This window comes from Bufo gargarizans, chromosome 5 (assembly GCF_014858855.1).
Source record: "Bufo gargarizans isolate SCDJY-AF-19 chromosome 5, ASM1485885v1, whole genome shotgun sequence".
Lineage (NCBI taxonomy): Eukaryota > Metazoa > Chordata > Amphibia > Anura > Bufonidae > Bufo > Bufo gargarizans.
Window position 1 is genome coordinate 238,854,627 of NC_058084.1, and position 288,358 is coordinate 239,142,984.

The following is a 288,358-nucleotide window of genomic DNA, read 5'->3' on the forward strand; positions in this document are numbered from 1 at the left end:
GCAGAAGGCCTCAATGGTAAGGTGTGTCTTTTTGCTGATGACACAAATATTTGTAACAGGATTGATGTTCCTGGAGGGATACACCAAATGGAAAAGGACTTAGGAAAACTAGAGGAATGGTCAAAAATCTGGCAACTAAAATTTAATGTTGATAAGTGCAAGATAATGCACCTGGGACATAAAAATCCAAGAGCAGAATATAAAATCAGTGATACAGTCCTAACCTCAGTATCTGAGGAAAGGGATTTAGGGATCATTATTTCAGAAGACTTAAAGGTAGGCAGTAGGGCTGCAGCTAACGATTATTTGAATAATCGATTAGTTGCCGATTAATTTCTATGATTAATCGATTAATCGGGAAAAACGACAAAATTACAAAACAGAGAGGTTTATATGATCTTACTTGAAAAATTATGTTCAAAGGCCATATTAAAACAAATTGTGGATGACACTATTATGGGGGATCTGTGGAAGACACTGTTATGGGGGATCTGTGGACGACACATGGAGAGGGGTATCTGTGGGTGGCGCTGTTATGGAGAGGGGGATCTGTGGGTGGCGCTGTTATGGAGAGGGGGATCTGTGAGTGGCGCAGTTATGGAGAGGGGTATCTGTGGGTGGCGCAGTTATGAAGAGGGAGATCTGTGGGTGGCGCAGTTATGGAGAGGGGGATCTGTGGGTGGCGCAGTTATGGAGAGGGGGATCTGTGGGTGGCGCAGTTATGGAGAGGGGGATCTGTGGGTGGCGCAGTTATGGAGAGGGGGATCTGTGGGTGGTGCTGTTATGGAGAGGGGGATCTGTGGGTGGCGCTGTTATGGAGAGGGGGATCTGTGGGTGGCGCAGTTATGGAGAGGGGGATCTGTGGGTGGCGCAGTTATGGAGAGGGGGATCTGTGGGTGGCGCTGTTATGGAGAGGGGGATATGTTCACTGTTATGGGCATAACAGTGCACAGATCCCTTTCCCCATAACAGTGCACAGATCCCCCTCCCATAGCAGTGCCATACACAGACCCCCCTCCCCATAGCAGTGCCATACACAGACCCCCCCTCCCCATAGCAGTGCCATACACAGACCCCCCCTCCCCATAGCAGTGCCATACACAGCCCCGCCTCCCCATAGCAGTGCCATACACAGACCCCCCTCCCCATAACAGCCCCGGCCCCGATGCTTAGTCGGACTAATCACTGCATCTTTATTTTACCTTTTACAATGACGCTCCAGTAGCAGGCAGAGAGGACAGCAGCGTAACGTCACTCACTCACGTGACGCACCTTCTCCGCCCACTTTATGAATGAAGGAGGCGGAGCAGGCGTGTCACATGAGTAAGTGACGTTACGCCGCCGTCCGCTCTGCCTGGCTGTTACAGAAGCGTCATTGTAAAAGGTAAAATAAAGATGCAGTGACCGCCCGCATAGCAACGAATCGGCGATTATTCGATAACTGGATTCGTCGACAACGAATCCAGTTATCGATTATAATCGATTACATCGATTAATCGTTGCAGCCCTAGTAGGCAGACAATGTCATAGAGCAGGAAATGCTAGCAGAATGCTTGGGTGTATAGGGAGAGGAATTACCAGTAGAAAGAGGGAGGTGCTCATGCCGCTCTACAGAGCACTAGTGAGACCTCATTTGGAGTATTGTGCTCAGTACTGGAGACCATATCTCCAGAAGGATATTGATACTTTGGAGAGAGTTCAGAGAAGAGCTACTAAACTGGTACATGGATTGCAGGATAAAACATACCAGGAAAGATTAAAGGACCTTAACATGTATAGCTTGGAAGAAAGACAAGACAGAGGGGATATGATAGAAACGTTTAAATACAAACCGGATTCCCAAAAAGTTGGGACACTAAACAAATTGTGAATAGAAACTGAATGCAATGATGTGGAGATGGCAAATGGCAATATTTTATTTGTAATAGAACATAGATGACAGATCAAACGTTTAATCCGAGTAAATGTATCATTTTAAAGGAAAAATACGTTGATTCAAATTTTCACGGTGTCAACAAATCCCCAAAAAGTTGGGACAAGTAGCAATAAGAGGCTGGAAAAAGTAAATTTGAGCATAACGAAGAGCTGGAAGACCAATTAACACTAATTAGGTCAATTGGCAACATGATTGGGTAAAAAAAGAGCTTCTCAGAGTGGCAGTGTCTCTCAGAAGCCAAGATAGGTAGAGGATCACCAATTCCCACAATGTTGCACAGAAAGATAGTGGAGCAATATCAGAAAGGTGTTACCCAGCGAAAAATTGCAAAGACTTTGCATCTATCATCATCAACTGTGCATAACATCATCCGAAGATTCAGAGAACCTGGAACAATCTCTGTGCGTAAGGGTCAAGGCCGTAAAACCATACTGGATGCCCGTGATCTCTGGGCCCTTAAACGACACTGCACCACAAACAGGAATGCTACTGTAAAAGAAATCGCAGAATGGGCTCAGGAATACTTCCAGAAACCATTGTCAGTGAACACAATCCACCGTGCCATCCACCGTTGCCAGCTGAAACTCTACAGTGCAAAGAAGCCATTTCTAAGCAAGATCCACAAGCTCAGGTGTTTTCACTGGGCCAGGGATCATTTAAAATGGAGTGTGGCAAAATGGAAGACTGTTCTGTGGTCAGACGAGTCACAATTCGAAGTTCTTTTTGGAAATCTGGGACGCCATGTCATCCGGACCAAAGAGGACAAGGACAACCCAAGTTGTTATCAACGCTCAGTTCAGAAGCCTGCATCTCTGATGGTATGGGGTTGCATGAGTGCGTGTGGCATGGGCAGCTTGCATGTCTGGAAAGGCACCATCAATGCAGAAAAATATATTCAGGTTCTAGAACAACATATGCTCCCATCCAGACGTCATCTCTTTCAGGGAAGACCCTGCATTTTTCAACAAGATAATGCCAGACCATATTCTGCATCAATCACAACATCATGGCTGCGTAGAAGAAGCATCCGGGTACTGAAATGGCCAGTCTGCAGTCCAGATCTTTCACCTATAGAGAACATTTGGCGCATCATAAAGAGGAAGGTGCAACAAAGAAGGCCCAAGACAATTGAACAGTTAGAGGCCTGTATTAGACAAGAATGGGAGAGCATTCCTATTTCTAAACTTGAGAAACTGGTCTCCTCGGTCCCCAGACGTCTGTTGAGTGTTGTAAGAAGAAGGGGAGATGCCACACAGTGGTGAAAATGGCCTTGTCCCAACTTTTTGGGGATTTGTTGACACCATGAAATTCTGATTCAACATATTTTTCCCTTAAAATTGTACATTTTCTCAGTTTAAACTTTTGTTCCGTGATTTATGTTCTATTCAGAATAAAATATTAGAAGTTGGCACCTCCACATCATTGCATTCAGTTTTTATTCACGATTTGTATAGTGTCCCAACTTTTTGGGAATTTGGTTTGTATATAAAGGGAATCAACAAGGTAAAAGAGGAGAGAATATTTAAAAGAAGAAAACTGCTACAAGAGGACATACCGTATATACTCGAGTATAAGACGAGTTTTTGGGCACATATTTTTGTGCTCAAAAAGGCCCCTCGTCTTATACTAGAGTCTATCTTACTTTGTCTTTGCTAATAGCAGGCAGTGCGGGGGGCGGCGCTCACTCACTGACGTCACGCGCCTGCGCCCCCTAGCGGGAGCAGGACTGTGACGTCAGTGAGTGAGCGCCGCTCCCCGCACTGCCTGCTATTACCGGAGCAACGATAAAGTAAGATATCCAAAGAATACTGATAAATAAAGAATACTGATAAATATACTGCTTATACTTTATACTTTATAAATATACTGCTGTGAGCGTCGGGGAGGGGGATCTGTGGATCCCCCTACAGTGCCATCCACAGATCCCCCCTCCCCTAAACAGTGCCATCCTGGCACTGTTTAGGGGAGGGGGGATCTGTGGATGGCACTGTTTAGGGGGGATCTGTGGATGGCACTGTTTAGGGGGGAGATCTGTGGATGGCTCCCTGTATTTAATGCAGAGTGTGTGTGTGTATATAATGCACACACTCTGCATTAAATACAGGGAGTCAGAGTCAGACTCCCATCAATCTGAGTCACCCTCTTGCAGATGTGTGTATATAATGTAGAGTGTGTGCATTATATACACATACACGCTGCATTTCCCACCCTAGTCACTAATTTTTACCATTTTTTTGGGTAAAATTAGGGGCCTCGGCTTATACTCGGGTCGGCTTATACTCGAGTATATACGGTAGTTTTAAATTAGAGGGGCAAAGGTTTAAAAGTAATATCAGGAAGTATTACTTTACTGAGAGAGTAGTGGATGCATGGAATAGCCTTCCTGCAGAAGTGGTAGCTGCAAGTACAGTGGAGGAGTTTAAGCATGCATGGGATAGGCATAAGGCCATCCTTCATATAAGATAGGGCCAGGGGCTATCCATAGTATTTAGTATATTGGTCAGACTAGATGGGCCAAATGGTTCTTATCTGACGACACATTCTATGTTTCTATGGTAGTTCCAAGATGATTGGAAAATGGGGCGATGATATTAGTAAAAAAGATAAAACCTCTTGGTGATTGGGTTCCATAATTATCTCCAAGGGTTCAGTCTCTTGATCAATTTGGCCCGAGTTCAGTGGGGACCCATCAACAGTTTCCATCAGAAATGGTGAAAGTCTCCCTTGGATTTTCACTCCATGCTTATTAGCAAAATCAATGTCCATAAAGTTCCCATTTGCTCCAGAGTCCACCATGGCAGAGATAGATATCCACTGTGAGCTGGTGTGAAACTTGATAGAAATGAAGCAATGAGAGTTCTTGTTTTCCTTCTTAATATTAGGTGCTATTGAAGAGATTGAATGGATGACTGCATTCACTGGTGGCACTGGTTCAGAAGAAACTGATTCATACTCAGATAGGTCAGGATCTGCTATAACCGCCACTAACTTCTGTCGACAACTTGGACAATTAATGAGAAAGTGATCAGGATTAGGGATGAGCGAACTCGAACTGTATAGTTCGGGTTCGTACCGAATTTTGGGGTGTCCGTGACACGGACCCGAACATTTTCGTAAAAGTCCGGGTTCGGGTTCGGTGTTCGTCGCTTTCTTGGCGCTTTTGTGACGCTTTCTTGGCGCTTTTTGAAAGGCTGCAAAGCAGCCAATCAACAAGCGTCATACTACTTGCCCCAAGAGGCCATCACAGCCATGCCTACTATTGGCATGGCTGTGATTGGCCAGAGCACCATGTGACCCAGCCTCTATTTAAGCTGGAGTCACATAGCGCCGCCCGTCACTCTGCTCTGATTAGCGTAGGGAGAGGTTGCGGCTGCGACAGTAGGGCGAGATTAGGCAGATTAACTCCTCCAAAGGACTTGATTAACTGATCGATCTGCAGCTGTGGATCATTGAGCTGCTGATCCTCAATTGCTCACTGTTTTTAGGCTGCACAGACCGTTTGTCAGTCTCATTTTTCTGGGGTGATCGGCGGCCATTTTGTGTCTTGTGGTGCGCCAGCACAAGCTGCGACCAAGTGCATTTAACCCTCAATGGTGTGGTTGTTTTTTGGCTAAAGCCTACATCAGGGTGAAGCTGTCACACCAAGTGCATTTAACCAGCAATAGTCTGTTCATTTTTTGGCCATATACAAAATCAGGGGCAAGCTGCGCCTGTCACCAAGTGCATTTAACCCTCAATGGTGTGGTTGTTTTTTGGCTAAAGCCTACATCAGGGTGAAGCTGTGACACCAAGTGCATTTAACCAGCAATAGTCTGTTCATTTTTTGGCCATATACAAAATCAGGGGCAAGCTGCGCCTGTCACCAAGTGCATTTAACCCTCAATGGTGTGGTTGTTTTTTGGCTAAAGCCTACATCAGGGTGAAGCTGTCACACCAAGTGCATTTAACCAGCAATAGTCTGTTCATTTTTTGGCCATATACAAAATCAGGGGCAAGCTGCGCCTGTCACCAAGTGCATTTAACCCTCAATGGTGTGGTTGTTTTTTGGCTAAAGCCTACATCAGGGTGAAGCTGTCACACCAAGTGCATTTAACCAGCAATAGTCTGTTTATTTTTTGGCCATATCCCAGTCTAATTCTGTCACTAAATCCATACCGGTCACCCAGCGCCTAAATACTAGGCCTCAAATTTATATCCAGCTAAATCTGTCCCTAGTGCTGTAGCTGGGCGAGTTATTTAGTGTCCGTTCAAGCACATTTCTTGTTCTGGGTTGAAATACAATTCCCAATTTAGCAATTTCATAATTTAGTGGTTCCTGCTATATCAGAGCTATTTGAAATCTATCCCAAAAAGGGTATATAATATTGAAGGTGCACATTGGGTCATTCAGAATAACTTCACACACACCCGCTACTGTGTATTTCCAAGTCTAATTCTGTCACTAAACCCATACCTGTCACCCAGCGCCTAAATACTAGGCCTCAAATTTAAATCCCTCTAAATCTCTCGTTACCGCTGTACTGTTGTTGCTGGGCAAGATATTTAGTGTCCGTCAAAGCACATTTTTTGTTCTGGGTTGAAGTACAATTCCCAATTTAGCAATTTCATAATTTAGTGGTTTCCTGCTATATCAGAGCTATTTGAAATCTATCCCTAAAAGGGTATATAATATTGAAGGTGCACATTGGGTCATTCAGAATAACTTCACACACACCCGCTACTGTGTATTTCCAAGTCTAATTCTGTCACTAAACCCATACCTGTCACCCAGCGCCTAAATACTAGGCCTCAAATTTAAATCCCTCTAAATCTCTCGTTACCGCTGTACTGTTGTTGCTGGGCAAGATATTTAGTGTCCGTCAAAGCACATTTTTTGTTCTGGGTTGAAGTACAATTCCCAATTTAGCAATTTCATAATTTAGTGGTTTCTGCTATATCAGAGCTATTTGAAATCTATCCCTAAAAGGGTATATAATATTGAAGGTGCACATTGGGTCATTCAGAATAACTTCACACACACGCTTCTGTGCATTTCCAAGTCTAATTCTGTCACTAAATCCATACCGGTGACCCAGCGCCTAAATACTAGGCCTCAAATTTAAATCCCTCTAAATCTCTCGTTACCCACCGCTGTACTGTTGTTGCTGGGCAAGATATTTAGTGTCCGTCAAAGCACATTTTTTGTTCTGGGTTGAAGTACAATTCCCAATTTAGCAATTTCATAATTTAGTGGTTTCTGCTATATCAGAGCTATTTGAAATCTATCCCTAAAAGGGTATATAATATTGAAGGTGCACATAGGGTCATTCAGAATAACTTCACACACACGCTTCTGTGCATTTCCAAGTCTAATTCTGTCACTAAATCCATACCGGTGACCCAGCGCCTAAATACTAGGCCTCAAATTTAAATCCCTCTAAATCTCTCGTTACCCCGCTGTACTGTTGTTGCTGGGCAAGATATTTAGTGTCCGTCAAAGCACATTTTTTGTTCTGGGTTGAAGTACAATTCCCAATTTAGCAATTTCATAATTTAGTGGTTCCTGCTATATCAGAGCTATTTGAAATCTATCCCTAAAAGGGTATATAATATTGAAGGTGCACATAGGGTCATTCAGAATAACTTCACACACACGCTTCTGTGCATTTCCAAGTCTAATTCTGTCACTAAATCCATACCGGTCACCCAGCGCCTAAATACTAGGCCTCAAATTTAAATCCCTCTAAATCTCTCGTTACCCACCGCTGTACTGTTGTTGCTGGGCAAGATATTTAGTGTCCGTCAAAGCACATTTTTTGTTCTGGGTTGAAGTACAATTCCCAATTTAGCAATTTCATAATTTAGTGGTTTCTGCTATATCAGAGCTATTTGAAATCTATCCCTAAAAGGGTATATAATATTGAAGGTGCACATAGGGTCATTCAGAATAACTTCACACACACGCTTCTGTGCATTTCCAAGTCTAATTCTGTCACTAAATCCATACCGGTGACCCAGCGCCTAAATACTAGGCCTCAAATTTAAATCCCTCTAAATCTCTCGTTACCCGCTGTACTGTTGTTGCTGGGCAAGATATTTAGTGTCCGTCAAAGCACATTTTTTGTTCTGGGTTGAAGTACAATTCCCAATTTAGCAATTTCATAATTTAGTGGTTTCTGCTATATCAGAGCTATTTGAAATCTATCCCTAAAAGGGTATATAATATTGAAGGTGCACATAGGGTCATTCAGAATAACTTCACACACACGCTTCTGTGCATTTCCAAGTCTAATTCTGTCACTAAATCCATACCGGTGACCCAGCGCCTAAATACTAGGCCTCAAATTTAAATCCCTCTAAATCTCTCGTTACCCACCGCTGTACTGTTGTTGCTGGGCAAGATATTTAGTGTCCGTCAAAGCACATTTTTTGTTCTGGGTTGAAGTACAATTCCCAATTTAGCAATTTCATAATTTAGTGGTTTCTGCTATATCAGAGCTATTTGAAATCTATCCCTAAAAGGGTATATAATATTGAAGGTGCACATAGGGTCATTCAGAATAACTTCACACACACGCTTCTGTGCATTTCCAAGTCTAATTCTGTCACTAAATCCATACCGGTGACCCAGCGCCTAAATACTAGGCCTCAAATTTAAATCCCTCTAAATCTCTCGTTACCCCGCTGTACTGTTGTTGCTGGGCAAGATATTTAGTGTCCGTCAAAGCACATTTTTTGTTCTGGGTTGAAGTACAATTCCCAATTTAGCAATTTCATAATTTAGTGGTTTCTGCTATATCAGAGCTATTTGAAATCTATCCCTAAAAGGGTATATAATATTGAAGGTGCACATAGGGTCATTCAGAATAACTTCACACACACGCTTCTGTGCATTTCCAAGTCTAATTCTGTCACTAAATCCATACCGGTGCACCCAGCGCCTAAATACTAGGCCTCAAATTTAAATCCCTCTAAATCTCTCGTTACCCACCGCTGTACTGTTGTTGCTGGGCAAGATATTTAGTGTCCGTCAAAGCACATTTTTTGTTCTGGGTTGAAGTACAATTCCCAATTTAGCAATTTCATAATTTAGTGGTTTCTGCTATATCAGAGCTATTTGAAATCTATCCCTAAAAGGGTATATAATATTGAAGGTGCACATAGGGTCATTCAGAATAACTTCACACACACCGCTTACTGTGCATTTCCAAGTCTAATTCTGTCACTAAATCCATACCGGTGACCCAGCGCCTAAATACTAGGCCTCAAATTTAAATCCCTCTAAATCTCTCGTTACCGCTGTCCTGTTGTAGCTGGGAAAGTTATTTAGTGCCCGTCAAAGCACATTTTTTGTTCTGGGTTGAAGTACAATTCCCAATTTAGCAATTTCATAATTTAGTGGTTCCTGCTATATCAGAGCTATTTGAAATCTATCCCAAAAAGGGTATATAATATTCAAGGTGCACATTGGGTCATTCAGAATAACTTCACACACACGCTTCTGTGCATTTCCAAGTCTAATTCTGTCACTAAATCCATACCGGTCACCCAGCGCCTAAATACTAGGCCTCAAATTTATATCCCGCTGAATTTGAATACAATACATTGGGCCAAATAATATATTTGTTGTTGTGGTGAACCATAACAATGAGAAAAACATCTAGTAAGGGACGCGGACGTGGACATGGTCGTGGTGGTGTTAGTGGACCCTCTGGTGCTGGGAGAGGACGTGGCCGTTCTGCCACATCCACACGTCCTAGTGTACCAACTACCTCAGGTCCCAGTAGCCGCCAGAATTTACAGCGATATATGGTGGGGCCCAATGCCGTTCTAAGGATGGTAAGGCCTGAGCAGGTACAGGCATTAGTCAATTGGGTGGCCGACAGTGGATCCAGCACGTTCACATTATCTCCCACCCAGTCTTCTGCAGAAAGCGCACAGATGGCGCCTGAAAACCAACCCCATCAGTCTGTCACATCACCCCCATGCATACCAGGGAAACTGTCTCAGCCTCAAGTTATGCAGCAGTCTCTTATGCTGTTTGAAGACTCCGCTGGCAGGGTTTCCCAAGGGCATCCACCTAGCCCTTCCCCAGCGGTGAAAGACATAGAATGCACTGACGCACAACCACTTATGTTTCCTGATGATGAGGACATGGGAATACCACCTCAGCATGTCTCTGATGATGACGAAACACAGGTGCCAACTGCTGCGTCTTTCTGCAGTGTGCAGACTGAACAGGAGGTCAGGGATCAAGACTGGGTGGAAGACGATGCAGGGGACGATGAGGTCCTAGACCCCACATGGAATGAAGGTCGTGCCACTGACTTTCACAGTTCGGAGGAAGAGGCAGTGGTGAGACCGAGCCAACAGCGTAGCAAAAGAGGGAGCAGTGGGCAAAAGCAGAACACCCGCCGCCAAGAGACTCCGCCTGCTACTGACCGCCGCCATCTGGGACCGAGCACCCCAAAGGCAGCTTCAAGGAGTTCCCTGGCATGGCACTTCTTCAAACAATGTGCTGACGACAAGACCCGAGTGGTTTGCACGCTGTGCCATCAGAGCCTGAAGCGAGGCATTAACGTTCTGAACCTGAGCACAACCTGCATGACCAGGCACCTGCATGCAAAGCATGAACTGCAGTGGAGTAAACACCTTAAAACCAAGGAAGTCACTCAGGCTCCCCCTGCTACCTCTTCTGCTGCTGCCGCCTCGGCCTATTCTGCTGCTGCCGCCTCGGCCTCTTCCTCCGCCTCTGGAGGAACGTTGGCACCTGCCGCCCAGCAAACAGGGGATGTACCACCAACACCACCACCACCACCTCCGTCACCAAGCGTCTCAACCATGTCACACGCCAGCGTTCAGCTCTCCATCTCACAAACATTTGATAGAAAGCGTAAATTCCCACCTAGCCACCCTCGATCCCTGGCCCTGAATGCCAGCATTTCTAAACTACTGGCCTATGAAATGCTGTCATTTAGGCTGGTGGACACAGACAGCTTCAAACAGCTCATGTCGCTTGCTGTCCCACAGTATGTTGTTCCCAGCCGGCACTACTTCTCCAAGAGAGCCGTGCCTTCCCTGCACAACCAAGTATCCGATAAAATCAAGTGTGCACTGCGCAACGCCATCTGTAGCAAGGTCCACCTAACCACAGATACGTGGACCAGTAAGCACGGCCAGGGACGCTATATCTCCCTAACTGCACACTGGGTAAATGTAGTGGCAGCTGGGCCCCAGGCGGAGAGCTGTTTGGCGCACGTCCTGCCGCCGCCAAGGATCGCAGGGCAACATTCTTTGCCTCCTGTTGCCACCTCCTCCTTCTCGGCTTCCTCCTCCTCTTCTTCCACCTGCTCATCCAGTCAGCCACACACCTTCACCACCAACTTCAGCACAGCCCGGGGTAAACGTCAGCAGGCCATTCTGAAACTCATATGTTTGGGGGACAGGCCCCACACCGCACAGGAGTTGTGGCGGGGTATTGAACAACAGACCGACGAGTGGTTGCTGCCGGTGAGCCTCAAGCCCGGCCTGGTGGTGTGTGATAATGGGCGAAATCTCGTTGCAGCTCTGGGACTAGCCAATTTGACGCACATCCCTTGCTTGGCGCATGTGCTGAATTTGGTGGTGCAGAAGTTCATTCACAACTACCCCGACATGTCAGAGCTGCTGCATAAAGTGCGGGCCGTCTGTTCGCGCTTCCGGCGTTCACATCCTGCCGCTGCTCGCCTGTCTGCGCTACAGCGTAACTTCGGCCTTCCCGCTCACCGCCTCATATGCGACGTGCCCACCAGGTGGAACTCCACCTTGCACATGCTGGACAGACTGTGCGAGCAGCAGCAGGCCATAGTGGAGTTTCAGCTGCAGCACGCACGGGTCAGTCGCACTACAGAACAGCACCACTTCACCACCAATGACTGGGCCTCCATGCGAGACCTGTGTGCCCTGTTGCGCTGTTTCGAGTACTCCACCAACATGGCCAGTGGCGATGACACCGTTATCAGCGTTACAATACCACTTCTATGTCTCCTTGAGAAAACACTTAGGGCGATGATGGAAGAGGAGGTGGCCCAGGAGGAGGAGGAGGAGGAGGAGGAAGAGGGGTCATTTTTAGCACTTTCAGGCCAGTCTCTTCGAAGTGACTCAGAGGGAGGTTTTTGGCAACAGCAGAGGCCAGGTACAAATGTGGCCAGCCAGGGCCCACTACTGGAGGACGAGGAGGACGAGGATGAGGAGGAGGTGGAGGAGGATGAGGATGAAGCATGGTCACAGCGGGGTGGCACCCAACGCAGCTCGGGTCCATCACTGGTGCGTGGCTGGGGGGAAAGGCAGGACGATGACGATACGCCTCCCACAGAGGACAGCTTGTCCTTACCCCTGGGCAGCCTGGCACACATGAGCGACTACATGCTGCAGTGCCTGCGCAACGACAGCAGAGTTGCCCACATTTTAACCTGTGCGGACTACTGGGTTGCCACCCTGCTGGATCCACGCTACAAAGACAATGTGCCCACCTTACTTCCTGCACTGGAGCGTGATAGGAAGATGCGCGAGTACAAGCGCACGTTGGTAGACGCGCTACTGAGAGCATTCCCAAATGTCACAGGGGAACAAGTGGAAGCCCAAGGCCAAGGCAGAGGAGGAGCAAGAGGTCGCCAAGGCAGCTGTGTCACGGCCAGCTCCTCTGAGGGCAGGGTTAGCATGGCAGAGATGTGGAAAACTTTTGTCAACACGCCACAGCTAACTGCACCACCACCTGATACGCAACGTGTTAGCAGGAGGCAACATTTCACTAACATGGTGGAACAGTACGTGTGCACACCCCTCCACGTACTGACTGATGGTTCGGCCCCATTCAACTTCTGGGTCTCTAAATTGTCCACGTGGCCAGAGCTAGCCTTTTATGCCTTGGAGGTGCTGGCCTGCCCGGCAGCCAGCGTTTTGTCTGAACGTGTATTCAGCACGGCAGGGGGCGTCATTACAGACAAACGCAGCCGCCTGTCTACAGCCAATGTGGACAAGCTGACGTTCATAAAAATGAACCAGGCATGGATCCCACAGGACCTGTCCGTCCCTTGTCCAGATTAGACATTAACTACCTCCCCATAACCATATATTATTGGACTCCAGGGCACTTCCTCATTCAATCCTATTTTTATTTTCATTTTACCATTATATTGCAAGGCTACCCAAAGTTGAATGAACCTCTCCTCTGCCTGTGTGCTAGGCCTAAATATATGCCAATGGATTGTTGCAGTGGTGGCTGACGTGAAGCCTCATTCTCTGCTATGACATGCAGACTGATTCTCTGGTGACATGAAGCCAGATCCTCTGTTACGGGACCTCTCTCCTCTGCCTGGGTGCTGGGCCTAAATTTATGAAAATGGACTGTTGCAGTGGTGGGTGACGTGAAGCCTGATTCTCTGCTATGACATGCAGACTGATTCTCTGGTGACATGAAGCCAGATCCTCTGTTACGGGACCTCTCTCCTCTGCCTGGGTGCTGGGCCTAAATTTATGAAAATGGACTGTTGCAGTGGTGGGTGACGTGAAGCCTCATTCTCTGCTATGACATGCAGACTGATTCTCTGCTGACATGAAGCCAGATTGTCTGTTACGGGACCTCTCTCCTCTGCCTGGGTGCTGGGCCTGAATTTATGACAATGGACTGTTGCAGTGGTGGCTGACGTGAAGCCTGATTCTCTGCTATGATATGAAGACTGATTCTCTGCTGACATGAAGCCAGATTGTCTGTTACGGGACCTCTCTCCTCTGCCTGGGTGCCGGGGCCTAAATATCTGAGAATGGACTGTTCCAGTGGTGGGTAACGGGAAGCCAGATTCTCTGCTATGATATGAAGACTGATTCTCTGCTGACATGAAGCCAGATTGTCTGTTACGGGACCTCTCTCCTCTGCCTGGGTGCTGGGCCTAAATTTATGAAAATGGACTATTACAGTGGTGGGTGACGTGAAGCCTGATTCTCTGCTATGACATGAAGACTGATTCTCTGCTGACATGAAGCCAGATTGTCTGTTACGGGACCTCTCTCCTCTGCCTGGGTGCCGGGGCCTAAATATCTGAGAATGGACTGTTCCAGTGGTGGGTGACGGGAAGCCAGATTCTCTGCTATGGAACCTCTCTCCAATTGATTTTGGTTAATTTTTATTTATTTAATTTTTATTTTAATTAATTTCCCTATCCACATTTGTTTGCAGGGGATTTACCTACATGTTGCTGCCTTTTGCAGCCCTCTAGCCCTTTCCTGGGCTGTTTTACAGCCGTTTTAGTGCCGAAAAGTTCGGGTCCCCATTGACTTCAATGGGGTTCGGGTTCGGGACGAAGTTCGGATCGGGTTCGGATCCCGAACCCGAACATTTCCGGGATGTTCGGCCGAACTTCTCGAACCCGAACATCCAGGTGTTCGCTCAACTCTAATCAGGATTACCACAGTAGAAGCATTGATTCTCCCGAAGTCTACGTTCCCTTCTACCGGCACTTTCACGTTTTTGTATGCTGTCAATCTGCATAGGTTCAGCATCAAATTCAGTGTATTTCTTGGTTTGAAAGTCTCTAGAGGTGGAGGGTGGAACAGATAAGTATCGATTATTACGAAGCCAGGTAGAACTCCACTTTTCTTGCCTACGCTCAGACAGTTGAGTATCAATACGAACACAATGATGTACGAAATCATCAACATTTGTGGGAGCATCAGCACGTGCTAATTCATCTTTAAGTGCATTAGATAGTCCATTCTTGAAAAATGTAAATTTTGCGGCATTATTCCATTTAGTATCAATGACCCACCTCCTAAATTCTGTGGCATATTTGGCAACCGAGCGCCTGCCCTGACGTAAGGCCAGTAGGTTTGCTTCTGCTGTGGCACATCGATTAGGATCATCAAATACTTGGCTCATAGCTGCAAGGAAAGCTTCCAGATCATCTAGGCGTGCATCATTGGTCTCAATAAGAGGATTAGCCCAGGCTACAGCCTTATGTGTCAGAAGCATAAAATACACAGCACCTTAGATCTGTCAGTGAGGAAGTGAGAAGTGTGTGCACCAAAATATAACTTGCATTGATTAATGAATCCACAGTACTTATTACAGTCCCCTCCAAACCTGAAGAGGTGGAAGAGGCAAGGTGGATGAAGAAGCTGGAACCATGGCCCGGGTATGAAGTTCCTGTATTTGCTCTGCGTGTTGAGCCACCATGTTATGTAAATCCTGAGTTGCTTGTCCAAATACTTGCACACTATGAGATGTTTGGTTTTCAAATGCCAAGTATTTTGTTTTCAAATTTTGCATTTCAGCGTAGATGTTGGTTAGTAAACAGTTCATATTATTTGCACAAACCTCCAAGTCCAGTTCCCCGGCGGATTCCATGGACATGGCTCAAATATCCTGTTGCGCTGCTGGTATCCAGTGGCCAGAAAGAACAAGCGAGGTGCAGACTTGAGGAGTAGGGAATCCAGTGAAGAATCGGAACGGTCTGGAAAGGACGGTTCTGAGGAGCAGGAGACTGGAACAAGTCACAATACTCGAGCAATGTTTGCATTGCCTCATGGGTATAAGTAGGCCCAAACAGGAAACAAGATGGCTCCCAATCAGTATCACAATGGCCATCTTAGTTAAGTGCAAATCCTGCAATAACACAGCAGCCTCCAGTGGTGGAGGAGTGAAATTGCAACACAAGATCAGAGTAGGTGAAACAGCGGCCACTAGTGGTAATTTAGAATGTTACATCAAATTCTGACACATATTCCGGCCTAGTCTGCATCTGTACATGTGAGATACAACCTTTATATACTGTTGTTCTATTCTGCTATTAATAAACACCCATTTAGGGCAAGATCCTAAACTTGAGAAATACGAGCAGAGCGTCAAATAAGAAACGTGGCCCAGGTCGTGGTGCTGCTAGTGGAGCTCCTGTTGCAGGGAGAGGACGTGGTCGATCTGTTCCAGCTACACGATGACACGGGTGGTGTTGCAGAAAGCTGGAACTTATAAATAAACATCTGACTGGCTTGATCCCAAATTAAAGAGCATATGGGTCATTTATGCAAAGGTCTTTATGGTAGACGATTGCATGCCCACGTACCTAATACTGTGTGACACCTGAAAACCCTAAAATAGTGAGGGGACACGACCACCAGCTCCCTGGACTTAATACGGACGGAGTGAGGGTCACCTAGAATCAAGCCAGAAAGGAAACACAAATAAAGGAAAATGACTTATCTGAGGAATCAGCAGCAGCAGCCTCCAGCAGTGAACAACTCATCCAGGAAGTAGTATAAACCGCAAAGTGAGGCAGTATGGGAGGGAATATAAAGGGAGACAATTAGTGTAAATAGGTGACAGCTGGGAGAAGGAAAGGATATGGCAAAGTGAAACCAAAACAAATAACGGGATGCAAGAGGTAGAGAAGAACGTCTAACAGACCTTTTCACAGAACTGGCGGTGACAGTACCCCTCCCTTTGTGGGTGGACTCCGGACACTCAGATCCCACCTTCTCAGGATGAGACCTATGGAAATCCCTAAAGAGACAAGGGCCTTAATGTCCGCAACTGGGACCCACATCCTCTCCTCAGGACCATAACCCTCCCAATGAACGAGGTACTGGAGAGAACCACGCATAATGCGAGAATCCCTAATCCTAGAGACCTGAAATTCAAGATTACCATCAACAACAATTGGAGGAGGAGGCAAAGATGAGGGTACAGTGGGTTGGACATAATGTTTTAATAGGGACCTGTGAAAAACATTATGGATCTTCCAAGTCTGAGGAAGATCAAGATGGAAGGCAACAGGATTGATAACGGACAAGATCTTGTAAGGCCCAATAAACTTAGGACCCAACTTCCAGGAGGGAACCTTCAGTTTGATATTCTTTGTAGACAACCACACCAGATCCCCCACATTCAGGTCCGGACCAGGCACACGTCTCTTATCCGCCACCGCTTATTTCTCTCACTTATCCTCTTCAGATTACCCTGAATCTTTTGCCAAATAAATGACAAAGACGAGGAAAATCTCTCCTCATCAGGTAAACCAGAAGACACCTCTCCAGAGAATGTCCCAAACTGCGGATGAAACCCATATGCACCAAAAAATGGTGACTTATCAGAGGACTTCTGGCGACGGTTATTTAAAGCAAACTCAGCAAGAGACAAAAAAGAACACCAATCCTCCTGATTCTCTGCCACAAGACAGCGCAGATATATCTCCAGATTCTGATTGACACGTTCGGTCTGACCATTCAACTGCGGGTGAAAAGCAGAATAGAACGACAACCAAACCCCCAAGCGAGAACAGAAGGCCTTCCAGAATCTGGAAACAAATTGCGTGCCCCTATCAGAAATGATGTCTGAAGGAATGCCATTCAATTTAACAATGTGATCAACAAACGCTTGCGCCAGCATCTTAGCATTGGGTAATCCAGGAAAGGGAATGAAATGCGCCATTTTGCTAAAAGGCAAGGCAGGTCCGTAATGAAGTCCATGGACAGATGCGTCCAAGGACGGGAAGGAATTGGTAACGGGAGGAGAGAACCCGATGGCCGTGAATGAGGGACCTTGGCACGAGCACAGGTCTTGCAGGCTGCCACAAAACCCTCAACCGTCTTACGAAGAGCCAGCCACCAGAATCTCCGAGCAATGAGATCCACTGTGGCTCTGCTCCCCAGATGCCCAGCAAGGACAGTATCGTGGTGCTCCTTAAAACCCTTGTTTTGCAAAGTGAGAGGCACAAACAACCTCCCAGTGTCACGAGGGTGTCAAGAACCACGCCTGACTCCGTTATACCCGGGGTCAGGAAGTCGCAGCGGTTGGCTGCGCGCTCTATGTAGTAAGATAGGGCTGTTTCTTTATTGTAGCTTTCTGGGTTTGTTTTGCAACCCTTTTTGGCTCACTCAGGGATCCGTAGCTCCTTCTCCTCAGCTGTTCCTTGTCCAGCACTCCCAACCTCCTTTTATTCCCCTCTTACACTTCTCTGGTTGCCAGATATAGAGCTTCCTGCCTGGACTTCTATACTGACCCACTGGAGCTGTGTTGCTGCGTTCTCTGGTTGTTGGTCCAGAACGTTTCCCTCCGGATCCCTGTTGGACCTTGGTGGTCTGCTGTGGTCGCCCACCTGGGTTTATGTTTTTGTCTGTATTGTCTGTCCTCTCCCTGGTGTTTTCCTCTTAGTGTCAGTGGTGCGGACTAGCGATCCCACCGCCCCGTTCACTATCTAGGGCTCATTTTAGGGAAAGCCAGGGTTTAGGCACGTGATCGCGCACGGGTGAGGAACCCATCAGGGCAGTCAGGTGCCAGTCGCAAGGTGAGTCAGGGGTCACCACCTTTCCCTCTCCCTTGGGCAGGGCTTTCCCTTTTCCCTCCCTGTGCGTGACGCCGGTCATTATACCCAGGGGGACAAAGATCAGGAGCTTCTGCCTGGGCTGCTTGAACCTCTGCCTCCAAATCAGGATAAAGAGCAGAGACGACCACCCCTCCAGCCAAAATGGGACCCGGGTCTTCAAAGTTCCTCCCTCCCGGAAAACAACGTGACAGGGCATCTGCCTTCACATTTTTAACCCCAGGGTGGAACATAACAACACAATTAAACCTAGAAAAGAACAAAGACCATCTGGCCTATCTCGGGTTCAGACGCTTGGTCGATTCCAAGTAGGCCAGATTCTTATGGTCTGTAAACACAGCAATAGGGTGTCTGGCTCCCTCTAACCAATGGCGCCATTCCTCAAAAGCTAATTTGATGGCCAACAACTCCCTATCTCCCACATCGTAATTTCTCTCTGCAGAGGAGAGTTTTCTTGAGAAAAAGGCACACGGTCACAATTTGGCAGGAGAGGGACCCTGAGATAAGACCGCACCCACACCCACCTCAGAAGCGTCCACCTCAACAATAAAAGCTAGAGAGATATCAGGTTGTACCAAAATGGGAGCGGAAGCAAAACTCTCTTTGATAGTAGACAAGGCTTTAAGCGCATCTACCGACCACAAAGAAAAATCTACCCCCTTTTTAGTCATATCAGTGAGTGGCTTAACAACAGAGGAATAATTCAAAATTAACTTTCTGTAATAATTGGCAAACCCCAAAAACCGCATCAGCGCCTTCTGATTCTCAGGAAGCTCCCAATCAAGCACAGCGCAGACCTTCTCAGGGTCCATGCGAAAACCAGAAGCGGAGAGAAGAAAACCAAGAAATTGAATCTCCGGAGCCGCAAACACAAATTTTTCCAGTTTAACGAACAATTTATTATCCCGCAGAATCAGCAAGACCTGACGTAGGTGGTCCAGATGAATTTTGAAATTAGGAGAAAAAATCAAAATGACATCCAGATACACCAGTATAAATTTCCCCATTGAATGATGAAAAATGCTGTTCACAAAATGTTGGAAGACGGCCAGAGCATTCATCAAACCAAAGGGCATAACCAAATTCTCGATATGACCCTCAGGGGTATTGAAGGCCGTTTTCCATTCGTCCCCTTCCCTGACCCTGACTAGGTTGTATGCCCCTCTTAAATCCAACTTAGAAAAAACCTTAGCCCCAACAATCTGGTTAAACAGGTCCGGGATCAGAGGAAGCGGATATGGGTCACGAACCGTGATACAGGTTCAGCTCCCTGAAATCCAGACAAGGTCTTAAAGAACCATCTTTTTTCTTAACAAAAAAAAAACGCAGCAGCAACAGGTGACTTCGTGGGTCGAATGTGTCCCTTTCTCAGGCTCTCAGAGATAACAGTACACATAGCGACTCTTTCAGGTTGGGAGAGATTGTTTAAATGTGATGACCAGGCGGAAAACACATAAAAAAAATTCAGAGAGAAAAGATGGCACAGTCTTGGTAGAAATCTCTGAAAGAAACGCCATGAGGCAATTCTCTCTGCAAAACTCACTCCAAACATTTATTTGCCTTGTTTGCTAATCAATGGTGGGGTTATGTTTAGTGAGCCAGGGTAGCCAGGGTGAGCCAGGGTACCTAGTGAAGAGTAGGTAATCCGCTTAAGACGAAACATGACATATCCTCAACATGTGCGTCCCCCACAGTCAAATGGATATTGTGAACTATGCCCTTTAACGATCTTTAAGAAAGTGGAGCGGAATCGATAGCAAAAACAGGTATATGCTTTTCCAAGTAAATGGCAAACCTTCAATTTCCACATCAACCTTGCCAATAGTAGCAAATGGAAAGTTTTTAGAGGGTTTATTTATTTTTGTTTTTCTTTTATTACCCTCAGAAAACTCCATGAATCTCCTAGAGGGGCAAACATTAGCCAAATGATTTATACCCCCACAACAGAAACAAACCCTCCTCTGAGAGCTGAATCCTTTACTATCAGAGGCAAGCAAACCCAGCTGCCTGGCCTCCTCCTCAGAGGGGATTGAGACCGACTGAGACCCTTGCGCACTGAATGAGACAGCCCCACTGACCTTGGACTGAATATGACAGGAAGGAGTAGTCTCCTCTCTCTCTCTCTAAGATGCCTGTCAATACAAACAGCTAGAGACATGGCAGATTCTAACGAGGCTGGTCTCTCATGGAAAGCAAATGCATCTTTCAATCTTTCCGAAAGACCATGGCAAAATTGACTTCGGAGTGCAGCATCATTCCAACCAGTATCAGCTGCCCATCTCCGAAATTCTGAACAATATATTTGTGCGGACTGTTTACCCTGGCATAAAAGACGCAGTTTAGATTCAGCCAGAGCAATACGATCTGGGTCATCATATCTGTCCCAGGGCTACAAAAAATTAATCCACCGATCGGAGGGGCCGTGCCCCGACTGGCAGCGAAAAGGCCCAAGACTGGGCGTTATCCCTGAGCAGCGAGATGATGATCCCCACCCTCTGCTCCTCATCACCAGAGGAATGGGGAAGTAGGCGAAAATGGAGTTTGCAAGCCTCTCTAAAGCGAACAAAATTCTCACTACCCCTGGAGAACGTATCCGGAAGCGAGATCTTAGTCTCGGAACAAGCTCCATGAACGCAAGCAGAACCAGTCACCTGAGACACAGTTTTACGGAGATCTGCTACCTCCAGTGAAAGACCTTGCATGCGGTCAATCAAGGCTGAAACCGGATCCATGCTTAAGACGGTTATGGCGGTTTATAATGTCACGGATGGTGTTGCAGAAAGCTGAAACTAATAAATAAACATCCGACTGGCTTGATCCCAAACTAAGGAGCATATGGGTGAGCCCTATAAAACCCCTAGAGCTCTCCCTGACTGCTATGCCCATGCAAAGGTCTTAATGGTAGACAGTTGCATGTCCTCGTACCTTACACTATGTGACACCTAAAAACCCTACAATAGTGAGGGGACACGACCACTGGCTCCCTGCACTTAATATGGACGGAGTCACGGTTACCTACAATCAAGTCAGCAAGAAAACACAAATAAAGCAAACAGACTTATCTGAGGAATCAGGAGAAGCAGCATCCAGCAGTGAACACAATCCAGGAAGAAGTATAAACCGCAAAGTGAGGCAGTATGAGAGGGAATATAAAGGGAGACAATCAGTTCAAATAGGTGACAGCTGGGAGAAGGAAAGGATATAGAAAGTCAAACTAAAACAAAGAACATCACACAACAGGTAGAGAAGAACGTCTGCCAGATCTTCTTACAGAGCTGGCGGTGACAGGTTTGTTGGATGTAGCCAAAGAGGCGTGGGAACAACAACCCACTACGCATAAAAGTGTCCTTGAATATGTTACAAAAATGCAACAGTGGATAGAGACCATTTTGCCTCTTGTTAGGGAGCATATGGAGGCCTCTCAGCGAGCCCAGACTCTGATCTATAATCGTCAGGCCCGGATCTTTAACCCAGGTGATTGGGTTTTGGTTCTGGTGCCGACTGTGGACAGTAAGTTCCTAGCCAGGTGGCAGGGGCCCTACGAGGTACGTGAAAAAATTGGAGACGTAAATTACAAGGTACACCAGCCAGGGAGGCGAAAGCAGGTTTACCATATTAATTTACTAAAACCTTGGAAGCATAGGGAAACCTGTACGGAAGACAGCTCGCGACGGGGTTTTCTAGGGGAAGAGGTTCCGGCTCCTCTGTCTGATGCAAGGGCAGCGGTTGCCACATTAAAAATTTGCTGACAGCCTCTCCTCTAAACAGGCTCAGGAGACCAGGGAGTTCATTAGTCAGAACACGGATGTGTTCTCGGACCTCCCTGGGCACACTTCCGTAATCCAACATGACATTGTCACTGAACCTCAGGCGAAAGTCCGCTTAGAGCCATACCGGGTGACCGAGGCTTGGTGAAAAGCCATCTCGGAGGAAGTGCAGCTCATGCTGCAGCTAAAAATCATTGAGGAATCTAAAAGTGAGTGGGCCAGTCCTATAGTCTTAATTCCTAAGCCAGATGGACGTTACGATTTTGTAACGATTTTAGGAAGTTGAACAAAATATCTAAATTCAATGCATATCCCATGCATTGGGTAGATGAACTAATTGAAAAGTTAGGGCAAGCCAGGTATTTTTCCGTTTTGGACCTTACCAAAGGGTACTGGCAGGTACCCCTGACGGAGGCTGCCAAAGAGAGAACTGCCTTAATCACACCAGAAGGGCTGTACCAATATAAGGTGTTACCCTTTGGCCTGCATGGCGCCCCGCCACTTTTCAATGTCTAATGGATATTGTACTTCGTCCACATCGGTGGTACGCCTCGGCTTACCTGGACGATATTATCATTCACAGTACCGACTGGGAAAGTCACCTGCCCAAAGTACAGGCCATAGTGGACTCTCTTCGAAAGGTGGGACTAACAGCTAACCCAAAGAAATGTGCGATAGGGTTAGAGGAGACTAAATACCTTGGGTATGTCATTGGGCGCGGAGTCATCAAACCCCAAGTAGACAAAATAGAGGCTATACGGAATTGGCCCTGACCTGCCACCTCTAGACAAGTAAAGTCGTTCCTGGGAATGGTGGGCTATTATGAGGTTTGTCCCCCATTTTGCCACTTTAGCGGCTCCGTTGACAAGGCTCTTAAAGGGACGGAAGTCCGTGATAGTCCGCTGGAATGACCAGGCGGAAGAAGTTTTCTCCACTTTGAAGTCGGCCCTGTGTGGGTGCCCGGTTTTGGTGACGCCTGACTTCAAGAGGGAATTTGTGGTACAGACCGATGCGTCCGATATAGGTCTTGGTGAAGTACGGTCTCAGGAAGTCAGCGGGGAGGAGCATCTCGTTGTCTTCCTCAGCCGTAAGCTCACTCCAGCGAAGACCCTGTACAGTATAGTGGAGAGAGAGTGCCTGGCCATCAAGTGGGCACTCGAGTCTTCGCTATTATCTGTTGGGGAGGAAGTTCCGTCTGGTGACGGACCACGCCCCTCTCAAGTGGATGAGTCAGGGCAAAGAGAGAAATGCTCGGGTCACCAGGTGGTTCTTGTCTCTGCAAAATTTTAAGTTCACAGTAGAACACAGGGCAGGCCAGTTACAGGGAAACACGGATGCCCTGTCCTGAGTACCCTGTCTGGCATGTGTTCACCCCCTCTGGGTTGAACAAAGGGGGGAGGTATGTAGGAAGGCATGTCACCGAGGTTCCTGGCATCGGTGAGATAAGAACCGGTAATTTTGTGTGTCAGCGGCAGCTAGTGCTCGCTGACACTGTTGTACTTAGTATGGCTGTAAAGCCAATCCGGGCCAGTTCTTACTGGGAGCAGCCAAAGAGCGTGGTGGATGGCTGTTCCCCACGTCCAGGCCAGGTTTTGGGCTGGGGTTTAAAAACCCAGCCAGCAGCTCAGCTGGGTGTGGTGTGATTCTCCAAGTGATACCGGAGCTGTGGAATCTCTGTGGTTTTGGGAGCTGATGTGACTCGCCACGCTACCAGGCTGAGAGCTTCATGAGAACAGCCTGCTGTGGACTGCCAGGTGATTTGTAGAATCTTGTTGTGTGAATTAAGACCAAGACCCTGCAAAGTGTTGTTTTTCCTTTTCTGCTTGTTTTAGTGTGAATAAATACCGTGTTTTTCAACCATGGTCTTGCCTCTGTTTTGGGTCCGCTTACCCTGCCTACCAGAGCAAATTCCTACAATATATAAATCAATTTCAGTTACTGTTAGTTTGGTGTCAGTTTAGCATTTTGCACGAATGCACCGTCTGCTTGCGTACATTTTGAAAAAACACTGAGCACCGATCAGTAGTGTCCGGTACTGATCGCGTCTGCTCATTTTTCACCGCTTTTTTACAGAAGATACTTTTTTGTTTTTGTGCACAACAAACATTTTTTTCTTTGCAGTTTTTTTCTCCTTTTCTCCGTCTTCCTTTTTTATCCAAAATTTGAATTTCCAATTTATTACAAGCCCATTAATGTGTGAAAGCACCTCATACACACCCCACACTAAATAAAGTTTAACATATTTCACACGTTAAACCCCAATAAAATAAAAATGGCCCGTCCATCCCAACGAGTTTACTCAGCTGAAGAGGCATACGCCATGCTTGCCTCTGATACCGAGTCGGCCAGTGAGGAAGAAGAAGATGCCACTTTCCTCTACCCCCTCATCATCATCATCCGATGATGAGGGACCCTCTAGAATAGGCATGCTCAACCTGCGGCCCTCCAGCTGTTGCAAAACTACAGCTCCCAGCATGCCCGAACAGCCTACAGCTATCAGCCTACAGTAGGGCATTGTGGGAGTTGTAGTTTTACAACAGCTGGAGGACCGCAGGTTGAGCATGGCTGCTCTAGAAGGTGCCCCAAGGTAGCAATGGAGACAGCTCCCCAGAGTGACCCCATATGAGGGACCCTCTAGAAGGTGCCCCAAGGTAGCAATGGAGACAGCCCCCCAGAGTGACCCCATATGGAACCCACCCCCTGAGGATTATCAGCCCCAACAAGTTCTGAAGCCCTACAATGGCACAACAAATGTGTGGTACAATAAGCTGGCCATACATATTGTACAGATGGCGGTGTACAATGCATTCATGCTATTTAGATCTAGAGGCCATCCAAGAACATTCCTACAATTTCAAGAGGTGGTGATAAAGGCCCTAATTTTTTAAAACCAAGCAATAGAGGGTCCCAGTACTTCTGTAAGTTACCCTGCCCGAGTTGTACCAGGGCAGCATTTTCCTGGTGAAGTCCCCCAAACAGCGAGAAAGGGAAGGACCCAAAAAATATGCAGGGTGTGTTCCAAAAGGGGGATAAGGAAAGACACCATTCACCATTGTGAAAGCTGCCCTGAAAAACATGCCCTGTGCATCAAGGATTGTTTCAGAATCTATCACTCATCCATGGAATAATTTCATCCTTGATGTACCTTGTAATTTTAACACCTTATAACTGGTTTTGACCACAGAGCTTACATATCCACTTTTAACCAACCACTACATATTAATTTCTGTAATACACCTGTTTGGTCAAAGGTGCCCTTTCCACCACTTGAAATGTTCGTACATGGGTGCTCTTTCCAAAATGGGGTCACTTCTTGGGGTTTTTAATTTCTGGGGGTCTCAGGAATTTTTTTAACATGTGACATGTCACCTAAAATCCATGTCTATTTATTCAGGCCTGCCAAATCCATATTTTGCAGTTTGCCTCTACAGCACTGCTATGCGCCCATACAGCAGACTACAAGCACATATGTGGTGTTGCCGTATTCAGGGGGAAATGGGTAAGAAAATGTGGGGTTTATTTTGTCCTGTTACACCTTGTGAAAATGAAAAATGTGGGTGTAAAGCATCTTTTTCTGGAAAAAATTAGAATTTTCCATTTTCAAAAATATGTGCTTTGAAATCCTTTAACAAGTGTTTCTGCCTTCTGTGAGATACCTGTTTGCTGAAAAGTACCCTTTCCACCACTTAAAATGTTCGTATGGGGTGCTCTTTCCAAAATGGGGTTACTTCTTGGGGTTTTTCTTTTCTGGGGACCTCGGATATTTTGCAGTTTGCCTCTACAGCCCTGCTATGCGCCCATGCAGCAAACTACAAGCACAATATGGGGTGTTGCCGTATTCAGGGGGAAATTGGTAAGAAAATGTGGGGTGCATTTTGTCCTGTTACCCCTTGTGAAAGTGAAAAGTGGGTGTAAAGCAACTTCTGTGGGTGTAAAGCAAATTCCGTGAAACACCTGATGGGTCAAAGTGCTCACTACACACCTTGAAATACTCCTTGAGGGGTCTAGTTTCCGGAATGGGGTCACTTTTTGAGGGTTTCCACTGTAGGGGTACCGGTGTCTTCATATGCGACATAGCTCCAAAAAGCCAATGCTGCAGAATCTGTCCTCCAAAAGCCCTCTATGCTCCTTCCCTTTTGGACCCTGCCATGCGCTAAAAAACTCATTTTTGAGCAAATGTGGGGTGTCCCTGTATTCAGGGGTAACAAAATGTGGGGTTTACTTTGTCCTGTTACACCTTGTGAAAGTGAAAAATGTGGTTGTAAAGCATCTTTTTCTGGAAAAAATTGAAATTTTTCATTTTCACAGCCAAGTATTTCCTAATTCTGTGAAACACCTAATGAGTCAAGGTGCTTACTACACACCTTCAAATACTCCTTGAGGGGTCTAGTTTCCGGAATGGTGTAACTTTATGGGGGTTTACACTGTAGCGGTACCTCAGAGTGCCTTCAAATATAAAATGGCGCCTAAAAACCATTCTAGCAAAATCTGCCTCCAAAATCCATATGGCGCTGGTTTCCTTATGACCATTGGCACATGCCTATAGAGCAGTTTACTGACACATATGGGGTATTTATGTAAACTGCAGAATCAGTGTAATGAAAATTGAGGTTTATTTTGCTGTTAACCCTTGCTGTGTTGCAAGAAAAAATATTAACATAAAAAAAGTACCAAAAAAGTGAAATTTTTAAATTTTAACCTCCATTTTTATTTCATTCTCGTGGAATACATCAAAGTTTGTAACATCAGTTTTGAATAATTTGAGGAGTATAGTTTCTAAAAATTAGGGTCAATTATGGTAGGTTTCCATTATATAAGCCCCTCAAAATCACTTTATAACTGAATTGGTGCTTAAAAAAATGTTTTTTAAAATTAGAAAAATTGCTTCTAAAATTTGAAGCCTTCTAACGTCAAAACAATGCCAACATAGAAATATGGAAAATGTTGATTGATAACTATTTTATGAGGTATTACTATCTGTTTTAAAAGTAGAGAAATAAAATGTAAAAAATTGAGAATTTTTCAAAATTTTTGATAAATTGGGGATTTTTTAATAAATAAAGGTGCAATATGTTGGCCCGGGTGTGGAAGCGTCACCAGCTCTGCCGCCGGGATCAGTTCCCCTCTCTTCGGTGATGACTCAGTCAAGGTCCCAGGCTGCTGGCGGGGTCCTGCATGGCTGCCTCCAGTGTGCAGCCTGGGTCATTGATCTCAGGTCATGCTGCAGAATAAGCCTTCAGCTGCGAGGCTTGGCTACACACAGGGGGTAGTGTCACACGGCCCGGGGCAGACTTCTACAGGAAGGGAAAACGTACAGTAATCCGGTCCTCTACAATGCAGATGTCTGTAGGGGGAGAAAATTTCAGGGCTTCCAGGGAAAGATGAGGTAGATAGATTATAGCATGATGGACAACATGTATGTATCTATCTACCTCATCTCTCACTGGAAGCCCTGCATTATTCTACCCCTCCAGACCATGCATTGTATAGAACCAGATTACTGTATGTTTTTCATGAACTTAAAAAGGAATATGAATTTCTATGTCAAGTTCACAAAGATGAAGCAAAGCCAAGGCAAGCTGGTTCCTTTACCGGCTTCTGTGCTCTGAAGGGCAGAGGACGGCTGGGTGCTGCTGATGGCTGGAGCACGGAGTGTGTGTGGCGCTGATCATCTATGGGTCGTGTGATCCGCGGTAACCATGACTCTTTACAGACAAATGGACTGATGACAGAGCCGCTGCTAAACCACGCCAGTCCTGCTTCTCTCTAGCCCTCTTGGAGGAATCAGCACAGGGGGCGGTAGGCTGCGTTACTGCAGTGTTCTTCTCTAGACTCGATGTGCCCAATATGGAAACTGAGAGCAGACTGGTGCGGGCATCATGTGGAGCTAATGTCGTATTAATTTATGGTGGGCTGTACAAACTTAAAATACAATCGATAAACAATTTTGTCAAAGGAAATTATTGCTTTTTGTATGCATGGGAGCACATTCCTGCTCTAGACGGCGAACCTGCCGCTGTAAGAGTTGTCTAAGTTTATATTTGTTGTTGCCCAGGTCTGGTGGGGGCCCATTCCTGGGAACACATCCCTACTGCAAACAAAGAGCCTGCTGCTGTCTGTTTCTTGCTGAGCTATGTGTAGGCCTTAGACTAGACCATTAACATATACCTGCTGCCGCTGTCTGTCCTTATCATGTTAAGTTATGTGTAGGCCTTATACTCCACTGTTACCTTTATCTGCTGCTGCTGTCTGTCCTGATGTTGATGAGTTATGTGTTGGCCTTGTCCTACAGCGTTACCATTTCCCTGCTTCTGTATGTTCTGTTCCTGCTGAGTTAGGGCCAGCTATGTGTATGCCTTATACTACAGTGCCACCATTTCCCTGCTGCCTGTTCTGTTCATGCTTATTCACACCCAAATATGTGTACGCTTGACACTACAGCATTACCATTTTCAAGTTGCTGCTGTCTGTCCTGATATTACTGAGTTAGGCCCAGCTTTGTGTATGCCCTATACTACAGCGTTGCCATTTTCTAGCTGCTGTCTGTTCTGTTCCTGCTGAGTTAGGCCCAGCTATGTGTATGCTTTACACTACAGCATTACCATTTACCTGCTGCAGTCTGTCCTGCTCCTGCTGAGTTTGGTCTAGCTAGGTGTAGGCCTTATACTATACCCTTAACAATTACCTGCTGCTGTCTGTCCTGATCCTGGTGAGGACTACTATCATGGACCACTTATTCGTACTTTGACTTTAACAACTATCAAGTACCAATACCAATACTCTTAAACAGGTGTGTATGGTTAATTTTTTGCGCATGTGCTCTATTTATCATATATTGTCAATATTTACATATATTATTTTTAATAAAATACAATCATGCAGTGTTTCGCTTCATTCACCCAAAATACATTTTTTAAATTTATTTTATCCATTATAATTTTGCTTTACTTAGGTTTTGGCGGCTGTGGTGTGGTTCTTACTAAAACTAGGTGGGGACCGGATGTGGGCTTTCCTTTTCAAAAGGTCTTGTGAGGTCACATTGTACACGACTGATTGAGGACCCTAATTCAATTTTATTATTTTCCTGTTTGTTTTTAATCAGGATTTAGGTTCGAACATAGTGTTGTCTGTGATCCTGAACAGGATGCCTGACTTCCACGTTGACCTCTCCACATGGTTGGGTGTGACTTGCGTTATACTCATCCATGTGGTAATCCTGTTTTGGGAATGGAGTGTTATTGCCACATGTATAAATCTATATGCAGTGCTGCCCATAATTATTCATACCCCTGGCAAATTTTGATTTAAAGTTACTTTTATTCAACCAGCAAGTAATTTTTTGATGGGAAATTACATAGATGTCTCCCAGAAGATAATAACACGATGTACAAGAGGCATTATTGTGGAAAAAAACCAATTTGTCAGCTTTTATTTGCATTTGAGCAAAAAATACAAGATGTTCCGCATTGTGGAAAATCTCAGAGGACGTGGTTGGAAGCCAAAAGTGACACCTGTGCTGGCCAGGAGGATAGTTAGAGAGGTGAAAAAGAATCCAAGGATCTCCACCAAGGCCATCCTGGTGAATCTGGGCTCTGCTGGTGGCAATGTCTCAAGGCAGACAATCCAACGGACACTGCACAATGCAGACCAAGTAGGACGCCACTTCTCTAGATAAGGCACACAAAAGCTTGCTTGGCCTTTGCAAAAGCTCATCTGGACAAAGAAGAAGACTTCTGGTCTTCTGTGTTATGGTCAGATGAAAAAAAATTGAAATGTTTGGTCACAATGATGTTTCCTTAACCGCCTCCGGACTGCCTAACGCAGGATCGCGTTCTGGAGGTGGGTCACTCAGGCACAGTCGCGCATTGGCGCGTCATCTCGCGAGATGTGAGATTTCCTGTGAACGTGCGCACACAGGCACGCGCGTTCACATGAACTGCAGGTAAGCGAGTGGATCTACAGTTTTGATAACAGCGTCTAATATACCTGCTACCTGGTCCTCGAGTGGTCTTTTTTGCTTGGATCGACCACCAGAGGACACAGGCAGATCTGTAATAAGTAGCACCAAGCACCACACTACACTACACCCCCCCGTCACTTATTAACCCTTTATTAACCCCTGATCACCCCATATAGACTCCCTGATCACCCCCCCCTATCATCAATCCCCCCGGTAAGGCTCCATTCAGACGTCCGTATGTGTTTTACGGATCCACGGATCCATGGATCGGATCCGTAAAGCACATACGGACGTCTGAATGGAGCCTTACAGGGGGGTGATTAATGACAGGGTGGTAATCACCATATATAGACTCCCTGATCACCCCCCTGTCATTGATCACCCCCCCCGTAAGGCTCCATTCAAATGACCGTATGTGTTTTACGGATCCACGGATCCATACATCGGATCCGCAAAACACATACGGACGTCTGAATGGAACCTTACAGGGGGGGTGATCAATGACAGGGGGGTGATCACCCCATATAGACTCCATGATCACCCCCCTGTCATTGATCACCCCACTGTAAGTCTCCATTCAGACGTCCGTATGTGTTTTGCGGATCCGATCTATGGATCCGTGGATCTGTAAAACACATACGGACGTCTGAATGGAGCCTTAAAGGGGGGTGATCACCCCATATAGACTCCCTGATCACCCCCCTGTCATTGATCACCCCCCTGTAAGGCTCCATTCAGACGTCCGTATGGGATTTGCGGATCCGATCCATGGATCTGTGGATCCGTAAAACACATACGGACGTCTGAATGGAGCCTTACAGGGGGGTGATCAATGACAGGGGGGTGATCAGGGAGTCTATATGGGGTGATCACCCCCCTGTAAGGCTCCATTCAGATGTCCATATGTGTTTTGCGGATCCGCAAAACACGGACACCGCGGATCCGCAAAACACATACGGACGTCTGAAAGGAGCCTTACAGGGGGGTGATCAATGACAGGGTGGTGATCACCCCATATAGACTCCCTGATAACCCCCCTGTCATTGATCACCCCCCTGTAAGGCTCCATTCAGACGTCCGTATGTGATTTGCGGATCCGATCCATGGATCTGTGGATCCGTAAAACACATACGGACGTCTGAATGGAGCCTTACAGGGGGTGATCAATGACAGGGGGGTGATCAGGGAGTCTATATGGGGTGATCACCCCCCTGTAAGGCTCCATTCAGATGTCCATATGTGTTTTGCGGATCCGCAAAACACGGACACCGCGGATCCGCAAAACACATACGGACGTCTGAAAGGAGCCTTACAGGGGGGTGATCAATGACAGGGTGGTGATCACCCCATATAGACTCCCTGATCACCCCCCTGTCATTGATCACCCCCCTGTAAGGCTCCATTCAGACATTTTTTTGGCACAAGTTACCGGGAAATTGATTATTTTATTTTTTCTTACAAAGTCTCATATTCCACTAACTTGTGACAAAAAATAAAATCTCAAATGAACTCACCATACCCCTCACGGAATCCAAATGTGTAAAATGTTTTAGACATTTATATTCCAGACTTCTCCTCACGCTTTAGGGCCCCTAAAATGCCAGGGCAGTATAAATACCCCACTTGTGACCCCATTTCGGAAAGAAGACACCCCAAGGTATTTGCTGAGGGGCATATTGAGTCCATGAAATATTGAACTTTTTGTCCCAAGTTAGCGGAAAGGGAGACTTTGTGAGAAAAAAAATAAAAATTTCGCTAACTTGTGCCAAAAAAATATATTCTTTGAACTCGCCATGCCCCTCATTGAATACTTTGGGGTGTCTTCTTTCCAAAATTGGGTCACATGTGGGGTATTTATACTGCCCTGGCATTTAGGGGCCCTAAAGCGTGAGAAGAAGTCTGGGATCCAAATGTCTAAATATGCCCTCCTGCATTTAGGGGCCCTAAAGCGTGAGAAGAAGTCTGGGATCCAAATGTCTAAATATGCCCTCCTAAAAGGAATTTGGGCACCTTTGCGCATCTAGGCTGCAAAAAAGTGTCACACATGTGGTATCACCGTACTCAGGAGAAGTAGGGCAATGTGTTTTGGGGTGTCTTTTTACATATACCAATGCTGGGTGAGAGAAATATATCTCTATAATGACAACTTTGTATTAAAAAATGGGAAAAGTTGACTTTTAGAGAGATATTTCTCTCACCCAGCATGGGTATATGTAAAAATACACCCCAAAACACATTGCCCTACTTCTTCCGAGAACGGCGACACCACATGTGACACTTTTTTGCAGCCTAGGTGGGAAAAGGGGCCCACATTCCAAAGAGCACCTTTAGCATTTCACAGGGCATTTTTTACACATTTTGATTTCAAACTACTTATCACGCATTAGGGCCCCTAAAATGCCAGGGCAGTATAACTACCGCACAAGTGACCCCATTTTGGAAAAAAATACCTTGTGGTGTCTTCTTTCCAAAATGGGGTCACTTGTTTGGTAGTTATACTGCCCTGGCATTTTAGGGGCCCTAATGCGTGAGAAGTAGTTTGAAATCAAAATGTGTAAAAAATGCCCTGTGAAATCCTAAATGTGCTCTTTGGAATGTGGGCCCCTTTGCCCACCTAGGCTGCAAAAAAGTGTCACACATGTGGTATCGCCATACTTAGGAGAAGTTGGGCAATGTGTTTTGGGGTGTCTATTTACATATACCCATGCTGGGTGAGAGAAATGTCTCTCTAAAAGACAACTTTTCATATTTTTTATACAAAGTTGTCATTTGACAGATATATTTATCTCACCCAGCATGGGCATGTGTAAAAAGACACCCCAAAACACATTGCCCAACTTCTCCTGAGTACGGCGATACCACATGTGTGGCACTTTTTTGCAGCCTAGGTGGGCCCACATTCTAAAGAGCACCTTTAGGATTTCACAGGGCATTTTTTACACATTTTGATTTCAAACTACTTCTCACGCATTAGGGCCCCTAAAATGCCAGGGCAGTATAACTACCGCACAAGTGACCCCATTTTGGAAAGAAGACACCCCAAGGTATATCATGATTGGCACAGTGAGTTCATGGCAGTTTTTATTTTTTGTCACAAGTTAGTGGAATATGAGACTTTGTAAGAAAAATAAATAAATCATAATTTTCCTCTAACTTGTGACAAAAAATACAAATTTCTATGAACTCACTATGCTACTATGCCCAAGTAGATAACACCTTTAGGGTGTTGTCTACTTTCCGAGATGGGGTCATTTGTGGGGTTTTTCTACTGTCTGGGCATTGTGGAACCTCAGGAAACATGACAGGTGCTCAGAAAGTCAGAGCTGCTTCAAAAAGCGGAAATTCAAATTTTTGTACCATAGTTTGTAAACGCTATAACTTTTACCCAAACCATTTTTTTTACCCAAACATTTTTTTTTTATCAAAGACATGTCGAACAATAAATTTAGAGAGAAATTTATATAGAAATGTATTAAAAAAAAAAAAATTACAACTGAAAGTGAAAAATGTAATTTTTTTGAAAAAATGTAGGTAAATTTTGATTAATAACAAAAAAAGTAAAAATGTCAGCAGCAATGAAATACCACCAAATGAAAGCTCTATTAGTGAGAAGAAAAGGAGGTAAAATTCATTTGGGGTGGTAAGTTGCATGACCGAGCAATAAACCGTGAAAGTAGTATAGTGCAGAATTGTAAAAAGTGGTCTGGTCTTTAAGGGTGTTTAAGCTAGGGGAGCTGAGGGGGTTAATTTGGTGTAAAAAAGGAGAAGCCTTCAACCCAAAGAACACCATCCCCATTGTCAAACATGGTGGTGGGAACCTAATGCTTTGGGGGTGTTTTTCAGCCAATGGACCAGGGAACCTAATCACAGTAAACGGCACCATGAAAAAAGAGCAATACATGAGGATTCTGAACGACCACATCAGGCATTCTGCAGAGAAACTTGGCCTTGGGCACTGGTGGACATTTCAGCATGACAATGACCCAAAACACACAGCAAAAGTGCTGAAGAAATGGTTAGCAGACAACAACATTAACGTTTTGGAGTGGCCCTGCCAGAGTCCAGACTTGAATCCAATTGAAAATCTGAGGAGGGAGTTAAAGATCAGGGTGATGGCAAGAAGAACCTCCAACCTGAAAGATTTGGAGCTCATTGCTAAAGATGAAAAATACCTGTGGAGACATGCAAAAAGCTGGTCTGCATTATAGGAAGCGTTTGATTGCTGTAATAGCCAATAAAGGCTTTTCTTTTAAATATTGAGAAGGGTAATTTTGCACTGGACACTTTTTGCTCAAATGTAAATAAAAACTGAGATTTTTTTTTTTTACCACAATAATGCCTTTTGTACATCGTCTTATCTTTTGGGAGACAACTATGTAATTTACGTCAAAAAATTACTTACTGGTTGAATAAAAGTAACTTTAACCCCTTCACGCAACATCACGTACATGTACGTGGGGGAATGTGGTGCCTCACCGCATCCCCACGTGCATGTACGTGATCGGCTTCACTGTCAGCGCAGGGACCTGAGCGCTGAAGATTCAGTGAAGCCGGCGTGCTGGGGTTGCTAGGCAACCCTAGAAGCCGGAAGGAGTTGTATTAGACCCCTGACCCGCCCACGATCGCTGTGATTGGTCCAATACTGCAGAGGGACCAATCGCAGCACATCGGGGCAGGTAAGGGGGGTTAGGGAGGGACTGTGTGCCTCTCCTTCTCTGATCGTCCCCATTCCTGTCAGGGAAGCGATCAGAGAAGGAGAGAGTGACAATCTACTGTACCTATCACATGTATACTAGTCATGGAGCACTGCTACTTAGCGCTCCATGACTAGTTTACTCGTCATGGCATAAAACTGTCACCATGTCTGCAGACATGGTGACAGCGCTGAGTGCCGGCTGTTACACACAGCCAGGCACTCAGGCTCAATGCCGAGGGGGGTCCTGTGACCCCCGTATCGGCGATCGGGTAGTTTCGGCACCCCCCCTATCGGCGACCGCAGGGATCAGAAACCTAAAAATTGCCCCAAATCGATTTTTTTTACCCCCCCCCTGCACCCCTGAATTCCATTTATGTGGCGGGGTGCAGGGAACGGTTTGTGGGCGGTGCGGGGCCGGTGCGGGGCGGTGTGGCAGTTGCGGGAGGCGGGCGGTGCGGCAGGCGGGATCGCGATCCCCCGCCCGCCTCCCATTATAATCATCGTTGGCTTCTAGTGGGTTATACCAGGGTGCCAGCACATTGCTGGCACCCTGGTATAAACGGCTGACATCGGTGATGCGATGTCAACCGTTTAAGGTTAACAGCTCAGGGAGCTCCCTCCCTCTCCCATCGGAGGGCTGCTGTACCTTTGCAGCCCCCCGATGGAGAGGGAGAGAGCTCCCAGACAGCCCCCCCCAGAGCCCCGTCCTTACCCTTCCCCGTCTGCGCAGTTCTGAACATAACTGAGCAGACGGGGAAGGTTCCCATGGCAACAGGACGCCTCTCAGGCGTCCTGCTGTCCATGGTGCTTAACAGATCTATGCTGAAAGCATAAATCTGTTCAGTGTAAGTAAAATATAGTACAGTGCAATATATATTGTACTGTACTGTATTATACAGACATCAGACCCACTGGATCTTCAAGAACCAAGTGGGTCTGGGTCAAAAAAAAGTGAAAAAAGTAAAAAAAAAGTAAAAATCAAAAAACACATTTATCACTGATTAAACATGAGAAAAATAAAATTCCCTACACATGTTTGGTATCGCCGCGTCCGTAACGACCTGATCTATAAAACAGTCATGTTACTTTTCCCGAACGGTGAACGCCATAAAAATAAAAAATAAAAAACTATGATGAAATTGAAATTTTGCCCACCTTACTTCCCCAAAAAAGATAATAAAAGTGATCAAAAAAGTCGCATGTACTCCAAAATTGTAACAATCAAACCGTCATCTCATCCTGCAAAAAATGAGACCCTACTTAAGATAATCGCCCAAAAACTGAAAAAACTATGGCTCTTAGACTATGGAAACACTAAAACATCATTTTTTTTGTTTCAAAAATGAAATCATTGTGTAAAACTTATATAAATAAAAAAAGTATACATATTAGGTATCGCCACGTCCGTATCGACCGGCTCTATAAAAATATCACATGACCTAACCCCTCAGGTGACCACCGTAAAAAAATAAAAATAAAAACGGTGTAGAAAAAGCAATTTTTTGTCATCTTACGTCACAAAAAGTGTAATAGCAAGCGATCAAAAAGTCATATGCACCCCAACATAGTGCCAATCAAACCGTCATCTCATCTCGCAAAAAATGAGACCCTTCTTAAGATAATCGCCCCAAAACTGTAAAAACTATGGCTCTTAGACTATGGAGAAACGAAAAAAAAAATTGTTTTAAAAATGAAATCATTGTATAAAACTTACATAAATAAAAAAAATGTATACATATTAGGTATCGCCGCGTCCGTGACAACCTGCTCTATAAAATTACCACATGATCTAACCTGTCAGATGAATGTTGTAAATAACAATAAAAAAAACGATGCCAAAAAAGCTATTTCTTGTTACCTTGCCGCACAAAAAGTGTAATATAGAGCAACCAAAAATCATATGTACCCTAAACTAGTACCAACAAAACTGCCACCCTATCCCGTAGTTTCTAAAATGGGGTCACTTTTTTGGAGTTTCTACATCAGGGGGCTTCAAATGGGACATGGCGTCAAAAAAACTGTCCAGCAAAATCTGGCTTCCAAAAACCACACGGCGCACCTTTCACTCTACGCCCCGCTGTGTGCCCGTACAGTAGTTTACGGCCACATATGGGGCGTTTCTGTAAACAGCAGAGTCAGGGCAATAAAGATAAAGTCTTGTTTGGCTGTTAACCCTTGCTTTGTTAGTGGAAAAAATGGGTTAAAATTGAAAATTAGGCAAAAAAATGAAATTCTCAAATTTCATCCCCATTTGCCAATAACTCTTGTGCAACACCTAAAGGGTTAACAAAGTTTGTAAAATCAGTTTTGAATACCTTGAGGGGTGTAGTTTCTTAGATGGCGTCACTTTTAGGGAGTTTCTACTCTAGGGGTGCATCAGGGGGCTTCAAATGGGACATGGTGTCAAAAAAACTGTCCAGCAAAATCTGGCTTCCAAAAACCATACGGCTCACCTTTCACTCTACGCCCCGCTGTGTGCCCGTACAGTAGTTTACGGCCACATATGGGGTGTTTCTGTAAACGGCAGAGTCAGGGCAATAAAGATACAGTCTTGTTTGGATGTTAACCCTTGCTTTGTTAGTGGAAAAAATGGGTTAAAATTGAAAATTAGGCAAAAAAATGAAATTCTCAAATGTCATCCCCATTTGCCAATAACTCTTGTGCAACACCTAAAGGGTTAACGAAGTTTGTAAAATCAGTTTTGAATACCTTGAGGGGTGTACTTTCTTAGATGGGGTCACTTTTAGGGAGTTTCTGCTCTAGGGGTGCATCAGGGGGCTTCAAATGGCACATGGTGTAAATAAACCAGTCCAGCAAAACCTGCCTTCCAAAAACCATACGGCGCACCTTTCACTCTACGCCCCGCTGTGTGCCCGTACAGTAGTTTACGGCCACATATGGGGTGTTTCTGTAAACGGCAGAGTCAGGGCAATAAAGATACAGTCTTGTTTGGATGTTAACCCTTGCTTTGTTAGTGTAAAAAATTGGTTAAAATGGAAAATTAGGCAAAAAAATGAAATTCTCAAATTTCATCCCCATTTGCCAATAACTCCTGTGCAACACCTAAAGGGTTAACAAAGTTTGTAAAATCAGTTTTGAATACCTTGAGGGGTGTAGTTTATAGAATAGGGTCATTTTTGGGTGGTTTCTATTATGTAAGCCTCGCAAAGTGACTTCAGACCTGTAGTGGTCCCTAAAAATTGGATTTCTGAAAAATTTCAAGATTTGCTTCTAAACTTCTAAGCCTTGTAACATCCCCAAAAAATAAAATATCATTCCCAAAATAATTCAAACATGAAGTACACATATGGGGAATGTAAAGTCATCACAATTTCTGGGGGTATTACTATGTATTACAGAAGTAGAGAAACTGAAACTTTGAAATTTGCAAATTTTTCCAAATTTGGGGTAAATTTGGTATTTTTTTATGCAAAAAAAAATAATTTTGGGACTTAATTTTTCCAGTGTCATGAAGTACAATATGTGACGAAAAAACAATCTCAGAACGGCCTGGATAAGTCAAAGTGTTTTAACGTTATCAGCACTTAAAGTGACACTGGTCAGATTTGCTAAATATGACCTGGTCCTTAAGGTGAAATAAGGCTGTGTCTTGAAGGGGTTAAGTAAAAATTTGCCAGTGGTATGACTAATTATAGGCAGCACTGTATACATTTTTATTCTGTTACTACTTGACAATTATGAAATAATACCGTGCAGATGAGATTTTTATAGATTCAAAGCTTTTCATTTTTCAATATAAACTGTGGTATATATAGTATTCTTGAAGCCATGTCACCATTTTGGGAGTTATACTTATCATTTCCAAGGTTTGCTATCATAGACGGGATGTGTTTGTGGCTCAGCTTGCGTTCAGTGTCTGTTGCGAACACGTGATCTGTTATCATGTGAACACCCTGTCTATGGACCCTAGCGGCCTGTGTGTGTTCCTCCTTCGATACCATCACATTTTTCGTTATGTAATGCGGAAGCAATGCGCCTCCATGCGCTGTTAACCAAACGGGACGCTATATTGGATCCATGTTGGTTAGTTCTTGTCCTGCTCTATTATGTTTTTTTAATCAGTACACCGGATACTTTAATGACAACATTTTTTAAATCTGGAATTGTGATGAATTAAGGAGATAATATGAATTCACATACTTTAATGGAAGTTAGAATCTCTTAACAGTATGGATACTTGTATATTATAGAATATTTAATTTACATTATTTTTTAGGTTTAGACACAATACGACTCAAACATATTAAATCTAATTCAATTATTATTAGTTTTGATTAAATAATCACCTTTATATTTGTAATTGTGTAAGGCGCCGAACTGTTTTGTGAGGATCTCAACTGCGGAAACGTGTTGCATTAACTAGTGCACAAGACCAAGAAGGAAGGTGAGGTTAGATCAGGTTCAGTAACGGATTCCCAGGCGGCTCTCTCAAACTACTGAGAGTTAGGGACCCTAACATCATACACCTGCTCCCTGCTCTGATTATATTATTAACGGCTATCTCTATACGCCCTGCACGTGGATGCAGTTATACATATGGTGCAGGCAACAGTTATAGTCCATGAGTCATATTTTGGACTACACACGCCCCCCTTGCAAGCATTACACAGAGAACAGAGTGCCTTGAATATTATCGCCACTGATGTAAGGTATTGGTAGTCCAGATGAAAGTCAGCCACTAAATAGCTCTACTTGCAGTTTGGTAGAATCCTTAAGTAGCGTCCCGGATTGCCATGGGAGGTTAGCGGAGTCTTGGAGAAGGTTCCCAGGTGTTCTGAAGTCCGGATCCAATGTCAGTGGGGAGAGCTTCAGTAGCAGTGTGCACAGGCGCACACTCCAAATTAGTGGAACACTGTGCATAGCTGCCACGGGGCTTATATGGGGTAGCTCCGCCCAGTGGGAGGAGTCGCTGTGCTGCAGATGGAACCACCCTGCCGATCGTTACAAATTGGCACAATTAACTTTTGTCACTGTTTGAGAAAGGTCCCATTGTGTGGACGGAATAAACGCACATTTTCTTGATGCTGTACCATGTCATGTGTTTATATTTATATATATACTAGACATTAAGCCTGTTACAATAACGGGCGCTAGAACAGTAGTGCTGGCATTGTGATGGGGGATCTGTGGATGGCACTGATATAGGGGGATCTGTGGATGACACTGTTATGGGGGGGGGGATCTGTGGATGATACTGTTATGGGGGATCTGTGAATGACACTGTTATGGGGATCTGTGGATGACACTGTTTGGGGGATCTGTGGATGGCACACTGTTATGGGGGTATCTGTGAATGGTACTGTTATGGGGGATCTGTGGATGGCACTGTTATGGGGGATCTGTGGATGGCACTGTTATGGGGGATCGGTGGATGGCACTGTTATGGGGGTATCTGTGAATGGCACTGTTATGGGGGGGGGGAATCTGTGGATGACACTGTTATGGGGGATCTGTGAATGACGCACTGTTATGCAATTGTAAACGGATCCTTCCCCCATTGACTTTCAATTTAAAATCAGGAGTCCCTATTTTAGGCTACTTTCACACCTGCACTAGGTGCGGATCCGTCTGGTATCTGCACAGACGGATCTGCACCTATAAATGCAAACTATGGTATCCATACTGTGCGGATCCGTCTGCATAAAAGCTTTTTCAGATCTAAGTTTTCACTATTGTGAAAACTCATATCCGACAGTATATTCTAACACAGAGGCGTTCCCATGGTGATGGGGACACTTCAAGCTAGAATAGAATGAATGCTCCAGAGGGAGGGGGGCCCGCACTGGTCACCAATGCTTTTAATACTGGGGAGGGGGGGGTCTGGCCCCCTGCTGCCTGGCAGCACCCGATCAGGGGGCTGAGATTCGCACAAATAACCACGCAGGTGCGGCACCTGAGGGGTCATTGTGCGGATCACAGCCCATGTAAGAGATCGGGTGCTGCCAGGCAGCAGGGGGGCAGTTATGTACACAGTTCTTAGTATATTCTAGCTTCTGAAGGGTTAATTGTGAGGATCACAGCCCCCTGTAAGAGATCGGGTGCTGCCAGGCAGCAGGGGGCAGTCATGTACACAGTTCTTAGTATATTCTAACTTGAAGCGTCCCCATCACTATGGGCATGTCTTCACACTCTGTTCACGATCCGAACTCCACATCGCGCATGCCCAGGGACTTCACCTCCCACCATATTTCTACCCAGCTATTGCCCAGGTACTCTCCGCCATAGCCTATTGGCATTGTCATTATGTTTTATGTCTCATTATTCTCTAACACCATTAACTACTTATCCGCAGGTATCCTCCGAATTATTGTCATGTTGTCTCCTTCGTTTTGAATCTACTTTCCAGCTTATGGATTAATTTGAATCTAAATATGTCCCCCTTAATTTTTACTCATGTTTCTGTGCATATCTATGTTTGGATTAATCTTCTTGGGGAGTAGATTTATTTATGAGATTTGTCATCATCACTACACACTAAAATAATGGGGTAGGGATTATGATATAGGAGGTATATGGCCTTTGGGCTTTTTTGACTTAGATGGTTATTCTTGCCATGTCTTGCCATGACTTTATTTCTTCTTTAGATGATTTAATTTCCAATTATTAACATACCTAGCTCCATGGCAACTAGTGACACCCTGCTCTTTATTTCTCCTTATCATTATATTCATCTCCTCGGATTTGTTTATTTTTCCCTCCTCTATTTTTTATTATTCAGTTGTTTACTCTAATGCTTTGTATAGTCCTCCCTTTATACATACCTCATTCTACAGTTTAATGGCTCTTTCAGTAGTTTTTTTCTCCTTGTTTTAAATTATTTCTATTGTTTTTATTATTGTTTTTATTGTTATTATGATATTTTTATTTTTTGTGAATTTGTTGGGGGACATCTTTATGTTTTCAATATTATTATTATAATGTTATTATTTTTTCTAGATTTTTTTGGGGGATACCTCTTATATTTTCGGTCTAGCCTCTGTGAGGCTGCTCATTCACTATACAATCTGTATCGTATTTTAATATCTATAATTATTTTTATATTAATATTCTTATTTTCTTTCTTCGTTTTCTCAGGTATGGGTGATATCTTATAGGAAAGACGAGAACGTGAACCCCTCATTCAACCCATTTGGGGACAGACTATTCAGCAGGTATATCCATTTAGTTTCCTCTTGTTGCAATTTCTTGTCTATGTCCCCTTTTCGTGGTCCTGTTTTAACCTTCATGACTCCCCAAACTTTAATTTCTGTATTGTTTTCTTTGTGTTTTTCTCTCATATGTCTGGCTAAGCTGGTATCCTCACCAGTGCTTATACTGCTTAGATGTTTTGATATGCGCCTCCTCAGCTCTTGGATGGTCTTTCCTACATAAAACTTTGGGCATTCGCATTTGATGACATAGACTACTCCCTTTGTTTTGCAGTTAATATAGTCCCTAACTTCATAGCTTTTTCCATCCACTGGATTAGTAAATGTCTTTGTAGGTTTCATCCTACTACAGAAAACGCAGTCCCCACATGGGTATGACCCATTGTGGGACAGCCAGGTAGTTTTTTTATTTTTACTTCCATGGGGTTGGTAGTGACTATGGACTAGTTTTTCTTTTAAATTTTGTCCTCTTCTGTAAGTTATGGCGGGATATTTAGGTATCACTTGTTGTAAGTCTACATCATTTTGCAATATGTGCCAATGTCGTTTCAGTATTTTTTGTATAGCACTATGCTCGGTATCGTATGTCCCAATGCATCGTATAATTTTCGCTCCCTCATTTGTTTTTTTATCCATCAACAGGTCAAGTCTTTTTGTTTTCCTAGCCCTATTGTAAGCCCGATGTAGGCATTTCTTTGAGTATCCTCTCTCATAAAAACGTGAGTACAAGATGTTACACTCTTTTTGAAACGTTTCCTCGGTGGAGCAGTTCCGCCTGGCTCTGAGATACTGCCCCACCGGGATGCCCTTCTTTAGAGGGTCAGGGTGAAAACTCTGCCAGTGTAACAGGTTGTTTGTTGATGTTACTTTGCGATGTATTTCAGTTTGGATACTGCCATCAGGCTGCAGGTCAATTCTAAGGTCCAAAAAATTCAATGTGCTTGTATGTATTTCGGCTGTAAACTTCATGCCTACTTGATTATCGTTTAGTTGGCATACAAACTCATAAAATTGTGCTTCAGTGGCATCCCAAAAAATTAAAATATCGTCAATATAACGACCCCAAAATAATATGTGCTGTGTGTATTTTTCCATTGTGTCCGTGAATACTAGACGATCTTCCCACCACCCTAAAAATAAATTTGCATAACTTGGTGCACAAATCGTGCCCATAGCGGTGCCGGTGACCTGTAAATAATATTTGCCATTAAATAAAAAATAATTGTGCTCCAACAGAAATTTTAATAGTGATATAACAAAATTATTGTGCTCGTGATGTTGTGTTCCCTTTGTATTTAAGTAATGTTGAACTGCCTGTATACCCAAATGATGTTGAATACTCGTATACAGTGCCTCGACATCGAGACTAGCTATCAAGGTATGTGAATTGACCTGAATTTCCTGCAACCTGATGACAGCATCCTTAGTGTCTTTCAAGTACGAGGGCAGAGTTTTGACGAATGGAGAAATGACCTGTTCCACATATTCGCTTATACTCTCACATAGGCTTTGATTGCCTGAGACAATCGGTCTTCCTGGAATCGGTTCCCTTTGCTTATGAACTTTTGGAATGGCATAGAAGGTTGCTCTAGTTGGTTTTGGCCTGTACATTACTTTGTACTCCTCCTTTGTTATTAAGTTGGATTCTCTCGCATTTTTCAGAAGTTTTTTTAGTTCTAATACATATTTCTCAGTGGGGTCTGATTTTAATTCCCTATAGGTCTTTTTGTCATTCAGAAGTTCCATTATCATTTGTTCATAATCTTTCCTTTCTAGTAACACGACATTCCCTCCTTTATCCGAAGGTTTTATAACCAGATCATCATTTTCCATCAAATCTTTCATAGCTCTCTGCTCTTCCTCACTTAAATTACTGTACTTATTCCTTTTTGGAGCTTTCATATTTTGTAGATCTCTGGTTACTACATCGACAAATGTTTGGATGTTTGCATATTTCCCAAAGGGAGGGGTATATTTGGACTTGGGGGTTAGGGTGCTGAAAGGTGGGCTTGGAGCTACTAGTTCGCCTTCTCCTTCCCTCCATAGGCACTCAAGTGTTTCAACTGCCTCTCTCTCGCGTCGTTGTAGATTTATTTCTACTTGTTCTCTGGAGTTAAACTCCTTATGTAGTGCTAGCTTCCTAGCAAATAGGTTGATGTCCTTCACCCACAGGAAACAGTTGAAACTCGGTGCTGGGGTGAAGGAGAGGCCTTTTTGAATCAAACTCGTGTGTTCCGCAGTGAGGTTTGTCTTTGTTTTATTGATTATTTGCATTGCCCCAACATTAGGGTCAGTATTTCCTTCTACTGTTTGTGGTGTTCTTATGTTTACATTTTTTGATTGTAGCCCCACTTCTCCCTGTCCCGTAATCCCATCCCCTGTCCTAAAAAATTCCCCTGTGTCCCATTTTGGGGCTGCAAGGTAACATTTGTTGGTATAGATAAGGAGGATGGCTGTGGAAATTGTAAGAATTGTGAATATTGCGCTTGGGTATTTTGACCAAGTTCTTGGTTGGTTGCCCATGTCGTATTTCCACTAGTGCCTGGATTAGTGTTAGTAGTGGAACTTTTTTGTGGGTATCTTCTCTGTGAGTATGGCAACTTATTTTTAGGTCTACGTTTGGGCTTAGCTGTAGTTTGTGTATTGCTACCTTCAACTTCAGAAATTTCAGATTCAGATATATCTGTGTACTCTCTCCAATTTTCTTTTGGTCTGGCTGCAAATCGCCCCCCCTTGTTTTCTGAAGTAAATATTTCCGGTATCGAAATCTTTTTTATCTCGGTTATATTTCCTATGTTTTCGCTCCTTAATTTCCCCCTGTAGACTCTCTACGTTCTTTTGTAGTTTTTGTTCATACTCTACAAACTCTGGTTTGGTTCTGAATGTTTGGATTTCCTGAATTTCTTTTTGTAATTGAGTTGTCATTTTTGCTAACGATTTTTGTTCATAATCGAGGAGGTATGCTTGCATCCGCAATGAATTTTCTGTGAGGAGTATTTCCCAGCCCTTAATAAACTCTGCGTCTTCCTGGTGAGAATTTGGGGTTATGTTGATTCTCATTCCCCTATACACTATTTGCTGTTGAATGTATGTTTCCAGGCTGGCGGTTTCCCATACTCCTCGTATATATCGTTTGTACGTTTTATTAATTTCTTTAAAGGCCTGAGCTACATCCAAACAGTCCACTGGTAGACTTTCTGTAGAAAAAACTCTCCCTGCTTCAGCCAGAAATGTTTGAGTGGTCGCGGGGTTTGAGAGAAATCCTGCCATTTACTTTCGATACACCTGTCTGGGGTATACTGTCCTCTTTCCCAAAGATTATCTCCCTATGGTATTGGGAAATATTTGGGATTTTTAACCCTTTATTGAACTTCAACTCATTAAGTTTTCCCTTTAAGTACAGGGATCCGGTGTGTTATATAACATCTATCTACTACTAATGTCCTGTTTGGACTTGTTAACACCTTTTTTTCCCCTGCACCTACCAATTTACCTAAAACTTAACTTTTAATAATCGTAACTAAACTTTCTTATTTGTGCTCCGACACATATTTGGTGATTTAAAATTTTTCAGTTTCACTGGCCTTTTCTTAGTGTCTTTTGGAGCTTATTGTCAGTACTCTCTGCTGACTTCTTAAGACTCCTGCTTAATTTTGACACTCTATTGCCATGCTGAGCTGCGCGCTTGCCCAGGATTATAATGGCATTGTGTCTAGTGTCTACCTCTACACATTGGTTTCAGTGATAACTGTGTTAAAATTCAAGCCTCACGCTGCCCCCCGACATGTTTCGCCGTATCACGGCGTCCTCAGGGGTAAGGGCAGTGTTTGTGCGTGCTTTGCCTCACTTCCGGCTTATAAGACCTTTGTTAGTGATGCGTTGGTTGTGCGCCTTATTAGGGGCGTGACTAGCGTCTTCACTGGGCTTCTGATTGGATAGGCCATGGGGCTCACTTTCATGACGAGCTGACTTCGCCCCTTGACGTCAGATGTTTTCCCTTTCTCTCGTTTTCATTGGTGCGAGTCATTCTTGAGCGCTGCGCTTGTTTGTGACGTCGGAGCTCTTCATGGCAATAGAGTGTCAAAATTAAGCAGGAGTCTTAAGAAGTCAGCAGAGAGTACTGACAATAAGCTCCAAAAGACACTAAGAAAAGGCCAGTGAAACTGAAAAATTTTAAATCACCAAATATGTGTCGGAGCACAAATAAGAAAGTTTAGTTACGATTATTAAAAGTTAAGTTTTAGGTAAATTGGTAGGTGCAGGGAAAAAAAGGTGTTAACAAGTCCAAACAGGACATTAGTAGTAGATAGATGTTATATAACACACCGGATCTCTGTACTTAAAGGGAAAACTTAATGAGTTGAAGTTCAATAAAGGGTTAAAAATCCCAAATATTTCCCAATACCATAGGGAGATAATCTTTGGGAAAGAGGACAGTATACCCCAGACAGGTGTATCGAAAGTAAATGGCAGGATTTCTCTCAAACCCCGCGACCACTCAAACATTTCTGGCTGAAGCAGGGAGAGTTTTTTCTACAGAAAGTCTACCAGTGGACTGTTTGGATGTAGCTCAGGCCTTTAAAGAAATTAATAAAACGTACAAACGATATATACGAGGAGTATGGGAAACCGCCAGCCTGGAAACATACATTCAACAGCAAATAGTGTATAGGGGAATGAGAATCAACATAACCCCAAATTCTCACCAGGAAGACGCAGAGTTTATTAAGGGCTGGGAAATACTCCTCACAGAAAATTCATTGCGGATGCAAGCATACCTCCTCGATTATGAACAAAAATCGTTAGCAAAAATTACAACTCAATTACAAAAAGAAATTCAGGAAATCCAAACATTCAGAACCAAACCAGAGTTTGTAGAGTATGAACAAAAACTACAAAAGAACGTAGAGAGTCTACAGGGGGAAATTAAGGAGCGAAAACATAGGAAATATAACCGAGATAAAAAAGATTTCGATACCGGAAATATTTACTTCAGAAAACAAGGGGGGCGATTTGCAGCCAGACCAAAAGAAAATTGGAGAGAGTACACAGATATATCTGAATCTGAAATTTCTGAAGTTGAAGGTAGCAATACACAAACTACAGCTAAGCCCAAACGTAGACCTAAAAATAAGTTGCCATACTCACAGAGAAGATACCCACAAAAAAGTTCCACTACTAACACTAATCCAGGCACTAGTGGAAATACGACATGGGCAACCAACCAAGAACTTGGTCAAAACACCCAAGCGCAATATTCACAATTCTTACAATTTCCACAGCCATCCTCCTTATCTATACCAACAAATGTTACCTTGCAGCCCCAAAATGGACACAGGGGAATTTTTTAGGACAGGGGATGGGATTACGGGACAGGGAGAAGTGGGGCTACAATCAAAAAATGTAAACATAAGAACACCACAAACAGTAGAAGGAAATACTGACCCTAATGTTGGGGCAATGCAAATAATCAATAAAACAAAGACAAACCTCACTGCGGAACACACGAGTTTGATTCAAAAAGGCCTCTCCTTCACCCCAGCACCGAGTTTCAACTGTTTCCTGTGGGTGAAGGACATCAACCTATTTGCTAGGAAGCTAGCACTACATAAGGAGTTTAACTCCAGAGAACAAGTAGAAATAAATCTACAACGACGCGAGAGAGAGGCAGTTGAAACACTTGAGTGCTATGGAGGGAAGGAGAAGGCGAACTAGTAGCTCCAAGCCCACCTTTCAGCACCCTAACCCCCAAGTCCAAATATACCCCCTCCCTTTGGGAAATATGCAAACATCCAAACATTTGTCGATGTAGTAACCAGAGATCTACAAAATATGAAAGCTCCAAAAAGGAATAAGTACAGTAATTTAAGTGAGGAAGAGCAGAGAGCTATGAAAGATTTGATGGAAAATGATGATCTGGTTATAAAACCTTCGGATAAAGGAGGGAATGTCGTGTTACTAGAAAGGAAAGATCATGAACAAATGATAATGGAATTTCTGAATGACAAAAAGACCTATAGGGAATTAAAATCAGACCCCACTGAGAAATATGTATTAGAACTAAAAAAACTTCTGAAAAATGCGAGAGAATCCAACTTAATAACAAAGGAGGAGTACAAAGTAATGTACAGGCCAAAACCAACTAGAGCAACCTTCTATGCCATTCCAAAAGTTCATAAGCAAAGGGAACCGATTCCAGGAAGACCGATTGTCTCAGGCAATCAAAGCCTATGTGAGAGTATAAGCGAATATGTGGAACAGGTCATTTCTCCATTCGTCAAAACTCTGCCCTCGTACTTGAAAGACACTAAGGATGCTGTCATCAGGTTGCAGGAAATTCAGGTCAATTCACATACCTTGATAGCTAGTCTCGATGTCGAGGCACTGTATACGAGTATTCAACATCATTTGGGTATACAGGCAGTTCAACATTACTTAAATACAAAGGGAACACAACATCACGAGCACAATAATTTTGTTATATCACTATTAAAATTTCTGTTGGAGCACAATTATTTTTTATTTAATGGCAAATATTATTTACAGGTCACCGGCACCGCTATGGGCACGATTTGTGCACCAAGTTATGCAAATTTATTTTTAGGGTGGTGGGAAGATCGTCTAGTATTCACGGACACAATGGAAAAATACACACAGCACATATTATTTTGGGGTCGTTATATTGACGATATTTTAATTTTTTGGGATGCCACTGAAGCACAATTTTATGAGTTTGTATGCCAACTAAACGATAATCAAGTAGGCATGAAGTTTACAGCCGAAATACATACAAGCACATTGAATTTTTTGGACCTTAGAATTGACCTGCAGCCTGATGGCAGTATCCAAACTGAAATACATCGCAAAGTAACATCAACAAACAACCTGTTACACTGGCAGAGTTTTCACCCTGACCCTCTAAAGAAGGGCATCCCGGTGGGGCAGTATCTCAGAGCCAGGCGGAACTGCTCCACCGAGGAAACGTTTCAAAAAGAGTGTAACATCTTGTACTCACGTTTTTATGAGAGAGGATACTCAAAGAAATGCCTACATCGGGCTTACAATAGGGCTAGGAAAACAAAAAGACTTGACCTGTTGATGGATAAAAAAACAAATGAGGGAGCGAAAATTATACGATGCATTGGGACATACGATACCGAGCATAGTGCTATACAAAAAATACTGAAACGACATTGGCACATATTGCAAAATGATGTAGACTTACAACAAGTGATACCTAAATATCCCGCCATAACTTACAGAAGAGGACAAAATTTAAAAGAAAAACTAGTCCATAGTCACTACCAACCCCATGGAAGTAAAAATAAAAAAACTACCTGGCTGTCCCACAATGGGTCATACCCATGTGGGGACTGCGTTTTCTGTAGTAGGATGAAACCTACAAAGACATTTACTAATCCAGTGGATGGAAAAAGCTATGAAGTTAGGGACTATATTAACTGCAAAACAAAGGGAGTAGTCTATGTCATCAAATGCGAATGCCCAAAGTTTTATGTAGGAAAGACCATCCAAGAGCTGAGGAGGCGCATATCAAAACATCTAAGCAGTATAAGCACTGGTGAGGATACCAGCTTAGCCAGACATATGAGAGAAAAACACAAAGAAAACAATACAGAAATTAAAGTTTGGGGAGTCATGAAGGTTAAAACAGGACCACGAAAAGGGGACATAGACAAGAAATTGCAACAAGAGGAAACTAAATGGATATACCTGCTGAATAGTCTGTCCCCAAATGGGTTGAATGAGGGGTTCACGTTCTCGTCTTTCCTATAAGATATCACCCATACCTGAGAAAACGAAGAAAGAAAATAAGAATATTAATATAAAAATAATTATAGATATTAAAATACGATACAGATTGTATAGTGAATGAGCAGCCTCACAGAGGCTAGACCGAAAATATAAGAGGTATCCCCCAAAAAAATCTAGAAAAAATAATAACATTATAATAATAATATTGAAAACATAAAGATGTCCCCCAACAAATTCACAAAAAATAAAAATATCATAATAACAATAAAAACAATAATAAAAACAATAGAAATAATTTAAAACAAGGAGAAAAAAACTACTGAAAGAGCCATTAAACTGTAGAATGAGGTATGTATAAAGGGAGGACTATACAAAGCATTAGAGTAAACAACTGAATAATAAAAAATAGAGGAGGGAAAAATAAACAAATCCGAGGAGATGAATATAATGATAAGGAGAAATAAAGAGCAGGGTGTCACTAGTTGCCATGGAGCTAGGTATGTTAATAATTGGAAATTAAATCATCTAAAGAAGAAATAAAGTCATGGCAAGACATGGCAAGAATAACCATCTAAGTCAAAAAAGCCCAAAGGCCATATACCTCCTATATCATAATCCCTACCCCATTATTTTAGTGTGTAGTGATGATGATAAATCTCATAAATAAATCTACTCCCCAAGAAGATTCATCCAAACATAGATATGCACAGAAACATGAGTAAAAATTAAGGGGGATATATTTAGATTCAAATTAATCCATAAGCTGGAAAGTAGATTCAAAACGAAGGAGACAACATGACAATAATTCGGAGGATACCTGCGGATAAGTAGTTAATGGTGTTAGAGAATAATGAGACATAAAACATAATGACAATGCCAATAGGCTATGGCGGAGAGTACCTGGGCAATAGCTGGGTAGAAATATCGTGGGAGGTGAAGTCCCTGGGCATGCGCGATGTGGAGTTCGGATCGTGAACAGAGTGTGAAGACATGCGCATTAACACGGAAGTCGGAAGAGTTCCGACGTCACAAACAAGCGCAGCGCTCAAGAATGACTCGCACCAATGAAAACGAGAGAAAGGGAAAACATCTGACGTCAAGGGGCGAAGTCAGCTCGTCATGAAAGTGAGCCCCATGGCCTATCCAATCAGAAGCCCAGTGAAGACGCTAGTCACGCCCCTAATAAGGCGCACAACCAACGCATCACTAACAAAGGTCTTATAAGCCGGAAGTGAGGCAAAGCACGCACAAACACTGCCCTTACCCCTGAGGACGCCGTGATACGGCGAAACATGTCGGGGGGCAGCGTGAGGCTTGAATTTTAACACAGTTATCACTGAAACCAATGTGTAGAGGTAGACACTAGACACAATGCCATTATAATCCTGGGCAAGCGCGCAGCTCAGCATGGCAATAGAGTGTCAAAATTAAGCAGGAGTCTTAAGAAGTCAGCAGAGAGTACTGACAATAAGCTCCAAAAGACACTAAGAAAAGGCCAGTGAAACTGAAAAATTTTAAATCACCAAATATGTGTCGGAGCACAAATAAGAAAGTTTAGTTACGATTATTAAAAGTTAAGTTTTAGGTAAATTGGTAGGTGCAGGGAAAAAAAGGTGTTAACAAGTCCAAACAGGACATTAGTAGTAGATAGATGTTATATAACACACCGGATCCCTGTACTTAAAGGGAAAACTTAATGAGTTGAAGCCCATCACTATGGGAACACCCCTGTGTTAGAATATACTGTCGGATCTGAGTTTTCACATCTAACTCAAATCCGATGGTATATTCTAACGTAGAGACGTTAGAATATTGGACGGCCGCGCTGCTGTGGGCTGTCCAGGCTGCATATGATGCGCCGTGTTTTTATTGGCCGGCGTTGCGGTGCTTTGGGCGGTCCCTGCTGTGTGTGTGTGCTGATTGGTTTATGCGCCGCACATGCGCACTTAACAAATCGGCACACACGCACGGACACCACGTACACAGGGCTTTTATTAGTATATATATATATATATATATATATATATATATATATATAAATATAATATATCCCAAAAATAGACAGCACTCCAAGTATGGTGAAAAAAGGTGATGACCCGTTTATTGCCAGGCAACGTTTCAGCCCACTCAATGGGGCCTTTGTCAAGCAAAACAATAGTATCACACATGAGTATAAATACCCAAATCAAGTCAAGTGATACATAAGTGAACAATTAACCATTTGGTGCATCAAACTACTATATCACATAATTATATAATCAAAAATTTTTAAATAGTACAATGAATGCATGATTATACATAGTGTGGGGATCAGCTCAAACAGTGACTTCAGGTGTCATTTAAACAATAGTCTTTTATTTTGTTCAACACAGACTTCACCAATGCTCGATTACTTCAGCGGGTAAACACAAAGAAACACAGTCCATATGAAATGGTACAACTTACAGTCCTCTGTAGTTCCAGAGTTCCACCACCCGCTGGAGAGGTGGGAAAAGAGTAGGCAACGGAAGGCTTATCCACAGCAACACACCACACAGCTTTACTCCCAGTCTGTTACACTTCCAGACTGGGAACCACACCCCCAGCTCTCCTGGGATTCCTGGCTTAAATAGGCCAGCCAACGTGGGAGTAGTCATTCCACCCTGCTCTTTGACTACTCCAATGAAACCCAGCCCGGATCAGCTGCAGCTAGCAACTAAACTACTTCTAGCAACTGTCAGTAACCTAGGGTTACTGACAAAACATTACCGGTTCATTTCACTGAGGCCAGGCACCTTGGTGACATGTATCTATCATCTATTATGGCACCTGGTGCCTTCTCACATATCCCCCCCCCCTCTGTCCAAAGCCGGGGGCTTGAACATCTTTAGCCCCCAGACTGTGTACCCTTGACAGAGCATCCGCATTCCCTTGCATCTTGCCTGGCCTGTGTTCTACTGAGAAGGAGAAATCTTGAAGTGCAAGGAACCAGCGGGTAACTGGGGCATTATTCCCCCTCTTCTCTCGCATCCACCTTAGGGGAGCATGGTCTGACACTAACCTAAACCTCCTTCCTAGTAAATAGTACCTAAGGGAGTCGAGTGCCCATTTTATGGCCTGACACTCCTTCTCAACAATGGCATAATTCCTTTCTGCTGGGGACAGTTTTCTACTCAGGTACATCACTGGGTGCTCTTCTCCATTCACTACCTGAAACATGACTGCACCCACCCAGACCCATATCGGAGGCATCGGTCTGGACCACAAACTCACGGGAGAAATCCGGGGCTATCAACACTGGTTGTTTACACATGGCCTGTTTAAGCTCTTGAAAGGCCCTTTCCGCTTCTGGGGACCACCTCACCATAGCAGACTTTGTGCCCTTTGTCAGGTCAGTCAGGGGAACCGCTATTTCTGCGAACCTGGGGACAAACCGCCTATAGTAGCCCACAATACCCAGAAATGCCTTGACTTGCTTCTTAGTTAGTGGACGGGGCAGATTCTGAATGGCTTCTACCTTGTTAAGCTGGGGTTTAATCTCCCCTCTCCCCACTACGTAGCCCAGGTATCTGGTTTCCTCCATGCCTAGGGCACATTTAGCTGGGTTTACCGTAAACCCCGCCTTCCTTAGAGCATCAAGGACGGCCTGAACTTTTCTGAGATGGCTTTCCCAATCGCGACTAAAAATGACAATGTCATCTAAGTACGCCGCGGCATACTCCTTATGGGGCCATAGTACTTGGTCCATAGCCCTTTGGAAGGTGGCAGGGGCCCCATGCAAGCCAAACGGCATTCTTACATACTAAAAAGACGTAGAGTAGAGGTGTAGAGAACCCAGTCTTCTCCTTAGCCTCTTGCGACAGTAGGAGCTGCCAGTATCCTTTAGTGAGATCTAAGGTGCTAATATACCTTGTGGGGCCTAACCGTTCAACTAGCTCATCTACCCTGGGCATAGGGTAAGTATCAACTGTGGACACTTCATTAAGCTTGAGGTAGTCATTGCAAAATCTCCAATCCCTGTTTGGTTTTGGCACTAACACTATGGGGCTGGACCAGCCACTTTTAGACCTTTCAATCACCCTTGGCTCCATCATCCTCCTAACCTCTTTGGAAATCACGTCCTGGTGGGCTTAAGGGATCCTATAGGGTTTTAAGTTCACCCTCACTTGGGGATCTGCGAGGATCTCATGTACTACTACATTGGTACGGCCAGGGGTTTCTGTGAAGAGATCTGTATTCCTCTGCAGCAGTTCCCTAAACTGTTGTTTTTGAGAGGGGGATAGGGTCTCTGAAATCTCTGAAATTTTGACAGCTTCGATGGTGGACCCCTGTTGAGCCACCAGGCAAGAAGCTTCAGGTGGGTCTCTCTCCTTCCAGAGTTTGATCAAATTGACATGGTATATCTGGTAGGGCTTTCTCTTCCCTGGCTGGTGTACCCTATAGTTGACCTCTCCCACTTTTTCCACTATCTCCTAGGGACCCTGCCATTTGGCTAGGAATTTGCTTTTTACAGTAGGGACTAACACTAACACCCGATCTCCCGGATTAAACTGTCTTAGACAAGCGGACCTATTATATACCCGGGCCTGCGCCTCCTGAGCCTGAAGCATATGTTCCTTTACAATGGGCATCACCCTTGCCATCCTCTCGTGCATCTGTGCTACATGCTCTACTACACTTTTGTAGGGAGTGGTCTCACTTTCCCACGTTTCCTTTGCCACATCCAAGAGCCCTCTGGGGTGTCTGCCATATAGTAATTCAAAGGGTGAAAAACCTGTGGAGGACTGGGGCACTTCTCTAATAAAGAACAGTAGGTATGGCAACAGACAATCTTAGTCCTGCCCATCCTTCTCTACCACCTTCCTCAGCATGGCCTTTAAGGTCTTATTAAAACGCTCCACAAGGCCATACGTTTGAGGATGGTATATGGAGGTTCGCAGCTGAGTGACTCTTAAAACTTCATACAACCAACATACATTTAGGTCTCTCAGGAGGTGACCACGCTATTGTATTAATAGAAGAAATTCAAAGGTCTCTCGGACCTTACGTGGCTCTATATTCCTCTCTGACTAATTACATAAAACTTTAATTTTATTAGATTCTCATTAAAATATTCTATTTTCATCAGGAACAAAACACAATTAAAATTCCTCGAAACATGGAGTGGGATTCTGTGTTTTCTACTTTTAAATACAATAAATTTTGCCAATACACAGCCTCTATGGAGGTACCTGATACTTCTCAGGTAATTCCTCCTTTCTTTTAAATTTCTGTCCTGCTTGGCTTGTGCCTATATACCAGATGTATATTTAGCTGTATGAATCTCCTATATATGATCCCGATCTCTCCAATTTCGAACTAAAACCTAATCCTGCATCCCTACATGTTTCGCCGTACCACGGCGTCTTCAGGGGATGATATGCAGGTTATGATTCAGGGGGCGGGTCCCGACCTTTAAACCTTTGGTTTTGTGTGGGCGGAGTGGTGCGGTCAAATCGGCGCTTTCTTCTCTGAGTGATGTTGTCTGGACCAATCAGAGGGAGTACCTGTACGCCCTCTGACGTTATTCGTCCATCATTTATGACGTTCTGTCTCTTACCTCTGACGCCTCGGTGTCTCTCCTTGGACCGACTCCCGACATCCGGCTCCCGCTAGTGACATCATCGCGTCTATGTGGTGCGCACGCTCTAGGACTTAAAAATATATTTGATCTTTTCTCCACATACTGCCACTTGCAGCTGATTCCTCCATTTTTTTTTTGGACCTACAAAGAAATACTTATACACGAAAGGGACACAATTTTATAATCACAATGATTTTGTACTACAATTATTACTATTTCTTCTTGCGCACAATTATTTTATTTTTGATGGCACTTATTATTTGCAGACACATGGGACTGCAATGGGCACGGTTTGTGCACCGAGTTTTGCTAATTTATTTTTAGGGTGGTGGGAGGACAAGCACGTTTTCACAGAGGGCAACACGCAGTACACAGATTTAATTTTATTCTGGTGTCGATTTATAGATGACATCCTGATTTTCTGGGATGGGACACGGACTGAATTCAACCTCTTCACTGACAGACTCAACATTAACAGCCTGGGCCTTAAATTAACCAGTGAGATCCATGAAGAAAGTATTAGTTTCCTGGATCTGAAAATCATACTGGACGGTAGTGGAAGGATAAAAACAGAGATATATAGGAAGCCCACATCCACCAATAGTTTCCTACATTGGCAGAGCTTCCATCCACAGCCATTAAAAGAAGGGATACCCATAGGTCAGTACCTAAGGGCAAGACGCAACTGTACTGATGATGAAGCCTTCCAGAAAGAATGTGAGACACTATACTTCAGTTTCCAGATGAGGGGATACCCTAAGAAAGTTCTCCACCGGGCATACAATAGGGGACGGAGTACAGAGAGGGATGACCTCTTAATGGAAAAACGAAAAGTGGGAGAAAAAGTGATTAGATGCATAGGAACCTTTGACATTCAAAACAGGCAAGTGTATAAGATCATGAAGAAACACTGGCATATCTTGAAATAAGATAAAGATTTAGTTCAGATCCTCCCTAAGAGCCCCAGCATCACATATAGACGAGGAACAAACCTGAAGGAAATGATAGTAAGGAGTCACTTCCAAAGAAGCTCCCTGAAAAAAGAAACATGGCTCAAAACTACAGGCTCATACCCATGTGGAGCATGCAGTTTCTGCAAATATATGACTCCCAAGAAAAAGTTTCTCAACCCAGTAGATGGGAGAATTTATAAGATCAGAGAGTACATGAACTGCAGAAGCACAGGTTTAGTGTATGGGATACAATGTGAATGCAATATGTTGTATATAGGGAAGACGATCCAAGAACTTAGGAGGAGGATATCAAAACATTTTAGTGTTTTGAACACCAATGAAGAGACACCATTATCAAGACATCTGCTGAGGTTTCATAATGGTCAAACCCACAGGTTTAAAGATTTTGCGGCTACAGAAAATAAGGCCTAGCCCTAGACAAGGTGGCATTGATAAGAAATTACAAAAAGAGGAAACGAGGTGTATATACCGCCTCCACTCTTTGTCACCTAATGGTATAAACAAAGGATTTACGTTTGCTCCTTTTTTGTAAATTGGAGATGATAGCATTGGATAAACCAAATAATAAAATAAATCAACAAATAATGAAAGATAGGTAAGACCTTAGAGAACACAAAGAAAAGAAAGGGGGAGGACCTGATAAAAATTGTAAGAATCGAACAATAAAATTATAAAAATTAAAAAATATAAGAAAAGGTAAAAAATAAAAAATAGATTATAAATAAATACCAGTAACTTACCAGAGGGTATGGGCGGACAAGGAGGGATATGTCGGCAAGAGAATACCTGTAAGGTAAAGACAAAAGTGATGAAGTGAGCAATAAAACCATATAGAAATTAGGAAATCTATAAAGATTGAGATATAGGACCTCTGAGGCAAAAGAAGAGAAGAGAAACTGAGGCAAAAGAAGAGAAGAGAAAGTGACAATTTGAGTATGGATAGAGCCCTAAGTGTCATAATAAGAATATGATTAAGAACGAATTCCGTAAAATCAATAAAGAAAGAGATCGTTAAATAGATATAAGAAATGGTTGGCAGACACCAGGAATAAAAAGAAATATGTAAGACATGGTGCTGAAAATAGAAAAAATAAAAAATAAAACAACTCAGAGGGCCATATAAGAAGAGATGGGAAACTAATCACTAGGTAATTTCACCAACACATAGAAGAAAAATAATAATAAAAACAATAAACAATAAATAATAAATAAATATAAAAATTATATATATATATATATATATATATATATATATATAAAATATGATAATCTACTATAGTCATAGGTGATATAAATCAAAAATAAATAAAAAGATAAAATGAAAATATTCAAAAATGTAATCCTACACAATTAAATTAATAAAAAATAGAAATGACATGTACACTTCACATAATGGGAGTCACTGGCCATGAGAATTTCTTTGTAGGTCCTTGTATAGATACAATAATTAAAGAGCTAGAATCTAGTAGAACATAGGTCATCCTTTCAAGTGGGAACGCTTGCACAGTCAGAAAAGAAATGGAGGAATCAGCCGCAAGTGGCAGTATGTGGAGAAAAGATCAGAAATATTTCTAAGTCCTAGTGCATGCGCACCACATAGACGCGATGCGATGATGTCACTGCCGGGAGCTGGTCCAAGGAGAGACACTGAGACGTCAGAGGTAAGAGACAGAACGTCATAAATGATGGACGAATAACGTCAACAGAGGTACTCCCTCTGATTGGTCTAGACAACATCACTCAGAGGAGAAGAAAGCACCACTCCGCCCACACAAAACCGAAGGTTTAAAGGTCGGGACCCGCCCCCTGAATCATAATCTGCATATCATCCCCTGAAGACGCCGTGGTACAGCGAAACATGTAGGGATGCAGGATTAGGTTTTAGTTCGAAATTGGAGAGATCGGGATCATATATAGGAGATTCATACAGCTAAATATACATCTGGTATATAGGCACAAGCCAAGCAGGACAGAAATTTAGAAGAAAGGAGGAATTACCTGAGAAGTATCAGGTACCTCCATAGAGGCTGTGTATTGGCAAAATCGATTGTATTTAAAAGTATAAAACACAGAATCCCACTCCATGTTTCGAGGAATTTTAATTGTGTTTTGTTCCTGATGAAAATAGAATATTTTAATGAGAATCTAATAAAATTTAAGTTTTATGTAATTAGTCAGAGAGAAATAAAACGCCACGTAAGGTCCGAGAGACCTTTGAATTTCTTCTACTCTTAAAACTTTGCACAGTTCCCTCATCACTTTTGACATAAATGGGGTCCCCTGATCTGTAAGAATCTCTTAGGGAATACCTGTTTGGGAGAAGTCATGGAACAACTCCTGGGCAATATTTTTGGATGTGGGGGTTCCGTAGGGGAACAGCCTCGGGGTACCGGGTAGCGTAATCATCGATTATGAGGATGTACTGATGCCCCCTAGCAGACTTCACCAATAGGCCTATCAGGTCCATTGCTATGCTTTCAAAGGGGACCTTAATGATTGGTAAGGGGACGAGAGGGCTACTGAAGTGTGCTACTGGGGAAGTGAACTGACAAACTGGACACAATTGACAGAATTCCCTAATCTCTCGGTAACACCCCGGCCAACAAAATCATTGTAGGACCCTCTCAAGTGTTTTGTCTGCTCCCAGGTGACCACCTAACACATGAGAATGGGCCATGTCCATAACCATACGTCGATATGGTCCCGGGACTAGTAGTTGCTCTATCACTTCGTATCTTGGTCACCCAGTATAATAGGTCCTGATTCAGGGCAAAGTGTGGAAACCGTTGGTTGACCCCAGGCTCTTGCCGAGCCCCATTAAGGACCTCCACATTCTCTAGTGCCCCTTTTAAGGTCAAATATCGAAGTTGGGCCGTCCCAAACTATCCCCGGGATACCTCCAAGTCGGGGACATTTTCCTCTGTGGTATCCTCTTCCTCATTGTCTCCTAGCAGGACATTCAGAGGAAACTCTTGAGTCGCCTCTAGACTCACACCCACAGGGTTGCATGGGCCTGCAGGGTGATCCAGCATAACAACCTTTGCCCACAGGTCCCAGAATAGGGGGCAGTCGCGACCAATAATAACCTCATGCAGTAAGCATTTCACTACTCCCACATAGTGGGTCAGGGCAGCCCAGCCTGTCTCCAGAGTAACCTGGGCCACCGGGTAAACTCTGGTGTCCCCATGAATACAGGTGACCCCCAGATTTTTCCAAGGTACCAACACATGAGGAAGAGAGGCTGAGATCAGGGTGACCAAGCTCCCTGAGTCCAACAGTCCTGAGACCAGAGTTCCATTGACGGTTAGTGTACACATCTGGGGTCCCTCTCCCCCCTGTGGGTACGGCGCTGCAAGCTGGCTGCGCAAAGAGGGAACTGCGCCGGCCCACAGAACAGTCTATGGGCTCCGTGGTGAGGGGACACTGGGCTATTATGTGACCTGGGGCCCGACATCTCCAGCAAATTAATTCCTGGGAGATTCCTCTGGGTATGGGTTCGGGCATCCCCCTGGCTTTGACACGACCCTGTCGAGTAGGCTTGGTCTCTAGTCTCTGACTATCTAAGTCCTTCCGGGCCCCCCAGTATGTTGATTTCAGGTTCCCTAGACCGCCCAGAGACTTCTCCATGGCATGGAATTTCTCCACTAGTCCCACCAGGTCATCTGTTGTCTGGGGGTCACCCTGTGCAACCTAGCACTGAATGGGGTGAGGAAGGGAGTGCATGTACCGGTCCATGACTACACGCTCCACCATTTCAGCAGGGGAGCAAACCTCTGGCTGCAACCACTTTTGAACCAGATGTAGCAAGTCAAATAGCTGGGACCTCGGACGTTTGTCCAGGCTATAGGTCCAGTATTGTACCCTTTGGGCTCGCACCGCCAAAGTAACACCCACCCGTGCCAGGATCTCGGCTTTTATTTATTTTTTTATTTTTTATTTTTTTGGGGTACTCTTTAGCGTCCTGCAGGGCAAGATCATAATAGGCCTTTTGGGACTCCCAAGTTAAATAAGGGGCCAGCCCACTGATCCGGTGGTAGCTTTTCCCGGTCAGCCACCCGCTCGAACACCGTGAGGAAAGCCCAGACGTCATCCTCCAGGGTCATCTTTTGTAAAGCTTCCCTCACAGTCCTCCTGACACGATGACCATCATTCGGAGTGGGAGGAGTTGAACTCTCCCGGGTGCGAAAGGCATCGGTCAGAACGGCCATCTGCTAGATGAGCAGCTTGTTGTTCTCTTGCTGGGCTTGCATGGCGTCCGTATGTTCTTTCTGTTGCTGCAAGTTTGCCTACAACAGGTGCTTAATCACTTCCTCCATGGCAGCTGGTGTGGGTTGGCTCTGTGTTGCAGCCAGGGTGGATAAAAATCAATGATTTAAAAAATAAATAAATAAAAAATCTGATTTTTTTAATTTAAATCAGATTTTTTTTATATAAAATGCTTTTTGAGGAAAATATATTACCATCCAAAGGTTATTTCATTATGAAATAAAGATTACTTTTTTAATTATGTAGAATAAGGCTGTATATGTTTAATTTTTTGTTAAATTCCATTAATCCATTCACAATGTCATGCTCTTCCAGAGTTTTTTGTAAGATTACTGGGTAGTTTCTCTGCCTACAAGATATTATCACAGATGCTTGGTTTAATTTTGGAGTTCTCAAAACTGAATTTGTAACATGAAAAGAGTTGAGAAAAAGATCTAAATCCTAACTTCTACAAACCTATAAATACAGAACCAACCCATTCAGTGCTAAGTTTAAAGTTCAGTGAATAGAATATAAACAATATTTTTCTGATTGTTTGGAGTGGAATAGATCTGCAGTGAAACTAAGTGTAAGGAGGAAAAGGCAAGCAGACAAGGAGTACTACAAAATGAAAGTGAAACTTTAACACAGTACTGCACAGCCACAGACAGACAAGTCTTTGGATCATCTGTAAAGAATAAATCAAGGCAACTGGACGTACTGTGGATTTCTTGAAAACGTTTCACTCGTTTTTCCAACGAGCTTTCTCAATTCTGAGTGACTGTACAAAAATTCTGGGAATAAATATGTAACTGAATCAACATCTGGTAATTATACCCAGCATTGGGTCAAAGGTGTTGATTCATTATCCTAATTGGAGTCAGTAGGTGATAAAGACTTCCCAGAAAAAGGTGTCAAGACAGCATTGTACGTGAAAGAGTCCATCTACGTAAAAATAGAGAAGCCAAGCTTGAATAGAGGCATTGTCTACCACATACAATGCTGTCTTGACACCTTTTTCTGGGAAGTCTTTATCACCTACTGACTCCAATTAGGATAATGAATCAACACCTTTGACCCAATGCTGGGTATAATTACCAGATGTTGATTCAGTTACATATTTATTCCCAGAATTTTTGTACAGTCACTCAGAATTGCGAAAGCTCGTTGGAAGAACGAGTGAAACGTTTTCAAGAAATCTACAGTATGTCCAGTTGCCTTGTTTTATTCTTTACAGATATACCATGACCTGGATAAATGAGAACCTTCACAGACAAGTCTTTGGATCTTTTTGTGTGCGTGACCTGAGGTTTATTCCATTCTTTCCTTGGAGGAAAAAAAACTATAATGGTAGCAGGCCGTAAAAGAGACCCAGTTTGGCAATATTTTAATGAAGTTCCTTTACCTATCGGTAAGGCAGGCATGCGTGCAAAATCCAATCACTGCAACAAAGAAATACAAGGCCTGGTGGCCCAAATGAGGCAACATCATGAGATGTGCTGTGATGAAGATGACCAAAGAAACACATTTTTCTCCTTCCTAAGTACAACAGAAAAATTGTCCAAATATGAATCTTTATGTAAAAAACTATGATTTAAATCAAGCCTTACTGACTAGTGATTTAAATCGTGATTTAAATCGGTTTGATTTAAATCAAATCCACCCTGGTTGCAACTTTGACTCAGGACATGTAATTAGACCGCGGGTTTATGCCCGCATCCGACGCCACTTGTGGGGATCAGCTCAAACAGTGACTTCAGGTGTCATTTAAACAATAGTCTTTTATTTTGTTCAACACAGACTTAACCAATGCTCGCTTACTTCAGCGGGTAAACACAAAGAAACACAGTCCATATGAAATAGTACAACTCACAGTCCTCTGTAGTTCCAGAGTTCCACCACCCTCTGGAGAGGGGGGAAAAGAGTAGGCAACGGCAGGCTTATCCACAGCAACACACCACACAGCTTTACTCCCAGTCTGTTACACTTCCAGACTAGGAACCACACCCCCAGCTCTCCTGGGATTCCTGGCTTAAATAGGCCAGCCAACACCTCGCCTGGATATGTGGAAGTAGTCATCCCACCCTGCTCTTTGACTACTCCAATGAAACCCAGCCCAGGTCAGCTCCAGCTAGCAACTAAACTACTTCTAGCAACTGTCAGTAACCTAGGGTTACTGACCAAACATTACTGGTTCATTTTACTGAGGCCAAGGACCTCGGTGACACGAATCTATCATCTATTATGGCACCTTGTGCCTTCTCACAATAGCTATTAAAACTCTTATTAAGACTCTGTGATTATAGATAATAGTGATAAAAATGTAAGTACAGAACATCCATCTGTATACAAATATGTGCTGATAAAGTGCCAGTGCATAAATCAAGTAAAGGGTTAAAAAGTAAGGACTAGCTGATGTCTCACAACTGACTTATAATTGTAAACATATCTCAAAAACAGCGTATCATTGGTGGTTCAGTGTGCCCGCATGTAGTCGGCGTTCCCCTGTGTTCACCACGCAAGCGCGGGGCCGGACAGTCAGTCCCACCTTCCTCGGACGTCAGTGGCACTCCTCCCAAACAACGCCCACGTGACCTAGGTCGTGCTGAGGAGAATCACTCCGCCCATATCAGAGGAAGAGAGGGGCAACCTATGTGACCACAACTCGGCCAATCAACGGCAGGGGTGTATAGATCACCTAGGTAACCATGCAGCTTGTGTCTGTACAAGCCTATGAGTGCAATAATACTATATGGGCGAGTATCAGTGGGATCATTTTGTAGAGACATACCAAGTGTAAGGTGGATATGGGTAGCACATGCATGTGATGTCCCTAGAATGCCACGGGGCATCGAATAAAGGGACCCCGCGACCCCCTCAGTAAAGTGTCACCCCACACGTGAATGTCAAGCGGCACCTCACTTTTTTAAATTTTTTATAAAAGATATATATATATATATATATGTATATATAAATATATAATTTCTTGTGGGCTTTACAATCTTAAAAATCCTTTGAAATGCAAAAAGGGCAAAGGAATACAGTCAGGTCCATAAATATTGGGACATCAACACAATTCTAACATTTTTGACTCTATACACCACCACAATGAATTTGAAATGAAACAAACAAGATGTGCTTTAACTGCCAACTGTCAGCTTTAATTTGAGGTTATTTACATCCAAATCAGGTCAACGGTGTAGGAGTTACAACACTTTGCATATGTGCAAGGAATCAAAAGTAATGGGACATTTGGCTTCTCAGCTGTTCCATGGCCAGGTGTGTGTTATTTCCTCATTATCCCAATTACACTGAGCAGATAAAAGGTCCAGAGTTCATTTCAAGTGTGCCATTTGCAATTGGAATATGTTGCTGTCAACTCTGAAGATGAGATCCATAGATCTGTCACTATCAGTGAAGCAAGCCATCATTAGGCTGAAAAAACTAAACAAACCCAGAGCAAAAACATTACGCGTGGCCAAAACAACTGTTTGGAACATTCTAAAAAAGAAGGAATGCACCCGTGAGCTCAGCAACACCAAAAGACCCAGAAGACCACGGACAAAAACTGTGGTGGATAACCGAAGAATTCTTTCCCTGGTGAAGAAAACACCCTTAACAACAGTTGGCTAGATCAAGAACATTCTCCAGGAGGTAGGTGTATGTGTGTCAAAGTAAACCATAAAGAGAAGACTTCACCAGAGTGAATACAGAGGGTTTACCACAAGATGTAAACCATTAAAAACAGGAAGGTCAGATTAGAATTTGCCAAACGACATCTAAAAAAGCCTTTACAGTTCTGGAACAACATCCTATGGACAGATGAGACCAAGATCAACTTGTACCAAAGTAATGGGAAGAGAAGAGTATGGAGAAGGAAAGGAACTGCTCATGATCCTAAGCATACCACCTCATCAGTGAAGCATGGTGGTGGTAGTGTCATGACGTGGGCATGTATGGCTGCCAATGTAACTGGTTCTATTGTAGTTATTGATGATGTGACTGCTGGCAAAAGCAGCAGGATAAATTCTGAAGTGTTTTGGGCAATATTATCTGCTCATATTAAGCCAAATACTTCAGAACTCATTGGATGACGCTTCACAGTGCAGATGGACAATGACCCAAAGCATACTGCAAAAGCAACCAAAGAGTTTTTCAAGGGAAAGAAGTGGAATATTATGCAATGGCCAAGTCAATCACCTGACCTGAATTTCGATTGAGCATGCATTTCATTTGCTGAAGACAAACCTGAAGGGAAAATGCCCCAAGAACAAGCACAAACTGAAGACAGTTGCAGTAGAGGCCTGGCAGAGCATCACCACGGATGAAACCAAGCATCTGGTGATGTCTATGCCTTCCAGACTTCAGGATGTAATTGACTGCAAAGGATTTTCAACCAAGTATTAAAAAGTGAAAATTTGATTTATGATTATTATGTCCCATTACTTTTGGGAGGCACATATGCAAAGTGTTGTAATTCCTACAACGTTCCCCTGATTTGGATGTAAATACCCTCAAATTAAAGCTGACAGTCTGCAGTTGAAGCACATTTTGTTCATTTTATTTCAAATCCATTGTGGTGGTGTATAGAGCCAAAAATGTTAGAATTGTGTCGATGTCCCAATATTTATAGACCTGACTGTATATTGCAATTTGTATGCATGGGAAAACATTCCTGCCGCCAACAAAGAACATACTGCTGTCAGAGGTGTATACATTATTTTTGGGGGTTGCCCCATATTCCTGCTACAAACAAAGAACTGACTCCAGTCTGTTCTGACTGAGTTTGGCCCAGCTGTCATGGTGGGAAGTGGGGGGAAACCCCCCACTGTGCGGTGTAAAAGGGTAAAAGGGATCAGCCTGGCCAAAAGGAGTAATAAGGGAGCAGGTCACCTCCTACAACATCCCTAATCCTCTCCCTGACTCCTCACCGTATGAGCGGACCCCGATGGTAGGACGACTCATACTCAGGATTCCTAGAGACCCTAAGTCGCCCTGGTAATCCCTCACCAAGGAGCAGGGAAGAGACAACCTGTTCATCCCAGTCATGGAGGAACAGGAGTCTCTATCCGAGGCCAGGCTGCAAGGAGAGGGGAACACATACAGCATATGGAAATAGCAGGTAAGTGAAACCCATAGTACACTTATCTGCCACAGACACACTGACTGGAACCCGTGCACAAGTGCTGGTTTCCACACCAACATTAACCACCTCCCGACCGCCTAACGCACGGATGCATCCGGAAGGTGGTTGATTTACTCCTCCTGGACGCATCCGTGCGTCATCTCGCGAGACGCGAGATTTCGGTCACAGCCGGCCCGCACATGCGCATCGCGGGCCGGCAAAAGTTAAAGGAGTATTTCGTCAGCAACCTGCCAGCCAATGATCGCGGCTGGCAGGTTGCTGATTTTTAAAAAATCCAATCAGAAGCCACATAGCAGATCATATTAGTAAATATTTCGTCAGTTGGATCCAGCAGAGGAGCAGGCTTCACAGTGACTACACCAAACACCACACACTAGCCCCAGATCACCCCCCTGCACCCCAATTAACCCTTTGATCACCCCTTTGATCGCCCCTGTCAATCACTAGTGAAAGGAAAAAAGTGATCAGTGCAAACTGTCACTTTTTTTTTTCACTGGTATTGACTGTTAGGTTTTAGGATAGTTTAGGCCCCTTAGTTAGGTAGTTTAGGGATCAGTTAGCGCCCAGCCCACCGCACCGCAGTCCCTTATTCGCTGATTAGCGTATCGCTAATCAGCATTTGTACTTTTATAGTATCTGGAAGTGATCAAAACTGATCACGGTCAGATCTATAATTGTATTAGTGTCACTTTAGTTCGCCCTCCACCCAAAACGCAGTGTTTGCCCGATCAGGCCTGATTGGTCGCCCACACGTGCGTTCACCCAAAAAATTTGATCCCCAAATTTCTTTTGGGGATCACTGCACATTCACTTTACACGCGCTGCGGTGATAAAAAAATCAGTTTTGATATTTTTTATCAACCGCAGCGGCCTCCGGTACTTCGCTAGCCTCCCATTTGTAAGACAGGCTTGCTTTTTTTCTTGGGTAGTCTCAGGGAATACCCCTAAATTTAGTTGCCCAAATGTCAAACAGGGGGTATTATTCTGAAGAGGCCTACAGAGAATAGAATATGAACCTGTAGAAAGCAGTGGCTCTCTGACCCAAAGTTCGGACGAGGAGGCTGAGGTCCCTGATAGCACCAGGCGTACCCGGCCCCGTGTCGCTAGACCGCAGGTTGCGCAGGATCTGCTTCAACAGCATCAGAGTGGGGCTGGTGCTGTCGGATTACGTGGTGAGGCATACACCAGCAGCGCAGCCCTTCCTGGACCTAGTACCAGCACTGCCATAGAACATGGTGAAGTAGCGAGCACCAGAAGGGCAGTTGAAGCTGGTACGGTGGCACATGCAGTAGTTACCCCAACGCAGCCACCTCAAAGACGTGCCCGTAGAGCCCCTAGAATCCCTGAGGTGCTGGCAAACCCTGATTGGCAGTCCCCAACTTCAGCCGCACCTGTAGTTCCCCCTTTCACCACCCAGTCTGGAGTTCGGGTTGAGACAGCTCAGATCGGCCCTGGGATTTTTTGAGCTGTTCTTGACTGCGAAGCTCTTAGACTTAGTTGTGGCAGAAACAAATAGGTAAGCCATACAATTTATAACCGCCAACCCGGGAAGCTTTTATGCCCAGCCTTTTCGGTGGAAACCAGTCCAAGTTTCCGAAATTGCATTTTTTTGGGGCCTTCTCCTCAACATGGGTCTAACTAAAAAGCATCACATGCCCATGTTCTCTGCTGCTATGTTCAGGACACGATTTGAGACCATCCTGCGTTTCAACACCACCTCCCGTCCCAGAGGCCACCCAGCTTTTGACCGGCTCCACAAAATTCGGCCCCTCATAGACCATTTCAACCAGAAATTTGCAGATTTGTATACCCCAGAGCAAAACATCTGCGTAGACGAGTCCCTAATACATTTTACTGGGCGCCTTGGCTTCAAACAATACATCCCAAGCAAGCGCGCCCGGTATGGGGTCAAATTGTATAAGCTCTGTGAAAGGGCCACAGGCTATACCCACAAATTTCGTGTCTATGAGGGAAAAGATCAGACCCTGGAGCCCTGACTACCTGGGGAGCAGTGGGAAGACAGTCTGGGACTTGGTGTCACCCTTATTCGGCAAGGGGTACCATCTTTATGTGGACAATTTCTACACAAGTGTGGCCCTCTTTAGGCATTTGTTTCTAGAACGGATTGGCGCCTGTGGCTTCGCGCGGGCTTCCCCCAACGGCTCGTTAGCACCCGTCTTGCAAGGGGGCAGAGGGCTGCCTTGTGTAACGAAGAACTGCTCGCGGTGAAATGGAGAGACAAGCGTGACGTTTACATGCTCTCCTCCATTCACGCAGACACGACAATACAAATTGAGCGAGCAACCCGTGTCATTGAAAAGCCCCTCTCAGTCCACGACTATAACCTTCACATGGGAGGGGTGGACTTCAATGACCAGATGTTGTCTCCGTATTTAGTTTCCCACAGAACCAGATGCTGGTATAAGAAGGTGTCTGTATATTTAATTAAATTGGCTCTGTATAATAGTTTTGTTCTCTACAGTAAGGCTGGGAGAACTGGATCCTTCCTCAAATTTCAGGAAGAGATCATCGAGAACCTCCTGTACCCAGGAGGTTCCGCGGCCCTATCCACCAGTGTAGTTAGCCGTCTACACGAGCAACATTTCCCCAATGTCGTTGCTGGTACCTCAACCCAACCGTCACCCCAAAAAAGATGTTGTGTCTGTAGCAGGAGTGGAATAAGGCGTGACACCTGCTATTTCTGTCCTGACTGTCCTGACCACCCTGCCCTATGCTTAGGGGAGTGTTTCCGGAAGTACCACACACAGGTACACCTAGCATAGGGATCACATCTCACCAGGACAGGCACACAGGGCTATTAGGGCCCATTCACTCACAGCTGCTGCAAAAGTCTCCTTTCACCTGGGACAAAGTGCATAACGCACTTCGCCACATCTTTGGGCGATTTGCGCTTTGCACATTGACCAATGGGGAAGGAGAGGTTTGTTCTATAAAGGTAAAAAAAAAAAAAAAAAGAAAACACCAGTAAGCAAAAAGGTTAATGTTTAGTTCAAAAAGTTAAAGTTTATATGTTCTGTTCCAAAGTTAATAAAATAATTGCATTGCGGCCTGGTTTTTTCTTTTTCTTTTTTTTTTTTTTTACCTTCCAGGTGGACCAACCGATCGACTAGCTGCAGCACTGATGTGCATTCTGACAGAAGCATTGCGCTGCTGTCAGATTACACGCAAGTCGGTGTATGCGGCGCTGCAAGACGAGATTTCTACTCTGCAGTAAAAGATACGTTTGCCATGGCATACGAGCTGAGGAGGAGTCGGCGTTCCTATGCTTTGGCAAACACTTTGTATATAAAAAATAAAATAAAAAAATTCCCGGCAATTATTTATTCATCCACATTGATTGATGTGAATGGAGAAATCTGGTTTGCCAGGGCATACGAGCTAAGTGGGTATGGATGTTGGGCGGAGCTCCTATGTCCTGGCAGACGCCTTTCCCCTCCTTTTTTTTTTTGGGCAGAGATTTTTTCATCCACATTGATTGATGCGAATGAAGAAATCTGTGCCGTTCATTTTTTTCTTTCAGCCCAGAGACTGAACGGAAAAAAAAATCTCATTACCTGTATGCTCAATATAAGGAGAATAGCAGAAACTCCTAATGCTGGCCATACATGTAATGATTGGGGAGACCCTCAAATGCCAGGGCAGTACAAACACCCCACAACTGACCCCATTTTGGAAAGAAGACACCCCAAGGTATTCGCTGAGGAGCATATTGAGTCCATGAAAGATTTAAATTTTTGTCCCAAGTTAACGGAAAGTGAGACTTTGTGAGAAAAAAGTATAAAAAAAAATATATAAATTTCCGCTAACTTATGCCCAAAAAAAAAAAAATGCTATGAACTCGCCAGGCCCCTCATTGAATACCTTGGGGTGTCTTCTTTCCGAAGTGGGGTCACATGTGGGGTATTTATACTGCCCTGGCTTTTTAGGGGCCCTAAAGCGTGAGAAGAAGTCTGGGATCCAAATGTCTAAAAATGCCCCCCTAAAAGGAATTTGGGCACCTTTGCGCATCTAGACTGCAAAAAAGTGTCACACATGTGGTATCGCCGTACTCAGGAGAAGTTGGGGAATGTGTTTTGGGGTGTCATTTTACATATACCCATGCTGGGTGAGAGAAATATCTTGGTCAAATGCCAACTTTGTATAAAAAAATGGGAAAAGTTGTCTTTTGCCAAGATATTTCTCTCACCCAGCATGGGTATATGTAAAATGACACCCCAAAACACATTCCCCAACTTCTCCTGAGTACGTCGATACCAGATGTGTGACACTTTATTGCAGCCTAGGTGGGCAAAGGGGCACACATTCCAAAGTGCACCTTTCGGATTTCGCAGGCCATTTTTTACACATTTTGATTGCAAAGTACTTCTCACACATTTGGGCCCCTAAATTGCAAGGGCAGTATAACTACGCCACAAGTAACCCCATTTTGGAAAGAAGACACCCCAAAGTATTCCGTGAGGGGCACGGCGAGTTCCTAGAATTTTTTATTTTTTGTCACAAGTTAGCGGAAAATGATGATTTTTTTTTTCCTTACAAAGTCTCATATTCCACTAACTTGCAACAAAAAATAAGAAATTCTTGGAACTCGCCATGCCCCTCACAGAATACCTTGGGGTGTCTTCTTTCCAAAATGGGGTCACTTGTGGCGTAGTTATACTGCCCTGGCAATTTAGGGGCCCAAATGTGTGAGAAGTACTTTGCAATCAAAATGTGTAAAAAATTGCCTGCGAAATCCGAAAGGTGCACTTTGGAATATGTGCCCCTTTGCCCACCTTGGCTGCAAAAAAGTGTCACACATCTGGTATCGCCGTACTCAGGAGAAGTTGGGGAATGTGTTTTGGGGTGTCATTTTACATATACCCATGCTGGGTGAGAGAAATATATTGGTCAAATGCCAACTTTGTATAAAAAAAATTGAAAAGTTGTCTTTTGCCAAGATATTTCTCTCACCCAGCATGGTTATATGTAAAATGACACCCCAAAACACATTCCCCAACTTCTCCTGAGTACGGCGATACCACATGTGTGACACTTTTTTTGCAGCCTAGGTGGGCAAAGGGACCCACATTCCAAAGTGCACCTTTCGGATTTCACCGGTCATTTTTTACAGATTTTGATTGCAAACTACTTCTCACACATATGGGCCCCTAAATTGCCAGGGCAGTATAACTACGCCACAAGTGACCCCATTTTGGAAAGAAGACACCCCAAGGTATTCCGTGAGGTGCATGGCGAGTTCCTAGAATTTTTTATTTTTTGTCGCAAGTTAGTGGAATATGAGACTTTGTAAGGAATAAAAATAAAAATAAAAAAATCATCATTTTCCGCTAACTTGTGACAAAAAATAAAAAATTCTAGGAACTCGCTGTGCCCCTCACGGAATACCTTGGGGTGTCTTCTTCCCAAAATGGGGTCACTTGTGGCGTAGTTATACTGCCCTGGCAATTTAGGGGCCCAAATGTGTGAGAAGTACTTTGCAATCAAAATGTGTAAAAAATGGCTTGCGAAATCCGAAAGGTGCACTTTGGAATATGTGCTCCTTTGCCCACCTTGGCTGCAAAAAAGTGTCACACATCTGGTATCGCCGTACTCAGGCGAAGTTGGGGAATGTGTTTTGGGGTGTCATTTTACATATACCCATGCTGGGTGAGAGAAATATCTTGGTCAAATGCCAACTTTGTATAAAAAAATTGGAAAAGTTGTCTTTTGCCAAGATATTTCTCATTTTTTTTGCCCAAAAATCGTTACATTTCGATTAATAACAAAAAAAGTAAAAATGTCAGCAGCAATGAAATACCACCAAATGAAATCTCTATTAGTGAGAAGAAAAGGAGGTAACATTCATTTTGGTGGTAAGTTGCATGACCGAGCAATAAACGGTGAAAGTAGTGTAGTGCAGAATTGTAAAAAGTGGCCTGGTCATTAAGGGGGTTTCAGCTAGCGGGGTTAAAGTGGTTAAAGGAAACAGCACACACCACAAACCACACAGGGACCCAGGACAACAATAGATGCAATAAACATGAGCCAGGGGAATGTCTAGTAAACATGACACGAAACACCACCAGACATGTAACACCAAACTAGACATACAAACATCCTGAACATAACCTACTCCATACAAATAGGGGCAAGAAGGGAAGGAGACACCGGGATGACATTGATGACCACAAGGGTGGCCCTCACTAGACAGATGGTAAAATCCAGGAACAGAGAACCACCAGCATACACCAAGGCTGGAGGAAACCCCAGCTTCAGGCATCCAGCAGAGGCTAAATAGCCCAAAGCAGCCACATCCACACACAAAACAAAACACTAGGAAGGGAGTTAACCTTTCCAACACCAGACAGAGGAAGGAAGCCACTTAAAGGGAAGTGCACACACAAGCATAACAAACACGTTACCAACGGCAACAGCATACGTGGCAAACATGTCACTGCAATCACCCAGAAGGCCAAGACACTGACACGGCATGCTCACACCGCAAGCGTTGCAACAGTGTCACAGCACAAACCAAAGGCTGTGACACCAGCTATGTGTAGGCCTTATTCTACACCATTACCATTTACCTGCTGTTGTCTGTCCTGATGAGTGTGTTGGAGCTATGTATAGGCCTTATACTATACCATTACCATTTACCTACTGATGTCTGTCCGGATGAGATTGGGCGAGCTATTTGTAGGCCTGATACTACACATTTTATCATGTACCTGTTGTTGCCACTGTCCGTCCTGCTGAGTTTTGTGTAGGCCGTTTACTCCACCATTACCTTTACCTGCTGCTACTGTCTGTCCTGATCCAGATGAGTTTGTCCCAGGACTAAAGGAGCCTTCCTGCAACCTTATATATTAAAATTAATCAAAAACCTAACAATTTATAAAAATTAAAGCACACTTTAGAACGTAAAGAAATATTTATTAACAATGTTGTATGAACAAATATGCCTTTAAGGCAACTTTTTTAGTTGTTTATGGAGGTCCAGCAACTCCTGGATCCCCCTACGGTGCAGCTCTTCCAGCCGATGCACCTTCTTATCCAGATGCCGCTGCTGCTGATGTAACTTCCTTTGCTGCTCCCGTATTATCTTTTGCTGGCCGCTGATCTCCAGCATTGCCCTTTGGTCAGCCTGCTCCAGCTGCATAATTTTTAATTTTTTTATTTACCTAGTACTGTTAGGATTTAAAAAATATTAAAATTACTTTCAATTAAGATTAAGAGGCAATTAGTGCATTGTGTATAGTATTTGTTAAAGCACTGATGATTTACATTACAATTCGTTAGTTAATGATATTTATGATGATTATATAGTTGGTTATTTAGTGCTAGCTCAGTACAGTATAATTGTATTTAGTTTGTTAGTTTGTGATAGTTATGTAGAGTATAATGTTGTTTAGTTAATGGTTTTTATGTAGATTACATAGTAAGTGTCCAGTATTGTTGTTTTTTATTACTGTAGTGTGTGTTGTCCACTTATTTTTGGCCCTTTTGTTTCTGTACATGTTATGGATAGTTATATTGCTGTGTGCACATATTTACCCTCCTGTCTGGGGCTGGTGACAACCTCCTCCTCCTCCTCTTCTTCCTCATCAGCAGCTGGGGGAGAATGCGGCTGCAGAGAGGGACAAACATCTTCGGCCTCCACCATTTCGCCAACATCAGGTAGTGGTGGAGTATCTTCATGCTGGGAGGGTCCAGCATGCTCTCCCACCTCCTCCTACAATGCCGAGACCAAAACCACCACCATATCCTTGGTAGAAGGCCTGCACCGTACAGAGGGAACTGAAACCCTTATAATCACACAATGTTCATAATTTAGACAAACAACTCAGAACAAATGCAAATTCCCCCCTAATGACCAGGCAATTTTTCTCCTTTCTGCCCAGGCCATTTTGGGCAAATCTGACATGTGTCACTTTATGAGATAGTTTTCTCATCACATATTGTATTTCATCACAGTGGAAAAATGTCATTAGTATTTAAAAAAAATACAAAATTAACAAGAAATTCACTTAGTATTACGCTGTTTGTGATGCATGGTGTCAAAAAAATAGCTTTTTTGACACAGTTTTTATTTTTTTATTTTTACGGTGTTCACCTGAGGGGTTAGGTCATTTGATATTTTTATACTGCTGGTTATTACGGATGTGGCGATAACTGATATGTATATATATTTATTTATTTATTTATTATATTATTACACAATAATAGGATTTTTGAACCAAAATAAATCATGTTTTAATGTCTCCACATTCTGAGAGCCATATCTGTTTTATTTTTTAGGCGAGTGTCTTAGGTAGGGGCTCATTTTTTTGCAGGATGAGGTGAATGTTAAATTGGCACTATTTTGGGGGTCATACGCCGTTTTAATTGCTTTGTGTTGTACTTTTAGTGATGTAATGCAACAAAAAAATGGTTTATTCAGTTTTTATTTTAATTTTTTAATGGTGTTCACCTGAGGGGTGATATTTTTATAGAGCCGGTCGATACGGATGCAGCGATACATAATATGTCTACTTTTAGTTTTTTCACTATTTTAAAAAAAAAATGATTTAACCTTATTTTGGAAAAAGGACGCTTTTTTATCATTGAATTTTTTTTTGTTTAAAACATATATTTTTTACTTTTTTTTACAGTTTATTTTTTGTCCCCCTTTGGGACTTCAACTTTTGGGTGTCTGATCCCCTTTACAATGCATTGCAATACTTCTGTGATTTTACTGATGCCAGCGCATACAGCAGGGGACCGTCTACCACTAACTGCCAGACCCCTGTCCCCGATCGGGCGGGCGCAGCTCCTGCATCTGCCTGATTACCATGCAGTACATTTACGTCAATGGGCTTTAAGTCACATCCAGATCTGACGTACATGTACGTCATTGGGCGTTAAGGAGTTAAGTGGGGGATGTATCTAAAGTAATGATGTACGGGGCATTCTACTGGAATACAGAATGATGATTGCAGTTTATGTATATATACACACACATATTTCTGTGTGTGTGTAAAATGCACAAAAACAGCCGGTTACATCATATATCTGTACCTTGCTGTGTGTATAAATATATATTCGGGTCGGCTATGAGTAGTATACCTACCTACCTACCTACTTCTCCTTAAGCAGTAGGGGTATGCCGAGACTTCTGTATGGAGGCTAAAGGGGCCCACCCCATTGAGTTGTTAGAATAAAGGGGATTTGGGAGGGTGGAGCAGAAATGAGCCGCTGGTAAGGTGAGAAGGAGGCTGCGGCTTATAAGCGGCATGCCCCGCCTCCCCTCACACAAATGCGGCAAATAATAATTTGCCTATAACTTGTATTTGGGTCGGCTATGAGTAGTATACCTACCTACCTACTTCTCCTTAAGCAGTAGGGGTATGCCGAGACTGCTGTACAGAGGATAGGCTATAGGGGCCAAAAACCACAAACATAGCTTAAGGAAATAGTGTTTATTGACATGAATTACAAAACCAGATTCCTGAAAGCATTAAACATTTCACACTGCGGATTTGGTATATACCGTGCATAACAAGCCGACTTCCACCTGCCTAATTTCTTAATAACATGCACCGGGACGTTGTGCTTGGAGGCGGCGGAAGCCGCACCAATGCAATATGAATGCCCCGTGATGGAACTGGGGTTGATGCCAACATTCCACAATAATATGCAGATAAATTTGAGAAAGTTCTTGTCACGAGGGTCTGACTCCGTTATACCCGGGGTCAGGAAGTCGCAGCAGGTGGCTGCGCGCTCTATGTCTAAAGATCACGTTGTTTCTTAGTGATTGTTTTCTGTGTTTGCCTTGCTATCCTTTTTGTCTCACTCAGGGATCCGTAGCTTCTCCTCCTCAGCTGTCTCTTGTCTGCCACTCCCAACCTCCTTATATTCTCCTCTCACACTTCTCTAGTTGCCAGTTATAGAGCTTCCTGCCTGGACTTCTATACTGACCCACTGGAGCTGTGAATCCTGGTTGTTGTTCCAGAGTGCTACCCTCCGGATACCTGTTGGGCATTTTGTTGTCTCCTGTTGTCGCCCACCTGGGATTATATGTTGAGTCTGTATTGTCTGTCCTCCCCTTGGTGTTTTCCTTTAGAGCTAGTGGTGCGGACTAGTGTTCCCACCGCCCTGTTCACTATCTAGGGCTCATCTTAGGGAAAGCCAGGGTTTTAGGCACGTGATCAGCGTACGGGTGAGGAACCCGTCTAGGGACGTCAGGGCAGCCAGGTGCCAGCCGCAAGGTGAGTCAGGGGTCACCACCTTCCCTCTCACTTGGGCAGGGCCTTCCTCTTTCCCTCCCTCTGTGTCACGTATGTGATAGTCACGCCGATCGTGATAGTTCTGAAAACTCAAAGGTGCGGTACCTAGCCTTAGCAGAGGAGCATCCCCCGAAGTTGTTTCAATAAAGTGCAACCACTCCTGTAATGCTTTAACTGGGCACCATTTATTACCAGTGGGGAAGTATCTAACCTCTGTCAGCTGACCTGCTCGGGCCATCTTTGTAGATGTTAAGGTAAGAATGTAACATGACCCTTACCATGACAGCTGATTCTTTCCCAGATAGTTTTTGCATGTTGTGGCGCAGGTGAACTTGCCTGGTCTGAGAAAGCCGTAGAAGTCTAGGTACATGGCTGTCTTGATCATAAGCTAGTATGCTTACCGAAAGCGTTTTTCCATAGTTTATCCGATAGCAATCTGAACATTGACCCTGTAAATGGCTGTCGCTTAGGGCGGGCCACAGCGGACCCCTTCTGGAGGGCTGATTAGGATGCCGTAGATACATATGGTGTTGAATACCAGCCAGGTATAACTTAATGGTGCTAAATGACAGCTTCAGGTGAGAGTGGCAAAATGCGGCAAAGGCCAGTAGGTAAGATATGTTGCCTACTGGCATGGGTTCTTTTAAAATTACAGAACGAGGCCCATGACTTCTTATATGTCCTTAAGGTGTCACAGGACAGGGCTTAGTCATGAGAGACCTGGTGGCGGTGAGGTGAACTGCTAGTCCATCACTAACTGGTCGAGCCTGGGAGTTGGTGACGGTATGCAGTCTGCCTGTGGAGAGACCTGAAAAAAGAGTGACAAATTACCCCTAGATAAAGCATCTGCAGCCGCATTAACTTGCCCCCTAATGTGTTCACACTTGATGTGAAAATTATATTGAAGCGACATCCAAACCAGTCTCCTGACGAACGACATGATCTGTGTGGAGCCTGACCTACCCTTTGAGAGGATCTCGACAAATGCCTCATTATCAGTTAGAAAAAAAACTGTCTGATTCCTCCATAGTGGTCCCCCCATACCCAAGCGGCCCCCACAAGGGGGTAAATCTCGAATAATGGGGAATACCTGAAGAAACCCTCCAAGCTCACAACCAATGGCCATTGGTCGGCAAACCAATGAGAGCCGAAGATAGCCGCAAAGCCCACTGAAGATGACGCATCCGTGTGAACTATTGAAGAGTTATTTAAAACTGCCGGGATAAATAACGAGATACCATTCCACTGTGTCAAGAACTTATCCCACGTGACCAAATCTGCCATAGCTTCCTGATCCATGACTACTGGACTATCCTGATCGCGAGCATGTGGCAGCAATTTCAACAGTCTGGAAATAAATGACCTGCCTTGGGGTATGATACGCATAGCAAAGTTGAGCATACCATGCAGGGACTGGAGATCCGATTTGGTGGTGACCTTAACTCGGGCTAGCTTGTGTACTGCCTCTTTGACCCTGAGTAGTTTGTCTTGAGGAAGGCTAGCTTCCATGCTGACAGTGTGGAGACGAATACCAAGAAATGTAATGGCAGTACTGGGCCCTTCCACCTTGTGTGGGGCTACACCAACTGTAATACCTGTAGGTCCTGGGGTGTATGCTCTGGGGGTTCTATCAAGAGGAAATCATCCAAGTAATGAATGACTTGATCGACACAAAATAAGTCTTGAAGGATCCAATGTAGGGACCTGGCAAACTGATCAAATATCCATGGGCTGGATTTAGAGCCAAATGTCAATTTATTGGCAAAGTAATATTTGTTTAACCACTTAATCCCATGCCATTGCCACAGCTCAGGTTGAATTCGGAGCAGCTTAAAAGCCTTTAGACCAGGCATGCTCAACCTGCGGCCCTCCAGCTGTTGTAAAACTACAACTCCCACAATGCCCTGCTCTAGGCTGATAGCTGTAGGCTGTTCAGGCATGCTGGGAATTGTAGTTTTGCAACAGCTGGAGGGCCGCAGGTTGAGCATGCCTGCTTTAGACAACCAAGCCTCCCTACCCAACCTCAGTATTACCTGAATGGCTTCATCGATAGAAGTCTATTTCATTGTGAATTCTTCTAAAGGGATTAGAGAATTAAGGCTAGGTATAGGTCAGTGATGGGCAAACTGTGGCTCCCCAGCTGTTGTAAAACTACAAATCCCATCATGCCCTGCTGTACACTGATAGCTGTAGGCAGACTGGACATACTGGGAGTTGTAGTTTTACATCAGCTGGAGAGCCGCAGTTTGCCCATCCCTGGTATAGGTAAATAATGTGGGGCTGACAGGTCGTATATTAATCTTTTTTTTATTGCTGAATTTCACCAACAGGGTTAACCCTCCAACAATCAAAGGGAAGTTGTTTGAATGGCCTGAAGGTATACCCCTTGTCCAATTCAGCCTGAATGAGCTGAGAAATGGCCACGGGGTCTTTCGAGGCTGACAACAGGTTCTTGCATTCGTAAGTGGTCTGTGGTAGAGCCAATAGACCTGTATGGAATCTGGCGAACAAACCATTGATGAGAAACTGTACCCAGTCAGCATCTGGATGTGACCCTAACAAAGTATGAAGGAGACTGACGTCCACCACGCTTAGTCATGCTGGATCCTGATTTTTTTTGTGGACAATACACACAGGGGTGGGCTCTGAAACATATAGCACATAAATGCAGGAGTCAACACTGGCTGTAATGACATGCTGAGTAATCAAATTTTTTGCAAATTTGAGACTTCCCCAAATAATTGATGGGACGCCCCAACTTGTCCACCCCGGGACACTTTTGTTGACTGATGGCCGAGGAGCATTACTAGCCTGCGACTGTGCTGGATTGTTGGATTATGAGCACAAGTCTGTCATGTGGGAGTAAGAGTTGCACTTAGAACAGGCAGGAGCTTTGAGGCCCGCAAAGTGTCTACAGAACAGTTCAGTATCAATATTGGACCAATCCACCGTGTGTTGGAATCTAGCCAACACCGCTGCAGCCTTCGCTAAGAAGGAACGGTGATAGTCATAAAAGGCAGACCCACCATATTTATAGGCTAGATCGACCACCTTGTACATATAAAGGTCTAACTCCTCCCTGCGCTGAAGGTTACCAGTACAGATTACATTTCTATATAGACTAAAGGCTAAGACAAACTCCGGTATGCTTAGTTTTCTGTTTAACCTCACATCCTTAGATTTGAGGACAACCGAGACCTCCCCACAGACTATGGTCTTGTTGTCTGGCGCCTCGTGGGCGGTTATGAGTAAGGATGCTAAGTTCACGTCCTTGCCGTCAATTATGTCCTGCCGTATGTTGGTTGGAATGAAGTGGAATGGTGCGATAGAGGGTGTAGAACCTGACCCACCAGCCACGCTAGCCTGGGAACTAGAAGAACCTGCCTGACTCTGGCCCACCAAATGGGCAGCTGTATTGCCTGCTTCAACCGACTCTAGCCTGGCCTGAAAGTTTGACATCGATGATACAATAGAGCTGATGGCCGCGTGCAGTTGAGTAAGTGAGGTCTGAATGGTATCCATGGACACCACCTCCTGGTTTTGGCCCACTGGATCTGAAGACAGAAGACAACACAGTTCCGCCTTCCTTGCAGAAGCTGGAAATGGAATGCCTCTCTTGGTTAACTCTGCCATCAACTTGGGCACAGTCCATGACCTTAATGATGGTCTGGAGTCTCTTGCAGAATGCAACGCCACGCTCCCACGGGAGGATGATGTATCGCCACAAATGATTCTTGAGACATCTTACGAAAAAAAAAACATAATATGATTAATGCAGAAGGTGAATGCCTGACACAAGGCTTGTGCCACTCACCAGTGTCACACGGACTACCGATGTGCCAAGAACCGCCGTAACAGCACACGAGATACTGTACAGCATGCGAAGCACGCCTTTCCCGAAGTGACTGAATACGGGAAGATGTGTACACCGCAGAATTTACTGTGACCTAAGTTGTCTTGTAATCGCCCGAACGTGTCTGAGCTGAAACATGACAGTGAAGCAAGGCATGCAATGTAGGATTGTAGCCTGTAGTCGTGACAAGACTTACGTGTCTGTAGAGGTTACATACGTATCGAATGCCGCCTGTAGTCGTGACAGGACTTAAACGTGTCTGAAGACGTGACAGACGTGTCGAATTGCTGCTTGTAGTCGTGACAGGACTTAAATGGGTCTGTAGACGTGACAGACGTATCGAATTTCTGCCTGTAGTCATGACAGGCTTGAGCATAACTGAGGATATAATAGACACTTCAGAGTCCTGCCAGTCGGACAGACTTGCCACTAACTTCCTTAAAAGTGTGGGTTTTTTTTCCCCTTCACCACTACCCCGTATGTGGAATGTGAGTACGCAACCACAAGGCTACTGTACCTGGCAACTGCTTGCTTGCTGACTCAGTGAATAAAACGTAGCTGAACATGTAAAACTGAATATTAGCAACTGTTCAATACCACCTAACCTCAATAATCCCCCTTTGTGATGTATAACAGCTTACTTGACCATGATGCCAACGTGCCCACTATGTATGTAGCCACGGCAGCTGGTAGATAGAACGACCCACAACCCTATGGAAAGCATAGCAACCCGCTAAACTTTTTTTTTTTTTTTTTACAAAGATGCGGTTGTGGACTGTAGCCTAACAACCCCTCAAGACCGGGGCATGACAGACCTATAGAAAATCGACCCAGTAACTGGTAACTAACGTATAGTTTGAGATGCCCCCCACCAGTCTTTGAGAGACCGCCATAAGGTGAGGTGCCGTGACCAAGATAATACAATGCCAAACCAACGGCACCCCTGCAAGCAGATATGACCCCTGTGAGGGCTGAGAATAAACACATGTTTTCCGCCCAGTCTTATGCTGTAGCATAAGACTGGATATACACATGACCCATACACCTTTTTATTTTATTTTTATATATAACATATAACAGAATAACTATGTGCTGTAATGACACTGCCGACCAGCAGCTGGTGTGCTGGGACAACTTGAGGCAGAACAGCACGGCTCTGAACACGTGGAAGCCGGATTTGCCGCCCGCTGACATGAAAAAAAAAATAAGCAGGTAGGAAACATATGATTCCCCCCCACCCCCACTGCCCTGGTATGAGGCCGCAAGGCCCCGATCTTACCACTGCCTGATGCCAAATGCCAGTGCCGATGGGGATGGGAATGTCGATGCTGACCAGAGCCTGTTACTCACGTGAGTCCCGCTGTGCCCAGAAGTGACGCAGAAACAAGCCGCTGGTAAGGTGAGGAGGGGGCTGCGGCTTATAAGCGGCATGCCCTGCCTCCCCTCACACAAATGTGACAAATAATAATTTGCCTATAACATATACACTCACCTAAATAATTATTAGGAACACCATACTAATACGGTGTTGGACCCCCTTTTGCCTTCAGAACTGCCTTAATTCTACGTGGCATTGATTCAACAAAGTGCTGATAGCATTCTTTAGAAATGTTGGCCCATATTGATAGGATAGCATCTTGCAGTTGATGGAGATTTGAGGGATGCACATCCAGGGCACGAAGCTCCCACATCCAGGGCATTGAAGCAACTGCCATGTGATTGGTTGACTAGACAATCGCATTAATGAGAAATAGAACACGTGTTCCTAATAATTCTTTAGGTGAGTGTATAAATATATATATATATATATATATATATATATATATAAATATCAAAAGGATGAGGCAGCACTCCAGGTAAAGTGAAAATGGTGGATCTTTTATTCCCTCTGCAACGTTTCAACCGTCTCAATGCGGTCTTTCTCAAGCATATCACACAGTGTCATACAAGGGTATATATACCCACAATCCATAGCAAGCAATTACAGTGACAATTATTCAATATACAGCATGATTAGTCCATACAAAATATAATAAAGTGCATAGTGCAGTCTACAGTGAATCTGTCTAACATGATTACATATAATGTGATGATTTACATATCATGATACATTTACAGTGTGTACAGATCCAACAATTCTGATACCGGTCTCAACTGTGAATTAATTGTTGGTCTATAATTCATCAACACACTCAAAGTCACCTGTGTATCTATACAAAGTGCAATTATAACAACCAGAATTAAAAACAACTCACACCGTAGCACCTGTGCAGGGGCGCCAAGATCCGCGTCCTCACTGTCGAACCGCGCATGCCCAAACTGTCAGCCGCGTCACAGAAGCGACACCAACCAGGCTGAAGCCAGGAGCCATCCCCATGGAGACGTGACGTCAAAGCCACGCGACCAGGGAGGCGGCCACATGACCAAACCAGGGGCGTCGCCGAGAACCGCCCATGATGCAGGGCCCGCGTCACCAGGCCAGACCCGCCTACATTAGTGGCGTCGCTGCCATGGCAACAGCCGGCCCAACAACATGCCCAGTATCTCCACAAAGTACAGCGGCAGGCATAGGGCAGGCGCAAGCTAACAGAGAAAGGCGGAGGGAGAACATTTAGGCCGAGCAAAAGATCTATAGAGGCAGACAGGCGAGGGTTAATGAACACCTCACCGGGTCATCATGCATACTTAAAAATTGGAGTGAACGTGGTTCGAGTATGTCGGCAACAAGGGTAACCCCTAAATCATCTGTGCCATACCCATGTTACACGACACTGGGACGGGGACCAACAGGGCCACGTCGTTCTCACGATCATCGCCCCCGGTCCATGACGGGCATGGGATCCAAGACACGTCCATGCCAAGGTACCCAGTTCCAGAAACCGACCCTCATGTCTAAGAAACAGTAGAAAAGACCACCACTCCAGAACAATATAATTACAGTAGACCCATTGAATATCTTATTAAGGGTAATACAATTCCTAAGGCCCCAAAGATCTCCCCCAACGCCATATATCAACAAGGAGACGCAGAAATAGACGCCCACTGTACATGAACAACATCGGTGGAGTCCCAATAACTGGAGAAAGAAAAAGAGAGAAGAAAATTAATGTACGAAGATGAAATAAAGAAAATGTATTTATATACATAATCAAATTCCATAGTTGATGACACTAATAGCTATTCACACACAACAGGGCACGGCAAGTTGAGGATCAACCGGGAGTAGCAAGGAGCCCCCTCCTAAACCACACTCCACTTAAAATCGACATTGAGACCATAGGGTCTCAGGGTGTTGAGGTGATGGATCCACCTCAATTCCCTCTGCTTGAGGGCCAGCGTCCTATCCGCTCCCCTTCTAGACAGGGTGATCTGGTCCACTAACATAAACTTTAAATCTTTCTCCCTGTGTTTAGCCTCCACAAAGTGTTTAGGAACGGGCAGATCTTTTCTTTTTTGTCTGATAGAGAACCGGTGATTGTTCAGACGTGTCTTCATGTCACAAGTGGTCTCCCCAACATAGAGGAGACCACAGGGACAGGAAAGCACATAGATCACAAAGGAGCTGTTGCATGTTAAAAAGTGACCAATCTCATATTGGGTCCCTGTAACGGGATGCGTGAACTTCTCACCCTTGATCATGTAGGAACAGTTAACACAACCCAAACAAGGGTAGGAACCCCTCCTTCGGGAGCCAATATGAGATTGTACCAAGGTCTTAGTAGGAATGTCTGCCCGTATGAGATTGTCACGTGACAAGCTGGTACGGGCAGACATTCCTACTAAGACCTTGGTACAATCTCATATTGGCTCCCGAAGGAGGGGTTCCTACCCTTGTTTGGGTTGTGTTAACTGTTCCTACATGATCAAGGGTGAGAAGTTCACGCATCCCGTTACAGGGACCCAATATGAGATTGGTCACTTTTTAACATGCAACAGCTCCTTTGTGATCTATGTGCTTTCCTGTCCCTGTGGTCTCCTCTATGTTGGGGAGACCACTTGTGACATGAAGACACGTCTGAACAATCACCGGTTCTCTATCAGACAAAAAAGAAAAGATCTGCCCGTTCCTAAACACTTTGTGGAGGCTAAACACAGGGAGAAAGATTTAAAGTTTATGTTAGTGGACCAGATCACCCTGTCTAGAAGGGGAGGGGATAGGACGCTGGCCCTCAAGCAGAGGGAATTGAGGTGGATCCATCGCCTCAACACCCTGAGACCCTATTGTCTCAATTTCGATTTTAAGTGGAGTGTGGTTTAGGAGGGGGCTCCTTGCTACTCCCGGTTGATCCTCAACTTGCCGTGCCCTGTTGTGTGTGAATAGCTATTAGTGTCATCAACTATGGAATTTGATTATGTATATAAATACATTTTCTTTATTTCATCTTCGTACATTAATTTTCTTCTCTCTTTTTCTTTCTCCAGTTATTGGGACTCCACCGATGTTGTTCATGGACAGTGGGCGTCTATTTCTGCGTCTCCTTGTTGATATATGGCGTTGGGGGAGATCTTTGGGGCCTTAGGAATTGTATTACCCTTAATAAGATATTCAATGGGTCTACTGTAATTATATTGTTCTGGAGTGGTGGTCTTTTCTACTGTTTCTTAGACATGAGGGTCGGTTTCTGGAACTGGGTACCTTGGCATGGACGTGTCTTGGATCCCATGCCCGTCATGGACCGGTGCGATGATCGTGAGAACGACGTGGCCCTGTTTGTCCCCGTCCCAGTGTCGTGTAACATGGGTATGGCACAGATGATTTAGGGGTTACCCTTGTTGCCGACATACTCGAACCACGTTCACTCCAATTTTTAAGTATGCATGATGACCCGGTGAGGTGTTCATTAACCCTCGCCTGTCTGCCTCTATAGATCTTTTGCTCGGCCTAAATGTTCTCCCTCCGCCTTTCTCTGTTAGCTTGCGCCTGCCCTATGCCTGCCGCTGTACTTTGTGGAGATACTGGGCATGTTGTTGGGCCGGCTGTTGCCATGGCAGCGACGCCACTAATGTAGGCGGGTCTGGCCTGGTGACGCGGGCCCTGCATCGTGGGCGGTTCTCGGCGACGCCCCTGGTTTGGTCATGTGGCCGCCTCCCTGGTCGCGTGGCTTTGACGTCACGTCTCCATGGGGATGGCTCCTGGCTTCAGCCTGGTTGGTGTCGCTTCTGTGACGCGGCTGACAGTTTGGGCATGCGCGGTTCGACAGTGAGGACGCGGATCTTGGCGCCCCTGCACAGGTGCTACGGTGTGAGTTGTTTTTAATTCTGGTTGTTATAATTGCACTTTGTATAGATACACAGGTGACTTTGAGTGTGTTGATGAATTATAGACCAACAATTAATTCACAGTTGAGACCGGTATCAGAATTGTTGGATCTGTACGCACTGTAAATGTATCATGATATGTAAATCATCACATTATATGTAATCATGTTAGACAGATTCACTGTAGACTGCACTATGCACTTTATTATATTTTGTATGGACTAATCATGCTGTATATTGAATAATTGTCACTGTAATTGCTTGCTATGGATTGTGGGTATATATACCCTTGTATGACACTGTGTGATATGCTTGAGAAAGACCGCATTGAGACGGTTGAAACGTTGTAGAGGGAATAAAAGATCCACCATTTTCACTTTACCTGGAGTCCTGCCTCATCCTTTTGATATTTATCCATCATAGCCGCTTGAGCCCACGGCTGAGAGGACTTGCACCTATATTTCTGTCTTGTGCTGCTGGGACCCGCTTTTTGGTTTCTATATATATATATATATATATATATATATACAGGGAGTGCAGAATTATTAGGCAAATGAGTATTTTGACCACATCATCCTCTTTATGCATGTTGTCTTACTCCAAGCTGTATAGGCTCGAAAGCCTACTACCAATTAAGCATATTAGGTGATGTGCATCTCTGTAATGAGAAGGGGTGTGGTCTAATGACATCAACACCCTATATCAGGTGTGCATAATTATTAGGCAACTTCCTTTCCTTTGGCAAAATGGGTCAAAAGAAGGACTTGACAGGCTCAGAAATTAAAAAATAGTGAGATATCTTGCAGAGGGATGCAGCACTCTTAAAATTGCAAAGCTTCTGAAGCGTGATCATCGAACAATCAAGTGTTTCATTCAAAATAGTCAACAGGGTCGCAAGAAGCGTGTGGAAAAACCAAGGCGCAAAATAACTGCCCATGAACTGAGAAAAGTCAAGCGTGCAGCTGCCAAGATGCCACTTGCCACCAGTTTGGCCATATTTCAGAGCTGCAACATCACTGGAGTGCCCAAAAGCACAAGGTGTGCAATACTCAGAGACATGGCCAAGGCAAGAAAGGCTGAAAGACGACCACCACTGAACAAGACACACAAGCTGAAACGTCAAGACTGGGCCAAGAAATATCTCAAGACTGATTTTTCTAAGGTTTTATGGACTGATGTAATGAGAGTGAGTCTTGATGGGCCAGATGGATGGGCCCGTGGCTGGATTGGTAAAGGGCAGAGAGCTCCAGTCCGACTCAGACGCCAGCAAGGTGGAGGTGGAGTACTGGTTTGGGCTGGTATCATCAAAGATGAGCTTGTGGGGCCTTTTCGGGTTGAGGATGGAGTCAAGCTCAACTCCCAGTCCTACTGCCAGTTTCTGGAAGACACCTTCTTCAAGCAGTGGTACAGGAGAAGTCTGCATCCTTCAAGAAAAACATGATTTTCATGCAGGACAATGCTCCTCACACGCGTCCAAGTACTCCACAGCTTGGCTGGCAAGAAAGGGTATAAAAAAAGAAAATCTAATGACATGGCCTCCTTGTTCACCTGATCTGAACCCCATTGAGAACATGTGGTCCATCATCAAATGTGAGATTTACAAGGAGGGAAAACAGTACACCACTCTGAACAGTGTCTGGGAGGCTGTGGTTGCTGCTGCACGCAATGTTGATGGTGAACAGATCAAAACACTGACAGAATCCATGGATGGCAGGCTTTTGAGTGTCCTTGCAAAGAAAGGTGGCTATATTGGTCACTGATTTGTTTTTGTTTTGTTTTTGAATGTCAGAAATGTATATTTGTGAATGTTGAGATGTTATATTGGTTTCACTGGTAAAAATAAATAATTGAAATGGGTATATATTTGTTTTTTGTTAAGTTGCCTAATAATTATGCACAGTAATAGTCACCTGCACACACAGAAATCCCCCTAAAATAGCTAAAACTAAAAACAAACTAAAAACTACTTCCAAAAATATTCAGCTTTGATATTAATGAGTTTTTTGGGTTCATTGAGAACATGGTTGTTGTTCAATAATAAAATTAATCCTCAAAAATACAACTTGCCTAATAATGCTGCACTCCCTGTATATATTCATTGCGAGGTAGAGATGTATGATGTAACTGGCTGATTTGCAACATGTCACAACAGTTAATAAGTAATCATTTGTAAAGGGATGAAACACTTATTTTCATAACTGTATATGTACATTAGAGAGTGTTGGCGAGAGATACAAAAGTAATGTAAGCATTGTACCTGGGCATTTTCTGTCACAGATGTCTCTGATCCGCTCTCAATTCCTCCTCTTCAAATCCGACCATTTTTTAATATGGCCATCCAAGGGTGATTGGGCTTAAACTTCCTCTTGAGCTCGGAACGGATCTCACTTACAATGGCATGCTTCTCAGCGTGGACCCGGGTTCCGGTCATAGCCCCGCTCCAACATGCGCTGCAGGATAAAGATGCAAGAATATAGTCCCAATTTTTTTTAATACAAGTATTGTAAGTAATGTAGTAAGCAAAACATCAAAAAGTATTTTCACTTCGAAGGGGAAATATTAGATTTAATGTTACCGTTATAAGAAGGGATTGCATTGCGATTGTATGTGTGTGGGGTCTGAGCAATCGTATGTTGGCCAGCTGAGCAGAGGTCTAGTAAAGTGACGGTACGGTATGGGGTGTACAGCTGGCTCGCCTCCCCATGGTGCACCCTGGGTAACTCTAAGGGCTGTTTCACACCAGCAGATGCCGTGCGTGACATCCGCTGCGTGAATGTCAGTCAAGACCCGATGCAGACAGCAGAAGCACAGAGCATTAACATGATTGATAATGCTCCGTGCCTCTCTGTGACCTCTTTACTACAAAATCTCACTGTGAGATAAAGTTGTCACTGTGATTTCTTAGTAAAGAGGTCACAGAGAGGCGCGGAGCATTATCAATCATGTTAATGCTCCGTGCTTCTGCTGTTCGCATCGGGTCTTGGCTGTCATTCACCTAGCGGATGTCACGCACGGCATCCACTCGTGTGAAACAGCCCTAAATGAACCAGCAAATACTGGCGGTAAGACAAAGAAAGCTTCTCCTGAATCCTGAGCAACAGGACACAAACTCTAATCTATAGACTGTGTGTTTGTGGGGGGTATATAGTGTGTGGCAGGAAAATTAATGTGCATGTGAAAGATATTTCTATGCTGTCCATACGTACATTCTACAGACATAGAAATTAATATAATTAGGACCTGACCTGGGTTAGGTAATTTTACTAGTTTATTATATAATAATGGAGATATGGCACTCAATATCTGGAAAGTTGCTCAAAACAAATTACTTTATTATCGTATTAAAATGATTAAAATGTCATACAAGATACGTAAATTGTATAAAAATTAAATAACATAAGGATAAAACGTCACAAATGACGATACAGTAAAAAAATCACTCAAGGTACAGTACAGACCAAAAGTTTGGACACACCTTCTCATTCAAAGAGTTTTCTTTATTTTCATGACTATGAAAATTGTAGATTCACACTGAAGGCATCAAAACTATGAATTAACACATGTGGAATTATATACTTATCAAAAAAGTATGAACAAACCATCTCGATTGGGTTCAGCTCCGGTGACTGTGGAGGCCAGGTCATCTGGCGCAGCACCCCATCACTCTCTTTCATGGTCAAATAGCCTGGAGGTGTGTTTGGGGTCATTGTCCTGTTGAAAAATAAATGATGGTCCAACTAAACGCAAACCGGATGGAATAGCATGCCGCTGCAAGATGCTGTGGTAGTCATGCTGGTTCAGTATGCCTTCAATTTTGAATAAATCCCCAACAGTGTCACCAGCAAAGCACCCCCACACCATCACACCTCCTCCTCCATGCTTCACGGTGGGAACCAGGCATGTAGAGTGCATCCGTTCACCTTTTCTGCGTCGCACAAAGACACGGTGGTTGTAACCAAAGATCTCAAATTTTTACTCATCAGACCAAGCACAGATTTCCACTGGTCTAATGTCTATTCCCTGTGTTCTTTAGCCCAAACAAGTCTCTTCTGCTTGTCGCCTGTCCTTAGCAGTGGTTTCCTAGCAGATATCCTACCATGAAGGCCTGATTCACAAAGTCTCCTCTTAACAGTTGTTCTAGAGATGTGTCTGCTGCTAGAACTCTGTGTGGCATTGACCTGGTCTCTAATCTGAGCTGCTGTTAACCTGCGATTTCTGAGGCTGGTGACTCGGATGAACTTATCCTCCGCAGCAGAGGCCTTGGTCTTCCTTTCCTGGGGCGGTCCGCATGTGAGCCAGTTTCTTTGTAGCGCTTGATGGTTTTTGTGGCTGCACTTGGGGACACTTTCAAAGTTTTCCCAATTTTTCGGACAGCCTGACCTTCATTTCTTAAAGTAATGATGGCCACTCGTTTTTCTTTACTTAGCTGCTTTTTTCTTGCCATAATACAAATTCTAACAGTCTGTTCAGTAGGACTATCAGCTGTGTATCCATCTGACTTCTCCACAACGCAACTGATGGTCCCAACCCCATTTATAAGGCAAGAAATCCCACTTATTAAACCTGACAGGGCACACCTGTGAAGTGAAAACCATTTCAGGTGACTACCTCTTGAAGCTCATCAAGAGAATGCCAAGGGTGTGCAAAGCAGTAATCAAAGCAAAAGGTGGCTACTTTGAAGAACCTAGAATATGACATATTTTCAGTTGTTTCATAATTTTTTGATAAGTATATAATTCCACATGTGTTAATTCATAGTTTTGATGCCTTCAGTGTGAATCTACAATTTTCATAGTCATGAAAATAAAGAAAACTCTTTGAATGAGAAGGTGTGTCCAAACTTTTGGTCTGTACTGTATATATGTATACACGTCAGACAGCAAATAGGTAATTTCTCATATTCTGATTGATTCACCACAGAAAATTAAATTGTCGACAATATAACACTGAATGTTATTTACCGATAATTCTCATCGAAAAATTCTCATAGAATTCACCATTATTTCGATATAATATAATCGTCGATTTTTATTACTATAATACAATTGCAGGCTTTTCGATTTAGTTATGAACTGTTATTTCGAATATTTGGAAAGATCACAATAATTCTTAGGTCACGGTTCTTTAAGCTTATCGAATTAAAGTTCGGGAGTTATTAGCTCTAGGTGGCGTCCCACCTATTTTTGAGCTATCTTATTCCCTTACCTCCAACTTCTCAATGTGGCTTGTTTGATCGCCGTTTCCTCAGCGTCCCACGTGTTCGATTTCTCCTTACTTTCGATTAAGTTGAAAATGGGAGTGTGTCACTCCAAGGAGTTTTCGAGCATGAACTCATATGTAGGACGAGTTGATCACTTAAGAGGTTATTGATAAGGAGGTATAACTGTAGAAGTCCTTGCATACGCCAAAATGGTGGTAATGTGGGGTCCAGATTCCTCCCAGACGTGTTTCGAAGTCCTAAGGGGTGCTGACTTCTTCCTCAGTGGTAACCTGGCTCCCCCTAAACCACCTTTTTATATCCTCTTTCTTAATTGGTTCCAGATGTCCCAAAAGTCAGTCCTGGATCAAAATCCAGGTCCCACAGTATCAAAAATCTGGCCTGGATTGTTACAATGTGGTATAGTTAGTGATAAAATAGAATTCATCAGAAATATGGCTCCTATATTTCTTCCATAGTTATAATATATCAAAATCTTACTGTTTTTAAAGAAAACGCATATGCGGTAATGGTGCGATTTCCATGCGGTTTTTATTTGCCGATGCGGTTTTTTCAGAAAAGCTGCTGAAATTTCACCCTTAATCCTTTGGATAAGGGGTTTAATATTATTTGCTTTCTTACTCTCATTATTCACAATAACATAGAATTCACATAGGTTAAAATATATAAATGAATATAAAAATGTTTAAAAAGTGAAAATAAATACACCTTCACATATTCCTATACATATAAAAGTAGATAAGTCGAAATGAATCAATCAAAAACGAGGGACTGTTGTCAGATTAGATGAATACGAGATTGCCTATCCAGGCAATAGAACCTGTCTTGACCCAGGTATAAATTAATACTTCACTTTTATTTGAATAAAAGTAAAACCTAAATGCTAAGTATGTGCGAGGTGCACTCTTTAATTGAACTTAAACAGAACCCAAAAATTAAGGGGTGTTAAAATCACAGTACACCACTTCACTGGTAGGTGTATTGCTTTGACAATTAGGCAGGGTGAAGAGATGTGCACTATCTTTCACCCTTACCACTGTAAGGGCAGAACACTACCGTACCACCATCCGCGGTGACTCTGCCAGCTGAGAATGGTTGTAATAACAGCCATATAGAGTGGTGGGAGAAATGGAAATATCAACCCACTATGTGAATGGCGCATAAAGCGTCTCAGTTGATCTCAGACTGGGATTAGTGGCAACTAACACTGCAACACGGACTCGGTGCACAGTAGCCAAAACCATTAACACCATTAACACTGCCCCCCCCCCCCCCCGACATGTTTCGCCAGTATTCTGGCTTCTTCAGGGATTAATGGGCAGCCATGAGTGACCCCAGGCACCTGGAGGTTTAAATAGTGTGTAAACTAATTGACAGGTTAGCCATCCTATCAGTTACAAAGGACAAAGCACTGCCAACCAATAGTATCCTTAGACACACCCCTACAAACTGATTGGAGTGCCGTCGCCCACTATACGCATCATCAGAAAATAAAATATAAAAAATTTAATTATTATCAGTCTTCATCCTTAAACTTTGGCGCACTATCTCACTGCCACCCGAAGTGCCTGCGCGAACACTTGGAATACATCCACTGGTACTGCGCTATCTATGGCTGCGCACAGACTCAGGCCCTGTAAAGGGGGACCTGTGCAGTGAGACAATACGCCAACATCTAAAGGCGAAAACTGACCCAGAGAATCGCCCTGCAAGAAATCAAGTGGGGACTAAACGCAAATATCGAGCTCGAGGACAGTCCAGTCAAAGGAAGGCACCTGCCCCTCAGACAGGTGCTGTGACACAAACGGGGCAGACATGGCAAGGCACTCAGGGGTCCATTCCTGTATCAAGTGCCATTGCGACAGTATCAAGTGCCATTGCGACAGTGTTCACTCCAGTCTCAGCAGCCAATTTACAAGAGCAAGGACAATTGTTTCCTCCTGGATCATCTGGTTCCTTTTGTGTCCCATCTATGACAATGCCCTCTTCAATAGCACCTACGAGTCTCCCCTCTTTTTTAGGCCAAGGCCCAGCCCTGAGAGACAGGGAGAAGTGGGCATACAATGTCAGGAAATAGATGACCCATTCAGGGTGATCAATCTCTCCAGTTTTCAGTTGGGACCTGGGCACCTCCAAATACTTAGAAAAGGTTTATCCTTTACACCAGCTTTCCAGTGTTTTAACTGGGTCAAGGATATCAACCTTTTTGCAAGGAAGCTTGCTCTCCGCAAATCCTTCAACCAGCAATCCAGGGAGTTCCAGCGGATGCAGACCAAAGAAAAAGAGTCTCTGGCCATTCTGGAATCACTGGACACTCTCGATGAGAGTGCCCAGGATCTAGTAGAGGCACCGCTGTCGACATTGAAACCACAATCCAAATATACACCTTCATTTGCCCAGTATGGAAATATTGACACCTTTGTCCAACTAGTGACAGGACACTTAAAAACCCTGAGCACTAAAATACCCACCACACAATTGAATCTTGAGGTGGATGAACAGCAGGCATTGAATGAACTCAGCCTCAGACTTGGTAATAAAACCCTCGTATAAGGGTGGAAATGTTGTCCTAATGGACAAAATGGATTATAAAAAGATGGTTGATGACCTGGTTAAACAAACGGACACCTATCAGAAACTGGATCACAATCCGACAGAAAAGTTTTTGGGAGAACTTAAAGTAATACTCTCCACAGCGAAAGAAGATAATCTTATTTCAAAAGAGGAATTCAAGTACCTCTTTAGGATGCATCCCACTATTGCCACCATCTACGCCATCCCCAAGGTGCACAAACAGAGATGACCAGTATCAGGAAGACCTATAGTATCTTGCAATAATAGCCTGACAGAAAACATCAGTCAATATGTCGATGAGTTCATAGCACTATTTGTACCTAGCTTACCATCGTATATTAAGGACACCAAGGATGTGGTCATCAGGCTCCAGGATATTCAGGTTACTTCAGAAACCAAATTAGCTAACCTCGATGTTGAGGCACTGTACACCAATATTAGACACGAGTTAGGGATTAAGGCAGTCTCTTCTTTTCTTTCCACTAAGAGCATTCAGGTTTGTGCACATAATGAGTTCCTTTTGACTCTCCTCAGTTTTTTACTCACACACAATTACCTTATTTTCGACAGCCAATTTTATTTACAATCTGTTGGGACCGCGATGGGAAGTAAGTGTGCACCAAATTATGCAAATTTATTCCTAGGGTGGTGGGAGGATACTATCATATTTACACCAGATTTTTTTGAATTCACGCAGCATATACTCTTTTGGGGCAGGTACATTGATGATGTACTAATACTGTGGGAAGGCCCCACTGATAAGTTTCATCAATTTGTTTCAGCACTTAATCATAACACTATAGATATGGCATTCACTTCTGAGATACACAATAGCACAATCACTTTTCTGGATCTCAAACTCACCCTGGACCCTAATGGCCACATCCAGTCTGAAATTGTCACAAGGGTGTCAAGAGCCACGTCTGACTCCGTTATACCCGGGGTCAGGAAGTCGCAGCGGGTGGCTGCGCGCTCTATGTCTAAAGATCACGTTGTTTCTTAGTGATTGTTTTCTGTGTTTGCCTTGCAATCCTTTTTGTCTCACTCAGGGATCCGTAGCTTCTCCTCCTCAGCTGTTTCTTGTCTGCCACTCCCAACCTCCTTATATTCTCCTCTCACACTTCTCTAGTTGCCAGTTATAGAGCTTCCTGCCTGGACTTCTATACTGACCCACTGGAGCTGTGAATCCTGGTTGTTGTTCCAGAGTGCTACCCTCCGGATCCCTGTTGGGCTTTTTGTTGTCTCCCGTTGTCGCCCACCTGGGATTATATGTTGAGTCTGTATTGTCTGTCCTCCCCTTGGTGTTTTCCTTTAGAGCTAGTGGTGCGGACTAGTGTTCCCACCGCCCTGTTCACTATCTAGGGCTCATCTTAGGGAAAGCCAGGGTTTTAGGCACGTGATCGGCGTACGGGTGAGGAACCCGTCTAGGGACGTCAGGGCAGCCAGGTGCCAGCCGCAAGGTGAGTCAGGGGTCACCACCTTCCCTCTCACTTGGGCAGGGCCTTCCTCTTTCCCTCCCTCTGTGTCACGTATGTGATAGTCACGCCGATCGTGATATTATAACTGGCCCTTATTTTTTGGGAGAAAAAAAAATAAATTATTTTTTTCTCTCTACTTAGAATCCAATATGGATCCTATTGCTGCTTTTGCAAAACAGCTTCAAGGCCTGTCTTTGAAGGTGGCAGGATTGAAGGCGTCTGTCCTCCAACAACAGCAGCAAATGCAGCAAACCGCAAGCCCAGCGGTTGCTATGGGTAACCAGGTTGTTACAGAACCCAAGGTTGTTCTTCCTGACAGATTTTCTGGGGGAAGGGACAAATTTGTGACGTTCCGTGAGGCCTGCAAATTATATTTTAAGCTGCGCCCTTACTCCTCAGGTAATGAAGAACAGCGGGTGGGGATTGTTATTTCCCTGCTCCAGGGGGACCCGCAATCCTGGGCGTTCTCGTTACCCCCTGGTTCCCAGGCTCTCCGGTCAGTGGAGGGATTTTTTTGGGCTTTGGGTCTCATATATGATGACCCTGACCGAGTCGCCCTGGCTGAGTCGAAGTTACGGAGACTCCTACAGGGAGATCGGCCAGCAGAGGAACATTGCTCAGAGTTCCGTAGGTGGGCTACGGATACTCAGTGGAACGACCCGGCTCTCAGGAGTCAGTTCTGCTCTGGGTTATTTGAAAGGGTTAAGGATGCGCTGGCGCTGTATGAGACCCCCCTTTCCCTTGATGCTGTTATGTCCCTCTCTATCAGAATAGATAGACGTCTTAGGGAGAGATCGAAAATTCCTGAGCAATTGGTAACCTCTCCCAAGCAGCAGTTAGTCTGTACTGACTTAGATGAGCCTATGCAGCTAGGAGGAACTTCTCGTCAGGTCCGTCCTCCTGAGGTTCGCCGTAGGTGGGGGGCTTGTTTTTTCTGTGGGGGGAGGGGTCATTTCATTAATGTCTGTCCCTCCTTTCTCAAAAACAAAAGACCGTCGGAACTACTAACAGCAGGCTGTGCGGAGGATGTCAGCCGGGGGGTATACGTTTCCTCCATACGAACATCTCAATTTGTGTTGCCAGCGGTTATTGTTTTTGGTGTTAAGACGGAGTCTATTTCTTTTTTTCTAGACAGTGGAGCAGGGGTAAATTTGATAGATGCCCATTTTGCCCGCACTATGGGTTTGTCTCTCTGCACGCTGCAGAGTCCTATTCCCATATTCGCTATTGATTCTGCTCCTCTGTCTCAGAGAAACCTCACTCACATTGTCCATAACTTACACCTTCGGGTAGGGGACCACCATAATGAGTGTCTTTCATGTTACGTTCTGGAGGGCCTTCCCTCTCCTGTGGTATTGGGTCTTCCCTGGTTGGTAGCGCACAATCCAGTGGTGGATTGGCAGGCCAGGGAGATATTGGAGTGGAGTGAGCATTGCAGAGAGAATTGCTTAAATAACAATTGCTTAATCGCCTCCATAGCTTCCCTACCTACATTTATTTCGGACTTTGAGGACGTTTTTTTTGAAAAGGGTTGTCAGAAGCTACCACCTCATCGTCCTTATGATTGCCCGGTTAACCTGATTCCCGGTGCAAAATTACCCAAGTCCAGGTTGTATAATCTTTCGGGTCCCGAGAGACAAGCCATGAAAGATTATATCTCCGAGAGTCTGGCTAAGGGACACATCAGACCCTCTTCTTCACCCGTGGCTGCAGGGTTTTTCTTTGTTAAAAAGAAAGATGGGGGCTTGCGTCCTTGCCTAGATTTCCGTGAGCTAAACCGGATAACCATCCGAGACCCATACCCTCTTCCTCTCATTCCTGACCTTTTTAATCAGATTGCGGGTGCTAGGTGGTTCTCCAAACGTGATCTTAGGGGGGCCTACAATCTGATTCGTATCAAGGAAGGGGATGAGTGGAAGACAGCTTTTAACACCCCTGAGGGGCATTATGAAAATTTAGTCATGCCTTTCGGTCTGACCAATGCCCCTGCTGTCTTCTAACATTTCGTTAATGATATTTTTAGTCATCTCATCGGCAGGTTTGTAGTCATATACCTAGATGATATCTTAATTTATTCGGCTGATCTGAAAACACATAAAGTACATGTCAGGCAAGTACTGCAGGTCCTACGGACGAATAAATTATATGCGAAAATTTAAAAATGTGTCTTCGCCGTTCAGGAAATACAGTTCCTGGGATATCTATTATCTGCTTCAGGTTTCCGTATGGATCCTAGGAAGGCCCAGGCAATTTTAGATTGGGATCTTCCTGAGAACCTTAAAGCCCTACAACGGTTTTTGGGTTTCGCAAATTTCTATAGAAAGTTCATTAAAAATTATTCAGTGATCGTTAAACCCCTTACTGACATGACTAGGAAGGGGACTTATTTTTCTAAATGGTCTGACGCCGCTAAAATTGCATTTTCCTCTCTAAAAGAGAGATTTACCTCGGCACCTGTTCTAATTCAACCTGATGTCTCCCAGCCTTTTATTGTTGAAGTAGATGCGTCAGAGGTGGGAGTGGGGGCTGTATTGTCTCAGGGTCCGTCTCCTGGCAAATGGTGTCCTTGCGCTTTCTTTTCCAAAAAATTATCTACTGCAGAAAAGAACTATGATATTGGAAATAGGGAACTGTTGGCGATTAAACTGGCGTTTGAAGAGTGGCGTCACTTCTTAGAGGGAGCAATCCACCCCGTCACGGTGATTATGGATCACAAAAACCTTCTGTACCTAGAATCGGCTAAGCGTCTCACCCCTAGACAAGCTAGGTGGTCGCTATTCTTTACCAGATTTAACTTTGTAATCACCTATCGTCCTGGGGCAAAAAATACCAAGGCAGACGCATTATCTCGTAGTTTCCCTGGAGGGGGTAATGTTAGTGATCCGGTACCTATTTTACAAAGAGGAGTGGTTGTCTCTGCTGTACACTCTGTTCTAGAGGGAAAGGTGTTAGAGGCCCAGGGGGACGCCCCGGCCTCTTGCCCCTCAGAGAAATTGTTTGTACCGTTAAACCTGCGTCTTGAATTATTAAAGGAACATCATAATTCGGCATTTGCTGGGCACCCGGGTAGTAAAGCAACCTTGGAGCTATTGTCTCATTGTTTTTGGTGGCCAAGGTTGCGTCAGAATGTAATGGATTTCGTGTCTACTTGTTCTACTTGTGCACGCGCAAAAGTCTCTCATACACGTCCAGCAGGGTCTTTATTGCCACTTTTCATCCCCAATAGGCCATGGACACATCTGTCAATGGATTTCATCACTGACTTACCGTTGTCTGCGGGTAAAACAGTTATCTTGGTAGTAGTAGACAGGTTTAGCAAAATGGTACACTTTATTGCGCTACCCGCACTTCCTAATGCTAAGACTCTTGCTCAGGTGTTTATCAGTGAAATCGTGAAGCTTCACGGGGTCCCTTCCGATGTGGTTTCGGATCGGGGAACCTAGTTTATTTCTAAGTTTTGGAAAGCTTTTTGTTCCCGTTTGGGGGTACTCTTGTCCTTTTCCTCAGCTTTCCATCCTCAGTCGAATGGACAGACTGAGCGTACCAACCAAAACCTAGAAACATATTTAAGGTGTTTTGTGTCTGAAAACCAAGAGGTGTGGTCATCATATTTACCGTTAGCCGAGTTTGCCATAAATAATCGCCGTCAGGAATCCACTGGCAAGTCACCATTTCTTGGTGCATACGGTTTTCATCCCCAATTTTGTACTTTCAAAGAGGTCTTCTGGGGTTCCCGAAAAGGAACGGTTTTCTTCATCTCTTTCATCGGTATGGCAGAAGGTGCAAGCTAACTTGAAAAATATGAGTGGTAAATATAAATGCATGGCCGATAAGAAACGGTCGCCAGGTCCGGACCTAGGAGTGAATGACTATGTGTGGTTGTCTACTAGGAATATTAAGTTGAAGGTTCCCTCTTGGAAACTGGGCCCTAGGTTCATTGGTCCTTATAAAATAGTAGCCGTCATTAACCCTGTGGCTTTTCGCCTGGAGCTACCTCAGACTTTTAAGATCCATAACGTCTTCCATAAGTCGTTACTCAAGAAGTATGTTCCACCTCTAGAACCATCACTGCTGCCACCTCCTCCTGTTATTGTGAATGGTAATCTAGAGTTTCAAATATCCAGAATTGTTGATTCTCGTCGGGTCCGCCGCTCTCTTCAGTATCTGGTGCATTGGAGGGGTTACGGTCCCGAGGAAAGAATGTGGGTTCCAGCGTCAGAGGTAAACGCCAACAGGTTAATTCAGGCTTTCCATGCCTCTCATCCTGAGAGACCTGGTCCTGAGTGTCCGGAGGCCCCTCGTGAAAGGGGGGGTACTGTCACGAGGGTGTCAAGAGCCACGTCTGACTCCGTTATACCCGGGGTCAGGAAGTCGCAGCGGGTGGCTGCGCGCTCTATGTCTAAAGATCACGTTGTTTCTTAGTGATTGCTTTCTGTGTTTGCCTTGCAATCCTTTTTGTCTCACTCAGGGATCCGTAGCTTCTCCTCCTCAGCTGTTTCTTGTCTGCCACTCCCAACCTCCTTATATTCTCCTCTCACACTTCTCTAGTTGCCAGTTATAGAGCTTCCTGCCTGGACTTCTATACTGACCCACTGGAGCTGTGAATCCTGGTTGTTGTTCCAGAGTGCTACCCTCCGGATCCCTGTTGGGCTTTTTGTTGTCTCCCGTTGTCGCCCACCTGGGATTATATGTTGAGTCTGTATTGTCTGTCCTCCCCTTGGTGTTTTCCTTTAGAGCTAGTGGTGCGGACTAGTGTTCCCACCGCCCTGTTCACTATCTAGGGCTCATCTTAGGGAAAGCCAGGGTTTTAGGCACGTGATCGGCGTACGGGTGAGGAACCCGTCTAGGGACGTCAGGGCAGCCAAGTGCCAGCCGCAAGGTGAGTCAGGGGTCACCACCTTCCCTCTCACTTGGGCAGGGCCTTCCTCTTTCCCTCCCTCTGTGTCACGTATGTGATAGTCACGCCGATCGTGATAGAAATCCATCGCAAGCCCACAGCAATGAATAACCTGCTGCAGTGGGGCAGTTATCATCCAAGTCCCCTCAAGAAGGGAATTCCTGTGGGTCAATACATCAGGGCCCGCAGGAACTGCTCAGACGAAGTAGGTTTCGTAAAAGAGTGTAAGACCCTATCTGACCGGTTTCGTGCTAGGGGATACCCTAAAAAGGTCTTGCATCAGGCCTATATTAGGGCAAAGAATACCGATAGGATGGAATTATTAAGAGCTGAATCCAAGGACCCCAAAACACATGTTGTCAGATGTATTGGCACCTACGATGCCCAAAACAACTAGTTGTTTCGTATTCTGAAGAAACACTGGCATGTATTGTGGGCGGATAATGACCTAAGGACAGTTATCATGCAGAATCCCAGTGTCACTTAACGTCGAGGTAGAAACCTGAAGGACGTATTAGTCCACAGTTTCTTTCGCCTGCACCGCCTAAAACTACCTGGCTTAAATCTAATGTAGTGGGTACTTACCCGTGTGGAGACTGTGTCTTCTGTCCTCTTGTCAAGAGATGCCGATCCTTCATTAATCCTGTGGACAAAGAGAATATCAGATAAGGCAATACATTAACTGTAAGACCAAAGGCATTGTATATGCCATCCAATGTCCCTGACTTAAAATCTATGTTGGAAAGACGTCCTAAGAGTTCAGGAGAAGGATCTGACAGCATATTAGCAGTATCAACACTAAGGCAGACACCTCGGTCTCCAGGCATGTGAGAGCCTATCATGGAGGTGACCATAAGGTACTCAAATTTTGGGGGATCTGTAAGAAAACTCTGGGTGCGAGAAAGGGAGATCTGGATGCCATTTTATTGCAAGAAGAAACTAGGTGGATCTATCGGCTAGATAGTCTCAGTCCCAAAGGACTCAATGGAGGTTTTGCCTTCAGTGCTTTTCTTTGACAACCAAGGAGGGTCTGTAGTTTGTTGTTTTCGGTTGTGTGTTTTCTATTTTTCTATTCTGCAATTTTTTAAGTGTCACCATGTAGTAGTGTCACCCCTACTTGGCTAAGTCTTAATGTCATCTTTACTTGGCGAAGTCCCAGTTATTGATGTGAATGCTTGTGCAATTGCACTATGGATAAGAGTTTATTTATTTATTTTTCTATCAGCAGGCATAAGCCTAGTAGCCCACTGCACAGCACTTATACCAGGTAGTGCTTATGCGCAGTGCTGTATTGTGAGGCATGCGTCCACTTTTACAAATGTCAGTTTTCGTCTTTGGATGTTGGCGTATTGTCTCACTGCACAGGTCCCCCTTTACAGGGCCTGAGTTTGTGCGCAGTCATAGATAGCGCAGCACATGCTGAATCTCACAGTACGAGTGGATGTATTCCAAGTGTTCGCGCAGGCACTTCGGGTGCAGCACGTCATTGATGACGCGTATAGTGGGCGACAGTGTTTGGCACAGTCTAAGTCCGTGCGCAGTGAGATAGTGCACCAATGTTTAAGGATGAAGACTGATAATAATTACATTTTTTCTTTTTTTTTTCTGATGATGCGTATAGTGGGCGACGGTGTCCGGCACTCCAATCAGTTTGTAGGGGTGTGTCTAAGGACACTATTGGTTGGCAGTGCTTTGTCCTTTGTAACTGATAGGATGGCTAACCTGTCAATTAGTTTACACACTATTTAAACCTCCAGGTGGCCGGGGTCACTCATGGCTGCCCATTAACCCCTGAAGAAGCCATAATACTGGCGAAACATGTTGGGGGGCAGTATTACTTTTTAATTGCTGTGCACCACTCCGCTGTTAACCAGCAACTAGCGGTCAGGCTGGCCGACGTTGCTTGGTTTGGTTCAGCAATCAAGTTAGTTGTGGTTTTGGCTACTGTGCACCGAGTCTGTGTTGCGGTGTTAGTTGCCACTAATCCCAGTCAACTGAGACGCTTTATGCACCATTCACATAGTGGGTTGATATTTCCATTTCTCCTACCACAACCATTCTCAGCTGGCAGAGTCACCGCGGACGGTGGTACGGTAGTGTTCTGCCCTTACGGTGGTAAGGGTGAAAGATAGTGCACATCTCTTCACCCTGTGTAATTGTCGAAGCAATACACCTACCAGTGAAATGGTGTACTGTGTTTTTAAAACCCCTTAAATTTTGGGTTCTGTTTTAGTTCAATTAAAGAGTGCACCTCGCACACACTTAGCATTTAGGTTTTACTTGTATTCAAATAAAAGTGAAGTATTCATTTATACCTGGGTCAAGACAGGTTCTATTGCCTGGATACACATATGTAAATAAACTTCTACAGACATAGTGCACCAATTCTACATGCTTAGTGCACCAAATAGTAATATCTACTTAGACCTGATAAAAAGTGAAGTTATATGTATCGCGAAAAAAAAATCAGATCATAAGTGGCAATTTTCACAATGACGAATATTTTATAACACTATATCTGCATATAAAGCGATTGGTCTGACATGAATGTGAAAAGTAATCAAATACACCTGTGTAATGTGAAATTACTTACAGTGATCAGGAGTTCTTCCTCACTGTCTCGAAAATTGCTTCCGACCATCCTTTCCAATCGACTCAAACTTTGGGTAGTTCAAAAACAGTTGCTAGGCCATGCCCCTTTTTGACCATGCATATTAAGCAAATCTTACATTGCGATTTTATTAATGAAAAAAAATATGTGAACGAAGATAGCGAATTTGCAAATTTACGAATACATGACGAATATTCGGCCAAATATTCGCGAAATTTCGCAAAATCGAATATTGTCCCTGCTGCTCAACACTATGAGACACCCGTTTGCTTAAAAGTACCCTTTCCACCACTTAAAATGTTCGTACGGTGGTGCTCTTTCTGAAATGGGGTCACTTCTTGGGGTTTTTAATTTCTGGGGACCTCAGGAAATGTATTTAATGTGACATGGCACCTAAAATCCATGTCTGTTTATTCAGGCCTGCAAAAACCATATTTTGCACCCTGCCTCTAGAGCCCTTCTGTGCGCCAATACAGCAGGCTGCAAGCACATATGGGGTGTTTGCAAAAAGGCGAGAAAATGGGGAACATATACCGGGGTGCATTTTCTTCTTTAACCCCTGAAAGTGAAAAATTGGGGTCTGCTAGTAATATTTCTTTTTTAGAAATGTGTGCTTTGAAATCATTTCTCTAGTATTTCTGCCTTCTGTGAGACACCTCTTTGCTGGAAAGTACCCTTTCCACCACTTTAAATATTCGTACGTGGGTGCTCTTTCCGAAATGGGGTCACTTCTTGGGGTTTTTCATTTCTAGGGACCTGAGAAATTTATTTAATGCGACATGGCACCTAAAATCCATGTCTGCCAATTCAGGCCTGTCGGCAAAATTCATATATTGCCGTTTGCCTGCTGTGCGCCCATACAGCAGGCTAAAAGCACATATGGAGTGTTTCCTGAATAGGGGGAAAATGGGAAACACAACCTGAGGTGCATTTTCTCCTTTAACCTCTTGTGAAAGTGAAAAATTGGGGTCTGCTAGGAATTTTTTCATTTTTACAAACGTGTGCTTTGAAATTCTTTCACCAGTATTTCTGTCTTCTGTGAGACACCTGTTTGCTAAAAAGTACCGTTTCCACCACTTAAAATGTTCGCACGGGGGTACTCTTTCCGAAATGAGGTCACTTATTCAGGTTTTTAATTTCTTGGGACCTCAGGAATTTATTTAATGCGACATGGCACCAAAAATCCATGCCTGCCAATTCTGGTCAGCAAAATTGTATGATTTTCCTAAAATATGACGTAAAGTCATGATTTTATGAAAAACACGGAGGCAAGTATTGCCTCAACCAAAATCAACCAATGGGCACACAGCCCTCCCCCTTAGTCCCAGTATAAAGGGACCACCCCTTCAGTCTGTCTTCCTCTTTCTTTGTCTCAACAAGTCCACCAACGGAATAACTGGAACAACCGGAACCAGGAGAACTCCAATGAAGCGATCACCACATCCTCGAACAACCGACTTGGAGGCACGGCGTCAACAGAAACCGCAGAAGACACTCACAGCAGTTCAACAGCAGCGATGGGTCAACCTTAAAAGAAATAAATAATAATAATAATAAGCAAGAACGTCAAAGACGCGTATATCGTACACACATCCGGAACACCAGACGCGGCAACAAAGTATCAATAAATTAACATCAGTCAATCATAAATAACAACTTGAAACAACAAAAATAACGTCATAAACATATCCCATAAACCCTTGGGAGGGATAAATAATGGGCAGGGCAATACTCGCCTCCGTGTCTTTCATAAAATCATGACTTTACGTCATATTTTAGGAAAATCATACAATTTTATTTCAAGACACGGAGGCTCCTATTGCTAGTTTAAAGTCTTCCTACAATAGAGGCGAAAAGATGCGGATCCGGCCCAAAGTAAAACTCCCTAAACGTGGAGACACGTGACCAATCCGCCAACCTCAAGACGTCCTCCAGGCGTGCACCGGATAGAGCTAAGGAGGTTGCAAAAGCACCACGAACGGAATGCACCATAAAAATGGCAGTGTCAATACCAGATAGAGACAAGATCCACTTCACCCAACGCGAGAGAGTCACAGCGGTCACCGGAGCAAAGGGTCTACGGAAAGATATAAACAATTGAGAAGCAGAAGAGGACCGCAAGGACCGAGTGCTAGACTCGTACTCTCTCAGACAAGTGACCGGACAGAGCGCCACCGATGAAGGAAAAGCAGGGTAAGGTACCGACGTGATATTAGTCTTGGTACGCCGAGAAATGTTAAATGTAGCGCCCTCCGGAGTGAAAGACTGGGCGTCATGATCCAAGGCCCGGACATCGGAAACCCTCTTGCAAGAGATAAGGCAAAAAAGGGTATCCAACTTGGCCGACAGCTGGCGAAGGGATAAGTCCTCATTGGCGTGACAGGTGGAAAGAAAAGATAGAACGGAGGAAACGTCCCAAGAACTAGAAAAACGAGGCCTGGGAGGCCGCGCAAACCGGGAGCCCTTGAGCAACAGGCACACCAGCGGATGACGTCCAGCAGGACAACCATCGAATCCCCTATGTCCAGAGGAAATAGCCGACCGAAACACATTTATAGTACGATAGGCTTTCCCGTCATCATAAAGGGAACTGAGAAATTGAACCAACTCACCTACAGCAGCCGTAGAGGGATCCAGGTTCCAAAGGAGGTACCAACCAGCCCAAGATCGCCAAGCTGCCCTATAGGCTCTTCTGGTACCCGGGGCCCATGCACTTTCCAATAGGAAAATAGCCGTCTCCGAAAGTCCCTCAGTCTGCCATGACAACCCGAAACGCTGCACGCCAGTAGACGAAGGGACCCGTCCAGCACCAGAGGATGAGGATGGTTCAGAGGATCCAGCAGCAGTGACGTCCGGAGAGGAAGTAGAAGGGGAATCTCCACCAGAAGCTCCAAGAGTTGAGGGAACCACGACTGAGTACCCCAAAAAGGAAGTACTAACACCAACTCCGAGGCTTGCAGCCGTATCTTGGCCAAAATCCGCGGGATCAGCGAGAACGGTGGGAAAGCATACATCACCCCCTCCGACCACTGTTGAAGCAGGGCATCCACTGCCTCCGCGGCCGGGTCCGGTCTCCAACTGAAGTACCTGGGAAGTTGGGCATTCCAGCGCGAAGCGAAAAGGTCGATCGAAAACGGGCCCCAACGAGATTCGATGACAGAAAAGACCTCCACGTCTAACCTCCAGTCGCTGGCATCTGAGATGTAGCGTGAGTTCCAATCGACCAGCGTGTTGTGTAATCCCGGTAGGTACTCCACCACCACCGATACGTTGTGGGCCAGGCAATAATCCCAAAAGTCCTTGGCCAGATGTGTCAACATCGACGAACGGGTACCTCCCATGGAATTGATGTAACGGACGGCCGAGATGCTGTCCATGCAAAGGCGAATACATGCCCTGGCCCTCCCGCAGGTGAAGTTGCAAATGGCAAAGGAACCCGCCAGAAGTTCCAGAGCAAGTGAGACTCTCCCGCGGACCAAGGGCCTCCCGTGGATACCTCCTCGCAATGGGCGCCCCAACCGTGAAGGCTGGCGTCCGATTCTATCACTACATCCGGGTGAGGGCCAAACAGAGCCCTGCCATTCCAGGCAGAGAGATTGGCAATCCACCATTCCAATTCGTCCCTCGTCTCTGGATCCAAAGAGATTAGATCCGCATAAGAAGCACCGGCCTGCAGGTGCGCGATTTTGAGACGGGGGAGCCGGAAAGATAGCCTGAATGGACCATGATAAGAGACCTATCACCCTGGCCAAATGACGTAGGGAAACCTGTGGAAGAGAGAGAGTGCGACGTAACTCCTTGCGGATCGACCGCACCTTCGAAGGAGGAAGACTCAGAGTCAAAGAGAGGGAGTCCACTTGGAAACCGAGAAACTCCATGGCCTGAGCAGGAACCAGACAAGATTTCTCCCGGTTGATTATGAAACCCAGGGCGGAGAGAAGGTGTACCGACAACTGAAGGTGGGACAGGAGAGAGGTCCGGTCTGCGGCCATAATCAGAATGTCGTCCAGATAAATTATGAGTCTCACCCTCCGACAGCGAAGCCACGCCACAACCGGGCGTAACAGTTTGGTGAAGCACCAGGGGGCGGACGAAAGTCCGAAGGGGGGACGGAACTGGCCTCCTTTCTTTTCCACCAGGAAAATACTGCTGATCACCCCGTCGCGATCGAGAGGGGCCGGTTCCACCGCTCCCTTGAGATAAAGGGCCCGCAATTCCACATCCACGAGGCTCTGCGATACCTGGGAACGGAACGTGGGGTAAAGCGGGGATGGAACCACGGAGGGAGCAACAAGTTCTATGTGGAAGCCCTAAACCGTGGACAGCACCCAGGGGTCGTTGGTAATGAACACCCAAACATGCATAAAATGTTGGAGTCTGCCCCCTACATAACGTTCCAAAAAAGGGAGAAGAGGAGGTAGACTTAAAAAATGGGCATCTGAGGTTTGGATTTCCTCTGTATGCTCTTCCCCGTCCATGCGCCCCACAGGAAAGAAAGAAGGACGGTTGGTGTCTCTGGTCATGGACAGGCGGGCGGTAGGAGGTGAAGGAACCTCGACCCGAACCACGGGTCTGGAACGAGGAACGGCCGGACAGATGGCCCCTTGTACTGCAGGCCCTAGCGGAAACCCTACCACTAAATACCCTACGCATTGACGTTTGGGCTTTATCAAGGGCGGCAAAGGTCCCCACTAACTTTACCAGTTCTTTAATGAAGGGATCCCCAAAGAGGAAACCTTGGGCGTCTTTACCTGATTCTGACAGAGCCATATTAGTTAGTTTAGGCTCGATTTTTAAGAGAATGGCTTTGCGCCTTTCAATACTCAGGGAGGTGTTTGCATTTCCTGCCATGCAAATGGCTCTTTGGGCCCAACAACGGAGTTCCTCCGGGTCGACCAGCTGACCTTCCGTCATGGCGGATTCCGCCAAATCAAAGATTTTTGTCAGGGGCCCCATAATATCCAATAACTTGTCCTGACAAGCTTTGAGAGCCGAGTCAAGGCCTCTCTTGGGGCTAAATCCCATTTTCGACAGGAATTGGACCATCTTTGGGTCTACGACCGGGGTCTCGCATACCTTATTAGGTATCGCCGGTCGAGGGCATTCAGCCCGGAGTTTGTCCCGTGCCTCTTTACTAAGCGGCTTGCGGACCATGGATTCCAGATAACTAGCAACGTGAGGCGCCGGAAGCCACTCAGCGGACCTGGGGTGATGTAGGGAGTCCGGGTCAAATAGCGGAACACCCGCCGGATCCAAAAGGGAAACGGACTGACCAGGGTCCGCCGGGTTGACCTCTACCGGTCGCCGGGGTAAAGGTGAAAAGGAAACAGAGGTCCCTTGGACAGGCGACCCATCAATGTCTAGATCCTCGGAATCATTATAGGATTCCATCAAAGCCTCCTCCTCAGATTCCGCATTAGAATCAGACTCCAGCTCGGGTTGGGAGCCGACTTCCAGTGTCGCGCTCTTTCTGCCTGGCGCTGACAGGCTCTTTTGCGCGGCCGAGGCGCGTGTCATTGGATGGGACAAAGCCATCAGTCATATCAGTTCTGGAGGCATCAGGGGCTGGCATGGAAACGGGAGTAGGGGTCATCGTAGCTGATGTATTAGCAATGAGCACCTGTGAGATTGAGTGCGCCAAAACAGATGACATGGATCCCATGGCCGAAACAATGGCTTCAGAAATGGACATCTGTAGGGACAGGGCCTGATTATCAGAGGTTAAAGGGACAGTGCCACCTGTAGAAGGTATAACCCCCATATTCTGAGGGGGTAGCCGCCATGAGAGGGGGTCCCCAGCGCTGAGGGAAGTGCCTTTTGGGAGGACATGGCCAGGTATGGTACCCACAGGGTTAATATGTCAGATGGCAGGCTACCCCAGAGCCCAATCAACAAGGCTATACCCCAGAAATATTGACCCCAGAACTAGAGAGGCTAACTAACTAAAGCAGAGTAGTCACCCTGCACAGAGGAGCCGCCGTTCCGTGTCGCGGCAGGAGAGACCGCCCACTGAATGAAGACAGCGGTGCGGCTCACCTAAGATGGCGCCCAAAAAATCGCGAGACCTCGGCGCACAGGAGGGGCGGCGGGAACAGGTTGCCGGAGCAGGAAGAGAGGCGGCCCGAGGTCCCGCGAAAAGTCGCGAGATCTCGGACGCCCCAGCCAGCGGCGGAAAAGGTAAGCGCGCCGCCAGTAAAACCAGAGAGGATAAAGAACCCAGGAGGGAAAAACTCCTTGCCTAGAAGCGGCGACAAAAGGGGGAAAAGAGGGGGGAAAGGGAACAGAACAGAGAGCTGAGAGGGAAAAAAAAAAAACCTCCCCAGATAACTGGGCAGTAGTACAGATAACGGGTTATGAACCAGATATAATTAACCCTAAAACACCTGGAACAAAAACAACAATATATATATATCTATCTACAGACCACAATACCACCAGCTCCTGCAAGCAGGAGGGTGGAATACTTAACTTGTGTGCAGCAGCAAAGAAAGAGGAAGACAGACTGAAGGGGTGGTCCCTTTATACTGGGACTAAGGGGGAGGGCTGTGTGCCCATTGGTTGATTTTGTTGTTGGATTCTTTGCTGCTGTTGTGTGTCAGTAAAGAAAGGGTTAAGCAATAGGAGCCTCCGTGTCTTGAAATAAAATCCATATTTAGCTGTTTGACTCTAGAGCCCTTCCATGCGCCCATAAATCATTTTTTGAGCACATATGGGGTGTTGGCGTATTCAGGGGGAAATAGGGAACAAAATTTGGGGTGCATTTTGTCTTGTTACCCCTTAGGAAAGAAAAAAAAATGGGTGTAAAACAACTTTTTCTGGAAAAAAAAAAGATTTTTCATTTTCACAGCCAAGCATTTCCTAATTCTGTGAAATGCCCGATAGGTCAAATTGCTAACTACACACCTTGAAATATTCCTTGAGGGGTGTAGTTTCCAGAATGGGGTAAGATTTTGGGAGTTTCCACTGTAGGGCCTCCTTAGGGTGTCTTTACATGGGGCATAGCTCCCAATTACCATTCCAACTAAATCCTCTCTCCTAACCACTTATGGTGCTCCTTCCACTCTTAAGCCTGCTGTGCGCCCATACATAATTTTTTAAGCATTTATGGGGTGTTGGCGTATTCGGGGGGAAATGAAGATGGCAAATTCACGAATATATGACGAATATTCGGCCATATATTCACAAAATATTGCGAAATCGAATATTGCCCCTACCGCTCAACACTATGAGACACCTGTTTGCTGAAATGTACCCTTTCCACCACTTAAAATTTTCATACAGGGATGCTCTTTCCGAAATGGTGTCACTTCTTGGGGTTTTTAATTTCTGGGGACGATGTGACATGGCAACTAAAATCCATGTCTGTTTATTCAGGCCTGCAAAAACCATATTTTGCACCCTGCCTCTAGAGCCCTGCTGTGCGCCAATACAGTAGGCTACAAGCACATGTGGGGTGTTTGCAAAAAGGCGAGAAAATGAGGAACATATACTGGGGTGCATTTTCTCCTTTAACCCATTGTGAAAGTGAAAGATTGAGGTCTGGGGTATGGTGCTCCTTCCACTTGGAAGCCTGCTGTACACCCATATATCATTTTCTGAGCACATATGGGGTGTTGGCGTATTCGGGGGGAAATGGGGAACAAAATTTGTGGTGAATTTTGTCCTGTTACCCCTTGTGAACAGGAAAAATGTGGGTGTAAAGCAAGTTTTTCTGGAAAAGATAAAAAAAATTCATTTTCACAGCCAAGCGTTTCTTAATTCTGTTAAAACACCTGATGGGTCTAAGTGCTCACTACACACCTTGAAATATTCCTTGAGAGGTGTAGTTTCTGGAATGGGTTCACTTTTTGAGGTTTTACACTGTAGGGCCACCTCAGGGTATATTCACATGCAAAATAGCTCCAAATTACCATCCCAGCTAAATCAACTCTCCTAACGCAAATTTGTGGTGAATTTTGTCCTGTTACCCCTTGTGAAAGTGTAAAATGTGGGTGTAAAGCAAGTTTTTCATGAAAAAAAAAAATATTTTTCATTTTCACAGTCAAGAGTTTCCGAATTCTGTTAAAATGCCTGATGAGTCAAAGTGCTCACTACACACCTTGAAATATTTATTTGGGGGTTTCCACTGTAGGGCCACTTCAAGGTGTCTTCATGTGTGACATAGCTCCCAATTACCATTTTAGCTAAATCCGCTCTCCTTACGCCATATGGTGCTCCTTCTACTTTGAAGCCTGCTGTACATAAGTTTTTTTAGGACATATGGGGTGTTAGTGTATTCGGGGGAAAGTGCTCACTACACAACTTGATATATTCCTTGAGAGGTGTAGTTTACAGAATGGGGTCACTTTTTGGGGGTTTCCACTCTAGGGGTACCTTAGCATTTGTTCAATTGCAAGATGACGCCTGTCAATTATTCAGGTGAAATCGGCCTTCCAGAAGCCATTTGGTGCTCCTTTCCTTCTGACCGCTGTGGTACGCCCATATAGCAATATACAAGCACATATGGGGTATTGCTATAATCAGGAAAAAATGGGCAATAAATTAGGGGGTACATTTTCTCCAGTTCCCCCTTGTGAAAGAGAAAAATTTGGGTCTACATTAAATTTTTCTGGAAAATAATTAAACATTTATTTTTCATAAATTTTTTGTTTTCACAGCCAATCGTTTCCTAATTCTGTGAAACTCATGATGGGTCTAAGTGCTCACTACACACTTTGAAATATTCCTTCAGGGGTGTTGTTTGCGGTATGAGGTCACTTTTTGGGGGTTTCCACTGTAGGGGTGTCTTCATATGCGACATAGCTCCCAATTACCATTCCAGCTAAATCCGCCAAAAGCCATATGGTGCTCCTTCCACTCTGAAGCATACTGTGCAAATACATCAGTTTTTGAGCACACATGGGGTGTTTCTGTAAAATCCAGATTCAGGCTAATAGATTTTGAGTTTTTTGGCTGTTAACCCTTAATATGTTGTAGAAAAAAATTAGATTAAAATTTAAAATCTGCAAAAAATAGTAACATTTTTAAAATTTCATTCCCATTTTCACTTAATTCTCGTGGGCCACCTAAAGGGTTAACAAAGTTAGTAAAATCCGTTTTGAATAGCTTGAGCGTTGTAGTTTCTAAAATGGGGTGATTTATGGGTGGTTTTAAATATGTTAGCCCCAAAAAGTGACTTCATAACTGAACTGCTGCTGAAAAAAGCAGGGTTTGGAAATGTTCTTAAAAATTATCCAAACATGAAGTAGACATATGGGGAATGTAAAGTAATAACTTTTTTGGGAGGTATTACTATCTATTATAAAAGTAGGGAAATAGAAATTTGGAAATGTGTGAATTTTTCCCAAATTTTGGGTAAATTTGATATTTTGTTAAAAATAAAAATGAAATTTCTTTTACTCCATTTTACCACTGTCTTGAAGTACAATATGTGATGAAAAAACAGTTGCAGAATGGCTTGGATAAGTAAAAGAGTTTTAAAGTTATTACCACAGAAAGTCACACGTCAGATTTGCTAAAAAAGGCCTGGGTAGAAAGGTGAAAAATGTCCCGGTCCTGAAAGGGTTAAATAGTTTGCAATATTTTTTGGTAGATATGTATTATAAATCACAAAATATAGAATAAAGTTTATAAATTGGTTGATATTGTTTATAACTAAATTAATATTTATGTGTGTAAATGATTTACAAATCATTTATGTGTATGTAGGTTATATAAATGTATAATAAATGTTTGCAATTATGTTCTATGTGTTTGTGCTACATAAATATAATAATTCAATGTATATAATAAAGACAGGAAACAATGAAATGCGTTAAAACGCAACTGTTTATTTCTGCACAGAGTATTCATATTTACTTAATAAAATAAAAAAAATATATATATATATATTTAAAAAACAAGATAGGGGTTGGTGGGCATATGGGCGACTTTGTTGCCCATAATGTTCCCTTGCGGGAGGGAATTGTGGTGGCCCGTGGAAAACCTGGGGAATTGGCGTTGGCCGGGGGCCAGACATGTGCCCATGGCTGTGCCAATTCTCCAGCGCCAGAAATATATCTGTCGGATCATTTGGCAGAGTGGCTGCCTCCCGAACGATACAGAGAGCCACTTTGGTTCTCAGTACTTGTTATGGAGGCAGACTCTGCAAATAATGGGCTAGACTGGAGGTATATAGATCAAAATGGTCCTCCTGCTGGGCTCTAGACAAATAGTCCAGGACCTGAATATTTATTATGGCCTCGGCAGGAGACATTGGTCTGCGGTGAGCGGGTAAGGACAAAGTGTGTGGGGGGTGTCCACTCTGGAGGCCGAGAGGCGGCAGAGCTGGGCCCTTCAGCACTCTCTATAGGAGCTTGTGACACAGCAGGCTCCTCATCACAGGTGCTGGAGTGTTGCGGCACACTCTCTTCAGCTTCCTCCTCAAGGTTGTCCTCCGTTCTACAAAATTAAACCAAACAGCTAAAATGACAATGAAATGGGAAGTTATCATTATGGGAGACTTTAATCTTCCTGATGTAAACTGGAAAACCAAAATAGCTAGTTCTACCAGGAGTACAGATATTCTAAATTCCCTACTAGGATTATCTCTACAGCAAGTAGTTGAGGAGCCAACCCAGAAGGAGGCCATTTTAGATTTAGTATTCACAAATGGGAATTTGGTATCTGATATTACTGCAGGGGTAGTGGTACTCAGCAGAAGTGGTCAAAATCATAAAAAAACAAAAAACAAAAACGAGGATGACAGGCAAATTTTAATAGATTAAGCAGAGAGAGGCCGAACAAATTATAAGAGCTTCTAAAGCACAGGCAGAAGAGAAATTAGCTCAGTCAGTGAAAAAAGGTGATAAGTAGTGTTGAGCGCGAATATTCGAAAAGCGAATTTTTTTCGCGAATATCGCAACTTCGCGATTTTCGCAAATATTTCGAATATAGTGCTATATATTCGTAAAAACGAATATTCTTTTTTTTTTTTTTTTTTTTTTCCACAAAATTACAGTACACATATAATTGATTGTTTCCCAAAGGTCCAACAGCTCAGATCTTACTCACATTGCCTAGAAAGTGATTGAGGCGCGAATCTTCGTAAGGCGATTTTATTAGCGCACATGCGAATATCGGCACGTCCCAGAACAGAGGCAAAGGGCTTTGCATTCATACATTAGTGAATTGAGTTGCAAATCTTCGTAAGGCGATTTTATTAGCACACATGCGAATATCTACACTTGTCCCCAGAACAGAGAGGCAAAGGCCTGTGCATTCATATAGTATAGCACCATATTCGCGAATAAGTAGAACTTCGTAAAATTCGATTTACGAATATTCGTATTTTTTATTTTACTTTCCACCTTACAGATTACATTGATCTGTACTCTGTCAACTACTGTCATCACCCCCCACTGTATCTCGATTGATTCCCAAAAGTCCAAAAGCTCAGATCTTACTCACATTGCCTAGAAAGTGATTGAGGCGCGAATATTCGTAAGGCGATTTTATTAGCGCACATGCGAATATCGGCACTTGTCCCAGAACAGAGGCAAAGGGCTTTGCATTCATACATTAGTGATTGAATTGAGTTGCGAATCTTCGTGAGGCGATTTTATTAACGCAAATGCGAATATCTACACTTGTCCCCAGAACAGAGAGGCAAAGGCCTGTGCATTCATATAGTATAGCACCATATTCGCGAATACGTAGAACTTCGTAAAATTCGATTTACGAATATTCATATTTTTTATTTTACTTTCCACCTTACAGATTACATTGATCTGTACTCTGTCAACTACTGTCATCACCCCCCCACTGTATCTCGATTGATTCCCAAAAGTCCAAAAGCTCAGATCTTACTCACATTGCCTAGAAAGTGATTGAGGCGCGAATATTCGTAAGGCGATTTTATTAGCGCACATGCGAATATCGGCACTTGTCCCAGAACAGAGGCAAAGGGCTTTGCATTCTTACATTAGTGATTGAATTGAGCTGCGAATCTTCGTAAGGCGATTTTATTAGCGCACATGCGAATATCGGCACTTTGTGAGGACACTAATCCCTCCCTCATTTTAGATTGTGGGCCAATGAGAAGGAGTCCAACAGGTTAGCAACATCCCTAGCAACCAATCAGAAAGTTGCCCACCCCATTACTATATAAGATTTTGTCACGGCAGCCATTTTGTGCAGTTTCATGTGGTGGTGATTGAGAGAGGATCTTGGAACTGTGCAGTGCTTTGCTTTTTAAAAGCAAATTGTAAAACAATTTAATCTCATAGTTTTAGATAGGGTAGGTTAGTGTAGCTGATAGGATAAAGATTAGGGTACAGAGTTAGGAGAAAAATAATCATTTATATAGATTAGTGTAGCCGATAGTTTCTAGTGCAGGGTGCAGTGTAGGGCCTAGTTAGAGAAAAATAATCATTTATTTAGGTTAGGTAATAGTGTAGCTGATAGGATAAAGATTAGGGCACAGAGTTAGGAGAAAAATAATCATTTATTTAGGTTAGGTAATAGATTAGCTGATAGTTTCTAGTGCAGGGTGCAGTGTAGGGCATAGTTAGGAGAAATATAATTATTTAGGTTAGTGAATAGATTAGCTGATAGTTTCTAGTGCAGGGTGCAGTGTAGGGCATAGGAGAAATATAATAATTTATTTAGGTTAGTGAATAGATTAGTTAGCTGATAGTTTCTAGTGAAGGGTGTAGGTTAGTTATAGTGTAGGCTTTAGTTGTTTTTTTTTTGTTTTCTAGTTTAGTATAGTGTTTGTAATAAAAAAAAAAAGTTTATTAGTTTTCGTTTATTACTGTTTAGTTTGTGTTGTGTCAGTGTCTACGTCCTTTGTTAGTTAAAAAAAAAAAGACAAAAAAAAGTTCATTAGTTTTAGTGTTTTTCTTTTACTGGTTATTCCGTGTTTTTTGTCCGCGTCAGTGTCTACGTCCTTTGTTAGATAAAAAAAAAAAAAGACAAAAAAAAGTTTATTAGTTTTAGTGTTTTTCTTTTTCTGGTTATTCCGTGTTTTTTGTCCGCGTCAGTGTCTACGTCCTTTGTTAGTTAAAAAAAAAAAAAAAGACAAAAAAAAGTTTATTAGTTTTTTTTATTTTTATTTTACTGGTTATTCGGTGTATTGTCAGTGTCTACGTCCTTTGTTAGTTTAAAATAAAATATATATTTACGTTGATTTACCATATATAAATTTGGTTTTCTTTATTGTGTGACAGTCCCCATCCCAATAAACTTGTTCCCTAAATCATATAATTTAATTTTTGTATAAATAAAAAAATAATAATAATGAGGTCTTCACGATCGAGCGGCAGGGGTAGGAGAGTAGTTGGTCCCAGTGCTGGACAGCTGCCAGCACGGGGCCGCTCCTCTACCCACCGAGGTGCGGACACAGGTGTCAGGGGCGTCCGCCTTATTCGGGATTTTTTTGCCACTGGCAGCAAGAGAATTTCCTCTCAGGATGCCGAGGAAGTTGTGTCTCTTGTGGCACAAGCCAGTGCCACAGAGTCCTCTGCCCCGGCTCCGAGCAGCAGCTGCACTTCGTCTCCTGTAGGACCAACCCCCAGCCCCCAAGAATCGTCCCTGCTCCTGTTTGACAGCGACAGTGAGAGGGACACCTTGGGGGAGGTAATGCAGGAGGCTGATTTGCACTTCAGTCCTGAGGGTCAGGACCTTATGGAAGGGATGGAGGAGGAGATGGAGGGGGTACCACCTGTATGCACCCCAGTGACATCCCTTCCAACAGGTGCGGGTGGTTTCAGCCAGCGAAACCCCACACCTAGTCAGACCCAGGCGTCAGCGAGGGGACAGAGGAGCCAGGTCAGGGGCCCCACGTCTGCTGTTCCCCTCAGTCCACCACTGGTTGGCCCTGTGTCAGACATATCGGGGGATGAAGAGGAGGGTGACAGAGAATGGGTGCCACCTCCCTTGTCAGGAATCAGCAGTACTGATGAGGAGGAAGGTAGGCACCAGAGACAAATGGTGCGACAGGTTGCCAGTGAGCCCAGCGTCAGGGGCTCCACTGGTAATGGCAGTAGGAGGAGGCAGCAGCAGCCAGATCCACCTGTCCGCATCGAGCCCGAGCAGGCGCAAGTCAGCACCGCCCCATCTGACAGGAGGGTGGTACGTAAGTCGCCTGTTTGGGCTTACTTCACCCTGGCAGTAGATGATGCCACAATTGGCATTTGTAATCTGTGCCATGCCAGGGTGAGTAGAGGGAGGTCTGCGGCTCGGCTGGGTACCACTGCCCTCACCCAGCACTTACGAGTCAACCACTGGCGGGAGTGGGAACAGATGCGGGGTGGTCATAGCAGTGGCGCCACTAGCAGTGTGCAGGGGACAGCAGTTCCTGCCACTGTTCTACAGCCACCCCAACCACTTCCAAAAAGGCGTTCCCACTCCCCCGCTCCCTCTCCTAGAGGTACTGGTACCGGCAGCCAGACCTCTGCCTCCACCGCACCCTCCTCTATGTCCTCCACTGCCGTCCGGCGCCAGCCCACGGTTGCTGACCTTTTCGAACGCACCGCGCCCTATGCCCCCGGGGACCGACAAGTGCGTTCACTCAATGGGCTCCTGGCAAGGGTTATCGCCCAACATCTGCTGCCCTTCAATCATGTGGACAGCAATCCATTCCGGCAGATGTTGGAGCAGGCACAACCCAGATGGCGTGTCCCCAGCTGCCATTTCTTTGCCAGGACTGGCGTCCCTGCCCTACACCAGCACATTGTGCAGAAGGTATCCCTGTCGCTGGATCATGCTGTCAGTGACAGGGTGCATCTGACAATGGATGCTTGGACCAGCAGGCATGGGCAGGGACGCTATATCAGTTTTACTGCCCATTGGGTTTCCCTCCGAGGCGCCAGGGAGGGAACGGCGGCATCTGAGTTTGTGGTGCCGCCCCGGGGTGTCCAGGGGAGAACTGCTGCTCTCCCCCCACAAGCCACTGTCTCCACCACTGCTGAGCCCCCCAGCAAGCGTCCCCGTAGCTACGCGAGTGTGGTGCACGTCCGCTGCCAGGCCGTGCTCCAGCTTGTCAGCTTAGGGGAACGGAGACACACTGGACCTGACGTTCTGGCCGCACTACAGGATCAGGTCCAGAAGTGGCTGACACCCCGAAGGCAGGTATGGTTGTCTGTGACAACGGCAGCAACCTCCTCGCCGCCCTCCAAGCTGGCAGTCTGACACACGTGCCCTGCATGGCACATGTCCTCAACCTAGTTGTGCAGAAATTCCTCCGGATATACGAAGGGTTGAGTGACATTGTGCCAAGGGTACGGAGGATTGCCAGCCACTTTAGACGCTCCCCAACTGCTGCCGCGTCCCTGTCCAAACTACAGCAGGACAACAGCCTGCCACCTCACAGGCTGATTGTGGACAGTGTGACGCGGTGGAACTCCACCCTCCACATGCTGGAGAGGTTGTGGGAGCAGCGAAGGGCGGTGAGGGAATACCTGCTGGACCAAGGCACTCCAGGGCCAGCACAACCACTCCCATACATCACTAATGCGGAGTGGGGGCAGATACAGCAGGTCTGCCACGTGTTGGCCCCATTCGAGCAGGCGACCAAGATGGTCAGCGGGGAGCATGTCGGCCTCAACGACGTGCTCCCCTTAGTGTTCCTGCTGGACAGGACACTAGATCGCCTGCTCGAGGCTGGGGAGAGTGCCTTGTTGGAGCAAGAGGAGGCAGCAATGCTCCAACAAGACCAGGCCTAAGACGAGGAGGAGGAGGAAGAATTTGTAGACGTCCAGCAGTCTGGGCCTGGTCAGGAGGGAGAGACGGTATTGGGGGCACCGTTAGGGGGTGGGGCAGCTCCGAACGGGAGCAGCAGCAACAGCAGCAGGAGGACCAAGAAGTCATGGTCCTGGGCAGCCATGAACAGTCACAGCGGGCTGTCCTCTTCCCTATGGCTGCCCACATGCTGCGATGCCTCCGGAGGGACCCCCGGATCAAGAGAATCAAGGAGAGGGAAGATTATTGGTTGGCCACCCTTTTAGACCCTTGCTGCAAGGGGAAACTGGAGCAGTTCATCCCAGCCAGCCGTAGACAGGCCCGTATGGATCAACTGCGGGCCTGTCTGATCAAGCATCTGGAGCAGGCCAACCCTCGGCCTCACGCTCTAGTTCTCCCTGCCCATCTCACCCAGCAGGTGGCTGGCCCCAGCAGCACCAGCCGAGCAGGTGACCTTATGGGTGAGATGCAGTCGTTCTACCAGTCTGCGCGACCCAGTACCACCAGCAGCAGCAGCAGCAGTCACCACCAGCGGCTGGCCTGCATGGTGGCAGACTACATGGGGTCCGTTGGTGCTTCTGACAGCATGAGCACCGACGACCCCATGGAGTACTGGGTTGCCAGGCTGGACACCTGCCGCGAGCTAGCTCAGTATGCGCTGGAGTTACTATCTTGCCCCCCCTCCAGCATACTGTCTGAGCGGACATTTAGCGTGGCAGGTGGGGTGGTCACGGACAAGCGGACCCGTCTGTCCACAGACTCAGTGGACAGACTTACATTCATTAAAATGAACGAGTCCTGGATCGGCAGTGACTTCTTGGCCCCCGCTGTCGGTTCAGGCCGTTGAAGGGTCCCTTGTCCATCCCTCTCCTTGTCTCTCCCTCCAAAACTACGTTGTTTTTTAATTTTTTTTTTATATTTATTTATATATTTACTTATTTATATATTATAAATTTTTATTTATGAAGCAAAATCTTAATATAATCAAAATAATCATTCTAGAATGCCAAATTTTTAAATTATCATGCATGTCATCAAATTTCCTCAGCACACTGAATACCTGCTGCTGTCAGAGTTGCATTTTTTTAAAGTTATGGGCTTACCATGGCCTGTTGGTTTGCCATTCGGCATTACACATTGCTGCTGCCAACTTTGAACGTGCTGCTGACTGACATGTCATATTTAATTTATGGGCTTCCCATGGCCTGTTGGTTTCCCATTCAGCAGTACTCATTGCTGCTGCCAACTTTGAACGTGCTGCTGACTGTCCTGATATGTTATTCGGAGCTATGTTTAGGCCTTTTACTAGACATTTTCCATCTTCCATCTTCCATCCTGTTGATGCTGCTATTGAATTTACTGATCAGGCTGATTTTTGTTTATTCCTTACACTACATCATTATATTTAAATGTTCATTATGCATTTCCTACTGAGTTGTGCCAAGTTATGTGTAGACCTTATGCTCAACCATTTCAAAATTCCATCTAGTTGATGCTGCATCTGTCTGTCCTGAACATGTATTTCTAATTACTCTTTATTCTCCAATTTTAACATTAAATTATGATGCTGCCTATCCTGCAGGGTTAGGCAAACTTGGTGTAGACCTTTTACTATGGTGTTTACATTTACCTGCTTTTGTCTGCCCTGTTCCTGCAGAGTTTAGTTTAGCTATGTGTGGCCTTTAGATAACAGATTTTTCTGTTTTAATGGTAGTTTCAGTAGTTATCCTTAATTGTTTGGCCCTTTGATTTGTATGCCGTCTACTGTTGCGTTACTATTTTATTGCTACTGTCTGGCCTAATGCTGCCAAGTAATGTGTCTGAAATATACTAAATTATTAAAATCTAACTGTGGAATTTTTTTTTCAAGATCATGCAAAGGAGAACCAGCATGGACCACTTATTAGCCCTTGTAATATGACAAGTATTGAGTATTATTATTTTCATAAAATGGTGTTCATGTTTAATATTTGTGAATGTGCACTATTCATCGTATATTGTCAAGAATTTGATTGGAATATAGATAGAATAAAAATGTTTTCGTTTAATACATTCATGCGGTTTTACGCTTCATTCACCAAAATAATTTATTTTGTTTTATTTTATTTTAAAAATTTTAATTTTGCTTTAATTGGGTTGTTGGCGTCCATGTTGTGGTTCTTACTTTAGCAAGGTGGGGACCGCATGTGGGCTTCCATTTTCAAAAGGTTTTGTGCACTTAACATTGTACAAGACTGATTGATAAACCTAATGAAAGTTTTTTGTTTTATTTATTATTTTAATGCAGACTTAGGTTCTAACATGGTGTTGTCGGTTGTCCTGGAAAGGATGCCTGGCTTCCGTGTTGACCTCTCTACATGGTTGGGTGTTACTGGCGTTATACTCATCCGTGTGGTAATCCGGTTTTGGTAATGGAGCGTTATTGCCACATGTATATATAGATATATACATTTAAATGTAATCTTACTTCTTGACAATTATATAATGATTATTTTCACATGCTAGTGTAATATAATAATAGACTTTAATCTTTCAAAATTACCTGCTGACAGAATAATAATCTTGAAGCCATGTCACCATTTTGTGAGTGATTCTACTCATTGCATCACATGTTGATGTCTTTTTTGAGGAAGCTATGCTCCAACATGTCCAGTTTAACAAACGGACACTATATCAGAATCATGCTAGTTATTTCTTTGCTGACTCATCAATTGTTTTTTGTTGTTGTTTTTTTTCAGACACATTTGATGTTTCAAATTTTTTTGAATAATGGAACTAATATAACTGAAGAAAACTTTAATATGCAATATTGTATTATTGAGGTTGAAATTTGGATCACAGTATGGATAATTTGATACTTTTTTTTAATATAAAGATACTTTTTCAAAAGTATAAATTTATTTTTTGTTAAAATTTGGTTGATACTCTATATATATTTATTATACATTTTGAATGTAGATTTGTATTTTGTAATCTAAAGTTTTGTTCAATAATACATTTGAAAGGTAATAGTGTGTTCACACAAAGGTTAATTAATGTGCGTTAAACAATAATTTTCTATTATAAATTACGGTCTTTTTTTTTCAAAGTAAAGAAAACTTTAATTTAGTGCTCTAAAGTTTTCAGAGCAGCCATTTACAATGAACCAAAATAAGTAAATTTCCTAACGGCAAATTACTACCTTAAATACTGGAGTGCGATAAACAAAATTCTCATTTTTACAAACATACAACATATTGTTTCATGTAAAACTGAATCTGTAAGTATGTCTTATCTGCTTAACCACGTCCGACTAGCCCCAATCTTCGTCCTCCTCCGCTGCCGCCCGCGCTGCAGGTTGTGAAATGCCAGCATTGCTGTAACCGTTGTCCTCCTGGAAGTCACCTCTCTTCCTGCTATCCACTGAAGCAAATTTGCTTGGCTGTGAACTAAATGTTGGCATGCCATGGGCACTGAATGCCATCTCTTCAAGCCAAGCAGGTACTGTCACGAACTATGGATCCGATTGCTCCGGATCCCTGAGCTGTGACCTAGTGGTCTGTGACAGAGTCTGCGCACACACAGAGACCTCACGTGACCGGGGTGTATCTTAAAGGACAGGATGAGATGGGCCTGGTATAGCCTTTATGACCTTTTATAGCCGGCATCACAGAGTAGTGGTAATAAAAGTGTCCATCTATATCATAGGTGACCCCGGCTTCAGGAAGATGAGAGTTCACAGTTTTTTTACATATGCCAGAAGCATATAAGATGGCTACCCAGAGGAATTATGTATGCCGGCACAAGGTACCTCCTGGTGAGCATCGGTTAAAACTTTCACTAGTCCACGGACAATTTTTTGCTCGTCATCACCAATCTTATTAAAAAAAGAAATGGCTTTTCCAGTGTTGCCGCAGCGTCCGGTTCGGCCGATCCTGTGAACATATTCGTCAACATCGCCAGGGATGTCAAAATTTATCACATGCAGGACATTCTCGATATCTAATCCTCTGGCAGCAACAGACGTGGCAACAATCACAGGACACTGTCCAGAGCGGAAGTCGCCCAGAGCTTTCTCCCGCTCTCTTTGCTCTCTGTCCCCGTGAATGCTTGTGCAGGGGATTTTTTCTTGACAAAGAAATGTTGCAATTAAATCCGCCATCTTTTTGTTTTTCACAAAAACCATTGTGCGGTCATGGCCTATGAGTTGTAAAAGTTCCAGCAGTTTAGCCTGTGACGCGGCCACAATGCGTCACGAAACCGTAACAGATTCTAGGTCTTGGTTATACGCAGAGGGTAAATTCACAATGCACTCAGAGACAGGTTGTACCTTTCCTCAGAAATAGCGTACACTGTTCTTTTAGAACTCCTGTCTGGCTTTCTATCCAAGGCCCGGATGCCTAAAGGGTGGCTTAAATCCTTGGTAAAATATATCTTCCTCAGGTATTAGATTCTTGCTTTATTTTCTAATGCATCTGCCCATCAGGGTTACTTATCTTTCCCTGGGATTTCCTTACTTGTCTGTTGAAGGACTGTGGGTTTCTCCCAGGAGGTTCTGTCCTGCTACTGGAGTGTCTTCAGAGCATTCCTTGACTTGACAACAATTTTCTTACATCTTCCATAAAACCCATGTCCAGCATACGATCAGCTTCATACAGAACAAGGTATTTCACTTGGCTCAACCCAATCTTCTCCTTGTTAATAACGTCCAGTAACCTCCCAGGTGTCGCACAAAGGATGTTGCAGCCTTGAAATATCTGGCGCAGTGAATTAGACGTTTGTGTTCCTCCATAGATTACAACTGGATGAACGACAGTTCCGTATGCAAATTTCCAAGCATCTAGGTAAATCTGATTGATCAGCTCTCTGGTAGGAGCAACAATTATGGCTTCTGGTTCCTGAAGATCTTTAAACTGACTCTGTCAGAATATTTATGCTGTCTCCGATTGACAGTCTATGCCTTCTTATAATAATACCCCTCAATCATATTTAAAATCAATTTAGTACTTGATTTCTCTCAGTCGACAAATGTTTGTTTAAACCCAAATCTGGTTTATCTTTTATCTATATAAAGATATATATATATTATCAACCATACTGGTCTAGAACTGAATTCAGTTCCTTGGAGATAATACCGTGCTTTCACTAGTATATTTTCAATATCCCTGTATTGGATTATTTTTCAGGATGATGCTGCAGGTACACCCCCATCTTATTCCAAAACAGATACTATACACAAAGTATGGTTAATTGAATATATATGTATATATATATATATATATATATATATATATAGATGAAAAAAGTCCAGTGGGAGCACCACCAGAGTACGGGTGCAAGGTCCAACACAGGGCAGTGGCAAACCCCAAAATTGTATAAAGCGAAGAAGTAGGACTGCACTCCAAAGTGTGGTAAAATAGCAGTGGTTTATTCACCCATGATATGGCAAGTCTTGCGACGTTTCGGCTCACAAGAGCCTTCCTCAAGCATAGTAACAGTGAAAATCAGAACATATAAAGGCATTTACAAAGTGTCCAACCCACAAAGGTGTGGTCACAATCAATTACAATTACATACATCTGGTTGAGATCAATAAAGTGCAAATACATAAAGTGACAAGTGCTGAATAATGTACAACTATGGGGATGCGTTACCCTCAGCGAGAGCCAAAATGTGTACAATACTTTGTATAGGTAGATTCACAATTAAATAAGTGACTTATTGAATGTGGATCACAGAAATACGGCCTTCAGTGGCGATGGGGCCCACATATACCATCGCGTTCGTTGCAAGTCCTCAACTCATCAATGCGCATGTTCGCACTGACCTCATGGTGTGCGTCATAGTGTAAAATTTGCGCGCATGCAAAGGCACCATTTTGCTTAAGGGAATCCACCCTACAATTCTATTTGAATTATATGTGACTGTTATATAAATGGGATCGTTATATAAACATGCGACCGCTGTAGGGATCTCCTACAAAAGCCAGCCTCTGGACCGGGATCCCGACCTTGCGAGCGGGACACCTGACCAGGGGGCCGTGAATGCCAGGGGAGCGCATTTCCATGATCTCCGCCGGCAGTCTAGGCCCATTGCTGGTAATTAAAGCAGTCATGAAGAGATACTCACTCCCAAATAAACAGTCATATCATATAAATATAAAAGTACAGATGTATATCTGAAGTAACGCAGAGATGTAAACACGCCGATGTCCACGCTGGGCCGCATCGTCCACAAAGGCAAAAAATTCAAGGATCCACATCCAATAGTGTGAAAATATATAAAACCTAAAAACAAAGAGAGAGGAATAAATATTTCCAAATATAATACAGATATATATTGATCTTTTCACGGTTATCTTACACCAATATACCGATATAAGGAGGACAAGAACACATATATGCGATTGGACTAAGAACGACCCGCAGATCCACAACACTGTCACCTGAACTCGATGTTAAGACCCTTAGGGTGCAAGCTGTCAAGATCATAAATCCAGCGTAATTCTCTTTTTTTCAAGAGAGTTAAGCGATCACCACCTCTTCTGGGGAGCCTAACCTGATCTATGATCCAGCATCTTAGATCCCGCACCCTAAGGGTCTTAACATCGAGTTCAGGTGACAGTGTTGTGGATCTGCGGGTCGTTCTTAGTCCAATCGCATATATGTGTTCTTGTCCTCCTTATATCGGTATATTGGTGTAAGATAACCGTGAAAAGATCAATATATATCTGTATTATATTTGGAAATATTTATTCCTCTCTCTTTGTTTTTAGGTTTTATATATTTTCACACTATTGGATGTGGATCCTTGAATTTTTTGCCTTTGTGGACGATGCGGCCCAGCGTGGACATCGGCGTCTTTACATCTATGCGTTACTTCAGATATACATCTGTACTTTTATATTTATATGATATGACTGTTTATTTGGGAGTGAGTATCTCTTCATGACTGCTTTAATTACCAGCAATGGGCCTAGACTGCCGGCGGAGATCATGGAAATGCGCTCCCCTGGCATTCACGGCCCCCTGGTCAGGTGTCCCGCTCGCAAGGTCGGGATCCCGGTCCAGAGGCTGGCTTTTGTAGGAGATCCCTACAGCGGTCGCATGTTTATATAACGATCCCATTTATATAACAGTCACATATAATACAAATAGAATTGTAGGGTGGATTCCCTTAAGCAAAATGGTGCCTTTGCGCCGATCGCATGGTACGCATGCGCGCGAATTTGCGCGCGAACGCGTGCGCGCGAATTTGCGCGCATGCGCGCGAATTTTACACTATGACGCACACCATGAGGTCAGTGCGAACATGCGCATTGATGAGTTGAGGACTTGCAACGAACGCGATGGTATATGTGGGCCCCATCGCCACTGAAGGCCGTATTTCTGTGATCCACATTCAATAAGTCACTTATTTAATTGTGAATCTACCTATACAAAGTATTGTACACATTTTGGCTCTCGCTGAGGGTAAGGCATCCCCATAGTTGTACATTATTTAGCACTTGTCACTTTATGTATTTGCACTTTATTGATCTCAACCAGATGTATGTAATTGTAATTGATTGTAAGCACACCTTTGTGGGTTGGACACTTTGTAAATGCCTTTATATGTTCTGATTTTCACTGTTACTATGCTTGAGGAAGGCTCTTGTGAGCCGAAACGTCGCAAGACTTGCCATATCATGGGTGAATAAACCACTGCTATTTTACCACACTTTGGAGTGCAGTCCTACTTCTTCGCTTTATACAATTTTGGGGTTTGCCACTGCCCTGTGTTGGACCTTGCACCCGTACTCTGGTGGTGCTCCCACTGGACTTTTTTCATCTACTATTACTGGCACCGTGGGTGAGCACACCTGAAGGATTTACCATGTCAAATACGGAAACACCCTATGGCGGCACCTATACTGCTGAGGAGGTGGATCGCATTATGCGGGGAATTGAGAGTGATGCCTCATTTCTACAAGCTCCAACCGTAAAGGAACTCAAACGCAAGTATGTCGCTTTATCCAGGCGCCTCATTGCAATGAGATTACATATGGCCACTTTGGGGCAGTATTATAAAGAAAAGAAAATTCCGAGAGGAATGCGTTCAAATCTGCGGCCGAATCTTTTTCCTAATAATGAATTATTCTGTAAACGCTTTGAGATGTTATCAAACAGGTATTCACTTGATTATATTTTGCTAAACATCGATTTTTTGCAAATAGAAGTGGCCTCACTTTCGGAGGAACTGACAGAGGTTGAACGGACATTGCAGACACAATTACCTGCCGACGATCTTATTTTATACAAAGAGGAAATTAAAATTCAACTTGATAAGTTTCAGATGGAATTGGAGGAAGGGAAAAGGAGCAAGTGGTCACGTGATGTGGACGACTACAAACGAGGTGATATATACACCTGGCAAACTGACCAGCCATCAATGAGCTCCAATCGTGATAATAGGAGAAAGAAAAAGTATACTCCATTACCCACAGATGAAGATAAAGCTTTTTTAGGGGTGGATCCAGAGATAAAGAAAGGAAAAGAACAAGAACTAGGAGGGGAGGTCGCCGGTATAGAAGACAAGGGAAAACAGCGACAGAACAGAACCAGACTGCAATCAACCAAAGCGCCATCTCAGAGAAAGAGACAATAGTCTTTAATTTATCCTCAGTTGAATTGACTGAAGCCCAACTGAGTGTCCTGTCCAAGGGTCTCACCTTTTGCCCAAGTACAAAGGTAAATTGGTTTGACTTAGAGATGGATTTAACTGATTTTTTTCGTTCCCTTAGACTTAACATATTCTTTAAGGGACGTAATGTAAATTTACAAACATGCTCTAGCGAATTTTCACTTAGGGGATTAAACCTGTTTAATAAAAGCGCCTTTTTTCCTAATATAGACGAACCTGCGATAGAGGCCTATATTTCAGCAGTTCAACGAGATGTCAGTATGCTAAAATCCCTACATGGGGATACAGCTAGAGTAAGCAACCCTAATCTGACCACTGCTGAAATAGAGGCCCTATCCCAGCTCAAGAACAACCCCCAGTTAACTATTAAACCGGCCGATAAGGGCGGTGGGGTAGTTGTCCTTGATACACAAAAGTATATTAAGGAAATTGAACGTCAACTGAATGATATAAATGTGTATGGTGTATTGCAAGGTGACCCGAAATTTCGCATTATGGCTATTATCAACAGGAGCCTATCCGATGCGGTGGCCGGGGGTATTATAGATGAGGGATTAAGGGAGTATCTGACGATCACTACTCCCATTACTCCCGTCATATATATATTACCCAAGGTCCATAAGAGCTTGGTGGACCCCCCCGGCCGCCCCATCGTATCTGGCTCTGATTCTGTTTTCAGTAGGATATCCATTTTTCTAGACAGGATACTCAGAGAATTCTCAATGGCTGGAAAGTCTTACATAAAGGATACAGGCGATTTTTTAGAACAACTGAGGGCTGTGGACATCAGTGACATGCAGACTGTGACTCTCGTATCCTTTGATGTTGTGTCTTTATACACATCAATAGGGCATGAGAAGGGCATTAGTGCGGTCAACAAATATCTGGATGACTCGCCCGTAACACAGAATGCGAAATGTTTTATAAATACTTTACTGAGACTAATTCTTGAAAACAATTACTTCTTGTTTCAAGACACTTTCTATAATCAGAAACGTGGCGTGGCGATGGGGTCCAATGTGGCCCCAACGTACGCAAATATCTATATGCGACACATGGAGGAAGACTTTATCTATGTGTCCCACCACTTTCAACATGTGATTAGGTGGTGGAGATACATAGATGACGTCTTCCTCCTGTGGTCTGGTACGGAATCACAATTGAGTGAGTTCCATGTATACCTTAACAATATAGACCCGGATCTTCAATACACTGTATCATACTCCAAGACACAATTATCATTCTTGGATACCAATGTGCAATTGGTCGATGGTACAATTGGTACAGGATTGTATGTTAAGCCGACCGATAGGAACACTATTTTGCGATACGAAAGTAATCACCCACGCAGTCTAGTGAAACACCTTCCTTACTCACAATTTTTACGTACGAAACGCATTGTCTCTGACCATACTGAATTGTTAGACACATTGGACACGATGGCTTGTAAATTCAGGGACCGGGGCTATCCCCGTAAATTATTAGATACTCACAAGAATAAAATTCTAGATACGAATACTGAAATAATACCAACTACCCTCAAAAAAACTCAAAGAATACCATTCAGGTCTACCTACTCTGAATGTTCTTTGGAGATAGGTCGTATCCTCAAAAATAATTGGAGTATCTTAAGCAGGTCCATCGTAGATGTTCCGGAATTTAAATTCCCTCCTCTTCTATCGTACCGTAAAAATAAAAACCTTAAAGATCAATTGGTCAGGGCTGATACAGGTCCGAAGAAGATCAGTGTGCAGCGGACATTGGCGCAGCCGGGCCTCGGATGTTTTCCGTGTCTCGGTTGCGTCAATTGTCGACATATTTGCAAAGCTAAGTCTTTTGTACATCCGTTCACAAATAAAGAATACCCTATTAAGTTCCATTTAAACTGTTCATCGTCATATGTGATATATGTGCTGGCCTGCCCCTGTAACCTATTATATGTTGGGGAAACTTCTACAGAATTAAAAGTTAGGTTGAATAACCATAGGAACTTAATAAGGAAGAAACGCACTGATCTACCAGTATCCAGACATTTTGGATCCCTAGGACATACCGAGCGGGATCTAAGATGTTGGATCATCGATCAGGTCAGGCTCCCCAGAAGAGGTGGTAATCGCTTAACTCTCTTGAAAAAAAGAGAATTACGCTGGATTTATGATCTTGACAGCTTGCACCCTAAGGGTCTTAACATCGAGTTCAGGTGACAGTGTTGTGGATCTGCGGGTCGTTCTTAGTCCAATCGCATATATGTGTTCTTGTCCTCCTTATATCGGTATATTGGTGTAAGATAACCGTGAAAAGATCAATATATATCTGTATTATATTTGGAAATATTTATTCCTCTCTCTTTGTTTTTAGGTTTTATATATTTTCACACTATTGGATGTGGATCCTTGAATTTTTTGCCTTTGTGGACGATGCGGCCCAGCGTGGACATCGGCGTCTTTACATCTATGCGTTACTTCAGATATACATCTGTACTTTTATATTTATATGATATGACTGTTTATTTGGGAGTGAGTATCTCTTCATGACTGCTTTAATTACCAGCAATGGGCCTAGACTGCCGGCGGAGATCATGGAAATGCGCTCCCCTGGCATTCACGGCCCCCTGGTCAGGTGTCCCGCTCGCAAGGTCGGGATCCCGGTCCAGAGGCTGGCTTTTGTAGGAGATCCCTACAGCGGTCGCATGTTTATATAACGATCCCATTTATATAACAGTCACATATAATACAAATAGAATTGTAGGGTGGATTCCCTTAAGCAAAATGGTGCCTTTGCGCCGATCGCATGGTACGCATGCACGCATGCGCGCGAATTTTACACTATGACGCACACCATGAGGTCAGTGCGAACATGCGCATTGATGAGTTGAGGACTTGCAACGAACGCGATGGTATATGTGGGCCCCATCGCCACTGAAGGCCGTATTTCTGTGATCCACATTCAATAAGTCACTTATTTAATTGTGAATCTACCTATACAAAGTATTGTACACATTTTGGCTTTTGCTGAGGGTAAGGCATCCCCATAGTTGTACATTATTCAGCACTTGTCACTTTATGTATTTGCACTTTATTGATCTCAACCAGATGTATGTAATTGTAATTGATTGTGACCACACCTTTGTGGGTTGGACACTTTGTAAATGCCTTTATATGTTCTGATTTTCACTGTTACTATGCTTGAGGAAGGCTCTTGTGAGCCGAAACGTCGCAAGACTTGCCATATCATGGGTGAATAAACCACTGCTATTTTACCACACTTTGGAGTGCAGTCCTACTTCTTCGCTTTATATATATACAGTGGGATGCGAAAGTTTGGGCAACCTTGGTAATCGGCATGATTTTCCTGTATAAATCGTCGGTTATTACGATAAAAAATATCAGTTAAATATATCATATAGGAGACACACACAGTGATATTTGAGAAGTGAAATGAAGTTTATTGGATTTACATAAAATTGTGTTATAATTGTTTAAACAAAATTAGGCAGGTGCTTAAATTTGGGCACTGTTGTGATTTTATTGAATCCAAAACCTTTAGAACTAATTATTGGAACTCAAATTGGCTTGGTAAGCTCAGTGACCCCTGACCTACATACACAGGTGAATCCAATTATGAGAAAGAGTATTTAAGGGGGTCAATTGTAAGTTTCCCTCCTTATTAAATTTTCTCTGAAGAGTAGCAACATGGTGTCTCAAAACAACTCTCAAATGACCTGAAGACAAAGATTGTTCGCCATCATGGTTTAGGGGAAGGATACAGAAAGCTGTCTCAGAGATTTCAGCTGTCTTTTTCCACAGTTAGGAACATATTGAGGAAATGGAAGACCACAGGCTCAGTTCAAGTTAAGGCTCGAAGTGGCAGACCAAGAAGAATCTCGGATAGACAGAAGCGACGAATGGTGAGAACAGTCAGAGTCAACCCACAGACCAGCACCAAAGACCTACAACATCATCTTGCTGCAGATGGAGTCACTGTGCATCGTTCAACCATTCGGTGCACTTTACACAAGGAGATGCTGTATGCAAGAGTGATGCAGAGGAAGCCTTTTCTCCGCCCACAGCATAAAAAGTTCCGCTTGAGGTGGGCTAAAGCACATTTGGACAAGCCAGCTTCATTTTGGAATAAGGTGCTGTGGACTGATGAAACTAAAATTGACAAGGGGTGTTATGCATGGAGGAAAAAGAACACAGCATTCCAAAAAAAAAAACACCTGCTACCTACAGTAAAATATGGTGGTGGTTCCATCATGCTGTGTGGCTGTGTGGCCAGTGCAGGGACTGGAAATCTTGTCAAAGTTGAGCGACGCATGGATTCCACTCAGTATCAGCAGATTCTGGAGACCAATGTCCAGGAATCAGTGACAAAGCTGAAGCTGAGCCGGGGCTGGATCTTTCAACAAGACAATGACCCTAAACACTGCTCAAAATCCACTAAGGCATTTATGCAGAGGAACAAGTACAACGTTCTGGAATGGCCATCTCAGTCCCCAGACCTGAATATAATTGAAAATCTGTGGTGTGACTTAAAGAGGGCTGTCCATGCTCGGAAGCCATCAAACCTGAATGAACTAAAGATGTTTTGTAAAGAGGAATGGTCCAAAATACCTTCAACCAGAATCCAGACTCTCATTGGAACCTACAGGAAGCGTTTAGAGGCTGTAATTTCTGCAAAAGGAGGATCTACTAAATATTGATTTCATTTATTTTTTGTGGTGCCCAAATTTATGCACCTGCCTAATTTTGTTTAAACAATTATAGCACACTTTCTGTAAATCCAATAAACTTCATTTTAATTGTCAAATATCACTGTGTGTGTCTTCTATATGATATATTTAACTGACATTTTTTATCGTAACAACCAACGATTTATACAGGAAAATCATGACGATTAACAAGGTTGCCCAAACTTTCGCATCCCACTGTATATAGATATGTATTATATTAAATTAATTATCCTATAAAATATAGGTAAGGTTATACTATACCAAAATGTCAGCTAGCAAAAATCAGTTTCAATGGTTCTAAGATGGCTGCCTCCAATGACTGAAAAGGTGGTCAGGGCTGGATCTGGTCTTTTGATGATGTTCAGAGAGAGAGAGCTATGGAGCTCTAGAGATCGATCCTTTCTGTCAGCCCATACCATCTTTTTATCCTATCTTAGAAAGGGCTTGGCCAAGTTTTATCATTAACTAGTGACCTCACTTTATAATCAATATAACCTCCCTCTAGTATTTTACCCTAACACTAGATGGCACTAGTATTCCATACAAAAATCGAACCACTCACTTCTTTCTCTTATCTAATATACTAGCAATAAATGTTATCTAAGGTTTCAGACAAAACCTTGAGAAGATCTTGAATAGACAATGGCTTTTTTACTTCGTCAACCACCTGGTTTATCCTTGTACAATGTTATATTGGCCTTTTCAATAAAATATAATAATAATGAACTGTTATAATTTTTTGATCTAGATAGTTTATTTTATTAGGACAACATTGTATATGTAAGCGATGAATACACATGCTGTACTTGGGGGTTCAATCTGTTTTTTTGTACTTTTATAATCGGTCTTACACATCCCCATCTGTTAAAAATTTTTGTCTGCTGAAATATAATAACTTGACACTCTCTAGTACTGCTTAGTTATGCCAAACTTTGTGTAGTAATTAGAATACTACTTTAACTTACCTACTGCATGCTGATCTTGGCCTGATACTTCAGAATTCTCTGTAGTCATTATACTCCACCGTTAGCATTGACTTCTTCTATTGTCCTGATCATTGAGAGTTATGTGTAGGCCGTATAATCCACTGTTAATATCTAGCTACTGTGGATTCTGCTGCTGTCTGTTCTGATCATGGCGAGTTAGCATTCAGCCTTTTGAGAATACACATTACCCGCTGCAGCATGTCCTGCTGAGTTAGGATGAGATTATACTCGACCGTTAATATCTACCAGCTGCAGATGCTGTCTGTCATGATCATACAGAGTTATGTCAAGCTAGTTGTTTGTCCTTTGTAGCTATGTGAAGTTCTTATACAACACCATCAGCTGTCCTGATAAAGTTGATTTTTCAATTTACAAATCAACCTACAATGTTAACTTTACCAACGGCTGCTGTCCAGATGAAGCTGACTTGTATGCCTCAGAATATAACATTAGCTATAACTGCTGCTGCTGTCCTGATCAAGTTGATTTGTTATGTATATACCTTATAATAAAACACTATAAATACCTGCTGCTCCTGCTGCTGTACATTTAAAGGTGACTTGTAGCCCTCAGAATACTATAGCTCTACCTGCTGCTGCTGCTGTCTTGATCAAGTTGATTTGTTATGTATATGCCTCATAATACAACACTACCTGCTGCTGCTGTCATGAAAAAACGTATTTATGTGTAGGCCTTATACTACACTATTAAGATGTACTTACTGCTGTTGTCTGTCCGAACCCTGCTGACTTTCAACGTGGACTAAAGGCTCCTTTACTGATAAGTCTGCAGTTAAAATTATACAAAAACATAACCTTATAGAAAAAAAAAGTATGGAATCAATATAACTTAAGAAAACTTTTTTAATAACAAAAAAATTAGAATAAAATTAAGGGAACTTTTGCAGTTCTTCCTGCAGGCTTGCGAGCTCCTTCAGGTCCTCCCCATATTGGCATTCAAATTCCTGCAGCATTCTTTGGGATTTTTGAATGAGGGCTCTTAATTGCCTGATTTTCCCATGCCTCTTTTGCATTAGAGCAATTTTAGCAGAAATTTTCTTGATTACTGTTATGAAAACACAAGAGATAAATATATCAATTAACAATAAGTCATTTATTGAATTGTGTGTAGTATGTAGTTAAGTGCAGAGAATTTGAGTGTCATTTTTAAAGTATACCATAATAAATGTAGTTATATATTAGATTATTTAGTGACATTTTAGTAGTTTTAAATTAAATTTGTTGCGTTATATAATATTAGTTTATGTAGATTAAAGAGTTATTGTGCATGTCTGTTGTTTGATATTACTGTGGTTTTTGTTGTCCCATTATTATTGTTAATTTTATGATCTTCATCACCTGCTATATAATTGTAGGGTGCAGTGTTTCATGACTTTCAAAATTGCTCCGTACTATTTTTGTGCCAAATATAAAATATTTGCCCTGGGGACAAAATGGCTCATTAACCGTGGTCTAATAGCTGATCTACTAGTCCAGAGCAGCTAGCCAATTATATAAAATAAGGCCTTTTCAGGTATTTGTCAAACACCTGCTGTCTAGATCTCTCCTATTGGACGTATTTCAAAGACATAAGCATTGCTGCTACGTAGCTGAAGGGGAGGGGGGGGGGTAAGTAGGTGTCATCTGGAGGTGACAAATGCTAAAAAAGACTGTACGACAGCACCTGTTGCCTTAGAGGTGAAGCAGGGGACAACAGTGTTTTGTTCCCCTGCAAGCGCTGATATTGGCTGTTACAACTCTACAGCCAATTAAATAAATTAACATATGTGGTGGTGTTCAGGTGAATTATATGCTAAAAGTGGAACTAAATGTGGGGTGCATTTAGTCCTGTAACCACTTATTTAATAAAAAAAAATGTGTGTAAATTCATTATTTATTTTTTTTGTCAATTTGAACGTTTTTTTCTAGAAGACAATCGTTGGCTCATTATGTAAAATTGCGGATTGATCTAATTGCTTAGCATATTCATTGAGGGGTGTAGTTTGCCTAATTAAATAACTTTTTTTTGTTTTCAACTCTAGGGTCACATAAGGGTGTCTTCTCTTAACATGCGACATAGCTTCCAATTACCATTAATTTAAATCCTTTAGCCTAAAGCCATATTGTGCTCCTTGCAGTCGGAAGCCTGCTGTGCGACCAAAGTTAAGGGTTTTGTGCACAACTGTTTGTAAATATACATATTGTTTGTAATACGTTTAAGATTTTTTTATGATTTAAACACTACAATGTTTTCAAATAAAATAGTTCGTAATTTATAATTTGTTCAAATTATTTTAATTTTTTTAACATTTTAATAGATTACCGTTGGACAATTAAATCGTTAACAGACTTTATAGGATAAATTTGGATTAAATAGAGGGTGTGTGGTTTCTGAAATGGGGTTATTTATTTGTCGCTGACACTATGTAGGCCTCAAAAAGTGACTGCATAACCAAACTGTTATTGAATTATATTTCTGTTAATAAATTATATAAACATGATATATGCATATAGCGATTGTAAATTTATACATTTATTTAATCTCTATTAATCTATATTGTAGCATCAATTGCAATTTTTATTTTGATTATATAATTTTATTTCTAATATTTTTTTAGTTTAGTTACTTCGTTAACAAAGATGCCATTAAAATTTTGACTAAGTTTTACCACTGTCATGAAGTACAATGTGTAACGATAAGATAGAACTATGCCCGTGAAAAGTAAACTCGTTTTAAAGTTATTAGCACAAACATAGATACCGTTTAATATTTAAGAAAAATGTTTAATTAGCGTTAAAGTAGAAATGGGCATGGGGTACTGAGGGTTAATGTTTCTAAATATGTGATGTATACATAATTACAATGATGTGTGCACATATTTACCCTCCTGGTGCGGGGTGGTAACCAGCGCCTGATCCTCTTCCTCAGGAGCTGGGGTGGTGGTATCCTCCTCAGCAGGAGCTGGGCCAGATGTTTTTGGCCCTTGAGAGGGTCCGGGCTCGTCTGACACCTCCACAACAATCCCCACATCAGGTGGGTTGGTGGCACCTCGAGGACTGTGGGAGGGCCCGCCTGCTCATCCTCCTCTGTGGAGACCTCCACTACATCCAAATCCGCCGTGGTTAGACGGCGGCGGACCGTTGGCGCTGGAAGCCCTGAAATCACACAACATTTGGATTTAGGCTCAATTTAAACGTCCGTAATGTCTTTTTCATATCCACCCACACAAAAAAAAAAAAGGACACCGGCAATGTGCGTGACGCATTTTGAAGACCGCACGTCAATGTCAATAATATAATATGACTATTCTTGGCCTCAATTGAGGACAATAATACAAGGATTATTAATAAATATCATCAGAAATACAGCAAAAAGTATTTGTTAGAAGGTGTAAATATTATATTTAATGTTCATGTTATAAGATCGGATTGTATTGCGATTGTGTGTGGGGTCTGATCAATCGGACATTAGCCAGCTGAGCTGATATGTACCTGTCTAGGGTACTTATTACAACAATGATGAATATCTAAGGCTACTTTCACACTAGCGCTTGATCGGATCCGTTCTGAACGGATCCGATCATATTAATGCAGACGGAGGCTCCGTTCAGTACGGATCCATCTGCATTAATAACTTAGAAAAATTTCTAAGTGCGCAAGATGCCTGAGCGGATCCGTTCAGACTTTCAATGTAAAGTCAATGGGGGACGGATCCGCTTGAAGATTGAGCCATATGGTGACATCTTCAAGCGGATCCGTTCCCATTGACTTACATTGTAAGTCTGAACGGATCTGCTCGCCTCCGCACGGCCAGGCGGACAGCTGAACGCTGCAAGCAGCGTTTAGCTGTCCACCTGTCCGTGCGGAGCGGAGGCTGAACGCCGCCAGACTGATGCAGTCTGAGCGAATCCGCTCCATTCAGATTGCATCAGGGCTGGACGGAAGCGTTCTGCTCCGCTCGTGAGCTCCTTCAAACGGAGCTCACGAACGGACCTATGAACGCTAGTGTGAAAGTAGCCTAATCAGACATCATAAAAGACGAAGTTATATTTAGTGCAAAAATATATTGCATTTTTTAAGAACTGAAATGTGGACCCAGAAGTGCGGGTCCGCTTTTCTGGAGACGGGACGCACATCGTGCGGCCCCCTTAGAGATGAATGGGTCCTCAAGTCAGTTCAGAAAAATAAATTATGAAATTGAGCACTTGTGAATCGGGTCTTGGCTGTCATTCACGTAGCGGATGTCACGCACGGCATCTGCTCGTGTGAAACAGCCCTAATACAGATTGATGATTGCTGTTTATCTAGATATACACACACACACACATATATTTATTATTATGTGTGTGTGTGTGTGTGTGTGCAAAGTACAAAATCAGCCGGTTACATCATACATCACTACCGCACTGTGTGGATAAATATATATATATATATATATATATATATACACTCACAGCGAGATAGAGATATATGAGGTAAAGGGATGATTTGCTATGTTTCACAACAGGTAAAAATAAGTAATAATTTGTAACGGGTGATAAAAAAAAAAAAAAAAGTACCAGGGCAGACTCTCTCACTGAGCTCTTTGACCCAGTCCGGGTGCCTCCTTTTCAGGTCAGACCATTTTTTTACAATTTGCATTTCGTCGTGGGTCCGCCCAAATTTTTTTTGTAAGGCCTTAACGACCCCCACGACAATCGCCCTCTTCTCGGCCTGCTTCCGGGTCCGGTCATAACCCTTCTTCAACATGCGCTGCAGGATAAAGATGCAAACATGTATTACAAAATTTAGGAAATACAAGGATTATTAATAAATATCATCCAAAACACAGCAAAAAGTATTTGTTAGAAGGTGGAAATATTATATTTAATGTTCACGTTATAAGATCGGATTGTATTGCGATTGTATGTGGGTGGGGTCTGAGCAATCGGATATTGGCCAGCTGAGCTGATATGTACCTGTCTAGTGAAGCGACGGTACGATATTGGGTGCACCCTGGGTAACGCTAAATGAACCAGAAAATAATGGCAGGAAGAAATTTTTAATTTTTCTCCAGACCAATAAGACATGAGGCCAGATTTATCATTAGCTCAAGTCAGAATAATGGAGTGAAAAAGTCGCAAGAAAATGAGCAAACGCTAAAACTGCGCACAAATTTGCGAGTTTCTCCTGCTCTGCACTATGCTCGCCAGTTTTATGAAAGTGGATGTGTTTTCTTATGTAGATGAATTTCTAGACACATTTACTATTGGAACAATTTAAAAAGTTGCAAAAAAAAAAATGCGCTAGTTCACTCCAGTGAGGACCATGCTTATCTTAGGGCTCTTTCACACTTGCTTTCTTTTCTTCCTGCATAGAGTTCCGTCGTCGGGGCTCTATGCCGGAAGAATCCTGATCAGGATTATCCTAATGCATTCTGAATGGAGTGAAATCTGTTCAGGATGCATCAGGACGTCTTCCGTTCTGGAACGGAATGTTTTTTGGCCGGAGAAAATACTGCAGCATGCTGCGCTTTTTGCTCCGGCCAAAAATCCTGAACACCTGCCACAAGGCCGGATCCGGAATTAATGCCCATTGAAAGGCATTGATCCGGATCCGGCCTTAAGCTAAATGTCGTTTCGGCGCATTGCCGGATGCAACGTTTAGCTTTTTCTCAATGGTTACCATGGCTGCCGGGACGCTAAAGTCCTGGCAGCCATGGTAAAGTGTAGTGGGGAGCGGGGAGCAGCATACTTACCATCCGTGCGACTCCCGGGGCGCTCCAGAGTGACGTCAGGGCGCCCCAAGCGCATGGATGACGTGATCGCATGGATCACATGATCCATGCACATGGGGCGCTCTGACGTCACTCTGGAGCGCCCGGGGAGCCGCCCGGACTGTAAGTATACCGCTCCCCCGCTCCCCGCTCCTACTATGGCAACCAGGACTTTAATAGCGTCCTGGCTGCCATAGTAACACTGAAAGCATTTTGAAGACGGATCCGTCTTCAAATGCTTTCAGTGCACTTGCGTTTTTCCAGATCCGGCGTGTAATTGCGGCAAGTGGAGTACACGCCGGATCCGGACAACGCAAGTGTGAAAGAGGCCTTATGAGAGTTTTTAATAGAACATGCGACTTTTTCGTAAGGACGTGCGAATTTTGTAAAGCTGCTTACTGACGGATAAACTGCTACCATAAAAAGGGATGATCATAAATCTGGCACTATGTGTTTGTGTGTGATATGCAGTGTGTGGCAGGAAAATGTATATGCAATGTGCATGATATTTCTTTGCTGTCCATACATACATACATACTTCTTACAAAGTGCTGTGATGTCAAAACAATACTTATTACAATAATGATGATTATCTAATCAGACATGATTAAAAATAAAGTTGTATTTAGTGCGCATATATATGCGCATAACTGTGCATGCGCGAATATGTAAACATACTATTGCTTAATAATTACTATACTATACAGATATGGTGCGAACATGCATTCAAAATGTTATGACATGAAGTGTTGTACTTACGGTTAGCAGCAGTTCATCCTCTTCGTCATGGAATCTTGTGCCCACCATTTTCTCTTGTCAGGAGTTGAAGATTCACTCTTAAAATGGAGCTGACGTACTCGCGATAAACCACGCCTATGATGTGCGCGCACAATCTCAACACACTGACTTAGGTGGTGTATGTAGCGAATAAACGAATAGAGAGAATAAGCGAATATATCGAATAGGCAAATTATCTAATAGGCAGCGGTTGGGCGAATATTTGAAAAATGCTATTGATTGACCCTGACGTACTCGCGATAAACCACGCCTATAATGCGCGCGCACGTGCGCGCGAACAATCTCATCACACTTCATATTTTAGGTGGTTATGTAGCGAATAAACGAATATAGCGAATAGGCGAATTATCTAACAGCCAGCTAATAGGCGAATTTTTGAAAAATGCTATTAACCCTAGTTAGTTAAAATATACCATCGGAACTGAGTTTTCACTAACGTATGGAAAACTTAGATCCGATGGTATATTTGGACAACACAGTGAAGTGATGCTTGTCGGGTTAGGCTAGGTGTACACGACGACATTTGTTGCGCGACAAAAAGTTGCGCGACAGATAGGGCGCAACATTTGTCGCGCAACATTTTGTTGCACTAATGTCTCGCGATAATTTTTATAATGGCAGTCTATGGTGTCGCACTGCAACATGCGACATGCTGCGACTACGACGCGACAGTCGCAGAAAAATCCATTTCGAATATATTTTCTGCAACTGTCGCATCGCAGTCGCAGCATGTCGCATGTTGCAGTGCGACACCATAGACTGCCATTATAAAAATTGTCGCGCGACATTAGTGCAAAAAAATGTCGCGCGACAAATGTCGTCGTGTAGACCTAGCCTTAGAGTGTTAAATGTATCGCATAATATGTATTATGCGATGCGAAAATTCGAATTATCGCATATGCGAAATAATAACGAATTCGAATATTCGCGAATATTTTACGAATATTCTTTCGAATATTCGCGAAATTTCGCGAATTCGAATATGGGACATGCCGCTCAACACTAGTGATAAGTAGAGTTGAGCGAACACCTAGATGTTCGGGTTCGAGAAGTTCGGCCGAACTTCCCGAAAATGTTCGGGTTCGGGATCCGAACCCAACCCGAACTTCGTCCCGAACCCGAACCCCATTGAAGTCAATGGGGACCCGAATGTTTCGGCACTAAAAAGGCTGTAAAACAGCCCAGGAAAGGGCTAGAGGGCTGCAAAAGGCAGCAAAATGTAATTAAATCCCCTGCAAACAAATGTGGATAGGGAAATGAATAAAAATTTAAATAAAATAAATAAAAATTAACCAATATCAATTGGAGAGAGGTCCCATAGCAGAGAATATGGCTTCAGGTCAGCAGAGAATCAGTCTTCATGTCATAGCAGAGAATCATGCTTCACGTCACCCACCACTGTAACAGTCCATTGTCAGATATTTAGGCCCCGGCACCCAGGCAGAGGAGAGAGGTCCCATAACAGAGATTCAGGCTTCATGTCAGCAGAGAATCAGTCTTCATGTCATAGCAGAGAATCATGCTTCACGTCACCCACCACTGGAACAGTCCATTGTCAGATATTTAGGCCCTGGCACCCAGGCAGAGGAGAGAGGTCCCATAACAGAGATTCAGGCTTCATGTCATAGCAGAGAATCAGTCTTCATGTCATAGCAGAGAATCATGCTTCACGTCACCCAACACTGGAACAGTCCATTGTCAGGTATTTAGGCCCCAGCACCCAGGCAGAGGAGAGAGGTCCCATAACAGAGAATCTGGCTTCATGTCAGCAGAGAATCAGTCTTCATGTCATAGCAGAGAATCAGGCTTCACGTCACCCACCACTGTAACAGTCCATTGTCAGATATTTAGGCCCCGGCACCCAGGCAGAGGAGAGAGGTCACATAACAGAGAATCTGGCTTCATGTCAGCAGAGAATCAGTCTCCATGTCATAGCAGAGAATCATGCTTCACGTCACCCAACACTGGAACAGGACACTGTCAGATATTTTTAGGCCCCGGCACCCAGACAGAGGAGAGGTTCATTCAACTTTGGGTTGCCCCGCAATATAATGGTAAAATGAAAATAAAAATAGGATTGAATGAGGAAGTGCCCTGGAGTACAATAATATATGGTTAAGGGGAGGTAGTTAATGTCTAATCTGCACAAGGGATGGACAGGTCCTGTGGGATCCATGCCTGGTTCATTTTTATGAACGTCAGCTTGTCCACATTGGCTGTAGACAGGCGGCTGCGTTTGTCTGTAATGATGCCCCGTGCCATGCTGAATACACGTTCAGACAAAAAGCTGGCCGCCGGGCAGGCCAGCACCTCCAAGGCATAAAAGGCTATCTTTGGCCACGTGGACAATTTAGAGACCCAGTTGAAGTTGAATGGGGCCGAACCATCAGTCAGTACGTGGAGGGGTGTGCACACGCACTGTTCCACCATGTTAGTGAAATGTTGCCTCCTGCTAACACGTTCCGTATCAGGTGGTGGTGCACTTAGCTGTGGCGTGTTGACAAAACTTTTCCACATCTCTGCCATGCTAACCCTGCCCTCAGAGGAGCTGGCCGTGACACAGCTGCGTTGGCGACCTCTTGCTCCTCCTCTGCCTTCGCCTTGGGCTTCCACTTGTTCCCCTGTAACATTTGGGAATGCTCTCAGTAGCGCATCTACCAACGTGCGCTTGTACTTGCGCATCTTCCTATCACGCTCCAGTGCAGGAAGTAAGGTGGGCACATTGTCTTTGTACCGTGGATCCAGCAGGGTGGCAACCCAGTAGTCCGCACACGTTAAAATGTGGGCAACTTTGCTGTCGTTGCGCAGGCACTGCAGCATGTAGTCGCTCATGTGTGCCAGGCTGCCCCGAGGTAAGGAGAAGCTGTCCTCTGTGGGAGGCGTATCGTCATCGTCCTGCGTTTCCCCCCAGCCACGCACCAGTGTTGGGCTCGAGCTGCGTTGGGTGCCACCCCGCTGTGACCATGCTTCATTCTCATCCTCCTCCACCTCCTCCTCATCCTTGTCCTCCTCGTCCTCCAGTAGTGGGCCCTGGCTGGCCACATTTGTACCTGGCCTCTGCTGTTGCAAAAAACCTCCCTCTGAGTCACTTCGAAGAGACTGGCCTGAAAGTGCTAAAAATAACCCCTCTTCCTCCTCCTCCTCCTCCTGGGCCACCTCCCCTTCCATCATCGCCCTAAGTGTTTTCTCAAGGAGACATAGAAGTAGTATTGTAACGCTGATAACGGCGCCATCGCCACTGGCCATTTTGGTGGAGTACTCGAAACAGCGCAACAGGGCACACAGGTCTCGCATGGAGGCCCAGTCATTGGTGGTGAAGTCGTGCTGTTCTGCAGTGCGACTGACCCGTGCGTGCTGTAGCTGAAACTCCACTATGGCCTGCTGCTGCTCGCACAGTCTGTCCAGCATGTGCAAGGTGGAGTTCCACCTGGTGGGCACGTCGCATATGAGGCGGTGAGCGGGAAGGCCGAAGTTACGCTGTAGCGCAGACAGGCGAGCAGCGGCAGGATGTGAACGCCGGAAGTGCGAACAGACGGCCCGCACTTTATGCAGCAGCTCTGACATGTCGGGGTAGTTGTGAATGAACTTCTGCACCACCAAATTCAGCACATGCGCAAGGCAAGGGATGTGCGTCAAACCGGCTAGTCCCAGAGCTGCAACGAGCACACCACCAGGCCGGGCTTGAGGCTCACCGTCAGCAACCACTCGTCGCTCTGTTGTCCTATACCCCACCACAACTCCTGTGCGGTGTGGGGCCTGTCCCCCAAACATATGAGTTTCAGAATGGCCTGCTGACGTTTACCCCGGGCTGTGCTGAAGTTGGTGGTGAAGGTGTGTGGCTGACTGGATGAGCAGGTGGAAGAAGAGGAGGAGGAAGCTGAGTAGGAGGAGGAGGCAACAGGAGGCAAAGAATGTTGCCCTGCGATCCTTGGCGGCGGAAGGACGTGCGCCAAACAGCTCTCCGCCTGGGGCCCAGCCGCCACTACATTGACCAAGTGTGCAGTTAGGGAGATATAGCGTCCCTGGCCATGCTTACTGGTCCACGTATCTGTGGTTAGGTGGACCTTGCCACAGATGGCGTTGCGCAGTGCACACTTGATTTTATCGGATACTTGGTTGTGCAGGGAAGGCACGGCTCTCTTGGAGAAGTAGTGCCGCCTGGGAACAACATACTGTGGGACAGCAAGCGACATGAGCTGTTTGAAGCTGTCTGTGTCCACCAGCCTAAATGACAGCATTTCATAGGCCAGTAGTTTAGAAATGCTGGCATTCAGGGCCAGGGATCAAGGGTGGCTAGGTGGGAATTTACGCTTTCTCTCAAATGTTTGTGAGATGAAGAGCTGAATGAACGCTGCCGTGTGACATGGTTGAGAAGCTTGGTGACGGAGATGGTGGTGTTGGTGGTACATCCCCTGTTTGCTGGGCGGCAGGTGCCAACGTTCCTCCAGAGGCGGAGGAAGAGGCCAAGGCGGCAGCAGCAGAAGAGGTAGCAGGGGGAGCCTGAGTGACTTCCTTGTTTTTAAGGTGTTTACTCCACTGCAGATCATGCTTTGCATGCAGGTGCCTGGTCATGCAGGTTGTGCTAAGGTTCAGAACGTTAATGCCTCGCTTCAGGCTCTGATGGCACAGCGTGCAAACCACTCGGGTTTTGTCGTCAGAACATTGTTTGAAGAAGTGCCATGCCAGGGAACTCCTTAAAGCTGCCTTTGGGGTGCTCGGTCCCAGATGGCGGCGGTCAGTAGCAGGCGGAGTCTCTTGGCGGCGGGTGTTCTACTTTTGCCCACTGTTCCCTCTTTTGCTACGCTGTTGGCTCGGTCTCAACACTGCCTCTTCCTCTGAACTGTGAAAGTCAGTGGCACAACCTTCATTCCATGTGTGGTCTAGGACCTCATCGTCCCCTGCATCGTCTTCCACCCAGTCTTGATCCCTGACCTCCTGTTCAGTCTGCACACTGCAGAAAGATGCAGCAGTTGGCACCTGTGTTTCGTCATCATAAGAGACGTGCTGAGGTGGTATTCCCATGTCCTCATCATCAGGAAACATAAGTGGTTGTGTGTCAGTGCATTCTATGTCTTCCACCGCTGGGGAAGGGCTAGGTGGATGCCCTTGGGAAACCCTGCCAGCAGAGTCTTCAAACAGCATAAGAGACTGCTGCATAACTTGAGGCTCAGACAGTTTCCCTGGTATGCATGGGGGTGATGTGACAGACTGATGGGCTTGGTTTTCAGGTGCCATCTGTGCGCTTTCTGCAGAAGACTGGGTGGGAGATAATGTGAACGTGCTGGATCCACTGTCGGCCACCCAATTGACTAATGCCTGTACCTGCTCAGGCCTTACCATCCTTCGAACGGCATTGGGCCCCACCAAATATCGCTGTAAATTCTGGCGGCTACTGGGACCTGAGGTAGTTGGTACACTAGGGCGTGTGGCTGTGGCAGAACGGCCATGTCCTCTCCCAGCACCAGAGGGTCCACTAACACCACCACGACCATGTCCGCGTCCGCGTCCCTTACTAGATGTTTTCCTCATTGTTACCGTTCACCACAATAAGAAAAATATTATTTGGCCCAATGTATTGAAGTCAAATTCAGGCCTTTTTTTTACAGACACCTAACACTATCTGGCTATCTATTTAGGTACCATATTACACTAATACAGGCACAGCAGTAATGACAGATTTAGCTGAATATAAATTTGAGGCCTATTATTTAGGCGCTGGGTGACAGGTATACGTTTACGGACAGAATTAGACTTGGATATGCACAGTAGCGTGTGTGTGAAGTTATTGAGAATGACCCTATCAGCACCTTGAATCTAATATACCCTTTTAGGGATAGATTTAAAGTAAGCCTGATACAGCAGAAACCACTAATTTAGGAAATTGCTAAGTTGGGAATTGTATTTCAACCCAGAACAAAAACTGTGCTTTGACGGACACAAAATAACTTGACCAGCTACAGCAATAACCACAGATTTAGCTGAATATAAATTTGAGGCCTATTATTTAGGCGCTGGGTGAAAGGTGTACGTTTACGGACAGAATTAGACTTGGAAATGCACGGTAGTGTGTGTGTGTGAACTTATTGAGAATGACCCTATCAGCACCTTGAATCTAATATACCCTTTTAGGGATAGATTTAAAGTAGGCCTGATACAGCAGAAACCACTAATTTAGAGAATTGCTAAGTTGGGAATTGTATTTCACCCCAGAACAAAAACTGTGCTTTGACGGACAAAAAATAACTTGACCAGCTACAGCAATAACCACAGATTTAGCTGAATATAAATTTGAGGCCTATTATTTAGGCGCTGGGTGACAGGTATACGTTTACAGACAGAATTAGACTTAGAAATGCACAGTAGCGTGTGTGTGAAGTTATTGAGAATGACCCTATCAGCACCTTGAATCTAATATGCCCTTTTAATGAATAGATTTAAAGTAGCCCTGATACAGCAAATACCACTAATTTAGGAAATTGCTAAGTTGGGAATTGTATTTCAACCCAGAACAAAAATATATCCTTTGTCTGACAGCAGACAGTATTACAATTGGCTGGCCACAGCTGAAACACCAGATTTAGGGTACTGCTATTTTGGCAATTGTATTTCACCCCTCAATAAAATAGCAAGCACAGCCAAGCCCCTGATGTAGGATATAGCAAAAAAATAACCACACTATTGATGGTTAAATGGACTTGGTGGCAGCTTGCCCCTGATGTAGGATATAGCCAAAAAATAACCACACTATTGATGGTTTAATGGACTTGGTGACAGCTTGCCCCAATGTAGGATATAGTAAAAAAATAACCACACTATTGATGGTTAAATGGACTTGGTGGCAGCTTGCCCCTGATGTAGGATATAGACAAAAAAATAACCACACTATTGATGGTTAAATGGACTTGGTGACAGTTTGCCCCTGATGTAGGATATAGCAAAAAATAACCACACTATTAATGGTTAAATGGACTTGGTGGCAGCTTTCCCCTGATGTAGGATATAGCCAAAAAATAACCACACTATTGATGGTTAAATGGACTTGGTGACAGCTTGCCCCTGATGTAGGATATAGCCAAAAAATAACCACACTATTGATGGTTAAATGGACTTGGTGGCAGCTTGTGCTGGCGCACCACAAGGCACAAAATGGCCGCCGATCACCCCAGAAAAAAGTGACTGAAAAACGCTCTGGGCAGCCTAAAAACAGTGAGCAATTGAATAGCAGCAGTTCAATGATCCACAGCTGTAGATCGATCACTGACTTAAGTCTTTTGGAGGAGTTAATCACTGCCTAATCTCACCCTAACAGTCGCAGCTGCAACCTCTCCCTACACTGATCATAGCAGAGTGACGTGCGGCACTACGTGACTCCAGCTTAAATAGAGGTTGGGTCACATGCTGCACTGATCAATCACAGCCATGCCAATAGTAGGCATGGCTGTGACGGCCTCTTGGGGCAAGTAGTATGACGCTTGTTGATTGGCTGCTTTGCAGCCTTTCAAAAAGCGCCAAGAAAACGACGAACACCGAACCCAAACCCGGACTTTTACTAAAATGTTCGGGTTCGAACTATACTATACAGTTCGGGTTCGCTCATCCCTAGTGATAAGACATTCCTCAGATACATAAGTAAAAAAGGAAACTAAAACAAGGAATTAACAAATTTAAAACCAAAGAAGGAAGGTATATGGAAGAAGATAAAGAACTAGCTGACTGCCTCAATGAATACTTCTGTTCAGTTTTTACAAAGGAAAATGAAGGAAAGGGACCTCAGGAAGGAAGACTAATGAATCTTTTGAAGCATGTGTCTTTACAGAGGAATAGGTTCTAAGTAAGTCAACTGTCTAAAATGAATACAAATAAGTCACAGGAGCATGATGGGATACACCCAAAGCTATTAAAACAGCTTAGCGGTGAACTAGCAAAACCCTTAACAGATTTATTTAACCAATCACTGGTAACAGGAGTCTTCCAGAAGATTGGAAATTAGCAAATGTTGTGCCCATTCACAAGAAAGGTAGTAGGGAGGAATCAGGCAACTAAAGGCCAGTAAGCCTGACATCAATAGTGGGGAAATTAATGGGAAACCATACTTAAGGAAAGAATTGTGGATCATCTAAAATCCCATGGATTGATAGATGAAAAACAGCATTGGTTTACTTCAGGCAGATCATGTCAAACTAATCTTATAGATTTTTTTGATTAGGTGACTAAATAGATGGCGGAGGTGCAGTAGACATCGCTTATCTAGACTTTAGTAAGGCTTTTGATACTGTCCCACATAGAAGACTTATTAATAAATTGCAGTCTTTTTGCTTGGACTCCCATATTTTTGAATGGATTAGGCAGTGGCTGAGGGTCAGACAACAGAGGGTTGTAGTCAATGGAGTATATTCAGACCATGGTCTTGTTACCAGTGGGGTACCTCAGGGATCTGTTCTGGGACCCATATTGTTTAATATCTTTATCAGCGAAATTTGAGAAGGCCTCGATGGTAAGGTGTGTCTTTTTGCTGATGACACAAAGATCTGTAACAGGGTTGATGTTCCTGGAGGTATACACCGAATGGAAAAGGATTTGGGAAAACTAGAGGAATGGTCAAAAATCTGCCAACTAAAATTTAATGTTGATAATGCACCTGGGGCGTAAAAACCCAAGAGCAGAATCCGTTCAGCCTCCATTACGCTCTGGAGGCGGACACCAAGACGCTTGCAGTGTTTTGATGTCCGCCTGACGATGCAGAGCCAAACTGATCCGTCCTGACTTACAATGTAAGTCAATGGGGACGGATCGGTTTTCACTGACACAATAGGGTGCAATTGAAAACGGTTCTGCCTCCCATTCACTTTCAGTGTAAGTCAAAACGGATCCGTTTGCATTATCATGTTTTGTTTTGTTCATGGTAATGCAAACGGATCAGTTCTGAACAGATACAAGCGTTTATACAGATACAAGCGTTTGTATTATCGGTGCGGATCCGTCTGTGCAGATACAAGACGGATCTGCACCTAACGCAGGTGTGAAAGAAGCCTAGACTAGTACATGGATTGCAGGATAAAACTTACTAGGAAAGATTAAAGGACCTTAACATAGCTTGGAAGAAAGATGAGACAGAGGGGATATGATAGAAACTTTTAAATGCATAAAGGGAATCAACAAGGTAAAAGAGGAGAGAATATTTAAATTTAGATAAACTGCTACAAGAGGACATAGTTTTAAATTAGAGGGGCAAAGGTTTAAAAGTAATACCAGGAAGTATTACTTTACTGAGAGAGTAGTGGATGCATGGAATAGCCTTCCTGCAGAAGTGGTAGCTGCAAATACAGTGAAGGAGTTTAAGCATGCATGGGATAGGCATAAGGCCATCCTTCATATAACATAGGGCCAGGGGCTATCCATAGTAGTCAGTATATTGGGCAGACTAGATGGGCCAAATGGTTCTTATCTGCCGACACATTCTATGTTTCTATGTTTTAAACTGAACATGTAAATTAATATATGAACACACCAATATTTTGAAAAAAAAATTGAACATAATACTAGTTTAAATAGGACCTTCCACCACTCCTGACATGTGTTCATTAATTACTTCATGTATTCCCCCATGTACTAATATTTCTGGATCAACTATTGTTATGGCTCAAGGTTGTGCCATTCCTTTATTATTTCTAAAATATAAGTTATGAACAAACTGCTATTATCTTTCAGTTTTAAAGGGTACAGAGGGGTAGTAACAAGTTGGGGGTGTGTACCTGCACATCTAAACATGGCAGCACTGATTGGATAGAATGAGTCTGTGCAGGTACACCCCCCCCCCCCCAACTTGTTAACACCCCTCTGTACCCTTATTGAAGGCTAATAGCACATATAAGAATAGATGTTCCTGAATTGTTATTACATGGGGAAAGCATGAAGGTATGAAAACAGGCATGTCAGGAGTGGTGACAGGTCCTGTTGAACTAATCAACATATTACATATGTGATCATGCAGCAACATTAGGGAAATTAGAAGTGGCATAGCTGGCCTTTACAAATAATCCTATTCTACAGTACTTATAATGTTGTTTAACCACTACAGCACCGCTGCACGCAGGGATGCGTCTTTGCAGCGGCCCTGTAATTCCTCCTGGATGCGCCAGCGCATCATCTCGCGAGAAGCGAGATTTCCTGTGAACGCGCGCACACAGGCGCATGTGTGCACAGGATCGGGCGGTAAGCGAATGGATCTACAGCCTGCCAGCGGCGATCGTTCGCTAGCAGGCTGTAGATGCAATTTTTTTAACCCCTAAAAGGTATATTAGATGCTGTTTTGATAACAGCGTCTAATATACCTGCTACCTGGTCCTCTGGTGGTCCCTTTTACTTGGATCGACCACCAGAGTACACAGGCAACTCTGTAAAGTAGAACCAAACACCACTACACTACACCCCCCCCATCACTTATTAACCCTTAATTAACCCCCTGATCACCCCATATAGACTACCTGATCACCCCCCTGTCATTGATTACCCCCCTGGAAAGCTCCATTCAGATGTCCGTATGTGTTTTGCGGATCCGCGGTGTCCGTGTTTTGCAGATCCATGGATCCGCGGATTCGCAAAACACATACGGACGTCTGAATGGAGCCTTACAAGGGGGTGATCAATGACAGGGGGGTGATCACCCCATATAGACTCCCTGATCACCCCCCTGTCATTGATCACCCCCTGTAAGGCTCCATTCAGACGTCCGTATGTGTTTTGCGGATCCACTGATCCATGGATCGGATCTGCAAAACACATACGGACGTCTGAATGGAGTCTTACAGGGGGGTGATCAATGACAGGGGGGTGATCACCCCATATAGACTCCCTGATCACCCCCTGTCATTGATCACCCCCCTGTAAGACTCCATTCAGACGTCCGTATGTGTTTTGTGGATCCACTGATCCATGGATCGGATCTGCAAAACACATACGGACGTCTGAATGGAGCCTTACAGGGGGGTGATCAATGACAGGGGGGTGATCACCCCATATAGACTCCCTGATCACCCTTCTGTCATTGATCACCCCCCTGTCATTGATCACCCCCCTTTAAGGCTCCATTCAGACGTCCGTATGTGTTTTACAGATCCATGGATCCGTGGATCGGATCCGCAAAACACATATGGACGTCTGAATGGAGCCGTACAGGGGGGTGATCAATGACAGGGGAGTAATCACCCCATATAGAGTCCCTGATCACCCCCCTGTCATTGATCACCCCCCTGTAAGGCTCCATTCAGATGTCCGTATGTGTTTTGCGGATCCGCGGTGTCCGTGTTTTGCGGATCCATGGATCCGCGGATTCGCAAAACACATACGGACGTCTGAATGGAGCCTTACAGGGGGGTGATCAATGACAGGGGGGTGATCACCCCATATAGACTCCCTGATCACCCCCCGTCATTGATCACCCCCCTGTAAGGCTCCATTCAGACGTCCGTATGTGTTTTGCGGATCTACTGATCCATGGATCGGATCTGCAAAACACATATGGACATCTGAATGGAGCCTTACAGGGGGGTGATCAATGACAGGGGGGTGATAACCCCATATAGACTCCCTGATCACCCTTCTGTCATTGATCACCCCCCTGTCATTGATCACCCCCCTTTACGGCTCCATTCAGACGTCCGTATGTGTTTTACGGATCCATGGATCCGTGGATCGGATCCGCAAAACACATACGGACGTCTGAATGGAGCCGTAAAGGGGGTGATCAATGACAGGGGAGTAATCACCCCATATAGAGTCCCTGATCACCCCCCTGTCATTGATCACCCCCCTGTCATTGATCACCCCCCTGTCATTGATCACCCCCCTGTAAGGCTCCATTCAGACATCCGTATGTGTTTTACGGATCCATGTATTGGATCCGCAAAACATATACTGACGTCTGAATGGAGCCTTACAGGGGGGTGATCAATGACAGGGGGGTAATCACCTAATATAGACTCCCTGATCACCCCCCTGTCATTGATCACCCCCCCCCCCCCCTGTAAGGGAGCCTTCAGAATATTTTTTGGCACAAGTTAGCAGAAATAGATTTTTTTTTTCTTACAAAGTCTCATATTCCACTAACTTGTGACAAAAAATAAAATCTCACATAAACTCACCATACCCCTCACTGAATCCAAATGCGTAAAATTTTTTAGACATTTATAGTCCAGACTTCTTCTCACGCTTTAGGGCCCCTAAAATGCCAGGGCAGTATAAATACCCCACATGTGACCCCATTTCGGAAAGAAGACGCCCCAAGGTATTCGCTGAGGGGCATATTGAGTCCATGAAAGATTGAACTTTTTGTCCCAAATTAGCGGAAAGGGAGACTTTGTGAGAAAAAACAAAAAAATAAAAATTTCCTCTAACTTGTGCCCAAAAAATTAAAAATTCTATGAACTCGCCATGCCCCTCATTGAATACCTTGGGGTGTCTTCTTTCCAAAATGGGGTCACATGTGGGGTATTTATATACACTGCCCTGGCATTTTAGGGGCTCTAGAGCGTGAGAAGAAGTCTGGGATCGAAATGTCTAAAAATGCCCTCCTAAAAGGAATTTGGGCCCCTTTGCGCATCTAGGCTGCAAAAAAGTGTCACACATGCAGTATCGCCATACTCAGGAGAAGTTGGGCAATGTGTCTTGGGGTGTCATTTTACCCATGCTGGGTGAGATAAATATCTTGGTCAAATGCCAACTTTGTATAAAAAAATGGGAAAAGTTGTCTTTTGCCGAGATATTTCTCTCACCCAGCATGGGTATATGTAAAAAGACACGCCAAAACACATTGCCCTACTTCTTCTGAGTACGGCGATACCACATGTGTGACACTTTTTTGCAGCATAGGTGGGCAAAGGGGCCCGCATTCCAAAGAGCACCTTTAGAATTTCACAGGGCATTTTTTACACATTTTGATTTCAAACTACTTCTCACACATTAGGGCCCCTAAAATGCCAGGGCAGTATAACTACCCCACAAGTGACCCCATTTTGGAAAGAATACACCCCAAGGTATTCCGTGAGGGGCATGGCGAGTTCCTAGATTTTTTTATTTTTTGTCACAAGTTAGCGGAAAATGATGATTTTTTTCTTACAAAGTCTCATATTCCACTAACTTGTGACAAAAAATAAAAACTTCCATGAACTCACTATGCCTATCATGAAATACCTTGGGGTGTCTTCTTTCCAAAATGGGGTCACTTGTGGGTTAGAGCACCTTTAGGATTTCACAGGGCATTTTTTACACATTTTGATTTCAAACTACTTCTCACACATTAGGGCCCCTAAAATGCCAGGGCAGTATAACTACCCCACAAGTGACCCCATTTTGGAAATAAGACACCCCAAGGTATTTCGTGAGGGGCATGGCGAGTTCATGTAAAATTTTATTTTTTGTCATATTCCATATGAGACTTTGTAAGAAAAAAAAGCATCATTTTCCGCTAACTTGTGAAAAAAAAAAACTTCTATGAACTCACTATGCCCATCAGCGAATATCTTAGGGTATCTACTTTCAGAATGGGGTTATTTGTGGGGTTTTTCTACTGTCTGGGCATTGTAGAACCTCAGGAAACATGACAGGTGCTCAAAAGGTCAGAGCTGTTTCAAAAAGCGGAAATTCACATTTTTGTACTATAGTTTGTAAACTCTATAACTTTTACCCAAACCATTTTTTTTACCCAAATTTTTTTTATCAAAGACATGTAGAACAATAAATTTAGAGAAAAATGTATATATAGATGTGTTTTTTTTTATTTTACAACTGAAATTTGAAAAAATTTGGGTAAATTTTGATTAATAACAAAAAATGTCAGCAGCAATGAATTACCACCAAATGAAAGCTCTATTAGTGAGAAAAAAAGGAGGTAAAATTAATTTGGGTGGTAAGTTGCATGACAGAGCAATAAATGGTGAAAGTAGTGTAGTGCAGAATTGTAAAAAGTGGTCTGGTCATTAAGGGTGTTTAAGCTAGGGGGCTGAGGTGGTTAAGTACTTTGGAATCGGATTGGTTGCAATCGTCAACTATGGTGTTTCTAATTTACACATTGGTACAAATTACATTACCCACATAGTCAACATACAGTGTGTATTGATAAACATGTAGTCATCATTGTTTATAATGAACTTACGAACGCAGCTCCATTAATGGACGGAGGAACATCAGTCGGTCCCGGAACAGATGGGCCTTTTTCTCGCTTGTTCCGGACCCTTGCTGTGGCCTTGCTGGTGGATTTCCTTCTGGAACTGTTCCCTCCAGCCCTGCCACCGATTCTTGACTTCATACATGTTAAACAAAAATACAGCAAGCAAGCATTTACCAATACAATCTTACAGAGGACAGAGTATGACAAGTGCTATGCTAGGGAGGACAGCGTATGACATGTGTTATGCTAGGGAGGACAGCGTATGACATGTGCTATGCTAGGGAGGACAGCGTATGACATGTGCTATGCTAGGAAGGACAGCGTATGACATGTGCTATGCTAGGGAGGACAGCTAGGATCAAACATGTACAGATTGGCCACTTACCCAAACTCTGGCGACTCTGGCCTTGTGTCACGGTCGTATTGTTATTTGACCGTGATGCTGTTGCCGTGCAGACTTGTTGCCGGGGGCAACGTGTAGTTTTCGGTTTGCACGCGCACTTCCCCTGCTGTTTGGTGAGCAAGGGGTTAATCTTCTAACTGGTGGGGATTTAGGTGTGTCCTGGGTGTGGCCACTTTGTGGATATTACCTGTGGCTTCCTGGCTGGAGTCAGTTTTACTCCAGCCTTGTTTGGTGTTGGAGCTCTGCTCCTCTCCTGGGTGAATCTGCCCTGTCCTTGAGGGCCACCTTGTTGGACATAAATTGTCTCTCCTTGTATCCTCTATGTACCCTCACCTCTCTCGTTGTATGTCTGGTGTGGGTTTATGTTCTGGGTGTGGTGTATATCTTTTGCGTTGTTACATGTCTGGCTTGTTGATGTTGTGTCCAGCATTTCTGCTAGAGATTTCCCCTGTCTGTTGTTTCCTCCGAAAAGGGGCCCCATTGGTTTCCCGGAGAGGTGAACCAGAAGTCTAGGATGTGCAGTTGCTGGAGTGCCGGTTCCTGTGTGTGTACGTACTGCATCCATATGGTGTTCGATTGCAGTGCGTTTGTATGGGTTCCAGTTTTCTAAAGAGTGTTCTTCTTTGGTGCCTTCCAGTAGCTGTGGCAGGTAAGTGACCAGGTTTACTGTTCTTGGTTCAGTTGCCTCTTGCTGCTGGTTACTTACCTGTCATTCTACTTGGTGTCCTATTTGCTTTGTTGCTAGGCCTGTGGGAGACTCCCGTTCATTGGTGTCGTGGATGAACCTGGTTGTCTCATTCCTGACTCCTATGCTGGAGCCACACAATGAGAAACTGAACTTCCTGTCTTTAAAATCCCTTCACTGTTGCTAAGTTACTTGTGTTTCCAATGCAACACAGTGCATCCAGATGCAATGCATTTTTCAATCAGCCCCATTCACTTCTATGGGACCTGCGTGAAAAATGCAGAATATAGAACATGTGATTTTCACTCAAGGCACAAGGTATACATGAAAAACAACACTCATGTACACAAACCCATTCAAATGAATGGGTCCAGATTTAAGGCGAGCACAATGCGTTTACATCGCGTATTGCACCCACGCGGGAAACCTCTCGTCTGAAAGGGGCCTTAGGCTTTTATTATTTTTAAAAAGTATGCTGGTGACCTGTAGACATTATTGATCGGTGCAATACAGCTCCTTTGCACCAGTGAGACAGAAATACCATACTTAATCGTGCTGTTCAGTCTGAGAGCATTTTTTTCGGTGCTACTCCTTTGAACTTGTTACAGAGAAATATAATAGTTAATCAGTCTGTTAATTGTGTGGGTGAGACATACCTATTTTTTTGTGGTGAAAAAAACTTTACTTTCCAACTGTAATAGTAAATCAGCCGGTTAATTTGGTCGGAAAGACCTATTTTTTGTGTTCAACCCTTTCAAGAGCAAGCCATTTTTCACCTTCGTGTCCACGTCTAATTTTGCAAATCTGACATTTGTCACTTTATGTACTATTAACTTTGGAATGCTTTTATTTATCCAAGCCATTCTGAGATTGTTTTCTCGGGACACATTGTACTTCATTATAGTCAAAAATTTGAGTCAATATATCTCACCTTTTTATTTATGAAAAAAAATCAAAATTTACAAAAAATTTAGAAAAATTCACAATTTTCTAAATTTTAATTTCTCTGCTTTTAAAACAGAAAGTGATACCTCAAAATATTTAGTACTTATTTCCCATATGTCTACTTTATGTTGGCATCATTTTTTAAAGTGTTATTTACATTTTTTAGGACGTTAGAAGGCTCAGAATTTTAGAAGTAATTCTTAAAATTTTTAAGGACCAATTCAGGTAGTCATTTTGTGGGCCTTACATAGTGGATACCCCCATAAATGACCCCATTGTAGAAACTACACCCCTAAAGTTACTGATGTTACTAACTTTGTTAACCCTTTAGGTGTTCCACAAGAATTAAAGGAAAATAGAGATTACATTTCTAAATTTCACTTTTTTGGCAGATTTTCCATTTTAATCAATTTATTTTCTTTAACACATCGAGGGTTACCAGCCAAACAAAACTCAATATTTATTACCCTGAATCTGCGGTTTACAGGAACAGCCCACATGTGGTTGTAAACTGATGTAAAGGCACATGGCAGGCGCAGAAGAAAAGGAATGCCATATGTTTTTTTGAAGGCAGATTTTACTGGACTGGTTTTCAGATGCCATGTCCAATTTGAATCCCCCCTGATGCACCCTTACAGTAGAAACTCCCAAAAAGTGACCCCTTTTTGGAAACTAGGGGATAAGGTGCCACTTTTATTGGTACTATTGTGGGGTACATATGATTTTGAATTGCTCTATATTACTTTTTTGTGAGGCAGGGTAACCAACAAAAGGCTGTTTTGGCACCATTTCTATTTTTTACAAGATTCATCTGACAGGGTAGATCATGGTATAAAAATTATGTTTTAGTGTCCCCATTTTCTGAAAGCCTTTTATTTTAAGGGGAAGAGTTGACGTTTTTATTGGAACCATTTTTGGGTACATATGATTTTTTGATCATCAATTATTACACTTTATGGGGCAAGGTGGATCAGTTTTAATTTTTAATTTTTTACAGCGTTCACCTGAGGGGTTAGGTCATGTGACATTTTTATAGAGCAGATTGTTACAGATGTGGCAATACCTAATATGTATATTTTTTATTATTTATTTAAGTTTTACACAATAATAGCATTTTTGAAACCAACAAATTGATACTTTAGTGTCTCCATAGTCTGAGAGCCATAGCTTTTTTATTTTTTGACTGTCTCATTTTTTGCGAGATGAGGTGACAGTTTGATTGGTACTATTTTGGGGGGCATACGCCTTTTTGATCGCTTGGTGTTGCATTTTTTGTGATGAAAGGTGACAAAAAATGGGTATTTATTTTTACTGTATTCAGCTGAGGGGTTAGGTCAGGTTATATTTTTATAGAGCTGGTTGTTACGGACGCGGTGATACCTAATATGTATACTTTTTAAATTTATTTCACTTTAACACAATAATAGCATATTTGAACAAAATAAACAATGTTCTAAGAGCTATATTTTTATTTATTTTTTAAGTGTTTTTCTTATGATGGGGCTAATTTTTTGTGGGATGAGGTGACGGTTTTATTGGTACCATTTTGTGGGACATACGCCTTTTTGATCGCTTGGTGTGCATTTTTTTGGGATGTAAGGTGACAAAAATGGCTTTTTTTGACACAGTTTTTATATTTTATTTTTTATTATGTATATCGGAAGGGGTGGATTATGTGATATATTTATAGAGCTGGTCGTTACGGACACATTGATACCTAATATGTTTAATTTATTTATTTATTTTTCCCTTTTTTAATATATCAGAAAAGGAAATTTATTTTATCTTTAATTTACATTTTTATTTATTTTTACATTTTTTATTTTCACACTTTTTTTTATCAAGTTCCTCTTGGATCTTAAAGATCCAGTGGGGCTGATGGCACAGGTAGGTGAGTGTTAGGTCCCCAGCTACTTGAGAAACCTTGGCGCGGTGCTCGGGCTCAGACATGTCCTACACCGTAATCTCTAATCTCTCAATTTTAAAATCAGTTTGAGGGTTTAGTAAGACTGCAGAGTGCCCCTGTCTTTGCTATTAATTTGTTATACTGTACTATACTTTGCAATGCTCTTGCATTGCAAAGTATAGTACTATCAGATTTCATGATAGATGGCAACACCGGACGACTTTGCAAAGTGTCCAGTTGCCATGGCAATCACCGGGCCACTGCGGCAGCCTGATAGTTGAGAAAGGGTGACCCTCTATTAACCCCATGAATGCAGCTGCCATATCTAAGGGGTTATAGCAGAGTGTCAGCATACAGCTGATGGGGCCGGCTCAGGAGAGGAGCCGCCGCCTTTCAATACAGCAGGGGGACCGCATCAGGGGCAGGGGGCACATATACGGTCAGGATACATGGATAAAGGGGGGCCGCATCAGGGGCAGGGAGCACAGATGGGGGCAGGATACATGGATGGGAGGGGGATCGCATCAGGGGCAGGCGGGGACATATGTCGTCAGGGATAGCGCCTGCCAGGCAAAGAGGCAGGGCTTACAGGGGGGCACAGATCAATGCAGGTGGCACAAATGGGGCCCACAGATCAGGGGGCACGGAGGAAACCTACCTGATTTCAGACTCTCGTCTGCAGAGTGCAGATCAGAGCCTGGAACAGGCACTTTTACACTGCCGCGATCCGATTGGTTAGTCTGCACAAACTAACCAATCGGATCGATCGCCGGAAAGGAACCACTCTGATTGGTCCCTTGTTGGCATTACTGGACAATGCTGTCCGTGACAGCAGCAGTGCAGGGGCAGAAGCTTTAATCCAAGCGTTTTGCAGCGCTTGGATTAAAGAGCTGCCATGACATTTATTCATGTGCTATCTGCACGGGAAGTGTTAAAAGGGAAGGGGTTGAAAACACTGTACTTGCCACTGTTACAGGGATATATAATAGTTAATCAGCTGGTTAATTGTGTCGGTGAGATCTACCTATTTTTGGTGTTTAAAAAAACTGTACTTGCCACCATCAAAGGGATATATAATATTTAATCAGCCGGTTAATTGGGTCAGTGAGGCCTACCTTTTGTTTTGTGAAAAAACACTGTACTTGCCACCGTCACAGGGATATATAATAGTTAATCAGCCGCTTAATTGAGTTGATGAGACCTACCTAATTTTGGTGTTTAAAAATACTGTACTCGCCACCGTCACAGGGAAATTTAATAGTTAATCAATAAGGCTATTTTAACATTAGCGTTTTCGTTTTCCGGTATTGAGATCCATCATATCGGTTCAATATTGGAAAAAAAAAATTCCGTTTTGTCCCTATTGTTAAGGATAATACACACATATAGCTGTATGGCAGTCGGGAAGGGGTTAAAAACACTGTACTTGCCACTGTTACAGGGATATATAATACCAACACCAATGAAAGAACAAGCACAGCACGACTACCTTTATTATGGTTCCCCAGGGGGAAAATCCAATGACAAACAATACAAGACGATGGCAGATAACACACAGTGTGGAGGGATCACAGATGTACAAGGTAAGGCATAGAAAGAATATATATATATATATATATATATGTGGGATCAAGTCTAGATGATAAATAAATACCCTAATAGGGGACACATATATATGACCACCAACCATAAACAACATATTGGAGCCAAATTCAGTACATATCCATTAAAGTGCAAAGTGCGTAGAATATAATGTACATGGACAGTAAATTGCAATATATTAAATAAATAATGCCATAAATACCAAAATAGTGATCGAATAAACCCCAACGTACGTTTCGCGTAAGCTTCCTCAGGGGGGATGTATGTACAAGCTATCCAAGTGAAGGTGCCTTTTATAGGAGACTAACTAAATTAATAATAAACAGCTGGGAGGGGGAAGGAATGAACTCGTGTGTGGCCACACACGGAGGTGAACAGCGTGCGTTCTACAGGGCACTAATCACATGGGCGCTAATTTATGTCACTTTCACTTTTTTAAATTTTTTACATTATTTTAGGTACATTTTTTATGTTTATCTTCATCCACTGACGATACATATATACATCCACTTGTTGGGATTGTTTTAATATGCTTTATACAGTCATATACATATCAATAAGTATATTTCCTTTCCTTATTCCGGCTCATGCCTTCCACTGGTCACGTGATCGGCATCTTGCGTTCCACCGATAGCACGTCATCTTCGGCGCTATCCCCACTCCTTCAGGTAGTGTCCCATGGAACGCATCAGCCAGCTTGTATTTTCGGGCGTCCTGGCACAGCGACTTATTTATACATCTCCTCTGTCTACTCCATTGCCATAGTTGTGGTTGAAAGTCCAGTATATTATTCCCGAACCGGAAGTTACAAGTTGATGCAGGCAGGTACATTTATACCGACCTGTACCGGAAACTTACCTCTGTTAATAGTCTTTTGCATGCAGGGTCATCCCACCCTAGGAGATTGATTGAAGGTATCCCTACGGGCCAATATTTACGGCTCAGGTGAATATGCTGCAATGATGAGCTTTTCGAAAAACGGGCACAAGAACTAACCAGAAGATTTAGGGAAAGAGGCTACAAAGAATCCGCTTTGAAGAAGGGCTATTTTCGAGCCAAGCGATCTAGAAGGGAGGAACTTCTGCAACAACGACCAAAAAGGACTGCAGACTCTGAGAACAACACGGTACGCTTTATTACCACATATAATTCAGGGCATGATGAGGTATTAGAATCTTTGAAGAAACATTGGAACATTCTGTATATGGACTCTACCCTGAAACAACATCTACATTCCAAACCCTCCCTTACTTTTCGAAGAGATAAGAACATCCGGGATGTCCATAGTCACCATCAAGGTACTATCCCCTCTGGTTTATTTGGCTCTAAGGGTCCCAAGTAGGGTTGTCACCCATGTGGTAAATGTGTTGCTTGTGTCAACATTTTAACCACAACGTCTTTTGCAGATTCTAGTGGCCATAAGATGTACCAAATCACCCATACGATCACATGTAACACCATCGGTGTGGTCTACGTCGCTAGCTGCCCATGTGGACTTCTGTATGTAGGTCTTACCTCACGCGAATTGAAGCGCCGAACCAGGGAACATGTTCTGGGGATACAATCAGCCATGAATGAGGAAGATGATACCGCCCTAAAGACGATTCCACGTCATTTCAAGGACCACCATGCATGTGATGGCTCCCTCCTTAAGGTGAGAGGGATAGACAGAGCTTTCATGGGTAGTAGGGGTGGTAATTGGAAACATCTTTTAGCACAACGTGAAGCGAAATGGATTTTTGAGCTCAATACTGTTACCCCTCATGGTCTGAATGAAGGCCTTAGTTCTGCACCTTTTCTGTAATTTTTACATTATATTTATCGTTTGGGGAGCTAGTTCTATAGGGAATCTTGACTCTATGTAGAACTGTGTGTGTGTTTTCCATTTATCTGTTGGATGTGTGTTTTTTTCCATATATATGCATGCATGTGTCCATGTCTGGTTTTATTTGGTTCATGTTTTTATTCCTATTATATAGGTCCATCCTACATACGTGAACATATGCATGCATGTGTAGGTTGCTTTTATTCGTAACTACCTGGAGGTATGAGTAGTGGCCTATATTGTCCACTATTTATATATATATATCCCCTGGGAGATATGATATTATTTTATCTGATTTTTAATTATGTTTTCTAGTTAGTCATTAGGTGTGGCCACCTGCCTTGGTGTCAATGACTGGTCATCTGGAGGAGTGATGGATCTACAGGTCCTTCTAAAAAAATTAGCATATTGCGATAAAGTTGCGTCAATTTTGACGTAAATTTGTTTTCCCTTAGTCCTAACAGCAGCACAAGTGGGGTATTTGCCCCTGTGATACTGGTCAGGACAGGCGGAATTTTTAATGAACAAAAATTTCTGCCTAAGTATCCTAATTAGTAATTAACTAATTAAGCCCCTACCCCATATAACCCGGCCCCTAACTGGACGGGGTTGCTTTATAACAAGTAAATGACAATAAATCATACAAGGGGAGGGAAATTTGTGTGCTGCTGTTAGGACTAAGGGAAAACAAATTTACGTCAAAATTGACGCTTCCTTTTCGTCCTAACCAGCAGCACAAGTGGGGAAGTAGCAAGAACCTCACCCAAATTGGGAGGGCTCCCTACTCCCCTCTCAGGAGAGGGCGGCACTTAAAACGGATTGTCCAAAGGCCATTCCCTCCGCCTGTCTAGTCTTTAGACGATAATGCGAGATGAAGGTGTTCAGAGAACTCCAAGAAGCGGCTGCACAAATCTGATCTAAGGGGATCAGTTTCTTATCTGCATAAGAGGTGGATACAGCCCTGGTAGAATGGGCGGAGACAAAGGAAGGAGGCATCAAATCTTGGGACAGAAAGGCCAGACGGATTGCTTCTTTAATCCACCTGCTCAGAGTGGGTTTGGAGGCCTTCAGACCCCTGTTTTTCCCTGCATAGGTCAGAAGGAGGTTTTCCGATCTTCTAAATTTGCTTGTTCTGTCCGAATATATTCTAAGACCTCTTGAGATGTCCAATGTACGGAGCCTTTCCTCCTCGGGAGAAGTTGCAGCCGGTGAAAAAGTGGGCAGACATATCGTCTGATTGACATTAGAAAAAGTAGGAACCTTTGGTAAAAAGGTTGGTAAAAACCTTAACAGGACCTTGTCCTGAAGGATTTTTAAATAGGGCTCAGAAGCCCCCAGAGCCTGAAGTTCCCCAACTCTCTTAGCTGATGTGATAGCTAGTAAGAATGTGATCTTTAGGGATAGGAACCTCAAGTCCACCTCATTCAAAGGCTCAAAAGGGGGGACACATAACACTTTTAGAACCACCGTTAAGTCCCACTGTGGGATTGGTCTCAGGATTCTGGGTTTAAGTCTTTCGGCTCCCTTCAGGAACCTCTTGATTAGGGGGTCCTGAGAAATCGGTCTGCTAAGGCATGCCGATAAGGCAGAGACGTGAGCTCTGAGAGTAGATGGGCTTAGACCCTTGTCTAGACCATCCTGGAGAAATTGTAGAATAGGGGAGAGAGGAGGGTCTGAGGCAACTACCTCTCTGTTATTACACCATTGCAGGAATATCTTGTAGATTCTAGAATACTTCCTGCTTGTAGATTCCGCTCTGGAGTGAGAAATTGTTCTGAGGACCTCCACAGATAACCCTCTAGCTTCTAGAAGGGACCTGACAATCTCCAGGCTGTCAGATTGAGCCTCCTCAGATCTAGACAGGGACCTGTGTCCTGATCCACAAGGTCCTGTATTAGGGGAAGTCTCCAATAATTGCCCTGACTCATCTTCATGAGCTGGGTGAACCAAGACCTCTTTGGCCAGAATGGCATGATGGCAATCACAGAGGTCTGGTCTTGCTTGATCTTCATCAATACCCTCGGTATCATGGAAATTGGAGGGAAGATGTATGCCAGCCTGAACCTCCACGTTACGGACAGAGCGTCTATCGCTACCGGGTTGTCCTCCCTGTAAAGGGAACAGAACCTTGGCGTTCAATCGGGTAGCCATCAGGTCGATTTCCGGGGTGCCCCACCGCTGGACAATCATAGAGAAGATGCTCTTGTTCAGGGACGATTCCCCTGGAACTGGTAGACCCCGACTCAGGTGATCTGCCACTATATTGAGATCCCTTTGATATGGACTGCCATTAGGTGGGATAGGTTGATCTCTGCCCAAGAGAGAATAGAACCCACCTCCCTCAGGAGGGTTAGGGATTTCGTCCCTCCCTGTCTGTTTAGGTAAGCGACCACAGTAGTGTTGTCTGTCCGGACTCTCACCGCCTGACCGCGGATGAGAGGAGCAAAATGAAGGAGGGCTAGTTTGACCGCTCTCAGCTCTCTCCAGTTGGATGAGAGGATTTTCTCCTGAGGATTCCAAGTACCTTGTACTGGGTTGTCCTCCAGATGGGCCCCCCAGCCCAGCAGAGAAGCGTCCGTGGTCAATGTGACCCAACGAGGTTGGATCAGAGAACTCCCATCCTTTAGGTTCTTCCACCACTTGAGCGAAGAACGGACTTCTACCGACAGGGAGTGCATTCTGTCTAGGTCTTTGGGCTTGCGACTCCAAGCTGCTAAGACCTCCTCCTGAAGAGGGCGTAAGTGCCATAAGGCCCAAGGAACTGCCTCTGCAGATGCTGACATGTGGCCTAACATCCTCATAAGAACCCTTATGGAGACTCGTCTGGGTGGTATAAGAGACCGTGCGGCCTTTATTACTCTGTCCCTCCTCTGTGGGGACAGGTATAGGGTCATCAGTTGTGAATCGATCACAAACCCCAAGAACGTTCTTGTGGTTGACGGGACTAAGTGCGACTTGTCCCAATTTATCAACCAACCCAGATGCTGGAGAATCTGGAGAGCTTGTTCAAGCTGACTCTGCAGGACGTCTGCGTTTGCGGCTTTTAAAAGCCAATCGTCCAGGTACGGTACGACCTCTAGCCCAAGAAGTCTTAAATGGGCGACCACGGGAGCCACTACCTTTGTGAAGGTGTGCGGAGCTGAGGATATGCTGAAGGGCAATACAGCAAACTGGTAGTGCTTCACTACCCCTTGCAAGGCCACAGCAACTCTGAGATATTTCCTGTGTGCCGGGCAGATGGGAACATGAAGGTAAGCATCCTTCAGGTCTATGGTTACCATCATATCTCCTGGGTTCAGGATGTTCAATACAGAGCGAATGGTTTCCATCCGGAAACGCTTCTTCCTGATGAAACAATTTAAGTAACGTAAATCGATGATCATCCGCCAGTCTCCTGATGGTTTTGGTACCAGAAAGATGGGAGAATAAACCCCCTGCCGCCATTCGCGAGGAGGAACCTCCTCTAATGCTCCTTTCTGTATATACTGGAGAACTGAGTCTTCCAGGATTAACTGTTTGTCGGGTGCTTAAGTCCTTGTTAGGACCAACTTGTCCCGAGGAAGGGAAATTAAATCTATTGTGTACCCTGACGCTATCACTTGTAGCACCCAAGGGTCTGGAATTTTTTGCATCCAAAAATTTTTGAATAGACGTCCACCGACTGGGGAACTGAAAACTGGTCCTTCCTCTGGGACATCGGGGGGAGGGGGATTGACGGGCTGTGGAGAGTCATAGATCAGTCCTGCGGTTTCCAAGACCGCGACCCCTACCTCTCTTACTATCTTCAGAACGCCTCTGGGTTCTGTCTCCCCCCTGAAATCTTCCTCATCCTCTACCCCTTCCTCGACCCCGAAAGGACTGCTGGGGGAGGGATTTACCCTTCTTGTCCGCTAGGTTCTCCATGAGAGAATCTAACTCAGAACCAAATAATCTACCTGGTTCATAGGGAAGGGAGCAAAGGTTAAATTTGGACGTGTTGTCCGCCGCCCATGGTTTTAACCAGAGTGGGCGCCTACTGGCTGAGGAAAGCGCCATAGACTTGGCCGCTAATTTTAATTGTTGTTGGGAGGAATCTGTTAGGAAATCGATCCCCAGTAAGAGGGTTTTGAATTGGTCCAGGATGTCGTCCCGGGCAACCCCAGAATCCAAGTCTGATTGGATTCTGAGAGTGCGTGCACGGATAATTTCCGATACTTCAGAGCACGCTACAGCAACCAAGGCAGAGGCGGGTACAGCCGAGTAGTTGCGTCTAAGCGTGCACTCTGCTCGTCTGTCTAGGGGGTCCTTTAGGTTGCTGCCGTCGTCTGAGGGGACTAGGGTTCTCTTGGAGAGCTTCGATATGGCCATATCCACCTTTGGAGGTGGAACCCAAACTAAGGAATCCGCATCCTGAAGAGGGAACATTAATTTAAATCTCTTTGTTAACACTGGCCCCTTCTCCGGGTGTTTCCACTCGGTTGCCATTCATTTCTTTAAAGACTCGTCCACTTTAAAGGCCCATGTGTAGTGTCCCACTAGGTAGGGGTGGGCACTACACAAGGGTTAATTGGTGTGCGCGTTCCTCCTACTCACAAGGGACAGAAATGTTATATTTAATTGTGCATTTAATGTATGTTCTAATGAGTTTTTATATGCAATGTTACCCTGTATGATGCAATAGCAGGCCTAGTTGGGTTTAGTTAGACATCCCAGACACTAGAGGGAGATAGGGAGCCCCTAGTATAAATGTCCAGGCCCACACAGGTAGAGGGTGTGTGCAGAGTCAGGAGTCTGAGAAGACAGAAGTTAGAGGGCCTCCTCCTGAAATGCAGCTTTGATAGCCCTGGCTGCTAGCTATGACCAGGAGGCTAGTGAGGAGACCTAGCCTGCCTGAAGCCAAGAGAGCCTTAGTTAGCTCTGAAGACACCCCAGTAGCAGGACAGAACCTCCTGGGAGAAACCCACAGTCATTCACCAGACAAGTAAGGATATCTCAGGGAAAGATAAGTAACCCTGATGAGTAGATGCATTAGAAAGTAAAGCAAGGATTTAATTAATACCAGAGGAAGAGATATTTACCAAGGATTTAAGCCACCATTTAGGCATCCGGGCCTTGGGATAGAAAGCCAGACAGGAGTTCTAGAAAGAACAGTGTACGCTATTTCTGAGGAAAGGTACAACCTGATTCTGAGTGCATTGTGGATTTACCCTCTGAGTATCGTGCATAATCAATACCTGCCATCTTGTGGAGTAAGCCTGCTTGTAAATCTGTGAACTAAGAGACTGTGTCAACATCTGCATGTACAAAGTTGGACTGTTTAGTAAAGCAACATTTGGTTCACTATACTACCTGTGTACCTCACTTATTCCAACTATCAACCGGTGTGCCACCGTCAAAGGCACTGGCGTCACGAACCTTAAAGGGACCTTGCCCCAGGCACTCAAAATACCCGTAACATCCAGGGCACCTCATCCACCATCAGGCCTGGTCCCTACATACAGAGTGTGCCCCAGAGGAACCGTGTCTACCTCTCCTTCACTGCCACATGCCTGCCCAGGGTTCTCCAATACAGTGAGCAACCCTCGATTGCCCATAACCGTGACCTCACTTTGCTATACCCTGCAGGTCTGGCGTGTTGCACTTGGCCCCCTAGAGGTGGACTGTGGAGCTTCCCCTTGCTCAACATCATGGTCCCTCGACCTGATGGAGCGTAACAGTCTTTGCGTTTTTTCGGCCGGAAAGAGGAAGGCCGAACTCTCTTCCTCAGAGGAAGAATTGTCCTTAATGGAGACGACGTCTTCAGACATGGGAACAGGACCAGGAGAAGCCTGTCTGGGCCTCTTGTTAGAGACTGCTCCCTTGATCTCGGCAATGGACGTATCCATGAACTGTTTCATCCATGAGAACATATCCACCACCATTGGTTGTGGGTCCGCTGGTCTGGGACGGCAGCCTGGGCATCGGTGGAATTCATATGAATCCGGTAATGGGGTGCTGCAGCTGGAGCAGGCGAGATGCTTCTGCTTCCGGGTAGATTTGCCTAAGACACAGACAACAGAATAAGAATTTTGGACCCAAAATGGTACAAAAAAAGGGAGAGTAGTACCTTACCGTGAGGTGGCGATGCCATCTTAGAAGAAAGCAAGGTGACTTCAAGGAAAACTTCCTGAGCGCAGGAGTAACCAACAGCAGAAGTCAGTTGAGCTCAGAAAACTGAGAGCAACATTGACCTGCCTCACACAGGTGCCTTAAATAGCACAAGGGGGAGGAGCTTACAGTCACTCCCCCACCCAGGGGGTGGATTTCCAGATTAAAAGGTACAATTTTAATAAATATAACATAACCTTTCTAATTCCCCCCTTTAGGTGCCCCAGCAAAACTGAGGCACGAACTTAAGGTGTATTTTGAACATGGGAAGCGCTGAACACAGCGCTGGAAGTCAGAGCCGTGGACCGGAAGTGACGACAATGACGCACTTCCGGTACTCGCGAGATGCCGGAGGAGTGAAGCGACTGCTTCAGCAGCACACGAGGAGGGAGGCAGGAAGCCAAACCGCCGCCATCTCCCCCCTGCATCTGATATGACTGTAACACAGATGGGCTCCGAAGTGATCCACCGGAGGCACGCTCCCACAGGTAGGAGAGGGCAGGTCAGGATACCTAGGAAAAAGAAAAAGGCAGAATTAAAGATTATAATAACCATATTATAATTCTATGGCTAACAATGGGAGACTCCAGTAAGGAGTCTAGCCTGTCCTGGAGTCCACAGGACAATAAAAAAGCAACCCCGTCCAGTTAGGGGCCGGGTTATATGGGGTAGGGGCTTAATTAGTTAATTACTAATTAGGATACTTAGGCAGAAATTTTTGTTCATTAAAAATTCCGCCTGTCCTGACCAGTTTCACAGGGGCAAATACCCTACTTGTGCTGCTGGTTAGGACGAAAGGGAACATTATTTTCTGTAATGTACTGATAAACATTAGACTTTCATATATTTTAGATTCATTACACACCAACTGAAGTAGTTCAAGCTTTTTATTGTTTTAATATTGATGATTTTGGCATACAGCTCATGAAAACCCAAATTTCCTATCTCAAAAAATTAGCATTTTTCATCCGACCAATAAAAGAAAAGTGTTTTAAATACAAAAAATGTCAACCTTCAAATAATTATGTTCAGTTATGCACTCAATACTTGGTCGGGAATCCTTTTGCAGAAATGACTGCTTCAATGCGGCGTGGCATGGAGGCAATCAGCCTGTGGCACTGCTGAGGTGTTATGGAGTCCCAGGATGCTTCGATAGCAGCCTTAAGCTCATCCAGAGTGTTGGGTCTTGCGTCTCTCAACTTTCTCTTCCCAATATCACACAGATTCTCTATTGGGTTCAGGTCAGGAGAGTTGGCAGGCCAATTGAGCACAGTAATACCATGGTCAGTAAACCATATACCAGTGGTTTTGGCACTGTGAGCAGGTTCCAGGTCATGCTGAAAAATGAAATCTTCATCTCCATAAAGCTTTTCAGCAGATGGAAGCATGAAGTGCTCCAAAATCTCCTGATAACTAGCTGCATTGACCCCGCCCTGGATAAAACACAGTGGACCAACACCAGCACCTGACATGGCACCCCAGACCATCACTGACTGTGGGTACTTGACACTGGACTTCAGGCATTTTGGCATTTCCCTCTCCCCAGTGTTCCTCCAGATTCTGGCACCTTGATTTCCGAATGACATGCAACAGTCCAGTGCTGCTTCTCTGTAGCCCAGGTCAGGCGCTTCTGCCGCTGTTTCTGGTTCAAAAGTGGCTTGACCTGGGGAATGCGGCACCTGTAGCCCATTTCCTGCACACGCCTGTACACTGTGGCTCTGGATGTTTCTACTCCAGACTCAGTTCACTGCTTCTGCAGGTCCCCCAAGGTCTGGAATTGGTCCTTCTCCACAATCTTCCTCAGGGTCCGGTCACCTCTTCTCATTGTGCAGCATTTTCTGCCACACTTTTTCCTTCCCACAGACTTCCCACTGAGGTGCCTTGATAATGCACTCTGGGAACAGCCTATTCGTTCATAAATTTCTTTCTGTGTCTTACCCTCTTGCTTGAGGGTGTCAATGATGGCCTTCTGGACAGCAGTCAGGTCGGCAGTCTTACCCATGATTGCGGTTTTGAGTAATGAACCAGGCTGGGAGTTTTTAAAAGCCTCAGGAATCTTTTGCAGGTGTTTAGAGTTAATTAGTTGATTCAGATGATTAGGTTAATAGCTCGTTTAGAGAACCTTTTCATGATATGCAAATTTTTTGAGATAGGAATTTTGGGTTTTCATGAGCTGTATGCCAAAATCATCAATATTAAAACAATAAAAGGCTTGAACTACTTCAGTTGGTGTGTAATGAATCTAAAATATATGAAAGTCTAATGTTTATCAGTACATTACAGAAAATAATGAACTTTATCACAATATGCAAATTTTTTGAGAAGGACCTGTATATACGGAAATATTGACGAGAGATTCTATTAATATTTTTTTTTTATATATTTATCACTATTTACATTTTCTATGTACACTTATTTATTGATGCATCCTTTAATTACTACTATTAAATACTTGTATGTATACATAATACACCTTTTTACTCACAACTCCAATTTTTATCATCGTCGTATTCATTTTTTCATTTATTTATTTTTTTATGCAAATTTTTTTCAAATTTTTCACTCTTTTAATTATGGCATTGTCCCAGTATTTGGGCACACTTTAGTTTTGATTTATATTTATGATTAAATACATATGTGCTTCCTTAAGCACTGGTCTTTGGGCTCAGAGTTTATATAATCACATGGGCACTAATTTATGTCACTTTCACTTTTTTACCTTTTTTTAGGTACATTTTTTATGTTTATCTTCATCCACTGACGATACATATATACATCCACTTGTTGGGATTATTTTAATATGCTTTATACATTCATGTATATCTCAATTAGTATATTTCCTTTCCTTATTCCGGCTCATGTGTTCCACTGGTCACGTGATCGGCATCTTGCGTTCCACCGATAGCACGTCATTTCCGGCGCTATCCCCGCTCCTTCCAGTAGTGTCCCATGGAACGCATCAGCCAGCTTGTATTTTCGGGGGTCCTGGCACAGCGATTTATTTATACATCTCCTCTGTCTACTCCATTGCCATAGTTGTGGTTGAAAGTCCAGTATATTATTTCTATATTTTTTTCTAATATGTCGCTCCTCCTCCCGAACCGGAAGTGACGCGGTACGTTCCACTGTGGAACCTTTTTTGCATTAGTGATATGGATAAACAATTTTGTGGATGAATGTAACAAAATGAGGAAAGCATCAAATAGGGGACGTGGTAGTGGTTGTGGTGCTGCAGGTGTTGTTGGTGGTGGAGCTCCTGCTGCAGGGAGAGGACATTGTCGATCTGTGCCAGGTACGTGCCCAAATGAAACACCTTCCTCGGATGTACGCAGCGACAGGAGGTTCTACATAATTTTTTAGGCCCAAATACCTCTCTAAGAATGGTGAGGCCAGAACAAGTAGAGGCGGTAGTAGATTGGATGGCTGTGAGTGCCTTCAGTTCCTTCACATTGTCACCTGGTCCAATGCTGAAAGCTCAGGGTTGGCACCGGTGGCCCACTGGCATCTGTCTTCGACCCCAATCCCTTGCACATCAGCAAAACAGTCTGAGCCCCAAGTCATGCATCAGTCACTTATGCTTTTTGAGGACTTTGCTGATGGAGGTTTTGAAGGCCATCCACCTAGCCCTGCCCCAGAAGTGACAGAGATTGAATGCACTGATGCCCAACCACTCACAGTATGTTTGAGGATGACGACGTGGGAGAACCACCGCAGCACGTCTCTGATGATGAAACACAGGTGTCAACTGCTGGTGCTTTCTGCAGTGTCATGCTGGCTAGGAGGGCAGGAATGAGGTGTGGGTGGAAGATGATGTGGAGGATGATGATGAGGTCCTAGACCTCACGTGGCATCCAGATCATACGAGTGACGTGTGCAGTTTATAGGAAGAGATGGGGGTCACGCAGCGCCAGCTGCACAGCAAAAGAGGGAGCAGGGAGTGAAAGCAGAAAAGCCCTACCCCAGCTACTATGCCTGCTACTGCCCAACGCGCCAAGAGACATAGCACACAAATCCAGTGCAAAGGAATTCCCTGGCGTGGCAGTTCTTTAGGCAGCGTGCTGACGATAGGACATGGGTGGTTTGCCCGCTGTGCAGTCAGAGCCTGAAGTGAGGCATAAATGTTCTAAACCTGAGCACCACCTACATGATCTGGCATCTAAACATAAAGCACAAACTGCAGTGCAGTAGACACCTCAAAAACAAAGAAAGTTTAGAGGCTCCTCATGCTCCCTCTTCTGCTGTGGTCTTGGCATCTTCCTCCCCTTCTGGAGTGACTGTGGCACCTGCCACCCCACAGAGGATGTGACAGCAACACCACCGTTACCGAACATCTCCACACTGTCCCATGGAAGTTTTCAGCTGTCCATCCCCCAAACACTGGAGCGAAAGAGGAAGTACCCCTCCTACCCACCCGTGAGCCCTGGCCCTGAATGACAGCATTTCTAAATTGCTCGCCTTTGAAATGCTTCCATTCTGTCTGGTGGAGAAGGAGAGTTTAAAAAATGTCATGATGGCAGCTGTCCCACGGTACGTGATTCCCAGCCGCCACTACTTTTCCAGGCGGGCCATCCCTGCCCTGCACGAACAAGTGGCGGAAAAAGCTGTGCGCTTCGCCACGCCATCAGTGACAAGTTTCACATAAACACTGACAGGTGGACCAGTAAGTACAGGCGTTATATCTCCCTAACTGCCCACTAGGCAAATGTGGTGGCTCGGCCAGAGGCAGACAGCGATTTGGCGCATGTCCTACCGCCACCGAAGATTGTTGGACTTTTCATAGATGCCTCCTGTTGCCTCCTACTCCGGTTCCTCCTCTACCGCCTCTTTATCACATCATAGCAACATCTGCACCACCAACTTCAGCACAGCCAGGGGGAAACGACAGCAGGCTGTTCTGAAAGTCATACAGTATGTTTGGGGGAAAAACCCCACACCGTGCAGGAGCTGTGGGTGGTCATGGAACAACAGACCGATGAGTGGTTGGTGCCACTGAGCCTCAAGCCCTGCCTGGTGGTGTGCGATAAAGGGCGAAATCTTGTAGCAGCTCTGGGCCTAGCTGGCTTGATGCACATCCGTTGCCTGGCGCATGTGCTGAACCTGGGTGGTGCAGAGGTTCCTGAAGAATTACCCTGATATGTCCAGAGCTGCTGCAGAAAGTGAGGGCCGTCTGTGGGCACTTTCGGTGTTCTCACCCTGCTGCTGCTTGCCTGTCTGCGCTGCAACATAACTTTGGACTTCCCGCTCACCGCCTCATATCTGATGTACCCACAAGGTACATGCTGGAGAGACTGTGTGAGCAGCAGCAGGTAATAGTGGATTTTCAGCTGCAGCACGCACAGGTGAGTCGCTCTGTGGAACCGAACCATATCACCACCAATGAGTGGGCCTTCATGTGGGACTTTCTGTGTTGTGCTGCTTCAAGTACTTCACCAACATGGCCACCATCATCGACCTTACTATCCTACTTCTATGTCTCCTTGAAAAAAAAAATTGCTTCAGGAGCTGATGGATGGTGGCACAGGAGGAAGAGGAGGAGGAACAGGGATCAATCCCATGGTTATCAGGCCAGTCGTCCACAGGTGGCTCAGAGTGTGGCCATCTCCCAATGTTTGGTGGTTGACAGTTACCAAATCCCCCCCCCAAAAAAATAAAAATAATAATACAAATTGTAATAAGATGACCCATTTTGCATCCATCCAACTAATGTGGGAGAGGAAATTCTTCTGTGGAGCATGTCTGTGAAAGTCATGAATTAAAAAATTAGGAACACTCGAACACTCCGTCTAACTATATTGTGGTTGGAAATTCTTCTGTGGAGTGTGTCTGTGACACTCTGGCAATTTTATTACATTTACAACACCCATTTTGCAGCCGTCTTAGTGTAGTAGGAGAAAAATTATTGTAACCACTTCAGCCACCCTAGCTTAAACACCCTTAATGACCAGACCACTTTTTACAATTCTGCACTACACTACTTTCAACGTTTATTGCTCAGTCATGCAACTTACCACCCAAATAAATTTTACCTCCTTTTCTTCTCACTAATAGAGCTTTCATTTGGTGGTATTTTATTGCTGCTGACATTTTTACTTTTTTGTTATTAATCGAAATTCAACAAAATTTTTGCAAAAAATGACATTTTTCACTTTCAGTTGTAAAATTTTTCTAAAAAAAAGACATCTATATATACATTTTTCTCTAAATTTATTGTTCTACATGTTTTTGATAAAAAAAAATGTTTGGGTAAAAAAAAAAAATGGTTTGGGTAAAAGTGATAGCGTTTACCATCTATGGTACAAAAATGAGAATTTCCGCTTTTTGAAGCAGCTCTGACTTTCTGAGCACCTGTCATGTTTCCTGAGGTTCTACAATGCCAAGACAGTAGAAAACCCCCACAAATGACCCCATTTCGGAAAGTAGACACCCTAAGGTATTCGCTGATGGGCATAGAACTTTTTATTTTTTGTCACAAGTTAGCCGAAAATTATGAATCATCATTTTCCGCTAACTTGTGACAAAAAATAAAAAATTCTAGGAACTCGCCATGCCCCTCACAGAATACCTTGGGGTGTCTTCTTTCCAAAATGGGGTCACTTGTGGGGTAGTTATACTGCCCTGGCATTTTATAGGCCCAGATGTGTGAGAAGTAGTTTGAAATCAAAATCTGTAAAAAAAAAAAGCCCTGTGAAATCTGAAAGGTGCTCTTTGGAATGTGGGCCCATTTGCCCACCTAGGCTGCAAAAAAGTGTCACACATGTGGTATCGCCGTACTCAGGAGAAGTTGGGGAATGTGTTTTGGGGTGTCATTTTACATATACCCATGCTGGGTGAGAGAAATATCTCGGCAAAAGACAACTTTTCCCATTTTTATATACAAAGTTGGCATTTGACCAATATATTTATCTCACCCAGCATGGGTATATGTAAAATGACACCCCAAAACACATTCCCCAACTTCTTCTGAGTACGGTGATACCACATGTGTGACACTTTTTTGCAGCCTAGATGCGCAAAGGGGCCCAAATTCCTTTTAGGAGGGCATTTTTAGACATTTGGATCCCAGACTTCTTCTCTCGCTTTAGGGCCCCTAAAAAGCCAAGGCAGTATAAATACCCCACATGTGACCCCATTTTGGAAAGAAGACACCCCAAGGTATTCAATGAGGGGCATGCCGAGTTCATAGAAAAAAAATTTGGGGGCACAAGTTAGCGGAAATTGATTATTTTTTTGTTTTTTCTCACAAAGTCTCCCTTTCCGCTAACTTGAGACAAAAATTTCAATCTTTCATGGACTCAATATGCCCCTCAGCGAATACCTTGGGGTGTTTTCTTTCCAAAATCGTGTTATTTGTGGGGTGTTTGTACTGCCCTGGCATTTGAGGGTCTCCGCAATCATTACATTTATGGCCAGCATTAGGAGTTTCTGCTATTCTCCTTATATTGAGCATATGGGTAATGAGATTTTGTTTTTTTTCGTTCAGCCTCTGGGCTGAAAGAAAAAATGAACGGCAAAGATTTCTTCATTCGCATCGATCAATGTGGATGAAAAAATCTCTGCCCCCCCAAAAAAAAAGGATAGGAAAGGCGTCTGCCAGGACATAGGAGCTCCGCCCAACATCCATACCCACTTAGCTCGTATGCCCTGGCAAACCCGATTTCTCCATTCACATCAATCGATATAACTGCTGAGACCAACCGACGAAAAGGACCAGCAGAGGAGCAGGGAAGCCATTTAACACATTATATTTACAAATATAATGTGTTATCTGGCTTCTGATTATTATTTTTTTAAATCATCAGCTTGCCAGCCAATGATCGTGGCTGGCAAGCTGATGAAGTGACCCCCCTCGAACTTCTGCCGGCCCGCGATGCGCATGCGCGGGCTGGCTAAGCGCGTCATCTCGTGGATAATTGTTGCCCCTGAGATATTGGGGTCCTCTTTTTCTTGGATTTGCGCAATCCCCTCCTTGGCCTCCGTCGTCGCTGGTCTCTGATAAAAAAATCACCCTCACTCAGGCTATGATCACTGGGATCAATATGACCCCCGGCCATTCTTGTTGATGGATTCATGGTATTGTTCCTACCCTGGCCAAATTCCCTGTATGTTTCCACTTAATACCACATTTAACATACTCCTCTAGGCTTTTAACATTCCACCATACCCTAGAAAACAATTTGTGTGCATCAGTAAGCTCATTGGTAAGAGCCCTGAAATCACCACCATCCTCTAAATCCCCACCCTCCTGGAAAATTACAGACACCTGAGAGTTCCAAACCGCCTCTCTATCCTCTATATGCACCGCCATGTCAGCACGCAGACAATCATACAATTACAACAATACATGCAGGAGTGACTCCCCAAGAAGACAGTGTATACCACTGCTAAAGAGTAACCATGTAATTCAAAAAATGGGGGCACATCCAAAAAAGTAAAAAAAGGGAAGAGTGCCGGCTCACGGTATATGATGCACAATGTAACAAAGAAAAAGAATACCGAAACAGGAGCCGCACATCTAAAATATAACAAATGTATTCAAGGACACAGACACAACACAGAATAAGTTAAAATCGTTGGATACAACAAATCAAGGCCATGTGACCCAAGTATCGGCACATGCCCATCTGACTCACCACAAACTCATAGACAGACCCCCACATCCATAAGCATATAACATTATAAAGTGCATGTACTCCATCAACAATAAATAAGGCTCAAATATTTATCAATAAAAATGGCATGATGGGGGGGGGGGGGGGGCGTGCATGCGTGGTGATCAGAAGAAAAGCCCAACGCGTATCGCCAGACTTGCTGGCTTCCTCAGGAGTGCCTAGTCCTTGGTAGCCCATAGTCAAATATATATATACTACATAATCAAGTGGTAATGCTTTTTACCTGCGTGCTGTTCCCCAGATGAAAAAGGTGGAAGTAGAAGCCAACATTCAGTTGTTTTTATTTTTTATGTGTCTGTCAATTCTGTGTGTGACCTTTAGCCATTTTTGGAGGTGTGACCAGTATATGTTTCTACTCTGCCAATATAACACCTAATAATCTTGAGACAGGAGGTGGAGGTCCTAGTGGAGGAAGAGGCAGACGTGGCGGTGTAATTGGAAGAGGAGGAGGAGGAAGCCACCACTGTTTCAGTTTTTTTTTGTTTTCCCATGTGTCCATCAATTCTGTGTCAGGTTGCTGAGAGCCACGGCGTGACAGTTTGGTGCTTGTATGTCCTGTGTAAAACTGGGTAAAAAAACTTTGTCTCAGTTATAGATCTCACACATCCCCTATCTGGGGACCATACTGTATATTAACCGCTCCAGGACTGCCTAACGCACGGATGCGTCCTGGAGGCAGTCGATTCATTCCTCCTGGACGCATCCGTGTGACATCTCGCAAGAGGCGAGATTTCCTGTGAACGCGCGCACACAGGCGCGCTCGTTCACAGGATCGGAAGGTAAGAGACTGGATCTACAGCCTGCCAGCGGCGATCGTTCGCTGGCAGGCTGTAGATGCGATTTTTTTTAACCCCTAACTGGTATATTAGACGCTGTTTTGATAACAGCATCCAATATACCTGCTACCTGGTCCTCTGGTGGATCGATCACCAGAGGACACAGGTAGCTCTGTAAAGTAGCACCAACCACCACTACACTACACTACATCCCTCCCCCTCGTCACTTATTAACCCCTTATGAACCCCTGATCACCTCATATATACTCCCTGATCACCCCCCTGCCATTGATCACCCCCCTGAAAGGCTCCATTCAGATGTCCGTATGTGTTTTACGGATCCACGCATCTATGGATCGGATCCGCAAAACACATACGGACGTCTGAATGGAGCCTTATAGGGGGGTGATCAATGACAGGGGGGTGATCACCCCACATACACTCCCTGATCACCCCCTGTCATTGATCACCCCCCTGTAAGGCTCCATTCAGACGCCCGTATGTGTTTTACGGATCCACGCATCCATGGATCGGATCCGCGAAACACATACGGACGTCTGAATGGAGCCTTACAGGGGGGTGATCAATTACAGGGGGGTGATCACCCCATATACACTCCCTGATCACCCCCTGTCATTGATCACCCCCCTGTAAGGCTCCATTTAGACGCCCGTATGTGTTTTACGGATCCACGCATCCATGGATCGGATCCGCAAAACACATACGGACATCTGAATGGAGCCTTACAGGGGGGTGATCAGGGAGTCTATATGGGATGATCACCCCCCCTGTAAGGCTCTATTCAGACGTCCGCATGTGTTTTACGGATCTACGCATCTATGGATCGGATCCGCAAAACACATAGGGACGTCTGAATGGAGCCTTACAGGGGGGTGATCAGTGACAGGGGGGTGATCAGCCCATATGGACTCCCTGATCCCTTTCCTGTCATTGATCACCCCTCCGGCATTGATCACCCCCCTGTAAGGCTCCATTCAGAGGTCCGTATGTGTTTTACGGATCCACACATCCATGGATCAGATCCGCAAAACACATACGGATGTCTGAATGGAGCCTTACAGGGGGGTGATCACCCCATATACACTCCCTGATCACCCCCCTGTCATTGATCACCACCCTGTAAGGCTCCATTCAGACGTCCGTATGTGTTTTACGGATCCACGCATCCATGGATCGGATCCGAAAAACACATACGGACGTCTGAATGGAGCCTTACAGGGGGGTGATCAATGACAGGGTGGTGATCACCCCATATAGACTCCCTGATTACCCACCTGTCATTGATCACCCCCCTGTAAGGCTCCATTCAGACGTCCGTATGTGTTTTACGGATCCACACATCCATGGATCAGATCCGCAAAACACATACGGACGTCTGAATGGAGCCTTACAGGGGGGTGATCAATGACAGGGTGGTGATCACCCCATATAGACTCCCTGATCACCCCCCTGTCATAGATCACCCCCCTGTAAGGCTCCATTCAGACATTTTTTTGGCACAAGTTAGCGGAAATTTTTTATTTTTATTTTTTTATTTTCTTCTTACAAAGTGTCATATTCCACTAACTTGTGTCAAAAAATAAAATCTAACATGAACTCACCATACCCCTCACGGAATCCAAATGCGTAAATTTTTTTAGACATTTATATTCCAGACTTCTTTTCATGCTTTACGGCCCCTAAAATGTCAGGGCAGTATAAATACCCCACATGTGACCCCATTTCAGAAAGAAGACACCCCAAGGTATTCCATGAGGGGCATATTGAGTCCATGAAAGATTTAAATTTTTGTCCCAAGTTAGCGGAAAGGGAGACTTTGTGAGGAAAAAATAAAAATCAATTTCCGCTAACTTGTGCCAAAAAAAAAAAATTCTATGAGCTCACCATGCCCCTCATTGAATACCTTGGGGTGTCTTCTTTACAAAATGGGGTCACATGTGGGGTATTTATACTGCCCTGGCTTTTTAGGGGCCCTAAAGCGTGAGAAGAAGTCTGGGATCCAAATGTCTAAAAATGCCCTCCTAAAAGGAATTTGGGCCCCTTTGCGCATCTAGGCTGCAAAAAAGTATTGTGTTTTGGGGTGTCATTTTACATATACCCATGCTGGGTGAGATAAATATCTTGGTCAAATGCCAACTTTGTATATAAAAATGGGAAAAGTTGTCTTTTGCCGAGATATTTCTCTCACCCAGCATGGGTATATGTAAAATGACACCCCAAAACACATTCCCCAACTTCTCCTGAGTACGGCGAAACCACGTGTGACACTTTTTTGCAGCCTAGGTGGGCAAAGGGGCTCACATTCCAAAGAGTACCTTTCGGATTTCACCGGCCATTTTTTACAGATTTTGATTTCAAACTACTTTGCATGCATTTGGGCCCCTAAAATGCCAGGGCAGTATAACTACCCCACAAGTGACCCCATTTTGGAAAGAAGATACCCCAAGGTATTTCATGATGGGCATAGTGAGTTCATGGAAGTTTTTTTTTTGTCACAAGTTAGTGGAATATGAGACTTTGTAAGAAAAAACTAAAAGAAAAAAAAATAATTTTACGCTAACTTGTGGCAAAAAATAAAGTTCTATGAACTCACTATGCCCATCAGCGAATACCTTAGGGTGTCTACTTTCCGAAATGGGGTCATTTGTGGGTTTTTTATACTGTCTGGGCATTGTAGAACCTCAGGAAACATGACAGGTGTTTCAAAAAGCAGAAATTCACATTTTTGTACCATAGATTTAAACGCTATAACTTTTACCCAAACCCTTTTTTTTTACCCAAACATTTTATTTTTATCAAGGACATGGATGTCGTTTTTTAAAAAAAAAATTACAACTGAAAGTGAAAAATGTCATTTTGTTTGCAAAAATTTCATGAAATTTCGATTAATAACAAAAAAAGTAAAAATGTCAGCAGCAATGAAATACCACCAAATGAAAGCTCTATTAGTGAGAAGAAAAGGAGGTAAAATTAATTTGGGTGGTAAGTTCTATGACCGAGCAATAAACCGTGAAAGTAGTGTAGTGCAGAAGTGTAAAAAGTGGTCTGGTCATTAAGGGTGTTTCAGCTAGGGGGGCTGAGGTGGTTAAATATGGGTAATAATTGCCACCTGTTTTCAATTACTGATTAAATTACTAAGAATCAGCAGCATGCATGTCATGACTGTTAGATTTATATTACTCTACTATACCTGCTAGTAAATTATTTGCCAGGTAGAAATATAATTGATAGATTGATCAGGTTAGTGATGTCTGACTGCTATTATTTTTAACACAACTGTACATGCCGGCAAGGACAAAACAGACAGCAACTGGACACTAGAGGGGGGACAGAAAGGAACAGTAGGGAAGGTGGGGGAGACAGATGTAAAAAATGTAATCGGTCGAAGAAAGGGAAAAGAAAAAAAAGGGGGGGGGGGGAGTCTCCATTAGGCCAGTGAGGCTTGATATTCTGAGGTGTCCTAAAACACAAACCACGGGGTCCAAAAAATAATTAAGGCCCTGTGGGTGTTTCTCAAGAGAACTGTTAGTTCCCGTATTCTCTGTATGTCTTCTACTCTGTGAACCCAAAGATCTACAGAAGGTGGGCAGGGGGACTTGCTGGTATGCAGGCCCAAGCAGCACTAACCAAATGACGCAAGGTTGACTTACTGAGTAGAAAAGTAGGCAAATCCGAGAGGAATAGCAAAACGAAACCAGGGGTATTTGGTATGGAAAATTGAAAAATTGCAGCATTTTTTTTATCGTTTATGTATTTTTTTCTAAGGAAAGTGGAGGTGATTTAAATTTTTAGATTTTAACTAGTTAGATTTATTTTAGCTTATACTAGGATATGCTCAATTTGCAGTTATCCTATGTTAGCCTGACCACCTGCAGATCTTCACAGGAACTGGGGAGCCCGTCCTAACCTGGAAGCGCACTTCTCTGTTTTTGCAATTTAAATGCCGTGGTGACGCTTGATCATCTAAAGGGTTAAATGCCTGTGATCGGAATTATTGCTGTTTGAAAGAGCAGAGATCCACTGGCTATGACTCCCGCTGCGCTCATCAGCAGGTGACAAATAGAAGACCCTCCTAGCGCCATACATGTATGGTACATGAAGTCTAAGGGTTAAAGAGCTTCCATTAACCCTATTAAACCATGCATATTGCCTAGTATGATTGATCATGCTGAATAAAATGATACCTTTCTTTTTACTGTAGGGCAAACTGCTACAGGGATCTCTTTGTTTTGTGCATGTATGCAAATGACCAATTTCAAGCACCTTGGGACTGTCTGCAGCACTTGGAGTACCACTAATGCTATGCTTCTGTGTTTTGCACACTCCACCTCCCCTTTGATTGATAGAGCTAGACCTATTGTCTAACCTTTTGTTCTCGCACCTGCGCTGTTGCTCACTAAGGCTAGTTGCAGACTAGCGTCAGAAATCCAGCAGACTGTTCCCTGTGTCCAGCAGGCTGTTCCGGCAGGGAACAGTCTGCTGGTCCTTTGCACACTCCGGCATTGCCGGATATTTGTAAGGCTCCGCCCAGACCAGTAACGGGACGCCGGGCATAAAAGGGGTTAAAACCGTTTATGTGATCTTCCCCTTGCAGAGCTACAGGCACAGCTACTTACAGAACACCAAGCTCCCAAAAGGAATACAAGGGAATGCTCCAAACTCCGAACGCAACCTCATGAATAGCTGCTAGCAGATGAATAGGATGTGTTGATGATAAAGCAGTGGACAGCCAGAGCTGTGTGAGATTGTTCTTATATAACATTGTTACACATTAGTACCACCCACAGGGTTTTGTAAGACAACCAGTAAACACGTACAATACACTCAGACACTCCCACACAAAATCCTCCCCTCTGCCTGTGATACAATTACCTTACACAATGGGTTAATGTAATTATCACAGGCAGGACACAAGCCCCATTCTCTATAATGCTGAATCTCTGATTCTAGTCTGCAGCTAGCCTAATGTACAGTACAGACCAAAAGTTTGGACACAGAGTTTTCTATATTTTCATGACTATGAAAATTGTAGATTCACACTGAAGGCATCAAAACTATGAATTAACACATGTGGATATATATACATAACAAAAAAGTGTGAAACAGAAAATTCTGTCATATTCTAGGTTCTTCAAAGTAGCCACCTTTTGCTTTGATTACTGCTTTGCACACTCTTTGCATTCTCTTGATGAGCTTCAATAGGTAGTCACCTGAAATGGTTTTCACTTCACAGGTGTGCCCTGTCTGGTTTAATAAGTGGGATTTCTTGCCTTATAAATGGGGTTGGGACCATCAGTTGCGTTGTGGAAAAGTCAGGTGGATACACAGCTGATAGTCCTACTGAAAAGACTGTTAGAATTTGTATTATGGCAAGAAAAAAGCAGCTAAGTAAAGAAAAACGAGTGGCCATCATTACTTTAAGAAATGAAGGTCAGTTAGTCCGAAAAATTGGGAAAACTTTGAAAGTGTCCCCAAGTGCAGTCACAAAAACCATCAAGCGCTACAAAGAAACTGGCTCACATGCGGACCGCCCCAGGAAATGATGACCAAGAGTCACCTCTGCTGCGGAGGATAAGTTCATCCGAGTCACCAGCCTCAGAAATCACAGGTTAACAGCAGCTCAGATTAGCCACACAGAGTTCTAGCAGCAGACACATCTCTAGAACAACTGTTAAGAGGAGACTGTGTGAATCAGGCCTTCATGGTAGAATATCTGCTAGGAAACCACTGCTAAGGACAGGCAACAAGCAGAAGAGACTTGTTTGGGCTAAAGAACACAAGGAGTGGACATTAGACCAGTGGAAATCTGTGCTTTGGTCTGATGAGTCCAAATTTGAGATCTTTGGTTCTAACCACTGTGTCTTTGTGTGACGCAGAAAAGGTGAACGGATGGACTCTACATGCTTGGTTCCCACCGTGAAGCATGGAGGAGGAGGTGTGATGGTGTGGGGGTGCTTTTCTAGTGACACTGTTGGGGATTTATTCAAAATTGAAGGCATACTGAACCAGCATGGCTACCACAGCATCTTGCAGCGGCATGCTATTCCATCCGGTTTGCATTTAGTTGGACCATCATTTATTTTTCAACAGGACAATGACCCCAAACACACCTCCAGGCTGCGTAAGGGCTATTTGACCATGAAGGAGAGTGATGGGGTGCTGCGCCAGATGACCTGGCCTCCACAGTCACCGGACCTGAACCCAATCAAGATGATTGGGGGTGAGCTGGACTGCAGAGTGAAGGCAAAAGGGCCAACAAGTGCTAAGCATCTCTGGGAACTCCTTCAAGACTGTTGGAAGACCATTTCAGATGACTACCTCTTGAAGCTCATCAAGAGAATGCCAAGAGTGTGCAAAGCAGTAATCAAAGCAAAAGGTGGCTACTTTGAAGAACCTAGAATATGACATATTTTCAGTTGTTTGACTTTTTTGTTATGCATATAATTCCACATATGTTAATTTATAGTTTTGATGCCTTCAGTGTGAATCTACAATTTTCATAGTCATGAAAATAAAGAAAACTCTTTGAATGAGAAGGTGTGTCCAAACTTTTGGTCTGTACTGTATATATCTCTATACACACACTGTAGATATATATATTTAGATATTTTTTATACAGGGAGGCTGATTAAAAAGTAGCCCGCCTCCAACAATAATATGACAAGATGAACGAGCAAGTGGATTTTTTTTCAATTACTCACAAGTCACAAAAGATGCTGAAATTGTTCCCCGTTCACATCTATGCATCTTTGGACACGTTGGATTTTGTTGGCTGATACTGCTTGCAGCTCTTCAACAGTGATGCTGCAGATAGTGTTTGTAATGTTTTCCTTGAGTTCATCTAGGGCAGGGGTGCACAACCTGCGGCCCGGGGGCCACATGCGGCCCTTGATACCATTCTGTGCGGCCCCCAACCATCTGGTAACACACATGTATGCCTATTTCTTGTGGCTGCTCACATGTATTTTTCATGTATTTCTCCCATTAGATGGGAGTCCTGGAAGTGTAACTAGACATTAATGTTATATAATGTGTGTTCAATATGCCATAAGTGCAATATTTCAGTTGTTAATACACATTTAAATTTTAATTTTAGCCCTCGTCATTGGTTCAGTCTGGCAATGTGGCCCCCAACCAGGAAACGTTGTGTACCCCTGATCTAGGGTATGTGGATTGTTAGCATACACTTTCTGTTTTACATTTTCCCATACATAAAAATCACATGGGGACAAGTCTGGGGAATGTGGTGGCCAGTTCTGTGAGGTGTGGCATGTTGCCCCATCTTGTTTGAAAAAGCAGGAAATTTTTTCTTCTGGTATTAGTTGGTTGCAAAATGGTTCAAAGATGTCCAGGTAAATTGTGTTATTCACAGTTGATTGTAAGAAAATGGGGCCCACTATTTGTGTTTCTGACACTGCACACCAAGTGCCAATTTTTTTATCGTGAAGTGGTGTTTCACGAGTCGAATGGGGATTTTCACTGGACCAGTACCTCGTATTCTGGGAATTTATGTGACTTGATAAATTAATCAAAGCTTTGTCCGTCATGAAGTACAGCAATGGATCCAAAAGTCTGTCAGCAATCATAGTGTGCAACCAAGTACAGTAATTTACGCATTTAGCTTTGTCAGACTCTACTTTTAGTTCCTGCAAACACGTTATTTGGCACAGTTTCAGGTTCAAAAATGTCAGCGTTCACTAACACCTCGTTTGTGACACACCAACTTGTTGAGGCAGTCTTCTCTTCGAGTTGATTTTTGAGGGCTGCTTGCAATCCGCTACTGAATTTTATGCACAACTTCAGCTGTCCTGATAGATGGAGGCCTCGGTTTCTTCATACTTGTAACTGAGCCAGTTTGAATACAACATTTTGCTGATGGTTTTGTTCCTGGGTACTTGTCGGCAAAGGTCTCCTTAATTAATCTGCTTCGCACATAACCTTCCACAATCACTATTCGCTGTTCCCAAATATTCTTCCTCCTTTGTAACAACAATCAGTATAGCAAGGAAAAATAGAGAAAAAAGAACGCACTGAATAAAAATGCAACAACAAAGAAAAAAAAAAACGCATTAACAACACTAGAATATAACGTATGGATAATGCACCAATTGTGATGAAGGGACTAAAAGTCATCTTACGAATATATTGCAAAGTATAATTGAATGTCTAATATTATGCATATTTTTTCCAATTTTTTATGTATATATTTTTATATATTTCTTTATATAGTATGTTTTTTTTAAATGAATGTAACACATGTGCATCTTAATTGGATTCGTATTTAGATTTCCTAAGAGCTGTCCTATTCATAGGCAACACCTCTGAATCCAATCCATGTTTTATCTGTGCCCTAATTATGAGGCCTATAAAAGATTTTTGGAGGAACGCAGTCTTGTAGCCACTGAGGAAGAGGCTAGTTGCCTCGAAACGCATCTGGCTGTCTGCGTTATGTCCATACTCTTTGCTAGTGCTGACCAGAAGGAAGAATAACTTTTTTTGTCTGTAATCACCTTCATCCTCATCTAAATACAGCATTCTCAAGAATTTCCATATAGGACCTGTGACCGACAGCAGCTGACTGATGAACATACCAGCTGACCGGAACATTTGACTTCCCTGACTGGATCATCTGACCTCCTTAACAGTGTGACGTCACAGTTATACATGCCTACCAAGTGTCGGAACCAAGCGCTCTTACCACGTGGAGTTAGCGTCCTAGGCAAATTGTCCACACAGAGTCTCTTTTTCTTCTGTCTCCTGGAACCAGTGCCCGAACCTACACGTGAGTTGGCTCTATGCCCCTACACAGAACGGACACTTAATTACCAACAGAGCGGTAAGAGCCTCAGTGAGGCAACTCTAAATTGCTGTGCGCTTATATACACTTTGCTGTGTTTCTACACCCATTGCTGTGTCTCCAACAATGAGACTTTTTTCCCATGTGATATCGAGTCTTCATGATATTTATGGCCTTCTGGTGAACATCTATGGCCTTCTGTTGAACATCGATAGTTTTTTGGGTGAACATTTATCACCCTCTATCTAGAGGCAACAGCTATTTTCTACACCTCCTCAATCAGTGGATTTATGTGACAATTTATTTGATTGATTTTATTGCTTAGTTTATTCAGTCTTGTATTTTACTAGGTGTATGTTCCCACTTGTATTTTATCAGGTGTATGATCCCATTTTAGGGTCTATATATGTATTGTATTTGAATAAACAGTTTTTCTCTCTATTACCTACTCCAGAAGGTGATGTGCCTTCTCATTTGCTTGTTTATTACCCTTTATTTTACTGGGTGGGTGACCCAGTGAGCAGTGAACCCACCGTTACCCATCTATCCAGGTCTTTAGCCTCCCATCTGTGCACTTGTTTTCTATATACCTTCCCCTTTTTGGGATGTGCTCCACCAAGATGGTTGATATCTGGAGTTATGTAGAAGATAAACGCAAGAAAGTGGAGTGATTTATGTTTCTTAATAGTGACATGAGACATGTAGAAGATAGGACGATGTCCGAATCCTTTAGTAATTTGGAAATACTACTGCAGAGGCAGTTAAAGCAACGATGGGAGATTAAGTCACTAAATTATTATAAGTGAAAAGATTCCGAAGGGATTGAGTATTATAAAACATCTAGCACAGGACCTCTGCTGTGAAGATTTCGACAGGGAGTGGGAGTCCTTGTTGAAAATGCAATCCATGGCAATGATCCAATTGATAATAAAACAAAGAACTCAGATTCTAGATACTATTAATCAACAAATTGAGACAATGAAAGTTACTATTGAGAAATTTCCCCACAATGAGGAGTATGATTTATGGCAGTCACATATCTGTAAGAGCCTAGATACCCTAGAACAGGAAATCATTTACAAAGAGACAAAAAAAAAAATCTCACAATAGGAATGACAAAACACAAAAGGGAAATAAGGAATAAAATTTACACAATAAAGAATACTATTCAAACGATCCATTGAAGAGCACATATAGAACACATGACTCACACGTTAACACTGAGATTCAGAAGAAAACACACAAGGATACAGAGTGTGTACAAACAGATCCCAAAGGATCATATAATGTACCTATCACAAATCAATATGAAATTTTGTCTGACTCACATTTTTTAGACAAAACACCACCTTACCACAGATCACGAATACACCATCCCATGGGACAATTGATTCCCAGGAAAGATCACCAACAAACACCATCACAGTCACACGGTTACAATTTGAGATACAGGGAAATCAGCCCAAGGGCATATGCACAAAGGAGAGAACGGTCCCCAGTGAAAGGGAGACGAGGGACCAAATCACTGACTTAGGGAACATGGACCTAAGACCAAGGAAGGGGAAACAGGAAACACAAACAGAAACAACAGGAGATAGACAAACAGATAGAAGGGGAAAGTTCCATTATTAATTTAAGTACACATATGCTCACAATGGTCCAGACCAGCCTATTGAACAAAGGCCTTAAATTTGCCCCCACAACTCCTCTGAATAAATTTGAGAGTTATATCAGTATTGAGAAATTTGTCAGGAAACTATGCCTCAAGAAACACTTTATCAAAAATCCATATGAACGCACTTTTGTCTCTCAACCTGAATACCAACATACCAACTTAAAGCAAAAGTCCCAAAAATATCCACAACCAGAGATAGGACAAAAAATATTGGCTTTTAGAAAAAACATTGAAACAGATATTAGGAAAATTAATACCTCCATACAAAAGAACCATTACAACAATTTAACTAAATGTGAGTTTGAAGCATTAAAACAACTACAACGGCTAGACAACATAACCATACGCCCTGCTGACAAAGCTGACAAAGGAGGAGTAGTAGTGATTCAAATTACAAGGATTATGATAAAGAATGTCGGAAACTATTGATGGATCAGAAGATATACACTAAATTAGATAGGGACCCAACACAAGATTTTTTATAATTTTTTATCAGATTTATGTAAGATAGGCCTAGAGAAGGGACTTTTATATGAAAGTGAATATAAATATATATTGGACACAGAACAAAGTATTCCTGTTTTTTATTGCTTGCTGAAAGTGCATAAAGACAATAAGAACCCCCCAGGACGTCTCATCATTTCAGGGATAGGATCAATTACGTGTAATCTGTCACACTCTATAGATCAGATCCCCGTCTTATATTAAAGACACAACCGATGTTATAAAAAACCATTGAGACTTTAAAATATGATCCACAATGGTGTCTGGTTACACTGGACTCTTTATACCTCAATAATACACAAACAAGTTCTGGAGGCAATACATACAGTGTTTAAAAGAGAGCCAACTAAAGGAAGACCAGATCAATTTTACAGTAGAGGGGATTCAACATATCCTAATACACAATTACTTTTGATATGCCTCTGATATGCCTCTGAATGCCTCTACCTCTAGTCCCGGGGTAATGCCATGGGTACCAGCTTCACCCCCAGCTATGCCAATCTCTTCATGGCTCAGTGGGAGCATGAGGTGATTGAGCCGTGGCTGGGGTCAACCTGGTCCTATGGGGTAGGTATATCGATGATATATCCTATTTATTTGGAGTGGGGGAGAAGATGACTTGATACGTTTTATATCTGAACTTAATCACAATGAGAAGAACTTTTACCCCTAACATCAACAAAAAACAGGTTGAGTTTCTAGATTTACTGATCACAGTAGAAGATAAGAAACTAGTTTGCAGTACATACCATAAACCGGTGACACGGAACAGTTATATTTTACATACTAGCTGCCACCTCCCCAGGTGGTTAGCTAACATACCAATGAGTCAGTTTAGGCGCCTTAAACGTAACTGCACACTAGAAGAAAACTTTGAAAAAGAGACCCAACAGATGATGCAGAATTTTGAGGCCAAGCAGTATCCATCTAGCCTGTTACAAAATTCCCTCAATAAAGTAAAAGTGATGGATAGGGCAGCTTTCCTTAAAGACAAAACTGATAAAGGAAGACTCAGAAGAGAAGATAAGACTCATTCTCCTGTTTAACTCACAGTATAGGAAGATAGAAAATCTGATTTAAACCCACTGGCACTTCCTACGTGAGGACAAGATAATTGGCCCTCTTCTACCAATTTGCTCTGAAATCACTTATACGATAGTGCCCTCCCTAGCCATGAAAATAGCCCCAAATGTTAAAAAGAAAAAGAAAGCAAACTCTGGAACTTTAACAAAATAGCAGGTTTACGGTGCTTTTATCGATGTGTTAGCTGCTCAAATTGTAAAACTACAAAGAATCACAAGAATACAGAACAGGTTAAATCAACGACCAATAATTATAAATGGGAAATCAAAGACTTTTTAACATGTAACACCACAGATGTAATGTATTTACTCCACTGTACGTGTGATAAACAGTGCATAGGGAGGACGAAAAGGACAGTAAAGAAAAGAATTTCAGAGCATATTGCCAACATCTGAAAAGGGTATAAAAAACACACGGTGTCAAGACACTTTAAGACACACCATAACCAAGACCCCAGTACATTAAGATATGTGGCCCTAGAGAGAGTTGAACTAAATTGGAGGGGGGTGAATCACATTATGCATATGTCCCGCATAGAATCGAGGAGGATCTTTGAATTTGGCACATTGGTTCCAAAGGGCCTGAATGCAGATTTAGAGGCATTCGGCTTTTTATAACTACGGTGCCTGGGACCGACGGGACATCAGGGTCCGGCTGTTATATTTACAGCACTTTGATCTCCCCTTGCTCCCAGGCCCCAAATATTCTTCCTCATTTGTGAGTATAGCAAGAAAAAAATTGAAAAAAAAAGAATGCACTGAATAAAAACTGAACAAAAAAAAAAAACATGCATTAACAACAGTAGAATATAACATATGGATAACGCACCAATTGTGCATGAAGGGACTAAAAGTCGTCCTACGACTATATTGCAAAGTATAATTTAATGTCTAATATTATGCAACAGGTGTTGAGCCTCCCATCTGTGCACTTGTTTTGAATAATAATTCAGTCTTAGCTGCCCATAGCAACCAAGCAGAGCTCAGCTTTCAGTTCCTACAGGGCTCTGATAAAATAAATGTTGAGTTCTGATTGGTTGCTATGGACAACTAAGACAGATTTACTATTAGGCAGTTTGATTTGGAGATATGGGAAGCGGGCTACTGCAGTGGCCAGGTTACTGGTTGTTAATGTTCTGAATTTGTTCGTGACGCCGTAGAACCATGCACGGTGCATAAATATAGCACCAGGACCAAGCACAGTACATAAATACAGAACTAGAAAAAAGCACGGTACATAAATACAGCACTAACACTAAGCACGGTACATATACACACCAGAACTATGCTGTTTACATAAATATAGCACCAGAACCAAGCACAGCACATAAATACAACACCAGAACCAGCTTATTACATAAATACACTTCCAGAACAAATATGGTGCAAATACATTGTGGGAGTAGCTCTGATAGAGGCAGGATTGGCCGGCTGACGGACAGTCAGAGACAGTGACACACGGTAAGTCCAAACAAAGTTCCACTTTATTGTGGTTTTAACGGCAAAACAAAAGTCCTCTACATTTCAGTTAAAAACACAAAACAAATCCTGCTAGTCTGAGCACTACCTAGACAGTGTTTTACTAACTGTTCTTAATACGGTACTGTCAGCACTGAAGTTCACCACAGCAAGCTACTCACATGCACCAGCATATCAGTTATAATATAATCTAGCTCTCAGGCCCAGACTCTCTGGTTCTCTTTATGCAGGTGCAGCTAATCAGAGACAGCAGGCTAGCACACTTACTAGAAGTGCACTGTGGGTTGGGGAACCCGCCCAACTCTTCCCCAATCCAAACTCCAGGCCCTATACTGGCTTTTCTACAAAGCCACCTCAGGAAAGTTTGGGCTTTCCACTACATACTGGGCATTCCCTGGAGCTTAAGCTGCATATGACAGGATTCTAGGGGAAAAATACCTGACATCAATCACTCTGCCTGTCACTGTCTTACATACACTCCCCCTTTGTTCGAACCTGTGGGGTCGGACACTTTTAGCTATCAGACAATGTGTCCTAGACAGAGCATCTGCATTTCCTTGCAGCTTCCCTGTTCTGCGCTCAACGGAAAAATTTTAATGTTGTAAAGTGAGAGACCACCTTGTCACTCATGTATTTTATCGTTTTGCTGGCACATCCACGTAAGTGGAGAGTGGTCAGTGACCAACCTAAAGTGGCGCCCTAACAGGTAGTACTTAAAGGGGTTGTCCGGGATCAAATTTTTTATTTTTTTAACTGCTTACTCACTGTTAGTAGCCAAATCTATCTTCCTAAGATGTTTTTAGGTAGCTTTTGCACTGCTGCATGGCTCCTATAGTCCCCAGCAGACGGTGTACATATCTGTTTATGTATGCCATCACTTCCTGCTGCAGTGCATTGTGGCTCCCAGTGCAGATCAGCAGCTCCTGGCTTCTACAGTGTAAGATCACCTCCCTGCATCCGCCCCCCTCATACATATTCAGCCTCCTCCATAGATCCACCCCCCCTCTTACATATTCCTCCCCCATAAACTCCTCCTTGCTCTGGCTCTTGCACATGTCTTGTGCTCAGTGTTTGCAGACAGTGAACTAACACAGAGGGAGCAGCTCCATCTTTCCACAATGGTAGATCATTTTTAGTTGTGTGTGTACATTCATCATTACAATAACCAATTATTAGTAATATATCTTAGCATTGCTAATGTTTTACAATTTCAATAGTTTTGCTCTGCTACACAGTAAGGCTATTTTCACACTCACGTTTGGTGTGGATCCATCATGGATGGATCCGCACCGATAATACAAACTGCTGCATCCGCTCAGAATAGATCAGTTTGTATTATCTTTACCTTAGCCAATATGGATCCATCTTGAACACCATTAAAAGTCAATGGGAGATGGATCCATTTTCTATGGTGCCAGATTGTCATAAAAAACAGATCTGTCCCCATTGACTTAGGGCTCTTTCACACTGGCGTTTTTGCTTTCCATCCTAGAGTTCCGTCCTCTGGGCTCCAGGACGGAAAGATACTGATCAGGATTATCCCCATGCATTCTGAATGGAGAGAAATCCCTTCAGGATGCATCAGGATGGCTTCCGTTCAGTATGTGAACGTTTTTTGGACGTTGACAAAACCGTATCATGCTGCAGATTTGTCTCCGTCCAAAAATCCGGAACACATGCCATAACGCCGGATCCGGAATTAATGTCCATTGAAGAGCATTAATCCGGACCCGACGTTTACCTTTTATGAATGGTTACCATGGTAGCCAGGACACTAAAGTCCCGGCTGCCATGGTAAAGTGTAGTGGGGAGGCAGGGGACAAGTATACTTGCTGTCCGTGCGGCTCCCGAGTCCCGGGGCGCTCCACAATGACGTCAGAGCGCCCCATGAGCATGGATCACGTGATCCATGCAAGTGGGGTGCTCTGATGTCATTGTGGAGCGCCCCAGGACCCGCACGGACTGTAATTTTACCGCTCCCCCGCTCCACACTACTTACTATGGCAACCAGGACTTTAATAGCGTCCTGGCTGCCATAGTAACACTGAAAGCATTTTGAAGACTGATCAGTCTTCAAATGCTTTCAGTTGTCTTACGCTGTGACAGATCCGGCGGGCATTTCCGGCGGCGTAAATGCACGCCGGATCCACACAACACAAGTGTGAAAGAGCCCTACATGAGCGCTTGGCAGCTGTAGACCTCTCTGTTGGTCCCATGTTCATATGTGCCCGCATTGCTGAGAAAAATGATGTGAAAGAGGCCTAAGGCTCCTTTCACACCTGCGTTCAGGTGTCCGCTCGTGAGCTCCGTTTGAAGGGGCTCACAAGCGGCCCTGAACGCAGCCGTCTGGCCCTAATGCATTCTCAGTGGAGACGGATCCACTGAGAATGCATCCGCCTGCCAGCGCTCAGCCTCCGCTCCGCTCAGTGAGTGGACACCTGAACGCTGCAAGCAGTGTTCGGGTGTCCGCCTGGCCGTGCGGAGGCGAGCGGATCCGTTCCGACTTACAATGTAAGTCAATGGGAACGAATCCGCTTGAAGATGACCATATGGCTCAATCTTCAAGCGGATCCGTCCCCCATTGACTTTCAATGTAAAGTCTGAACGGATCCGCTCAGGCTACTTTCACACTTGGATTTTTTTTCGAAGTTTAATGCAGACGGATCCGTTCAGAACGGATCCGATCGAACGCAGGTGTGAAAGTAGCCTAACATTGTGTGTCAGGACGGATCCGTCTGGCTCAGTTTGGTTATGCAGACACCAAAACACAGCCAACAGCGTTTTGTTGTCTGCCTCTAAAGTGAAATGGAGGCAGAACAGAGCCAAACTGATGCATTCTGAGCAGATCAATTCAGAATGCATTAGGGCAAAACTGATCTGTTTTGGAGACCTCTTGTGAGATCTAAATCTCCTGTGTGAAAGAAGTCTTGATCCACAATATATGTTCACCGTTCCGTTTGCATTGTGATTCACCGATGCAGACCCATTCCGCAAATCATGCGATTTGGAATGGGGCACAAAGGAGTTTCCTGGGGTTCCATTCGATTCCTCTGCACTGCAAAAGGATAGAACTTGCTCTATCTTATTGCTGAACAGATGAATCGTGGACCCATTCAAGTGAATTGGTCCATGATCTGTATCTGTCTGGCCCACGGTTTGTGCACGTGCATTGTGGACCTCAACAGCACAGGCACGGGCTGCACATGCCGCCTGTGTGCTGTCATAAATTTGTCTAAATAAACAGTCCATCAGGGCTCATGTACACTGCGGCTGGCCAGCCATGGCCGTATTGCCTCCCGCATACAGTGGGCCCATAATACACATCCACTGGTCATATGCAACACTGATCAAGGACCTATTCACTTGAAATTGTACGCAATCAAGGAGATGCAGTGCAGAAATGCACAGGGGAACCCCACAGAAACACTACGGAGTGCCTTTGTGGTGTTTCTGGCCTCCGCACATAAAAAAATATTGCATGCAATACTTTTTTGTGTAAAGGAAGTATCATGGATGGATCCATCCCGGCTGCTGCACAGACGTTGCCCGTGACTTGGTGACCTGAAATTGAGGCCAACAGTGCACGGAAAGGCACTCCTACGACCGGGTGAATGTGCCCTCATAGAAACACCGCTTCTTTTCAGTAAAACCTACACGAATAGGACATAATATATAGTTTTTTTGTGGTCACAGAACTGCTCAACGAATGCGGACAGCACACATATTACTTGACGCATGTATTGTGGTCACAATGAAGTGACTGTGTACGTATCCGAGACAAAAAAAAAAAAGTTTGGATGCGGAGACAAAACATGGATGTGTGCATGAGGCCTTAGAATCACTACACACTTCACTAAAGCCTCCTGCACACTGCGGCTATATCCCATTTCACTATAATGGTGGTGGGGACAGAGGCCGCTGAAATAAAAGTATTGCTTGGGGTATTTTTAGTTTGGGTGCCTCTCACTGTGCACTTCTGTGTTATAGTGAATTGGCACAGAGAGGCAGTCCGGCGGCAGACATGAACTAATGGCAGGATGGATCCAACTAGCTGTTCACCCCCTGGAACAGGCTGTACTTCCCTGCTGCTAATATGAAAGTAGCCTTAGTTGTATGTTTTATTTATGATAAAATACATTAAAGTATTTAATAAGGTTTTGAGAAATCTTTGTTAATAAAAAACTTTTTACATTGTAATGTTGAAATTTTTTTTTAAAGAGAAAAAATACAACAAACTATGAACACAACTATTTTATTTTACAACAAAATTATTTTTTTATTATAACTAGGCATGAGCAAATCGCAAATCTGCCTATGAAGATGTGTGCATAACAGTTCCTTCTAAAACTTTACATCGCTGGAGCTCCATACACTATTAGAATGTATTTGCTCCTATGAGCTGAAATTTTTTTTCTTAGCAAAGTTAGTCGATACCTCGTGGAATAACTACTAATAATAATTGCTACTGTAAAAATTTTAACAAACTCTAGTCCCAGTATGCTCCCTTGAGTCGTCACATTAAAGTATAGAACATAGCTAAGATGGGAGCACAATTGCTCAAGAGGACCCAAGACGCAGGACAGGAAGGATTACGCTAATCCATTGGTGGTAGCGGGCAACACAGGGGGAAGGAGGACCTTCCTTATAAGGCGACAACCAGTGTATAAGATAATACCAGACTTTTGAAAAAAAAATCAGGGGTTATAAGGTAGTCTTCTACTCTGGAAAATACGGTATATCCTTTTTTCTTTTTTTTAAAACCATACAGACAATTTAAACCAGGCAGCATACCCCTATTGCGCAATACACAATAACATTTGAACTAATATCGGGTTAAATGTTGTTTGATTAACTCTTTTCGATCCGGTTTCGGTACAGATGCAATGTTGTCTGGTAGTTCAGCTGCTTTTGGAAGCCAAGAATGTACCAGTTCCTTTTTTAAAATTCGTATGACATCTTCCATAATATCCAACATAAATTCTTGTGAGGTTGGCTCATAAATAGTCTTCACCACCCATGCCTTTCGTCCTTTCGAAAACTCCACACAATGTCGATAACTGCATTCGGCGTCACTAGTAGCGGTGGCATGTTTCACAACTGCTCTTACTCTTTCCACATTTCTGTTGTGGTCCAGTGCAGCTAATTGTGAACGCGCGATCATGGCATCAATGTAGTAGTGTATTCGTTTTGGTCTATATTTCAGGCATAAACTATGGTATATCTCCAAATCTCCTGTGTGACAAAAACAGGTTAGATATTTTAGATCTCTTTGTAGGGAAGGATTTAATACAATTTGTTTAAGTAGATCCATTGCTGGTGAATCCACAGTGAGCCATTTTGTAGTAGAAATTTGTTCTTCCGTTAGGGGATCGTGAAGGCAATACGGAAATTCCTGAGGTTCTGTCCACTCGTGTACATTGGTCACATGCTGCAATAAAGAATTCCATCTCATCACAAGCTGTGCACCATCCTCTCCACAAGTCTTAGCTGACCACCAGATATGGTTCTTCACCGCTTGAACCCAATGCGCTAAGATGGCTCGACTTCGGGTCTTAGAGGCACCAAGCACCTTATTTCCAACTGATTTTGCCATATGCCACACATCAAACTGATGGTTTATATGAGAGTAATTTTCACGAATCTCCTTACGCACTGACATATGCCGGTCTGTGGCAATTAAATGGATGTCTACATCCTGCTGTAAAAGGTAATCAACATTGTTCTTTAATCCGACTTTTTCTAGACCAACAGATGTTAGTGGTGGTACGACCTGTTCCACTGTGAAGCTTACAATTTTACCTGTTGCATAATCCATTAATGTATATATGCAGTACTTGGCAGAAAATCCCGGACTATCCGATTGTCCGTCCCCTGCAAGGCAAACTGAGTTTTTTTTTATGTCCGATAAGACTTGCTGTTGTTCTTTCTTCCACTGCATATCTATTGCAGGAAATATAAACAGTTTTTGATTGTTATAGTGACTGGACTTACCGATAGACTGCATTTTTAAGATGTTTAAAAAATGCTTTATTTTGTGGAAGCTGGAACCACTTAGAACCACCGCTGCAGATAAAAGAACATTTCCGATTGGCTTACGGCCATGTTTGGGTTGGCTATTCCATATATTTAAAACATGGCCATTTGAACATTTTACGGTTACACTGATCATGCTTCCAATTTTTTGTTTTTTAAACGCGGTTAGCTTGCCATTACACTTTGATCTTGATTGACATGGTACTAGTGATAATAGAAGACGTAAAGAGCAATCGAAAACTAAATATTTTGGCTCCGTTGCATGGCTAATACAGTCATGTTCCAGAACTTCAAATTCTTCTTCAACATCTATATCCTCGTCACTATGAGCCACAAAACTTTCTTCTAACTCAGTTTCTGATTCAGAAGGATGGAACGTTTCGTCATCTGGGTCCTCATAAGTAGTAGCTGATGGATCAACATTTTCTTCCTCGATTTCTGGCACTCTATGTTCCACAACCACCTCTGGACTCATGATAGGTGACAATTCATCAAAACTAGTGCATAGCTGGTCATTGTCCTCAAAATCGGAGGTATAACCGTCAAGAATTGGATCAAGAATATAAGAGGATAATTTTTTTAGCGTTTTCTCTTTCATTGGCGTTGACGTTCTCAATAACTCAGAGCTTTTTCTCCCAGTTGATGTTGTTGGCTCAAGTGTAATTTCTTTCATCAACATATCCTTTAGAAACGGTTTAGCAGTTGAAGAAAAAACATTTGTGGGACCTATTTGAAATTGGTTGGAAAATTTAATTTTTTTCTTACAAGAACGCCGGGGCGGGGACTGAATTTCATCTTGTTCAGATTCATTACTCGATTCACACACTAATTTTTCAGAGTCCAATAAAGAAATTGTGTCTTCAATATCCGTTTCATTGTTTCAATACTTCCACTAATATTACATTGTACTCTTATTTTTTCTTTTGAAATATGTTTGAATTTTTTTGTCTTTTTTAATTATGTAATGCTCAGTGTTCACTGCAAAAGACCGGGTTCGCGAATAAGGTTGCAGACTGTTTGCATTTTGTAAATCCATGTTTTCCGTGGTAACTGTTGAAAGCAACGTTGAGGTGCCAACCGTGTCAGCAGTTCTGTAGTAATAGTTATGCTCGAACTGTATTTGACTTTGTGGCCAAGATCTTGAGCCGATGCCTGGTGTTTGGGTGGAAATCGGTGGAGTAGTAGTCTCTAGATTGAACAGGCTTTGTCTAAAAATTTTCTTTTTTGGTAGTGCCTCTTCCTGAGGTTGGCTTCTTTTGGTGGCATCTGTCACCTGTTTTCCTGAAGCAGTATACAAATTTATGCTTCTCATAGATACATTTTGCTCAACGAATTGGTGATAAGAAACTGAGGATGTAGTCGTTGTAGCTGTGTTTGTACAGGTAACTGTCATTGTAGAAGTTGATCCAGTGCTAGCACTAACACAAGGAATTATGCTTGTGGCAAGCGACACAGAGTGAGTTACTGTTTGCTGGCTACTATTTGGATGTTCCTGCAATTCTGCCGATGGTTCAAAAATAGATGATTGACATGGAAATTTAGTAGGGATAGCATTTGGTGTTAATCTTCTACGGTCTTCATGATGAGTGTACGCATCATTTGTAAAATGTAATGAACACATTCTATAATTGTCAAACAGTGTCCCCTCCTTCACTTTTACAACCATTTCTTCCAGATTATAAGGGTACTGACTTGTTTGTCTGAGCCATTTGCGGATTCGTTCCACATCACGAGGAAAAGAATGGAGGATGATGGAACGGTCCCTTTTTTTTCCATTCGTCTTGCATCCACGTACAATGCAAGACGGCATTCTGATAGAAAAAAAAAATTATATCATTGTCAAAAAATATTCCAAAAATGTATTTTAAAAACCTTCACTACTTAGCCAATTTTTAAATTACATTAACGCACCATATTTAGAAACATCCTAAGTGTCAGATTATTTGATAAATACTTTTTTTTAATTTTACTTGTGCTAGTTACTCATGGTATACAACCTTAGGGATACAGGGGAGCACCCAGCAATTTTGTCTAGGCGGGGTACGAAAGGCAAAAAAATGTGGCATGTGTAGGAAAATAACAATATGGCGCGCCGCAATTTTTTTGCCCTGCCCATTATTAAAAGCCCCTCCTACATATAATAGGACACTCCCAACAAACACTGTACCGCTGACATTCTATAGGTGAGGCCTGTCGACACATCATACGGAGAGAGGGGGAGGTCTGTCCTGGCTGCACTGCCTGCTTCACATTATACAATAGACAGCCGGCTACAGCCAGGAAGCTCCTCCGCTCTCCTCCCTCCCCAGACCCTGCTCAAGGCCCGTGGTTCCCCCCACCATCTGCCACCCACCCGTGGCCTGCTGCCCCCTTTGGCCGTCCTCACACATCTCTGAATCCTCCTTCTGCAAATGGCAGGGGAAGGAGCCGGAGCATCTCCTCTCCTACATAGCGCCACATACCTCTTACTTCCAGTAATGTCACCTTTGTTGTAGACGTTCTCTTTCCATAATGCCCCAATAATGTGCCAATAAGAATAAAGGCCCCTTTAGAGCCCCCACTTCCCCTTAGTGCCCCCAAATAATGCCCCTATAGTGCCACCAGATGCCCCATAATGCCATTCTCCCCTATAGTGCCCCCATAATGTGTCAATAAAAAAAAAAAACCTTTAGAGCCCCCAGATGCCCCCATAGTGCTCCTCTCCCCCATGGTGCCGCCCCATAATGTGCCAGTAAAAAATGCCCCTTCAAAGTGCCACCATATGCCCCAATAGTGCTCCACTCCTCCATAGTGCCGCCCTCCCCTATAGTGCCTCCCATAATGTACCAGTAAAAAATGCCCCCTTAGTGCCACCAGATGCCATAATGCCCCTATGTGCCAATAAGAAAAAAGGCCCCTTTAGAACCCCCTCTTCCCCATAGTGCCCCCAAATAATGCCCCTATAGTGCGACCATATGCCCCATAGTGCCGTTCTCCCCTATAGTGCCCCCCATAACGTGTAAAAAAATAAATAAGCCCCTTTAGAGCCCCCATAGTGCTCCTCTTCCACATGGTTCCCCCCCCATAATGTGCCAGTAAGAAGTGCCACCCAAAAATAAAAATACCACCAGATGCCCCATAGTGCCGTTCTCCCCTTTAGTGCCCCCATAGTGCCAGCTCCCCCCCTCCCAAAAAAAATAAAAAATACACTGATACTTACCTCCATCAGCAGCGATGCGATGCAGGCCTCTTCCGGACTGTGTCCCTGCTGTGTGCTGCCCGGCTCAGGCGGCGCGATGATGACGTCTTCGCACCGCCTGAGCCGGCCTCTGATAGGCTGCAGGCATTAGTGCTTGCGGCCTATCAGAAGAACAGGGGAGGGACACGCCTCTCCCTCCCCTGCCGCAGCACAGGCATCTGTATCGCTGTCCTAAGGACGGCGATACAGATGGATTAGATATGGAGATGAGCGCTTCCACAATGGAAGCGCTCATCTCCTACTGCCCCCCCCCCCCACCGCTGCCACAAATGCCCGCATCACATCCAGACCCACTGGACCCCCCCTGTAGGTGCGCCACTGTAGGGATAGCAGACTGCAACAAACTATAAAGGCCACGCTCCCACATCTATCCATAAACATCGCTGACAGCGTCACACTATAAGGGCCACGCTCCCACATCTATCCCTAAACATCGCTGACAGCGTCAAGCTATAAGGGCCACGCTCCCATATAGATCCCTAAACATTTTTGAGAGCTTTAGGTCCCTTTCACACGAGCGAGTTTTCCCGCACGGGTGCAATGCGTGATGTGAACGCATAGCACCCGCACTGAATCCTGACCCATTCATTTCACTGGGTCTGTGTACATGGGCGTTGTTTTTCATGCACCATTTCTGCGTTGTGTGAAAATCGCAGCATGCTCTATATTTGCGTTTTTCACGCAGCCCTGGCCCCATAGAAGTGAATGGGGCTGCGTGAAAAACGCATTGCATCCGCAAGCAAGTGCGGGTGCGATGCGTTTTTCACTGATGGTTGCTAGGAGATGTTGTTTGTAAAGATTCAGTTTTTTATCACGCGGGTGAAAAACGCATCAAAACGCATTGCACCCATGCGGAAAAAAGTGAACAACTAAACGCAATCACAGACAAAACTGACTGAACTTGCTTGCAAAATAGTGCGAGTTTCACTAAACGCACTCTGAACGCATCTGGAACTAATCCGCAACGCCCGTGTTAAACCAGCCTTACAGAATTATAGCAGCTTTGAAACAAAAAAAATATTGTTTTAGTGTGTCCATAGTCTGAGATCCACCGTTTTTTTATTTTTTGACCGATTGTGTGGCTACTTTCACACTAGCGTTCGGCTGTCCGCTCGTGAGCTCCGTTTGAAGGGGCTCACGAGCGGCCCCGAACGCTTCCGTCCAGCCCTGATGCAGTCTGAATGGATGCGGATCCGCTCAGACTGCATCAGTCTGGCGGCGTTCAGCCTCCGCTCCGCTCAGCAGGCGGACACCCGAACGCTGCTTGTCAATGCTACTTTTGCACTAAGGTTAATCAGACCCGGTCTGATTAGCCTTAGGTCCATAGCAACCAGGACGCCTTTGTTAGGCATCCGGTTGCCATGGCAATGATCGCGCCGCTACAGGGGCGCGAAAGTAGAGAGAGGCAGCTTTACATGGATGCGGCACCAGCAGAGTGTTAGCTGTTATAGTTACAGCTAACGCTCTCTGCTGCCATCAGGAATCAGCTACACAAGGAGCGGATGGATCGAGGGAGGGGGGGGCGGGGGGGCGATCACTTTGCTGCCATCACTAAAGGAGCGGACGGATCGGTTTGGGGGGGGCGGGGGGCGATCGATCGGCATTTGTGACAGCTCTCTGCTACCATCACTAAAGGAGCGCACGGATGCGGGGGGGGGGGGGGTTCGATCACTCTCCGATCGGGTTGGGGGGGGGGGCGGGCGATCGGCATTTGTCACAGCTCTCTGCTACCATCACTAAAGGAGCGGACGGATCGGGTTGGGGGGGACGATCGGCATTTGTCACAGCTCCCTGCTGCCATCACTAAATCACTAAAGGAGTGGACGGATGGGGGGGGGGGGCGGGCGGGCGATCGATCTGCATTTGTCATAGTTCTCTGCTGCCATCACTAAAGGAGCGGACGGATGGGGGGGGCGATCGCATTGGGGGAGCATTTTACACATGTCGCATCCATGTGGTTGCGACAACAGCAGGGTGTTAGCGTTAGCTGTCACACTGTCACAGCTCGGCATTTGTAATATAGGAGTGCATTGGGGGAGCCTTTTACACATGTCGCAACCACATGAATGCGACACCAGCAGGAGCAGACGGATCGAGGGGGGACTTACTTGAATTACATTAGACTCTGACTGCAACTGAATGCCAGCAAGGGACTACTCTGATTGGTCCCTTGTCGGCGCCCGGTGACGTCTGGAGGGGCGGAGCTTAGCACAATCTTGGCCTGGAGAGTTACTGCCCCTCCCAGACTTTGCATAACAACCCCTTTAAGAGATTCCAAGCCCCACTTGATTGCTAAGCAATCCCTTTTCGACAATGCTGTCATTTTTCTCAGCGGGAATAAGCTTCCTGCTCAGCTATGTCACAGGATGCTCCTCACCGCCAACCTCCTGTGCTAGGTCTGCACCTAGCCCTACATTAGATGCATCAGTCTGGATGACAAACTGATTTCTGAAGTCTGGTGTGACTAGGACCGGTTGTTTACATAGAGCTACTTTTAATTCTTGAAACGCCTTTTCAGCCTCGGCACTCCATTGGACTTACTTCCCTTAGTAAGGTCTGTTAACGGGGCTGCTGTACTGGCAAAGTGAGGAATAAACCTGCTGTATTATCCCACTATTCCTAAAAAAGCTTTCACCTGCTTTTTGGTTAAAGGATGTGGCCACTGCTGGATAGCCTCAACTTTATTTATCTGAGGCTTTACCACTCCCCTGCCAATTATGTACCCCAGGTAATGTGCTTCCTCCAGGCCCAAAGTACACTTTTTAGGGTTGGCTGTTAACCCTGCTGCTCGGAGAGAATCTACTACCGCTTGTACTTTTGGTAACTGGCTCTCCCAATCATCACTTAAGATAATTATGTCGTCCAAATATGCTGAAGCATACCGATGATGGGGTTTAAGGACTATGTCCATTAATCTTTGAAAGGTTGCTGGAGCCCCATGTAACCCGAAGCGTAAGCAGACATAATGTTAGAGCCTATCTGGGGTAACAAATTCAGTTTTCTCTTTGGCACTATCAGTGAGAGGAACTTGCCAATAGCCTTTTGGTTAGGTCAAGTGTGGAGAAATATCTAGCCTGACAGAGTCTCTCAATGAGTTCATCAACTCGTGGCATAGTTGACACCTCATTCAATTTACAGAAGTCATTACCAAAGCCTAATGTGCCATAGGGTTTTGGAATTAACACCACCTCAGGAAAGCTTGGACTGTCCACTACATACTTTACAGCTAACACCAGGGGTGGACCGCTAGTGATGTCCCGAATAGTTCGCCGGCGAACATTGCTTGTTAGCGTTCGCCGCTGCGGGCGAACATATGCGATGTTCGGTCTGCCCCCTATACATCATCATTGAGTAAACTTTGACCCTGTACCTCACAGTCAGCAGACACATTCCAGCCAATCAGCAGCAGACCCTCCCTCCCAGACCCTTCCACCTCCTGGACAGCATCCATTTTAGATTCATTCGGAAACTGCATTCACAGTGAGAGGAGGGAGAGTGCTGCTGCTGCTGATCTAATAGGGAAAGCGTTAGCTAGGGCAGTGTTCTGTGTCCACAGACTTATCTGCTGTAAGGCGTCCTGACAGCACCCCAAAAAGCCCTTTTCAGGGCTGGTACATCAGTCTGCTTTTTTTAATTTGTTTTATATATATATATACTTGAGAAAGGTTCTGTGAGAGAACCGAAACGTTGTCAATATTTGATATGTGTGAATAAAGAGCACATTTTATTCTTCAAGGAGTGCTGCAGACTTTCTTCATTATAAATATATATATATTACAGTTGCCTGGCTGCCCGTGTGTGAGAGGCTGCAGGCTCAGTCACAGACAGTGCACACCATTCATACAGGGTGTGACTGAAAATACAAACCGGATTCCAAAAAAGTTGGGACATTAAACAAATTGTGAATAAAAACTGAATGCAATGATGTGGAGATGGCAAATGTCAATATTTTATTTGTAATAGAACGTAGATGACAGATCAAACGTTTAATCTGAGTAAATGTATCATTTTAAAGGAAAAATACGTTGATTCAAATTTTCACGGTATCAACAAATCCCAAAAAAGTTGGGACAAGTAGCAATAAGAGGCTGGAAAAAGTATATTTGAGCATAACGAAGAGCTGGAAGGCCAATTAACACTAATTAGGTCAATTGGCAACATGATTGGGTATAAAAAGAGCTTCTCAGAGTGGCAGTGTCTCTCAGAAGCCAAGATGGGTAGAGGATCACCAATTCCCACAATGTTGCGCAGAAAGTTAGTGGAGCAATATCAGAAAGGTGTTACCCAGCGAAAAATTGCAAAGACTTTGCATCTATCATCATCAACTGTGCATAACATCATCCGAAGATTCAGAGAATCTGGAACAATCTCTGTGCGTAAGGGTCAAGGCCGTAAAACCATACTGGATGCCCGTGATATCTGGGCCCTTAAACGACACTGCACCACAAACAGGAATTCTACTGTAAAGGAAATCACAGAATGGGCTCAGGAATACTTCCAGAAACCATTGTCAGTGAACACAATCCACAGTGCCATCCGCCGTTGCCAGCTGAAACTCTACAGTGCAAAGAAGAAGCCATTTCTAAGCAAGATCCACAAGCTCAGGCATTTTCACTGGGCCAGGGATCATTTAAAATGGAGTGTGGCAAAATGGAAGACTTCTGTGGTCAGACGATTCACGATTCGAAGTTCTTTTTGGAAATCTGGGACTCCATGTCATCCGGACCAAAGAGGACAAGGACAACATAAGTTAATATCAAAGCTCAGTTCAGAAGCCTGCATCTCTGATGGTATGGGGTTGCATGAGTGCGTGTGGCATGGGCAGCTTGCATGTCTGGAAAGGCACCATCAATGCAGAAAAATATATTCAGGTTCTAGAACAACATATGCTCCCATCCAGACGTCATCTCTTTCAGGAAAGACCCTGCATTTTTCAACAAGATAATGCCAGACCACATTCTGCATCAATCACAACATCATGGCTGCGTAGGAGAAGGATCCGGGTACTGAAATGGCCAGTCTGCAGTCCAGATCTTTCACCTATAGAGAACATTTGGCGCATCATAAAGAGGAAGGTGCAACAAAGAAGGCCCAAGACGATTGAACAGTTAGAGGCCTGTATTAGACAAGAATGGGAGAGCATTCCTATTTCTAAACTTGAGAAACTGGTCTCCTCGGTCCCCAGACATCTGTTGAGTGCTGTAAGAAGAAGGGGAGATGCCACACAGTGGTGAAAATGGCCATGTCTCAACTTTTTTGGGATTTGTTGACACCATAAAATTCTGATTCAACATATTTTTCCCTTAAAATGGTACATTTTCTCAGTTTAAACTTTTGTTCCGTGATTTATGTTCTATTCTGAATAAAATATTAGAAGTTGGCACCTCCACATCATTGCATTCAGTTTTTATTCACAATTTGTATAGTGTCCCAACTTTTTTGGAATCCGGTTTGTACCTCGCAGATAAAAAAATAAAATATTAAATATTTTTCTGTCACATAATCACATTTGAAAGCCTGTGTGTGTCAGGCCCACACAGACTGTATTGTGGCCACTGGCTAGTGGCTAGGCCTCCACTCATACCGTTACAGGGTGTCATTCACTCAAATACCTTGCAGATAAAAATAATTATATTTAAAATTTGTGATATAATCACATTTGCAAGCCCGTGTGTGTGTCAGGCCCACACATACTGTATTGTGGCCACTGGCTAGGCCTCCACTCATACCGTTACAGGGTGTCATTCATTCAAATACCTTGCAAATAAAAAAAACTTATATTAAAAAAATTTCTGTGATATAATCACATTTGCAAGCCGTGTGTGTGTCAGGCCCACACATACTGTATTGTGGCCACTGGCTAGGCCTCCACTCATACCGTTACAGGGTGTCATTCACTCAAATACCTTGCAGATAAAAAAAAATTCTATACATTTTTTTCTGTGATATTATCACTTTTGCAAATTGCAAGCCCGTGTGTGTCAGGCCCACACAGACTGTACTGTGCCCACAACTTATATAGGGTGGCACAGTACCTTGCACGCATAAATCACTTATCTAAAAAAAAATGTCAGGCAGAGGCAGGCCACCCGCAGGGGCCGTCGTGGTGGTGGTGCTGTGATTTCCACTGGCCTTGGAATAATACCCGGTGTTCAGAGGCCACGTACCCTGAACCCAAAACATTCTGAGAAAATAGTTGACTGGATTACACAGGACACCCAATCTTCGACAGCTTCCGCTAAGAACCTTGACGCACTATCCTCCTCCAGCTCAGCTTTGGTCACCACTCTTCCCCCCCCCGCCGCCACCACCACCACTACCACCACAGCCGCTTCACTTGATCCCTCAGAGGAGTTATTTACACATCAGTTGTATGAAATTAGTGATGCGCAACCATTATTGCCAGGGGATGTAGATAACAGGGATATGTCTCAGTCAGGCAGCATTACACATATGGACGTACAGTGTGATGATGATGTTGTACCCGCTGCTGCTTCCTTTGCTGAGGTGTCAGATACAAGTGAAGTGGTTGATGATGACGATGTGTCCGTGGATGCCACGTGGGTGCCTGCTCGAAGAGAAGAAGAGAAGAAGAAGAGGGGGAAAGTTCAGAAGGGGAGACAGAGAGAAGGAGGAGACGAATTGGAAGCAGGGGGAGGTCATTGCAAGGAGCTAGTGGCACAGTCAGACGGCATGTATCAATCAACACATGCTGTTGCCACCACCAGAATGCCGTCATTGCAAAGCTCAGAAGTGTGGCATTTTTTTTGTGTATCTGCCTCTGACAACAGCGATGCCATTTGCAACCTGTGCCAAAAGAAACAGAGTCGTGGGAAATCCAACACCCACCTAGGTACAACTGCTTTGCAAAGGCACATGATCGCATATCACAAACGCCTTTGGGATCAACACATGATGACGAGTAGAAGCAGCACACAAGCTCAAAGCCACCATCCTCCTCCTGGTCCAGCATCTTCAGCCACGTCAACCACTGCTGTCCTCCTTGCCCCCTCTCAACCACCCGTCACTCCACCTCTCACCTTCAGCAGTTCCATCTCATCTGCCCACAGTCAGGTGTCTGTAAAGGAAATGTTTGAGTGTAAGAAGCCAATGTCACAGAGTCACCCCCTTGCCCGGCGTCTGACAGCTGGCTTGACGGAACTCTTAGCCTGCCAGCTTTTACCATACCAGCTGGTGGAGTCTGAGGCCTTCAAAAAATTTGTCGCTATTGGGACACCACAGTGGAAGGTACCCGGACTCATTTTTTTTTCAAATAAGGCAATCCCAAACCTCTACTCAGTGATTGAAAAGGAAGTCAAGGCATCTCTGGCATACAGTGTTGGGGCAAGGGTCCATCTGACCACTGATACCTGGTCTGCAAAGCACGGTCAGGGCAGGTATATCACCTACACTGCGCATTGGGTCAACCTGCTGACGGCTGCCAAGCATGGAATGCATGGCTCTGCAGCGGAGTTGGTGACACCGCCACGACTTGTAGGCAGGCCTACTGCCACCTCCTCTACTCCTCCTACTCCATCCTCTTCCATAACCTCCTCGGCTGAGTCCTCTTCTGCTGCGGCGTCTGGCTGCACATCAACTGAATCCCCCCAGCTCCCCAGGGGCTATTCCACATCCCGGATACGACAGTGTCACGCTGTCTTGGGGTTGACTTGCCTGAAAGCAGAGAGCCACACTGGACCAGCACTCCTGTCCACCCTGAACGCACAGGTGGATCAGTGGCTGACCCCGCACCAACTGGGCAAGTTGGTGCATGGCACATGTGTTGAATCTCATCGTACAACGCTTTGTGTCTAAGTACCCAGGCTTACAGGACGTCCTCAAGCAGGCCAGGAAGGTGTGTGGCCATTTCAGGCGTTCCTACACGGCCATGGCGCACTTTTCAGACATTCAGCGCCGAAACAACATGCCAGTGAGGCGCTTGATTTGCGACAGCCTGACGTTGGAATTCAACATTCCTAATGTTCGACCGCCTGATCCAACAAGAAAATGCTGTCAATGAGTATTTGTATGACCGGGGTGCCAGGACAGCCTCTACGAACCTAGGAATTTTTTTGCCACGTTACTAGACGCTCATGCGCAATGCCTGTAGGCTCATGCGTCCTTTTGAATAGGTGACAAACCTAGTCAGTCGCACCGAAGGCACTATCAGCGACCTCATCCCATTTGTTTTCTTCCCGGAGCGTGCCCTGCGAAGAGTGCTGGATCAGGCTGTAGATGAGCGTGAAGAGGAAGAGAAAGAGTTGTGGTCACCATCACCATCAGAAACAGCCTTGTCATAATCGCCTGCCGGACCTGCGGCAATGCTGCAAGAGGAGTATGAGGAAGAGGAGTCAGAGGAGGAATGTGGCTTTGAGGAGGAGGAAGACCAACCACAGCAGGCATCACAGGGTGCTTGTTGTTGTCACCTATCTGGGACCCGTGGTGTTGTACGTGGCTGGGGGGAAGAACAGACCGTCAATGACATCAGTGAGGAGGAGGAACGGGAAATGAGTAGCTTGGCATCCAACCTTGTGCAAATGGGGTCTTTCATGCTGTCATGTCTGTTGAGGGACCCTTGTATAAAAAGGATGAAGGAGAACGACCTGTACTGGGTGGCCACGCTACTAGACCCCCGGTATAAGCAGAAAGTGGTGGAAATGTTACCAAATTACCAGAAGTCAGAAAGGATGCAGCAGTTCAAAACCAAACTAAAAAATATGCTTTACACATCTTATAAGGGGGATGTCACAGCACAACGGGAATCTAACAGGGAAAGAGTGGAAAGTAATCCTCCTCCTACCATGACCACGGCGCCAAGGACAGGACGCTTTACAGATGTGTTGTTGATGGAGGACATGCAGAGCTTTTTCAGTCCTACACATCGCCACAGCCCTTTGGGATCAAGCCTTAGAGAACGACTCGACCGACAGGTAGCAGACTACCTCACCTTAACTGCAGATATCGACACTCTGAGGAGCGATGAACCCCTTGACTACTGGGTGTGCAGGCTTGACCTGTGGCCTGAACTATCCCAGTTTACAATAGAACTTCTGGCCTGCCCCGCTTCAAGTGTCCTGTCAGAAAGGACCTTCAGTGCAGCAGGAGGCATTATCACTGACAAAAGAAGTCGCCTTGGTCAAAAAAGTGTAGATTACCTCACCTTCATTAAAATGAATGAGGCATGGATCCCGAAGGGACTGACAGTAGGGGATACGTTTGACTAACAAAAGGCCTGATGACATGCCTTGGCCACAAAATGGTCCCCACGCTGCTGTATTTAATGTCTGCATACCGGATGACTTTTGTGAATTCTCTGCCACCAACTAGGGTTCAAGCCACAATGTTTCTGTCACCTTTCTGCCTGGAAAACATCAATTTTTCCGGCCGCTGTGTACATGCCTAATTTTTATGGCCTCTAGTGCTGCACTGTGGCTGCAAAAACAAAACAACAAAAAAAGGCACATACAAGTGTCAATTCCCCTTTGTGATCGGTACCTTGTTGTGGTGAAGGGGCTTGCGTATCACAATAAAGCGATCATCACCTCTATGAGGCCGTTGCTTCATTATGATCAGACTAAAAGCGATAGGCTGGATAATTTTTCATTGAAAAAAAATATTTTTTATTTTTTTTCAAGTTGTATGGGTTTTTAATACATAAAATAAAAAATCATAATAAAGTCTTTTAATAGTTTATTAGAAATAATGCAGACAATTTAAAAAATCCCCATCAATTCCAATACAAAGCAAGTACAGAGCTCATAACAAAATTATTTCAGGATGTCATTAATTCGACAATGATTAATCAATTCGACACATGTCCCCGGATAGGGGACGTAACAGGGATTAAACTGATGAGAATAGTACTACAGAAAATACCACTCATATCGGGTGTGACAGTAAATTGCACGGCGCAGACGCAGTGACCGTGGCGTGGATTCAAACAAAGGGGAGGGAGCCAGCGTTTTTTTAACCATCTCCCCGTTCGAAAAATCAATTTAATAAATGGACCCCAGATTGGGGATGTTATGTAACAGGGATTAAACTGATGAGAATAGTACTACAGAAAATACCACTCATATCGGGTGTGACAGTAAATTGCACGGCGCAGACGCAGTGACCGTGGTGTGGATTCAAACAAAGGGGAGGGAGCCAGCATTTTATTAACCATCTCCCCATTCGAAAAATCAATTCAATTCACCTTTTGGGGTCAGGGACACCAAACACTAACTAATAGGGCCACAAAAGTCATTTTAACCCCTTAGGGACGCATGACATACCGGTACGGCATGTTTCCCGAGTCCTTAAGGACCCATGACGTACCGGTACGTCATGGCTTCAATTCGCGATTCTGGCGCCGCGGGGGTTAATCGGAACGGGATGCCGGCTAAAATCATTCAGCCGGCATCCCGTAACAACACAGGGGGGGTCATTTGACCCCCCCGTATCGGCGTTCGCAGAAAACCGCAGGTCAATTCAGACCTGCGGTTTTCTGCGTTTCCGGTCCATTCGGGTCTCCGGTGACTGTCCGGCACTCTTATCGTCCGGCCATTGTTAGCGCATCGCCCGCCCCACCGCTCCACCGCTGATCAGCGTTGTACCGCTGATCAGCAAGTTTGAATTTATTTTTTTTGCCTGGACTTTTTAGTACGCGGACACCCATTGCCCCCACACACACGCACATATAATAAAGGTTTCCACACATGCACATATACATGCACACACACCTATGGCCCGCCGGATGTTCTCGGCCGAGGGGGCATACGCCCAGATTGCCTCCGACTCCGAGAGCCCCAGTGAGGATGAGGATGACCCCACGTTCCTTTTGTCATCCTCATCCTCCTCGTCATTATCTGATGATTATGAGCCCCCAAGGTGGCGGAGACGCTGCCAGGCGGAGCCAGGGGCCCCACATGCTAGGGATCCTGTGGCACACCCTAGTACGAGCCGTCCTGGGGTTCGTACTGGTTTCCCGGCCCACCAAATAAGTCCCCCGGAGCCCCCTGCCGATGAACTTAGCTGGTGTCCCCCAGTGGACTTTGAGCCTGAGATTCCGGATTTTGCTGATTTTGCAGTGCAGCCGAAATGAGGACATTTTGGGGCCTTGTTCTGCATATGGGTCTAGTCCAAAAACCCAGTGTCAGGCAATACTGGAGTGGGGACGTCCTATACCAGACCCCACTGTACAGTATGGTCATGACACGTCCCCGGTTTGAGGCCATCCAGAAATGTCTGCATTATTCCGATAATGCAGCATGTCCCCCCCCCCCCCCGAGGTGATCCTGCCTATGACCGTCTGTATAAGATACGGCCGGTCATCGATCACTTTGGGGCCAAATTCATGGAGGCCTAGGTACCTGGAAGGGATGTCGCGGTTGATGAGTCTCTCGTTGCGTTCAAGGGGAGACTCAGTTTCCGCCAATATATTCCCACAAAGCGGGCGAGGTATGGCGTGAAGATATACAAAATTTGTGAGAGTACCTCAGGGTACACTTACAAATTTTGTGTGTACAAGGAGCGAGATTCCCGTATTCAACCCCCAGAATGTCCCCCCACTCTGGGTGTTAGCGGGAAACTCGTGTGGGACCTTATGTACCCACTGCTTGATAACGGTTACCACTTGTACGTGGATAACTTTTATGCCAGCATTCCCTTGTTCAGGTCCCTTGCCGCCAGATCCACGTTCGCTTGCGGGACGTGTGGAAAAATCAACGCGGCCTCCCTGCCCACCCCCTCCAGGTACCTATCCCCAGGGGTGAGACCCGTGCACTTACCAGTGGAAACCTGTTGCTGGTCAGGTATAAGGACAAGAGGGATGTCCTTATGCTGTCCACAATCCACGGTAACAGCACCACCCCCGTCTCTGTGCGAGGTACCGCAGCAACGGTCCTCAAGCCCGATTGTATCGTCGACTACAATCGGTATATGGGAGGAGTTGCTCTCTCTGATCAAGTCCTCAAGCCATATAATGCCATGCGCAAAACCCGGGCATGTTACAAAAAAGTTGCGGTCTACTTGGTACAGGTTGCCATGTACAACTCTTTTGTACTATCCCGAAGCGCTGGCAGCACAGGGACATTCCTCCAGTTCTATGAGGCAGTCCTCAAGGCCCTGATCTTTTCGAACCGGGAAAGAGCAGGCCGGAGTGCCTCGGGAACTGTAGGCGCTCGGATCGTCCCTGGCCAACACTTTCCAGGTGTGGTCCCCCATACTGGAAAGAAGGGACGAACCCAAAAAAGATGCAGAGTGTGTCACAAGAGGGGGATACGGAAGGACACCACCACTCAGTGTGACAATTGCCCCGATCACACTTCCATGGAGTACTAAATTTTTATAATCCCCAACAGTCCACTAGAGAACATAAAAAACTATGGCTCTCAGACTTTGGAGACACGGAAACAATTTTTTCCCCCCAAAAAAATATTAGTTTTAGAGCAGGCATCCTCAAAACTGCGGCCCTCCAGATGTTGTAAAATTATAACTCCCAGCATGCCCAGACAACCTACAGCCATCAGCAGGGCATGGTGGGAATTGTAGTTTTACAACATCTGGAGGGCTGCAGTATAATTTAGGATGCCTGCTTAGTGTCTCCAGGGTCTGAGAGCCATACATATTGGGCATTGTCGCGTGCGTAAAAGTCATCGGATGAACAGCGTTAAAAATATAAAATAAAAACGGTGCTAAAACACCCATTTTTGGGCAAAATTTCCATTTGAATCCTTTTTTCCGGTAATAAAGCAAGGCCAAACAAAACTAAATATTTATTGCCCTGATTCTGTAGTTTGCAGAAACACCCCATATGTGGTCATAAATGGCTATATAGCCGCACGGCAGGGCATAGAACAAAGGGAACTCCATATGGTTTCTGGAAGGCAGATTTTGATGGACTGTTTTTTTTTTTTTTTACACCATGTCCCATTAGAAGCCCCCCCTGATGTAGCCTAGACTAGAAACTCCAAAAAAGTGACCCCATCTAAGAAACTACACCCCTCAAGGTATTCAAAAGTTACTTTACAAACTATGTAAACCCTATAGGTGTTCCACAAAACAAAATAGCGAATTGGGATTTTGAAGATTTCTGAAAAATTTCAAAATTTGCTTCTAGACTTCTAAGCCTTGTAACATCCCTAAAAAATTAAATATCATTCCCAAAATGCTACAAACATGAAGTAGACATATGGGGAATGTAAAGTCATCACACTTTTTGGGGGTATTTCTATGTAGAGAAACTGAAACTTTGAAATTTGCTAATTTTTCAAATTTTTGGGTAATTATGGTATTTTTTATGCAAAAAATTTACTTTTTTGACCCAATTTTAGCAGTGTCATGAACTACAATATGTGACGAAAAAACAATCTCAGAACGGCCTGGGTAAGTCACAGCGTTTTAAAGTTATCAGCACTTAAAGTGACACTGGTCAGATTTGCAAAAAATTCCTTAAGGTGAAATAGGGATGAGTCCTTAAGGGGTTAAGCACTAGTATAGGTGTGCTATCAATATTGTGACATACTGCGGGATGTGATATACTTATAATATACTTTTATAATGAGTCAAAAACACATAGATCTATAGTGATCACCTGGAAGTCAGGGGGCTAGGGGCTTACTAGGGCCATTTTTATATAGGGTAAGGTTCCGGACGGGGTCGCTCTTATCAGGGCGGGTGGTCTTTGGTTAGGCTATCAGGGCCAGAATAGCACCCCCCCTGTAGGGCAATATCAGAGACAGTTCTTTGTCTACCCTGTCCTTCAATACCACATCATCATCTAGCCCAGGGATGGATGTTTTTTTGCTTTCCCTCCTGGATTCATCGATGTGCACTTGAACCCCCCGGATTGTGGTAGGACATATGGTTTCTGATTTGAGGCCGTCGAGCACCTGATTTAGTGCCGCTGAGCACTTGTTATTGTCTACCACATCTATACTTTTTGCTTAACTTTAATAATTTAATGTATTTTCATTTTGAGTGATATCTTTTCCATTCACACGTCCGCAAAATGGGTCCGCATCCATTCCGCAATTTAGCGGAATGGGTGCAGACCCATTCATTTTCAATGGGTCCGGAATGTGCTGTCCACATCTGCATTTGCGGATCCACATCCGCATTTGCGGATCCGCACTTCCACATCTGTGCTTCCGTTTCCGCAAAATATAAATAAAAATAGAACATGTCCTATTCTTGTCCGCAATTGCAGAAAAGATTATGCATTTTTTATTATAGTGCGGTCCACAAATTGCGGAATGCACATTGCCCGTGTCCATGTTTTGCGGATCTGCAAAACACTTACGGACATGTGAATGGACCCTCATAGTAAAATTATTAAAGGTTACGTTTTAGCTTCATGTATACTCTAATGGATTGCCTTCCTTGTACAATGTCATAATATACTTTCTATGTTAGAAAGTATATTATAGTGCATTTGTATTGTGCAGCAGTTATATTCCGTTCTGCTGCGATACTGCAGGTATATAGAGGGACCAGCGTTATTGGAACAAATTATTTCTACTGGTGTGATATACCAGTCGTCCCCCAAAAAAACTGATTGAAGCGGGGTGTTATATATCAATATACTTTCTTTACAGTGCATTTGGATACTGTGCATTTTTTTTATGGAGATCGCAAATTCGATCGCAAATTCGAATAATACGTCTGGTATGTCACTGTCCATGTTGTGGGACTATTTGTGCACTTCTAGTAATTATTTCTTGGCTGCAAATATGAGCTGAAGGTTTTTCAGGTTCGCCTGCTATTAAAATGAATGGGACCCGGTTTGCAAACATTTGATCGTGATCGCGAACCGTCCCGGCAGATGTCCGTCCATCACTAAGCCCCATATTAGGGTTCTGAATAGCCTTTTTACTTTCACAAAGAACTCCTTGGAAATCAAAATTGGGGAGTTATATAAATAATAAGGCAGTTGTGGTAGCCATATCATTTTTAAGTAGATTAACTCTCCCAATTACTCATATCAGTAATTTTGCCCAAATCATTAATTTTTGTCTAAACGTATTTATTATCGGTCTCAGGTTTAATATATTGTAACTACCAATGTTTGCTGAGACCTCTATTCCAAGATAACGGAACTGCATTAATCTCTTCAGTTGGCAATCACCCAAGTCTACACTCTGAAGTAGAGGACCCAGTAGCATTATAATAGATTTTGTCCAGTTTACATTTAATCCTGAGTATTTTCCGAATCTCATTATAAGTGACATCCCCCTTGGTAATCAAATATTGATTTTGTCAAGGAACAATAGAGTGCTATGCTGTACTCCATGTGTAAAACCATAAATATCTTCGCTTACTCTTATTATAGCTGCCATTGGCTCCGCTACAAGTGCGAAGAGGAGAGGGGACAGGGGGCACCCCTGTCTAGTCCCTCTACTCAATTCTATTCTTCATGATAATAGTCCATTAACTCTGATATATGCACATGGGGATTTATATAAAAGTCTAATCCATTTAATTAATTGGTCCCCAAGGCCCAATTTGTGCAAAACTTCCAAAAGGCAAGGCCATTCTACAGAATTGAAGGCTTTTTCCATATCTAACAAGCAGATTTCCCTAAATCCATATTGATTGGATGGTATTTGTAGATTAATAAAAAGGCGACATAAGTTTGTTGCGGTCAATTTATGTGGCATAAAGCCTGTTTGATCAGGGTTAACTAATGTGGTGACAACTTTGGATAGACGGTTCGCTAATACTTTGCCAGGATTTTTGTATCTGAGTCTATAGGACTCTGGCAACTGACCACCCTTTCCAGGTTTTAACAATACCACAACTATAGCTTCCTGCATTGATTTTGGAAGAGAGAGAGTTATTAAGGATTCATTATAAACATTGATTAGGTAAGGTAATAGTATATTATCAAAGCATTTATATAGCTTTATTGGGAGCCTGGTGCCTTTTTGTTCGGCATTTGACTTATTGCTTCTTTTAGCTCCTGCATTGTTAAAGGAGCATGTGATAAAAGCCTATTTTCCTCAGATAAACTTTATAAGAATACAGTGAAGCATAGTATCTCTGGAAATCATCCAATATTTCAATTTTATCCGATGTCACTACATCCCCATCTTCTTGCAAAAACGAGACAAAGGGAGGGGGGGAAGGTGATCCCATGCCAGCATAGTGACCAATCGTCCCGCCTTTTCCCCTTCTTCATAGTATTTTTGGTGAATAAAAGATCTTTTATATATTGCCAGGTACATTAAAAAGGTATTATATACTGTAATTTCTGTGCCACCTGCCAAACATCTCTATTAAAATCAGGAATCATTCCTCTTTCAGCTTCATCCATGCGGCACAGTAAATTATGACCTAAAAGACTAGTTTGACGTTTTACCCTATTTATTTGTTGTATTAAAGAGCCTCTAAGGCAGGCGTTTATAGAATCCCAAACAATAGTCAAGGCCGTAGAATCTATGTTATTTTCAAAATATGCTTTAAGGTTCAATTACTCTGTAATTCCTCTAGCGCCGTTCTATGGAAACAGTAGGTTTAAAGAGCACACCAAATGCCTGAAATAACGTCTTTATTAACTTCAACTTTTCTTCATATAACACTGCCGCTTCCACAGCAGATACTCAGATAGTCCATGTACAAAACATGTGTTGAATAAAGTATCATAAAATGGTGGTATGCATAAGATGGTGGTTCAACTGTTCAATCTTGTTATTCAACATAAAATGGTGAATATATTTCACTCTTGAGTATCTGTACTCTCACTTTAAGTTATTTAAGCACTTTATGATCTCTCTGGGAGGTATATCTGAGATCTAAACTAATAGTTCACTTGCTGAATTTGGTCGCAATTTGCAGTATGCAGTTTGCAGTAACTATTTGCAGATTGTTTGAGTATGATCGGGTATTGTTGTATGCAATTTGGATTGCAATAAGGAATTTGAATTTGGATTGTGAACTTTGTAGTTTGCAATTGTTGGAACTGTAAGTCAACACACATATAACTGGTTCAGTATACAGTTCTAATCACTATATTTACAGTAGGAACATTATATTACTGTTTTAAATACCTATTTTGGCCTCTCTGCTTCCATAAAACACAGCTCTTAGTGGAGTAAATGTCTGTTCAGCTTCTCTCCTCTGATGTAATGATGCTAGCAGCTCCTGCTAGGGGGATTTCCCATACAGGCTGTGTGTGAGACTGGCTGTGATTGGTCAAGACTCCTGCCCAGCAGAAACAGTTTATCTATGCTTTCTGTTGTTTCTGCTGTGTCATTGAGCTTACCTCACATCCATATAATTAATCTTAAAGGCATATTATATTTTCTGCTTCTGTGAACACAATATATAACAGTTGACATCCAAACATAAAGTCACTGTAAATAACTCTGCTTTTGTCTTTAACACACAAACTTAGGAACTGTATTAAGGTTATTGGCAGATCTAGCTGTATAAACATATAAGCTATATTAGCAACCTAGGAGAGGTCATAGCTGGCCAGCTACAATCCCATCTAAAGGTATCACCGTAACCCAATGAGGATTTATTTTCCGGGGCCTTCTATTTAGGCTACTTTCACACTTGCGTTCGGTGCGGATCCGTCTGGTATCTGCACAGACGGATCTGCACCTATAATGCAAACGCTTGCATCCGTTCAGAACGGATCCGTCTGCATAACAGCTTTTTCAGATCTGAGTTTTCACATCATGAAAACTCAGATCCGACAGTATATTCTAACACAGAGGCGTGATGGGGATGCTTCAAGTTAGACTATACTAAGAATCGTGTACATGACTGCCCCCTGATGCCTGGCAGCACCCGATCTGTTACAGGGGGCTGTGATCCGCACAATTAACCCCTCAGGTGCTGCACCTGAGGGGTTAATTGTGTGTATCATAGCCCCCTGTAAGAGATCAGGTGCTGCCAGACAGCAGGGGCTAGACCCCCCTCCCTCCCTAGTTTTAAATTCATTGGTGGCCAGTGCGGCCCCCCCTCCCTCCCTCTCAGTATTAAATTCATTGGTGGCCAGTGCGGCCCCCCTCCCTCCCCAGTATTAAATTCATTGGTGGCCAGTGCGGCCCCCCCCTTCCCTCCCTCCCCTATATTAAATTCATTGGTGGCCAGTGCGGCCCCCCCCTTCCCTCCCTCCCCTATATTAAATTCCTTGGTGGCCAGTGCAGACCCCCTCCCTCCCCTGTATTAAATTCATTGGTGGCCAGTGCGGCCCCCCTCCCTCCCTCCCCAGTATTAAATTCATTGGTGGCCAGTGCGGCCCCCCTCCCTCCCTCCCCATTATTAAATTCATTGGTGGCCAGTGCGGCCCCCCTCCCTCCCCTGTATTAAATTCATTGGTGGTCAGTGCGGCCTCCCCTCTCCCCCCCTAATTAAAATCACCCCCTCCCCCATCATTGGTGACACCGGAGAGTTCCGATCAGAGTCCCAGTTTAATCGCTGGGGCTCCGATCGGTGCATTGCTAATAGCACAGACCTGTCACTTACCAGTAGGAGGAGCGACTGGTCAGCCACAGACAGCGCAGGTAAGTATAAAGCTTCTAAAATTGCTAAGTAACAATGGCAGCCAGAACTGCAGTAGCGTCCTGGCTGCCATGGTTACCTATCGGAGCCCCAGCGATTAAACTGGGACTCCGATCGGAACTCTCCGCTGCCACCAATGATGGGGGGGGGGGGGGAGGCCGCACTGGCCACCAATGAATTTAATAACGGGGAGGGAGGGAGGTGGGGCCGCACTGGCCACCAATGAATTTAATACTGGGGAGGGAGGGAGGGAGGAGGGGCCGCACTGGCCACCAATGAATTAAATACAGGGGAGGGAGGGGGAAGCTGCAATGGCCACCAATAAATTTAATACTGGGGAAGGAGGGGGGCCGCACTGGCCACCAATGAATTTAATACTGGGGAGGGAGGGGGGTCTGGCCCTGCTGCCTGGCAGCACCTGATCTCTTACAGGGGGCTATGATAGGCACAATTAACCCCTCAGGTCCGGCACCTGAGGGGTTAATTGTGCTGATCACAGCCCCCTGTAAGTGATCTGGTGCTGCCAGGCAGCAGGGGGCAGTCATGTACACACTTTAATATATTCTAACTTGAAGCATCTCCATCACCATGGGAACACCTCTGTGTTAGAATATACTGTCGGATCTGAGTTTTCACGATCTAACTCAAATCCGACGGTATATTCTAACATAGAGGAGTTCCCATGGTGATGGGGACGCTTCAAGTTAAAATATACCATCGGATTGGAGAAAACTCTGATCCGATGGTATATTAATAGGGACTCCTGACTTTACATTGAAAGTCAATGGGGGATGGATCCGTTTGCAATTGCACCATATTGTGTCAACGTTTGGCTCTGCACGGCCAGGCGGACACGAAAACGCTGCAAGCTGTGTTCGGGTGTCCGTCTGCTGAGCGGAACGGAGGCCAAACAGAGCCATACTGATGCATTCTGAGCGGATCCGCATCCACCCAGAATGCATTGGGGCTGTACTGATCCGTTCGGGGCCGCTTGTGAGAGCCTTCAAACGGAACTCACAAGCGGAACCCCGAACGCAAGTGTGAAAGTAGCCTTATTTGTATCTTTCCTAGACTCCCAAAACTAAAAGTTAAAAATTAACAGTGAGTGATCTGACAGACCTCTTGTAAGATACTTTGCTTCTAAGCACATAATAACATTTGTTCATTGCCCTCTAGCCATATCTATATTAAAAACATCGTACATTTGTTTTTTTATCCTCCATAAATCGTAGAGGCTTAATTCCTCTAATAAACTCCCGAATCGGGTACATGTACTATCAAGCAAGGAAACAGAGCTAGTAAATTTATCCCAATATGGGTGAACGTATCTGTTAAAATCTCCCAAAATGAATGTAAGGACATGTCGGACATGATAGAATAAAATAAAGTACCTTATTAAACACGCTATCCTCATAAGGAGGAGGAATATAGACTGCAGCAATGATACACTGCACATTATATATTTTAAATAAAAAACAGACATATCTGCCCTCCATATTCAGTTCACTCTTAAAGGATAACTGTCACATTTAGCCCCTAATTTAAATGTTCATATATGTAGTTACTAATAACATGATATTCCAGAATCAGTTACTATTAGACTGACTTACCCTATATTTAATAAGATTCAGCCCTTAGCAACCAGTCTGCATAAAACAGCAATTTCACTATTCAGTTAAGATGGCCGCCACTGCCCTCCCCCTGAGGCTAATCCCGCCTGCCCTCACTAGCCAGTAACAATAGCCCCCCAAAAGTGTCAGTAACCAGAGCCCTCCCCCTAAAGGGTTAATCTCCTGCAGCACAAAGGGGTCCTCTTACCACATGTTGCTTTCATTTATACACTGAGCAGATGGCAGATCTCCCTTCCCTGCTCTGCGCTGATTCGGCTCTGCGTTGTCCAGCTCTGTTGAGTGAGGGAGCGTCTGCCAAGCGCAGGGACAGGGAGAAGTGCACACAGCCCAGGCACTGTTATCAGCTGCTGGGGAGGACCTGGCTTTAATCATTTACTTACAGTCCCTGGCTGTCAGTAATCTGACCCTGCAACTGCGTGCTTCTGGGTCCTCTGTCCTTCAACACATAGATGGACCCTGCATAGCAACCTTATTTTAAGCACAGGTAAAAGTAGGCAGTACAGGGAACAAAACTGTGAAATTAACACCTTAAGGACCCGGCTCATTTTCACCTCTTCACCTTAAGGACCAGGCCATTTTTTGCAAATCTGACCAGTGTCACTTTAAGTGGTGATAACTTTAAAACGCTTTAACTTATCCAGGCCATTCTGAGATTGTTTTTTTCAGCACATATTGTACTTCATGACACTGGTAAAATTAAGTAAAAGAAAATAAATGTTTATTTATAAAAAATACCAAATTTACCAAAAATGTGTAAAAAATTGCAAATTTCCAAGTTTCAATTTCTCTACTTCTATAATACATAGTAATACCTCCAAACATATTTATTCCTTTACATTCCCCATATGTCTACTTCTTGTTTGCATAATTTTGGGAATGATATTTTATATTTTTGGGGATGTTACAAGGCTTAGAAGTTTGGAAGCAAATCTTGAAATTGTTCTGAACTTTTCAAAAACCCAATTTTTAGGGACCAGTTCAGGTCTGAAGTCACTTTGTGAGGCTTATATAATAGAAACTGAAAGGGATTTTCATAATCTTACTTTTGATACATCACAGATTAGACATATATTATACAAGCCTCCTCTCTTGTGAAATGCAGTACCTTGCATTAACATATCACACCCTCTGCCAGTCCGGGACAATAGCAGCCTTCCTGACCAAAAGGCTATTTAACATCTCACCTCACATACATTGACAGGACCCTGTGATTTCCTATTTAACTTGTTAGCATGGAGAGAAAAACCTGTTCAATGTAAAATAACCCTTTCATGTATTGTATATAGCAGATGTCAGCATTGTTTAGCAAAGTTTCAACTGTATATTGACAAACACATGATTCCCAATGCCTTGTGAGTTCTAGGAGGATTGGTGCAATTGGAGCTGGAAGGACACTATGTTCCCACCCCCAACAAGCCCTATAAACTATGTGCTGGGAGAATAAAGATTTCAGATATTGACAACCTATGTTGAGTCAGGGCTGTCTTATCTCTCTGATCAGAAGCAAATGGGATATTCGTTGCACCGGGAAATAGTCACGGGTGTGGAGGTCTGATGCCTCCATATAACCACCATAAACCTGCCTAGAAAAACCGCTAACAGTTTGGTGTCAGAAGGTGGGATCCGCCAAAGCAGTATCGGGTAAGTGATTCTATATTTGAGATATATATTATTACTGCCCTATACTGTAAGAGTGGATCATTTGAACCCGGTAAGCGCTTCTGATAAGCGTCTCCCAGGAATCTGATATTCCTAAAGTAATAGAGGGATCTGAAATCCCGCAGGAATCTGATATTCCTGAAGAAAAAATGGGGTCTGTGTTCCCCTAATTTGAAAAACAGTATTGTGTGCAACGAATATCCTTTGCTAAACCTGTATATAGCTGTATAGTTGCTTAAGCATTTTTAGTCGTTATATATATGTATAAGGTTGAATTTTACTGTATAGACTGTGTATAGATTATGTATAGATTGTATGTGAGTTCATGCTGAAATTGAAGGTATAAAATTGGCCATCAATAGTTTAAAAATCTGCCATAGATTCAGGAGTAATATGAGCCTGAATTAGAAGTAATACCATCCAGAATAGTATAAAATCTGCCATAAATTCAGGAGTAGTTATGAACCTTAATTAGAAGAAATAAGAAAAAAAAACAAAAAAAACAAAAAAACACATAAACTGATAAGCATAAGGTTTATCAGTAAGTATTTTCGCACTGAACACAAACATAATTATCCTTAGATAAACCTTCAAATTCAGCTGATCTCACTGTATATTTTAGCTAAGTAAAAAAATGGGCAATTCTTATGGTAAGAAGGATCCCATAAAGAAACAATTTTAAAATTTGGAACTGAAAATCATGTACCCTGAGTCTGCTGCAAATCTCTATGGTGAAACTGTCTCCTAAAAATGAATTGGGGGAAAGTCTAAAAAAATGTTTGTCCAGAGGTGTTTAGGTCCATTTTATACTGATCCTTGGGTTGATAATATGTGTAAATGGACAGAAGGAATGAAATGTACTGACCCGTTCCCAAAAGAAGGGTCTTTTTCAGACTTTCATATGGCCATGATCAAGGGCCTATGTCTGAATGACATAGACACTTTTCCATGACTTTTCCATGGTACAAAGGAGACCCTCATTGGAATAAAATGTATATGAATACTTGTGGCCAAGCATGGCTATCTGTGCAGAAATTTTGGACTGACTTGTGCAGTTCCATTACAAAACAACAAAGTAGAATCCCCTTTGTGAATCCAACTCCTGCCCCACCCCCATACGTGCCATTGTATCCCGTAGCAACAAAATTAACAACAGAATCAGATGATGAGATGTGCGCACACTTGACTCTACCACAGGTTCCTGGCTTTACAGAACCTGAGGAACAAGTTTTGTCTGGGCATGCAAATCAGCCTATTGTACAGTCTGCACAGCCCAATAGAACAATATATGCAAGGGCATCAAAGATTCAAGGGATGAGCAAAGACACTAAATGGTCTATGCTCAAAGGGAGGAGTAGTATGGGCAGACCTTTCCCAGCCCCATGGACAATGAGTCCATTAATTCTGATGCCTAGATACTTGCAGCAGATACAAGAGGAATATATGACCAAACTGATTGAAAAAATAAAAACATTGATTATGATGATATTTCGCTTTTGTTTCCCTTGCCAACAGGTGCACCAACCCAACCCTCGTCTTAGAGGAAAAGATGGCACTGGATTATCTTTTAGCTTCTAAGGGGGGGTTTCTGTGAGTTTATAGGAGAGGACTGCAGATACCAGGGATAAAGTCCAGGCCCATATAGATAAGGTCACTGTAGTTCAGGGCATAGATAGGGCTATTATTAATGAGAGATAGAACCCTTTCACAGCTTTGGGTGGTTTTGGAGATTTCCTGTTTTCCATAGGTAACTGGTTGAAGGAAATAGGAGTATATATCCTCATGTTGTTGTTTTTCTCTTTATCATATATATCCTGGTGAGATGCTCCTACTGTTTGATCGATCGGATCGCCCAGTCACGTGCAGATAATCACATCCTCATCGCAGCTCCCAGATACACCACGGATCAACCTATGTCTTTGATGGAATCGATGTCCAACTAAACGTTCATCGCCACGTCACACCTTACCACATCAGGGCTCAGAGTCAACTCCCTGAAGAATCGAACCGAAGGATGAAGCATCATCATGGAGGCAATAACACCCAAAAAGCATCACAATCGACGAGGGCAAGCTGAGGAAACCGAAGATTCAGCAAGAGACTCAAAGAACACAGGGGACATATTATAGAGAGGAGGGAACTGTCGTGGAAAGTTTTATTAAGCATAGGATGACTATGGTAGACTTTCTTTTTGGCTTAGGAATGGTATGTAGGTCTATAGATCAGCACTCTGGTTCCTGCTACCCATGTGAAAGCCGCCACCGTTGGTTTGAGAGGGATCTAATGGCTGCTGGCTCTGAGAGCAATGTTCTTAGTGAAAGCTACCAGCGGGTCCTCATCAGCAACGGTGGGGTATGGCACGCTGATGCCAGTCTCACTGAACCATGGGCGCCCCAACATGAAACATTGGTTGGTGAGACTGGTGTCCATGTGAATGCTATATCACCTTTCTTGGTCGACCCTGTTTTAAAAGACCTTCCTCAGGGACTGATCCCCCCTTTTGGAACCATGTCTAACAGAGATTCACTGAGGGTTAGTAGCATCTTTGTACCAGATTAAATAGATGCTGTCCGATTAGGGCTACATTTGTTTAAAAAAAGGGCTGATTCATTTGGGAGCATTGGTGCATGTTCTGGGTGTGGTGGTGGATGGTGAGTGTTTGAGCGCCACCCACTGGCACTCTCAGGAAATGTGCGAATGTGGTCCTTCCAGGTCTAAAAAGAATTTCTATTGGTCAAGGCATAAGGTGTAATGTACCTGCCTATCTGTAATATTACTGGGCAGCCATGTGCCATGGAGGCCGGGGTTAGCCCAGTAAAAGGTCTAACCCGAATATCCTATCTATGTGCAGAGCTTGCATGCCTTATGTTTTTTCTTACTTTTCTTTCTTCTCTCTTTTCACTATGCAGGAGATTTTTTCCTACTGTGCGCCAAATTACACAGAAGGTTTTTTTCATCTCCTTCATAGTCTTTAGTGTCTTCATGGGTCACACACATATTTAGATATATATATATACACACACACACACACAGCCTTAGATGGAGGAAAACATACAGTGATCCCGTTTTTATATATATATATAAAAGTTGGGATCAATGGTTGGATTGAAAGGGATTTTCATAATCTTACTTTTGATACATCACAGATTAGACATATATTATACAAGCCTCCTCTCTTGTGAAATGCAGTACCTTGCATTAACATATCACACCCTCTGCCAGTCCGGGACAATAGCAGCCTTCCTGACCAAAAGGCTATTTAACATCTCACCTCACATACATTGACAGGACCCTGTGATTTCCTATTTAACTTGTTAGCATGGAGAGAAAAACCTGTTCAATGTAAAATAACCCTTTCATGTATTGTATATAGCAGATGTCAGCATTGTTTAGCAAAGTTTCAACTGTATATTCACAAACACATGATTCCCAATGCCTTGTGAGTTCTAGGAGGATTGGTGCAATTGGAGCTGGAAGGACACTATGTTCCCACCCCCAACAAGCCCTATAAACTATGTGCTGGGAGAATAAAGATTTCAGATATTGACAACCTATGTTGAGTCAGGGCTGTCTTATCTCTCTGATCAGAAGCAAATGGGATATTCGTTGCACCGGGAAATAGTCACGGGTGTGGAGGTCTGATGCCTCCATATAACCACCATAAACCTGCCTAGAAAAATAGCTAACAGAAACCACGCAAAAATGACACCATTCTAGAAACTACACCCCTTAAGGTATTCAAAACTGATTTTACTAACTTTTTTAACCCTTTAGGTGTTCCACAAGAATTAATGGAAAATACAGATACAATTTCAAAATTTCACTTTTTTGGCATATTTTCCATTTTAATAATTTTTTTTCCAGTTACAAAGCAAGGGTTAACAGCCAAACAAAACTCATTTTTTATGGCCCTGATTCTGTAGTTTACAGAAACACCCCATATGTGGTCGTAAACCACTGTACGGGCACATGGCAGGGCGCAGAAGGAAAGGAATGCCAGGTTTTTTTGGACACCATGTGCCATTTGAAGCCCCCCTGATGCACCCCTAGAAAAGAAACTCCATAAAAGTGACTCCATCTAAGAAACTACACCCCTCAAGGTATTCAAAACTGATTTTACAAATGTCGTTAACCCTTTAGGTGTTCCACAAGAGTTATTGGCAAATAGAGATGATATTTCAGAATTTCCATTTTTGGGCAAATTTTCCATTTTACTATTTTTTTTTTCCAGTTACAAAGCAAGGGTTAACAGCAAAACAAAAATCATTATTTATGGCCCTGATTCTTTAGTTTACAGAAACACCCCATATGTGGTCGTAAACCGCTGTACGGGCACACGGCAGGGTGCAGAAGGAAAGGAATGCCATATGGTTTTTGGAAGGCAGATTTTGCTAGACTGTTTTTTTGGACACCATGTCCCATTTGAAGCCCCCCTGATGCACCCCTAGAGTAGAAACTCCCAAAAAGTGACCCCATTTTAGAAGCTACGGGATAGGGTGGAAGTTTTGTTGGTACTAGTTTAGGGTACATATGATTTTTGGTTGCTCTATATTACACTTTTTGGCACCGTTTTTTTTTTGTTGTCATTTACAACATTCATCTGACAGGTTAGATCATGTGGTATTTTTATAGAGCAGGTTGTCACGGACGCGGTGATACCTAATATGTATACAATATTTTTTTATTATTATGTAAGTATTACACAATGATTTCATTTTTGAAACCCAAAAAATATGTTTTAGTGTCTCCATAGTCTGAGAGCCATAGTTTTTTTTCAGTTTTTGGGCGAATATCTAAAGTAGGGTCTCATTTTTTTGGTGGGGGATGGGCGGGTGTGCAATGGACATCCTTCCTTAAACAGGGATGGGGGGTGTGCATTGTCTGTCCAGCCACGTTGATGCCCTTCCCTGTCCTTTGACAAGTCTCACTTCCTGTATGTCATCACTTCCTGCATCCTTGTTATGGGCCAGCCCCTTTTACACCTTTTGTGAGTAAATAAAAGAAACCGACTGGGCAGGGGGGAAGGAGGAGTTGCTCAGAAGAATTCAAGATGGTAACACCTGTGTCTGACTATGACTGGGGTTGAGGGAATAGGGATTTACCTTTCCTTACACAAACTTTGATGCAGGCAGATTACAACAATTAATATTTCTACAACATTTGGCGAGCACAGGTAGGGAGATAATTTTTCCCCCCATTATCAGCAGAACTTAAAAGCTTAATTTTCAAAAAGCAAAAAAGGCCGGCATAAGGCAATATCCTTTTCCTTACTCTCATTTTTTAGAAAATTTTGCTCTTTGTGAACTGAAATCTGTGTACTCCAATCTGCTGATATTAGAAAAAAATCAAATTAAAGAACCTTTTGGTGTATGTGGTTGTTATCTGCTGCATAAAGGGGTGTAAGGATAAGGTAAGCGCTTTTCCGTTGTGTTTATTGTACGGAGGTTGTATGATGAGACAGTTTGCTGAACAGTACAGGGTATAATTTAGATTTTCTATTGCTGGATTTTGCAGACACTATCTTGATTTCCTTTGTGAAGGCCATTTTATTTTCCTTTCTGTGTGTCAAGCCATGTGCTTTTAGTTGTCCATCTTTAATTTCTGTTGTGTGGTGTGAAGAACATGTGCTTTGGCAGACATCTTGGTGAGTTGGTGCTGCAGGTTTTAACAAGGAATATATTTAGTTTTGGTGTCTATGGAAAGCAATTTGATTGTTTTTGCCTCAAATGTCAGTTTTGTCCAGAATAATTATCTTGTCTTTTTGTAACCTTTCTATGTACAGTTTGATTTTGTTTGGATAAGTTTTGTGCTGGATATCAGTTGAGTGTTCGGTTATGGTATAGTGCAGTGACCAGTGTCTGCGCAATTCATGCGCTTCTCCTTCTTCTTTGTGTGGTGCCAAATAAATTAGAAGTATAAGTATGTTGTTAACATCTCCTCACTATATCCTGTAACATTAGAATTTCCCATTATTGTGGTTACACAAAGATCAAACAATTGCTAATTATTATCGAGCCCGCTAACTTAAGCCTAGTTTAACAAAGATCAAATGATATCCGATTACTATAAGTAATTGCTATCGAACCCAATAACTTAAGCACAGTTACACGTAGATCAAACGATATATAATAGTATTGAGCCCACAATCTCTCTTGGTGAAGACCTCTAGTCAATTCACCTGAATACAAAATCTTAATAACTGCCAATTGCCTATGACAATTGGTGTTAACCCTTTCCTCAAGATTCTTGTCAGAACTTGGCTGGGATCCAATTCTACGTCACAGGATATCCGACTCAGCTTGTCTAACAACTTCCGTTTAGTTCCAGCATGTCCTACCACACAAAGAAGGAATATTTCAACAGTTTCTTCCATTCTAAGGGACAGATCAGCTATAATTTGAACCCATATATCGCAATAACACCAATTCAACTCTTGAGAACCCACAAAAGCGGAAGTTTCAGAGGAGATTCGTAAGAAATAAAGCTTTCTTACCTTGCCGGCATATGATCTTGTCTGATGGTTCAGTTTAAGTCGCTCTCATGACGTTTGAATCAGAAGTTACGCAAGCTCTCTGCCACATGTTGGGCGCCAAATTGTCAGCGCAATTCATGCACTTCTCCTTCTTCTTTGTGTGGTGCCAAATCAATTAGAAGTATAAGTATGTGTACACCATACTGCTTTATAATGAGACCAGACACACTAGATGGCTTCATGAAAGCATCTTCTCTCTTCCCTGAGCCATGGTAGAAGAGGCGCACTTTATTCACATTACATTGACTTAAATAGCAGACATGACATCACAAAAGGGGTGTTCCTTAAGAAGAGACTATTGGCTCCTTAACCTTATAGGAGTGGTTTCAGCATCTTCAACTCTGGATTCATAGGTATATTTGAAAACTGTAATGTAATCCCCTCTTTCCCCTCCCTTAATTACCTTAACCACTTCAACTCCGCTAGCTGAAACCCCCTTAATGACCAGGCCACTTTTTACACTTCTGCACTACACTACTTTCACCGTTTATCGCTCGGTCATGCAACTTACCACCCAAATGAATTTTACCTTCTTTTTTTCCTCACTAACAGAGCTTTCATTTGGTGGTATTTCATTGCTGCTGACATTTTTACTTTTTTTGTTATTAATCGAAATTTAACGATTTTTTTGCAAAAAAAAGAAATTTTTCACTTTCAGCTGTAAAATTTTGCAAAAAAAAAAACGACATCCATATATAAATTTTTCGCTACATTTATTGTTCTACACGTCTTTGATAAAAAAAAAATGTTTGGGCCAAAAAAAAAAATGGTTTGGGCAAAAGTTATAGCGTTTACAAACTATGGTACAAAAATGTGAATTTCCGCTTTTTGAAGCAGCTATGACTTTCTGAGCACCTGTCATGTTTCCTGAGGTTCTACAATGCCCAGACAGTAGAAAACCCCCACAAATGGGGGTGTCATTTTACATATACCCATGCTGGGTGAGAGAAATATCTTGGCAAAAGACAACTTTTCCAATTTTTTTATACAAAGTTGGCATTTGACCAAGATATTTATCTCACCCAGCATGAGTATATGTAAAATGACACCCCAAAACACAATTGCCTATCTCCTGAGTACGGCGATACCAGATGTGTGACACTTTTTTGCAGCCTAGATGCGCAAAGCGGCCCAAATTCCTTGTAGGAGGGCATTTTTAGGCATTTGGAACCCAGACTTCTTCTCACGCTTTCGGGCCCCTAAAAAGCCAGGGCAGTATAAATACCCCACATGTGACCCCATTTTGGAAAGAAAACACCCCAAGGTATTCAATGAGGGGCATGGCGAGTTCATAGAATTTTTTTTTTGGCACAAGTTAGCGGGAATTTTTTTTTGGGGTATTTTCTCACAAAGTCTCCCTTTCCGCTAACTTGGGACAAAAATTTCAATCTTTCATGGACTCAATATGCCCCTCACGGAATACCTTGGGGTGTCTTATTTCCGAAATGGGGTCACATGTGGGGTATTTATACTGCCCTGGCATTTTAGGGGGCCTAAAGCGTGAGAAGTCTGGAATATAAATGTCTAAAACATTTTACGCATTTGGATTCCGTGAGGGGTATGGTGAGTTCATGTGTGATTTTATTTTTTGAAACAAGTTAGTGGAATATGAGACTTAGTAAGAAAAAAAAAATTTAAAAAATAAATAAATCTGCTAACTTGGGCCAAAAATATTGTCTGAATGGAGCCTTACAGGGGGGTGATCAATGACAGGGGGGTGATCAGGGAGTCTATATGGGGTGATCACCCCCCTGTCATTGATCACCCCCCTGTAATTGATCACCCCCCTGTAAGGCTGCATTCAGACGTCCGTATGCGTTTTGCGGATCCGATCCATGTATCCGTGGACCCGTAAAAATCATACGGACGTCTGAATGGAGCCTTACAGGGAGGTGATCAATGACAGGGGGGTGATCAATGACAGGGGGTGATCAGGGAATCTATATGGGTGATCACCCGCCTGTCATTGATCACCCCCCTGTAAGGCTGCATTCAGACGTCCGTATGCGTTTTCCGGATCCGATCCATGTTTCCGTGGATCCGTAAAAGTCATACGGACATTTGAATGGAGCCTTACAGGGGGGTGATCAATGACAGGGGGGTGATCAATGATAGGGAAGTGATCAGGAAGTCTATATGCGTGATCACCCCCTTGTCATTGATCACCCCCCTGTAAGGCTCCATTCAGACGTCCGTATGTGTTTTGCGGATCCGATCCATGTATCCGTGGATCCGTAAAAATCATACGGACATCTGAATGGAGCCTTACAGGGGGGTGATCAATGACAGGGGGGTGATCAATGACAGGGGGCGATCAGGGAATCTATATGGGTGATCACCCGCCTGTCATTGATCACCCCCCTGTAAGGCTGCATTCAGATGTCCGTATGCGTTTTGCGGATCCGATCCATGTTTCCGTGGATCCGTAAAAGTCATACGGACATTTGAATGGAGCCTTACAGGGGGGTGATCAATGACAGGGGGGTGATCAATGACAGGGAAGTGATCAGGAAGTCTATATGCGTGATCACCCCCTTGTCATTGATCACCCCCCTGTAAGGCTCCATTCAGACGTCCGTATGTGTTTTGCGGATCCGATCCATGTATCCGTGGATCAGTAAAAATCATACGGACATCTGAATGGAGCCTTACAGGGGGGTGATCAATGACAGGGGGTGATCAGGGAATCTATATGGGTGATCACCCGCCTGTCATTGATCACCCCCCTGTAAGGCTCCATTCAGACGTCCGTATGTGTTTTGCGGATCCGATCCATGTATCCGTGGATCCGTAAAAATCATATGGACGTCTGAACGGAGCCTGACAGGGGGGTGATCAATGACAGGGGGGTGATCAGGGAGTCTATATGGGGTGATCATGGGTGATCAGGGTGTAGTGTAGTGTAGTGTTTTGTGGTACTTTACTGAGCTACCTGTGTCCTCTGGTGGTCGATCCAAACAAAAGGGACCACCAGAGGACCAGGTAGCAGGTATATTAGACGCTGTTATCAAAACAGCGTCTAATATACCTGTTAGGGGTTAAAAAAAATCACATCTCCAGCCTGCCAGCGAGCGATCGCCGCTGGCAGGCAGGAGATCCACTCGCTTACCTTCAGTGCCTGTGTGCGCGCGTTCACAGGAAATCTCGGCCCTCGCGAGATGACGGGTATATGCGTCACTCTGCGCAGGGCTGCCGCCTCCGGATCGCACATCTGTGTTAAGCGGTCCGGAGGCGGTTAAACAAAAGAATGCACACATGGCTCAAACATCTGGCTTGCGGCTATCTAGTGGACAGAAATGTGTACTACAAAATAATGTTCAAACCAGATACACATCTCTCACACCAGTCTGATAGGGGAATCATTGTGTGAGCATTAGTGGCAGTTTAGCGGTGAAATTGTCCTATAGTTGATGATTCTGCTTAACCCCCTCAGCCCCCCTAACTTAAACCCTCTTAATGACCAGACCACTTTTTACAATTGTGCACTACACTACTTTCACGGTTTATTGCTCGGTCAAACAACTTACCACCCAAATGAATTTTACCTCCTTTTCTTCTCACTAATAGAGCTTTCATTTGGTGGTATTTCATTGATGCTGACATTTTTACTTTTTTTATATTAATCAAAAATGACCCACATTTTTGCAAAAAAATGAAATTTTTCACTTTCTATTGTAACATTTTTCAAATAAAACTCCATTTCTATATAAAGTTTTCTCTAAATGTATTGTTCTACATGTCTTTGATAAAAACATGCAATAAGTGTATATTTATTGGTTAAAAGTTATAGCGTTTGCAAACTATGGTGCAAAAAAATGTATTTACGCACTTTGACTTTCTGAGCACCTGTCATGTTTCCTGAGGTTCTACAATGCTCAGACAGTAGAAACACCCCACAAATGACCCCATTTCGGAAAGTATACACCTAAGGTATTCGCTGATGGGCATAGTAAGTTCATGGAAGTTTTTATTTTTTGTCACAAGTTAGCGGAAATCAATTTTTTTTTTCTGAATTACTTCTTAAGTCTCATATTCCATTAACTTGCGACAAAAAAAATAATATTTACATGAACTCACCATACCCCTCACGGAATACCATGGGGTGTCTTCTTTCTAAAATGGGGTCACTTGTGGGGTATTTATACTGCCATTGCATTTTAGGGGCCCTAAAGCGTGAGAAGTAGTTTGGAATCCAAATGCGTAAAAATGCTCTGTGAAATCCTAAAAGTACTCATTGGAATTTGGGCCCCTTTGCGCACCTAGACTGCAACAAAGTGTCACACATGTGGTATCGCCGTACTAGTAGTAGGGCAATGTGTTTTGGGGTGTATTTTTACATATACCCATGCTAGGTGAGATAAATATCTCTGTAAAAGACAACTTTTCCAATTTTTTTTATACAAATTTGTCATTTTACAGAGATATTTCTCTCACCCAGCATGGGTATATGTAATAATACACCCAAAAACACATTGCCCTACTTCTCATGAGTACGGCGATACCACATGTGTGACACTTTTTTGCAGCCTAGGCGCATTAAGGGGCCCAAATTCCAATGAGTATCTTTAGGATTTCACAGGGCATTTTTTACGCATTTGAATTCCAAACTACTTCTCACGCTTTAGGGCCCCTAAAATGCCAGGACAGTATAAATACCCCACAAGTGACCCCATTTTGGAAAGAAGACACCCCAAGGTATTCAGTGAGGGGCATGGTGAGTTCCTAGAATTATAATTTTTTTGGGCACAAGTTAGCGGAAAATGTTTTTTTCTTTTTTTTTTTTTTTCTTACAAAGTCTCATATTCCACTAACTTGTGACAAAAACAAAATTTTACATGAACTCGCCATGCCTCTCACGAAATATCTCGGGGTGTCTTCTTTCCAAAATGGGGTCACCTGTGGGGTATTTATACTGCCCTGGCATTTTAGGGGACATAAAGTGTGAGAAGTAGTTTGAAATCCAAATGCGTAAAAAAATGCCCTGTGATATCGTAAAGGTACTCATTGGAATTTGGGCCCCTTTGTGCACCTAGGCTTCAAAAAAGTGTCACACATGTGGTATTGCCATACTCAGAAAAAATAGGGCAATGTGTTTTGGGGTGTAATTTTACATATACCCATGCTGGGTGAGAGAAATATCTCTGTAAAAGACAACTTTTCCAATTTTTTTATACAAAGTTGTCATTTTACAGAGATATTTCTCTCACCCAGCATGGGTATATGTAAAAATACACCCCAAAACACATTGCCCTACTTCTCCTGAGTACGGCAATACCACATGTGTGACACTTTTTTGCAGCCTAGGTGCGCAAAGGGGCCCAAATTCCATTGAGTACCTAGAGAAGGGCATTTTTAGACATTTGGATTCCAGACTTCTTATCACGCTCTAGGGCCCCTAAAATGCCAGGGCAGTATAAGTACCCCACATGTGACCCCATTTTGGAAAGAAGACACCCCAAGGTATTCCGTGAGGGGCATGGCGAGTTCATAGAAGATTTTTTTTTTTTGGGCACAAGTTAGCGGAAATTATTTTTATTTTTTTCTCACAAAGTCTCCCTTTCCGCTAACTTGGGACAAAAAGTTCAATCTTTCATGGACTCAATATGCCCCTCAGCGAATACCTTGGGGTGTCTTCTTTCCAAAATGAGGTCATTTGTGGGGTGTTTGTACTGCCCTGGCATTTGAGGGTATCCACAATCATTACATGTATGGCCAGCATTAGTAGTTTCCGCTATTCTCCTTATATTGAGCATACTGGTAATGAGAATTTTTTTTTTCGTTCAGCCTCTGGGCCAAAAAATGTTCCAAAAAAAAAAAAGGAGGGGAAAGGCGTCTGCCAGGACATAGGAGCTCCGCCCAACATCCAAGCCCATTCAGCTCGTATGCCCTGGCAAACCCGATTTCTTCATTCACATCAATCAATATGGATGAATAAATCATTGCCGGAATTTTTTAGATATTTTTTTATTTATATACAAAGTGTTTGCCAAAGCATATGAACACCGTCCCTCAGCTCATAAGCTTCCGAAAAATCTTTTTTACTGCAGAGGAAAAATCTCATCTTGCAGAGCTAAATACACCGACTTTTGTGTAATCTGACAGCAGCGCAATGCTTCTGTCAGAATGCACATCAGTGCTGCAGCTGGTTGATCGGTTGGTCCACCTAGAAGGTAAAAAAACAAACAAACAGGCAGCAACGCAATAAATTTATTAACATTAACTTTATATAACATTTGAAACAGAACATTAACTTTTATAAACTTTATTAAACTTTTGGAACATCACCTTTTATGCTTACCTGTGATTTTTATCTTTTTTTTTTTTTTTTTTTTTACCTTTAGAGGACAAACCTCTCCTCATGGGACAATGTGCAAAGCACAAATCGCCCAGATATGTGGCAAAGTACATTATACACTTTCTCCCAGGTGAAAGGAGAGGTTTGCAGCAGCTCTGTGTGAAAGGGTCCCTAAGACCCCTGTGTGCCTGTCCTGTGTCACGCAATCCCTATACTAAGTGTACCTGTGTGTGGTACTTCCGGAAACACTCCCCTAAGCATAGGGCAGGGTGGTCAGGGCAGTCAGGACAGAAATAGCGGGTGTCACGCCTTATTCCACTCCTGCTACAGACACAACATCTTTTTCGGGGTGACGCTTGGTTTGAGGTACCAGCAATGACATTGGGGAAATGTCGCTCATGTAGACGGCTCAGTACACTGGTGGTTGGGGCCACGGAACCTCCTGGATACAGGAGGTTTCAATGATCTCTTCCTGAAATTTGAGGAAGGATCCTGTTCTCCCAGCCTTACTGTAGAGAACAAAACTATTGTACATAGCCAATTGAATTAGGTATGCAGACACCTTCTTATACCAGGGTCTGGTCCTGTGGGAAAGTAAATAAGGAGGCTTTTCAATGACACCGGTTGCCTGTTCAATTTGGATTGTCGTGTCTGCGTCAATGGAGGAGAGCATGTAAACGTCAAGCTTGTCTCTCCATTTCACCACGAGCAGTTCTTCGTTACACAAGCCAGCCCTCTCCCCCCTTGCAAGACGGATGGTAACAAGCTGTTAGGGGAAGCGGTGGGCTGGGCGTTAAATGAAGCTAACTACCTACCAAAGGGGCCTAAACTAACCTAAAACTAACAGTCAATACTGGTTGACTCTGCTGGGACCAACCGACGAAAAGGACCCAGCAGAGAGCACAGAAGCCATTTAACACATTATATTTATAAATATAATGTGTTATATGGCTGGTGGTTCGTTATTTTAAAAGTCACCAACCTGCCAGCGCTGATCATTGGCTGGCAGGCTGGTGACCAATTCCTTGTACGCCTTTTGCCGACCCGCACTGCGCATGTACGGGCCGGATATGCGCGTCATCTTGTGTCTAGCAAGATGACACATAGATGCGTGAAGGAGGAATAACCCGGCCGCCCGCAAGACGTTTACCTGCGTTAGGCGGTCGGAGGTGGTTAAGACATGCATATCTGTCTTGTTGGTATACTCGGACCGTATACTGACAATAGCCATAGCAATGTCTCACAGATGGTCTCAAACCTATAAGAACCAGTAGAAGGATCTTCACTAGATACTGATCCATGCTGACAGTGGTGGGGGAGGGGCAGCCACCTGGCTGGTCAGAAAATGGACATGACTCATCCTTCCTTATACAGGGATGGGGTGTGTGCATTGTCTGTGCAGCCACGTTGATGCCCTTCCCTGTCCTTTGACAAGTCTCACTTCCTGTATGTCATCACTTCCTGCATCCTTGTTATTGGCCCTCCCCTTTTAAACCTTTTGTGAGTAAATAAAAGAAACAGACTGGGCAGGAGGAAGGAGGAGTTGCTCAGAAGAATTCAAGATGGTAACACCTGTGTTTGCATTTCCTTACACAAAGTTCGATTACAACTATTAATATTTCTACAACAATATATATATATATATATATATATATATACACATACATATATATATATATATATATATGCTATATACACTATTATTTATGTAAACAAATAAATAAATTAATGGACAATTTTGGGGGAAAAAACATTATTTTTAAACATTTTATTTAAATTTCTGCTTTTAAGATGGATAGTGATACCTTATAAAATAGTTATTCATTAACATTTACCATATGTGTTCACAGATGCTGGAGGATATAGCAGGGGCTCAGCTGTCAGGAATAGCCAGGCCCCTGCCACAAATTGAGCGGGCGCAGTTTCTGCACTCACCCAATCAGAGTGCCGTACATGTACGTCGATGTTGGGAAGGGGTTGGGAGAATATTATATTATGGTCACTTGGTTAATACTAAGTCCAGTATGGCTATACCTCTTGTTGAATTCTATATCACTTCGGAAATGTTATTGTCTTTAGTTACTGTTTCTTTTATGAGAGCCACAGGTTTCAGTTTTCTATTCTTTTGTCTGGGTAGAAGTCCCCATAATAACTACCTCATTATGATTTCCCACCTCAAGGATTTCCCTTTAGTATTCGATTTTCTGTGGACTCCATTATATTAGATGGCTTATAACAAATAGCTTTGTTTGCCACAATGCTCCCCCAGAACCAAGCCGGCATACAGTCTGATCCCAACGGATCGGCTTGGGGATGTCCGGAGGAGTACCCACAGATCACTTTTCAAGTTCAGTTTGTCTGGATAACCCGTCGGCGTTGCCATTTCCCAGGGTGGTAGTGGATAGAAAAGTCAAAAGACTGCATCGCCAAGCTCCAGCGCAGCAGCCTGGCATTGTCTCCGGATACCCTGTTTATCCACACCAACCGGTTGTGATCTGTGAGTAAGGAAAAGGGTTGCCCGTACAAATAGGGCTGCAGCTTTTTAAGGGCACACACCACGCCCAGACATTCTTTTTTGATGGCTGCGTAGCTTGCTTCTCTGGGTAGGAGTTTTCTACTTAGGTAAGCTACTGGGTGCTCGCTGCTATCTGCTCCGACTTGGCTCAGCACTGCTCCCAATCCAAACATAGAAGCGTCTGTGTGGACAAGGAATCGTTTAGTGGGATCAGGAGCGGTGAGTACAGGTGCATTGATCAGGGCGGTTTTCAGTTGCTGGAATGCACACTCTGGGGCCCAGACTACAGTCGTGGCCAAAAGTTTTGAGAATTACATAAATATTGGAAATTGGAAAAGTTGCTGCTTAAGTTTTTAGAATAGCAATTTGCATATACTCCAGAATGTTATGAAGAGCGATCAGATGAATTGCATAGTCCTTCTTTGCCATGAAAATTAACTTAATCCCCCAAAAAACTTTCCACTGCATTTCATTGTTTCATCATTTCAGTAATCGTCTTGTTAACTCAGGTGAGAATGTTGACGAGCACAAGGCTGGAGATCATCATGTCAGGCTGATTGGGTTAAAATGGCAGACTTGACCTGTTAAAAGGAGGGTGATGCTTGAAATCATTGTTCTTCCATTGTTAACCATGGTGAAAGAAACGCGTGCAGCCATTATTGTGTTGCATAAAAATGGCTTCACAGGCAAGGATATTGTGGCTACTAAGATTGCACCTCAATCAACAATTTATAGGATCATCAAGAACTTCAATTAAAGAGGTTCAATTATTGTTAAGAAGGCTTCAGGGCGTCCAAGAAAGGCCAGCAAGCGCTAGGATCATCTCCTAAAGAGGATTCAGCTGCGGGATCGGAGTGCCACCAGTGCAGAGCTTGCTCAGGAATGGCAGCAGGCAGGTGTGAGCGCATCTGCACGCACAGTGAGGCAAAGACTTTTGGAAGATGGCCTGGTGTCAAGAAGGGCAGCAAAGAAGCCACTTCTCTAAAAAAAAAACATCAGGGACAGATTGCTCTTCTGCAGAAAATATGGTGAATGGACTGCTGAGGACTGGGGCAAAGTCATATTCTCAGATGAAGCCTCTTTCCGATTGTTTAGGGCATCAGGAAAATGTGAGCGCTACCATCAGTCCTGTGTCATGCCAACAGTAAAGCATCCTGAGACCATTCATGTGTGGGGTTGCTTCTCATCCAAGGGAGTGGGCTCACTCACAATTTTGCCCAAAAAAGCCATGAATAAAGAATGGTACCAAAACACCCTCCAACAGCAACTTCTTCCAACAATCCAACAACAGTTTGGTGAAGAACAATGCATTTTCCAGCACGATGGAGCACCGTGCCATAAGGCAAAAGTGATAACTAAGTGGCTCGGGGACCAAAACGTTGACATTTTGGGTCCATGGCCTGGAAACTCCTCAGATCTTAATCCCATTGAGAACTTGTGGTCAATCCTCAAGAGGCGGGTGGACAAACAAAAACCCACTAATTCTGACAAACTCCAAGAAGTGATTATGAAAGAATGGGTTACTATCAGTCAGGAATTGGCCCAGAAGTTGATTGAGAGCATGCCCAGTCAAATTGCAGAGGTCCTGAAAAAGAAGGGCCAACACTGCAAATACTGACTCTTTGCATAAATGTCATGTAATTGTCGATAAAAGCCTTTGAAACGTATGAAGTGCGTATATTTCACTGCATCACAGAAACAACTGAAACAAAGATCTAAAAGCAGTTTGGCAGCAAACTTTGTGAAAACTAATATTTGTGTCATTCTCAAAACTTTTGGCCACGACTGTACTAGCTTAAGGAGGTTTTTACGGGTCAAATCCATGAGGGTCTTGGCTAGGGTGCTGTAATTGGGGACAAATTTCCGGCGGTAACCAGGAAGGCTAGGACTTGGGTCTTAGTTCGCGGGGTTGGCCACTTGGCTACAGCTTCTATCTTGGCGGGCTCGGGTTTCTGTTGGCCGCTCCCTACTCGGTGGCCTAGATATTGGACTTCAGCCATCCCTAAATGGAATTTACTGGGTTTAAGAGTTAACCCTGCCTCCCTGATCCGGTCTAGTACGGCTCCTATGTGGGTCAGGTTTTTGGCCCAGGAGTGACTAAAAATGGCTATGTCATCTAAATAGGCTCAAGCGTACTCCTGGCACCCGTCCAATAACCGATCCACCATCCTCTGGGGCATTTTTCATCCCGAATGGCATGACCTTAAACTGGTACAGGCCAAACAGGGTGAAAAACTGCGACTTGGGGACGGCTTCCTCGGCTAAGGGAATCTGCCAGTACCCCTTACAAAGATCTATTGTAGTGAGGTACTGGCTTCTGGCCATGTTATCTAGGAGCTCGTCTATCCGGTGCATAGGGTAGGTGTCAGATATGGTTTTGTCATTGAGCCTCCTGTAGTCTACGCAGAAGCGGGTTGTCCCATCCCGCTTTGGCACTAGCACTACCGGGGAGGCCCAGGGCTGTTAGAGTGTTCTATAACACCTAACTGTAACATTTCCTCAATCTCCTTGCGCATGTTCTCCCTTACAGGCTCAGGTATGCGGTACGGGGGTTGTCGTAGCGGGGTTTGTCCGGGGATCTCTACCCTATGGGTAGCTAGGGGTGTGTACCCGGGGCGATCAGAGAACGTGGCCCCTTTATCCTGAATTAACCTTTGTGCTTGTGCTCATTCCTGGGGGCTCAGGTGCTACCCCAACTGTACTTCTCCCAGGCCCTCGTTCTGGTCTCCTCTCTCTAGGAGGTCCGGGAGCGGTAAGTTATTAAAGTCCTCTGTGGCAGAGGCACAGATGGCGGCTACATTTTCCACTCGCTCATAGTAGGGCTTCAGCATATGTACGTGGAGCATGCGTCTTCCACCCGTTCCAGTGCAGGGGCCGAATACATAGGTGGTATCACAGATCTGTTCTACCACCTAGCATGGGCCCTGCCAGGAGACCTTCAGCTTGTCATTGTGGACTGGCCTCAGGATTAGCACCTTCTGCCCTAGCTGAAAGCTGCGGTCTCTGGCCCCCTTGTCATACCATCTGCTCTGTTGTTGTTGGGCTGCCTGGAGGTTGGTACGCACTGTCTGAGGCAATTCCTCCAGGCGTTCACAAAACTGTAGCATGCATTGGACGATAGGGGTACCCCTAGTGTTCACCTCCCCTTCCCAATATTCTCAGATGAGATCTAAGGGACCCCTCATTCTTCTCCCGAACAGTAGTTCAAAGGGGGAGAACCCGGTGGATTCTTGGGGAACCTCCCTATATGCAAAGAGCAAATGAGGTAAGAACCTTTCCCAGTCCTTTCTGGTGAAATGTATGGATCGTCTGCTTCAGAGTTCCATTGAAACGTTCGCAGAGACCGTTGGACTGGGGGTGATAAGCTGAATTTAAGATGGGTTTAATACCGCATACCTTCCAGAGTTGGTGGGTAACCTCTGCAGTGAATTGGGTGCCCTATCCGAAATAACCTCCCGGGGAAATCCCATGCGGGAGAAGATTTGCATCAGGGCATCCGCTATGGTCTCTCCATGAACATTGGTCAGCGCCACCGCCTCTGAATACCTGGTGGCATAGTTCGCTATGGTCAAGATGTACTTCTTGCCAGAGGGACTGGGTTTAGCTAGGGGGCCTATGAGGTCTACGGCCACTCGACTAAATGGTTCGTCGATGATTGGAAGGGGTTGGAGCTTCGCTTTATAGCGATCTCCTCGCTTCCCTACTCTCTGGCAGGTATCGCAGGTTTGGCAAAATTGCCTGATATCCTTTTAGATACCTGGCCAGAAAAAGTTCTGGGTCAGCCGATGTTTAGTTCGGCTGACCCTTAGATGTCCTGACAGGGGTATGTCGTGGGCAATGCGCAGCGAATCCTGCCTATATTTTTGGGGACTATCAGCTATTTTGTGTGCATCGAGATAGACCCAGCTACCATTTTTTCAGCGTAGCCATTTATCAGGCCCTTTTCCCAGGCATATCTCTCTCCGTCTAACCCGGCCTGGCTGTTGGCTATCCTGTCTTTATACACCTGTAAGGAGGGATCTAGGGCTACCTCACTGCCAAATGCTAACAGGGCATCCCAGGGGAGGGTGTCGGGAGAAAGGGGGTGGTTCGCTTACCTGAGCCTTAGAGTGTGTGGATGGTGCTGTGGTGTGGGCCTGCTGTCTGGTGATGACTGGGTAGGCCTCTTGTACCGTGGGTTGGGGAACAAAAGCTGACGTGAGCTCCCCCAAGTCGTTGCCCAAAATAACATCTGCCGGCAAATCTTGCATGAGCCCCACTTCCACATCTCCTGATCCTGCTCCCCAATTCAAATGCACCTTTGCAGTAGGTACTTTGTAGATGGCTCCCCCTGCCACTCGCACGGCTACACACTCTCCGGTGCGGGCCTCCTTGGGGATGAAGTGGTTCCAGACCAAGGTCGAAGTGGCCCCAGAGTTCCGTAGTCCTTGCACATGTTTACCCGCTAGGTATACACCCTGGCGATGACCTCATCTATTGTCGGAAGCTGCTTGGATGGGTTTGGCCTCATGTAGTACCCCCAGTTGTTCTTCTACAGAGGGGGCTGAAGGGTGTCAGGCTTTAGCTTCACCCTGGTAGCAATGTACTGTCGCCTGAGCCCCTGGAGGTTGGCCCTGATTGGACAAGGTTTGTCAGTTTCGGTTTCGTGGGCATTCCCATTGCACATGGCCTAACTGGTTTCAGGTGTGGCATTGTATACTAGGCCGGGTTGGGTATCTTGGTGGGTATCGGCTAGGGGATCTCCCTGGTCGTGACAGAGTTGAAGTCGCAGGAGCTGGAAGAGGGGTTGCAGGTCTGGAGAGTAAGCGCGGGGGGGGGGGGGGGGTGGACGTTGGTATCGCCTGGCATGTTGGTGCTCGTCTGCTAGCTTGGCTGCCTTGTTTAGGGTACAGGGCTTTTGATCCCTTACCCAGTCTTGTACCTCTGGTGCCAGCCACTTGAAGAATTGTTCTAGAAGGACCAGTTGTAGTAGGTCCTCCAGGCTAGTGACTTGGGTCGCTTGTATCCACCCCATGGCCGCTCGGTGTAAGCGGTGAGCCCATTCTGCATGAGAATCCTTTTCCTGCTTTTTAAGTTCCCGGAATTTACGTCTCCATGAATGGCATAACGTGCTAGAATGGCTTGTTTCACCTTCTGGTAGTGTCTGCTGTCCTCATCTGGAACTACGCGGTATGCCTCTGCTGCGTGGCCAGATAATCTACCGGCAAGCAGGGGTACCTGGTCTGCGGGGCTGATATCATGCAGCTGGCACAATCTTTCAAAGTCCTGTAAATATCTGTCCTCTGTATCAGCATCATTTTAAAATGCTTGATAGTGAATCTTAGTTCTTCCCTGGGTGATGCTGGATGGTGCTGGTGACCCCTCTCTGGATTGCCGGCCTGTTTGTCGCTGCCTGGCAATGATATTCTCCTGTACATCTGCCATTAATCTTTCCAATTTCTCTGTAGGTGGTGTTTCTGGGTAAAACTCTAATCTGGTTCTGAGATTTTTTTGGAACTCGGTTTCTTCCCTCTGAGGTGGAGGTGCCGTATTATTTGCTCGGTCTCACTCCATGAATTCGGCAATGAGGGTAGCTTTTGTCTTGTTGTTGGCTATTTTACCCCTTGCTTCCAACAGTTCTTTAAGTGTAGCTCGTTTCAGTGCGGCATAGTTCGTCTCCATTCACCGTCCGTTTGTATAGCCGAACATATTCCCAAACTCCGGTTTATATACGAATGGCTGTTTCAACGAACCGCTGTTTCAACGAACTGCTTGCCACTAATTGTAGCGGAGTAATAGTATAATCCACGGTGTCTCCGCTGGTAGTCGTATCCAGCATACAAGATAAGGGTAGCATAAGTATAATCCCTTTGTCCCAAGAACTGGCCGACACACAGTCTGGGAGTCAACAACCCTTTTATTGAAATGTAAACGTTTATATTCAAGTCCCCATGCACGAGGGTTTCCATAATGGCATTCCAGGAGTTTCCACATGTAAGGGGGGAGGGTGGCATACACATCTGTTCCTGAAACTAGCATAGGAATGCCCTCAGTCTTGTACAGTGTAAAATTGACCCATGAACCCAGTCTTTGATATACTGAAGTGGCTAGGTTTGCCACACCCTCATTTGCCACACCCTCATCTGTTAGTGTTAGTCAAATCAGAGCTATTGCCCTACCTCTACCCCTCTACCCCGCCTTCTAACTGTCAGCTAGCTAGCCACTCCACTTTCCTGCACCTCCAGGGTACTTGAAAAGCAAGGATCCAATGATGCCTGGAAGTTGTACAGAGATGAGTCACAGCTGGCAGAATTCATTATGACAGTATGGTTTTGGATGAAAAAGTAAACAGGAAACCTTTTGTAGTGGTAATGTTTCCCCTAAATATTGATACTTGTAATGTATTAGGTGTGGACCCACTGTGTTATTGAATTTCTTTTGCTTAGGGCTCCTCCTATCAACGTTATCTTAGTGGCTTCCCCTGGTTTTCACCCTTTTACCCCTATACAGGGATATGGTCTCTGCTGCAGGGGAACCACCAGGCTTCTATCTCTTGGAGTAGTCTCCACTCAATGACAGCTGCCCTAGACGGGTCAAGAGACATCAATGTGTGGCACCAAAGAAAACCAAATCATAATCAGTGGAGAAGCCGAGGTCAGGGCAAGCAGAGTTCATTCAATCCAGTAAACAGGCCAAAAGAGGCTTGCAGCACAGCGTCAGTATGATAAACAGATGGATGTCGGGGCAGGTGGAACAGTTACAATACAGTAAATGGGTAGAAGTCAGGTACAAAAGTTTGAATGGTAACAAGCACTTTTGTACAGGGGAGGGTACCTAATATACCCCGGCTATCCAGAGGCTGGGGCAAATTATGACGTGTGTACTGGCCCTTTTAGAGACAGAGGGATTATGAGCTCAAGGCCTCACAGGCAGAGAGAGGAACTGCAGGCAAGAAGAGAGAGGCTGCAGCCACAGTGTGGAGTGGGCAGGCCAAAGACTACTTCTGATCCACGCCTGCTGGGAAGAAGCATCTGGATTCTGGCATGGACGCCAAACTAGTCTACGGGCTGAGCGGGATCCAGAGTTGAAGGGCTTTAGAGCATTTTTGGTGGCTATGCCAACTGGGAACAGGGAAATGCTGGCAGGCATGGACTGCTGGTGTTACAATATATTTGGTAATAGTGGCTTTGGTATACTTAGGTTTGTTCAATACCAATATGTTGATGATATTTGTTCATACTATGCATACTATGCATGGTTATTTTTTTATTATGCTTCTAGTCCCTGCTTCTAGTCCCTGCTGCATTCCAATCAATGTCCTCTGTGATGTGTTAGGAATGACAGGTGACTGTGAGACCATTAAATGGCTTACTGCAATGATATGCCTGTTGACGGGACATCACACTTCTGGTCCAGCAGAGACCAAACACACCAAAAATTAGCACATGTATATATAAACATGAAAGAGTCTTTATTTAACATACATTAATTTAACATGTATAAAAAGATACTTTGTAAAAACATCAGTTAAGGAATATAATATGATGTTTTTTGGACATATATTTCTTGGAGCTCTTTTATCTGCGCATCCTAGTACCTTTGTTTTTATTGTCTTAAATTCCATATGCTTTTAAATTGATTGTCTTCCCCTTTTTCTTCTTTTCTTTTTTTAGTACCTACTTGCCCGTGGTGTGTCTTGGAGGGCCAGATGGATGGTTTGGACAAAGTCGGAGCTGTATGCAGTCCTTTTTGTGGCTTTTTGTTGCCTCATGTATTCTTTGGGGCTTTAGTGGAGGGGTTGTTCAATCGGCCGGACGTTCCTGTTTTCCCTGGTCAGGGAGAGTTTCTTATAGGATATAATAATAAAGCATATGCCAGTTATATGCTTTTTTAGAATACAATATATGAACTATTTGCACAATTATAAATATATGCAATGTTTTTGCATCGTTTGCACAGAGTGTTATAGGTTTGACTATTTTTGTATTATGCTTTTGAACATAATAGACCACACATTGTAGCTGATATTTGTTTTATATGTGTGCTATATACAGGATGATATTGGCAAACAATATTTATACATTTTTCTCCTGCACAGGGCAAAACTTATTTATTTTCCCTTCTTCTTGTTCACGGTGCACTCTATTCACATCTCTCACTTCTCTTGCACTATAATAATTAATTATTTATTTACTAGTGGCCTCTCTTTGCCCTCTAGGATCAGGGGATGTGGCGTCTAAACGCTGATTATAGGTGCTCTATGTGTTTGCAATTTTATTATTCAGTGTGCTACTTATATTATGGTTTGGAACTTGCGGTCATATGTGTATATAACATTTACATATGTGTATTTATTGGCTGTATCTATAGTTGTCCTGCTACCCCTTTATGAATGATGCGATGTCCATGTAGCCTTGTTTTCTTTATAAATCTTTATAACTATGATGCTCCGGTACTCATAATGGTTCAAGGACCTAGGTGATGTCAGACTGATGTAATGGTCACATGTACCCCTTGTGATCAGTGCATCATCGCTGCTTAATGCCAGGTCCTATACCTTTTTGCCTGTTTGGCTCTCCTCTTAATCACATGATCTGATATGCGATGCCTGATTGGAAAGCATTGTTCTAGGACACATCTGGTACCAATTTTACTTTATTTGATTATGGGAAGACTCTATAAAAAGAGGAGTTTGTGCAAGTGTTTCTAATCCCTGGAAGAAGCCAGGTGTTACTGGCGAAACAACGTTGGGAGGAGGCGGCTGAGAGTTCCACACACATTCTTGGGTAATTATTTGCTTATCCTTTCCACACATAAGTCTGTTTATGCCTTACTTTTGCATTTTTATGTCTGATGGCTTCTATTGTCTTATTGGCTTACTTGTGTGTGGTTTCTCTCAGCAATCTCTAAACCCTTGTGTGTTGACCCCTCAGCCTCCTCTAGGGTTGTTTTTTCCTCACTGAATGTTTCCCCCTTCCTTGCTGCTGTTTTTACAAAGTATATTTTTATACATGTTAAATTAATGCATGTTAAATAAATACTCTTTCATGTTTATATATACATGTGTTTGGTGCGTTTAGTACATTTAATTGTTTGGCCTGCTCTCAGCACTATATATTCATTATAACCCGGAGTCCAGCAGAGACCAGAAGCAAAGGAGACGGAAGCACAGGCTAGCCCTGGAACTGTTTGAACAAGTGTTCAGTATATATATTTTTTTCATATTTGGTAAATTTACAGTTCACCCTGCAAATGCTTCAACCATTTCATGTGAGTGGGGGATATGATAGCAGCAAAATCCACCTCTTATTCTACCTTTCTAACACAGTGGCACCCATAGTTAAGCTTCTGCAACTCTTGCTACTATACATGACTTTCTTCTTGGACATTGTCTAGTAGATCTTCATGAATTCTTCTGCAAATGCATTGTAACTTTATAAGGACTGAATGTAGTAGCACTTACAACCATCTGTAAATTTCCCCCTTCCCCAGGGGTGGTAAGTCTGCATTAAGTGTGGAATAAAGTTATGCAGTGGGTGTGGAACAAGTTTGTTAACCAAACAGATTTGACTTGGGGCTACTCCTAGGGGCATTTTCCTGGCAGTCCCCTGGTCTTCACCCTTTAACCCTTATACAGGGATCTGGACTTTACTGCAGGGGAACCACCAGGCCGCTACCTGCAGAAGTAGTTTATGTTTTGCTGACAACTGATCCATGGGAGTCAAGAGACAACAGTGTACCAGTACACAAATAGACAAACCTATAACAGACCAACATTGCAGGATACTAGCTGATTAAAACCTATTGCTCAGACACTTTCCCACAGGCAATCTTTACATTATTTTGTGGAATTTATTTACGACATTCACTGTGTGGTAAAAATAACATACTTTTTTTATGTGCGTCAGTACTCTGATGATAATGCCACAGTTCCATAAAGTTTTGCTATTTTTCTTTTCCTCCTGCAGCCTGTCAGCTCTTCAACTGCCCCCTAATTTTCCTCCAGACTGATAGGGAGGGGGCAGCTGCTTTAACTGCTCATATATCTGGTTTGGTAATAGATAAAGATATGGGCTTTGTATTGTTTGAAAGCTGGCATTCCAACTTTCAAACAATACCAGTATGACTGCAATATCTTTGGCATATGGGAAGCGATTGCTGTTAGAATTCAGGATGCAGTGAATGAAGCTGTAAGTAAAAGCAGGTTTTACCCCTGCTTATTCCCATCTTGCTTTCTAATAGGGATATCTCCTGTTTATCTTGGAATAATGCTGTAATTTTGATCTTGTTTGAAAGCCTGAAATGCCAGCTTTCAAACAGGACAAGTTGATTCAGGTGATATCAGCAGCTAAAGCAGCCCTCCCACCTCCACTTTCTGCCCAAGCCAACAGTTAAGTGCTTTTCCCACAGCCTGAGCTCAGCTCCAGCAGAGCAGTTAGGTGGTTAAAGGGGTAGATTTCAGATAGATATGGCTACCACCTCTGGGACTTTTACCTATCTCCAGAATGTGACCTCTGAAGTGAATGGAAAGCAGCTCAGCGCTGGCTCAGCTATCTCCGACAGTCCTATACAAGTGAATGGAGCTGTGAACCCATAAAATTGAGTGGAGCGCATGATACACATGCGAGTCGCGGCATCATTAAATTTTGGGTGCCCCTTCTGGAGATAGGTATAGGTCCCAGAGGTGGGGCCTGCACCTATGCCATTTGTGGCATATCTTAGCTACTGTTCTAGTGTAAATGACTTAAAGTGGAACTAAAGCCTGAAAAAACATAAATCATACAAATACATAGTGCACACACAGTTATGTCTGCAAGGTGCTCTCTAAACTTCTGTCATAAGCAGTTTAGGTGAGGTCTTTCAGACAAAGTACTTTTGTCTTTCTCTTAGTCCTCCCCTTTCTTCGGCTACAGAACTGCTTGGTGAACGAGCCTGACCTCATCAGACACACACTGAACAGGCAGTTCAGGAGAGGGGCATGGCTTAACCACACTGACTGAAATGGCGGAATATTAAAGTGCCTGCAGTGCTATAGGTATCCCTGCTCTTCGTCTCCACAATCACTCTCTCTGTGACATCCCAGAGATCTGTCATCAGCCTCCTTGCACTAATCATTCCACTCCAGCCAATTTCATTTCACCCTATTTACCCATTGAAACATAGCTCAGCAGTGCAGAGAAGTGGTAAAGGACCTGAGTGATGTCACCATGTGTGCAGATCTCCTGCGCTGTGTGTCTATGAGAGGTTAACATCAGCTTTATTGCAGTGTTCACATTAAAAACTGTATATCATCAAAGGCTACATTCACACGAATGTTGTTTTGCAGATCTGCAAAACATGGATACCGGATACCGGACAGCACATGCCACGGCTATCATAGAAAATGCCTATTCTTGTCTGCAATTGCAGACAAGAATAGGACATGTTCTATTTATTTTTATTTTTTTACGGAGCAACGGATGCGGACAGGATGTGGCCCCATAGAAATGAATGGGTCCGCACCCGTTCCGCAAAATTGCGGAACGGATGTGGACTCATTCGTACGTGCGTGTGAATGTAGCCTTAATCATAGACTAATCACTGACTGTCACTACAACTGTTGTCTGGGTTATTTCTGTATATTTGAGAGGGGAAGGGGATTTATTCAGGTAGAGTTAGTATTCTGCATGCTATTACAGCTCCATATGATGGTAACCAAATCTTTTTGTTCTATTAGTAACTAAGAGATTTCTTCTAACAAAATATCCACACTCACTGTGTAGACAGAAATTCCCCACACTAAACCCAGTCCCTTCCTCCTATATGTCCTGCCTTATGTGCACCAGCATGAGAGGGGAAGACGGAGGGGTAGTAGACGTGGCTGCAGCCTGAGAGAACAATTCACTGCTTTTCTAATTTATTTTTCATAGTCTGCAATTGCAATATCTGCAAGAGCAAATGACAAAGACATATAAGGAGATTTTTTTGTGTTTGGATTATGGCTTTAGTTACCATTTAAGATATTAATATAGGTGCATGGACTGCCGGATTAGCAGTGGGTTGGGGAAATAGAAGAATATATTTTCTATGATTTCTATATTCTCAAGAAAGTACTGGTATATAAACATTAAAAAAAGAGATTAAAAAAATTATGAGCATCGATTAAATTATCATGATTTCTACGATTGCATGTATAGGCCCTTAGGTTAATTTGCTTATTGACACAGGCCTTTGTATATTCTATAATCCAGGCCCCTACCGATACATTTTGCTTTATTTTTTTTTAAAAAATGCATATAAATGCAGTATTATATGAATGTGTATGATATCTAGTAGAGAAAAGAGAAAAATAAAGCTGAGCAGTTTAATACCACAATATTGAAATGTAGTTCAGCTCTAATGTTTTATATCTTGTATCTTGTGTTTTCATATGTTTTATGTATGTCAGTGTTCCAGGCATTCATGCATCAGGTATATTTTAACTTCATGTTGTTTTAATTAAAATAAATTAGTTAAGAGAAAAACCATTGTTTACATATTTGGTGTCCCTTCAGTAAGATGTGACTTCTTCTGAAAAAATATAATGAATAATTATAGAAGTAAAAAAATGTTTTAATGATTGAAAGAGCACAACAGTTATATAGCTTGTCTGTATAAAACAATTAACTGTATCTATGCAGCATTCGGAATAAAATATGTATTAGTTTAGGCCTCATATGAATGTGATATGGAATTGTATTGTGATTTGAATTGATCATTATTACTGTATATGCAGTCAACTGTATCATAATTCCCCAGGAAGCATCTGATGGAGCATGCTACTGTTTGGTTTTATGCGGGTTCCCATTAGTAATCCACAACAATTATGGATCCTGAATATGATAATGTGCATGAGTCTTTGGGGTTTTATTGGACCAGAACATTAATAGTCTATTCTTATGATAGTTAATCAGTATCTGGAACCCATTCAGTCAGCACAAAAAAGGGGGAATTATGTTTACATAGTTACAGCAGCTTTTTTGAATGGAACAAGCTGCAATTTTAAGCATAGATGCTGTCTTATGAGCAAGCTGCTACCATCCTGAGCTAATCCGAGCTGAAAATATATGATCAAACCTTGAGCTTGAAGGGGTGCCCCTGGTGTCCTTCAACACCTCTTTTCACCTCCCCAAATTGCATTGATAAATCTACCCCATAACATGCTACTTTCACAGGAAAATCCGTAAATACTCTGGTGCTATAATATAAAATCTCCCAAATTAGTAAACCAATAAGGGACATGGTGCAGCATGCATGATGAAATGGAGCGTCGGGGATAACTATAGGCTCTATATCAAGCTCATGCAGGGGAAGATAAGAAAAATAAATAAAGGCAATTGGAGTGCCCAGCAGGAGCCCATGAAAGTGAGCCATATTCTCCATAAACTTTAATGGAAAGGTGGCTGCGTTTGTATGTGGCCAATGTGGCAAATTGGTGGAACCCTGGTCACCTTGTAAATTAGAATCTCAAAGGTCGCATTTCTGACATCATTTACCGGGGTGAAACTACATGTGGCTATAAGGGTCAGCCCCTAGTATGATCAAGTTACATTGCACTGCATTCCTAGTGATAATACAAACCGGATTCCCAAAAAGTTGGGACACTAAACAAATTGTGAACAAAAACTGAATGCAATGATGTGGAGATGGCAAATGTCAATATTTTATTTGTAATAGAACATAGATGACAGATCAAACGTTTAATCTGAGTAAATGTATCATTTTAAAGGAAAAATACGTTGATTCAAATTTTCACGGTGTCAACAAATCCCCAAAAAGTTGGGACAAGTAGCAATAAGAGGCTGGAAAAAGTAAATTTGAGCATAACGAAGAGCTGGAAGACCAATTAACACTAATTAGGTCAATTGGCAACATGATTGGGTATAAAAAGAGCTTCTCAGAGTGGCAGTGTCTCTCAGAAGCCAAGATGGGTAAAGGATCACCAATTCCCACAATGTTGCGCAGAAAGATAGTGGCGCAATATCAGAAAGGTGTTACCCAGCGAAAAATTGCTAAGACTTTGCATCTATCATCATCAACTGTGCATAACATCATCTGAAGATTCAGAGAATCTGGAACAATCTCGGTGCGTAAGGGTCAAGGCCGTAAAACCATACTGGATGCCCGTGATCTCCGGGCCCTTAAACGACACTGCACCACAAACAGGAATGCTACTGTAAAGGAAATCACAGAATGGGCTCAGGAATACTTCCAGAAACCATTGTCAGTGAACACAATCCACCATGCCATCCGCCGTTGCCAGCTGAAACTCTACAGTGCAAAGAAGAAGCCATTTTGTAAGCAAGATCCACAAGCTCAGGCGTTTTCACTGAGCCAGGGATCATTTAAAATGGAGTGTGGCAAAATAGAAGACTATTGTGTGGTCAGACAAGTCACGATTCGAAGTTCTTTTTGGAAATCTGGGACGCCATGTCATCCGGACCAAAGAGGACAAGGACAACCCAAGTTGTTATCAACGCTTAGTTCAGAAGCCTGCATCTCTGATGGTATGGGGTTGCATGAGTGCGTGTGGCATGGGCAGCTTGCATATCTGGAAAGGCACCATCAATGCAGAAAAATATATTCAGGTTCTAGAACAACATATGCTCCCATCCAGACGTCATCTCTTTCAGGAAAGACCCTGCATTTTTCAACAAGATAATGCCAGACCACATTCTGCATCAATCACAACATCATGGCTGTGTAGGAGAAGGATCCAGGTACTGAAATGGCCAGTCTGCAGTCCAGATCTTTCACCTATAGAGAACATTTGGCGCATCATAAAGAGGAAGGTGCAACAAAGAAGGCCCAAGACGATTGAACAGTTAGAGGCCTGTATTAGACAAGAATGGGAGAGCATTCCTATTTCTAAACTTGAGAAACTGGTCTCCTCGGTCCCCAGACGTCTGTTGAGTGTTGTAAGAAGAAGGGGAGATGCCACACAGTGGTGAAAATGGCCTTGTCCCAACTTTTTGGGGATTTGTTGACACCATGAAATTCTGATTCAACATATTTTTCCCTTAAAATGGTACATTTTCTCAGTTTAAACTTTTGTTCCATGATTTATGTTCTATTCTGAATAAAATATTAGAAGTTGGCACCTCCACATCATTGCATTCAGTTTTTATTCACGATTTGTATAGTGTCCCAACTTTTTTGGAATCCGGTTTGTATTTCACACAGACTGTTATGCCTTCTTTCAGCCACAAGAGGCTGCTGTGTCTTTAAGTAAGAAAGAAATGAAGTTATTTTGTCCCAGAGGATGTAGGAGGAGTTTGAAGTTTCCAGGCTTTGGGCTGTGTTGTGGTGTTCCTGGCTGGTGGTGAGCTAAAAGATTGGCTGCTGTTAGACAGAGCGACAGTGACTAAAAAAGTGATTCTGAGAAGAGTGATATCGAAGAGTTCAGAGACTTGTGACAAGACACTGGGCCTGGCTAACATGCTATAAGTTAGCGGGACCATGGCAGAGGACAGGGACTTCTAGCAGAGCTGAAATGATGTGGATGCCTGCACTTGCAATCTAGAGAGAGAGGAGAAGACAACGTACTGTGACAAGTAAGCGACTGTATCAGGAGCCAGATGACACCTGCCCCCACATACCAGACCAAGACAAGCAGCTACTTAGTGGGAGAATGTGACATAACTGATCTCTGCTCAGCTACCTACAGAACTGTAAGTGTGCACCGGTGCTCATCTGCGATAGGGCACAGAGCAGTATTCTTCAGTCAGAGTGTTGTAGAAACGTGCCCTGGTTTGCAGAGGTCAGACAGGAAAATAGTAGCGTAGAGAGTAGCCTGTATTTTTTATATGTTTGCTGGTTGGAGTACATTTGGTATATCACGGTTCAGTTACCCTTCCTGTAAATCTGTGTAAACTTGTTAACACTGTTCCTGTCATTTGTCGATTGCTCCCCTGGTGTTATATTTTGTTATTTAATAAAGCAGGTATCTGATTCAGCCTCCTCGTCTGCTTTACTGCATTTGAACTCTGCCCTGCAGTCTCTTCCTCCCCTGACCGCTACAACTGGCGCTGCGATCAGGGTACGGTCACAGAGATGGAGGCGGCTGAAGGCAATGTGCATGATGCTAACGTGAGTACCTCAGGCAATGGTGGAACCCCTGCAAGGGCCCTCCCTTCCACGGGAAGATGAAGGGGTCTCACAATATGCGACAGAGCTACAGGAAGTATTGGCTGAGATACAGAAAAGAGGCAGACGGAGTAACCGGCATGGGACCCGTAGACCTGATACTGCGGGAACAATTAATTTTGGGACACTACAGCACTCCCCTGAGACAAGCACTGTGGGAACGAGTTCAGGTGGACCTTACCCTAACCTTTCAACAAATATTGGCAGAGGCTGTGGCACAAAGCAAAGAAGAAAGTTATGCCTCCGGAGTAATACGGACCCAGACCACCACAATCCTCGGCGTTACCAAGAATGAAGAGGTCCTGGTCAGGGTGGTACAAGACTTGCAGAGCTCCCTGAGTGCTATGCACAAGAAGTTGACGCATATGGAAAGGCGGATGGGGTCGTGCTATACCCCGAGGCTGCCTATCCGGCCTGACAACAAACCTATCAGGCGGCCCCGTGGGTTCCTACACCAGAGCGCCTCACCATAATTTACCTTCTCACCAAGTTCCTCAATATCCTCCACTGAGGCCAGCCAGTCAAGTTCTAAGGGCACCTCCCGCATGCAGGCAAAGAGAAGGCCAAAAGTGTATGTGAATACAGTTTTCTACAGTCCCACGCACAGGGGATTCGTTGGAAACAGAAACAACCATGTCCACACTTATATATTCAGTGTGAGACACTGTAAGGCAACAAGATTCAGTATGCACTAGCACCTTAGGTACACATTTAAACAATGATGTTAGAGATGACATATGACAGTATGTACATAATGCACGGCGGCATCAAAAAATCAACAAAGGTTTGGTGCCAAAAATCACCATGCAAGTTAGTGCACAGCAACACCTGTATTAAAAAGGTTGCCGGTGGGACCAATGAAACCCAGTGTCCTACCCTACAGATAATGGAATCTTCAGACACCTTTGTTTTGGGGTTTCTTGGCAGGGTGGTCCGGTTAATAGTTGGAGGTCCTAGAAATAAGAGGGAGTCACAGGAAGGTAATCCTATATGTCCCTGGATGACCTATGGGGCCCTACAATAACCTTGTTTGTCTATCCACGGAGTATCCCACTAGTTGGGCCCCCGTCTGGAACCTAATCCTGGAATTGCGTTCCCTATTTTGCACTGAGTAGATCCCGACATGCACGTTTCTGAGGCGGAAACAATCCTCTCATCAGGGGAACATAAAAGCGGGCTATAAGTAGTTCACTTGCTAGAGAAGATATCCACCAGCAAGCACTTGCTGGAAAAGGTATCCGCCAGCAAATACAAAACCACTGGGAAAGGTAATTCCCAGTGGAGTGAAGTGCACAGATAGGTGCCAAAAAAGGGAAAAAAGAAGAGGGGCAGATGGAGAACCCCCTCTCCTAATTGCGGTTTGAGATTGACGCCGCAGGCATGGATGTTACCTGGCTGTCTGCAAGAGCCCGCCGATATTTAAAGTATCGCGTCCACATGTGCGCACGGTGCACGGTGTGATGACGTAAACAATCGTGAGATGTGGCGGGCGCATGCGCAAAGGCGTTGCTAGGAACCAGATTACAGCGCACATTGAAGGACGCTCACTGCGCCAGTGTGAGTGGCCGAAATCTAAAGTAGGTCACCGCGCAGGCACGTCAGCCCCGATACACACGCTGGGGCTTTGAATAGACTGCCAACATCGCCGGGAATAATAATCCTCGTACTGATATCAGTAGCAAGAAGGGAGGCACCACAGTGTATAGAATGCCAACGTAGAAATAAATGCCTGCTATATACACACTGTGGAAGCGTTTTTAACACAAAGGCAAGGGCAAATATAGATAAATAGATTGTCTAAGAATATGGGCATCAATATAAGAGGACCATATTAGTGTATCGGGATATATGCCTATACAACCCACACCTTAACAGACCCAGATATGGTTATGTATTAAATGGGAGATGGTATTTGTGGTGGTTTAATACTTTACTAATACTCATTTCCCGACCATGGCTAAAAAAGGGACCCAAGGAGGATAATTGGCACTATATAAGAAAAGACCTGCAATGGTGGAATAAGCTAAAAGTAGGGGACATCATTGGTATCAATTCCTGGTGCTTCAGGATAAATAGGACAAGGCAAATCTGAGTTGACACTTTAAATAGATGTTAAAGGAAGCAGCCAAAGTGGAGTTGCTCGTTTAAGCCTCTGGGGGATACCGCATTTAGTTTAAATGTCCAGCGAGCTTCCCGCTGTAGGAGGAGACAATCCCAATCGCCCCCACATGGAGGCAATGGGGTTTTGTCAATGCCTATAGCCTTAATGCAGTCATTAATAGTGATGAGCGGCAGGTGCCATATTCGATTTCGACGAAATTCGCAAATATTCGATAGAATATTCGTTTTATATTCGTCGAAATCGAATATTCGTCATTATTCTTGTTATCGCGATTAATATGCGATTTAAATAATTGCGTATTGCGATTGTAACTTAAAGGCTACTCTCCTATTGAAATAGCAATGCGATTAATTTGTTATAAAAATCGAATTTCGATTTTAACTTAGCACTGTTATATTCTATATTAGGCTAGAATTAACGAATATGGAATATAGCAGTGCTAAGTTAAAATTGAAATTCGATTATTATAACTTGAATTAATCGAATTGCGATTTCAACTTGGACCTGGTTTACTATGGTTGGCTTGGTAGAATTAGCGAATATGACGAATATATTCGTTATATTCCACAAAACGAATATAACGAATGAATTCGTCATATTCCACAAACCGAAGATAACGAATGTATTCTGCATCTTCGTTTTAGCTACCTATTCGTCAACTTCGCTAATTCTAGCAATCATATAGGAAAGTTTACTATAGAGACAGCTAAGTTTAATTCGCTATGCGATTATATGACTGCTTTTTTTAAAATAAATAGTATAATTATAATAATTATCAGGTATTATAATTATTCTATTTATTAAAAAAAAAAGCAAAGTAATATAATCGCAGGGCGAATTAAACTTAGCTGTCTCTATAGTCAACTTTCCTATATGATTGCTAGAATTAGCGAAGTTGACGAATAGGTAGCTAAAACGAAGATGCAGAATACTTCGTTAGCTTCGTTTTGTGGAATATAACGAATATATTCGTCATATTCGCTAATTCTACCAAGCCATTGAAGCCAACCATATAGTAAACCAGGTCCAGGTTGAAATCGCCATGCGATTAATATAACTCGAAGTAATCGCATGGCGATTTTAACTTAGTAATGCTATATTCCATGCTCATGGAGCGTCCCCATCACCATGGGAACGACTCCATATACTAGAATGTACTGTCGGATTTGAGAATTACGTTGAAATCGCAATTCGATTATTTCAAGTTATAATAATCGAATTTCGATTTTAACTTAAAGGCTACTCTCCTATTGAAATAGCAATGCGATTAATTCAAGTTATAAAAATCGAATTTCGATTTTAACTTAGCATTGCTATATTCCATATTCGTTAATTCTAGCCTAATATAGAATATAGCAGTGCTAAGTTAAAATCGAAATTCGATTTTTATAACTTGAATTATTCGCATTGCTATTTTAATAGGAGAGTAGCCTTTAAGTTAAAATCGAAATTCGATTATTATAACTTGAAATAATCGAATTGCGATTTCAATGTAATTCTCAAATCCGACAGTACATTCTAGTATATGGAGACGCTCCCATGGTGATGGGGATGCTCCATGAGCATGGAAGTCGGCAAAAGCGGCAACGGGCACTGACTGGAGCAGCTAGGAAGCCAGGAATCCAAAGGACAGGTAAGAACAACTTTAGGGAAGTGGGAAAGAAAAAAATATAACAATAAAAAAAAAAAAAACGAATATTCTAAATATCGAATTTATATCACTATATTCGAAATATTCGCGAATTAGCAAAGTGCCGATATTCACGGAAAAAATTCAATATTCGAATATTCGCGCTCAACACTAGTCATTAACATGTCAGGCAACTGGTGTATCGCGCTCGTTTGTGCAGGATCCGCTTCAAGGGCAGCAGAGTGGGGCTGGCGCTGTTGGATTACGTGATGAGGCATACACCAGCAGCGCAGCCCATCCTGGACCTAGTACCAGCACTGCCGTACAACATGGTGAAGTGGCGAGCACCAGAAGAGCAGTTGAAGCTGGCACAGTGGCACGTGCAGTAGTTTCCCCGTCGCAGCCACTGCACAGACAGGCCCGTAGAGCCCCTAGAGTCCCTGAGGTGTTGGCAAACCCTGATTGGCAGCCCCCAACTTCAGCCGCACCAGTAGTTCCCCCTTTCACCGCCTAGTCTGGAGTTCGGGTTGAGACAGCTCAGATCGGCACTGTTTTTTTTTTAGCTGCTCTTTGAGCTGTTCTTGACTGCAGAGCTGTTGGACTTAGTTGTGGCAGAAACAAATCGATATGCCACTCAATTTATAGCCGCCAACCCGGGAAGCTTTTATGCACAGTCTTTCCGAGGGAAACCCGTCCAAGTTTCCGAAATTAAAACTTTTCTGGGCCTTCTCCTCAACATGGGCCTAACCAAAAAGCATGAATTGCGGTCATATTGGTCCACAAACCCAATTCATTACATGCCCATGTTCTCTGCAGCCATGTCCAGGGCACGATTTTAGGCCATCCTGCGTTTCCTGCACTTTAGCGACAACAGCACCTCCCATCCCAGAGGCCACCCAGCTTTTGACCGGCTCCACAAAATTCGGCCCCTCATAGACCACCTTAACACCAAATTTGCAGATTTGTATACCCCTGAGCAAAACATCTGCATAGACGAGTCCCTTATACATTTTACCGGGCGCCTTGGCTTCAAATAATAAATCCCAAGCAAGCGCGCCCTGTATGGGGTCAAATTGTATAAGCTCTGTGAAAGGGCCACAGGCTATACCCACAAATTTCGGATCTATGAGGGTAAAGATCAGACCCTGTAGCCGGTCGGTTGCCCTGACTACCTGGGGAGCAGTGGGAAGACAGTCTGGGACTTGGTGTCACCCTTATTTGGCAAGGGGTACCATCTTTATGTGGACAATGTCTACACAAGTGTGCCCTTCTTCAGGCATTTGTTCCTAGAACAGATTGGCTGCTGTGGCACCGCGCGACCTAGTCGCCGGAGCTTCCCCCAACGGCTCATTACCACCCATATTGCAAGGGGGGGAGAGGGCTGCCTTGTGTAATGATGCAAATTGAACGAGCAACCAGTGTCATTGAAAAGCCCCTCTCAGTCCACGACTATAATTCGCTCATGGGAGGGGTGGACTTCAATGACCAGATGTTGGCTCCTTATTTAGTGTCCCGCCGCACCAGACGCTGGTATAAGAAGGTGTCTGTATATTTGATTATATTGGCTGTATATAATAGTTTTGTTCTCTACAGTAAGGCTGGGAGAACACGATCCTTCCTCAAATTTCAGGAAGAGATCATCGAGAACCCCCTGTATCCAGGAGGTTCCGTTGCCCTATCCACCAGTGTAGTGAGCCGTCTACACGAGCGACATTTCCCCAATGTCGTTGCCGGTACCTCAACCCAAGCGTCACCCCGAAAAAGATGTTGTGTCTGTAGCAGGAGTGGAATAAGGCGTGACACCCGCTATTTCTGTCCTGACTGCCCTGACCACCCTGCCCTATGCTTAGGGGAGTGTTTCTGGAAGTACCACACACAGGTACACTTAGCATAGGGATTGCATCTCACAGGACAGGCACACAGGGCTCTTAGGGCCCATTCACACAGAGCTGCTGCAAACCTCCCCTTTCACCTGGGACAAAGTGCATAATGTACTTCGCCACATCTCTGGGCTATTTGTGCTTTGCACATTGTCCCATGGGGAAGGAGAGGTTTGTCATATAAAAAAGGTAAAAAAAAACAAAACCAAAAAAAATCACTAGTAAGCAAAAAAGTTAATGTTCTGTTCAAAAAGTTAAATAAAGTTTATAAAAGTTAATGTTCCGTTCAAATGTTATTATAATGTTAATAAATTTATTGTGTTGCGGCATGGTTTTTCTTTTCTTTTCTTAACTTCTAAGTGGACCAACCGATGAACCAGCTGCAGCACGGATGTGCATTCTGACAGAAGCATTGCGCTGCTGTCAGATTACACAAAAGTCGGTGTATGCGGCGCTGCAAGACGAGATTTCTCCTCTGCAGTAAGATACGTTTGCCGAGGCATATGAGCTGAGGGGGCAGCGGTGTTCATATGCTTTGGCAAACACTTTGTATATAAAAAAAATTAAAAATCCTGGCAATGATTTATTCATCCACATCGATTGATGTGAATGGAGAAATCGGGTTTGCCAGGGCATATGAGCTAAGTGGGTTTGGATGTTGGGCGGAGCTCCTATGTCCTGGCAGACGCCTTTCCCCTCCTTTTTTTTGGGCAGAGATTTTTTTATCCACATTGATCGATGCGAATGAAGAAATCTGTGCCATTCATTTTTTCTTTCAGCCCAGAGGCTGAACGGGAAAAAAAAAAATCTCATTACCAGTATGCTCAATATAAGGAGAATAGCAGAAACTCCTAATGCTGGCCATACAGGTAATGATTGCGGAGACCCTCAAATGTTAGGGCAGTATAAACACCCCACAAATGACCCCATTTTGGAAATAAAACACCCCAAGGTATTTGCTGAGGGGCATATTGAGTCCATGAAAGATTGAAATTTTTGTCCCAATTTAGCGGAAAGGGAGACTTTGTGAGAAAAAACAAAAAATATATATTTCCGCTAACTTGTGCCCCAAAATTTTTTTTCTATGAACTCACCATGCCCGTCATCGAATACCTTGGGGTGTCTTCTTTCCAAAATGGGGTCACATGTGGGGTATTTATACTGCCCTGGCATTTTAGGGGCCCTAAAGCGTGAGAAGAAGTCTGGGATCCAAATGTCTAAAAATGCCCTCCTAAAAGGAATTTGGGCCCCTTTGCGCATCTAGGCTGCAAAAAAGTGTCACACATGTGGTATTGCCGTACTCAGGACAAGTTGGGCAATGTGTTTTGGGGTGTCATTTTACATATACCCATGCTGGGTGAGATAAATATCTTGGTCAAATGCCCACTTTGTATAAAAAAATGGGAAAAGTTGTCTTTTGGTGAGATATTTCTCTCACCCAGCATGTTTATATGCAAAAAGACACCCCAAAACACATTGCCCAACTTCTCCTGAGTATGGCGATACCACATGTGTGACACTTTTTTGCAGCCTAGGTGGGCAAAGGGGCCCACATTCCAAAGAGCACCTTTCGGATTTCACAGGGCATCTTTTACACATTTTGATTTAAAACTACTTCTCACGCATTAGGGCCCCTAAAATGCCAGGACAGTATAACCACCCCACAAGTGACCCCATTTTGGAAATAAGACACCCCAAGGTATTCCGTGAGGGGCATGGCGAGTTCCTAGAATTTTAGATTTTTTGTCACAAGTTAGTGGAATATGAGACTTTGTAAAAAAAAAAACAACTCATCATTTTCCACTAACTTGTGACAAAAAATAAAAAGTTCTATGAACTCACTATGCCCTTCAGTGAATACCTTAGGGTGTCTAATTTCCGAAATGGGGTCATTTGTGGGGTTTTTATACTGTCTGCGCATTGTAGAACCTCAGGAAACATGACAGGTGCTCAGAAAGTCAGAGCTACTTCAAAAAGCGGAAATTCACATTTCTGTACCATAGTTTGTAAACGCTATAACTTTTACCCAAACCATTTTTTTTTTAGCCAAACATTTTTTTTAATCAAAGACATGTAGAACAATAAATTTAGAGAAAAATGTATATATAGATGTATTTTTTTTTTTTAATTGACAACTGAAAGTGAAAAATGTCTTTTTTTGCAAAAATTTCGGTAAATTTTGATTAATAACAAAAAATGTAAAAATGTCAGCAGCAATGAAATACCACCAAATGAAAGCTCTATTAGTGAGAAGAAAAGGAGGTAAAATTAATTTGGGTGGTAAGTTGCATGACCGAGCAATAAACGGTGAAAATAGTGTAGTGCAGAATTGTAAAACGTGGTCTGGTCATTAAGGGTGTTTAAGCTAGGGGAGCTGAGGTGGTTAAAAAAGCGCTATTAACTCGCCGGTCACCGAACCCGTTCGGTCCCGGGCCCAAAAAACCTAAAGTTCGGTATGAACCCAAACTTTCAACCTGTTCTCACATTCTCTAATAGCTCAGTATGTTATTGGGTTGATTCCCAAGCAAAAGGACACTGGTTTGAATGCAGGAGCAGCCATGAAGAAGATTTCCCAAGAAAAGAGAAACAGCATAATCCAGCTCACCGATAGCAGTATCTCAGCCAAGAAAATTGCCAAACTGCATCATGTGAGTGCCATGACAGTTGAAAGTATACAAAATGAAGTCTGTCCATCCATTCCAAATCCAAGAGGTTGATGGTCAGTCAAAAAGTTGGCTCTTCACAAGGTCTATCAGTTGTCTATCAGCGACAAACACGGCAATGTAAGTGGCTCATATGCCTTGTAATTGTGAGGTCACATATAGTCAGGCCCATAAATATTGGTACAATGACAAATTTCTAACATTTTTGGCTCTATACACCACCACCAAGGATTTGAAATGAAACGAACAAGATGTGCTTTAACTGCAGACTGTCAGCTTTAATTTAAGGGTATTTACATCCAAATCAGGTGAACGGTGTGACAAACGCAATTATAAAAAAGTGTTATAACTGGTGTCATAGACCAGTGTCCCCCAAAACAACATATTGAAGTGGGGTGTTATCTAAGAATATACTACTCAAATAGTGTATTTGTGTGCTGCAGAAATGTATCCCCTTTCACTGCTTTACTTCTGCTACACACAGTGAGAAAATTTAAAGGAAAACCTAAACTGGTGTGAAAAACCAGTGGGCCCCAAAACAACATATAGAATTGGGGTGTTATCTAAGAATATACTACTTAAATAGTGTATTTGTGTGCTGCACAAATGTATCCGCTTTTACTGCTTTACCTCTGCTACACACGGTGAGAAAATTTAAAGGAAAACATTTTTATAACTAGTGTGTAAGACCAGTGGCCCCCAACACAACATATAGAAGCGGGGTGTTATGTAAGAATATACTACTCAAATAGTGTATTTGTGTGCTGCACAAATTTATCCCCTTTCACTGCTTTACTTCTGCTACACACAGTGAGAAAATTTAAAGGAAAACCTAAACTGGTGTGAAAAACCAGTGGGCCCCAAAACAACATATAGAATTGGGGTGTTATCTAAGAATATACTACTTAAATAGTGTATTTGTGTGCTGCACAAATTTATCCGCTTTCACTGCTTTACCTGTGCTACACACAGTGAGAAAATTTAAAGGAAAACCTAAACTCGTGTGAAAGACCAGTGGGCCCCAAAACAACATATAGAATTGGGGTGTTATCTAAGAATATACTACTCAAATAGTGTATTTGTGTGCTGCACAAATGTATCCGCTTTCACTGCTTTACCTCTGCTCAACACAGTGAGAAAATGTAAAGGAAAACATTTTTATAACTAGTGTGAAAGACCAGTGGCCCACAACACAACATATAGAAGTGGGGTGTTAACTAAGAATATACTACTCAAATAGTGTATTTGTGTGCTGCACAAATTTATCCCCTTTCACTGCTTTACTTCTGCTACACACAGTGAGAAAATGTAAAGGAAAACCTAAACTGGTGTGAAAAACCAGTGGGCCCCAAAACAACATATAGAATTGGGATGTTATCTAAGAATATACAACTTAAATAGTGTATTTGTGTGCTGCACAAATTTATCCGCTTTCACTGCTTTACCTGTGCTACACACAGTGAGAAAATTTAAAGGAAAACTGTAGTGTCCCACTAGGTAGGGGTGGGCACTACACAAGGGTCAATTGGTGTGCGCCTTATTCCTACTCACAAGGAACAGAAATGTTATATTTAATTGTGCATTTAATGTATGTTCTAATGTGTTTTTCTATGCAATGTTCCCCTGTATGATGCAATAGCAGGCCTAGTTGGGTGTAGTTAGACATCCCAGACACTAGAGGGAGATAGGGAGCCCCTAGTATAAATGTCCAGGCCCAGACAGGGAGAGTTAGTGCAGAGTCAGGAGTCTGAGAAGACAGAAGTTAGAGGGCCTCCTCCTGACATGCAGCTTGATAGCCCTGGCTGCTAGCTATGACCAGGAGGCTAGTGCGGAGACCTAGCCTGCCTGAAGCCAAGAGAGCCTTAGTTAGCTCTGAAGTCACCCCAGTAGCAGGACAGAACCTCCTGGGAGAAACCCACAGTCATTCACCAGACAAGTAAGGATATCACAGGGAAAGATAAGTAACCCTGATGGGCAGATGCATTAGAAAGTAAAGCAAGGATTTAATTAATACCAGAGGAAGAGATATTTACCAAGGATTTAAGCCACCATTTAGGCATCCGGGCCTTGGGATAGAAAGCCAGACAAGAGTTCTAGAAAGAACAGTGTACGCTATTTCTGAGGAAAGGTACAACCTGATTCTGAGTGTATTGTGGATTTACCCTCTGAGTATCTTGCATAATCAATGCCATTTCGTGGAATAAGCCTGCTTGTAAAGCTGTGATCTAAAAGACTGTGTTACCATCTGATGTACAAAGTTGGACTGTTAAGTAAAGCAACGTTTGGTTCACTATACCACCTGTGTACCTCACTTATTCCAACTATCAACCGGGGTGCCATCGTCAAAGGCACTGGCGTCACGAACCTTAAAGGGACCTTGCCCCAGGCACTCAAAATACCCGTAACATCCAGGGCACCTCATCCACCATCAGGCCTGGTCCCTACATACAGAGTGTGCCCCAGAGGAACCGTGTCTACCTCTCCTTCACTGCCACATGCCTGCCCAGGGTTCTCCAATACAGTGAGCAACCCTCCATTGCCCATAACCGTGACCTCACTTCGCTATACCCTGCAGGTCTGGCGTGTTGCAAAACCTAAACTCGTGTGAAAGACCAGTGGGCCCAAAAACAACATATAGAATTGGGGTGTTATCTAAGAATATACTACTAAAATAGTGTATTTGTGTGCTGCACAAATTTATCCGCTTTCACTGCTTTACTTGATTATTATTATTTTTACTGGTGTGAGTATAGACCAGTTGACACCAAAACAACATATAGAAGCAGTGTATTATCTACTAATACACTACTGGAGAAATTTGCCGCTTTCACTGCGTTACCTCTGCTAGAAACAGTGATAACATAATTTTTTTTAATTTTTTTTTAAACTGGTGTGAGTATAGACCAGTTGACACCAAAACGACATATAGAAGCAGGGTATTATCTACTAATACACTACTGGAGAAATGTAGCCGCTTTCACTGAGTTACCTCTGCTAGACACAGTGATAACATTTTAAATATTATTTTTTTTTAAAACTGGTGTGATTATAGACCAGTTGACTACAAAATGACATATTGAAGCAGGGTGTTATATACATTCTTACACTGCGCTTCTCTAGAGACTTTTGTCACCGGGTCATTTAAAAAATGACAGGCAGAGGAGGAGGCAGGCCCTTTCGCAGGGGTGGTAGGGGTAGGACAGGAGCACCAGGCCGTGGGCAAAGTGGGAAGTTGCAGAAGGTGCGTTCAATTTCGTCAAAGGACGCACCAGACTTAGTTAAGTGGCTCACTCAGCCTTCCACTTCTGTACCCTCCTCATCCGCTCTATCTGCACCCTCTTCACTCTCTGCTGTGTGCACCCCGAAAGACACCACCACCACCATATACCCTCCACTTGAGTCACAGGAATTTTTTTCCGATCCATCACAAGACATTTCCGATGTGCAGCCATTCTTGACATCGGATCAGGAAGAGGAGGTAGCAAGTGCAACAGCCGCCACTCAGCAGTCTGACAAAAGTACCCAGATCAGCCCAAGGAGGTTGGTCCCCACTGTTGCTGCCTACTCCGAGATTTCTAACGCTAGTGGTGGGGAAGGTGAAGTTGATGATGACGTGTCTATGGACGTAACGTGGGCGCCCACAAGAGAGGAAGAGGAGAGGAGTTCAGAGGGAGTGTTGGAACATAAGATAGGGAGGAAAAGCAGGCCGAACTTACATTGCACAGGGACAAATCAGACTGCTAATGTATCAGGAGCGAGCCATCAACCATGTACGGTCACATCCGGCGCTCCCAAAACGCCGGCACATTGCTCCGCAGTGTGGGCTTTTTTTAATGTGTCAGCTGCTGACAATAGTGTTGCCATCTGCAGTCTTTGCAGTCAACGCATAAGTCGCGGTAAGCCCAACACTCACCTAGGGACGACCGCCTTAAGAAGGCATGGCACACATCCTGAACTTGGTCGTGCAGCGATTCGTTGTCAAATTCCCCAGGGTCCTGGACGTCTTGCGGCAGGCCAGGAAAATCGCGGGCCATTTCAGAAGGTCTTACACGGCCATGACTCGCCTTGCTGAAATCCAGCGGCGACACAAAGTGCCCGTCAGACGTCTTATTTGTGACTGCCTGACGCGATGGAACCTTGTATATGCTCGATGGGCTGCTCCAGCAGAAACGTGCCGTTAACCTCTACCAGTACGAACTCTGCTGCAGGACAGGTTCTGGAGAGTTTTTTTTTTTTCACCGCACCAGCGGCTGCTCATGCGCGACGTATGCAGACTTCTGCGACCATTTGAAGAGCTCACTAAACTGGTCAGTTGCAGCCAGGGCGCCATCAGTGACATTGTACCTTTTGCCTTCTTTCTAGAGCGTGCATTGCGTTGTGTCATTGATCAAGCCATCGAGGAGCAGGAGCAGAAAGATGAGGAAGTAGCAATGCTGAATGAATTCCCAGGGGGAGCTACTCCATCTGAGACAAGTCAACAACAGGAGTCTGAAGAGGAGTCAGAGGAGGATGGTGTCAGGGAAGACGAGGATCAAGAAGAGTATGCTTTAAACCTTTCTGGGATCCCTCGTGTTGTCCGTGGATGGGGGGAGGAGAATGAGGACGACATTATCCTGGATGATGAGCAGGACCCAGGCCACTACAACGCTTCCAGTTTTGTGAAAATGGGGGCCTTCATGCTCCAGTCTTTTAAGAGGGACCCTCCGTATAAAAAGCATAAAGGGCAAGGACCAGTACTGGGTGGCAACCAGGGCTGGTGCAAGGATTTTTGCCACCCTAGGAAAAAGCTAATTTTGCCGCCCCCCCTTGACTCCACCTATTGACCACACCCCTTTACCCACCCCTTTTTCAGCCACCTATTGCATGTAACATTTAACTATGGTCGCGTACCCTGTGCCAGTCTGACTATGGTCATGTATATTTAATATCCAGCCATTGTCTGCCACCTAGTACCATCCCAGTGATGCCAATCACTCTGCACTGGTCAGCAGGTTGGCACACCAAACACGAGCAGTGCCACCTATTCACTGCCAGGCGCCATTCAGCCACTGTCTGAAATCCTGTGCCACCAGGGCAACATAAAACAGTATGCTGCCTTGTGCCCTCTGCCAGTCTGGCACTGTCCTGCACCCTGTACCATTCATAGACCTTTAGACAGTCTGTGCCACCTATTAGGCTCCATATGCCACTGCTGGGCACTCTGTGCCAGTCAGAATCTATGGCCCCTAGTCAAGCAGCAGGTGTGCCCTGACCCCTGTACACAAGTGTGTGCCACCCTGCTGCCAGTAACTGTCCTGGAGCCTCTGGTACTCTAGTGCAGGTTGTCAGAGTGCGGTTGCCAGGGGTGCTCACCAGGTTCTGCTCTTCGCTGTGCTCCAGGTCCACATTGCCTTGGCTCTTGCAAAGATCATGTGTCTTTGGCGCTTGATCCCACGAGACCCACCACTGGTCTCGTGGGATTGCGCACTCAAAGTCAGGGCTGGTGCAAGGATTTTTGTCAAAACAAGCAAATCTACATTTTGCCCCCCCCCCCCCATCATTTCACATTTCTGCCCCTCATGATTCATGTCCATTTCTGCCCCTCATGATTCATGTCCATTTCTTGCCCCCCCATTTCACATTTCTGCCCCTCATGATTCATGTCTATTTCTTGCCCCCCATGTGCTAATATCATAGTGCCATCCTCTCCCCCTGCCCCCTAATGTGCCAGTATCAAGTGCCTCTCTCCTCCCCCCTCCATGTGCCAGTATCATGGCGCCAATAGCCCCCCTCCCCGTGACAGTAAAGTAACAGTCCAGTATTTAAGAAAAAAAATAAAAAATTCAGAAAAGTTTCTCCTGGGATTCGAGCTCACGACCTTTACACATCAGAGGCAAGGCATTTACCCACACAGCTATGAAAGCTGCCTTGCCAGTTAAAAAAAAAAAATATATAAGACTTCTACTGTAGGTAATTTTGATACCTAGTGTACATCCATACACATGACAGCTGCCCCAGTACACTGTGTATGAATGTAGCAGAGCTGGGTGTGTTGGGGCAGCTGTCATGTGTATGGTTGTACACTAGGTATCAAAGTTACCTACAGTAGAAGTCTTATATTATTATTTTTTTTAACCTCTTAAGGACACATGACGTACCGGTACGTCATGTATGGTTCCGATCACTGCCGCCGGGCGGGCGGTGATCGGGACCCGATGCCTGCTCAAATCATTGAGCAGGCACTTAGGCTAAATGCGCCGGGGGGTCCTGTGACCCCCCCCCCCATGTCGGCGATCGCAGAAAACCGCAGGTCAATTCAGACCTGCTGTCACGACCCTTGGTCATGGTCGTGACTCCTTGGGTGCCGCATGCTGTTGCCCGCGGTTTTCCGTTGTCAACCGCAGCTGGGAGCACTTCGTTGTTGCCTCAGGTGCGGTTGCCGCAGACAATAGGCATGCGTGCGGTTGCCCTTGGCAACGTGTTTTATGTGCACTCCCGTTATCTGTTTGTGGTGCACTAGGTCATGTGTTGTGTGCACGGTGTATTATGGTTTGTGTGCACTTCCCTTTTTATGTGTGTTTTCCCTTCTGTGGTGTAGGAAGGGTTAACTCCCTTCCCAGTGTGTCTGTGAGTCACTGGGTATGTCAGACCGTGGGTGTGGCCATCTGGCCTATAAAGCCTCAGTCCCTGGCTTGGTTCAGTAGGATGCTCTCAGCCATGCTGGCTGGAGCAGCCTCCTGTCTCCTCCATCTGCCTGGTGGGGACCATCCTTCTGGTCATAAACCTTTGTCAGTATTCTATGTTTCACGGTGTTATTTAGGTGTGTATGGGATTGTGTTATTGCAGCCTATGGTCCAGGGTTCCTGTGTGATGTCTGGTGTGTGCTGTGTCCGTTGTTGTCTTGTACTTACAGCTAGTGTTGAGCGCGAATATTCGAATTGCGAATTTTTTTCTCGAATATCGCAATTTCGAGATTTCGCGAATATTTAGAATATCGTTCTATATATTCGCGAATTCGAATATTCGTTTTTTTTTTTTTATTATTAAATATTTTTCTTTCCCACTTCTCTAAAGTTGTTCTTACCTGTCCTTTGGATTCCTGGCTTCCTGGCTGCTCCAGTCAGTGGCGTTTTCAACTTACTGCTATATTCCATATTAGCTAAATTACAATCTAATCTATATGTGTATTTTACGAAATTTCGCAAATTGCGATGCGAATAATATAACACGAAATAATCGCATGAAGATTTCAATTTAGCACTGCTATATTCCATATTCTAGCCTAATATGGAATATAGCTGTGCTAAGTTAGCACTGCTATATTCCATACTAGGCTAGAATATGGAATATAGCAGTGCTAAATTGAAATCTTCATGCGATTATTTCGTGTTATATTACTCCCATCGCAATTTCGACTTTTGCAAATGTTCTTAATATTGCTCTAACTTCGTCTTTTAGAATATTACGAATATTCTAAAAGACGAAGTTAGAGCAATATTACGAAATTTCGTAAAATACACATAGCTTGTATTTAAGCTAATATACTGCTATAGTAATATTTTTTAATAGTGTACATATTTTACAAAACTTAAGTTCAGAAGAGGCAAAAAAAATTTAGAGGCAAAAAAGGGATTATAGCACTATATTAGCTAAATTACAATCTATATGTGTATTTTACGAAATTTCGTAATATTGCTCTAACTTCGTCTTTTAGAATATTCGTAATATTCTAAGAGACGAAGTTAGAGCAAATCACGAAATTTCGTAAAATACACATATTAGCCTAGCCATAGTCAATTAGCATAGGAACGTTGCCTTATACTATCAAGATAAATAATCGCAATACGCGAAAAAATAAATTCGTATATTATTCGCGATAATTTGAATAATTACGAATATTCGATTTCGACGAATATAACACGAATATTCATTCGAATATTCGCGAAATATCGCGAAATCGAATATGGCACCTCCCGCTCATCACTACTTACAGCACCTGCACATGGGTTCCTGGTTGTGTTGTCTGTGGCAGGTGAGTGATGAGTTGTTTCCATTTGCCTGCCACTGCCATAGCTGTTTTTGTATCCCCCTGTGTTGCTTGGCCGTGGAGACTCCTGCTCCTCCGTGTCTAGGAGGAGCAGGTCGTCTTACTCTGTCCCCTAGTTCAGGGTCGACTTGAGGGCTCGTAGGGACTTTTAGGTTCCGGCGTATGAGCCCTCCTACCACCAAGGTCGGCTCATACTGACAGGAGACAGGGTCAGCGTTAGGGACGCAATAGGAGGTGACCTGCTCCATTACTCTGTGGTCCCGGCCAAGGGGTAACCCTATCATCTCCTGGCACCGCACGGCTGGGGGTGTTCCCCACCGCCAGCCGTGACACCTGCGTTTTTCTGCGTTTCCGGGTTATTCGGGTCTCTGAAGACCCGATAACCCGGAACAGGATGGTGATGGTGGTGTGATTTCCCCCCACCAATTACCATCCAGCGATCCTGAGTGGTGATGGTGACATTACCACTCAGGATCGCCTCTGATTGGTCTGTGGGCGGGATGGCGGCAGATTCAAAAGATGCAGGCGCTACTCTCCTCCTCCTTTTGTGTTCCAGAGCCGGAGAGAGGAGCTGCCTGCACGTCATCAGTCTGTGCCAGCATCGCCCCATCTGTGCCACCCAGGACCTGATCTGTGCCCCAGCACACCCCATCTGAACAGCAGGTACATAGGGAAAGTATAGGAAAAGTTTGGGTTAGGCAGGGGAAAAAAAGGGAAAGTTAGTTTGTTCAACTTTGATTGCATCACCCTAAGTTAGGGTGTCTGGGGACCCTAGACCCCCCAGGGGTGCTGCCGCTTGCCCCTCCTGCCCCCCCCCCTGCACTTTTTTGGGGTGCAGGATTTTTTTTTTTTTTTGTGTAAGCTGACTGTGGCTGGCACTCTTAGCGTCCGGCCACTGTTAGTGAATCGCACACCCCACTTCGGACAGTTGATCAGCGGTTTAGATTTTTTTTCCACATTTTTGGGCCTTTTTTTAGTTGTTTTTTTTTCTGTTAGTTTTAGGGTGAGTTCGTGAACACCCGTGCTCCCACACACACAAAATAAAGATTTCCACATACACACACACTCCCCTATGGCCCGCCGGACGTTCTCGGCCGAGGAGGCATACGCCCAGCTTGCCTCTAACTCCGAGAGTCCCAGTGAGGACGAGGATGACCCCACATTCCTATTGTCATACGCGTCCTCATCATCCAGCGATGATGATAAGCCCCCAAGGTGGCGGAGACGCCGCCAGGCGTAGCAAGGGGATCGCCATGTTAGGGACCCTGTGGCCCACCCTAGTACGAGCAGCTCTGGGGCTCGTACTGGTTTCCCGGCCCACCAGTTAAATCCACCGGAGTACCCTGCTGGTGAACTAGTCTGGTGTAGCCCAGAGCGATACGAGCCTGTGATTCCTGATTTTGTAGGCCAATCAGGAATCCAGATTTCCACAGTGGGCTACACTGAATATGACTTTTTTTGTCATTTTTTCAGTGACCCACTGGTAAATCTGATGGTGGAGCAGACGAATCTGTACGCCCAACAGTTCGCCGCTCAACACCCGGGCTCCTTTTTGGCCAGGCCCGGTGGCCAGTCAGTGCAGCCGAAATGAAGACATTTTGGGGCCTCGTGCTGCATATGGGCCTGGTCAAGGTGGGGTGGGGACGTCCTATACCAGACCCCGCTTTACAGTACGTCCATGACACGCTCCCGGTTTGAGGCCATCCGGAAATGTCTGCATTATTCTGATAATGCAGCATGTCCCCCCCGAGGTGATCCTGCCCATGACCGTCTGTATAAGATACGGCCGGTCATCGATCACTTTGGGGCCAAATTCATGGAGGCCTATGTACCTGGAAGGGAGGTCGCGATTGATGAGTCTCTCATTGTGTTCAAGGGGAGACTCATTTTCTGCCAGTATGTGCCCTCCAAGCAGGCGAGGTATGGCGTGAAGCTATACAAAATTTGTCAGAGTACCTCAGCGTACACTTACAAATTTCGTATATACGAGGGGCGAGATTCCCGGATTCAACCCCCAGAATGTCCCCCCACTCTGGGTGTTACTAGGAAACTTGTGTGGGACCTTATGTACCCACTGCTGGATAAGGGTTACCACCTGTACGTGGATAACTTTTATACCAGTATCCCCTTGTTCCAGTCCCTTGCCGCCAGATCCACATCCGCTTGTGGTACCGTGCGGAAAAATCAACATGGCCTCCCTGCCCTCTTCCTCCAGGTACCTATCCCCAGGGGTGAGACCCGTGCCCTTACCACTGGAAACCTGTTGCTGGTCAGGTATGAGGACAAGAGGGATGTCCTTATGCTGTCCACAATTCATGGTAACGGCATCACCCCTGTCCCTGTGCGAGGTACCGCGGCAACGGTCCTCAAGCCCGATTGTATCGTCGACTACAATTGATATATGGGAGGAGTTGATCTCTCTGATCAAGTCCTCAAGCCATATAACGCCATGCGCAAAACCCGGGCATGGTACAAAAAAGTTGCGGTCTACTTGGTACAGGTTGCCATGTACAACTCTTTTGTACTATCCCGAAGCGCACAGGGAAATTCCTCCAGTTCTATGAGGCAGTCCTCAAGGCCCTGATCTTTTCGGACCGGGAAAGAGCAGGCCGGAGTACCTCGGGAACTGTAGGCGCCCGGATCGTCCCTGGCCAACACTTTCCAGGTGAGGTCCCCCATACTGGAAAGAAGGGACGAACCCAAAAAAGGTGCAGAGTGTGTCACAGGAGGGGGATACGGAAGGACACCACAACTCAATGTGACACGTGCCCCGATCATCCGGGCCTCTGCATTATTGGTTGCTTCAGGGAGTATCACACTTCCATGGAGTACTAAATTTATATCCCAATTTAGCACTGACATTGGATAAAAAAACTGGTTCTTAGACTTGAGACACCCAAAAAAACAAAAATAATTTATTAAAAGTAGACATATTAGGTATTGCCGCGTCGGTAATAATCCCCTCTATAAAAATACCCAATGACCTAACCCCCAGATTAACACGGTCCAGTAAAAAAAAAGAAAAAGGTGCAAAAAAAAGTTTTTGGGGTCATCTTACATAATAAAAAGTTTAATAGCAAGCGATCAAAAAGTCATATAGCCCCCAAAATACTGCCAATAAAACCGTTGTCTCATCCTGCAAAAAATGAGCCCCCACATAAGATAATCGGATAAAAAAAAGAAAATGACTCTTAGACTTTAGCGATACAAATTTTTTTTGGGGGGTATCAAAAAGGATAATAAAGTCTAAAACCTAAATAATTGTAAAAAATGTAGACTTATTAGGTATCGCCACGTCCGTAAGAATCTCCTCTATAAAATTATTCCATGACCTAACCTCCCAGATTAACACAGTTAAAAAAAAAAAACGCTATTTTTGGCACTTTTCCATTTCAATCAGTTTTTTCCGGTAACAAAACAAGGGTTAACAACCAAACAAAAGTTTATAATTATTACCCTGATACTGCAGTTTACAGAAATGCCACGTTTGTGGTCGTAAACTGCTGTATCAGTAAAAGGGAAGCCGCAAAAGGAAAGGACCGACATGGTTTCTGGAAGGCCGATTTTGATGGCTTTTTTTATTGACACAATTGCCCTTTTGAATACCCCCCGGATGCCCCCCTAGAGTAAAAACTCCCTAAAAGTGACCCCATCTGAGAAACTACACCCCTCAAGGTATTCCAAACTGATTATACAAACTTTATTAACCCTTTAGGTGTTCCTCAACAGTTAATGGCAAATGGAAATGAAATTTCCGAATTTCAAGTTTTGGTAACCTTGCCTCACAAAAATGTAATAGAGCAACCAAAAATCATATGTACCCTAAAAATAGTCACCCAAAAAATGCCACCTTATCCTGTAGTTTCCAAAATGGGGTCACTTTTAGGGAGTTTCTACTCCAGGGGTGCATCAGGGGAGTTGAAACAGGACACGGTGTATATAAACCGGTCAATAAAAATCAGCCCTCCAAACACCAAACGACGCACCTTTCACTCTACGCCCCACTGTATGGCCGTACAGTAGTTTACGGCCACATATTGGGTGTTTCTGTAAACGGCAGAGTCAGGGCAATAAAGATACAGTCTTGTTTGGCTGTTAACCCTTGCTTTGTTAGTGGGAAAAATGGGTTAAAATGGAAAATTAGACAAAAAATGTAATTCTCAAATTTCATCCCCATTTGCCAATAAATCTTGTGCAACACTTAAAGGGTTAACAACGTATGTAAAATCAGTTTTGAATACCTTGAGGGGTTTAGTTTCTTAGATGGTGTCATTTTTGGGTGGTTTCTATTACGTAAGCCTCGCAAAGTGACTTCAGACCTGAACTGGTCCCTAAAAATTGGGTTTTTGTAAATTTCTGAAAAATTTCAAGATTTACTTCTAAACCTTGTAACATTCCCCAAAAATAAAATATCATTCCCAAAATAATTCAAACATGAAGTAGACATATGGGGAATGTAAAGTCACAATTTTTGGGGGTATTACTATGTATTACAGAAGTAGAGAAACTGAAACTTTGAAATTTGCAAATTTTTCCAAATTTGGGGTAAATTAGGTATTATTTTGTGCAAAAAAAAAATGTTTGACTTCATTTTACCAGTGTCATGAAGTACAATAGGTGACGAAAAAACAATCTCAGAACGGCCTGGATAAGTCAAAGCATTTTAAAGTTATCAGCACAGACAGTGGTCAGATTTGCAGATTTGCAGGTATATTAGACGCTGTTTTGATAACAGCGTCTAATATACCTGCTGCCTGGTCCTCTGGTGGTACCTTTTGCTTGGATCTACCACCAGAGGACACAGGCAGCTCTGTAATAAGTAGCACCAAGCACCACACTACACTACAACCCCCCCCCGGGTCACTTATTAACCCCTTATAAACCCCTGATCACCACATATAGACTCCCTGATCACCCCCCTGTCATTGATCACCCCCCTGTTAGGCTCCATTCAGACGTCCGTATGTGTTGTACGGATCCACGCATCCATGGATCGGATCCGCAAAACACATACGGACGTCTGAATGGAGCCTTACAGGGGGGTGATCAATGACAGGGGGGTGATCACCCCATATACACTCGCTGTTCACCCCCCCTGTCATTGATCACCCCCCTGTCATTGATCACCCCCCCTGTAAGTCTCCATTCAGACGTCCGTATGTGTTTTACGGATCCACGCATCCATGGATCGGATCCGCAAAACACATACGGACGTCTGAATGGAGCCTTACAGGGGGGTGATCAGGGAGTCTATATGGGATGATCACCCCCCTGTAAGCCTCCATTCAGACGTCCGTATGTGTTTGACGGATCCACGCATCCATGGATGGGATCCGCAAAACACATACGGACGTCTGAATGGAGCCTTACAGGGGGTGATCAATGACAGGGGGGTGATCACCCCATATAGACTCCCTGATCACCCCCCTGTGAGGCTCCATTCAGACGTCCGTATGTGTTTTGCGGATCCGATCCATGGATCCGCAAAACACATACGGACGTCTGAATGGAGCCTTACAGGGGGGTGATCAATTACAAGGGGTGATCATGGAGTCTATATGGGGTGATCACCCCCTTGTCATTGATCACCCCCCTGTAAGGCTCCATTCAGACGTCCGTATGTGTTTTGCGAATCCGTGGATCCACAAAACACGGACACAGCGGATCCGCAAAACACATACGGACGTCTAAATGAAGCCTTACAGGGTGGTGATCAATGTCAGGGGGGTGATCACCCCATATAGACTCCCTGATCACATCCCTGTCATTGATCACCCCCCCTGTCATTGATCACCCCCCTGTAAGGCTCCAGTCAGACATCCGTATGTGTTTTACGGATCCACGGATCCATGGATCGGATCCGCAAAAAAAGACATACAGACGTCTGAATGGAGCCTTACAAGGGGGTGATCAATGACAGGGTGGTGATCACCCCATATACACTCCCTGATCACCCCCTGTGAGGCTCCATTCAGACGTCCGTATGTGTTTTGCGGATCCGATCCATGGATCCACAAAACACATACGGACGTCTGAATGGAGCCTAACAGGGGGGTGATCAATTACAGGGGGTGATCATGGAGTCTATATGGAGTGATCACCCCCTTGTCATTGATCACCCCCCTGTAAGGCTCCATTCAGACGTCCGTATGTGTTTTGCGAATCCGTGGATCCGCAAAACACGGACACAGCGGATCCGCAAAACACATACGGACGTCTAAATAGAGCCTTACAGGGTGGTGATCAATGACAGGGTGGTGATCACCCCATATAGACTACTTTATCACCCCCCTGTCATTGATCACCCCCTTGTAAGGCTCCATTCAGACATTTTTTTGGCACAAGTTAGCGGAAATTTTTTATTTATTTTTTCTTACAAAGTCTCATATTCCACTAACTTGTGTCAAAAAATAAATTCTCACATGAACTCACCATACCCCTCACGGAATCCAAATGCGTAAATTTTTTTAGACATTTATATTCCAGACTTCTTCTCACGCTTTAGGGCCCCTAAAATGTCAGGGCAGTATAAATACCCCACATGTGACCCCATTTCGGAAAGAAGACACCCCAAGGTATTCCGTGAGGGGCATATTGAGTCCATGAAAGATTGAAATTTTTGTCCCAAGTTAGCGGAAAGGGAGACTTTGTGAGAAAAAAAACAATTTCTGCTAACTTCTGCCCAAATTTTTTTTAGATGAACTCGCCATGCCCCTTATTGAATACCTTGGGGTGTCTTCTTTCCAAAATGGGGTCACATGTGGGGTATTTATACTGCCCTGGCATTTTAGGGGCCCTAAAGCGTGAGAAGAAGTCTGGGATCCAAATGTCTAAAAATGCCCTCCTAAAAGGAATTTGGGCCCCTTTGCGCATCTAGGCTGCAAAAAAGTGTCACACATGTGGTATCGCCGTACTCAGGAGAAGTTGGGCAATGTTTTGTGGGGTGTCATTTTACATATACCCATGCTGGGTGAGATAAATATCTTGGTCAAATGCCAACTTTGTATAAAAAAAATGGGAAAAGTTGTCTTTTGCCGAGATATTTCTCTCACCCAGCATGGGTATATGTAAAAAGACACCCCAAAACACATTGCCCTACTTCTTCTGAGTACGGCGATACCACATGTGTGACACTTTTTTGCAGCCTAGGTGGGCAAATGGGCCCACATTCCAAAGAGCACCTTTAGGATTTCACAGGGCATTTTTTTTACAGATTTTGATTTCAAACTACTTCTCACGCATTAGGGCTCCTAAAATGCTATTTTTTACACAAAGTTGGCATTTGACCGAGATATTTATCTCACCCAGCATGGGTATATGTAAAATGACACCCCAAAACACATTCCCCAACTTCTCCTGAGTATGGCGATACCACATGTGTGACACTTTTTTGCAGCCTAGGTGGGCAAAGGGGCCCACATTCCAAAGAGCACCTTTAGGATTTCACAGGATATTTTTTACACATTTTGATTTCAAACTATTTTGCACGCATTTGGGCCCCTAAAATGCCAGGGCAGTATAACTACCCCACAAGTGACCCCATTTTGGAAAGAAGACACTTCAAGGTATTTCATGGTGAGCATAGTGAGTTCATGGAAGTTTTTATTTTTTGTCACAAGTTAGTGGAATATGAGACTTTGTAAGAAAAAAATAAATCATCATTTTCCGCTAACTTGTGACAAAAAATAAAAAGTTCTATGAGCTCACTATGACCATCAGCGAATACATTAGGGTGTCTACTTTCCGAAATGGGGTCATTTGTGGGGGTTTTCTACTGTCTGGGCATTGTAGAACCTCAGGAATTATGACAGGTGCTCAGAAAGTCAGAGCTGCTTCAAAAAGCGGAAATTCACATTTTTGTACCATAGTTTGTAAACGCTATAACTTTTACCCAAACCATTTTTTGTTTACCCAAACATTTTTTTAATAAAATACATGTAGAACAATAAATTCCGAGAAAATGTATATATAGATGTCGTTTAAAAAAAAAATTACAACTGAAAGTGAAAAATTTTATTTTTTTGCAAAAATTTCGGTAAATTTAGATTAACCCCTTCCCGACCTATGACGTGTATACTCGTCATAAAACACTGCTAGTTAGTGCTCCATGACGAGTATATTCGTCATGGCATTAAACTGTCACCATGTCTGCAGACATGGTGACAGCGCTGAGTGCCGGCTGTTACACACAGCCAGGCACCCAGTGTCAATGCCGAGGGGGGTCCTGTGACCCCCCCCTATCGGCGATTGCTTCAAACCGCAGGTCAATTCAGACCTGCGGTTTTTAGCGCTTTATGCCGTTTCTGATCCCTGCGGTCCCTGACCGCAGGGATCAGAAACTTTAAAATTACCAAAATCACGTTTTTTTACCCCCCCTGCACCCCTGAATAGTATTATGTGGGCGGGTGGTGCAGGGGGGCGGTTTGTGGGCGGTGCGGGCCGTGCGGGAGGCGGGCGGTGCGGCAGGCGGGATCGCGATCCCCCGCCCGCCTCCCCTTCAATAATCGTTGGTGTACAGTGGGTATACCAGGGTGCCAGCACATTGCTGGCACCCTGGTATAAACGGCTGACATCGTTGATGCGATGTCAGCCGTTTAACCCTTTCCATACAGCGGTCCGTACGGACCGCTGTATGGAAAAGGTTAACAGTAAGAGAGAGCTCCCTCCCTCTCCGATCGGGGGGCTGCTGTGCCTTTGCAGCCCCCGATGGGAGAGGGAGAGAGCCCCCAGAGAGCCCCCAGAGAGCCCCCCGCCAGCCCCGTCCTCACCCTTCCCCGTCTGCGCAGTTGTGACAGACGGGGAAGGTTCCCATGGCAACAGGATGCCTTCTCAGGCATCCTGCTGTCCATGGTACTGAACAGATCTATGCTGAAAGCATAGGTCTGTTCAGGCAAACTGTAAGTAAAATACAGTGCAGTACTGTATAGTATATTGTACTGTACTGTATTATACAGACATCAGACCCACTGGATCTTCAAGAACCAAGTGGGTCTGGGTCAAAAAAAATGTTAAAAAAAGTGAAAAAAGTAAAAGATAAAAAAAAACATTTATCACTGAATAAAAATAAAATAAATAAAAAACGCTACACATATTAGGTATCGCCGCGTCCGTAACGACCTGATCTATAAAACAATCATGTTAATTTCCCCGCACGGTGAACGCCATAAAAATAAAAAAATAAAAACTATGAGGAAATAGAAATTTTGCCCACCTTACTTCCCAAAAAAGATAATAAAAGTGATCAAAAAAGTCACATGTACGCCAAAATAGTGCCAATCCAACCGTCACCTCATCCCGCAAAAAATGAGCCCCTACATGAGACAATCGCCTAAAAACTGAAAAAACTATGGCTCTCAGACTATGGAGACACTAAAACATGATTTTTTTTTGTTTCAAAAATGATATTATTGTGTAAAACCTAGATAAATTAAAAAAAGGTAGACATATTAGGTATTGCCACGTCCGTAAGAACCTGCTCTATAAAAATACCACATGACCTAACCCCTCAGGTGAACACTGTAAAAAAAATTAAATAAAAACGGTGTCAAAAAAGCCATTTTTTTGTTACCTTACATCACAAAAAGTGTAATAGCAAGCGATCAAAAAGTCATATGCACCCCAAAATAGTACCAATCTAACCGTCATCTCATCCCGCAAAAATGATACCCAACCTGAGACAATCGACTAAAAACTGAAAAAACTATGGCTCTCAGACTATGGAGACACTAAAACATGATTTTTTTTTGTTTCAAAAATGATATTATTGTGTAAAACCTAGATAAATTAAAAAAAGGTAGACATATTAGGTATTGCCACGTCCGTAAGAACCTGCTCTATAAAAATACCACATGACCTAACCCCTCAGGTGAACACTGTAAAAAAAATTAAATAAAAATGGTGTCAAAAAAGCCATTTTTTTGTTACCTTACATCACAAAAAGTGTAATAGCAAGCGATCAAAAAGTCATATGCACCCCAAAATAGTACCAATCTAACCGTCATCTCATCCCGCAAAAATGATACCCAACCTGAGACAATCGACTAAAAACTGAAAAAACTATGGCTCTCAGACTATAGAGACACTAAAACATGATTTTTTTTGTTTCAAAAATGATTTTATTGTGTAAAACCTAGATAAATTAAAAAAGGTAGACATATTAGGTATTGCCACGTCCGTAGGAACTTGCTCTATAACAATAGCACATAATCGTACCTGTCAGATGAACGTTGCAAATAATAAAAAATAAAAACAGTGCCAAAACACCTATTTTTTGGGAAATTTTCCATTTTAATCAATTTTTTCCCATAACAAAGCATGGGTTAACAGCCAAATAAAACTCAATATTTATTGGCCTGATTCTGTAGTTTATATAAATGCCCCATATGTGGTCGTAAACTGCTGTATGGCCACACGGCAGGGCACAGAAGGAAAGGAATGCCATATGGTTTTTGGAAGGCAGTTTTTGCTGGACTGGTATTTTTGACACCATGTCCCATTTGAAGCCCCCTGATGCACCCCTAGAGTAGAAACTCCAAAAAGTGACCCCATTTTGGAAACTACACCCCTCAAGATATTCAAAACTGATTTTTCAAACTGTGTTAACCCTTTAAGTGTTCCACAAGAGTTAGTGGCAAATGGAGATGAAATTTCAGAATTTCTATTTTTTGTTACTTTGCCTCACAAAAAGTGTAATATAGAGCAACCAAAAATCATATATACCCTAAAATAGTACCAACAAAACTGCCACCTTATCCCATAGTTTCCAAAATGGGGTCACTCTTTTGGAGTTTCTAACCTAGGGGTGCATCAGGGGGGCTTCAAATGGGACATAGTGCCCAAAAAAACTGTCTAGCAAAATCTGCCTTCCAAAAACCATATGGCATCCCTTTCCTTCTGCGCCCTGCCGTGTGCCCATACAGCGGTTTGCGACCACATATGGGGTGTTTCTGTAAACTACAGAATCAGGGCCATAAATAATGAGTTTTGTTTGGCTGTTAAACTTTGCTTTGTAACTGGAAAAAAAAAAGTAAAATTGAAAATTTGCCCAAAAATTGAAATTCTGAAATTTCATCTCTATTTGCCAATAACTCTTGTGCAACACCTAAAGGGTTAACGAAGTTTGTAAAATCAGTTTTGAATACCTTGAGGGGTGTAGTTTCTTAGATGGGGTCACTTTTATAGAGTTTCTACTCTAGGGGTGCATCAGGGGGCTTCAAATGGGACATGGTGTCAAAAAAACTGTCCAGCAAAATCTGGCTTCCAAAAACCATACGGCGCACCTTTCACTCTACGCCCCGCTGTGTGGCCGTACAGTAGTTTACGGCCACATATGGGGTGTTTCTGTAAACGGCAGAGTCAGGGCAATAAAGATACAGTCTTGTTTGGCTGTTAACCCTTGCTTTGTTAGTGGAAAAAATGGGTTAAAATGGAAAATTAGGCAAAAAAATGAAATTCTCAAATTTTATCTCTATTTGCCAATAACTCTTGTGCAACACCTAAAGGGTTAACGAAGTTTGTAAAATCAGTTTTGAATACCTTGAGGGGTGTAGTTTCTTAGATGGGGTCACTTTTATAGAGTTTCTACTCTAGGGGTGCATCAGGGGGCTTCAAATGGGACATGGTGTCAAAAAAACTGTCCAGCAAAATCTGGCTTCCAAAAACCATACGGCGCACCTTTCACTCTACGCCCCGCTGTGTGGCCGTACAGTAGTTTACGGCCACATATGGGGTGTTTCTGTAAACGGCAGAGTCAGGGCAATAAAGATACAGTCTTGTTTGGCTGTTAACCCTTGCTTTGTTAGTGGAAAAAATGGGTTAAAATGGAAAATTAGGCAAAAAAATGAAATTCTCAAATTTTATCTCTATTTGCCAATAACTCTTGTGCAACACCTAAAGGGTTAACCAAGTTTGTAAAATCAGTTTTGAATACCTTGAGGGGTGTAGTTTATAGAATGGGGTCATTTTTGGGTGGTTTCAATTATGTAAGCCTCACAAAGTGACTTCAGAGCTGTAGTGGTCCCTAAAAATTGGGTTTTGGAAATTTTCCGAAAAATGCTTCTAAACTTCTAAGCCTTGTAACGTCCCCAAAAAATAAAATGTAATTCCCAAAATGATCCAAACATGAAGTAGACATATGGGGAATGTAAAGTCATCACAATTTTTAGGGGTATTACTATGTATTACAGAAGTAGAGAAACTGAAACTTTGAAATTTGCTAATTTTTCCAAATTTTGGGTAAATTTGGTATTTTTTTGTGCAAAAAAAAAATTTTTTTTGACTTAATTTTACCAGTGTCATGAAGTACAATATGGGACGAAAAAACAATCTCAGAACGGCCTGGATAAGTAAAAGTGTTTTAAAGTTATTTACACATAAACTGACACTGGTCAGATTTGCAAAAAATAGCCTGGTCCTTAAGGTAAAAAATGGCTTGGTCCTGAAAGGGTTAATAACAAAAAAAGTAAAAATGTCAGCAGCAATGAAAATACCACCAAATGAAAGCTCTATTAGTGAGAAGAAAAGGAGGTAAAATTCATTTCGGTGGTAAGTTTCATGACCGAGCAATAAACCGTGAAATTAGAGCAGTGCAGAATTGTAAAAAGTGGTCTGGTCATTAAGGGTGTTTAAGCTAGGGGGGCTGAAATGGTTAAGGTGAAATAAGGCTGTGTCCCTATGGGGTTAAAAGTAACTGGCAAGACAGCTTTCATAGGAGAAACTTTTCTGAAAGACAGTCTAAATGAGATTTAAATACACCAGGGTCTCGTAGCTGTGTGTCAGCTGCGTGCCGCTCGCTCTGACTGAACAAACTCATACTCGCAGCACATCTGGCCGGCAAGTACAGGAACAGAAGGAGTAAAGTGAAGGAGATGATGTCAGATGGATCACAAGTAGGCCCTAGTGGCAACATATTTAGACCCCCGTTACAAACAAAAAATGTCGGAAATGTTATCACCATCACAGTGGGTTGTCAGAATACAACACTTCCAGGCCTTGCTTAGAGAAATGCTGCATTCTGCTTTTTTGGGCGCTGTCAGAGGAGTTTCCACTCAAAGAGAAACAGTTGTGGGTACCAATACAACAGCGACTGCAAGAAGAGGGCGGTTTGAAGATGTGCTGGTCACTTCTGATATGAGAACATTCTTTCAGCCGACCCATCGACAGCTCTCCTCTCGATCCAGCCTCAGGGAACGCCTAGACCTGCAGGTGTCCGACTACATCTGTTTAACGGCTAATTTGGACGCTCTGAGAAGTGATGAACCCCTGGACTACTGGGTGGGCAGGCTTGACCTCTGTCCAGAACTTGCACAATTTGCAATGGAACTATTGGCTTGTCCCTCATCAAGTGTCCTGTCTGAAAGGACTTTCAGCGCAGCTGGGGGGATCGTGACCGATAAGCGGACTTGCCTAGCTCACGACAGTGTTGACTACCTCACATTTCTAAAAATGAATGAGGCATAGATCTCGGAGGCATTCAACACATTTGAACAGTAGACCATGTTTGTTTAAAATTCCTCATGACAGCCCATATCCGCCACCACCCATAACAATTTATGGTCCCTGTCTTTGGTAAATACAGCCGCATGAAATGCCTTTTATGTACGTTGAATACCTAATTTCTGTGGCCTGTAATGGCTGACATTTACTTCTGTATCCTGTGAATGCCTAATGTACCACCAGCAACAGAATACAAAGTTATTTGCTGTCAGGGGAATGCCTGTCGGCTAATTTTTAAGGCCTGTAATGGCTGACACTTAATTCTGTATTCTGTGAATGCCTAATGTACCACCAGCAACAGAATACTGTTGTGCATTTTCATAAGTGTACAATTTATCTGATGATACTATATTCAATATGGATGATCATTGCCTTTAACAGCATGTGATCAGCATGAACCTGAAAAAAACCAAGATGGGTTCATGGCAAGTTCAATGTGTTAAAAGTAAATATATAGAGAGCATTATACTTCGTATTATTGTTTAGAGACATGGATTTATCTACACTGGTTTCTCTAAACATGTCTGTCTGAGGAATAATGGGTGTTTCATGGCTAAACCATGATCTGATAAGAGACGTCCATAAAACACATCTGGTGTGGAATAGATATCCATTCATATATTTATATATATATATATATATATATATATATATACAGGGAGTGCAGAATTATTAGGCAAGTTGTATTTTTGAGGATTAATTTTATTATTGAACAACAACCATGTTCTCAATGAACCCAAAAAACTCATTAATATCAAAGCTGAATATTTTTGGAAGTAGTTTTTAGTTTGTTTTTAGTTTTAGCAATTTTAGGGGGATATCTGTGTGTGCAGGTGACTATTACTGTGCATAATTATTAGGCAACTTAACAAAAAACAAATATATACCCATTTCAATTATTTATTTTTACCAGTGAAACCAATATAACATCTCAACATTCACAAATATACATTTCTGACATTCAAAAACAAAACAAAAACAAATCAGTGACCAATATAGCCACCTTTCTTTGCAAGGACACTCAAAAGCCTGCCATCCATGGATTCTGTCAGTGTTTTGATCTGTTCACCATCAACATTGCGTGCAGTAGCAACCACAGCCTCCCAGACACTGTTCAGAGAGGTGTACTGTTTTCCCTCCTTGTAAATTTCACATTTGATGATGGACCACAGGTTCTCAATGGGGTTCAGATCAGGTGAACAAGGAGGCCACGTCATTAGATTTTCCTCTTTTATACCCTTTCTTGCCAGCCACGCTGTGGAGTACTTGGACGCGTGTGATGGAGCATTGTCCTGCATGAAAATCATGTTTTTCTTGAAGGATGCAGACTTCTTCCTGTACCACTGCTTGAAGAAGGTGTCTTCCAGAAACTGTCAGTAGGACTGGGAGTTGAGCTTGACTCCATCCTCAACCCGAAAAGGCCCCACAAGCTCATCTTTGATGATACCAGCCCAAACCAGTACTCCACCTCCACCTTGCTGGCATCTGAGTCGGACTGGAGCTCTGTGCCCTTTACCAATCCAGCCACGGGCCCATCCATCTGGCCCATCAAGACTCACTCTAATTTCATCAGTCCATAAAACCTTAGAAAAATCAGTCTTGAGATATTTCTTGGCCCAGTCTTGATGTTTCAGCTTGTGTGTCTTGTTCAGTGGTGGTCGTCTTTCAGCCTTTCTTACCTTGGCCATGTCTCTGAGTATTGCACACCTTGTGCTTTTGGGCACTCCAGTGATGTTGCAGCTCTGAAATATGGCCAAACTGGTGGCAAGTGGCATCTTGGCAGCTGCACGCTTGACTTTTCTAAGTTCATGGGCAGTTATTTTGCTCCTTGGTTTTTCCACACGCTTCTTGCGACCCTGTTGACTATTTTGAATGAAACGCTTGATTGTTCAATGATCACGCTTCAGAAGCTTTGCAATTTTAAGAGTGCTGCATCCCTCTGCAAGATATCTTACTATTTTTGACTTTTCTGAGCCTATCAAGTCCTTCTTTTGACCCATTTTGCCAAAGGAAAGGAAGTTGCCTAATAATTATGCACACCATATGTAGGGTGTTGATGTCATTAGACCACACCCCTTCTCATTACAGAGATGCACATCACCTAATATGCTTAATTGGTAGTAGGCTTTCGAGCCTATACAGCTTGGAGTAAGACAACATTCATAAAGAGGATGATGTGGTCAAAATACTCATTTGCCTAATAATTCTGCACTCCCTGCATATATATTCCTGTGTGCATTTATTTAGCGTTTGAACTTGTTAATGATTCATATATATTATGCAATATTGATGTATTATAACCAAATATTATTACTGTATCTTCATACTGTGTGCATCTCACTGAGAGGATATATTCTAGGGGATATAGAGAGTGTTTAAGTTGAATTTTCCTAATTAGGGTCTATTCAGAGGAGCTGATGTTATTTGAAACATCATTACTCAATAGCTGAGACAGTTAAGGTATACAAAGAATAATCCCTCCTAATTGATTTAAGGTGGAAAAGGTCAAAGTTCAAGTGGTGTAATAAAGCAATATATATGTGTTAATTCTTAAAATATTTAAAATTGTTATATTATACAATAGTGCCATCAAGTGGTAGATGGGCAGAAGTTTCTAAGGAATGCCAATTAAATGACATCATCCCCATGATTACCATACGTCACACCCACCTTATCTGATTGGAAATCCCTAATCTAGAAGGGGATGAGTTCTTAGATAACATGGGGTATAAAGTATGCATGTAAGAGGGTAGACAGGGCTTCAACTGAAAAGTTCAACTTCTGCAACTAAGGACTTCAACAACTAAAATACAACTACAACACAAGAAAATCACAGGCCGGAAGCTGTATGACTAATTCACACAGTATTACTCATACAGCCAATGCATTCCAATACAGAATTATTGGAATGCATTGTAAAGGATTAGACCCCCAAAAGTTCAAGTCCCAAAGTGGGACAAAAAATAAAGTGAATTTTTTTTTTTAAAGTTTAAAGTATACATATTAGGTATCTGTATCGACCGGCTCTATAAACATATCACATGACCTAACCCCTCAGATGAACACTGTAAAAAATTAAAAATAAAAACTGTGCTAAATAAACAATTTTTTGTCACCTTACATCACAAAAAGTACAACAGCAATCAAAAAGGCAATTGAGACCCTACCTGAGATAGTCGCCCAAAAAATAAAAATACTATGGCTCAGAATACGGAGACACTAAAACATCATTTTTTTGTTTTAAAAAAGCTGTTATTGTGTAAAACTTACATGAATAACAAAAAAATATACATATTTGGTATCGCCGCGTTCGTATCGACCGGCTATATAAAAATATCACATGACCTAACCCCCCAGATGAACACCGTAAAAAATATAAAATAAAAACTGTGCAAAATAAACAATTTTTTGTCACCTTAAATCACAAAAAGTGTAATAGCAAGCGATCAATAAGTCACACGCACCCCAAAATAGTGCCAATAAAACCATCATCTCATCTGGCAAAAATCATACCCTACCCAAGTTAATCGCCCAAAAACTGAAAAAATTATGGCTCTCAGACTATGGAAACACTAAAACATGATTTTATTTGCTTCAAAAAATAAATCATTGTTTAAAACTTACATAAATAAAAAGAAGTATACATATTAGGTATCGCCGCATCCGTGACAACCTGGTCTATAAAAATATCACATGATCAATGTTGTAAATAACAAAAAATAAAAACAGTGCCAAAACAGCTATTTCTTGTTATCTTGCCTCACAAAAAGTGTAATATAGAGCAACCAAAAATCATATGTACACTAAACTAGTACCAACAATACTGCCACCCTATCCCGTAGTTTCTAAAATGGGGCCACTTTTTGGGAGTTTCTACTCTAGGGGCGAATCAGGGGGGCTTCAAATGGGACATGGTGTAAAAAAAAACAGTCTAGCAAAATCTGCCTTCCAAAAACCGTATGGCATTCCTTTCCTTCTGCGCCCTTCCGAGTGCCAGTACATTTGACCACATTTGGGGTGTTTCTGTAAACTACAGAATCAGGGCCATAAATGTAAAGTTTTGTTTGGCTGTTAACCCTTGCTTTGTAACTGGAAAAAAAATATTAAAATGGAAAATCTGCCAAAAAAGTGAAATTTTGAAATTATATCTCTATTTTCCATTAATTCGTGTGAAACAACTAAAGGGTTAACAACGTTTGTAAAATCAGTTTAGAATACCTTGAGGGGTGTATCTTCTTAGATGGGTCACTTTTATAGAGTTTCTACTCTAGGGGTGCATCAGGGGGGCTTCAAATGGGACATGGTGTAAAAAAAAAAAAGTCCAGCAAAATCTGCCTTCCAAAAACCGTATGACATTCCTTTCCTCTGCGCCCTGCCGTGTGCCCGTGCAGTAGTTTACAACCACATATGGGGTGTTTCTGTACACTACAGAATCAGGGCCATAAATATTGAGTTTGGTTTGGCTGTTAACCCTTGTTTTGTAACTAGAAAAACTGGATTAAAATGGAAAATCTGCCCAAAAAGTGAAATTTTTAAATTGTATCTCTATTTTCCATTAATTCTTGTGTAACACCTAAAGAGTTAACGATGTTTATAAAATCAGTTTTGAATACCTTGAGGGGTGTAGTTTCTAGAATGGATGGTTTCTATTATGTAAGCCTCGCATAAAGTGACTTCAGACCTGAACTGGTCCCTAAAAATTGGGTTTTTGAAAATTTCTGAAAAATTTAAAGATTTGCTTCTAAACTTCTAAGCCTTGTAACATCACCAAAAAATAAAATATCATTCCCAAAATGATCCAAACACGAATTAGACATATGGGGAATGTAAAGTAATAACTATTTTTGGAGGTATTACTATGTATTATAGAAGTAGAGAAATTGAAACTTGTAAATTTGCAATTTTTCCTTTTTTTTTTGTAAATTTGGTATTTTTTATAAATAAAAATAAAAAAAATTTAACTTCATTTTACCAGTGTCATGAAGTACAATATGTGACGAAAAAACAATCTCAGAATGGCCTGGATAAGTCTAAGCGTTTTAAAGTTATCAGCATTTAAAGTGACATTGGTCAGATTTGCAAAAAATGGCTAAGTCCGTAAGGTGAAATAGGGCCGAGTCCTTAAGGGGTTAATCCCATCACTAACACAATAGGACAAAGGGACAAATAAACCAACACATTCATTTGGAGTCTTTGAGCAGAGTTATCCCTTATTGCGTTTATTGATTCACACCATGCTACTTTAATGGGGAATACGAAAATTGTGGCCTATAAACTCAACCAAAAATTCATGGTTTATAGTCCCCGCTCAATCAAATTGGTCGGAGTGGGGGTCTCCATAGTCCTGTATCCAAAGCCTTTAGGAAGGAGGCTAGGCCTCAGGCTTCTACTGCAGTAGAGGCCTGAGGCCTAGCCTCCTTCCTACAGGCTTTGGACACAGGACTTTGGAGACAATGATGGTTCAGTCCGTCACTTGTCTGGCACAAAGCCAACAACACATCGCATCACCCAAAGAACATCAATCCTACAATGAAACATGGTGGTGGCAGCATCATGCTGTGGGGATGTTTTTCAGCAGCCGAGACCGGGAAAGTTGAGGGAAAGATGGACAGGGATATTCTTGAGCAAAACCAGTCCCACTCTGTGCGTGATTTGAGGCTAGGACGGAGGTTCAGCTTCCAGCAGGACAATGACCCCAAACACACTGCTGAAGCAACACTTGAGTGGTTTAAGAGGAAACATATGAATGTGTTGGAATGGCCGAGTCAAAGCCCAGATCTCAATCCAAATAGAAAATCTGTGGTCAGACTTAAAGATTGCTGTTCACAAGCGCAAACCATCAAATTTGAAGGAGCAGAATCAGTATTGCAAGGAGGAATGGGCAAAAACGCCTGTGGCAAGATGTGGCAGCTGCTCATAGAGACTTAGCCAAAGCGACTTGGAGCTGTGATTGCCACAAAAGGTGGCTCTACAAAGTATTGACTTTATGGTGGTGAATATAGGGGTTATGCATATTGACCTTTTCTGTTATTTTGTCCTATTAGTTGTTTGCTTTACAATTAACCAATTTAAAAAAAGGTCAAAGTTGTGGGCATGTTCTACAAATTACATGATGGAAATCCTCAAAGAATCTATGTTAATGCCAGGGGGTGAGGCAACAAAAAAAAGGGAGGTGAATACTTTTGCTTAGCACTGTATAAATTACAGAGTGTTGGCAAAACATAAAAAAGTTATTTATGTATGTACCTGGGCATTTTTCATCCTGGATTCTTTTAATGAAACGGGCTGCCTTCTTTTCATGTCTGACCATTTTTTTTAAATGGCCAGACGGCGGTGTGTGCGACCCATTTTGCTCCACATTTCATAGGCCAACTGCCGCACAATCTTCTGTTTCTCGGCGTGGGATCGGGTGCTGTCGTAGCCCCGATCCAACATTTGCTGCAAAAGAAAAATGCAAGCATATAATCCCCATTTTTAACAATAATAGTATGGAAAAAAAATCATCAAGTAAACGGAAAAAAGTATTTAATGCTTTGAGGTGGAAATATTAGATTTAGGCCACATGCACTGCCAGTATTTGATGGTTAATTTACAGTTACCCAGGATGCATCCCGGGGAGACAAACCAGCTGTACACCCCATACCGTACCATCACTTCACTAGACAGGTACATCTCTGCTTAGCTGGACAGTATCTGATAGCTTAGACCCCACCCACATACAGTCGTAATACAATCCCATCTTCTAACCGTAACAGTAAGGCCGCATGCACATGGGCGTGTTTTTTCAAAACTACGGACCGTATAGGCCCGTCCTGCCGTCCTGCTGAGTGGACAAGCGCACAGCATCATTGGTTGCTATGACGACGCGTGCTTCCAGGCCACCACCGCTGTACTGTGATACACTTGTATGATCTATACAAGTGTATTACTGTAGAGTG

General features: G+C 43.7%; 1 protein-coding gene across 1 annotated transcript; it reads right to left on the minus strand.

Moving 5' to 3' along the window:
- Nucleotides 1–132,704: 132,704 nt before the first annotated feature.
- LOC122939399 lies at nt 132,705–138,414 on the minus strand. The gene is made up of 4 exons (XM_044295466.1): nt 138,367–138,414; nt 136,412–136,604; nt 134,737–134,925; nt 132,705–132,918 (listed from the first exon to the last, which is right to left on the minus strand). Exons 1-4 carry the CDS (start codon nt 138,412–138,414, stop codon nt 132,743–132,745), a joined length of 606 nt encoding a protein of 201 aa, XP_044151401.1. The 3' UTR covers nt 132,705–132,742.
- Between the last annotated feature and the right edge of the window lie 149,944 nt (nt 138,415–288,358).

Coding starts and splice junctions, on each gene's coding strand:
- LOC122939399 (XM_044295466.1), bottom strand. CDS start 138,414: ATGGTGGGCACAAGATTCCATGACGAAGAGGATGAACTGCTGCTAACC. Junction 134,926..136,411: donor CAGTGAGAGAGTCTGCCCTG/GTACTTTTTTTT, acceptor GAGGATGAGCAG/GCGGGCCCTCCCACAGTCCT. Junction 132,919..134,736: donor TACCACCCCGCACCAGGAGG/GTAAATATGTGC, acceptor TTTTCATAACAG/TAATCAAGAAAATTTCTGCT.